At 38.2% G+C, this 288,358-nt stretch overlaps 2 protein-coding genes, 1 long non-coding RNA gene and 7 pseudogenes across 3 annotated transcripts, besides 35 other annotated features; 5 read left to right on the forward strand and 5 right to left on the reverse strand.

Annotated features, from left to right (window-relative positions):
• Window positions 14,829-15,123: an enhancer, noted in NCBI's record as "tiled region #9306; HepG2 Activating non-DNase unmatched - State 24:Quies". NCBI's record gives its function as "activates a minimal TATA promoter and a strong SV40 promoter by Sharpr-MPRA in HepG2 cells {active_cell/tissue: HepG2}" and the evidence as "EXISTENCE:reporter gene assay evidence [ECO:0000049][PMID:27701403]".
• Window positions 17,638-19,601: a promoter, noted in NCBI's record as "-1.9 kb promoter". NCBI's record gives the evidence for it as "EXISTENCE:reporter gene assay evidence [ECO:0000049][PMID:16540586]".
• Window positions 17,709-17,728: a protein binding site, noted in NCBI's record as "CAR-RE, proximal". NCBI's record gives the evidence for it as "EXISTENCE:protein binding evidence [ECO:0000024][PMID:12869636]".
• Window positions 17,709-17,728: a protein binding site, noted in NCBI's record as "CAR-RE, proximal". NCBI's record gives the evidence for it as "EXISTENCE:protein binding evidence [ECO:0000024][PMID:12869636]".
• Window positions 17,846-17,872: an enhancer, noted in NCBI's record as "GRE". NCBI's record gives its function as "mediates response to glucocorticoids" and the evidence as "EXISTENCE:reporter gene assay evidence [ECO:0000049][PMID:12869636]".
• Window positions 19,413-19,431: a protein binding site, noted in NCBI's record as "DR1-A". NCBI's record gives the evidence for it as "EXISTENCE:protein binding evidence [ECO:0000024][PMID:16540586]".
• Window positions 19,428-19,457: a protein binding site, noted in NCBI's record as "GATA site". NCBI's record gives the evidence for it as "EXISTENCE:protein binding evidence [ECO:0000024][PMID:20206639]".
• Window positions 19,439-19,468: a protein binding site, noted in NCBI's record as "ERE". NCBI's record gives the evidence for it as "EXISTENCE:protein binding evidence [ECO:0000024][PMID:20675569]".
• Window positions 19,448-19,466: a protein binding site, noted in NCBI's record as "DR1-B". NCBI's record gives the evidence for it as "EXISTENCE:protein binding evidence [ECO:0000024][PMID:16540586]".
• On the forward strand, window positions 19,578-112,444 carry CYP2C19 (cytochrome P450 family 2 subfamily C member 19). The gene is made up of 9 exons (NM_000769.4): window positions 19,578-19,770; window positions 31,955-32,117; window positions 32,287-32,436; window positions 37,396-37,556; window positions 38,718-38,894; window positions 77,393-77,534; window positions 99,734-99,921; window positions 106,814-106,955; window positions 109,630-112,444. The coding sequence occupies exons 1-9, from the start codon at window positions 19,603-19,605 to the stop codon at window positions 109,809-109,811; spliced, it is 1,473 nt and encodes a 490-aa protein (NP_000760.1). The 5' UTR covers window positions 19,578-19,602; the 3' UTR covers window positions 109,812-112,444.
• MTND4P19 (MT-ND4 pseudogene 19) lies at window positions 20,323-31,525 on the reverse strand (annotated as a pseudogene).
• Window positions 87,283-87,881: an enhancer, noted in NCBI's record as "H3K27ac-H3K4me1 hESC enhancer chr10:96590143-96590741 (GRCh37/hg19 assembly coordinates)". NCBI's record gives its function as "activates a minimal SCP1, AML or CMV promoter by ChIP-STARR-seq in primed H9 embryonic stem cells {active_cell/tissue: H9 hESC(primed)}" and the evidence as "EXISTENCE:reporter gene assay evidence [ECO:0000049][PMID:30033119]".
• Window positions 122,749-130,026, reverse strand: CYP2C58P (cytochrome P450 family 2 subfamily C member 58, pseudogene; annotated as a pseudogene).
• RPL7AP52 (ribosomal protein L7a pseudogene 52) lies at window positions 139,461-140,246 on the forward strand (annotated as a pseudogene).
• CYP2C115P (cytochrome P450 family 2 subfamily C member 115, pseudogene) lies at window positions 162,599-162,964 on the forward strand (annotated as a pseudogene).
• Window positions 191,467-191,602: a transcriptional cis regulatory region, noted in NCBI's record as "pVNTR". NCBI's record gives its function as "variable length polymorphism that influences promoter activity" and the evidence as "EXISTENCE:reporter gene assay evidence [ECO:0000049][PMID:22289258]".
• Window positions 191,467-195,580: a biological region, named in NCBI's record as "CYP2C9 promoter". NCBI's record gives its function as "regulatory_interactions: CYP2C9".
• Window positions 191,489-191,602: a microsatellite, noted in NCBI's record as "VNTR".
• Window positions 192,484-192,500: a protein binding site, noted in NCBI's record as "YY1 site; binds in presence of minor A allele of SNP rs12782374". NCBI's record gives the evidence for it as "EXISTENCE:protein binding evidence [ECO:0000024][PMID:19855097]".
• Window positions 192,658-195,580: a promoter, noted in NCBI's record as "-2923 promoter". NCBI's record gives the evidence for it as "EXISTENCE:reporter gene assay evidence [ECO:0000049][PMID:12181452]".
• Window positions 192,679-192,701: an enhancer, noted in NCBI's record as "NR1-2XF fragment". NCBI's record gives its function as "mediates induction by Nr1i3" and the evidence as "EXISTENCE:reporter gene assay evidence [ECO:0000049][PMID:12181452]".
• Window positions 192,679-192,701: a protein binding site, noted in NCBI's record as "CAR-RE (NR1); also known as DR5-distal". NCBI's record gives the evidence for it as "EXISTENCE:protein binding evidence [ECO:0000024][PMID:12181452]".
• Window positions 192,679-192,701: a protein binding site, noted in NCBI's record as "CAR-RE (NR1); also known as DR5-distal". NCBI's record gives the evidence for it as "EXISTENCE:protein binding evidence [ECO:0000024][PMID:12181452]".
• Window positions 193,365-193,404: a protein binding site, noted in NCBI's record as "distal AP-1 site". NCBI's record gives the evidence for it as "EXISTENCE:protein binding evidence [ECO:0000024][PMID:24830941]".
• Window positions 193,635-193,673: a protein binding site, noted in NCBI's record as "proximal AP-1 site". NCBI's record gives the evidence for it as "EXISTENCE:protein binding evidence [ECO:0000024][PMID:24830941]".
• Window positions 193,703-195,580: a promoter, noted in NCBI's record as "-1877 promoter". NCBI's record gives the evidence for it as "EXISTENCE:reporter gene assay evidence [ECO:0000049][PMID:7794915]".
• Window positions 193,737-193,760: an enhancer, noted in NCBI's record as "DR4-proximal". NCBI's record gives the evidence for it as "EXISTENCE:reporter gene assay evidence [ECO:0000049][PMID:11991950]".
• Window positions 193,737-193,760: a protein binding site, noted in NCBI's record as "DR4-proximal". NCBI's record gives its function as "positive regulation of promoter activity" and the evidence as "EXISTENCE:protein binding evidence [ECO:0000024][PMID:11991950]".
• Window positions 193,737-193,760: a protein binding site, noted in NCBI's record as "DR4-proximal". NCBI's record gives its function as "positive regulation of promoter activity" and the evidence as "EXISTENCE:protein binding evidence [ECO:0000024][PMID:11991950]".
• Window positions 193,737-193,760: a protein binding site, noted in NCBI's record as "DR4-proximal". NCBI's record gives its function as "positive regulation of promoter activity" and the evidence as "EXISTENCE:protein binding evidence [ECO:0000024][PMID:11991950]".
• Window positions 193,876-193,904: a protein binding site, noted in NCBI's record as "GRE". NCBI's record gives its function as "positive regulation of promoter activity" and the evidence as "EXISTENCE:protein binding evidence [ECO:0000024][PMID:11991950]".
• Window positions 195,365-195,385: a protein binding site, noted in NCBI's record as "-211 HRE". NCBI's record gives the evidence for it as "EXISTENCE:protein binding evidence [ECO:0000024][PMID:20086032]".
• Window positions 195,392-195,410: a protein binding site, noted in NCBI's record as "DR1-A; also known as -185 HRE". NCBI's record gives the evidence for it as "EXISTENCE:protein binding evidence [ECO:0000024][PMID:15919766, PMID:16540586]".
• Window positions 195,397-195,446: a protein binding site, noted in NCBI's record as "GATA site 1+2". NCBI's record gives the evidence for it as "EXISTENCE:protein binding evidence [ECO:0000024][PMID:19995889]".
• Window positions 195,409-195,458: a protein binding site, noted in NCBI's record as "-149/-145 ERE site 2". NCBI's record gives the evidence for it as "EXISTENCE:protein binding evidence [ECO:0000024][PMID:21493749]".
• Window positions 195,427-195,445: a protein binding site, noted in NCBI's record as "DR1-B; also known as -152 HRE and HPF-1". NCBI's record gives the evidence for it as "EXISTENCE:protein binding evidence [ECO:0000024][PMID:7794915, PMID:15919766, PMID:16540586]".
• Window positions 195,555-246,988, forward strand: CYP2C9 (cytochrome P450 family 2 subfamily C member 9). The gene is made up of 9 exons (NM_000771.4): window positions 195,555-195,747; window positions 198,755-198,917; window positions 199,089-199,238; window positions 204,676-204,836; window positions 206,005-206,181; window positions 229,001-229,142; window positions 238,080-238,267; window positions 242,930-243,071; window positions 245,744-246,988. The coding sequence occupies exons 1-9, from the start codon at window positions 195,580-195,582 to the stop codon at window positions 245,923-245,925; spliced, it is 1,473 nt and encodes a 490-aa protein (NP_000762.2). The 5' UTR covers window positions 195,555-195,579; the 3' UTR covers window positions 245,926-246,988.
• MTND4P20 (MT-ND4 pseudogene 20) lies at window positions 197,201-198,392 on the reverse strand (annotated as a pseudogene).
• Window positions 199,870-201,069: an enhancer, noted in NCBI's record as "BRD4-independent group 4 enhancer chr10:96702730-96703929 (GRCh37/hg19 assembly coordinates)". NCBI's record gives its function as "activates an origin of replication core promoter dependent on BRD2, P300/CBP, MED14 and CDK7 cofactors, and independent of BRD4, by STARR-seq in HCT116 cells {active_cell/tissue: HCT116}" and the evidence as "EXISTENCE:reporter gene assay evidence [ECO:0000049][PMID:35650434]".
• Window positions 203,734-203,931: a silencer, noted in NCBI's record as "fragment chr10:96706594-96706791 (GRCh37/hg19 assembly coordinates)". NCBI's record gives its function as "represses an EF-1alpha promoter that drives an FKBP-Casp9 reporter gene in an ReSE screen in K562 erythroleukemia cells {active_cell/tissue: K562}" and the evidence as "EXISTENCE:reporter gene assay evidence [ECO:0000049][PMID:32094911]".
• Window positions 240,377-240,881: an enhancer, noted in NCBI's record as "NANOG hESC enhancer chr10:96743237-96743741 (GRCh37/hg19 assembly coordinates)". NCBI's record gives its function as "activates a minimal SCP1, AML or CMV promoter by ChIP-STARR-seq in naive H9 embryonic stem cells {active_cell/tissue: H9 hESC(naive)}" and the evidence as "EXISTENCE:reporter gene assay evidence [ECO:0000049][PMID:30033119]".
• Window positions 248,136-249,335: an enhancer, noted in NCBI's record as "P300/CBP strongly-dependent group 1 enhancer chr10:96750996-96752195 (GRCh37/hg19 assembly coordinates)". NCBI's record gives its function as "activates an origin of replication core promoter dependent on BRD2, BRD4, P300/CBP, MED14 and CDK7 cofactors, with strong dependence on P300/CBP, by STARR-seq in HCT116 cells {active_cell/tissue: HCT116}" and the evidence as "EXISTENCE:reporter gene assay evidence [ECO:0000049][PMID:35650434]".
• Window positions 250,625-255,255, reverse strand: LOC107984256 (uncharacterized). The gene is made up of 3 exons (XR_001747556.2): window positions 255,205-255,255; window positions 254,861-255,097; window positions 250,625-251,070 (listed from the first exon to the last, which is right to left on the reverse strand). It is a non-coding gene; the product is annotated as an uncharacterized LOC107984256 (long non-coding RNA).
• On the reverse strand, window positions 264,295-264,462 carry CYP2C59P (cytochrome P450 family 2 subfamily C member 59, pseudogene; annotated as a pseudogene).
• On the forward strand, window positions 266,571-266,709 carry CYP2C60P (cytochrome P450 family 2 subfamily C member 60, pseudogene; annotated as a pseudogene).

The following is a 288,358-nucleotide window of genomic DNA, read 5'->3' on the forward strand; positions in this document are numbered from 1 at the left end:
GCATTTGCTTGTCTTTTTGAAAAGGATCTTATTTTTTCTTCAGTTGTGAAGCTTAGTTTGGCTGGATATGAAATTCTTGGTTGGAATTTCTTTTCTTTGAGAATGCTGAATATGAGCCCCCAGTCTGGCTTGTAAGGTTTCTGCGAAAAAGTCTACTGTTAGCCTGATGGGGTTCCCTTTCTAGGTGACCTGCCTTTAATATTTTTTCTTGCATTTCAACCTTGGAGAATCTGTGTGTCTGGGGGATGGTCATCTTGTATAGTATCTCACAGAGGTTCTCTGCATTTTCTGAATTTGAATGTCAGCCTCTGTAGGTGAGGTTGGGGAATTTTCAAGGACAGTATCCTGAAATATGTTTTCCAAGTTGCTTGCTTTCTCTCCCTCTCTTTCAGAGACACCAATGAGACTTAGATTTCATGTCTGATATGGTTGGGCTATGTCCCCACCCCAAATCTCATCTTGAATTGTGGGCCCCATAATCCCCATGTATTGTGGGAGGGACCTGGTGAGAGGTAATTGAATCATGTGGGTTGGTTTTTCCCATGCTGTTCTCATGATAGTGCATAAGACTCATGAGATCTGATGATTTTATAAAGGACAGTTCCCTTGCATATGCTCTCTTGCCTGTGGCCATGTAAGATGTGCCCTTGCTCCTCCTTCACCTTCTGCCAAGATTGTGTGGCCTCCTCAGCCATGTGGAACTGTGAGTCCATTAAACCTCTTTTTCTTTATAAATTACCCAGTCTTGGTATTTCTTCATAGCAGTATGAAAGTTGACTAAGGCAGTAAATTGGTCCTGGAAGTGGAGCACAGCTATTAAGATACCCAAAAATGTGGAAGTGACTTTGAAACTGGATAACAGTTTGGAAGGCTCAGAAGAAAATAGGAAAATGTGGGAATATTTTCCTATTCTATAAGTCCTAGAGACGTGTTGAATGGCTTAGATCAAAATGCTGATACAGATATGGACAATAAGGTCCAGGCTGAGGTGGTCTCTGATACAGATGAAGAACTTTTAGGGAACTGGAGTAAAGGTTACTCTTGCTATGCAAAGAGACTGGTGGCATTTTGCCCCTTCCCTAGAGATCTGTGGAACTTCGAACTTGTGAGAGATGTTTTAGGGTATCTGGCAGAAGAAATTCCTAAGTGGTAAAGTGTTCAAGAGGAAGCAAAACATAAAAGTTTGGAAAATTTGCAGCCTGATGATGCAAGAGAAAAGAAAATCCCATTTTCTGGGGAGACATTCAAGCCTGCTGTAAAAATTTGCATAAGTAACAAGGAGCCAAATGTTAGTCACCAAGACAATGGGGGAAAATATCTCCAGGGCATGTCAAAGACCTCTGTGGCAGCACCTCCCATAACAGGCCCAGAGGCCTAAGAGAAAAAAATGGTTTCCTGGGCTGGGCCCAGGGTCTCCCTGTTGTGTTCAGTTTAGGGACTTGATGCCCTGCATCCCGGCTGCTCCAGCCATGGCTAAAAGGGGCCAAGGTACAGCTTGGCCTGTAGCTTCAGATGGTGCAAGCCCCAAGCCTTGGCAGCTTCCAGGTGGTGTTGAGCCTGTGGGTGCACAGAAGTCAAGAATTGAGGTTTGGAGGCCAGGTGTGGTTGCTCATTCCTCTAATCCCAGTGCTTTGGGAGGATGAGGCAGGCAGATCACCTGAAGTCGGGAGTTTGAGACCAGCCTGGCCAACATGGAAAAACCCCATCTCTACTGAAAATAAAAAAAAATTAACTGGGTGTGGTGGTGGGCATCTGTAATCCCAGCTACTCGGGAAGCTGAGGTAGGAGAATAGCTTGAACCCAGGAGGTGGAGGTTGCAGTGAGCCAAGATTCTGCCACTGCACTCCAGCCTGGGTGACAGAGCAAGACTCCATCTTAAAAAAAAAAATTGAGGTTTGGGAACCTCTGCCTAGATTTCAGAGGATGTATGGAAAGGCCTGGATGTCTAGGCAAAAGTTTGCTGCAGGGGTGGAGCCCTAATGGAGAACCTCTGCTAGGGGAGTACAGAAGGGAAATGTGGGGTGGGAACCCCCACACAAAGTCCCCACCAGGGCATTGCCTTCTGAAGCTGTGAGAAGAGGGCCACCATCTTCCAGATCCCAGAATGGTAGATCCACCAACAGTTTGGCTTGTACCATGTGCCTGGAAAAGCCACAGACACTCAACACCAGGCTGTGAAAGCAGCCACGAGTGGGGCTGTACCCTGCAAAGCCACAGGGTTGGAGCTGCCCAAGACCATGGGCACCTATCTCTTGCTTCAGTGTGACCTGGATGTGAGTCATGGAGTCAAAGAAGATCATTCTGGAGCTTTAAAATTTGACTGTCCTACTGGATTTCAGACTTGTATGGAGCCAGTACCTCCTTTGTTTTGGCCAATTTCTCCCATTTGCAATGGGTGTATTTACCCAATGCCTGTATCCCCATTGTATCAAGGAAGTAACTAACTTGCTTTTGATTTTACAGGCCCATAGGCAGAAGGGACTTGCCTTGTCTCAGATGAGATTTTGAACTGTGGACTTTTGGGTTAATGTTGGAATGAGTTAAGACTCTGGGGGACTATTGGGAAGGCATAATTGGTTTTGGAATGTAAGGACATGAGATTTAGGAGGGGCTAGGGGTGGAATAATATGGTTTGGCTCTGTCCTCACACAAATCTCATTTTGAATTTTAGGTCTTATAATACTCACATGTTGTAGGAAGGACCCAGGTGGGAGGTAATTGAATTATGGGGGCAGGTTTTTCCTGTGCAGTTCTTGTGATAGTGAATAAGTCTCATGAGATCTGATGGTTTTATAAAGGGCTGTTCCCCTGCACATGCTCTCTTGCTTGCCACCATGTAAGACATGCCTTTGCTCACCTTCTGTCATGATTGTGAGGCCTCTCTAGGCATGTGGAACTGTGAGTCCATTAAACCTTTTCTTGTTTACAAATTACCCAGCCTCAGATGTTTCTTCATAGCAGTATGAAAATGGATAATAATCTCATATTTTTTTGGAGGTTTTGTTCATTCTTCTTTTATCTTTCTTCTTTATTTTTGTCTGAATGAGTTATTTTGGAGAACTGGTCTTCAAGCTCTGAGATTCTTTCCTCAGCTTGGTTTATTCTGCTGTTAATACTTATGATTGCATTATAATATTCTTGCAGTGGTTTTTCAGCTCCATCATGGTAGCTAGTTTGTTTCTTAAGATGGCCGTCTCATCTTTTATCTTACAAGTCATCTGTTAATTCCCTGTGGTCATTTGATTTTTCAATTGGTTGCCTTTAAACCTAGGTTCATGGCTTAAAACTATTTTGCAAACTGAGATTATCATGTTACTATTAGTTTACTTGAGGCTTCCAAGAAGAGACAGTTTTTATGCAATCACTGTAAAATGGGGAGCTCTAGAAGCCAGGTTTCTACACACGGTTACTTGTTTTTTCTTGTGTTTTTACCTGTAACTTGTTAAATTTCTGCAGAAGTGCAATTCTTAACAGAAGAATGCTGGCCCAGCACTTTGAGATTATAGCCATTACCTACAGAACAGACAAAATTAACTTAACAGTAAACTCCAGGAAGACAGCCTGGGGACCACTTTTCTGAAACTTCCTTCTTGCTCAGATGTGGCTAAAAGGGTTTTGGCACTGACTCCTAGTCACTGATCACTTCCTTCTAATGTGGGACCAGTAAAAATCAAACAGGGAATGCTTCTTAGACCAAGAGACCTCAGTATTTACTTAAATGAGTTGAAAACTTATTTCTACACAAAAACCTGCACATGGATGATTTTAACAACTTTTTATTTGTCATTGCCAAATACTGGAAGCAACTAACATGTCTTTCAATAGGTGAATAAACAAACAAAGTGGTAAATCCATGCAATGGAATATTGCTTATTGTTAAAAAGGAATGAGCTGTCAAGCCATTAAAAGACATGGGGCAAACATATGCATCCCAGTAACTAAAATAAACTAACCTGAAAAGGCTATATACTGTATGATTCTATCTATATGACATTCTGGAAAAGGCAAAACTATGGTGACACTAAAATATTATATTTTTTGCGAAGGGCTTGGGGAAAGAGAGGAAAGAATAGGCAGAGCATAGAGGACTTTTAGGGGATTGAAACTATTCTGTATGCTACTAACGTGCTGCATACATGTCATACATTATATATGAACCCTATATAAGCTGGACTTTGTTGATGGTGATGTGTCAATATGGGTCTATTGATTGTAGTTATGAAACCTTACTGCTGAGAGTAACTAATTGTGGGGGAGGTTATCTGTGGGTGAGAGGAGGGAGTATGTGGGAACTGTGTACTTTCCACTTAGTTTTGCTGGGAACCCAAAACAATCCTAAAAAATAAATTCTGCTAATTAAAAAATCCCCACTGTAATCTACAATTGCTGCCAAGCTGAGGTTTGCATTATTCTGTGACTGTGGAGGGCTTAATGCTGATACTCTCCTGATCATTTTGATTGAGATGTGTGTTTTACAGGATGGGATGCACAGTATCATTAAACTGGGAGTTGAAAAACTGAAATTCTCACACACTTTCGCATTGGTGGTACTTTATCTCATTGGGTCACCAAATGCTCATTCCTTAAAAATGAATCAAAATTAAAGGCCCCCTCTATCTTTAACTTATCTATGATTCCTTCATTCTATAAAAGGTCCAGGCAGGAGACTTAGTTCATCAAAAGGGAGGAGGGCAAATCAGGGACACTCACCTCTCAAGGAATAAAATAATTGCTGTAAAGAGAGCAATTGAGCTTATTTTATCCAAAATAAGGTGGTGTAGTTGCAGTTCTTCTAGAATTTGGAGGTATGGGAGTTAGGCAGTAACCCTTCACCCTGGGTACAGAATTAACTAAGATCTAGACTCACTCAAGTACTAAAGGTGTATAAAACTATACTCTCTGACCCCCTTTTTAGTCGATTGGCACTGTAATTATTAACTAAATTAATATTTACTTTGCAAGTCACTCACTAGGCTGAATCACGAAATATCGAAACACAGTACACAATCAGTCAATGTTAGCAAACCCAGTTGAACTGAATGTTTTATTTCGGAGAAAGGGTGCAAGACTCAGATGTTATGGGTTCCATAGCACCTGCAGACACCATGTACTTACTTGGTCAAGATATTGAATTTCTGAGGCCCAGATTCTTCATCCCTAAAATAAGAATACTTTTACATGAGGCAAAAGTAATTGAGAGAATAAAGAGGAATATGATGTGTATGAAAATTGTATGTTAATTGTCAGAATCCCTGTAAACGTGACTGATAAAACATTGTGTAACTGCATGTTAATTTTTTTAATTTTAATTTTTATGGGTACATTGTAGGTACTTGTATTTATGGGGTACATTCGATGTTTTGATACAGGTATCAAATGTAATAATCATATCAGTGTAATTGGAGTCATGTCAAGCATTTATCTTTTTTTTGTGGTAGGCACATTCCAATTCCACTCTTTTAGTTATTTTCAAATATACAATAAATTATCATTGATTGTAGTCACCCTATTGTGCTATCAAATACTAGATCTTACTCATTATATATAACTATATTTTTACACTCATTAACCATCCCCACTTTATCCCCCAATTTCTGCTACCCTTCTCAGCCTCTGATCACCATCATTCTACTCTCTATCTCCATGAATTCAATTGTTTTAACTTTTAGCCCCCACATATGAGTGAACATGTATTTGTCTTTCTTTTAACATAATATTTCATTTAACGTAATATCTTCCAGTTATATCCATGCTGTTGCAAATGACAGGATGTCATTCTTTTTTATGGGTGAATAATATTCTATTGTATAAATGTACCACATTCTTTTTATCCATTTATCTGTTGAACGCACTCCAAATCTTGGCTATTATGAATAGTGCTGCAATAAACATGGGAGTGCAGGTGTCTCTTCAATATACTGATTTTCTTATCTTTTGAGTATATATCTAGCAGTGGGATTGCTGGATAATATGGTAGTTCTATTTTTTAGCTTTTGAGGAACCTCCATACTAGGTTGCTATAATGTTTTCCATAGAGATTGTACTAATTTACATGCCCACCAACAATGTACAAGGGTTCTCTTTTATGCACATCCTTGCCAGCATCAATTGTTGCCTATTTTTTGGATAAAAGCCATTTTAAGTGGGTTGAGAGATATCTCATTGTAGTTTTGATTTGCATTTCTGTGATGATTAATGATGTTGAGTATGTTTCATATATCTGTTTGCCATTTGTATGTCTTCTTTTGAGAAATTTCTATTCAAATCTTTGGCCCATTTAAATATATAATTATTAGATTTTTTCATATTCAGTTGTCTGAGTTCCTTACATGTTCTGGTTATTAATCCTTCGTTAGATGGATAGTGTGTAAATATTTTCTCCAATTCTGTGGATTGTTGCTTTAATTCGTTGAATGTTTGCTTCACAGAATCTTTTTAAACTTGATATGATCCCATTTGTCCATTTTTGTTTTGGTTGTCTGTTCTTTTGAGGTATTACTCAAGAAATCTTTGCCAAGACCAATGTCCTGGAGAGTTTCCCAGATACTTTCTTTTAGTAGTTTCATAGTTCGAAGTCTTAGATTTTTCAGTTTATTTTAATTTGATTTTTGTATATGTTGAGAGATAGGGGTCTAGTTTCATTTTTCTGCATATAGATGCCCAGTTTTCCCAGCACCATTTATTGAAGAAAATATCCTTCCCCCAGTGTATGTTTTTGGCACTTTTGTGATAAATGAGTTCATCGTAGGTGTGTGGATTTATTTCTGGGTTCTCCATTCTGTTCCATTGGTCTATGTATATGTTTTAATGCCAGTATCATGCTGTTCTGATTACTATAGCTCTGTAGTATAACTTGAAGTCAGGTAATGTGATTCCTTCAGTTTTGTTCTTTTTGCTTTGGATAGCTTTGGCTATTCTGGGTCTTTTGTGGTTCTCTATAAGTTATAGAATTTTTTCTATTTCTGTGAAGAATGTTATTGGTGTTTTGATAGGGATTGCATTGAATATGTGGAGTGCTTAGGATAGTATGGACATTTTAACAATATCAATTCTTCCAATCCATCAACATGGAATATCTTTCCATTTTTTGGTGTACTCTTCAATTTCTTTATCAATGTTATATAGTTTTTATTGTATAGATCTTTGGTTAAATTATTCCTGATATTTTATTTTATGCGTAGCTATTGTAATGGAATTACTTTCTCTATTTTTTTTCAGATTGTTCATTGTTGGCATATAGAAATGCTACTGATTTTTGTATCCTGCAACTTTACTGAATTTGTCAGTTCTAATAGTTTTCTTGGGAAGTTTTTAGACTTTTCCAAATATAAGATCATATCATCTGCAAACAAGAATAATTTGACTTCTTCCTTTCCAATTTGGATGCCATTTATATCTTTCTGTTGTCTAATTCTCCAGCTAGGACTTCCAGTACTATATTGAATAACAGTGGTGACAGTGGGCATCTTTGTCATGTTCCAGGTAATAGAGGAAAGGCTTTCAGTTTTCCCCATTCCGTATGATACTAACAGTGGGTCTATCATATATGGCTTTTATTATGTTGAAGTATGTTCCTTCTATCCCCAGTTTTTTGAGGGCTTTTATCATGCAGTGATATTGAGTTGTATCAAATGCTTTTTCAGCATCAATTAAAATAATCATATTGCTCTTTTCCTTCATTCTATTGGTATGTCACATTGACTAATTTGTGTATATTAAACCACCCTTGCATCCCAGTGATAAATCCCACTTATGCATGATCTTTCTAATGTATTGTTGATTTTGGTTTGCTAATATTTTGTTGAGGATATTTGCATCAATATTTATCGGAGATATTAGCCTGTAATTTTCTTTTTTTTGTCTGGTTCTGGTTTTGGTGTCAGCATAATACTGGCCTTGTAGAATGAGTTTGGAAGTATTTCCTCCTCCTCTATTTTTTGGAATAGTTTAAGTAGGATTGGTATTATACTTCTTTAAATGTTTGGTAGAATTCAGCAGTGAAGCCATTGGGTCCTGGGTTTTCTTAACTGAGAGATTTTTTTCTTAAGGCTTTGATCTTGTTACTTGTTAGTAGTCTGCTCAGGTTTTGGATTTCTTCATGGTTCAATCTTGGCAGGTTGTATATGTCTAGAAAATTGTCAATTTCTTCTAGATTTTCTGATTTATTGGCATATAGTTGCTCATAGTAGCCACTAATGATCCTTTGAATTTCTGCAGTATCAGTTGTAATGTCTCCTTTTTCATCTCTGATTTTATTTATTTGTATTTCCTCTCCTTTTTTCTTAATCAGGAAAAAGGTTTGTCAATTTTGTTTAACTTTTCAAAAAACAAATGTCTTGTTTCATTGATCTTTTGTATTGCTTTTAAATTTCAATTTTATTTCTGCTCGGATCTTTGTGATTTCTTTTTTTCTACTAATGTTGGGTTTGGTTTGCTCTTGCTTTACTTATTTTTTAAGATGCATCATTAGATTGCTTATCTGAAGTTTTTCCTGTTTGTGATGCAAGCAGTTATAGCTGTAAACTCCCTCTTTGTACTTGTCTTGCTGCATTCCATAGGTTTTTGTATGTTATGTTTCCATTATTATTTTTTTCAAGAATTTTTTCAATTTCCTTCTTAATTCTTCATTGACCCACTGGTCATTCAGGAGTGTATTGTTTAATTTCCATGTATTTGTATAGTTTCCAAAATTTCTTGTTATTGATTTCTAGTTTTTTTTTTTTTTTTTTTTTTTTGAGATAGAGTTTTGCTCTTATTGCCCAGGCTGGAGTGCAATGGTGCGATCTCAGCTCACCACAACCTCTGCCTCCTGAGTTCAAGTGATTTTCCTCCCTCAGCCTCCCGAGTAGCTGGGATTACAGGCATGCACCACCATGCCTGGCTAATTTTTGTATTTTTAGTAGAGACAGAGTTTCTCTATGTTGGTCGGACTGGTGACAAACTCCTGACCTCAGGTGATCTGCTCACCTCAGCCTCCCAAAGTGCTGGGCTTACAGGCATGAGCCACTGCACCTGGCCAATTTCTAGTTTTATTCCATTGTAGTCAGAGAAGATGCTGGATATTAGTTCAATTTTTTTTGTGTGTGTGAGAGGGAAGCATTATGTTTCTGCCTATCTAGGACACGGAGCTGGTGCAGCCCAGTTGCCCTTCACAGAGACATCAGTGAATCTTACTAGGAGCTCCTCTCAGCCATACTCATCAAATCCCGTGCCTGTGCTCATCACTGAGGTATTTATGGGCAAGCCAGCTTTGCCCAGCTGTGGCCCTGCATCCCCACAGAACAGGAAGCTCAGGGAACTGGGTACTCCAATGTCCAGCCTATCACCTTAAACAACAGAGAACATCTCACAGTAAACAAAGATCCACTACATACCCATCTGCTTGTGCCACAGCTGGTTCTTACCTGTAAGTGCCATCTACTTGCTTGTAAGTTGAGTCAGACAGTTTAATGTAAAATCTGCCGACAGAGGGCATAGGGCTGTAGAAGAAAAGCCAAAAGACCTTGCCCAATATACTCTACAGTCACACCCCATAGGAAGGGAGGGAAGAATAAAGGAAAAGAAAAAAATAATAGGAAAAGAAAAAATTCTATCCACAGAAAAATAATCTAAAAAATTAAAAGTGGCAGCCTCTCCAAATAAGAAGGAACCATCATGAGAATTCTGATACCATGAAATATCTGAATCTTGTAAAGCACCAAAAGATCATGCTAGCTCCCCAGAAATGAACCCTAAGCAAAATGGGGACTCAGAAATGACATATAAAGAATTCAAAATATAGATTGCAAGGAAGATCAGTGAAATTCAAGACAAGAATGAAAATCAACACAAAAAAACTACTAAAGCAATCTGGGAAATGAAGAAAAAGATAAACATCTTTAAAAAAATCAATCAGAATTCTGGAATTGAAAAATTCACTTAAAGAATTTCAGAATACAATGGAAAAATTTATCAATAGAGTAGACCAAGCTGAAGAAAGAATTTCAGGGTCTGAAGACCACTCTTTTGAACTAACCCAGTCAGATAGAAATAAAGAATTAAAAAAATGAAGAAAGGGTTTGATTAATATGTGATTATGTCTAGCAACCAAACCTATGAATTATTGGCATTCCTGTGAGAGAAGATAAAGTAAACAACATGGAAAATGTATTTAAGGGAATACTTCAAAAACTTTTTCAAGAAAAAAGAGCAACAAAGTCTGGATGACAGCACATCTGTTTGCATCATAATTTACTGAATATCTGAGGACCACTTTTGAGCTCTACCACTCAGAAAAAAATTCTTTTGAAAATATTACTGCTGCTTGACAATGCAGCTAATCATGGCACCCATGATCTCTGATGGAGATGTATCAGGAGATGTTTTCATTACTGACAACACAACATTTATTCTGCAGTCATGAATCAAGTAGTAATTTCAACTTGTAAGTCTTATTTGATATGTACAGTTCAGAAGGCTACACCTGCTAGAGATAGTCGTTCCTCTAATTAATGTGTGCAAACTAAATTAAAAACCTTTTGAAAAAGATTAAGAACATTTGTAATTCATGGGAGGATTCAAACTATCAATATTAACATGAATTGGAAGAAATTGATTCCAACCCTCATAGATGACTAGGAGGGTTTCAAGACTTCAGTAAAGAAAGTAAATGCAGGCCAGGTGCAGTGGCTCACACTTGTAATCCCAGCACTTTGGGAGGCTGAGGCGGGCAGATCACGAGGTCAGGAGATCAAGACCATCCTGACCAACACGGTGAAACCCTGTCTCTACTAAAAACATTTACAAAAAATTATCCAGGCATGGTGGTGGATGCCTGTAGTCCCAGCTGTTCGGGAGGCTGAGGCAGGAGAATGGCATGAACCCGGGAGGTGGAGCTTGCAGTGAGCCAATATCGCGCCACTGCACTCCAGCCTGAGTGACAAGCAAGACTCCGTCTCAAAAAAAAAAAAAAAAAAAAAAAAAAAAAAAAAAAGTAAATGCATGCAGATGTGGTGGAAATAGCAAGAAAATTAGAAATGGAGCTTGAAAATGTGACTAAATTGCTGCAATCTTATGATCAAACTCTACTGGATGAGGAGTTGCTTCTTACAGATGAGCAATGAAATTGTTTCCTTGACAATGAATCTACTACTGTTGAACATTGTTAAAATGATGAAAAAAGGATTTAAAATATTATATAAACTTTGTTGGGGAAGAAGTAGCAGGATTTCAGAGGATTGATTCCAATTTCAGGAGCAGTTTTACTGTGGATTAAATGTTATCAAACAGCATCACATGCAATAGAAAAATTTTTCATGAAAGGAAGAGTCAATGTGGCAAGCTTCATCACTGTCTCATTTTAAGAAATTTTTACAGCCACTCAAAGATTCAGCAAACACTACCATGATTAGTCAGCAGCCATCAACACTGAGGTAAGACCTTCCACTAGCAACAAGATTATGACTTGCTGAAGACTCTAATGATCATTAGCATTTTGTAGTCATAAAGTATTTTAAAATTGTTATGCACACTTTTTATATGTAATGCTATTGCACACTTAACCTACAGTATAGTGTAAACATAACTTTTTTTTTGAGGTAGGAAGTATTTATTGAAAATTGCATAAAACACTGCATTTTAAAATGTAACATGATTTCATTTCAAATATAATTTTAACAGATATGGAATTGTAAATTTATTGACAATTATTAGGAAGTGCCTTCTTGTTGTATATTGATTGATGATATTATTCTTTCTAGTTTTTTTTAGTCATTATTATTATACTTTAAGTTTTAGGGTACATGCGCACAATGTGCAGGTTTGTTACATATGAATACATGTGCCATGTTGGTGTGCTGCACCCATTAACTTGTCATTTAGCATTAAGTATATCTCCTAATGCTATCCCTCCCCACGCCCCCCACCCCACAACAGTCCTAAGAGTGTGATGTTCCCCTTCCTGTGTCCATGTGTTCTCATTGTTCAATTCCCACCTATGAGTGAGAACATGCGGTGTTTGGTTTTTTGTCCTTGCGATAGTTTGCTGAGAATGATGGTTTCCAGTTTCATCCATGTCTCTACAAAGGACATGAACTCATCATTTTTTATGGCTGCATAGTATTCCATGGTGTCTATGTGCCACATTTTCTTAATCCAGTCTATCATAGTTGAACATTTGTGTTGGTTCCAAGTCTTTGCTATTGCGAATAGTGCCGCAATAAACATATGTGTGCATGTGTCTTTATAGCAGCATGATTTATAATCCTTTGGGTATTTACCCAGTAATGGGATGGCTGGGTCAAATGGTATTTCTAGTTCCAGATCCCTGAGGAATCACCACACTGACTTCCACAATGATTGAACTAGTTTACAGTCCCACCAACAGTGTAAAAGTGTTCCTATTTATCCACCTCCTCTCCAGCACCTGTTGTTTCCTGACTTTTTAATGATCGCCATTCTAACTGGTGTGAGAAGTTGTCTCATTGTGGTTTGGTGTGAGAAGTTATCTCATTGTGGTTTGGATTTGCATTTCTCTGATGGCCAGTGATGATGAACATTTTTTCATGTGTTTTTTGGCTGCATAAATGTCTTCTTTTGAGAAGTGTCTGTTCATATCCTTTGCCCACTTTTTGATGGGCTTGTTTGTTTTCTTCTTGTAAATTTGTTTGAGTTCATTGTAGATTCTGGATATTAGCCCTTTGTCAGATGAGTAGGCTGCAAAAATTTTCTCCCATTTTGTAGGTTGCCTGTTCACTCTGATGATAGTTTCTTTTGCTGTGCAGAAGCTCTTTAGTTTAATTAGATCCCATTTCTCAATTTAGGCTTTTGTTGCCATTGCTTTTGGTGTTTTAGACATGAAGTCCTTGCCCATGCCTATGTCCTGAATGGTATTGCCTAGGTTTTCTTCTAGGGTTTTTATGGTTTTAGGTCTAACATGTAAGTCTTTAATCTATCTTGAATTAATTTTTGTATAAGGCATAAGGAAGGGATCCAGTTTCAGCCTTCTACATATGGCTAGCCAGTTTTCCCAGCACCATTTATTAAATAGGGAATCCTTTCCCCATTGCTTGTTTTTCTCAGGTTTGTCAAAGATCAGATAGTTGAAGATATGTGGCATTATTTCTGAGGGCTCTGTTCGGTTCCATTGGTCTACATCTCTGTTTTGGTACCAGTACCATGCTGTTTTGGTTACTGTAGCCTTCTAGTATAGTTTGAAGTCAGGTAGCGTGATGCCTCTGGCTTTGTTCTTTTGGCTTAGGATTGACTTGGTGATGCAGGCTCTTTTTTGGTTCCATATGAACTTTAAAGTAGTTTTTTCCAATTCTGTGAAGAAAGTCATTGGTAGCTTGATGGGGATGGCATTGAATCTATAAATTACCTTGTAGCCCATTTACATTTAAGGTTAATATTGTTATGTGTGAATTTGATCATGTCATTATGATGTTAGCTGGTTATTTTGCCTGTTAGTTGATGCAGCTTCTTCCTCACATTGATGATCTTTACAATCTGGCATGTTTTTGGTGGCTGGTACCAGTTGTTCCTTTCCATGTTTTGTGCTTCCTTCAGGAGCTTTTTAAGGCAGGCCTGGTGGTGAGAAAATCTCTCAACATTTGCTTGTCTGTAATGAAATTCTGAGTTGAAAATTCTTTCCTTTAAGAATGTTGAATATTGGCCCCCACTCTCTTTTGGCTTGTAGAGTTTCTGCCAAGTTATCTGCTGTTAGTCTGATGGGCTTTCCTTTGGCGTAACCTAACCTTTCTCTCTGGCTGCCCTTAACATTTTTTCCTTCATTTCAACCTTGGTGAATCTGACATTTTTGTGTCTTGGGGTTGCTCTTCTTGAGGAGTATTTTTGTGGTGTTCTCTGTATTTCCTGAATTTGAATGTTGACCTGCCTTGCTAGGTTGGGAAATTCTCCTGGATAATATCCTGAAGAGTGATTTCCAGGGTGGTTACATTCTCCCCGTCCCTTTCAGGTACAGCAGTCAGATGTAGATTTGGTCTTTTCACATAGTCCCATATTTCTTGGAGGCTTTGTTCATTTCTTTTTACTCTTTTTTCCCTAAACTTCTCTTCTTGCTTCATTTCATTCATTTGATTTTCAATTACTGATACCCTTTCTTCCACTTGATTCAATCGGCTACTGATGCTTATGCATGCATCATATAGTTCTCATGCCATAGTTTTCAGCTCCATCAGATCATTTAAGGTCTTCTCAACACTGTTTATTCTAGTTAGCCATTCGTCTAATCTTTTTTCAAGGTTTTCAGGTTCCTTACCATGGGTCAAACATCCTCCTTTAGCTTGGAGAAGTTTGTTATTACCGACCTTCTGAAGCCTACCTCTGTCAGTTCATCAAAGTCATTCTCCATGCAGCTTTGTTCCATTGCTGGCAAGGAGCTGTGATACTTTGGAGGAAAAGAGGCCATGTGGTTTTTAGAATTTTTGACTTTTCTGCTCTGGTTTTTCCCCATCTTTGTGGTTTTATCTACCTTTGGTCTTTGATCATGGTGACCTACAGATGGGGTTTTGGTGTGCATGTTCTTTCTGTTGGTTAGTTTTCCTTTTAACAGTCAGTTCCCTCAGCTGCAGGTCTGTGGGAGTTTGCTGGAGGTCCACTCCAGGGCCTGTTTTCCTGGGTATCACCAGCAGAGGCTGCAGAACAGCAAATATTGCAGAACAGCAAGTATTGCTGCTTGATCCTTCCTCTGGAAGCTTCATCTCGGAGGGGCACCTGGCTGTGTGAGGTGTCAGTCAGCCCCTACTAGGAGGTGTCTCCCAGTTAGGCTACATGGGGGTCTGGGACCCACTTGAGGAGACAGTCTGTCTGTTCTCAGAGCTCAAACACTGTGCTGGGAGAGCCACTGCTGTCTTCAAAGCTGTCAGACAGGGATGTTTAAGTCTGCAGAAGTTTCTGCTGCCATTTGTTTAGCAATGCCCTGCCCCCAGAGGTGGAGTCTACAGAGGCAGGCAGGCCTGGTTGAGCTGTGGTGGGCTCTACCCAGCTTGAGCTTCCTGGCTGCTTTGTTTATGTACTCAAGCCTCAGCAATGGTGGATGCCCCTCCCCCAACCAGACTGCCACCTTGCAGTTCGAACTCAGATTGCTGTCCTAGCAGTGAACAAGGCTCCGTGGGCATGGGACCTGCTGAGCCAGGCACAGTGTAGAATCTCCTAATGTGCCATTTGCTAAGACCATTGGGGAAGCACAGTATTTGGGTGGCAGTGTCCTGATTTTCCCAGTACAGTCTCTCATGGCTTCCCTTGTCTAGAAAAGGGAAATCCCCCAACCTCTTGTGCTTTCTGGGTGAGGCGATGCCCCACCCTGTTTTGGCTTGCCCTACATGGGCTGCACCCACTGTCCAACTGGTCCCAATGAGATGAACAAGATACCTCAGTTGGAATTGCAAAAATCAGCCATCTTCTGCATCAATCACCCTGGGAGCTGCAGACCGGAGCTGTTCGTATTTGGCCATCTTGGAATGAGGGGCCTCTATTTTTATTATTTTTTATCTTTAGATATTAACAGTCTGATTGTAAAGTTTATATGGAGAGGCCAAAAAACCCAGAACAGCCAATGTTAAGGAGAACAAAATCAAGTGATTAACCTTGTCTGATTCAACTTCAAGACTTATTATGAAGCTGCAGTAATCAAGACAATGTGAAATTGGTGAAGAAACAGTCAAATAGATTAATGCAAGTGAGTAAAGAGCCTGAAATAGATAATCAGAAATACAGCCAACTGATCTTTGAAAAAAAAGCAAAGGCAATTCAATGGGGAATAATAGTCTTTTCCACAAAGACTAATGGAGTAACTGGAGATTCACATACAGAAAAATGAATCTGGAAATAGACCTTACATCTTTAACGCAAGTTAACTAAAAATATATTATAGATCTAAATACTAAATGCAAAACTATGAAACTCTGGTAATATAAGGTAGGAGAAAATAAAGATGACCTTGATCTGGCAATGGTTTTTAAAATACTACAATGAAGGCACAATCCATGAAATAAAGAATAACTAAGCTGGCCTTTATTAAAATTTAAAACTTCTACTCCACAAAAGATAGTATCAAGGGAATAAGATGACAAGACACAGACTGGGATAAATATTTTTCAAAAGATATATCTGATAAATGATGGCTATCCAAAATTTTTAAAATTCAACAATTAGAAATCAGACACCTTGATTAAAAAAATGGGCAACGGGTCTGAACAGACACCTCACCAAGAAGACATACAGATACCAAATAAATATATGAAAAGTACTAATCATTAAATGTCATTAGGGAACTGCAAGCTAAAACCCCGATGACATACTATTACACACTTATACACTGGCTAAAATTCAAAACACTGATAGAACCAAACACTGGCAAGGATATGCAGCAAGGAGAACTATTAGTCATTGCTGGTGGAAATGCAAAATGGTACAGACACTTCAGGAGACAGTTGGGCAGTATCTAATAAAACTAAAATATGTTTACTATATTATCTAGTAGTTGTGCTCCTTGGCATTTGCCAAATGAATTGAAAATATATTTCCACACAAAAATCTGCACATGGATGTTTATAGCAGTTTTATTCATCATTGTCAAAAATTAGAAATCACCAAGATGTTCTTCAATAGATAAATGAATAGACAACATGGTAAACCTATACAATGAATGTTATTTAGTGTTAAAAGAAATGAACTATCAAGCCATGAAAAGACATGGAGAAATTTTATACATATTAGTAAGTTAAATCTTAAAAGGCTACATACTGTATGATTCCAAACATATGACATTCTGGAAAAGGCAAAACTATGCCAACACTGCAAAGATTATTTGTTGCTAGGGCTCGTGAGGAAGAGAGGGTGAACAGGTAGAGCACAGAGGGTTTTAAGGGCAGTAAAGCTATTTTATATGATACTACAATGGTGGATACATGTCATTATGCATTAGTCAAATCCCATAGAATGTACAACACAAAGAATGAACCCCACAGAAACTATGAGCTTTGGTTGTTGATGTGTCAATGTTGGTTCATTGATTGTAACCTATGAGAGTTCTTGATTGTGAGAGGCTGTGTGTGGGTGCAGGGAAAGAGGCATGTGGTAATTATATACTTTCCACTTTCCACTTAGTGTTGCTGGAAACCCCAAACTGCTGTTAAGAAATACATTTTTCTAAAGCCTACTTTAACCCACCATTCTAGTCAAGCTGAGGTTTGTATTACCCAGTGACTGTGGAGGGCTTAATGTTGATACTCCCCTGATCACTTGGACTGAGATGTGAATTCTATGAGACGGGATGTGATATGTCACTGAACTGGGAGTTGAAAAACTGTGATTCTAAGTCTTATACTGAGGCATTGTGATACTTTGTCTCACTGAGTCAACAATTGCTCATTTAAAAAAAAAATCAATTCCTGTTTAGAATAGTTGATCTCAGAGATCCCTTTTGTCTTCAAATTATCTATAATTCTTTCATAGTATAAACTGAAAGATCTAGGGAGGAGCCTCAACTTAGCAGAAGAGAGGAGGAGCAGAACTGGAACACCTAGCTCTCAAGGAATGAAATGATTATTCTAAAGAGAGCAACCAAGCTTATCTTACCCAAACTAAGGTAGTATATTTCTGTTAGAGTTTAAAGTTACGTGAGTCAGGGACCAAGTTATTGCTTTTCTTTGCCCTGTATAAAGGGTTCTCCAAGGCCTTGGACTCACCCAAGTACTAAAGGTTATAAAACCAAACTCTTCTGACCCCCAATCTAGTCAACTTGGGCTGTAATTATTAATGAAATTAATATTTATTTTGAAAATCATTTACTAGACTGAATCACGAAATACTGAACCATTGTACACAATCAGTAAATATCTGTGGACTCAATTGAACTGAATGTTTTGCTTGAAATGAAACCTTCAAGATGCAGGGCTTATGAATTCTAGTCTCAGCTCTAGCACCAGCAGACACCATGTTCTTGGCTACAGTACTGAATCTTCAAGGCTCAGCCTCCTCATTCCTGAGATGGGTCAATTTTATTGTAAGCAAAGGCAATTGAGAGATTCCAAAGGGATATGAGGTGTGAGAATTCTCTCTAAATGGGGTTAGAATCCCTGTTAAAAATGACCAGTGAAACATTGTGCAATTGTGTCTTAACATAACTTACTTTTTCTTAATAAGAGAACTGGAAATAACCTCATTAGGAAATTTAGAACAAATACGATGATATCTTTAAAGAAAATGGCTTTGTGTAAGTATTGTCGTTAGTGATCTAGTAATGTGTATCTTTCTGGTTGTATTTAGACCTTCAACTCAAATGTCAGCTCCCGTTAAGGTCTATACATTGTGGTGGTTTTGTGCTGTGGGTCCATTTAGTGATTTCCCTACCTCCCATCCTCTATTAGATTCACAACTGTTGTTCTGCCCATAATTTCCTATGCTTGCTTTGCATTGTTACATTTTTTTTTGAAAATCAGAAAGCAAAATCAATATAAAGCAGCCATGTCTGGAGGAGACCAGGAGGTCAAGAAGCCTTAGTTTCTCAAGCCCTTAGCACCAAATTCTCTGAGATCAGCTCTTCCTTCAGTTACACTGAGCGTTTCCCCTCTGCAGTGATGGAGAAGGGAGAACTCTTATTTTTTCTCATGAGCATCTCTGGGGCTGTTTTCCTTAGATAAATAAGTGGTTCTATTTAATGTGAAGCCTGTTTTATGAACAGGATGAATGTGGTATATATTCAGAATAACTAATGTTTGGAAGTTGTTTTGTTTTGCTAAAACAAAGTTTTAGCAAACGATTTTTTTTTTCAAATTTGTGTCTTCTGTTCTCAAAGCATCTCTGATGTAAGAGATAATGCGCCACGATGGGCATCAGAAGACCTCAGCTCAAATCCCAGTTCTGCCAGCTATGAGCTGTGTGGCACCAACAGGTGTCCTGTTCTCCCAGGGTCTCCCTTTTCCCATTTGAAATATAAAAAATAACAATTCCTGCCTTCACGTGTTTTTTTAGGGGGTTAAATGGTAAAGGTGTTTATATCTGCTAAGGTAATTTACTTGATATATGTTTGGTTATTGAAGATATATGAGTTATGTTAGCTATTTCATGTTTAGGCTGCTGTATTTTTAGTAGGCTATATTAAATAGAGGATTTCATTATAAAGGACAAAGTCTCCTAATCTTCGATATAGGATTGACATACTTTTTAAATATACAAGGCATAGAATATGGCCATTTCCGTTAAATCATAAATTCCCAACTGGTTATTAATCTAAGAATTCAGAATTTTAAGTAATTGTTTTTGCATCAGATTGTTTACTTCAGTGCTCTCAATTATGACGGTGCATTGGAACCACTTGGGTTAACATTTTTTTGTTTTTATTACCAATACCTAGGCTTCAACCTAGTACAATGAAACCAGAATGTACAGAGTGGGCACTGGGACGAAGGAGAACAAGACCAAAGGACATTTTATTTTTATCTCTATCAGTGGGTCAAAGTCCTTTCAGAAGGAGCATATAGTGGGCCTAGGTGATTGGCCACTTTATCCATCAAAGAGGCACACACACTTAATTAGCATGGAGTGTTATAAAAAGCTTGGAGTGCAAGCTCACGGTTGTCTTAACAAGAGGAGAAGGCTTCAATGGATCCTTTTGTGGTCCTTGTGCTCTGTCTCTCATGTTTGCTTCTCCTTTCAATCTGGAGACAGAGCTCTGGGAGAGGAAAACTCCCTCCTGGCCCCACTCCTCTCCCAGTGATTGGAAATATCCTACAGATAGATATTAAGGATGTCAGCAAATCCTTAACCAATGTAAGTATGCTCCTTCAGTGGCTTGCAAAAGGTAAGTAAATTCACCTGTATTTTTTAAATAAAGTATATCCCTAGAGGTACAATGTTACAAGAGATCATTGTAAAGTAAAATACTTTGAAAGGCTTTTGTTGCCTTTTCCAGTCTGTCAGTGTCAGAAATAGTGGAATGAAATAATATATTTTGTTATTAGAGAAAGATTTAGGTCTTTGCATGTTAAATTCAGAATAACAAACTGTCAATAGTTTGAAATGTTGTGTTCCTTCTTTATTTCATAGCCATTTGCTAGAATTTTTGGCTGAGGGTAAACAGTAAGGGAAGTGTTTGTTATTAGAGATTTTATTAAATAAGTCCTCTACTATATTAGCCATGTGTTTTATTCAGAATAGCCGTGAAAATTGAACTTCTCTGAAGAAATAATTTATGCCTGTTGTAAAGGAAGCAGCTGTGGGTTTAGGACCAGCAAAAGCAGATAAGCGGTAGATAAGAAGTTATAGACTTCAATTATTAGATCCACAAACTAATGTTTTAATTAAGCTATAGCTACAATATATAAACCCCAAAATGACCTTAGGGTTTAGTAATAGTAGAAAGAGGGTTAGAAGATGTATAAGCATTACGGTTTTTTCTTGAGTAAAAGATGTTTTAACAGTGTTAATATGATATGTGAATACACCTCATTGTGTAGTTATTAGCATATACAGAGAGTAAAGGGCTGCGATTAGTATATTAAGCCTTATAAGCATGATGGTATGATCAGATCAAGAGAATGAGGCTGTAGTTATGAAGACTACTCCTACTAGATTGATGGTAGGGGGCAGGGCAAGATTGGTGGGGCTAGTTAAGGGTCATCACTTTCAGGGAGAGCAGTGTTTGAAGGCCCCGTGTTATTAGTATGCTTTTGTGTCTGGAACTGGTTCTTTCCAGTGGGTTCTTGGTCTCGCTGACTTCAAGAATGAAGCCACGGACCCTCGTGGTGAGTGCTACAGTTCTTAAAGATATTGTGCCAGAGTTTGTTCCTTCAGATGTTCAGATGCATCTGGAGTTTCTTCCTTCTGCTGGGTTCATGGTCTTGCTGACTTCAGGAGTGAAGCCGCAGACCTTCGCAATGAGTGTTACAGCTCTTAAAGGTGGCATGTCTGGAGTTGTTCATTCCTCCTGGTGGGTTTCTGGTCTCGCTGGCTTCAGGAGTGAAGTTGCAGACCTTTGCGGTGAGTGTTATAGCTCATAAAGGTAGTGTGGACCCAAAGAGTGAGCAGCAGCAAGATTTATTGTGAAGAGCAAAAGAACAAAGCTTCCACAGCATGGAAGGGGACCCAAGAGGGTTGCCGCTGCTGGCTCAGGTGGGCAGCTTTTATTCCCTTATTTGGCCCCACCCATGTCCTGCTGATTGGCCCATTTTACAGAGTGCTGATTTGTCCATTTTGCAGAGTGCTGATTGATCTGTTTTTACAGAGTGCTGATTGGTGTGTTTACAAACCTTTAGCTAGACACAGAGAGCTGATTGGTGCATTTTTACAGTGTTGATTGGTGCATCTGCAAACCTTTAGCTAGACACAGAGCACTGATTGGTGTGTTTACAATCCTTTAGCTAGACAGAAAAGTTCTCCAAGTCCCTACCTGACCCAGAAGCCCAGCCGGCTTCACCTCTCAATCCCCCCTTTAAACAGGACACCCCAACTGCTGTTGGGAATTCGGTGATGACTGCTGTAGCTACTTCCTGCTGGAGAGGGGTGAAGAAGGGGTCCTGCAGTTGTAGTGTCCTCCGGAGGGGAACTCTTTAGGCCAGTGAAAGGGCCAGTGGGTCAGTCCAGGTGTCCTTGGAAGGAGTTGTTAGTTGAGCTCATTTGGGGTTCCATTTGTAAGACCATCTGTAGCTTGATGGCGTTGATCCTAGAGGAAACAAATTTGACAAGGAGGTTAAAAATACAGGGCCTGAAGGTGAGTAATAACAAGATGGCTGCCATGGGACCTAGAAAGGGGAGAAGCCATGTTGCCTAACTCCAGAGGTTGGTATGAGTTTGAAAAGCATTGTCTGATTTCAGAAGCCATTTCCTGTAAACACTGGGTGGCATCTCATACTATTCCTGATTGGTTAGTGTAAAAATTATACTCTTCCCCTAAGAAGGTGCAGAGTCCTCCTTTCTCAGCAGTGAGGAGGTCTAGTCCTCAGTGGTTTTGGAGAGTCACTGTTGCCAAAGAGTCTATTTGGGATTGTAGAGTAAGGATAGATTTTGTTATTTCTTGTAAACTGTCTGAGAAATTCTTTGAGAGTGTGTGGTAGTAGGATAATGAAGTAGATAAACTGGCTATTCTGGTTCCTGTAGCAGTAGCCATTCCTAACCCTATAAGTAGGGATATTAGTTGTATGGCTTTGCACTGATGGAGTTGAGTTTTGAGGGGTACTGATAGGGTCTGATTTCCTGGGGCAATGTTAATGTTGGGACTTAGAAAGACTAAGGTGCAGGTGCCAGTCCAGTTAGTGGGAAGGCAGATATAGGTCGACATTCCACATAAGAAGAATATACCTTGGCTGGGTAGACACAACTGGTTGTGTATGTTAAAAAGGTGTGTGTTTGTTGTTTTCATTTTCCCATACTCCTAGAGTACTTGCCAAGGTAGCTCTGGTGAGTGGCTGGAAAGGGGTGTTGGGAGCAAACTGAGTGGCTCCGTGTGTTCTATTTTCCCATTGGAGAAAAAACCGTTCTGTGTCTACTAGGAACCATTCAAGAGAGTGATTGAAAGGGGATGAGAAAACATTTACTAGTGGTGGGGGAGCTGCTGCAGGGGATCCAGGGGTGAATGGTCATGCAGGGAGTATGTTTGCCATTACAAAGCCTGGACTGTTTGTTAAGCAGGGAGGAGGTGATGATATTTTGGGGCCCTGAGAAGCGGACAATCCATCTGGATAGAGCTGTTTGAGTGACTCAGAAGTTACTATGATCAGTTGGGGCTTGAAGTTGTAGGGTGTAATTACACTGATGGGGTAGTAGGTGCCTCAGGGGCAGGCCTGATAACAGGTTGCATTGCATTCATACAGGGGCTTGGAAAGTTAAGATGGTATTTGTAGTTACAAGGCTGTGTATGGGCTTTTCATTGCTTGTGTAATAGGTGAGGTTGGAAATGTAAGAATGTAAAAGTTGGATTGCACGTCCTGTTAGGGTATTCTTGGTCCTATCAGAGATGGAGAAGTCAGCTAATGATTGCATATTTAGAAGTTGGAAAGGGTCTTTTCCGTCATAATGAAGGTGGTAGGTTAATTTGGTAAAGATCCAGTTTTTTGTGGGAATGGGGGTGGCAACATAAGCAGAGGTTGATAGATACAAAGCCAACAGTCATTTGCCAGGGAAGGATTGGACTGGTTTAACAAAGAGTGGGTTAATCTGAGAGTCTTGTAGAGATAATTAGGAGCTAGTGGAAGGGGAGGGGTGATTGAGGTATCCAAGGAAGCAGGAGGGATAGATAGGCAAAGAATAAATAGGAAGGTAAAGATGGTGCTCTGGAAGATGAGATCATTTTATCCAGGCCGAGTAAAAGGTAGGAGTAAATTGCTGTCAGAAGGAAGGAAGACAGAAAAAAGGTTGATGTGATTAGGATTTTCATCCCAGCAGGAGCTACAGTATATAGTCCTATTGCAAAGAGTATGGTTAATATGCTGCTTAATAATATGATGAAATAGTAAAAGGGTTCCATTAAAGGGGCAAGAAGAGGTGTTAAAGATAAAGATTATGTAGGTTTTCACTTATCTTTTTTAAGGAGGAAGGGGTTTTTCTTCAGGATCGGTGGTAGGAGCCTTTTTAGTCTGGGATGTTTCCTTCTGAAATAAGAGATGCAAGTCCTCCAACAGTTCGCAGGTGTATTGAGGCTGGTCTGGCTGATCTTGGGACTCCTGAGCTGATGGTACTGCAGGTTCCTCAGGGGATGTCCAAAATTTAACTCAGGTGTGGCGAATCCAAGATTCCATTCCTGAACCTTAACAGCAGTGGGGTTAGAGAGGATTACCGAGTATGGTCCTTCCCACAAAGAGGCCATAGATAGGGAGGTAGAGGGGAGAGATTTGATCAACACTAGATCTCCTGGTTGAAACAACTCTGTTCCCTTTTCTCTGTGATATCCTTCAGGTAGGTTTTTAAGGTTTCATTGATATTTTGCCAAAGAAGTTATATCTTTGACCAAGTTGGCCGTTTCCTGATCAAGTAGGAGGTCATTTGTGAAAAAAGGCCATCCATACAGCATTTCATTTGGACTGAGCCCCATTTTGTGAGAATTTCGGATTCTCAACAAGGTCATGGACAAAAGAGTAAAGAGTAGGCCATGGGAAATGAGATTCTTGTGTTAGTTTCCTTAAGTGCCTCTTGACTGTTTTATTTGCCTTCTTGACCTTCCCTGAGGATTGTGGCCTTCAGGTGCTGTGAAGGTGATATTGTATCCCTAGTGCCCTGGAAATTCCCTAAGTTATTATGGCTTTAAAAGCCAGACCATTGTCACTCTGTAAGCTTTGGGGAAGCCAAAATCTAGGAATTATTTCATGAATTAGGACTTTAATCACTTTCTCAGCCTTCTCTGTCTTGCAGGGGAAAGCTTCTATCCAATTTGTAAAGGTATCAACACAGACCAACAAGTATTGAAATCCCTTTGACTTAGGCATATGGGTGAAATCTAACTGCCACTCCTCTCCAGGATAGTGACCTATTCTTTGTTCCCCCCAAAGGGGCCCTATGATGGACCAAGGGATTATTCTTTTGGCACACCTCAGAGGCTTTGACTACCTGTCGGATTGTCCAGAGGAGATTTGGCCCTGTAAATAGGGATTTGGCCATTTGATGAGTGTTTTCAATACCCATATGAAAAGTTTGGAGGAGGGTTTTAAGTATTTTCCACTGGCTGGCTTCAGGTATAAGTACCTGTCCTTCTTCTGTCATTAACCACGCTGAGGGGAGAGAAAACTATGCCCCTGTGAAAGTTCCCATTCTGTTTCAGTCAGGGAATACTGGGGCTTAATCTCTTGGAGGGGTTTGTTCCATACCAAGTGTCCTTCCATAGGTATTTCTAATGGGAGGTTCCACCTGGCAGCAATTTTGGCCTCAGCACCTCCCTGATGGTTTCCTTCTGCCTTTTCTCCTTCACCTTTCTGATGTCTTTGGAAGTGTAAGACTGCCACCACCTTGGGTTTTTGCACTGAGTGCAATAACTCCATAATTCCCTTGTGGTATTTAATGGGGGTTTCTCCAGAGGTTAGGAACTTCCTTTCTTTCCATATTGCAGCATGGGTATGTAGGATTAGATAAGCTACTTGCTATTTGTATACACATTTATTCTTTTTCCCTTTCCCAGTTCTAAGGCTCGGGTAAGTGCCACCAGTTCTGCTAACTGGGCACTGGTCCCTGTGGGAAGAGGCTTACTTTCAAGTACAGTTACACCACTAACTTTGCCATAACCTGCCCTTCATATCCCATTCTCCACAAATGAACTTCCTTCGGTATATAGGTTAAGGTCAGGATTAGCTAAGGGGACTTCTAAGAGGTCATCTCAGGTGGCATAAATCTGGACTATAATTTGTTGGCAGTCATGATACCTTGGTTCCCCATCCTCTGGGAGAAAAGTGGCAGGGTTGGGGGCTATGCCTGTATGTATTTGAAGCACCAGTCCCTCAAGGAGTAGCACCTGATATCTAAGTAGGCAGTTGTCTGATAACCATAAACTTCCTTTGGCACCTAGTATGCCATTTATATCATGAGTAGTCCAGACAGTGAGATCCTTTCCTTGTATTATTTTGATAGCCTCTGACACTAAGACAGCCATCACCACAACTACCCATAAACAGTGAGGCCAGCCTTTTGCTACAACATCAATTTCCTTACTTAGGTATACCACTGGTTGTGGGGTTGTTTCACGAGTCTGAGTAAGGACTCCAAGAGGTATCCCTGCTCTCTCTGTGACGTATAAAGAGTTTTGTCCTGTGGGAAGGCTTAAAGCTGAAGCTTGTACTAGGGCCTGCTTTAAGGTTTTGAAGGCTGTTTCTGCCCCTGGTTCCCATTCTACTAGATGAGTATTTGCCCTCTGGGTTTCCTTGATTAGAGTACAGAGGGGCCTGGCTATCTCACTGTATCCGGGGATCCATAGTTGGCAAAAGTCGGTGATTCCAAGGAATGCCCACAATTGTTTTAATGTCTTAGGGTGAGGATAAGCCAGTATAGGCTGTATTCATTCCTTGCTGAGGGCCCTGGTCCCTCTGGCTAAGATTAGGCCTAGATATTTGACCTGCTGTAGGCAAAGCTGGGCCTTTGACCTAGACGCCTTGTACCCTTGATTAGCTACAAAGTTCAAGAGATCTAGAGTACCCTGCTGGCATGAGGCTTCCGAACTGATAGCTAAAAGTAAATCATCCACGTACTGAAGGAACAGAGTGCCTGGACCTGAGAAGTGGCCTAGATCTTGGGCCAGTACCTGACCAAAGAGATGAGGGCTATCCCTAAACCCTTGGGGCAAGACTGTCCACATAAGTTGGGACGTGTGGTCTGAGGGATCCTCAAAGGCAAAGAGAAAGTGGGAGTCAGAGTGCAGGGGAATACAGAAGAAGGCATCCTTGAGGTCCAGAACAGTGAACTATTCTGCTTCCTCTGGTATTTGACAGAGCAGGGTTTAGGGGTTGGGTACAACTGGATATAGAGGAATTACTGCCTCATTGATGAGTATAAGATCTTGCACTAGTCTCCACAGACTGTTTGGTTTTTGTACTCCTAGAATTGGGGTGTCGCAGGGACTGCTGCATTTCCTTACTGAGGCTTGAGTTTTTAAACGTTTAACAATATCCTGTAATCCTTCATGAGCTTCAGGCCTTAAGGGATATTGCCTTTGATAAGGAAAAGTGGTGGGGTCTTTTAGCCTGATTTGGACTGGGTGGGCATTTTTTGCTCTTCCAAATTGTCCTTCCAGTGCCCAGACTTCAGGGTTAATTCCCTCCTCAAGTAGGGGACAACAAATGGGTAACTTGTTTCTCATATTCATGTAGATAATAGCTCCAGCTTTCACTAATATATCCCTCCTTAATAAGGGTGTGGGACTTTCAGACATAACAAGAAAGGCATGTGAAAAGAGCAAAGTCTCCCAATTACAACTGAGGAGGTGGGAGAAATACCTGGTTACAGGCTGTCCCAGGATTTCTCAGATGGTAACGGACCTTGAGGACCGTCATCCAGGACAGGAGATTAACACTGAGAAGGCCACACCAGTGTCCAGGAGGAAGTCAATTTCCTGGCCCTCAATGGTTAAACATACCCAGGACTCAGTGAGGGTGATGACATGGGCTGGCACTTACCCTGGGCACCCTGAGTCCTGTTGTTGGATCATCTGGTTGGGGGCTTCTGGCCCAGAGAACCATTGCACTCTGGGGAAGTGTGCCTTCCAGTGATTGCCTTGGCATAGCAGACATGGGTGAGGGGGTGGCTTGTTTCTCATTGGACAATCTTTTTTAAAAATGTCCTTGTAAACCACACTGATAACAAGCCCTACTGGGTGATTGGCCTGCTATTTTCTGTCCTCTCTGAACCACCAAGCTTTCTTTGTCTGAGGGCCATGACTAAGGCTGTGACCTTTCTCTGATCTCAGTTTTCCTTTTGGGCCTGTTCCTCTTGGTACCTATTATAGAACACTGAGGTTGCCAGTTTTAATAATGCCTCCAGATTTTGTTCAGGGCCCAGGGCTCACTTTTGGAGCTTTCTCCTGATATCTGCAGCTGATTGGGTAAAAACTTATCTTTTAGGATCAATTGACCTTCTAGTCAGTTGGGTGACAGGGGAGTATATTTTCTTAAGGCCTCCTGTAGCCACTCGAGGAAAGCAGAAGGATTTTCTTCCTTTCCCTGAGTTATGGTGGACATCATTGAATAATTCATGGGCTTTTTCCTAATTCTCCTTACTCCTTCTAGAACACTGGTCAACAGATGTTTATGACTACAGTCCCCATGATCTGAGTCGAGGTCCCAGTGGGGATCCATACTGGGGATGGCTTGCTGACCAGTAGGGAATTTGTCCCTTTCTTCAGCTGTCATTCTATCATTTACTTGACTAAGATACTAGGTCTCTCCAAACTCTCAGGCTGCAGCTAAAGCCACATTCTTTTCATTAAAGGCCAGGGTTTGATCTAACAATAGCATGACATCTCTCCAAGTGAGATCGAAGGTTTGCCCTAGACCCTGTAGGACATCTATGTACCTATCAGGATCATCTGGAAACTTCCCCAGGTCTGCCTTGATCTGCTGTAAATCAGAGAGGGAGAAGCGGCCATGTACCCAGGTTGGGCCAAATTTACCTCCCCCTACAGCTTGAAGGGGGCATAACTGATAGCCCGGGGTTTTTTGTGGTCCTTTGGAGATTTCTTTGCTTATTTCCTTCTGGGAAGGGGAGATTAGAGGAGGCTTATCATTAATAGGAAGTGGAACTATAGGTAGGCTAGGATACGGGGGTAAGCTGAAAAGTCCTCCTGTGGGATGTAAATTGCAAGCTTTGCATAGTTGTGTATTCTTCTTCAATGAAAAGAAAGCTTGGATATAAGGTATTTCACTCCATTTGGCTTTCCTCTTACAGAAATGGTCAAGTTGCAGGATAGCATTGTAATTTATACTTCCCTCAGTTGGCCATTTTTCCCCATCAGAGAGAGAATAGTGGGGCCAGGCCATAGTGCAGAAAAAAATGAGCCACCTCTTTTTCAGGGTTTGTGAGTCAAATTGGTCCCAATGGCTTAGGATGCATTTCAAGGGTGAGCCTGTTGATGCCTGATTGTCTCTCATCGGAAAGACAAAACTCTCCATGGTTTTGGTTTGTTTGTTTCTACCTGCCCAGGAACCTGCAACAGTCCCTGGACCCTGCTGATCAGAATAGTTGCACTCACTGATGCAGCAGCAGAAACACCTCTTGCCCAAGAACCCAAAACAGTCCCTGGACCTTGCTGATCAGAATAGTTGCACTCACCGACACAGCAGCAGAAACACTAGTTTTCCTCCTAGACCAGAAGGAGGACTGAGGAAGGTCGGATTTAGTGGCCCTTACCAATGCATTCTTGAAAACGTGTACCCCTGCCTGTCCTCGTAGACCACAAAGAGGACTGAGAAAAATCAGATTTAGTTGCCCTTACCAATGCATTCTCAAAAACCTGTTAGAGTCCTAAGTGTTCTCCTGTTAGTATTGGGACTTTACCTGTGTCCTATGAAGATGTTATGCCCCAAAAATGAAATGGAGGGCCATACCCTGAGGGAGGGAAGGGATCTCCAGAGTTGGAAGTGTGATGCCTTTTGTCCTCATTTATATGAACAGGAAGGATAGAATTTCTGAGGATCCCCATATCCTAGCTTCAGGAATAGTTTTTGTTAGGCCTGCTTGTCTGAGGAGGGATTCTAAAATTCCAGATAGTACCCCCTAAAATGGGGCTTTGGGCAAAAATTATGTCTTTCTGATTGGTGAGCCCGGGTGCCTAAAGAAGGTAACAGAGTCCTGGAGTTTATACTAGAAATCATTCATGTAGGAGAAACTAGAAAAGCACCAGAGACAGGCAGTGGTTTTTAGAAGCGGGACTAGCCTTGGAGAAGAGAGGCAAGAGGAAGTTTGTCTGGCAGGCATTAGGACCCAGGAGGCAAGGGTCAGGATAGCTAGGATAGATAGGCAAGTCTCTCTTGGGTGACATGACTTTGAGAGTTCTGCTCATGGCCACAGGGTCAACCAACTTGTTGTCGGGACCCCGGAGCTGAATGGCTTTCCTCTCTGTCAACCCTTGGCGCAGCCCAGAAATACAGGAAAAGTGGAAGCTGGTTCCAGGCAAACCAACGCTCCCAACTCCAAAGAGTTGGGGATTGTTAGAGAGCCCTTTCCCAGAAAGCCTGACACCCCTGTCTTTAGTCTGGTGGCCACATTGGTCACTTTTTGTTTTGAGACGGAGTCTCGCTCTGTCGCCCAGGCCGGACTGCGGACTGCAGTGGCGCAACCTTGGCTCGCTGCAAGCTCCGCTTCCTGGGTTCATGCCATTCTCCTGCCTCAGCCTCCCGAGTAGCTGGGACTACAGGCGCCCGCCACCGCGCCCGGCTAATTTTTTGTATTTTTAGTAGAGACGGGGTTTCACCTTGTTAGCCAGGATGGTCTCGATCTGCTGACCTCATGATCCACCCGCCTCGGCCTCCCAAAGTGCTGGGATTACAGGCGTGAGCCACCGCACCCGGCCATTGGTCACTTTTAACTGGCTGACAGGTGCCCAGTATTTAGCCCCTGAATTCTAAGGAAAAATAGGACAGAACAGCAAGTGAAAGGGATCCAGTGGTACTTACTGCTTGGCAATAGGCAAAAGTCCCTTCATTGTCACCAAAATGTGTCCAGAATTGGTTCCTTCCGGTGGGTTCTTGGTCTCACTGACTTCAAGAATGAAGCTGCGGACCCACATGGTGAGTGTTACAGTTCTTAAAGATGGTGTGTCTGGAGTTTGTTCCTTCAGATGTTCAGATGTGGCCAGAGTTTCTTCCTTCTGGTGGGTTCATGGTCTTGCTGACTTCAAGGGTGAAGCTGCAGACCTTCACAGTGAATATTACAGCTGTTAAAGATGGCACATCCAGAGTTGTTCATTCCTCCTGGTGGGTTCATGGTCTTGCTGACTTCAGGAGTGAAGCCACAGACCTTCTCAGTGAGTGTTACTGCTCTTAAAGGTGGTGTGTCGAGTTGTTCATTCCTCCTGGTGGGTTTGTGGTCTTGCTGGCTTCAGGAGTGAAGCTGCAGACCTTTGCAGTGAGTGTTACAGCTCTTAAAGGTGGCATATCTGGAGTTGTTCGTTCCTCCTGGTGGGTTTGTGGTCTTGCTGGCTTTGGGAGAAAAGCTACAGACCTTTGCAGTGAGTGTTACAGCTCATAAAGGTAGTGAAGACCCAAAGAGTGAGCAGCAGCAAGATTTATTGTGAAGAGTGAAAGAACAAAACTTCCACAATATGGAAGGGGACCTGAGCAGGTTGCCACTGCTGGCTTGGGTGGCCAGCTTTTATTCCCTTATTTGCCCCACCCATGTCCTGCTGATTGGTCCATTTTACAGAGTGCTGATTGTTCCATTTTACAGAGTGCTGATTGGTGTGTTTACAAACTTTTAGCTAGACACAGAGCATTGATTGGTACATTTTTACAGAGTGCTGATTGGTGCATTTACAAACCTTTAGCTAGATACAGAGCACTAATTGGTGTGTTTACAAACCTTTAGCTAGAGAGAAAAGTTCTCCAAGTCCCCACCCGACACAGAAGCCCAGATGGCTTCACCTCTCAGTTTAGTTGTGTACTTGTTTGTAGTTGGAATTTGCAAGGCAGAATAATAGGGATGAGGTTAGTCCATGGGTAATTATTAGGGCAGTTGCACCGGTAAAACTTCAGGGGGTTTTAATGAGAATAGCCATGATAATAAGTGACATGTGGCTTATGGAGGAATAAGTAATGAGTGATTTTAGATCAGTTTGGCACAGAAAAATTGAGCTTGTTATGATTATTCCTCATAGGGATAGTATGAGGGAGGAATAAGCTATAAACTCTGTTAAGGGGTTAAGGATTAGGGTGATTCTTATAATCCCATAGCCACCTAATTTTAGGAGTACTGCTGTGGAGACTATTGGCCCAGCAATCGGGACCTCTACATGGGCTTTTGGGAGTTCTAGGTGGATTCCATAGAGAGGTGCTTTTACTATAAATGCTATGATGCATGCTAATCATAAAAGACTGTTGGACCAGGAAATTGTTAGTTCTTGAAGCTGGGTATTTGTCTTAAGGTAGACACAAGAGTGCTGATAAATTTCTCAAGCATGAGTGTTTGAATAAGTGAAGTTTCAAATTTGGGTCTTCTGTATATTAGCTGTGGGACACTGAAAATGAATTTGTCATTCTCTTAGCTCAGTTTGTTTGTTTAAAATAGAGCAAATAGACCTGCTGAATATGTTGGTGTGAGGGTTAATTGTAATCTGTGTAGCAATTGTCTGACCATTGCCTTGAACATCATAGGCCATCTGAGTGGCAAGTATAATAATCATCATCATGTTTATATATAAAATTCAGAAATATTTGAGCCTGTGTGACTGAATAAAAGCATACAAATACAATGAAAATATGAATCTAAGTCAGGCTTAGTAAATGGACAAAACAGTGACTTCATTTGCTGTTAACTGTATCTCCTTTTCTAGCTCTCAAAAATCTATGGCCCTGTGTTCACTCTGTATTTTGGCCTGGAACGCATGGTGGTGCTGCATGGATATGAAGTGGTGAAGGAAGCCCTGATTGATCTTGGAGAGGAGTTTTCTGGAAGAGGCCATTTCCCACTGGCTGAAAGAGCTAACAGAGGATTTGGTAGGTGTGCAAGTGCCTGTTTCAGCATCTGTCTTGGGGATGGGGAGGATGGAAAACAGACTAGCAGAGCTTCTCGGGCAGAGCTTGGCCCATCCACATGGCTGCCCAGTGTCAGCTTCCTCTTTCTTGCCTGGGATCTCCCTCCTAGTTTCGTTTCTCTTCCTGTTAGGAATCGTTTTCAGCAATGGAAAGAGATGGAAGGAGATCCGGCGTTTCTCCCTCATGACGCTGCGGAATTTTGGGATGGGGAAGAGGAGCATTGAGGACCGTGTTCAAGAGGAAGCCCGCTGCCTTGTGGAGGAGTTGAGAAAAACCAAGGGTGGGTGAACATACTCTCTATCACTGACCTTTCTGGACTGCTCTCCTCTCTACTGACATTCTTGGAAACATTTCAGGGGTGGCCAGATCTTTTATTTGGAGTCCTGGTTGTTAGCTCATGTGAAGCAGGGTTTGAAGCTGAGAGCCAAGGGAATTTGCACATGTTTGTGCTGTGTGTGTACAGGCATGATTGTGCATACAGTGTGGGTATAAAAGTTCATTTAATCCTATGTTCTCCTGAACTTTGCTTCTTTGTTTTCAAATAAGAAATGATGAATATAGATTTTGAGTTCATTTTTTGAAAGAGTTAAAGAGCAGTGTTTTTCCCATTATCTATTCCAGAACATGTCACCAGAGAATACTTGACAAGTGGACATGGTGGAAATGGCCCTATCACACCCCTAGGGAGCATGAACCAAATGGCATGTGCTTTTATTTAATTGGACTATGTTTGTATGGTCAGCCTCACTGACTTGTCTAGGGTTTCTTTTAGGCCCATGCTTGCCATTCTGGCCAGTAATGACATTCTACAGTTTTTATTGCTTAGGCATATCTTAGTGTAGTTCTCATCAGCTTTTATTTCTCTGTAAATACAGCATTATTTAAAAAATAGTGTTAATTATTTCTTGTTACTCTATTGATTTTGAGTAAACATATGCTATGACATAATTCTGTGAAATACACAAATGTCTATTTATAAAATAATTTATTTAACTAGATTTTAATTATTAGTAATAACTGTAATTTTTATTCCTTAAGTATAATTTGGCTCTGTTTCATTTTGCTTATCTCTTTCCAATCATATTTATGAAATTTTGGCTTAGAAATTTATGGTAATTATTATTTTCCACTGCCAACTCTACTCACCTATGAAGTTTTACAATGAATCAGTTTATCAGCTTGGATACCAAATTACCTCATTTTTAAATTCTGTTTTCCAAATGAAGTGAAAGACTGAAAATCAGATTTATCTGTGAATGATACACACACACTCAACAGACTTCCAGCTGTTCAATGCCTTGCTATTCATTCAGAGTACTTTTGACTAAAGTCACTATTTAGGGCCTATAGGTGTGAATTTGGAAGCTCTTTAAATATAAAGTTTAATATTTCAAAATAATAAGAGCTATTTATGAAAAACCCATAGCCAATATCATATTTAATGGGCAAAATCTGGAAGTATTCCCTTTGAAAACCAGAGCAAGACAAAGATGCCCTCTCTCACCACTCCTATTCAACATAGCTTTGGAAGTTCTCACCAGGGCAATCAGGCAAGAGAAAGAAATAAATGGTATTGAAATAGGATGAGAGGAAGTCAAATTGTCTCTGTTTACAGATGACATGATTGTATATTTAGAAAACCCCATTGTCTCATCCCCAAAACTGTTCATGCTAATAAGCAAATTCAGCAACGTCTCAGGATACAAATTCAATGTGCAAAAATCACAAGCATTCCTATACACCAATAATAGACAAGCAGACAGTCAAATAATGAGTGAACTCCCATTCACAATTGCTACAAAGAGAATAAAATGGCTAGAAATACAACTTAAAAGGGATGTGAAAGACCTCTTCAAGGAGAGCTACAAACCACTGCTCAGGGAATTAAGAGATTACAAAAACAAATGGAAAAACGTTCCATGCTCATGAATAGTAAGAATCAATATTGTGAAAATGGCCATATTGCCAAAAGTAATTTATAGGTTCAATGCTATTCCCATCAAGCTGCCATTGAGTTTCTTCACAGAACTAGAAAAAACTACTTTAAATTTCATATGGAACCAAAAAAGAGCTTGTAAAGCCAAGACAATCCTAAGCAAAAAGAACAAAGCTGGAGGCATCATGCTACCTGACTTCAAACTATACTACAAGGCTACAGTAGCCAAAACAGCATGGTACTGATACCAAAACAGATATATAGAACAATGGAACAGAACAGAGACCTCAGAAATAATGCCACACATCTACAACCATCTGATCTTCAACAAACCTGACAAAAACAAGCAATGGGAAAAAGATTCCCTATTTAATAAATGGTGTTGGACAAACTGTCTAGCCATATGCAGAAAACAGAAACTGGATCCCTTCCTTTCATCTTATAAAAAAATTAACTCAAGATGGATTGAAGACTTAAACATAAAACCTAAAACTATAAAAACCCTAGAGAAAAACCCAGGTAATACCATTCAGGACATAAGCATGGGCAAAGACTTCATGACTAAAACACCAAAAGCAATGGCAACAAAAGCCAAAATTGACAAATGGTAAACTAAAGAGCTTCTGCATAGCAAAGGAAACTATCATAAGAGTGAACAGGCAACCTACAGAATGGAAGAAAATTTTTGCAATCTGTCCATTTGACTAAGGTCTAATATCCAGAATCCACAAGGAACTTAAACAAATTTACAAGAAAAAAAGAAAACAACAACAACAAAAAAAAACTGCTGGGTCTGTCCTGCAGACCCTGGCCAATGGATGAAATGAGTACTCATATACAGGTATGAGGTGTAAGAGCAGCTAGGGGACTGTCTGGCTCAAGTGGCCAGAGTGTAGCCTCGAGAAGCTGGAGCTGCATGTTTTTATTCAGTGCAGGCACAATGCTGAAAACCTGGAGCCCATGCAATCTGTAGGTAATTAATATTTATTGTTCCCCTTTCAGGGAACATCAAGAATGGATGATCAAAGGTCAGTTCCTGGTCAACATAAGTAAACAAGCCTGTTCAAGATGACTTCCCCTTCCCTCCCTTGTACATACTCCTCGTCCTCTCCCTCACGGTCAGAGAACAGCTGCGTTCAGCTATTCTCACCTGAAACTATGCAGAGCCTTCCGACCTTTCAGAAGGCCTGCTCCTTTCCCTATACTTTCTCCCACCACTCTGATGGATCTCCTACAAACAACCCCATCAAAAAGTAGGTGAAGGATATCAACAGACACTTCTCAAAAGAAGACATTTATGTGGCCAACAAACATATGAAAAAAAGCTCATCACTGGTCATTAGAGAATGCAAATCAAAACCACAATGAGGTAAAATCTCATGCCAGTTAGAATGGTGATCATTAATAAGTTAGGAAACAAGAGATGCTGGTGAGAATGTGGAGAAATAGGAAAGCTTTTACACTGTTGGTGGAAGTGTAAATTATTTCAACCACTGTGGAAGACAGTGTGGCGATTCCTCAATGCTAGAACCAGAAATTCCATTTGATCTAGCAATCCCATTACTGGGTATATACCCAAAGGGCTATAAACCATTCTACTATAAAGATACATACAAACGTATGTTTATTGCAGCACTATTTACAATAGCAAAGACTTGGAACCAACCCAAATGCCCATCAATGACACACTGGATAAAGAAAATGTGGCACATATACACTGTGGACTACTATGCAGCCATTAAAAAGAATGAGTTCATGTCCTTTGCAGGGACATGGATGAAGCTGGAAACCACCATCCTCAGCAAACTAACAGAGGAACAGAAAACCAAACACTGCATGTTCTCACTTATAAGTGGGAGTTGAAAAATGAGAACACATGGACACAGGAAGGGTAACATCACACACCAGGGCCTGTTGAGGGGTTGGGGGGCAAGGGGAGGGAAAGCATTAGGACAAATACCTAATGCATGTGGAGCTTAAAACCTAGATGACAGGTTCATAGATGCAGCAAACCACCATGGCACATGTATACCTATGTAACAAATCTGCACAATTCTGCACACGTGTCCCAGAACTTAAAGTAAAATTAAAAATTAAAAAATATAAAGTTTAACAATCACTTGATTACAACAACTTTATTTCAGAGATCCTCCACCAAACAAGAAAACCTTTTGTATAATTTAATTTATTTAGCTATTAAATGATAGACTTGGTCTAATCAATGTCAAATTTCAAATAAGTTAAATTTGAAGGATGATTAGAGATGATGGGCATTTAATTCCTAGAGAAGAAAATTCATTTTTAAAAAACTAAAGAAGAAACTAAAAACTCCATTTATTAATTTACTTTTTTTCCTTTTTCTTTTCTTTTCTTTTTTTTTTTTTGAGTTGGAGTCTCACTCTTTTGCCAGGCTGAAGTGCACTTGTGTGATATCAGCTCACTGCAACCTCTGCCTCCTGGATTCAAGTGATTCTCCTGCCTCAGCCTCCCAAGTAGCTGGGATTACAGGCACCCACCACCACACTCGACTAATTTTTGCATCCTTAGCAGAGATGGGGTTCACCATGTTGGCCAGGCTGGTCTTGAACTCCTGACCTCAGGTGATCCACCTGCCTTGGCCTCCCAAAGTGCTGGGATTACAGGCATGAGCCAGTGTGCCCTATCTAATTTACTTTTCCTTGTTTGCCTTATCTGGGATTTACATTTCAAATAACAAGTTTTTGTTTAATTTTTTTGACAAACTAATCTATGTTAGACATTCTATTCATTTATGTTTGTATTTGTTCTCATAAAACACATTCTGCTTCTTACATTTATTTTCTCAAATACATGAATTCACCCCTAGTCTCTCTAGTTCCTCTCTACTGGTTCAATACATGATTCTTTGAGCTATTTGTTGTAATATAAAAAGCTTTGAAATCCCCAACTATTCTCACCCTTTCTATCTCAGTGCTTTGTTGTCTACAGACTTTGCAGACTGATGTGATTCCCTCTGAAACTTGAATTATTTGGTTTCTAAAAAAGTCTCTTTTTTTCTTTCCAAAGTAAAAGACAAATAGGCCGGGAATGTAAATTTAGCATTTGAGCAACCATTATTTAACCAGCTAGGCTGTAATTGTTAATTCGAGATTAATGTAAAAGTGATGTGTTGATTTTATGCATGCCAAACTCTTTTTTGCTTTTAAGGGAATTCATAGGTAAGATATTACTTAAAATTTCTAAACTATTATTATCTGTTAACAAATATGAAGTGTTTTATATCTAATGTTTACTCATATTTTAAAATTGTTTCCAATCATTTAGCTTCACCCTGTGATCCCACTTTCATCCTGGGCTGTGCTCCCTGCAATGTGATCTGCTCCATTATTTTCCAGAAACGTTTCGATTATAAAGATCAGCAATTTCTTAACTTGATGGAAAAATTGAATGAAAACATCAGGATTGTAAGCACCCCCTGGATCCAGGTAAGGCCAAGTTTTTTGCTTCCTGAGAAACCACTTACAGTCTTTTTTTCTGGGAAATCCAAAATTCTATATTGACCAAGCCCTGAAGTACATTTTTGAATACTACAGTCTTGCCTAGACAGCCATGGGGTGAATATCTGGAAAAGATGGCAAAGTTCTTTATTTTATGCACAGGAAATGAATATCCCAATATAGATCAGGCTTCTAAGCCCATTAGCTCCCTGATCAGTGTTTTTTCCACTAAACTCCAAAGCCCTGTTTCTATAAAGTACTTTGGTGACAGCCCCAAAGCGTGCTTATATCACTCCATGGACATCCAGGCACTTTGGAGTCTTCCATTACTCACAAGGCTTGTCCTTCAATTCACACTTTGTCATATTGTGTGACAGAAATATCCTAATCTAAAAGACATTATCTCCTTCAAGGACAGAGAATATTTGGAACCACAGAAGCTGCCAAGAAACACTGAATAGGGCAGAGGTGTTTGATGTCTCAGTTGGGATTCTAGCTGATGAGACAGCTGGTTAGGAATGAAAAAATTATTGTTTTTTTGGTGTATGAACCATAAACAGACATCACACTTTTACCCTGTGCTGAATTGGCATGTTTTATACTCTGCCTAAATAATAATTGTATGATTTTACAGAAGTCATTTAACTGCTCTGGTGCACAGTTGGAATTTGAAGTATCTTTGAGCCCCTCCCACTTCTAAAATACTAATTCAATTTCAGAGGCTGCTTGATAGAAATCAATATAGCAGGGACTATCTTTGTAGTATCAATCAGGTTGTGCAAACTCTTTTAACCTATGCTATCATCTCCAAAATGTTAATGTAGTAATTCATACCATCTTATATTTCAAGATTGTAGAGAAGAATTGTTGTAAAAAGTAAGAGAATTAATATAAAGATGCTTTTATACTATCAAAAGCAGGTATAAGTCTAGGAAATGATTATCATCTTTGATTCTCTTGTCAGAATTTTCTTTCTCAAATCTTGTATAATCAGAGAATTACTACACATGTACAATAAAAATTTCCCCATCAAGATATACAATATATTTTATTTATATTTATAGTTTTAAATTACAACCAGAGCTTGGCATATTGTATCTATACCTTTATTAAATGCTTTTAATTTAATAAATTATTGTTTTCTCTTAGATATGCAATAATTTTCCCACTATCATTGATTATTTCCCGGGAACCCATAACAAATTACTTAAAAACCTTGCTTTTATGGAAAGTGATATTTTGGAGAAAGTAAAAGAACACCAAGAATCGATGGACATCAACAACCCTCGGGACTTTATTGATTGCTTCCTGATCAAAATGGAGAAGGTAAAATGTTAACAAAAGCTTAGTTATGTGACTGCTTGCGTATTTGTGATTCATTGACTAGTTTTGTGTTTACTACGGATGTTTAACAGGTCAAGGAGTAATGCTTGAGAAGCATATTTAAGTTTTTATTGTATGCATGAATATCCAGTAAGCATCATAGAAAATGTAAAATTAAATTGTTAAATAATTAGAATACATAGAAGAAATTGTTTAGATAAATATAATCTATCTGAACAATAAGGATGTCAGGATAGGAAAAGCTCTGTTCTGCAGCTTCCAGTGAGATCAGCACAGGAGGAACTTAAATTTAAAAGAAAATAAAAAACATCTCCATCAAAAAGTGAGTGAAGGATATGAACAGACACTTTTCAAAAGAAGTCATTGGAGAAATGCAAATAAAAACAACAATGAGATACCATCTCATGCCAGTTAGAATGGCGATCATTAAAAAGTCAGGATATAACAGATGCTGAAGAGGATGTGGAAAAATAGAAATGTTTTTACTCTGTTTGTGGGAGCGTAAATTAGTTCAATCATTGTGGAAGGCAGTGTGGCAATTCCTCAAGGATCTAGAACTAGAAATACCATTTGACCCAGCAATCCAATTACTGGATATATATCCAAAGGATTATAAATTATTCTATTATAAAGACACATGTACACATTTGTTTATTGTGCCACTATTCACAATAGCCAAGACTTGGAATCAACCCAAATGTACATCAATGACAGACTGGATTAAGAAAATGTGGCACATATACACCATAAAATACTATGGAGGCATAAAAAAGATGAATTCATGTCCTCTGCAGGGACATAGATGAAGCTGGAAGCCCCCACTCTCAGTAAACTAACACAGGAACAGAAAACCAAACACCGTATGTTCTCACTCATAAGTGGCAGTTGAACAATGAGAACACATAGACACAGGATGAGGAACATCACACACTGGGGCCTGTCAAGGGGTGGAGGGCTTGGGGAGGGATAACATTAAGAGAAATACCTAATGTAGATGACAAGTTCATAGGTGCAGGAGACCACCATGGCACGTGTGTACCTATTTAACAATCCTGCACGTTCTGCACATGTATCCCAGAACTTAAAGTATAATAATAATAACAATAACAAAAATCTACCCAAGGGGAAACAAAATGCAGGTTTTAGGTGAAATGGAAGCAATTATGAACAAGTTAGAAAATATAAAATATTATGTCATAGGATGAAAATGGGCATCATTATTGCACACAGTTTATTGGAGAATGGGAAAGAATGGTTTAACCTAGGTGGGTTTCCTGCATTCCTGCAGATTGAAATAGGCCTTAAAATATTTGCAGTGAGAGTCAGAAGAGGGGTTTCAGATGGGTTGGAATGCTTTACATGGAGGTGTAGAGGTGTGTGATGGAAAAGAGTAGGTGGATGGAAGAGGGAAGGCTTCATTGAGTGTAAACTAAAATGATTTGTACAGATAAGAATTGGAATTTGGTATCTATCAGATACCGTGTAAACATCACCTCTTTTGTCATTGCACCATTTTTGAAGAGGCTATTTTTTCCTCCTATTGAATTGTCTTGACAACCTTGTCAAAACCCAATTGACTATAAATGTGTGAAGGGTTTTTTTTGGGGGGCTCTCAATTCTACTCCATTGATCTATGTGTCTGTCCTAATGCCTATAGTACACCATCTTGAAGTCTTAATTACTGTACCTTTGTATTAATATCAACTTATTAAATCAAGGAGTGTGAGTCTTTTGTTGTTCTTTTTCAATACTGTTTTCACTATTCTGGGTCCCTTGAATCTTCATATGAAATTTAGGATCAACTTGTCAATTTCTTCAAAGGAGCCAATGGGAATTTTGACAGGATTGCATTAAATCTGTAGAACAGGGAGTTATGCCATTTTAAAAATTGAAGTAAAATTCACACAACATACAATTAACCAGTTTAAAGCATACACCTAAGTGGTATTTAATGTATTCACAATGTTGTGCAACCATCAGCTTTCTCTGGTTTCAAAATGTTTTTATCACGCCACAAAAACGTATTATATTCGCTAAATAATCACTCCATTCCCCCACTCCATCATGTAATAACCTCTAATCTTTTTTCTGTCTCTATGGGTTTGCGTGTTATGGATATATAAAGAATTCATAGCATATGCAACCTTTTATTTCTGGGTCCTTACACTTACAATGTTTTGGAGGCTCATCTAAGTTGTAGCATATATCTGTACTTCATTCTTTTTGTGGATAAAGTATATTTTATTTTCTATGCACATTTATCACAAATTGTTATTCATCTGTTTGTGGACATTTGCATTGTTTCCAACTTTTGGCTCTTATAGATAATCTTTCTTTAACCATTTGTGTATGTTTCTTTATGGGCATGTTTTCATCATTCTTGGGTGTATTCTCAGGAGTTGATTTGCTGGGTCAAATGGTAATTTTATGTTTATCTTCTTGTATAAGAGCCAAATTTTTCTACAGTGAATGTGGCATTTTATATTCCTTCCAGCAATGTAGAAGGATTTCTGTTTCTCCACATAGTTGCTAATACTTGTAATTTTCTGTGTTTATTAAAGCCCTCCTAGTGAATGTAAAGTGGTATCTCATTATTTATTTATTTATTTATTTATTTTGAGACAGAGTCTCACTCTGTTGCCTAGGCTCGAGTGCAGTAGCATGATCTCATTCAAGCAATTCTCCTGCCCCAGCCTTCAGAGTAGCTGGGATTACAGGAATGTGCCACCATACCTGACTAATTTTTATATTTTTGGTAGAGATAGGGTTTCACCATGTTGGCCAGGCTGGTCTCGAACTCTTGACCTCAGGTGATCTGCCCACCTTGGCATCCCTAAGTGCTGGGATTACAGGTGTGAGCCACCATGCCCAGCTCTCATTGTGGTTTTAACTTGTATTTAATGACCAGTGATTTTGAACTTCTTTTAATATACTGTTACCCATTTGTATATCTTCTTTGGAGAAATGTTATTCAAGTCCATTTCCTATTTAAATTAAGTTGCCTTTATTTTTCTTTTTAAGCTATTAGAATTGTTTATGTTTTCAAAACATTAAACTCTTACATATACATAATATGAAAATATTTCCTCCCATTCTGTTGGTTGTCATTTCACATTCCTAATTATATTTTTGATGCACAAAGTTTAATTTTGATGAAGTTTGGTTTATCTATTTTTTCTTTTGCTCCTCTGGTATCAAATTTATGAACCTATTGCCAAATATGAAGTCATGAAGATTTACCCCTACATTTTATTCTAAGAGTTTTATAGTTTTAGCCCTTATATTTAAGTTTTTCCGTCCATTTTTCAGTTATATTTTTCATTTGGAGTGAGGTAGGGTAGGTCCCAGCTACATTCTTTTGTATTTTGTCATCCAATTGACTCATCACCATTTGTTGAAGAGATTCTTTCCTCGGACTGAATGGTCTAGGCACCCTTGATGAAAGTAAATTGGCCACAGATGTTTAGGTTTATTTCTTGATTTCAGTTTTATTCCATTGGTCTTGATGTCTATCTTTATGCTAGTACCACACTTTTGATTATTATACTTTGTAGTAAGTTTTGAAGTCAGAAACTGAGAACTCACTGATACAGAAATTAAGAAGAAATTACTTAGGCAGAGAGTAAGCATTTGGGAATTCTCAGTAAGGTTTTTCTTTTTAATGAAAAGCAACCCTAAATCATTGTCTGGCAAAGAGCATCGCGTAAAATCGAGCTGCAGTCATAGACAAGCAAGCTGGAAGCCTGCCCGGTGAATGCTGATAGGAAAGAACTACCTGTGACTAGGCATGTTCAAAATGGCAGCTCTATCTTCCCTTCCCTTTGCCAGCCACATGTACAGTAAGGAGCAGACAAGATGGCGCTGGTCAAGTGGAAAGTCCATTTGCATAATAACATTAGAGTGGGTTGGCCAGCCTTCCCTGCCCACTATGTAAATGCCACACCTGATTGAGCCAATCTTTGGGCCCTATATAAATCAGACACTGCCTTTTCCGGCCTGCCTATAAAATCTGCTGTGGTCCGCCTCCTTCCCCCTCTTTGGATGTCTCTCTCTCTCTCTCTCACAAGAAGCTGCTCTTTTTCTCCTTTCTTCTGTTATTAAACTACCTGCTCCTTAACCCACTCAGATGTGTCCATGTCCTAAATTTTCCTGGGGTACGATGACAAACCTGAGGGTATATATCCCAGGTAATGTAGCTGCTTCATCACCATGTAGTTGCATATGAATTGGACAATCAACTTTCCCATTTCTGGAAAAAGGTCACGGGTATTTTGGTAGGGATTGCATAGAATTTTTAGATCACTTTGAGGAGTATTGCCATCTTAACAATATTAAGTCTTCCAATCCTGGAACATTGAAGAGTTTTCAATTTATTTAGGTATTAGATATTCTTTTTTCCTCTTTTGCAAGGGTCTGGTTTAGTTTGAAAGGCAAGTTTACCTTAAATTTTGTATTTAGTTATGATCATTGCTTGCCTGATTTTAAAATGATACCATATGAAATACTTTCTTTTTAAAAAAATTTTCAACTTTTATTTTAGATTCAGGAAGTGCATGTTCAAGTTTGTTACATGGGTTTATTGTGTGATGCTGAAGTTTAGGGTACAAATAATTTCATCACCCAGGTAGTGAGAATAGTACCCAATAGGTAGTTTTTCAGCTCTTGCCTTTATATCTCTCTACCATCTATAGTAATTCCCAGTGTGTATTGTTTCCATCTTTGTGTCCCACTTTTATATGAGAACACGTGGCATTTGATTTTCTGTTGCTGCATTAATTCTCTCAAGACAATGGCCTCCAGCTGCATCTATGTTGCTGCAAAGACATGATTTTTTTTATGGCTGCATAGCATTTCATAGTGTATATATACCACATTTTCTTTATGCCACACACCATTGGTTGCTTCTGTGTCTTTGCTATTGTGAATAGTGCAGAGATGGACATATGAGCACATGTGTCTTTTTGGTATAACAATTTGTTTTCCACTGGATATGTACCCAGTAGTGGAATTGCTGCATCAAATGATAATTTTGTTTTTAGTTCTTTGAGAAATTTCCAAACTGCTTTCCATAGTGGCTGAACTAACTTACATTTCCACCAGTAGTGTATAAGTTTTCCCTTTTTTCTGCAGCCTTACCAACATCTGTTATTTTTTGGCTTTTTAATCATATCCATTCTGACTGGTATGAGATGATATCTCATTGTGGTTTTGATTTGCATTTCTCTGATGATAAGTGATGTTCAGCATTTTGTCATATGCTTGTTGGCCATGTGTATGTCTTCTTTGGAAGGACATATGTTCTTTGCCCACTTTTTAATGAAGTTATTTGTTTTTTAACTTGTTGAATTGTCTAAGTACCTTATAGATTCTCGCTATTGGACCATTGTTAGAATCACAGTTTGCAAATATTTTGTCCCCATTCTGTAGGTTGTCTGTTTATTGTGTTGATACTCTGTCTTGCTGTGCAGAAGCTCTTTACTTTAATTAGGTCCCACTTGTCAATATTCATTTTGGTTCCAATTGCTTTTGAGGGATTATTCATAAATTCTTTGCAAAAGCCTGTATCCAGAATGGTATTACATATATTTTTTTCTATAGGATTGTTAGTTTGATGTTTTAAACTTAGATCATTAATCCATTTCGAGTTAATTTTTGTATATGGTGCAAGGAAGTGTTCCAGTTTTATTCTGCGTATGGCTAGCCAGTTATCCTAGTTCAATTTACTGAATAGAGAGTCCTTTCCTGATTGATTATTTTTGTCAACTTTGTTGAAGATCAGATGGCTATAGGTGTGTGGCTTTATTTCTGGCTTCTGTATTGCTTTGGCTACTTGGGCTCTTCTTTGGTTTCAAACGAATTTTAGAATAGTTTTTCCTTATTCTGTGAAAAATGACATTGGTAGTTTGATAGGAATAGCATTGAATCTGTAGATAGCTTTGGGCAGTCTAGCCATTTTAATGATATTGATTGTTTTAATCCATAAGCATGAACTGTTTTTTCATTTGTTAGTGTAATCTATGATTTTGTTCAACAGTGTTTTGTAGCTCTCCTTGTAGAGACCGTTTGCCCCTTTGTTAGCTGTATTCCTAGGTTCCATTCCACCCCCACCCCCCACTATGGCTATTTTAAATGGGATGGCATTCTTGATTTGGCTTTCAGCATGAACATTTTTGATGTATACAAATGGTACTGAGTTTTGTACATTTATTTTGTGTGCTGAAATTTCACTGGAGTTGTATATCACTTCCAGGAGCTTTTTGGAAGGTTCTTTAGGGTTTTCTAGGCCTGAGATGGGTCTTCTAGGTCTGAGATGGAGCTTCTATATCTACTAGTAAAAGATTAGCCTTGTACTCTTGAAGACAGTAGAAGGATGGGTATTTTTTAAAATTTTTAAATTATACCTTAAGTTCTGGGGTACATCTGCAGAACGTGCAGTTTTGCTACATAGGTATATACGCACCATGGTGGTTTGCTGCACCCATCATCCTGTCACCTACATGAGGTATTTCTCCTAATGCTATCCCTCCCTGTGTCCATGTGTTCTCATTGTTCATTTCCCACTTATGAGTGAGAACACACAGTGTTTAGTTTTCTGTTCTTGTGTTAGTTTGCTGAGAATGATGGTTTCCAGCTACATCCATGTCCCTGCAAAGTATGTGAACTCATCCTTTTTAATGGCTACATAGTATTCCATGATGTACATGTGCCATATTTTCTCTATCTGTCTATCATTGATTGGCATTTGTGTTGGTTCCAAGTCTTTGCTGTTGTGAGCAGTGCTGCAATAAATATACATGTGCATGTGTCTTTATAGTAGAAGGGCTTATAATCCTTTGGGTATATACCCAGTAATGGGATTGCTGGGTCAAATGTTATTTCTAGTTCTAGATCCTTGAGGAATTGCCACACTGCCTTCCACAATGATTGAACTAATTTACATTCCCACAAACAGTGTAAAAATATTCTATTTCTCCATATCCTTTCCAACATCTGTTGTTTCCTGACTTTTAATGTTCGCCATTCTAACTGGCATGTGATGGTATCTCATTGTGGTTTTGATTTGCATTCTTCTAATGACCAGTGATGACGAGCTTTTTTTCATATGTTTTTTGGCCACATAGATGTCTTCTTTTGAGAAGGGTCTGTTGATATCCTTCACCCACTTTTTGATGGGGTTGTTTTTTTTTCTTTTAAATTTGTTTAAGTTCTTTGTTGATTCTGGATAGTTGCCCTTTGTCAGATGGATAGATTGCAAAAATTTTCTCCCATTCTCTAGGTGGCCTGTTCACTCTGACGATAGTTTCTTTTGCTCTGGAGAAGCTCTTTAGTTTAATGAGATCTCATTAGTCAATTTTGGTTTTTGTTGCCATTACTTTTGGTATTTTAGTCATAAAGTCCTTGCCCATGCCTATGTCCTGAATGGTATTGCGTAGGTTTTCTTCTAGGGTTTTTATGGTTTTAGGGCTTATGTTTAAGTCTTTAATCCATCTTGAATTAATTTTTGTATAACTTGTAAGAAAGGGATCCAGTTTCAGCTTTCTCCATATGGTTAGCCAGTTTTCCCAACACCATTTATTAAAAAGGGAATCCTTCCCCTATTTCTTTTTTTGTCAGGTTTGTCAAAGATCAAATGGCTGTAGATGTGTGGTGTTATTTCTGAGGCCTCTGTTCTGTTCCATTGATCTATATATCCATTTTGGTAACAGTACCATGCTGTTTTTATTACTTCGGCCTTGTAATATAGTTTGAAGTCAGGTAGCATGATGCCTCCAGCTTTGTTCTTTTTGCTGAGGATTGTCTTGGCTATACTGGCTCTTCCTTGGTTCCCTATGAAAATGAAAGTAGTTATTTTGAATTCTGTGAAGAAACTCAATGGTAGCTTGATGGGGATGGCATTGAATCTATAACTTACCTTGGGCAGTATGGCCAGTTTCATGATATTGTTTCTTCCTATCCATGAGCATGGAATGTTCTTGCATTTGTTTGTGTCCTCTTTTATTTCGTTGAGCAGTGGTTTGTAGTTCTCCTTGAAGAGGTCCTTCACATCCTTTGTAATTTGGATTCCTAGGTATTTTATTCTCTTTGTAGCAATTGTGAATGGGAGTTCACTCATGATTTGGCTCTCTGTTTATCTATTATTGGTGTATAGGAATGCTTATGATTTTTGCACCTTGATTTTTGTATCCTGAGACTTTGCTGAAGTTACTTAACAATTTAAGGGGTTTTGGGCTGAGACAATGGGGATTTCCTAAATATAAAATCATGTCATCTACAAACAGGAACAATTTGACTTCCTCTTTTCCTAATTGAATACCCTTTATTTCTTTCTCTTGCCTGATTGCCCTGGGCAGAACTTCCAATATTATATTGAATAGGAGTGGTGAGAGAGGGCATCCTTGTCTTGTGCCAGTTTCCAAAGGAATTTCTTCCAGTTTTTGCCCATTCAGTATGATATTGGCTGTGGGTTTGTCATAAATAGCTCTTATTATTTTGAAATATGTTCTATCAATACCTAATTTATTGAGAGTTTTAGCATGAAGAGCTGTTGAATTTTGTCGAAGGCCTTTTCTACATCTATTGAGATAATCATGTGGTTTTTGTCTTTGGTTCTGTTTATATGATGGATTACGTTTATTGATTTGCATATGTTGAAAAAGCCTTGCATCCCCGGGATGAAGCCAACTTGATCGTGGTGGATGAAGCCAACTTGATCGTGGTGGATAAGCTTGTTGATGTGCTGCTGGATTCAGTTTGCCAGTATTTTATTGAGGATTTTTGCATCGATGTTCATCAGGGATATTGGTCTAAAATTCTCTTTTTTTGTGTGTCTCTGCCAGGCTTTGGTATCAGTATGATACTGGCCTCACAAAATGATTAGAGAGAATTCCCTCTTTTTCTATTGATTGGAATAGTTTCAGAAGGAATGGCACCAGTTCCTCTTTGTACCTCTGGTGGAATTCAGCTGTGAATCCCTCTGGTTCTGGACTTTTTTTGGTTGGTATGCTATTAATTATTGCCTCAATTTCAGAGCCTGTTATTGGTCTATTCAGAGATTCAACTTCTTCCTGGTTTAGTCTTGGGAGGGTGTATGTGTCCGGGAATTTATCCATTTCTTTTAGATTTTCTAGTTTATTTGCGTAGAGGTGTTTATAGTAATCTCTGATGGTAGTTTGTATTTCTGTGGGATCAGTGGTGATATCCCCTTTATCATTTTTTATTGTGTCTATTTGATTCTTCTCTATTTTCTCCTTTATTATTTTTGCTAGCAGTCTATCAATTTTGTTGATCTTTTCAAAAAACCAGCTCCTGGATTCATTAACTTTTTGAAGGGTTTTCTGTGTCTATCTCCTCCAGTTCTGCTCTGATCTTAGTTATTTCTTGTCTTCTGCTAGCTTTTGAATATATTTGCTCTTGCTTCTCTAGTTCTTTTAATTGTGATGTTAGGGTGTCAAATTTAGACCTTTCCTGCTTTCTCCTGTGGGTATTTAGTGCTATAAATTTCCATCTACACACTGCTTTAAATGTGTCCCAGAAATTCTGGTGTGTTGTGTCTTTGTTCTCATTGATTTCAAAGAACATCTTTATTTCTGACTTCATTTCATTATTTACCCAGTAGTCATTCAGGAGCAGGTTGTTCAGTTTCCATGTAGTTGAGCAGTTTTGAGTGAGTTTCTTAATCCTGAGTTCTAGTTTGATTGCACCGTGGTCTGAGAGACAGTTTGTTATAATTTCTATTCTTTTACATTTGCTGAGGAGTGCTTTACTTCCAGCTATGTGGTCAATTTTGGAATAAGTGCAATGTGGTGCTGAGAAGAATGTATATTCTGTTGATTTGGGGTGGAGAGTTCTGTAGATGTCTATTAGGTCCACTTGGTGCAGAGCTGAGTTCAATTCCTGGATATCCTTATTAACTTTCTGTCTCGATCTGTCAAATGTTGACAGTGGGGTGTTAAAGCCTCCCATTATTATTGTGTGGGAGTCTAAGTCTCTTTGTAGGTCTCTAAGGACCTGTTTTATGAATCTGGGTGCTCCTGTATTGGGTGCATATATATTTAGGATAGTTAGCTCTTCTTGTTGAATTGATCCCTTTACCATTATATATTGGCCTAGTTTGTCTCTTTTGATCTTTGTTGGTTAAAGTCTGTTTTATCAGAGACTAGGATTGCAACCCCTGCATTTTTTTGCTTTCCATTTACTTGGTAGATCTTCCTCCATCCCTTTATTTTGAGCCTATGTGTGTCTGCACGTGAGATAAGTCACCTCAATTCAGCACACTGATGGGTCTTGACTCTATCCTATTTTCCAGTCTGTGCCTTTTAATTGGAGCATTTGGCCCATTTACATTTAAGGTTAATATTCTGTGAATTTGATCCTGTCATTATGATGTTAGCTGGTTATTTTGCTTGTTAGTTGGCTCAGTTTCTTCCTAGCAATGATGGTCTTTACAATTTGACACTTTTTTACAGTGGCTCATACCAGTTGTTCCTTTCCATGTTTAGCACCTCCTGCAGGAGCTCTTGTAAGGCAGGCCTGGTGGTGACAAAATTCTTCAGCATTAGCTCGTCTGTAAAGGATTTTATTTCTCCTTCGTTTATGAAGCTTAATTTGGCTGGATATGAAATTCTGGGTTGAAAACTCTTTTCTTTAAGAATGTTGAATATTGGCTCCCATTCTCTTCTGGCTTGTAGAGTTTCTGCTGAGAGATCCGCTGTTAGTCTGATGGGCTTCCCTTTGGGGGTAACCCAACCTTTCTCTCTGGCTGCCCTAAATATTTATTCCTTCATTTCAACTTTGGTGAATCTGACAATTATGTGTCATGGGGTTGCTCTTCTCGAGGAGTATCTTTGTGGCATTTTCTGTATTTCCTGAATGTGAATGTTGGCCTCTCTTGCTAGGTTGGGGAAGTTCTCCTGGATAATATTCTGAAGAGTGTTTTCCAACTTGGTTCCATTCTCCCCATCACTTTCAGGTACACCAATCAGATGTAGATTTGGTCTTTTCACATAGTCAAATATTTCTTAGAGGCTTTGTTCATTTCTTTTTACTCTTTTTTCTCTAAACTTCCCTTCTAGCTTCATTTCATTCATTTGATCTTCAGTCTCTGATACCCTTTCTTCCACTAGATTGAATCGGCTACTGAAGCTTGTGCATGCATCACATAGTTCTCATGACATGGTTTTCAGTTCCATCAGGTCATTTAAGGTCTTCCCTATGCTGTTTATTCTAGTTAGCCATTCGTCTAATCTTTTTTCAAGGTTTTAACTTCTTTGTGATGGGTTCAAACATCTTCCTTTAGCTTGGAGAAGTTTGTTATTACCGATCATCTGAAGCCTTCTTCTCTCAACTCGTGAAAGTCATTCTCTGTCCAGCTATCTTCTGTTGCTGGCAAGGAGCTGCTTCCTTTGGAGGAGAAGAGGTGCTCTGATTTTTAGAATTTTCAGATTTTCTGCTCTCGTTACTCCCATCTTTGTGGTTTTATCTACCTTTTGTCTTTGATAATGGTGACATACAGATGGTGTTTTGGTCTGGGTTTCCTTTCTGTTTGTTAGTTTTCCTTCTAATAGTCAGGACTCTCAGGTGCAGGCCTGTTGGAGTTTGCTGGAGGTCCACTCCAGACCCTGTTTGCCTGGATATCACCAGTGGAGGCTGCAGAACAGCAAATATTGCAGAACAGCAAATGTTGCTGCCTGATCCTTCCTCTGGAAGCTTTGTCTCAAAGGAGCACCGGGCTGTATGGGGTGTCAGTCGGCCCCTACTAGGAGGTGTCTCCCAGTTAGGCTACTCGGGAGCCAGGTACCCACTTGAGGAGGCAGTCTGTCCATTCTCAGATTTCAAACTTCCTGTTGGGAGAAACACCACTTTCTTCAAAGCTGTCAGATAGGGACGTTTAAGTCTGCAGAAGTTTCTGCTGCCTTTTGTTCAGCTATGCCCTGCCCCCAAAGGTGTAGTCTACAGAGGCAGGCAGGCCTCCTTGAGGTGCGGTGGTCTCCACCCAGTTCGAGCTTCCTGGCTGCTTTGTTAACCTACTCAAGCCTCAGAAGTGGTGGACGCCCATCCCCCAGCCTTGCTGCCACCTTGCATTTTGATCTCAGACTGCTGTGCTAGCATTGAGCGAGGTTCTGTGGGCATGGGACCCTCTGAGCCACGCATGGGATATAATCTCCTGGTGTGCCATTTGCTAAGGCCATTGGAAAAGCACAGTATTAGGGTGGGAGTGTCCCAATTTTCCAGGAACCATCTGTCATGGCTTTCCTTGGCTTGGAAAGGGAATTCCCCCACCCCTTGTGCCTCCCAGGTGAGGCGATGCCCTGCCCTGCTTCAGCTCACACTCCATGGGCTGTACCCATTGTCTGACAAGCCCCAGTGAGATGAACCCAGTGCCTCAGTTGGAAATGCAGAAATCACCCATCTTCTACATTGCTCACACTGGGAGCTGTAGACTGGAGCTCTTCCTATTCGGCCACCTTGGAACCTCCCAGTATGGCCATTTTCTCAATATTTATTATTCCTATCCAAGAGCATGGAATATTTTTTCCATTTCTTTGTGTCCTCTTTTATTTTGTTGAGCAGTGGTTGGTAGTTCTCCTTGAAGAGGTCCTTCACATCTCTTGTATGTTGGATTCCTAGGTATTTTATTCTATTTATAACAATTTTGTATGGGAGTTCACTCATGATTTGGCTCTCTGTTTGTCTCTTTTTTGTGTATATGAATGCTTGTGATTTTTGCACATTGATTTTGTATCCTGAGACTTTGCTGAAGTTGCTTATCAGCTTAAGGAGATTTTGGGCTGAGACGATGGTTTTTCTAAATACACAATCATGTCATCTGCAAACAGGGACAATTTAACTTCCTCTTTTCCTAATTGAATACCCTTTATTTCTTTCTCCTGCCTGCCTGATTGCCCTGGCCAGAGCTTCCAACACTATGTTGAATAGGAGTGATGAGAGAGGGCATCCTTGTCTTGTGCCAGTTTTCTTTATATATGTAAATATATATATATTTTTATACTTTAAGTTGTAGGGTACATGTGCACAATGTGCAGGTTTGTTACATATGTATACATGTGCCATGTTGGTGTGCTGCACCCATTAACTCATCATTTACATTAGGTATATCTCCTAATGTTATCCCTCCCCCCACCCCCACCCCACGACAGGCCCCAGTGTGTGATATTCTCCTTCCTGTGTCCAAGTGTTCTCATTGTTCAATTCCCACCTATGAGTGAGAACATACGGTGTTTGGTTTTTTCTCCTTGCCATAGTTTGCTGAGAATGATGGTTTCCAGCTTCATCCATGTCCCTACAAAGGACATGAACTCATCCTTTTTTAAGGCTGCATAGTATTCCATGGTGTATATGTGCCACATTTTCTTAATCCAGTCTATCATTGATGGACATTTGGGTTGGTTCCAAGTCTTTGCTATTGTGAATAGTGCCGCAATAAATGTACATGTGCATGTGTCTTTATAGCAGCATGGTTTATAATCTTTTGGGTATTTACCCAGTAATGGGATGGCTGGGTCAAATGGTATTTCCAGTTCTATATCCCTGAGGAATTGCCACAGTGACTTCCACAATGGTTAAACTAGTTTACAGTCCCACCAACAGTGTAAAAGTGTTCCTATTTCTCCATATCCTCTCCAGCACCTGTCGTTTCCTGACTTTTTAATGATCACTGTTCTAACTGGTGTGAGATGGTATCTCATTGTGGTTTTGATTTGCAGTTCTCTGATGGCCAATGATGATGAACATTTTTTCATGTGTCTTTTGGCTGCATAAATGTCTTCTTTTGAGAAGTGTCTGTTCATATCCTTCACCCACACTTTGATGGGGTTTTTTTTCTTGTAAATTTGTTTGATTTCTTTGTAGATTCTTGATATTAGGCCTTTGTCAGATGAGTAGATTGCAAAAATTTTCTCCCATTCTGTAGGTTGCCTATTCACTCTGATGGTAGTTTCTTTTGCTGTGCAGAATCTCTTTAGTTTAGTTAGATCCCATTTGTCAATTTTGGCTTTTGTTGCCATTGCTTTTTGTGTTTTAGATGTGAAGTCCTTGCCCATGCCAATGTCCTGAATGGTATTGCCTAGGTTTTCTTCTAGGGTTTTTATGGTTTTAGGTCTAACATGTAAGTCTTTAATCCATCTTGAATTAATTTTTGTATAAGGTGTAAGGAAGGGATCCAGTTTCAGCTTTCTCCATATGGCTAGCCAGTTTTCCCAGCACTATTTGTTAAACAGGGAATCCTTTCCCATTTCTTGTTTTTGTCAGGCTTGTCAAAGATCAGATAGTTGTAGATGTGTGGTATTATTTCTGAGGGCTCTGTTCTGTTCCATTGGTCTATATCCATATGGTACAAGTACCATGCTGTTTTGTTTACTGTAGCCTTGCAGTATAGTTGGAAGTGAGGTAGCATGATGCCTCCAGCTTTGTTCTTTTGGCTTAGGATTGACTTGGCAATGTGGGCTCTTTTTTATTTCCACAAGATCTTTAAAGTAGCTTTTTCCAATTCTGTGAAGAAAGTCATTGGTATCTTGATGGGGATGGCATTGAATCTATAAATTACCTTGGGCAGTATGGCCATTTTCACGATATTGATTCTTCCTATCCATGAGCATGGAATGTTCTTCCATTAGTTTGTGTCCTGTTTTATTTCATTGAGCAGTGGTTTGTAGTTCTCCTTGAAGAGGTCCTTAACATCACTCCTAAGTTGGATTCTTAGGTATTTTACTCTCTTTGAAGCAGTTGTGAATGGGAGTTCACTCATGTTTTGGCTCTCTGTCTGTTATTGGTGTATAAGAATGCTTGTGAATTTTGTACATTGATTTTGTATCCTGAGACTTTACTGAAGTTGCTTATCAGCTTAAGGAGATTTTGGGCTGTGACAATGTGGTTTTCTAGTTACACAATCATGTCATCTGCAAACAGGGACAATTTGACTTCCTCTTTTCCTAATTGATTACCCTTAATTTCTTTCTCCTACCTGATTGCCCCGGCGAGAACTTCCAACACTGCGTTGAATAGGAGTGGTGAGAGAGGGCATCCCTGACTTGTGCCAGTTTTCAAAGGGAATGCTTCCAGTTTTTGCCCATTCAGTATGATATTGGCTGTGCATTTGTCATAAATAGCTCTTATTATTTTTAGATACGTCCCATCAATACCTAATTTATTGAGAGTTTTTAGCATGACGGGTTATTGAATTTTGTTGAAGGCCTTTTCTGTATCTATTGAGATAATCATGTGGTTTTTGTCTTTGGTTCTGTTTATATGCTGGATTACGTTTATTGATTTGCATATGTTGAACCAGCCTTGCATCCCAGGGATGAAGCCAACTTGATTGTGGTGGATAAGCTTTTTGATGTGCTGCTGGATTCGGTTTGCCAGTATTTTTTTGAAGATTTTTGCATCGATGTTCTTCAGGCATATTGGCCTGAAATTTTTTGTGTGTGTGTCTCTCCTGGGCTTTGGTATCAGGATGATGCTGGCCTCATAAAATTAGTTAGGGAGGATTCCATCTTTTTCTCTTGGTTGGTATAATTTCAGAAGGAGTGTACCATCTCCTCTTGGTACCTCTGGTAGAATTTAGCTGTGAATCCTTCTGGTCCTGAACTTTTTTTTTGGTTGGTAGGCTATTAATTATTGCCTTAATTTCATAGCCTGTTATTAATCTATTCAGAGTTTCAAATTCTTCCTGGTTTAGTCTTGGGAGGGTGTATTTGTTCAGGAATTTATGCATTTCTTCTAGATATTCTAGTTTATTTGCATACAGGTGTTTATAGTATTCTGTGATTGTAGTTTGTATTTCTCTGTGATTGGTGGTGATATCCCCTTTATCATTTTTTATTACATCTATTTGATTCTTCTCTCTTTTCTTCTTTATTAGTCTTCCTAGTGGTCTATCAGTTTTGTTGATCTTTTCAAAATATCAGCTCCTGGATTCATTGATTTTTTTAAAGGGTTTTTTGTGTCTCTATCTCTTTCAGTACTGCTCTGATCTTAGTTATTTCTTGCCTTCTGCTAGCTTTGGAATTTGTTTGCTCTTGCTTCTCTAGTTCTTTTAATTGTGAGTTTTGGTGTCAATTTTAGATCTTTTCTGCTTTCTCTTGTGCATATTTAGTGCTATAAATTTCCGTCTACACACTGCTTTAAATGTGTCCCAGAGATTCTAGTATATTGCATGTTTGTTCTCATTGGTTTCAAAGAACATCTTTATTTCTTCCTTCATTTCGTTATGTCCCCAGTAGTCATTCAGGAGCAGGTTGTTCAGTTTCCAAGGGGTTGTGTGGTTTTGAGTTAGTTTCTTAATCCTGAGTTATAATTTGATTGCACTGTGGTCTGAGAGACAGTTTGTTATAATTTCTATTCTTTTACATTTGCTGAGGAGTGCTTTACTTCCAATTATGTGATCAATTTTAGAATAAGCACGATGTGGTGCTGAGAAGAATGTATATTCTGTTGATTTGGGGTGGCGAGTTCTGTAGATGTCTATCAGGTCCACTTGGTCCAGAGCTGAGTTCAAGATCTGGATATCTTTGTTAACCTTTTGTCTCATTGATCTGTTTAACATTGACAGTAGGATGTTAAAGTCTGCCATTATTATTGTGTGGGAGCCTAAGTCTTTGTAGGTCTCTAAGGACCTGCTTTATGAATCTGGGTGCTCCTGTATTGGGTGCATATATATTTAGGATAGTTAGCTCTTCTTGTTGAATTGATCCCTTTACCATTATGTAATGGCCTTTGTCTGTTTTGTTCTTTGTTGGTTTAAAGTCTGTTTTATCAAAGGGTAGGATTGCAACCCCTGATTTTTTTTTTTTTTTTTTTTTTTTGCTGTCTATTTGCTTGGTAGATCTTCCTCCATCCCTTTATTTTGAGCCTATTTGTGTCTCTGCATGTGAGATGCATCTCCTGAATACAGCACACTGATGGGTCTTGACTTTTTATCCGATTTTACAGTGTGTGGCTTTTAATTGGGGCACTTAGCCCATTTACATTTAAGGTTAATATTGTTATATGAGAATTTGATCCTGTCATTGTGAAGTAGCTTGTTATTTTGCCTGTTAGTTGATGCAGTTTTTTTCATAGCATTGATGGTCTTTACAATTTAGCATGTTTTTGTAGTGGCTCGTATGGTTTGTTCCTTTCCATGTTTAGTGCTTCCTTCAGGAGCTCTTGTAAAGCAGGCCTGGTGGTCACAAAATCTCTCAGCATTTGCTTGTCTATAAAGGATTTTATTTCTCCTTCATTTACGAGGCTTAGTTTGGCTGGATATGAAATTCTGGGTTGAAAATTCTTTTCTTTAAGAATGTCAAATATTGGCCCTCACTCTCTTTTGGCTTGTATGGTTTCTGCTGAGAGAGGCACTGTTAGTCTGATGGGTTTCCCTTTGTGGGTAACCTGAGATTTCTCTCTGCTGCCCTTAACACTTTTTCCTTCATTTCAACTTTGGTGAATCTGACAATTATGTGTCTTGGGGTTGCTCTTCTCGAGGAGTATCTTTGTGGCTTTCTCTGTGTTTCCTAAATTTGAATGTTGGCCTGCCTTGCTAGGTTGGGGAAGTTCTTCACTTCCTGAAGAGTGTTTTCCAACTTGGTTCCATTCTCCCTATCACTTTCTGGTACACCAATCAAATGTAGATTTGGTCTTTTCACATAGTCCAATATTTCTTGGAGGCTTTGTTTGTTTCTCTTTACTCTTTTTACTCTAAACTTGTCTTCTCACTTTATTTCTTTATTTAATTAATTTGATATTTGATCACTGATACCCTTTCTTCCACTTGGTTTTATTGACTATTGAAGCTTCTGCATGCATCATGAAGTTCTCATTCCATGGTTTTTGGTTCCATCAGGTCATTTAAGGTCTTCTCTACACTGTTCTAGTTAGCCATTCATCTAACCTTTTTTTCAAGGTTTTTAGCTTTCTTATGATGCGTTAGAACATGCTCCTTTAGCTTGGAGAAGTTTGTTATTACCGACATTCTGAAGCCTACTTCTGTCAACTCATCAAAGTCATGCTCCATCCAGCTTTGTTCCTTTGCTAGTGAGGAGCTGTAATCCCTTGAGGAGGAGAGGCACTCTGGTTTTTAGAATTTTCAGCTTTTCTGCTCTGGTCTCTCCCCATCTTTGTGGTTTTATCTACCTTTCGTCTTTGATGTTGCTGGCCTACAGTTGTGGTTTTGGTGTGAATGTCCTTTTTGTTGATGTTGATGCTATTCCTTTCTGTTTGTTAGTTTTTCTTCTAACCATCATGTCCCTCAGCTGCAGGTCTGTTGGAGTTTGTTGGAGGTTCACTCCAGACCTTTTTGCCTGGGTATAACCAGCGGAGGCTGCAGAACAGCAAATATTGCAGAACAGCAAATATTGCTGCCTGCTCCTTTCTCTGGAAGCTTCATCCCAGAGGGACACCCACGTGTATGAGGTGTCTGTTGGCCCCTACTGGGAGTTGTCTCCCAGTTAGGCTACACGGGGTTCAGGTACCCACTTGAGGTGGCAGTCTGTCTGTTCTCAGAGCTCAAACGCCATGGTGGGAGAAGCACTGCTCTCTTCAGAGCTGTCAGATAGGGATGTTTAAGTCTGCAGAAGTTGTCTGCTGCCTTTTTTTCAGCTATGCCTTGCCCTGGATTCTATAGAGGCAGTAGGCCTTGCTGAGCTGCAGTGGGCTCCACCCAGTTCAAGCTTCCCAGCCCCTTTGTTTATCTACTCAAGCCTTAGCAATGGTGGATGCCCCTTCCCCCACCTGGCTGCAGCCGCGCAAGTTGATCTTAGACTGCTGTGCTAGCAGTGAACAAGGCTCCATGGGCATGGGACCCACTGAGCCAGGCACGGGAGAGAATCTTCTAGTCTGCCTGTTGCTAAGACCATGGGAAAAGCACAGTATTTGAGTGAGAGTGTCCTGCTTTTCCAGGTATCATCTCTCACGGCTTCCCTTCACTAAGAAAGGGAAATCCCTTAACACCTTGCACTTCCTGGGTGAGGCAGTGCCCCACCCTTCTTCAGCTCACCCTCCATGGGCTGCACCCATTGTCCAACCAGTACCAATGAGATGAACAAGGTACCGCAGTTGGAAGTGCAGAAATCACTTGTCTTCTGCCTCAATCATGCTGGGAGCTGCAGACCAGAGCTGTTCCTATTTGGCCATCTTGCCACTAAATCTCTAGTTCTTTTAAATGTCATGTTAGGATGCTGATTTTAGATCTTTCATGCTTTCTCTTGTGGACATTTAGCGGTATCAATTTCCCTCTACACAATGCTTTAAATGTGTCTCAGAGATTCTGTTTCATTATTTCTTTGTTCTCATTGGTTTCAAAGAACATTATTACTTTTGCCTTAATTTCGTTAGTTACTCAGTAGTCATTCAGGAGCAGGTTGTTCAGTTACCATGTCATCATGCAGTTTTGAGTGAGTCTCTTAATCCTGAGTTCTAAGTTGATTGCACTGTGGTTTGAGAGACTGTTTGTTATGACTTCCATTCTTTTCATTTGCTCAGGAGTGTTTTACTTCTAGTTATGTGATCAATTTTAGACTAAGTGTTATGTGGTGCTGATAAGAATGTATATTCTGTTGATTTGGGATGGAGAGTTCTGTAGATGTCATTAGGTCCACTTAGTCCAGAGCTGTGTTCAAGTCCTGAAAATCCTTGTTAATTTTCTGTGTCATTGATCTGTCTGATATTGACAGTGGGTGATAAAATCTCCCACTATTATTGTGTGGGAGTCTAAGTCTCTTTTTAGGTCTGTAAGAACTTGGTTTATGAATCTGGATGCCCCTGTATTGGGTGCATATAATTTAGGATAGTTAGCTCTTCTTGTTACATTGTGTCTGGATTTTGTTCCTTCTGGTGCGTTCGTGGTCTTGTTGACTTCAGAAATGAAGCTGTGGACCTTTGTGGTGAGTGTTAGAGCTTTTAAAGGTGTTGCAGACCAAAAAAGTGAGTAGCAGCAAGATTTATTGTGGAGAGCGAAAGAACAAAGCTTTGACATCATGGAAGGAGACCTTAGAGGGTTGCTTCTGCTGGCTGAGGTGGCCAGCTTTTATTCCCTTATTTGTCCCCACCCATGTCCTGCTGATTGGTCCATTTTACCGAGTGCTGATTGGTCCATTTTACAGGGCACTGATTGGTCCATTTTTCAGAGCACTGATTGGTCCATTTACAGTGTGCTGATTGGTCCAGTTTACAAACCTCTAGCTAGCTACAGAGCACTGATTTGTGTTTTTTACAGAGCGCTGATTGGTGCATTTTACAATCCTTTTGTAAAACAGAAAAGTTTTCCAAGTCCCCACCCAACCCAGAAGTCCAGCTGGCTTCACCTCTCACCTTTACCATTAGGTAGTGGCCTTCTTTGTCTCTTTTGATATTTGTTGCTTAATGTCTGTTTTATCACAGACTAGGATTGCAACCCCTGCTTTTTATTGCTTTCTATCTGCTTGGTAAATCTTCCTCCATCCCTTTATTTTGAGCCTATGGGTGTCTCTGCATGTGAGATGGGTCTCCTGAATACAGCACACCAATAGGTCTTGACTTTTTATCCAATTTGCCAGTCTGTGTCTTTTAACTAGGGTATTTAGCCCACTTACATTTAAGGTTAATATTGTTATGTGTGAATTTGATCCTGTCACTATGATGTTAGCCAGTTATTTTGCTTGTTAGTTGATGCAGTTTCTTCACAGAGTCAATGATCTTTACAATTTGGTGTGTTTTTGCAGTGGCTGGTACCAATTTTTCCTTTCCATATTTAGTGCTTCCTTCATGGATTCTTGTAAGGCAGGCCTGGTGGTGACAAAATCTTTCAGTATTTGCTTGTCTGTAAAGGATTTTATTTCTCCTTCACTTATGAAACTTAGTTTGTCTGGGTATGAAATTCTGGGTTGAAAATTATTATTTTTTTAAGAATGTTGAATATTGGCCCTCACTCTCTTCTCGCTTGTCATGTTTCTGCTGAGAAATCCACTGTTACTCTAATGGGTTTTCCTTTGTGGGTAACCCAACCTCTCTGGCTGCTCTTAATATTTTTTCCTTCATATCATATTTTGAATATTTTATCTGTCATTTCTGAGTTGCCAATTTATTTAGGGTTCATTGCTGGGGAGTTAGTGTGGTCTTTTGGTGGTTTTACAATATTCAGATATTTCATGGTGCCAGAATTCTTATGCTGGTTTCTTCTTATTTGGAGAGGCAACCCCTTCTGATTTTTGAATTTTTGTTTTCTGCAGATAGAATTGTTTTCTCTCCCTATTTTTTTCTTTCCTTTTTCCCTCTCCCTTCCAATGGGGGTGTAACTATAAAGTATGTTGGGTAGGGTCTTTGACTTTAATTCCATAGCTGTGTTTACTTCTGTGGGTAGTTTTATATCGGCCTGTGCAGTTTGACATACATGTCAGTAGATGGGACTTGTGAGCAAAAGCCAGCTGCAGCTAGCACAAGTTTCTCTAGCACAGCTTGATCCTTGTTTTCTGGGGGATCTTCTTTGTTTCCTCAGGCAATCTGTTCATCTGTGGAATGCAGAGTGGTCTGGGCTCCCTGCTCAGCCCCAGGGGAATCAAGATGGGTGGCACTGGACTGGGCAGTCTTATCTAGTTTCCCTAATGACAGGCACTAGCACCAGCACTGAGAAATAATCCAGTGGGCAGACTTGAAGCCCCCAGGGTTGTGCTAGCCATGGAGCTAAGAAACCTCTTTGGCTCCAAGTACTCTGCAGGGGTAAGGGAGGGGAGAGTTGGTGGTGGCCTAAACTTCTAATCCAGGTGAGTGGATGCTTTGAATGCCTCATGATCTGTCTGAGTGTGAAGGAGAGAGAGCTCCCCTGCGGCCAGATCTCTGTACAGGAAGGGGAGGGTGGCTCAGGCTGACAATCCAGGTGAGCAGGTGCTTTGAATGCCCTGAGATCTGCCTGGATATGGAGCAGAGAGGGCCCCCTTGCACCATGATCTATGCACAGGCACAGGAAGAGTGGGGTGGCTCAGGGTGCTGATCCAGGTGAGAAATGCTCTAAATGCTTAGCAGTCTGCCTGGGTGTGGAGCACAGAGGGTCCTTCTGGACCATTATCTATACCAAGGAAGAGTGGGGTGGCTAGGACTGCTGGTCCAGGCAAGTAGATGCTCTGAGTGCCTGGAGCTCTGCTTTGAGGATGGAATGGAGAGGGCTCCACTCCTCAATCTTAGGGGAAAGGCTGAGGCACCAAGCAAGGACACATGCAGACCATTTCCAGGTCACCAAGCTAGTCCTGGCTGTAAATGTCATCACCCAGGAGAACTGCTGTAGCAGCTCTCCTTCCATCCCAGGTCTGTAATGTGGGAGGGCCCAATTCCAGTACCCACTGCTAAGGTGCTTTCCACAATTATGGCTGTGGAGGCCCCTACCTTCCTCCAGACCAACTGCTCCGATTTCTGGCCTGAGACTAAAATATCTGCGTGGCCATGATGCCAGGCTGCCAAAGAATGATTGACTTTTTATGCTCCCATATTAAAAGCAGCATCTTGCTCTTGGTCCCAGGTATGGGAAAATGTGTGCAGCTTTTCCTGGTGTCTTTCCCTCTCAGCATGTTCAAGCCTCTCCCCACCTTAGCTGCAGGGCTTAGAATAAACAAAGTGCTCTCCCTTGACCTGGGTTGCTCAGATCCCCAGTTGAAGGGTGAGTAGCCAGGGGAGGCTCTCTTTCACATAACGGGTCTGTACTTACTTTTATCAGCTGAATGCCATCATGAGGCTGTTTGTCCACATTTTCCTCCCCAGGTATCTTAGATGTCTTTCACGATTTCTGTGGATTTTTCTTCTTGAATTTAAGCTTACAAAGTTGATCTTTATGTACTGTGCTATTTCCAAGTGGCTGAAGCATGCTAATTGCCTCTAATCTGCCATCTTGGAAAATATGGTATTCTTTATTCTTTAGCAATGTTTAATAGTTTTTAGTGTCAGAGTCTTTTATTTTCTTGATTATTGTTTTCTTTGTGTATTGTATGAGATTTTTCTATATATAGAAACATGTTATCTTGAACTACACATGATCTGAATTTTTCCTTTCCTATTTGGATGTGTTTTATTTCATTTTCTTGCATGGTTGCTCTGGCTAGAACTTCCAATACTATATTTAATAGTAGTAAAAGTGGACATCCTTGTTTTTTTTCTTTTCTTTCTGATTTTAAGTTATAAGACTTTAGCCTTTCAAAATTTAGTATGCCTTAGCTTTGCAGTTTTCATAAATATGCTTTATTATGGTAAGGGAGTTTTATTTATAGTTTTATGAGTATTTTTGTTATGATAGGTGTTGAAAGTTGTCATTTTTTTCTGCATCTAATGAGATGAACATGTTTTTCTCTTTTATTCTAATATGGTGTAGTGCACTGGTTGACTTTCTTGTTGAACCACCCTTGCATTTCTGGGATAAATCTAACTTGTTTATTGTGTGTAATCTTTTAAATTTTGTAAAAAATGTTGTGGCAAAATACACAAAAAAGTTTCTGTATTAATCATTTTAAGTGTATAGTGTATTGGCATTGATTACATTCACATTGTTGTGCAAACATCACTGCCATACATCTACAGAATTCTTTTCATCTTACAAAATGGAAACCTTATACCCATTTAATAGTAACTCTTGGCCGGGCATTGTAGATCATGCCTGTAATCCCAGCACTTTGGGAGGTTGAGGTGGGCAGATTTCATGAGCTCAGGAGTTTGAGACCAGCCTGGGCAACATGGTGAAACCCTGTCTCTACCAACAAAGCAGTCAACAAACAAAACCAAAGTAATATAATTTCCTCAACTATGCAAACTAATTCATATTAATAATTCCATGAAGTGTGTCCATAGTAACACAAGATGGGCCTTATAAAGTTGGCCTATCACATTCTTTGAGGTCTTTGTCAGTCTTATGTGCCAGATACTGTGCGGACTAGCTGCAATTAAAATTCCCATTCCCTTATCACTTGCTCCGAAATTTATCTGAAGTCAAAGGGAATGGCTTGCCCAAAGAGAAGTGTCCAGAGACGTGGATGATGTGACAAGAAATGTTGTAGAACCCCACCCCCACCTCAAATGATAACTGTACATTTCTCCTTTCCACCGTCCCGTGGCAACCAACATTCTACTTTATGTCTCTATGAAATCGAGTATGCTGGGTACCTCATAGAAGTGGAATCATTACATATTTGCCCTTTTGTGACTGGTTTATTTCACTTTGCCTAATGTTATGTTCTCAGGGTTCATTCATGTTTTCGCATGTGTCAGATTTTTCTTCATTTCCAAGGGTGAATAATATTCCGTTGTATGTATAAACCAAATTTGCTTACCCATTTTTCTGTTGATGGGCACTTGGATTACTTTCACCTCTGGCTTTGTGAGTAATGTTATTATGCATATGGGTAAATAAATATCTCTTTGATGTGCTGCTTTCAATTCTTTTGGGTATATACCCAGAAGTGGCATTTCTGGGATATGTGGTAATTCTATTTCTAATTCTCGAACGTCTTAATGTTTTTCTTAACAGCTGCACCATTTTACATTACATTCCCATCAGTAGGACATGAGGGTTCCAATTTCTTCACATTCTCACTTGTTGTTTTCTTTTGTTTTCTTAGCCTTTATTTATTAGATTTACTTATTATTTATTTATTAATAATTTATAAATATTACAAATTATAATAATGCAAATGTATAATAGTAAAAAATATATTATAAATACGTTACCATAAATTTATATTATATAACATATATAAAAGTATATTATTATTGATATATTATAAATTTATAATTTATTATTTTAGTGGGCACAATAATTGTACATATTTATGGGGTGTACTGTAATATTTCAGTATATGTATACAATGTGTAATGATCAAGCAGGATGATTAGCATATCTATAACCTCAAGTATTTTTCATTCCCTTGTGCTTGAAACATTAAAAATCTGCTCTTCTAGCTATTTGAAAATATACAATAAAGTGTTGTTAATTATAGTCACCCTACACTGCTATAGAATACTATAACTTTTCTCTTTTGTATAGCTGAAGTTTTGTATCTGTTAACCAACTTCTGGCTATCCCCCTTACTTCTCTACCTCTACTAGCTACCATTCTGTTCTCTATTTCTGTGAGATTAACTTTCTTAGCTACCATATAAGAATAAGAACATGCGTTATTTATCTTTCCATGCCAGGCTTATTTCACTTAACATAATGTCTTCTAATCTCAACCATGTTGTTGTGAATGATAGAATTTTGGGCTTTTCTTATTGGTAATTAGTTTTCCATGGTGTATGTATACATACCACGTTTTCTTTACCCATTCATTTGTTGATGGACACTTAGGTTGATTCCATATCTTGGCTATGGTGAATAGTGCTTTAAGTAAATATGGAAGTATAACTATCTCCTTGATATAACAGTATCTTTTCATCTGGTTATATACCCAAGAATGGGATTGCTGGATTATATGGTAGTTCTATTTTTAGTTCTTCGAGGATTCTTTATACTGTTTTCCATCATGGCAGTACTAATTTACATTATCAATAAGTTTTTGAGTTCTCTTTCTCTGCGTCCTCACCAGCGTTGGCTGTCTTTTGTCTTTTTGATGATAGCAATTCTAACTGGAGTGAGCTGATATCTCATTGTGGCTTTGATTTGAATTTCCTTGCTGATATAATCATAAGCATTTTCCATATACCTATTGGCCACTTGTATGTCTCTTTTGGGAGACGCCTGTTCAGTTTATTTACCCATATTTTAATTGTAGTATTTGTTTTTTTGTTTCTGTTGAATTGTTTGAGTTACTTGTATATTTTGGATATTAATCCTGGTCAGATGAAAATATTGCAAATATTTTCTGTCATTCTTCAGGTTGTCTTTCCACTTTATTGAATGTTTTCTTTGCCCTGCAGAAGTTTGCTATAATCTCATTTGTCTAATTTTTACTTCAGTTGCCTGTGCTTTTGAAGTTTTATCCATTGCCAAGACCAATACTCTGAAGCATTTCTCCTGTTTTTCTTCTAGTAGTTTCATAGTTTCAGGTATTAATCATTTCATTTGTTTTGAGTTTATTTTTGTAAATAATGAGAGATAAAAATCTTGTTTCATTTTTCTGCATATAAACATCCAGTTTTCCTGTTGCTATTTAATGAAAAGACTGTTCTTTCATCAGTGAATGTTCTTGGTGCCTTGTCAATAATGTTTGCTATAAAGGCATGGAATAATTTCTGTGTTCTCTGTTCTCTTCCATGGGTCCATGTGTCTGCTTTTAGGCCAGTATAATGTTATTTTAGATATTATAGATTTATAGTAATTTTTGTGTGTTTTTAAATGTTTCTGGGTACACAGAAGGTATATATATTTGATGGGTACATGAGATCTTTTGATATAAAAATGCCATGTGTAATAATCACATTATGGAAGATGGTTTATCTATCCTCTCAAGCATTTATCCTTTATGTTACAGACAATCGAATTATACTCTTTAAGTTATTTAAAAATGTATGATTGACTAATTATTGACTATAGTCACCCTATTGTGCTATCAAATACTAGGACTTATTCATTAATTATAACTATTTTTGTACCAATTAGAATTTCCACTCCCCTTCACCCACTCACTGTCCCTCCCAGCCTCTGGTAACCATCTTTCTACCCTGTATCTCCATGGGCTCAATTGTTTTGAGTTTTAGATCCCACAAATAAGTGAGAACATGTGATGTTTGTCTTTCTGTTCCTGGTTTATTTCACTTAACATAATAATCTCCAATTCTATCTGTGTTGTTGCAAATGACCGAATCTCATTTTTTTAAATGGCTGTATAGTACTCCGTTGTGTATATGTACCACGTTTTCTTTATCCACTCATCCATTGATGAACACTTAGGTTGCTTCCATATCTTAGCTATTATAAACAGTGCTGAAACAAACATGGGAGTGTAGATATCTCTTCAATATACTGATTTCCTTTCTTTTGGATATACCTAGCAGTGGGATTGCTGGGTCATTTGGTAACTTTATTTTTAGTTTTATGAGGAACCTCCAAATCTTGCTCCATAGTAATTGTATGAATTTAAATTTCCACAAAAAATATATGAGGGTTCCTTTTTCTTCACATCCTTACCAGCATATGTTATTGCTCATCTCTTGGATATAAGCCACTTTAACTGGGGTGAGATGATATCTTATTACAGTTTTTATTTGCGCTTCTCAGATGATCAGTGATATTGAGCACTTTTTCATATGTCTGTTTTCCATTTGTATGTCTTCTGTTGGGAAACGTCTATTCAAATCTTTTGCCCACTTTAAAACTAAATTATTAGATTTGTTCCTAGAGAGTTGTTTGAGCTCCTTATATAGTCTGGTTGTTAATCCCCTGTTAGAGGGGTAGTTTTCAATTATTTTCTTCCTATCTGTGGGTTATCTTTTCACTTTATTGATTGTGTCCTTTGCTGTGCTGAAACTTTTTAACGTGATATAATCCCATTTGTCCATTTTTACTTTGGTTGGAGTTTTCTAAATCTACAATCATGTAATCTGCAAACAGACAAAATTTGATTTTCTCTCTTCCTGTTTGAATACCTTTTATTTTATTTCTTTCTCTTGCCTGATTGCCCTGGTCAGAACTTCCAATATTATGTTAAATAGAAGTGGTGAGAGAGGGCATCCTTGTCTTGTGCCAGTTTTCAAAGGGAATGCTTCCATTTTTGCCCATTCAGTATAATTTTGGCTGTGGTTTGTCATAAATACCTCTTACTATTTTGAGATACATTCCATCAAAATCTAGTTTATTGAGAGTTTTTAGCATGAAGGGGAGTTGAATTTTGTCAAAGGCCTTTTCTGCATCTATTCAGATAGTCATGTGGTTTTTCTCATTGGTTATGTTTATGTGATGGATTATGTTTGTGTGTGTTTGTTTATTTATTTATTTATTTTGAGACAGAGTCTTGCCCTGTCACCCAGGCTGGAGTGCAGTGGCATTATCTCAGCTCACTGCAACTTCTGCCTTTCAGATTCAAGTGTTTCTCCTGCCTTAGCCCCCTGAATAGCTGGAATTACAGAGGCTGCCACCACGCCTGGCTAATTTTTTGTATCTTTAGTAGAGACTGAGTTTCACCATGTTGGCCAGGCTGGTCTCAAACTCCTGACCCTGTGATCCACCCACCTCAGCCTCCCAAAGTGCTGGAATTATAGGCGTGAGCCACGTCGCCCGGCCTACATTTATTGATTTGCATGTGTTGAACGAGCCTTGCATCCCAGGGATGAAGCCAACTTGATCGTGGTGGATAAGCTTTTTGAAGTGCTGCTGGATTCAGTTTGCCAGTATTTTGTTGAGGATTTTCGCATGGATGTTCATCACGGATATTGGCCTGAAATTTTCTTTTTTTTTGTTTTATGTCTGCCAAGTTTTGGTATCAGGATGATTCTTCCCTTATAAAATGAGTTAGGAAAGAGTCTGTCTTTTTCTACTGTTTGGAGTACTTTCAGAAGGAATGGTACCAGCTCCTCTTTGTACCTCTGGTAGAATTCGGCTGTGAATCCTTCAGGTCCTGGGCTTTTTTTTGCTTGGTGGGCTATTCCTTGCTGCCTCAATTTCAGAACTTGTTATTGGTCTCTTCACGGATTGGACTTCTTCCTGGTTTGGTCTTGGGAGGGTGTATGTGTCTAGAAATTTATCCATTTCTTCTAGATTTTCTAGTTTATTTGCATAGAGGTGTTTATAGTATTCTCTGATGGTAGTTTGTATTTCTGTAGGATCAGTGGTGATATCCCCTTTATCATTTTTTTGTTCTCTCTATTTGATTCTTCTTTCTTTTCTTCTTTATTAGTCTGGCTAGCAGCCTATTTTGTTAATCTTTTCAGAAAATTAACTCCTGTATTCTTTGATATTTTGAAGGGATTTTCCTGTCTCTATCTCCTTCAATTCTGCTCTGATATTAGTTATTTTTTGTCTTCTGCTAGGTTTGAATTTGTTTGCTCTTGGTTTTCTAGTTCTTTTAAATGTGATGTTAGGGTGTTGATTTTAGATCTTTCCTGCTTTCTCCTCTGGACATTTAGTGCTATAATTTTCCCTCTAAACACTGCTTTAGCTGTGTCTTGGAGATTCTGGTACACTGTGTCCTTGTTCTCATTGGTTTCAAAGAACATCTTTATTTTGCCTTCATTTTGTTATTTACCCAGTAGTCATTCAGAGCAGGTTGTTCAGTTTCCATGTAGTTGTGCAGTTTTGAGTGAGTTTCTTAATCCCGAGTTTTAATTTGATGGCACTGTGGTCTAATAGGTTGTTTGCTTTAATTTCTGTTCTTTTGTATTTGCTGATGGGTGTTTTACTTCCAATTATGTGGTCAATTTTAGAATAAGTGTGAAGTGGTGCTGAGAAGAATGTATATTCTGTTGATTTAGGGTGGAGAGTTCTTTAGATATCTATTATGCCCGCTTGGTCCAGAGCTTAGTTCAAGTCCTGGAGATCCTTGTTAAATTTCTGTCTCATTGATCTGTCTAATATTGACAGTGGGGTGTTAAAGCCTCCATCTATTATTGTGTGGGAGCCTAAGCCTCTTTGTAGGTCTTTAAGAACTTCCTTTATGAATCTGGGTGCTCCTGTATTGGGTGTGTATCTATTTAGGATAGTTAGCTCTTCTCGTTGCATTGATCCCCTTAACATTATATGATACCACCCCTTTTTTTAATCTTTGTTGGTTTAAAGTGTGTTTTATCAGAGACTAGGATTGCAACCCCTGCTTTGTTTTGCTTTCCATTTGCTTGGTAAATATTCCTCCATCCCTTTATTTTGAGCCTATGTGTGTCTTTTCACGTGAGATAGGTCTCCTGAATACAGCACATTGATGGGTCTTGACTCTATCCAATTTGCCAGTCTGTGTCTTTTAATTGGGGCATTTAGCCTGTTTACATTTAAGGTTAATATTGTGTGTGGATTTAATCCTGCCATTATGATGCTAGCTGATTATTTTGCCTTTTAGTTGATGCAGTTTTTTTATAGTGTTGATGGTCTTTACAAAATTTAGTATGTTTTTGCAGTGGCTGTTCCCAGTTGATCCTTTCCATATTTAGTGTTTCCTTCAGGAGCTCTTGTAAGGCAGGCTTGGTGATGACAAAATCCCTCAGCATTTGCTTGTCTGTAAAGGATGTTATTTCTCCTTTGCCTATGAAGCTTAATTTAGCTGGATATGAAATTCTGGGTTGAAAATTCTTTTCTTTAAGAATGTTGAATATTGGCCCCCACTCTCCTCTGGCTTGTCGAGCTTCTCCAGAGAGATATGCTGTTAGTCTGACAGGCTTCCCTTGGTGGTAACCCGACCTTTCTTTCTGGCTTCCCTTAACATTTTTCCTTTCTTTTAACCTTGGTGAATCTGACAATTATGTGTCTTGGGGTTGCCCTTCTTGAGGAGTATCATTGTGGGTGTTTTCTGTATTTCCTGAATTTGAATGTTGGTCTGTCTTGCTAGATTGTGGAAGTTCTCCTGGATAATATCCTGAAGAATGTTTTACAACTTGGTTCCATTCTCCCCATCACTTTCAGGTACACCAATCAAACGTAGATTTGGTCTTTTCACATAGCACCACATTTCTTGGAGGCTATGTTCATTTCTTTTTATTCTTATTTTTTAACTTTTTTCTTCACATTTTATTTCATTAAGTTGATCTTGAATCTCTGATATCCTTTCTTCTGCTTTATCAATTTGGCTATTGATATTTATTTATGCTTCACAAAGTTCTCATTCTGTGTTCTTCAGCTCCATCAGGTCACTCATGTTCTTCTCTAGTTAGCAATTCGTCTAACATTTTTTCAAGGTTCTTAGCTTCTTTGCAATGGGTTAGAACATGCTCCTTTAGCTCAGTGGAGTTTGTTATTACACACCTTCTGAAGCCTACTTCTGTCAATTCATCAAATTCTTTCTCTGTCCAGTTTTGTCCCCTTGCTGGCAAGGAGTTGTGATCCTTTGGAGGAGAAGAGATGTTCTGGTTTTTGAAATTTTCAGCCTTTTTGTGCTGTTTTTTTTTTCTCATATTTGTGGATTTATCTACCTCTTGTCTTTGATGTTGGTGACCTTTGAATGGGTTTTTTGCGTGGACATCCTTTTTGTTGATGTTGATGCTATTCCTTTCTGTTTGCTAGTTTTTTTCCTAACAGTCAGGCCCTTCTGCTGCAGGTCTGCTGGAGTTTGCTTGAGGTCCACTCCAAACCTTGTTTGACTGGGTATCACCAGAGGAGGCCACAGAACAGCAAAGATTGCTGTGTGTTTATTCCTCTGGAAGCTTCGTCCTAGAGGGACACTTGCCAGATACCAGCCAAAGCTCTTTTGTATGAGGTGTCTGTTGACCCCTGCTGGGAGGTCTGCTGTTCTCTTTAGAGCCAGCAGGCAGGAACATTTAAGTCTGCCGAAGCTGCACCCACTGCCACCCCTTCTTCCAGGTTCTCAGTACAGTGAGATGGGAGTTTTATCTATAAGCCCCTGACTGGGACTGTTGCCTGTCTTTCACAGATGCAACTGCTCAGAGAGTAGGAATCTAGAGGGGCAGTATGGCTACAGTGGCTTTGCGGAGCTGAAGTGGACTCCACCTAGTCCTAGCTTCCTGGAGGCTTTGTTTACACTGTGAGGGGAAAACCACCTACTCAAGCCTCAACAATGGCAGACTCCCCTCAACACCCCCCCCAAGCTCGAACATCCCCAGTCAACTTCAGACTGCTGTGCTGGCAAACAGAAGTTCAAGCCAGTGGATCTTAGCTTGCTGGGCTCCATGGGGGTGAGATCCCCTGAGCTAGATCTCTTGGCTCCCTGGCTTCAGTCCTCTTTCCAGGGGACTGAATGGTTCTGACTTGCTGGTGTTACAGCACCACTGGGGCATAAAAAAAACCCCTCCAGCTATCTTGGTGTCTGCCCAGATGACCACCCAGTTTTGTGCTTGAAACCCAGGGCCCTGGTGGTGTAGGCTCTGAAGGGAATCTTCTGGTCTGTGGGTTGTGAAGACCATGGAAAAACTGCAGTATTTGGGCCAGAGTGCACCGTTCTTCACAGCACATTCCCTCAAGGCTTTCCTTGGCTATGGGAGGGAGTTCACCAATCCCTTGGGCTTCCAAGGTGAGACAACATTCCTCCCTGCTTCAGTTTAGCCTCCATGCACTGCACCTACTGTCTAAACATTCCCAGTGAGATGAGCCAGGTACCTCAGTTGGAAATGCAGAAATCACCTACCTTCTTCATTGATCTCGCTGGGAGCTGCTGACTGGAGCTTTTCTTATTCAGTCATCTTGCCAGCCACCCTCCTGATTGAGTTTCTTTAAGGTAATTATTTTGAATTCCTTTTTTGAATATTTGTGAATTTTTTTCATTGAGGTCTGTTATTTGAGAGTTATTATGTCCCTTTGGTGGTGCCATATTTCTTTATTTTTCATGTTGTGTCCCTGAATTTATGTCTATGCATGTGATGGAACAATTGCTATTCCAAAATCTCTAGAGTGAATTTCATAGAGAAAGACTTTTATCTGAAGTTGAGTGTTTGTGTGCAGGTGACGAAGAGTGGGTAACTCAGTTTTTGATAGATGCATTGTGATAGTATCTGTGTAGTTTCTCTAGCTATGGCCAATATCAGCAATAATTTTGGGTGCCTCAGTGGCCTAGGTTGTAGAAGTTTGCAGCAGTATCAGGAGCAGTGTAGGTTGTTAATGTCCTTAGTGTCAAAGTATTTGGGCGTCCTCCTATTTTTATTTTCCTAAAATTGGGGTGACTTAGCCTAAGGGATTCCTTTTGGTGTCATCTCTGACATGGCATTAACTCAGCGGCATTGGTGCTGGGTTACAAGTACAGATCCTTGAAGTTGTCATAGAAGCATCATTCTAGACTCAGGGTCTTTTAATCATGTATTGTGACACCTGGGTCTTGCGGTGCAGGTTCACTCTCTGTGGCAGTGTTGAATGTAGATTACCCACAGAACCAAGGTCTATGACTCTAGCACACCTTAGCAGCTGAAGCCCACAGACTGAGTTGTGGCTGTGAATCTGTTTCTGAGGGTGAGGTGCAGGAAAATGCCGTGGCCTGCCTCTGATGTAGAAGGGGTGCTCTTTAGATTTGAGCCCAGCAAGTAGAATATGGCTACTATCATTAATAAGATAGGATATACTACCTTATTAATGCTAAGTAACCAAGCTCAAGTCAAGAGATGGAAATGTTAATACTGGTTTGTGACTGCACTGTTCTTCTTACTTAAGAGTAATTTTCAACATGGCAAGCTTAGAAAACTGTGTGAAGCTGATGTTACCAAGGGAGAGGACTGTCTTTGTCTACACATGTTGAGAGAATCTAGTCTATTTCAGTGGTGTTAACTACACAATGTTTAACATGACACAGGTCACTTGGAGACTCTAAAAGCATAATTAATTTATTGCTGGCCTAGGGACTTGTTAGAAAGTAATATGTTTTTGTATATTGATGATCTCTTGTACTCAGTATTCAAAACTTTCCCCTTATTGTTGTCAATTCTGCATCACATCAACACCCCAGCCCTAATTCAAACTAAGTATTCCTCATCCATTGCTTCCACTCTCTGAACTTCCAAATTTTGAGAACTCCAGTCTCTGAGTCTTGGCATATGCCTTACCCTTACTCTCTCTTTTATTCCCTGTGGGCAATTAATGTCCTTATTCTCCATCTTCATCATTCTCCTTTCTCTTCACTTTGTATATTTTTATTTATTCCTGCACTACTTGCATTCTAGAAAAAGTTGTCTGTTGCCTCCCATATAGATTACAATACTGTGGGCCCATCTTGTCATTGTAAACTCATTCTCTTTCTCTATAATTTATTCTAGGTTTTACTGTCATGTTGCTTTTTTCATATCTGTTTTTATACAATTTCAACTTTATAATGAATCTGCAGGCAATATTGAGTCCATGTACCTTTCTGACAGAAGAAGATAATTGCAGACTCTTGTTTCAGGCTCATAGTATCTAATGATATGGCCCTAATTTTCCTATTTTTATTAATTTAAGTTGTGGTTGTCTACAGGTAATAGTAACTTTAACAGAAAATGTCTTTATGTCTTCTCATTTGTGTTTTGAGAATGAAAGAGGAAATAGAAGAAGTGGATCTAGAGATCTTCTGCTTATATATTTTTTTTGCCAAAAAATATGCTGTGTGAGTCAGCTAACTGCAGAGTCTGACAAATGGAATTTTTAAGCAAGCATGGAATAAGGGGGTAGGAAATAAAGTTTGGGCCAGTTGGTCTACAGCATCCACTACACCATACAGTATTTTTTCTTTCTTTTTTTTTTTCTTTATTTTTATTTTTATTTTTTTTATTTTTATGGCATAAGTGGGATTTTATTTATTGTTTATGCAAAACAAAGTAGCCGGTATAATTAGACAGTCATTTGTAACTTCCAACATAAACATTTTAGGAACAGTAGTATCAAAAGTGAGTGCTAATTAGAGAGCTGTTAGAGAAAATATAAGTGGTAACAGATTAACAAACTATACCAAACAGCAGGCTATTTATAACTCCATGCTGTTTTAAATTCTCTTTTGTTTAACAGTCTTTGTACTACTTATTTATTTTTTTAATTTTTACAAAAACATAAGGAAAATGTAGTCTCTTTCTTTTTTTTTTTATTATACTTTAAGTTTTAGGGTACATGTGCACATTGTGCAGGTTAGTTACATATGTATACATGTGCCATCCTGGTGCGCTGCACCCACTAACTCGTCATCTAGCCTTAGGTATATCTCCCAATGCTATCCCTCCCCCCTCCCCCCACCCCACATCAGTCCCCAGAGTGTGGTATTCCCCTTCATGTGTCCATGTGATCTCATTGTTCAATTCCCACCTATGAGTGAGAATATACGGTGTTTGGTTTTTTGTTCTTGTGATAGTTTACTGAGAATGATGATTTCCAATTTCATCCATGTCCCTACAAAGGATATGAACTCATCATTTTTTATGGCTGCATAGTATTCCATGGTGTATATGTGCCACATTTTCTTAATCCAGTCTATCATTGTTGGACATTTGGGTTGGTTCCAAGTCTTTGCTATTGTGAATAATGCCGCAATAAACATACGTGTGCATGTGTCTTTATAGCAGCATGATTTATAGTCCTTTGGGTATATACCCAGTAATGGGATGGCTGGGTCAAATGGTATTTCTAATTCTAGATCCCTGAGGAATCGCCACACTGACTTCCACAATGGTTGAACTAGTTTACAGTCCCACCAACAGTGTAAAAGTGTTCCCATTTCTCCACATCCTCTCCAGCACCTGTTGTTTCCTGACTTTTTAATGATTGCCATTCTAACTGGTGTGAGATGATATCTCATTGTGGTTTTGATTTGTATTTCTCTGATGGCCAGTGATGATGAGCATTTTTTCATGTGTTTTTTGGCTGCATAAATGTCTTCTTTTGAGAAGTGTCTGTTCATGTCCTTTGCCCACTTTTTGATGGGGTTGTTTGTTTTTTTCTTGTAAATTTGTTTGAGTTCATTGTAGATTCTGGATATTAGCCCTTTGTCAGATGAGTAGGTTGCGAAAATTTTCTCCCATGTTGTAGGTTGCCTGTTCACTCTGATGGTAGTTTCTTTTGCTGTGCAGAAGCTCTTTAGTTTAATTAGATCCCATTTGTCAATTTTGTCTTTTGTTGCCATTGCTTTTGGTGTTTTGGACATGAAGTTCTTGCCCATGCCTATGTCCTGAATGGTAATGCCTAGGTTTTCTTCTAGGGTTTTTATGGTTTTAGGTCTAACGTTTAAATCTTTGGCCGGGTGCGGTGGCTCACACCTGTAATCCCGGCACTTTGGGAGGCCGAGGCGGGCGGATCACGAGGTCAGGAGATCGAGACCATCCTGGCTAAAACGGTGAAACCCCGTCTCTACTAAAAATACAAAAAATTAGCCGGGCGTAGTGGCGGGCACCTGTAGTCCCAGCTACTTGGGAGGCTGAGGCAGGAGAATGGCGTGAACCCGGGAGGCGGAGCTTGCAGTGAGCCGAGATCCCGCCACTGCACTCCAGCCTGGGCGACAGAGTGAGACTCCATCTCAAAAAAAAAAAAAAAAAAAAAAAATCTTTAATCCATCTTGAATTGATTTTTGTATAAGGTGTAAGGAAGGGATCCAGTTTCAGCTTTCTACATATGGCTAGCCAGTTTTCCCAGCACCATTTATTAAATAGGGAATCCTTTCCCCATTGCTTGTTTTTCTCAGGTTTGTCAAAGATCAGATAGTTGTAGGTATGCGGCGTTATTTCTGAGGGCTCTGTTCTGTTCCATTGATCTATATCTCTGTTTTGGTACCAGTACCATGCTGTTTTGGTTACTGTAGCCTTGTAGTATAGTTTGAAGTCAGGTAGTGTGATGCCTCCAGCTTTGTTCTTTTGGCTTAGGATTGACTTGATGATGCGGGCTCTTTTTTGGTTCCATATGAACTTTAAAGTAGTTTTCTCCAATTCTGTGAAGAAAGTCATTGGTAGCTTGATGGAGATGGCATTGAATCTGTAAATTACCTTGGGCAGTATGGCCATTTTCACAATATTGATTCTTCCTACCCATGAGCATGGAATGTTCTTCCATTTGTTTGTATCCTCTTTTATTTCCTTGAGCAGTGGTTTGTAGTTCTCCTTGAAGAGGTCCTTCACATCCCTTGTAAGTTGGATTCCTAGGTATTTTATTCTCTTTGAAGCAATTGTGAATGGGAGTTCACTCATGATTCGGCTCTCTGTTTGTCTGTTGTTGGTGTATAAGAATGCTTGTGATTTTTGTACATTGATTTTGTATCCTGAGACTTTGCTGAAGTTGCTTATCAGCTTAAGGAGATTTTGGGCTGAGACGATGGGGTTTTCTAGATAAACAATCATGTCGTCTGCAAACAGGGACAATTTGACTTCCTCTTTTCCTAATTGAATCCCCTTTATTTCCTTCTCCTGCCTGATTGCCCTGGCCAGAACTTCCAAATCAACAGAATATACATTTTTTTCAGCACCACACCACACCTATTCCAAAATTGACCACATAGTTGGAAGTAAAGCTCTCCTCAGCAAATGTAAAAGAACAGAAATTATAACAAACTATCTCTCAGACCACAGTGCAATCAAACTAGAACTCAGGATTAAGAATCTCACTCAAAACTGCTCAACTACATGGAAACTGAACAACCTGCTCCTGAATGACTACTGGGTATATAACGAAATGAAGGCAGAAATAAAGATGTTCTTTGAAACCAACGAGAACAAAGACACAACATACCAGAATCTCTGGGACGCATTCAAAGCAGTGTGTAGAGGGAAATTTATAGCACTAAATGCCCACAAGAGAAAGCAGGAAAGATCCAAAATTGACACCCTAACATCACAATTAAAAGAACTAGAAAAGCAAGAGCAAACACATTCAAAAGCTAGCAGAAGGCAAGAAATAACTAAAATCAGAGCAGAACTGAAGGAAATAGAGACACAAAAAACCCTTCAAAAAATCAATGAATCCAGGAGCTGGTTTTTTGAAAGGATCAACAAAATTGATAGACCACTAGCAAGACTAATAAAGAAAAAAAGAGAGAAGAATCAAATAGACACAATAAAAAATGATAAAGGGGATATCACCACTGATCCCACAGAAATACAAACTACCATCAGAGAATACTACAAACACCTCTACACAAATAAACTAGAAAATCTAGAAGAAATGGATACATTCCTCGACACATACACTCTCCCAAGACTAAACCAGGAAGAAGTTGAATCTCTGAATAGACCAATAACAGGAGCTGAAATTGTGGCAATAATCAATAGTTTACCAACCAAAAAGAGTCCGGGACCAGATGGATTCACAGCCGAATTCTACCAGAGGTACAAGGAGGAACTGGTACCATTCCTTCTGAAACTATTCCAATCAATAGAAAAAGAGGGAATCCTCCCTAACTCATTTTATGAGGCCAGCATCATTCTGATACCAAAGCCGGGCAGAGACACAACCAAAAAAGAGAATTTTAGACCAATATCCTTGATGAACATTCATGCAAAAATCCTCAATAAAATACTGGCAAACCGAATCCAGCAGCACATCAAAAAGCTTATCCACCATGATCAAGTGGGCTTCATCCCTGGGATGCAAGGCTGGTTCAATATATGCAAATCAATAAATGTAATCCAGCATATAAACAGAGCCAAAGACAAAAACCACATCATTATCTCAATAGATGCAGAAAAAGCCCTTGACAAAATTCAACAACCCTTCATGCTAAAAACTCTCAATAAATTAGGTATTGATGGGATGTATTTCAAAATAATAAGAGCTATCTATGACAAACCCACAGCCAATATCATACTGAATGGGCAAAAACTGGAAGCATTCCCTTTGAAAACTGGCACAAGACAGGGATGCCCTCTCTCACCGCTCCTATTCAATATTTTTTTCTAGTACTATACTTTACAGTTTCTATGTTGGTAAGTATACAATGTGAGTAATTTTGAATTTACTGTCATCAAATATGCTGTTAAATAATTTGTCAGATAATTGCATCAAATCATTCCTAGGAAAAGCAAAACCAACAGTCTGAATTCACTATTGAAAACTTGGTAATCACTGCAGCTGACTTACTTGGAGCTGGGACAGAGACAACAAGCACAACCCTGAGATATGCTCTCCTTCTCCTGCTGAAGCACCCAGAGGTCACAGGTATGATCACAGAGGATGAGTTAATTGAGTTTTAGGAAAGATGTTGGGAAGGTGCTGCTAGTGTTCTCCTTTCTGTTTCTCTTAGAGAAGTTCCATTATTTAAATTTCTGTGCCCGCAGCTGTAATCTGTCCCAATTTAATGGTGTGATTAAAATGGAATATCCTGGCCTGGTGCAGTGGCTCATGATTGTAATCCCAGCCCTTTGGGAGGCCTAGGTGGGTGGACCATTGAGGCTAGGAGTTCAAGACCAGCCTGGCCAATATGGCCAAGCCCCATCTCTACTAAAAATACAAAACGTAGCCGGGCATTGTGGCACACCACTGTAATCCCAGCTACTTGGGGGCTGAGGCATGGGAATCGCTTGAACCCGGGTGGTGGAGGTTGCAGTGAGCCAAGATTGTGCCATTGCACTCTAGCCTGGGTGACAGAGTGGGACCCTGTCTCAGAAAAGAAAAAAAAGGAAAAGAAAAGAAAAGAAAAAAAGGACATCTTTGCACAGTAGAGGAAGATAACTGAGAGAAATGAAGACAGCATGGCAGTTTCAAAAGCAATAGAGCTCTGGCCCAGTGTGTCTGGATTTCATCGACAGTGACTTATGGCAGGAAGAGACAACATAAGTTGGCCTGGGATTGCATGTTGGTTTTATTATTAAAAGGCCATTTTGAACAGCAAGTGTATTGTTAAAGATAATTTTTCTCATTCTCAAAACTTCAGGTTCAAATGCTGGAGTAGGGAAAATGGAAACTCTTCTTATTGAAGGATAAATGGTAATCCTAGAAATGTAGTGAGGCTGCCTGAAAAAATTCCTAGTCTGATAAGTATTCTAAAAAGTTAGATTCATGAGAAAGTTGATTCTGTTTACTAAAAGAGGTACCTAAAGAATGTTCCATTTAGGCAGAAGATGTACCTGAGACAGTTTCTGTGAAATTGGTGTTGGATAAAATAAGAATATTTTTGGGGGGGCCAATAATTTTATCTTTTATGAACAACTTTACTTTAGAAATTTTAAAGACTTTCGGTTATGCTGCAGATAATAAATATTCTTTTTTCCCCTGTGTCAGTATCCCCCATTTAATGACAATAACCTAATTACAAATAAGAGTTAGGCCTTTTTTTGAACAATTACTAACCTATAACGTTCTAGAAGATTTTTTCAACTTTTTTTTATAGATTAAAGGGTAAAAATACAGATTTGTTACATGGGTAAATTGTGTAACACTGAGTCTCGGGGTCCCAACTATTTCATCACCCTGGCAGTAAGCATAGTACCCAACAGATGGTTCTCCAACCCACATCCCTTCTCTCCCTCCCCTATATAGTGATCCTCAGTGTCTATTGTTCCCATCTTTAGGTTCATGTGTATTCAATGTTTACTTCCCATTTATAAGTGAGAACAGGTGGTATTTGGTTTTCTGTTCTTGTATTAGATTGCTTAGGATAATGGCCTCCTGCTTCATCTATAGTGCTGCAAAAGACATGATTTTTGTTCTTTTTTATGGCTGCATAGTATTCCATGGTGTATATACTAGTCTGTTCTCATGCTGCTAATAAAGACATACCTGAGGCTGGGTAATTCATAAAGGAAAGAGGTTTAATGGACTGTCAATTCCACATGACTGGAAAGGCCTCACAATAAGTCTCTGATAGCAAGACTTATTTACTATCACAAGAACAGCATGGGAACACCCTGCCCCCATGATTAAATTATGTCCCATTGAGTCCCTCCCATGACATGTGGGAATTATGGGAGCCAAAGTCCAAGATGAGATTTGAGTGGGGACACAGTCTAAACATATCAGTGTATATTTACCACATTTTCCTTATACAGTCTACTGTTGATGGGCACTTAAGTTGATTCCATTTTTTTGCTATTGTGAATAGCACTACAGTGAACATATTGGTGTGTGTGTCTTTTTGATAGAATGAATTTTTTTGGGGGGGCATATACTCAATAGTTGGATTGCTGGGTCAACTAAAGTTCTATTTTAATTTCTTTCAGAAATATCCAAACTGCTTTCCACAGTGACTGAACTAGTTTGCATACCCACCAGCAGTGTAAAAGCATTTTCTTTTGTCTGCAACCTCACCAGCATCTCTTGTTTTTGGACTTTTTAATATTAATAATTGCCATTCTGACTGGTGTGAGATGGTACCTCCTTGTGATTTTGATTTGGATTTCTCTGATGATTAGTGATGTTGAACATTTTTTCATATGTTTGTTGGCTGCTTGTATGTCATCTTTTGAGAAGTGTCTGTTCATGTCCTTTCACCATTTCTAATTTTTTTTTTGTTTTTTGCTTGTTAATTTGTTTTAGTTTTTTATAGATTTGGGATATTAGCTGTTTGAGCCCTTTAAGCTATGTAGAGTACAGGCAATAGTCAATAAAGCTTTAACAAATTTCTAAAACACAGAGAGCAAATGGAGGAATAATAAATCAGTACAGAGAGGATAAACTTGTAACCAAAAAGTCAGAAGAGGAAAATTTATCAAGGAGAAAAATTAATCAGTGTCCCTTAAGTCCCCTCAATATTAGTATTTGGAAGTGCCAAGGGTCAAATATGGTAGAGAATGAGGTTGAAAAACGAGGCTCTCTCTGCCTAGGTTTCCTACACAACTCTTTTCATCAAGTAACTAATTTTCTCCCACAAGAAAAAGGAGGCTTACTCTCTAGAGAAACTGAGTTTAAGAAGCCCCATACTCAGGGACAAAGGGCAGTGCCAGAAAAGACATGAGGTGTAGGCTAGAAAGGCAGATTTGGTAAGGGTCCACACCTTCAATTCAGAGACTTAAAGCTCTTTTATTCATCTTGCTTCCTAAAATTCAGCAGCTAGCGTTATCCTACAGAAAGGGAACTGATCTAGAGAAATGACATTTTTCTTTTGCCATCTTAACAGAAAATTATCTTCAATGTCTAACAGAGTGAATGAAATGAAAACATACTCTGCTAGACACAGGGTCATGGAATTTCAGGACACCAGAATTAAAGGGAAAATCACAAAAACTTTCAGAGCTATACCAGGTCATATTGAAAGAATTAGGATTCAGAATTCTCAAGAGGAACTATTAATATTATTTAGCATATTAATAGAAATAGTGTGTTTTCAGACTTGCACATTTGCCAAAATTTTACCTTCTATTGTCCCTTTCTCAGAAAAATATTGGAGAATGTGCTTAATTCAAATGCCTGAAGCCTAGTTATAGAAAGTCCTGAGCTCCAGCAATCAGACCTCATATAGGACAATGAGAGTGTCAGGGAGGCTGCCTTGCACCAGGCCTAGAAAACAACTACTTCAGAATGAACCTGGTGGATAATTCAGAAGTGAGATGAGACAGCAAGAACAAGAGATGTGACAGATTTTATGAGAGTTTCCAATAACTAAAAAGGAGTTTCAAACATCTGCCTGAACATTTGTAAGTATTTCTAACTTGGGAAACAGAAAATTACAAATAGAAATAAAGAGATGTGGTTAAGTTTAAGAAAGTGCTAAAAATAAAATATAATCATAGCTGTCTTACCAGAGAACCATATTTATGTAGTCAGAATGATATAAGCAATGAATACTGATATCATAAAAATTGTCATCTAAATATATTCTGGAAAAAGCAGTGTGGAAAAATTAGTGTGTCTATCTGAGGGTGTGTTCAAATATGAGGTGAACATGGAGATTAAAATTTTCATCTCATAATAAAAAATTATTAAATATAATCTACAAAAAGATAAGTAAGAAATAGAAACAAGGTCTTTATTTAGAAACGTGAATGTATTTTCAGAAGAAGCTGCTAGAATGTTCAAAATGGTAGATTTGGAAAGTGTGAGAATGAAGAGAATACCATTGCAAATTGCAGACTCTCACACACACAAGCACAGCTGCACAAATACACAGTTATATATATGCGTAAATCTGTTAGCATAACTTAATGTTTAAACGTGTTATTTTGATGTAAAATTAATTCCTGTTTTTTTCCAAGACAGTAATTTCATGACTAAATTTATGCTTACTTTATGTTTTCAAACATTTCATTTTTTTAATTATACTTTAAGTTTTAGGGTACATGTGCACATTGTGCAGGTTAGTTACATATGTACACATGTGCCATGCTGGTGCACGGCACCCACTAACTCGTCATCTAGCATTAGGTATATCTCCCGATGCTATCCCTCCCCCCTCCCCCCACCCCACATCAGTCCCCAGAGTGTGATATTCCCCTTCCTGTGTCAATGTGATCTCATTGTTCAATTCCCACCTATGAGTGAGAATATGCAGTGTTTGGTTTTCTGTTCTTGTGATAGTTTACTGAGAATGATGATTTCCAATTTCATCCATGTCCCTACAAAGGACATGAACTCATCATTTTTTATGGCTGCATAGTATTCCATGGTGTATATGTGCCACATTTTCTTAATCCAGTCTATCATTGTTGGACATTTGGGTTGGTTCCAAGTCTTTGCTATTGTGAATAATGCCGCAATAAACATACGTGTGCATGTGTCTTTATAGCAGCATGATTTATAGTCCTTTGGGTATATACTCAGTAATGGGATGGCTGGGTCAAATGGTATTTCCAGTTCTAGATCCCTGAGGAATCGCCACACTGACTTCCACAATGGTTGAACTAGTTTACAGTCCCACCAACAGTGTAAAAGTGTTCCTATTTCTCCACATCCTCTCCAGCACCTGTTGTTTCCTGACTTTTTAATGATCACCATTCTAACTGGTGTGAGATGGTATCTCATTGTGGTTTTGATTTGCATTTCTCTGATGGCCAGTGATGATGAGCATTTTTTCATGTGTTTTTTGACTGCATAAATGTCTTCTTTTGAGAAGTGTCTGTTCATGTCCTTTGCCCACTTTTTGATGGGGTTGTTTGTTTTTTTCTTGTAAATTTGTTTGAGTTCATTGTAGATTCTGGATATTAGCCCTTTGTCAGATGAGTAGGTTGTGAAAATTTTCTCCCATTTTGTAGGTTGCCTGTTCACTCTGATGGTAGTTTCTTTTGCTGTGCAGAAGCTCTTTAGTTTAATTAGATCCCATTTGTCAATTTTGTCTTTTGTTGCCATTGCTTTTGGTGTTTTAGACATGAAGTCCTTGCCCATGCCTATGTCCTGAATGGTAATGCCTAGGTTTTCTTCTAGGGTTTTTATGGTTTTAGGTCTAACGTTTAAGTCTTTAATCCATCTTGAATTGATTTTTGTATAAGGTGTAAGGAAGGGATCCAGTTTCAGCTTTCTACATATGGCTAGCCAGCTTTCCCAGCACCATTTATTAAATAGGGAATCCTTTCTCCATTGCTTGTTTTTCTCAGGTTTGTCAAAGATCAGATAGTTGTAGATATGTGGCGTTATTTCTGAGGGCTCTGTTCTGTTCCATTGATCTATATCTCTGTTTTGGTACCAGTACCATGCTGTTTTGGTTACTGTAGCCTTGTAGTATAGTTTGAAGTCAGGTAGTGTGATGCCTCCAGCTTTGTTCTTTTGGCTTAGGAATGACTTGGTGATGCGGGCTCTTTTTTGGTTCCATATGAACTTTAAAGTAGTTTTTTCCAATTCTGTGAAGAAAGTCATTGGTAGCTTGATGGGGATGGCATTGAATCTGTAAATTACCTTGGGCAGTATGGCCATTTTCACAATATTGATTCTTCCGACCCATGAGCATGGAATGTTCTTCCATTTGTTTGTATCCTCTTTTATTTCCTTGATCAGTGGTTTGTAGTTCTCCTTGAAGAGGTCCTTCACATCCCTTGTAAGTTGGATTCCTAGGTATTTTATTCTCTTTGAAGCAATTGTGAATGGTAGTTCACTCATGATTTGGCACTCTGTTTGTCTATTGTTGGTGTATAAGAATGCTTGTGATTTTTGTACATTGATTTTGTATCCTGAGACTTTGCTGAAGTTGTTTATCAGCTTAAGGAGATTTTGGGCTGAGATGATGGGGTTTTCTAGATATACAATCATGTCATCTGTAAACAGAGACAATTTGACTTCCTCTTTTCCTAATTGAATCCCCTTTATTTCCTTCTCCTGCCTAATTGCCCTGGCCAGAACTTCCAACACTATGTTGAATAGGAGTGGCAAGAGAAGGCATCCCTGTCTTGTGCCAGTTTTCAAAGGGAATGCTTCCAGTTTTTGCCCATTCAGTATGATGTTGGCTGTGGGTTTGTCATAGATAGCTCTTATTATTTTGAAATACATCCCATCAATACCTAATTTATTGAGAGTTTTTAGCATGAAGGGCTGTTGAATTTTGTCAAAGGCCTTTTCTGCATGTAGTATTGAGATAATCATGTGGTTTTTGTCTTTGGTTCTGTTTATATGCTGGATTACATTTATTGATTTGCGTATATTGAACCAGCCTTGCATCCCAGGGATGAAGCCCACTCGATCATGGTGGATAAGCTTTTTGATGTGCTGCTGGATTCGGTTTGCCAGTATTTTATTGAGGATTTTTGCATGAATGTTCATCAAGGATATTGGTCTAAAATTCTCTTTTTTGGTTGTGTCTCTGCCCGGCTTTGGTATCAGAATGATGCTGGCCTCATAAAATGAGTTAGGGAGGATTCCCTCTTTTTCTATTGATTGGAATAGTTTTAGAAGGAATGGTACCAGTTCCTCCTTGTACCTCTGGTAGAATTCGGCTGTGAATCCGTCTGGTCCTGGACTCTTTTTGGTTGGTAAGCTATTGATTATTGCCACAATTTCAGCTCCTGTTATTGGTCTATTCAGAGATTCAACTTCTTCCTGGTTTAGTCTTGGGAGAGTGTATGTGTCGAGGAATGTATCCATTTCTTCTAGATTTTCTAGTTTATTTGCATAGAGGTGTTTGTAGTATTCTCTGATGGTAGTTTGTATTTCTGTGGGATCGGTGGTGATATCCCCTTTATCGTTTTTTATTGCGTCTATTTGATTCTTCTCTCTCTTTTTCTTTATTAGTCTTGCTAGTGGTCTATCAATTTTGTTGATCCTTTCAAAAAAACCAGCTCCTGGATTCATTAATTTTTTGAAGGGTCTTTTGTGTGTCTCTTTCCTTCAGTTCTGCTTTGATTTTAGTTATTTGTTGCCTTCTGCTAGCATTTGAATGTGTTTGCTCTTGCTTTTCTAGTTCTTTTAATTGTGATGTTAGGGTGTCTATTTTGGATCTTTCCTGCCTTCTCTTGTGGGCATTTAGTGCCATAAATTTCCCTCTACACACTGTTTTGAATGCATCCCAGAGATTCTGGTATGTTGTGTCTTTGTTCTTGTTGGTTTCAAAGAACATCTTTATTTCTGCCTTCATTTCGTTATGTACCCAGTAGTCATTCAGGAGCAGGTTGTTCAGTTTCCATGTAGTTGAGCGGTTTTGAGTGAGTTTCTTAATCCCGAGTTCTAGTTTGATTGCACTGTGGTCTGAGAGACAGTTTGCCATAATTTCTGTTCTTTTACATTTGCTGAGGAGAGCTTTACTTCCAACTATGTGGTCAATTTTGGAATAGGTGTGGTGTGGTGCTGAAAAAATGTATATTCTGTTGATTTGGGGTGGAGAGTTCTGTAGATGCCTATTAGGTCCGCTTGGTGCAGACCTGAGTTCAATTCCTGGGTATCCTTGTTGACTTTCTGTCTCGTTGATCTGTCTAATGTTGACAGTGGGGTGTTAAAGTCTCCCATTATTAATGTGTGGGAGTCTAAGTCTCTTTGTAGGTCACTCAGGATTTGCTTTATGAATCTTGGTGCTCCTGTATTGGGTGCATATATATTTAGCATAGTTAGCTCTTCTTGTTGAATTGATCCCTTTACCATTATGTAATGGCCTTCTTTGTCTCTTTTGATCTTTGTTGGTTTAAAGTCTGTTTTATCAGAGACTAGGATTGCAACCCCTGCCTTTTTTTGTTTTCCATTGGCTTGGTAGATCTTCCTCCATCCTTTTATTTTGAGCCTATGTGTGTCTCTGCACGTGAGATGGGTTTCCTGAATACAGCACACTGATGGGTCTTGACTCTTTATCCAATTTGCAAGTCTGTGTCTTTTAATTGGAGCATTTAGTCCATTTACATTTAAAGTTAATATTGTTATGTGTGAATTTGATCCTGTCATTATGATGTTAGCTGGTTATTTTGCTCGTTAGTTGATGCAGTTTCTTCCTAGACTCGATGGTCTTTACATTTTGGCATGATTTTGCAGCGGCTGGTACCGGTTGTTCCTTTCCATGATTAGTGCTTCCTTCAGGAGTTCTTGTAAGGCAGGCCTGGTGGTGACAAAATCTCTCAGCATTTGCTTGTCTGTAAAGGATTTTATTTCTCCTTCACTTATGAAGCTTAGTTTGGCTGGATATGAAATTCTGGGTTGAAAATTCTTTTCTTTAAGAATGTTGAATATTGGCCCCCACTCTCTTCTGGCTTGTAGAGTTTCTGCCGAGAGATCTGCTGTTAGTCAGATGGGCTTCCCTTTGAGGGTAACCCGACCTTTCTCTCTGGCTGCCCTTAACATTTTTTCCTTCATTTCAACTTTGGTGAAACTGACAATTATGTGTCTTGGAGTTGCTCTTCTTGAGGAGTATCTTTGTGGCGTTCTCTGTATTTCCTGAATCTGAACGTTGGCCTGCCGTGCTAGATTGGGGAAGTTCTCCTGGATAATATCCTGCAGAGTGTTTTCCAACTTGTTTCCATTCTCCCCATCACTTTCAGGTACACCAATCCGAAGTAGATTTGGTCTTTTCACATAGTCCCATATTTCTTGGAGGCTTTGCTCATTTCTTTTTATTCTTTTTACTCTAAACTTCCCTTCTCGCTACATTTCATCTTCCATTGCTGATACCCTTTCTTCCAGTTGATCGCATTGGCTCCTGAGACTTCTGCATTCTTCACGTAGTTCTCGAGCCTTGGTTTTCAGCTCCATAAGCTCCTTTAAGCACTTCTCTGTATTGGTTATTCTAGTTATACCTTCTTCTAAATTTTTTTCAAAGTTTTCAACTTCTTTGCCTTTGGTTTGAATGTCCTTCCATAGCTCAGAGTAATTTGATCGTCTGAAGCCTTCTTCTCTCAGCTCATCAAAGTCATTCTCCATCCAGCTTTGTTCCGTTGCTGGTGAGGAACTACGTTCCTTTGGAGGAGGAGAGGCGCTCTGCTTTTTAGAGTTTCCAGTTTTTCTGTTCTGTTTTTTCCCCATCTTTGTGGTTTTATCTACTTTTGGTCTTTGATGATGGTGATGTGCAGATGGGTTTTTGGTGTGGATGTCCTTTCTGTTTGTTAGTTTTCCTTCTAACAGACAGGACCCTCAGCTGCAGGTCTGTTGGAATAACCTGCCGTGTGAGGTGTCAGTGTGCCCCTGCTGGGGATTGCCTCCCAGTTAGGCTGCTCAGGGGTCAGGGGTCAGGGACCCACTTGAGGAGGCAGTCTGCGCATTCTCAGATCTCCAGCTGCATGCTGGGAGAACCACTGCTCTCTTCAAAGCTGTCAGACAGGGACATTTAAGTCTGCAGAGGTTACTGCTGTCTTTTTGTTTGTCTGTGCCCTGCCCCCAGAGGTGGAGCCTACAGAGGCAGGCAGGCCTCCTTGAGCTGTGGTGGGCTCCACCCAGTTCCAGCTTCCTGGCTGCTTTGTTTACGTAATCAAGCATGGGCAATGGCGGGCGCCCCTCCCCCAGCCTTGCTGCCACCTTGCAGTTTGATCTCAGACTGCTGTGCTAGCAATTAGTGAGACTCCGTGGGCGTAGGACCCTCCGAGCCAGGTGCGGGATATAATCTCGTGGTGCACCGTTTTTTAAGCCCATCGGAAAAGCGCAGTATTCGGGTGGGAGTGACCCGATTTTCCAGGTGCCGTCTGTCACCCCTTTCTTTGACTCAGAAAGGGAACTCCCTGACCCCTTGCACTTCCCAAGTGAGGCAATGCCTCGCCCTGCTTCGGCTCCCGCAGGGTGCACGCACCCACTGACCTGCGCCCACTGTCTGGCACTCCCTAGTGAGATGAACCGGGTACCTCAGATGGAAATGCAGAAATCACCCATCTTCTGCGTCACTCATGCTGGGAGCTGTAGACCAGAGCTGTTCCTATTCAGCCATCTTTGCTCCTCCCCACATTTCATTATTTTTATTTATATTACTTATATATACTAACGTATATGTACATACAGATTTATCTTTTTTCCTTTTTTATTTTTTATATTTATGGGTACAGAGTAGGTATATATTAATATGTTTGTGGGGTACAGGAGATGTTTTGATACAGGCATGCAATGTGAAATAAGCATGTCATGGAGAATGGGGTATCTGTGCCCTCAAGCATTTATTGAGTTACAAACAATTCAATTACACTCTTTCAGTTATTTTAAAATATACAATTAAGTTATTATTGACCATAGTCACACTGTTGTGCTATCAAATAGTAGGTCTTATTCATCCCTACTTCCCTTCTCACCCCCCACTTCCCTTTCAAGTATCTGGTAGCCATCCTTCTACACTTTATGTCCATTAGTTAAATTCTTTTTATTTTAGATCCCACAAATAAGTGAGAACATGCTATGTTTGTTTTTCTGTACCTGGCTTATTTCACTTAACATAATGCTCTCCAATTTCATTCATGTTGTTGCAAATGACTGAATCTCATTCTTTTTTTATGGCTGAATAGAACTCCATTGTGTATATGTACTACATTTTCTTTATACATTTGTCTGTTGATGGATATTTAGGTTGTTTCAAAGTCTTAGCCATTGTAAACAGTGCTGCAACAAACACAAGAGTGCAGATGTCTCTTTGATATAGTTATTTCCTTTCTTTTGGGTATATACCCAGTAGTAGGGTTGTTGGTAGTTTTATTTTTAGTTTTTTAAAAAACTTACAATATATATTTTTAGTTTTTTGAGGAACATTCAAACAGCTCTCCATAGTGGTCATACTAATTTACATTCCCACCAACGTTGTACAAGGGTCCACTTATCTCCACATCCTCACTAGCATTTGTTATTGCCTGTCTTTTGGATATAAGCCATTTTAACTGGAGTGAGGTGACATCTCATTGTAGTTTTGATTTACATTTCTCTGATGATCAGTGGTGTTGACCACCTTTTTGTATGTCTGTTAACAATTAACATGTCTTCTTTTGAGAAATGTCTATTCAAATCTTTTGCCCACTTGTGGACTTGATTATTAGATTTTTTTCTATAGAGTTACTTAAGTTCCTTATATATTCTGGTTATTAATCTCTTGTCAGATGAGTAGTTTGCATATATTTTTCTCCATTCTGTAGGTTATCTCTTCCCTTTGTTGATTGTATCTTTTGCTGTGCAGAAACTTTTTAACTTGATATGATCCCATTTGTCCATGTTTGCTTTGAATGCCTGTGCTTGTGGGGTATTGCTCAAGAAATTTTTGCCTAGACCAATGTCCTGGAGATGTTTTCTAGTATTTTCCTATAGTATTTTCACAGTTTGAGGTCTCATACTTAAGTTTTTAATCCATTTTGAGTTGATTTTTGTATGTGGCAAGATATATGAGTCCAGATTCATCCCTCTGTGTAGGATATTAAATTTTCCCAGCACAATCTATTGATGAGATGGTCTTTCCCCCAGTGTACGTTCTTGGTACCTGTGTTAGTCTGTTCTTATGCTTCTAATAAAGCCATACACAAGACCGGGTAATTTATAAAGGGAAGATGTTTAATGGACTCACAGTTCCACATGGCTGGGGATGCCTCAAAATCATGGTGGAAGGCAAATGAGGAGAAAAGTCACATCTTACATGGTGGCAGACAGAGATCTTTGCAGGGGAAGTCCCATTTATAAAACCATCAGATCTTGTAAGACTTATTCACTACCATGACAACAGTATGGGGGAAACCACCCCATGTTTCAATTATCCCCACATGGCCTTGTACTTGGGGTGTGGGGATTATTACAATTCAAGATGAGATTTGGGGTGGGGACACAGCCAAACCATGTCAGCACCTTTGTCAAGAATGAGTTCACTCTAGGTGTGTGAAATTGTTTCTGGATTCACTATTCTGTTCCATTGGTCTATGTGTCTGTTTTTATGTCAGTACCATGCTGTTTTTGTTAGTATAGCTGTGTAGTATAATTTTAAGTGAGATAATGTGATTCCTCCAGTTTTGTTTTTTTTGCTTATGATAGTTTTGACTATTCTGGGTCTTTTGTGGGTCCATGTCAATTTTAAAGATTTTTTTTCTATTTCTGTGAAGAATGTCATTTGTAATTTGATGGGGATTTTATTGAATCTGTGGATTGTTTTGATAGTATGGACATTTTAATAATATTGATTTTTCCAATCCATGAACATGAAATATTTTTCCATTTGTTGTGATCTCTTAAAACTCTTTCCTCAGTGCTTTATAGTTTTCATTACAGAGATCTTTCAGTTCTTTGGTTAAATTAATTCCTAGGTATTTTATTTTATATATGGCTATTTTAAATGGGATTACATTTTAAATTTCTTTTTCTCATTGTTCACTGTTGGCATATATCAACACTACTGATTTTTATGTTGAGTTTGTATCCTTCAACTTTACAGAATTTGTTCATCAGTTCTAATAATTATCTTGTGGAATCTTTAGGTTTTTCCTAGTATAAGGTTATATCATCTGCACACAAGGATATTTTGACTTATTCCTTTCTAATGTGGATAGCCTTTATATCTTTCTCTTGCCTGATTGCTCTTGCTAGGTCATCTAGTAGTATGAAGAATAACAATGGCAATAGTGGACATCCTTGTCATGTTCATGATCTTACAGAAAATGCTTTCAGTTTTCCCCACTCAGTATGGTACTAGTAGTAGGTCTGTCATATAGCTTTTTTTATGTTGAGGTATGTTCCTTCTATCTCAAGTGTTTTTTTTTCTTTTTTTTTATTATACTTTAAGATTTAGGGTACATGTGCACATTGTGCAGGTTAGTTACATATGTATACATGTGCCATGCTGGTGCGCTGCACCCAAATGTCCAACGATGATAGACTGGATTAAGAAAATGTGGCACATATACACCATGGAATACTATGCAGCCATAAAAAATGATGAGTTCATGTCCTTTGTAGGAACATGGATGAAATTGGAAATCATCATTCTCAAGTGTTTTTAATGAATTTTTATCATGAAGGGATGTTGAATTTTATCAAATACTTTTTCAGCATCAACTGAAATGATCATATGGTTTTTATCCTTCATTCTGTTGATATGATGTATCACACTGCTTGATTTCCACATGTTGAACCATCCTTGCATCCCAGAGGTAAATCCCACTTGGTCATTGTGAATGATCTGTCTATTGTATTGTTGAATGTGGTTTCCTAGTATTTTGTTGAGGATTGTTGCATCAGTATTCATCAGGTGTATTGGCCTGTAGTTTTCTTTTTTTGATGTGTCTTAGTCTGATTTTGGTATCAGGGTAATACTGGCTTCATAGAATGAGTTTGGAAGTATTCTCTTCTCCTTTATTTTTTGGAATAGTTTGAGTAGGGTTGGTATTAGTTCTTTGTTAAATGTTTGGTAAAATTCAGCAGTGAAGCCATCAAGTCTTGGGGTTTTCCTTATTGGGATAATTTTTATTACAGGTTTGATCTTGGTACTGGTCATTGCATGTTCAGGTTTTGGATTTCTTCCTGGTTCAATCTCAATAGGTCATATATGTCTAAGGATTTGTCCATTTCTTCTAGATTTTCCAATTTATTGGCATATAGTTGCTCATAGTAACCACTAATTATTCTTTGAATTTCTGCAGTATCAGTTGTATTGCTTCCTTTTTTATTTTTGTTTTTATTTATTTGAAACTTCTTTTTTTTCTTAGTCTGGCTAAAAACTTGTCAATTTTGTTTAATTTCTCAAAGAAACAACTTTTTGTTGCATTGACATTTTGTTTTGTTTTCTTCATTTAAATTTCATTTATTTCTGCTCTGATCTTTATTATTTCTTTTGTTCTACTAATTTTGGTTTTCTTTCTTTTTTCTTTTTTTTTTTTGTGCAGTTGCAAGATTTAATAGGCTGAAACAGAGCTCCCATACAAAGGGAGGGGACCCAAAGGGGGTTGCCATTGCTGGCTCAAATGCCTGGGTTTATATCCCAATCATTGTCCCTCCCACTGTGCTTTCAGGCAGCAGATGATTGGCTATTTCTTTACCTCCTGTTTTGCCTAATTAGCATTTTAGTGAGCTCTCCTTACTATCTGATTGGTCATGTGTGAGCTAAGTTGCAAGCCCCGTGTTTAAAGGTGGAAGTGGTCACCTTCCCAGGTAGGCTTAGGGATTCTTAGTCAGCTAGGAAATCCAGCTAGTCCTGTCTCTAAGTCCCCCATCTCAACATGAAAACCCAAGTGCTGTTGGGGAGGTTGGCCGACGACTGCTCTAGCTGCTTCCTGCTGAATTGGGGTGTAGTAGGGGTGGTGCAGTTGAGATTTCCTCGGGAGAGGTGCCTTCAATGTCATTAACATTGGAGCATGAGCTAGCAGGCTGGTCCAAGGGTCTGCAGTAGATCTTAGCCATGGACTGCATCTGGGGCTCCATTTGAAGAATGATTTGTAGTTTTACAGCTTCAATTCTGGAAGAGACACACTTAACAAGGAGGTTAAAGATACAGGGATTGAAATGTATGGCCTGCAGTGCCTTTGACACACTTCACAGGCCCTGACTATCTGCTTGATAGTTTTGAAAAGGCCTGGTCCAGTAAATAATAATTTGGCCATCTGATGGGTGCTATCAATACCTAAGTGAAAGGTTTGGTGAAGGGTTTTAAGTAATTCCCATTGGTTAGCTGCAGGCAAATGTAATTTTCCTTTTTTGGTGGCTAGCCATCCCGAGGGGAGAAAACTATGTCTTCATGAGGTTACCCATTCTATTTCTCCTGCTGAGTATTGGGGCTTGGTTTCCCGGAGGGGATTACCCCATACTAGGGGTCCTTCTATAAGCATTTCTAATGGAGGGTTCTGCCTTGCAGCTCTTTTGGCCTCAATATCTGCTTGGCGGTTCCCTTCTATTTTCCTTTCCTTTCCTTTCTGATGACCCCAGCAGTGTAAGACTGCCACCTCTTTAGGTTTCTGTACAGCCAATAATAATCTCCTAACGGCTTCCTGAGGTTTGATAGATGTTCCCTCGGAAGTTAGGAATTTCCTTTCCCTCCATATTGCTTCATGGACATGGAAGACTAGGTAAGCATACTTAGATCTGTATATATATATTTACCCTTTTTCCTTTTCCTAATTCTAGTGCCCGAGTGAGGGCTATTAGTTCTGCCAGCTGAGCACTAGTTCCTGGTGTGAGGAGATTACTTTCAAGTATTCCATTATCACTGACCACTGTGTACCTCGCTTTTTGAAGTCCTTTTTCTACAACGGAACTTCCATCAGTGTACAAGTTGAAGTCAGGATCAGTCAAGGGAACCTCTAAAAGTTCCCCTCGAGTGGTGTAGGTTTGAGCAATTACTTGTTGACAGTTATGTTCTATCTTTTCTTTATTATTTGGAAGAAATGTGGCTCAGTTAAGAGTTGCACAAGCACGCAGTTGCAGCACTGGCTCTTCAAGTAATAGAGCCTGATATTTAAGTAAGTGGTTGTCTGACAGCCACAAGTCTCCTTTAGCAGTGAGTATGCCATTCACATCATGGATGCCCACACAGTAAGATCTCTTCCTTGTATTCTTTTAACTTCTTCAGATACTAAGCCTGCTACTGCTGCCACTACCTGTAAACCATGAGGCCAACCCTTTGCCACTACATCAGTTTCCTTACTCAGGTATGCCACGGGTTGCAAGCTCATCCCTTGGACCTGTGTAAGGACTCCTAGAGCTATTCCTGTTTTTTTTCTGTGTTATATAAAGAAAAGTCTTGCCCTGTTGGCAAGCTTAACACTGAGTCTTGGGTTAGAGACTTCTTTAGGGCCTGGAAAGCCACTTCTGTTTCAGGTGTCCATCTTACTAAATGGATATTGACTTTCTGAGTTTCCTTAATTAGTGTATATAATGGTCTGTCTATTTCACCATACCTGGGAATCCACATTCAGCAGAAACCTGTTATGCCAAGGAACCCTCTTAGTTGCTTTATGGTTTTGGGATGAGGATAAGCCAGAATAAGCTGGATACGTTCCTCACTGAGGGCCCTGGTGCCTTTGGATAATTTTAGCCCTAAGCATTTAACCTGCTGTGAGCAGAGCTGAGCCTTTGGTTTGGAAATCTTGTAGCCACAGGTAGTGAGGAAATTTAAGAGCGCTTGGGTGGCTTGATGGCACAAGGTTTCTGAACAGGCAGCTAAAAGTAAATCATCCACGTACTGAAGGACAAGAGTGTCCAGGTATGAGAATTGACTCAAGTCTTGGGCTAATGCCTGGCCAAATAGATGGGGGCTATCCTTGAACCCTTGGGGTAAAACAGTCCAGGTGAGTTGAGATGTTGGGTTTCAAAGATCTTCAAAGGCAAACAAGAATTGAGAGTCAGGATGTACAGGGATGCAGAAAAAGTCATCCTTAAGGTCCAGGACTGTAAACCACTCTGCTTCCTCTGGTATTTGGGAAAGCAGAGTATAAGGGCTGGGTACAGCTGGGTATAGAGGGACAACAGCCTCACTGATAATCCTAGATATTTCACTAACCTCCACTGTCCATTGGGTTTCTGTACTCCTAAAATTGGAGTATTGCAGGGGCTATTGCATGGTTTTACTAGGCCTTGGGCTTTTAGGTCCTTAACAATCTTTTGGAGTCCTTGTTGGGCCTTGGGTCTGAGGGGGTGCTGCCTTTGGTAGGGAAAGGAGGTGGAGTCCTTTAGTTTAACTTGAACAGGACAGGCATTCTTTGCTCATCCATATTGTCCTTCTGTTGCCTAGACTTTAGGATTAATTCCTTCCTCAAGCAGGGGACAACCAATGGGTGTTCCTTCTCCTATGTTCAGGTGTATAATGGCCCCTGGTTTTGCTAGAATGTCTCTCCCTAACAGGGGAGTGGGGCTTTCAGGCATAATTAGAAAAGCATGTGAAAAGAGTAAAGTTCCTCAGTCACAGCTTAGTGACTGGGAGAAGTATCTAGTGACTGGCTGTCCTAGGACCCCTTGGATAGTGACAGATCTGGAGGACAGTTGTCCGAGACAGGAGAGTAAGACTGAGAAGGTTGCACCAGTGTCCAGGAGACAGTTAACCTCCTGGCCCTCAATGGTCAAGCATACCCGGGGTTCTGTGAGGGTGATGGCATGGGCTGGGGCTTGCCCCAGGCACCCTCAGTCCTGCTGCTGGATCATCTGGTTAGTGGCTTCTGACTCAGAGGACCTTCATCCCCTGGGGCAGTGGCCCTTCCAGTGGATTCCCTTGACATAAGGGGCATGGACGAGGGGGCAGCTTACTTCTACTTGGACAATCTTTTTTAAAGTGTCCTTGTAGACTGCACTGGAAGCAAGCCCTATTAGACATATAATTTTCCCAACTTTTCCCTTTTCCAGAGCCTCCAATGTCCACTTGCCTGGTATGCTTCCTCAATGCCTCCCTTAGTCTCTCCAGAAAGGCAGTAGGATTTTCTTCCTTTCCCTGTGTTATAGTGGACATCATTGAATAATTCATAGTCTTCCTAGTTTTCCTTAGTCCTTCTAGCACGTAAGTTAGCAAATGTCTGTGGCACCAATCTCCATGTTCTGATTCTGTGTCCCAGTGAGGGTCTACACTGGGAACTGCCTGCTGGCCTGTGGGGAATCATTCTCTTTCCTCTGATGTCATCCTATCATTGACCTGACTGAGATACCAGAGATTGCCAAACTCTTGGGCTGCAGATATGGTGGCAATTCTCTCATTTGGGGTTAGTGTCTGATTTAGCAGTAACATTGCATCTCTCCATGTCAGATCAAAGGATTGCCCTAACCCTTATAAAACATCAATATAGCCATCAGGGTTATCTGATCTAAAATACCTAGGTCTATTTTAATTTGCTTTAAGTCTGAGAGAGAAAAAGGTACATGCACTCTGGCTGGGCCGAATTCTCCTCCTCCCTCTGCTTGGAGGGGGCATAATCAGGGAATATTGGCACTCTTTGGTTCATTATTTACCCCTTTATCTATCTCTTTTTGGACGGTTTGTGTTGAAGGGGGATCCTTGTTAGCTGGGGAAGGAGTCAGGGGGACACTGGGATAGGGAGGTAGACTGAGGGCTTCCTGTAGGGCATAAATCACACTTTTTACATAATTGCGAGTTGTCTCTTAATGAAAAGAAAGTTGTACATATGGCACTTCACTCCATTTGCCTTTTTCCTACAAAAGAGGTCTAGCTGTAAGATGGTGTTATAATTTATACTTCCCTCAGGAGGCCAGGTTTCTCCCCCTTGAAGAGGATATCATGGCCAGGCGGTACTGCAGAAAAATATAAGTCATTTCTTTCTTTGACCCTTTCTTAGAGGGTCAAATTGGTCCTAATTCTCCAGAATACATCTTAGGGGTGTTTTTGCCTTGGGGGAAATGTTTCCCATCTGAAAAAAGAACATAGGGAAGCCAACACCCCTAGTCATTTTCTGATGAGCATAAGTCCTAGAGCATCCTCTATGGTCCTAATGCTTATTCCTTTCCAGGGTGCATAACCACCCATGGACCTCTGCTTATCGGATTACTTACACTCACCGATGTAGCAGTCCTGCATCTGTTTTTCCATCTCTCTTGACCACAAAGAAAGGGGCCCTGGCTGCTGGATTCTAGTGGTCCTTTACCAGCTTGCCCAACATTGCCTTTGCACTCAGAGGTGAGTTCCTTTCCAGGCTGTATAACCACCCATGGACCTCTGCTAATCGGATTACTTATGCTTACCGATGTAGCAGTCCTGCAACTGTTTTTCCTGCCTTTCTTGACCACAAAGAAAGGGGTCCGGGCTGCTGGGTTCTAGTGGTCCTTTACCAGCATGCCTAACATTGCCTTTGTACTCAGGGGTGAGTCCTAGAGCTGGGCTGGGTTCCTGAGTATTTCATAACAACCCAGCTGCCCCATCAACATGCATTCGCATAAACAACAGTTCTTATGCAAATTTGTTTCAGAGAGGGTGTATTGAATCTTTTGAGTCAGGATTGAGATAGTCTTTTGATTCTGTAAGTACTTTAAGTCTTGGCTGAGTGCAAAGAGTTCGCACTTTTGAGGAGACCAATTATTAGGCAATTTTTCTAAATCTGCTTCCACAAGAGTCTCTGTATCAATTACTGAATGTCCATTGAGGTTTTTTCCTCAGTCACCTGGGAGGAACCATCTATCATCCTGTCCTGAAGGGAGTTCCTCCTATGTCTGGTCGGACTGTTGTATGGTAATTAAGATTTAAATCCCTGTTAGGGAATCTGCTGGGTTAAGGGAATTATCAGAGGTTGGAGTTACGTTACCTTTTTCTAACCTTATAGCCCCATACGTTAAGATTTTTGAGTTAGTGAGCTACCTTTTTGCTTTTTTTTATTTTTTTTTGACTAAGAATAACTCTGAACTGGTGAGGTGTGCTCACAATGAGGTTTCCTCTAAAAGTTACTTTTCTACTTTTAGTTAAGTAGTTGTTTCTACCGACTGAATGCATTTGGCCCATCCGCGGGTTACTGGGTTAAGGATTTAATACGCCTTTATTTACACTGACAACAAAGTGGCAATTACCAATTACAGGTTTTAAATTTACCCTGGCTTTTAAAGGAATGGGGCACACTTTTTTTTTTTTTAACTATTTCTATCTTTTTCTTTCTTTTTCTCTTTGACTCCCTCTTTGTCTCTCTCTCTGTCTCTCTCTCTCTTAGCCATTACAAACTTGGGGCCCTGGCAAGTGTGGTGGGGAATGGGTCCCACGTAACTGCCCATGTCGAGAGCTGTATACCTAAATCAGGAGGGATACCAGGGATAAGACTCCCTGGGTTATAGCCTAGGTGCCTAAGGATGCAGCGTAGAGACTCCTTAGATCCCTTTAGAGATACAACTTGCTAGAGGAAATGAAAGTCTGAAACATTAGTACCTAGGAGGCAGGGATCAGAGGAAGTAGATTCAGAGGTAAGGAGAATTTTGGGGCTACACTTTAAAGAAAGTCGTGGTCAGGACCCAGGAGGTATGGGTCAGAAGGAAAGGTAGGGGCGCACGCATGTGTGACAGGTGAGTAGAGACTTCTGGCTGCGCCATGATCTCAACCGGCTACTGCCAGGAGTTCGGGACAACAGCTTTCTGCCTCTAGTCAGCCCTCAGCTTCCCCAAGAAAATTGGAAGTGGAAGCTGGCTCCAGGCAGACCAACATTCCCAATAGAAGGGTTGGTTGTTAGAAAGCCCTTCCCCAGATAACCTTACACCTGAGTCTTCAGTCTGGTGGCCACGCTAATCATTTTTAACTGGCCGACAGGTGCCTGGTATTTTCCTCCAGTTCTAAGGAAGGATAGGACAGAACAGCTAGTGAAAGTGGTCCAATATTACCGCTTTGGATGTCCCTTTGTTGTCACCAAAATGTTACCAAGGGGGTCCTTGCTCACAGAGCTCCCAAGATGGTGGTGATCCACTTCCAAGATGGTGGTGGGCCACTTCCAAGATGGTGGCAAGCTTCGTGTTCTCTGACCTGGGGTTCTTGGCCTCACGAATTCCAAGGAATGGAATCTTGGGCCATGCAGTGAGTGTTATAGCTCTACTAAAAGCTGTGGGTCATGGAAGAGAACCGTGGAACCCGGCAACTAGTGTTCAGGTTGATTAGGACAAACCCAGGCACTTAGCCATGCAGGAACAATGGCAAGATTTTAGCCCTATCGGGAATGGCAATGGGACCCTCACTGGATCAGGAGCACAGCAGACACCCTGCCAGATCTGGAGGGATGGAAGTCTGCAGCGGGTTTGCGATGGTGGCAAACAGCAGTGGTGGACGGCGAGTGAAAGCTCAGCTCCAGCCATAACAGACACAGACCAGAAGAGTGCAGTTGCAAGATTTAATAGAGTGAAAACAGAGCTCCCATACAAAGGGAGGGGACCCAAAGGGGGTTGCCCTTTGGTTTTCATTTGCTCTTGCTTATCTAATTCTTTAGGATTCATCATTAGATTGTTTATTTGAAAATTTTCTCCATTTTTGATGTAAGCTCTTAGAGCTATAAACTTTCCTCTTAGTACTGGTTTTGCAGTAGCCCCTAGGTTTTGGTATGTTATGTTTCCATTATCATTTGTTTCAAGAAATTTCTGAATTTCCTTTTTAATCTCTTCATGGACCCACTGGCCATTCATGAGCATATTGTTTAATTTCCATTTACTTGTGTAGTTTCCAAAATTCCTTGTGTTACTGATGGCTAGTTTTATTACTTGGTGGTCAGAGAAGATGCTTGATATTATTTCAGTTTCTTTGAGTGTTTTAAGACTTGTTCTGTGACCTAATATCTGGTCAATTCTTGATAACAATCCATGTGCTGTGGAAAAGAATGTGTATCTGTAGCAGTTGGATGAAATATTCTGCAAATATCTATTAGACCCATTTGGTCTATAGTGCAGATGAAGTTCAATATCTCCTTGTTGATTTTCTATCTGGATGACCTGTCCAATGCTGAAGTGGGTTGTTGAAGTCTCCAGCTATTATTGTATTGGGGCCTATCTCTCTCTAGTTCTAATTATGTTTCTTTTACATATCTGGGTGCTCCATTTTTGGTTGCATATATACTTAAAATTGTTCCATCCTCTTGCCAAGCTGACTGCTTTATCATCAATTGTCATATTCTTTGTCTCTTCTTACAGTTTTCGTCTTGAAATCTATTTTGTCTGCTTTAAATATAATAACTCTTCCTCTTTTTTTTATTTCCTTTGGAATGTACTGTCTCATTCCATTCCTTTACTTTCAGTCTATGTGTGTTTTTTTAAGTGAAGTTTTTTTTTTTTTTTTTTTTAGGCAACAGATTAATAGGTCTTGTTTCTTCATCTAGTCAGTTTGTCTTTTGATTGGAAATTTTAGTCCATTTACATTCAGTGTTATTATTAAGTAAGGACTTACTTCTGCCTTTTTGTTATTTGTTTACTGGTTGTTTTGTGGGCTTCTCTTCCTTCTTTCATTTCTTCCTGCCTTCCTTTATTGATAATAATTTTCTCTGCATATATGTGTACAGATTTTTCTTAATGCCTAGCTTAAGGCACAGTTACACATTTGTGCATCTGTAGCAGTCCTCTCTTTAAGTTACACATACTTCCAGCACTATAATTTAAATTTATTATGATGTTTGGATACCTTCATCATGATTCATGTACCCCTGAATTGCTAGAACAAATGTTCCATTTCTCTCCTTTTCCATCAGTTCTTACTTGTGTCTTGTCAGCTAAAGTCCAGGAAGAGATTGAACGTGTCATTGGCAGAAACCGGAGCCCCTGCATGCAGGACAGGGGCCACATGCCCTACACAGATGCTGTGGTGCACGAGGTCCAGAGATACATCGACCTCATCCCCACCAGCCTGCCCCATGCAGTGACCTGTGACGTTAAATTCAGAAACTACCTCATTCCCAAGGTAAGTTTGTTTCTCCTACACTGCAACTCCATGTTCTTTTATTCCTCAAATTCACAGTATGATTCTTACCCTCTACCATCACTGGGTGAGAGAAGTGCATTACTCCTATGTATGGCAGTTTAATTGGACTTTCTGTTGATTCCAGTTTGGGACTATAAAGATTTGTAACAGGTCTTAGTGTCTCACAGTGTGTGTTTTTCAGATTTATTCTTTCTTCAAGATTGTTCTGGCTACTCTTAAGTGGTTATATTTCCAGACAAATTTTGAAGGTGTTAATTTTTCAATTTCCCAAAACATTGGGCTAGAATTTCTGTCAGGGTGACATTAAATTTATAGGTCAGTTTGGAAAGAACTGACATCTTGACACCTTGAGTCTTTCTGTTTGTGAATATAATTATGCTTCCAATTTATTTGCACTTTCTTTATTTTCCCAGGAATGTTGTGATTTTGTTGTCATGGCTTGCAAGTCTTTGGTTTTTCCTAGATAATTAATATTTTTGTTGTTGTTATAAACTTACAAAATGCCTTTTGATTTCTTTGTACTTGGTATGTTGAAACATAATTAGTTTTTATCATTCTGATGACCTTAATCTATCAACTTTGCTAAATTTACTAATCACTATTCATAATTTATCTCTAGATTCATTGGAATTTCTGTGAACAGTACACTGTATCTGTGTTAATATTGTTTTATTTCTTACTTTCCAATTCTTGTGGGCTTAATTTCTCTTTATTGCATTCATTATTGCATTGGCTAGAATTTCTAGGAGAGTGTTGAATAGAATTGCTGATAGTGGGCATCCTTGTTTCTCATTTCTAATCTGCAGGAAGCAGTGGAAGTTTTACATTTCAATATTGAAAATGATGCTAGAAGTAGATTTTGGTAGAAATTCTTTATCAGATTAGGGAAGTTTGCCCTCACATATATATAGAAATAAATATAAATAGAAATAAGTATGCACATAGAGATGAATTTATATTCTTCATATTGTTTAGGGCTTCTGTGTTTACATTCACAAGGATTTAGTTTGTAATTTTCTTTCTCAGAATTTTCAAGATTTTTGATATCAAGATTAGGCCAGCCTTATAAAACTAAGTGAGAAATGTTTCCTAATGTGAGTCTGTTTTTACTGCCTCCCCGTCTCCACTTTTCTTCTTGTGATCACTTAGTTGTATCTTTGAAATGCCTAATAACTTTTGGTTAAATACCAGATGTTATGTGTAAGAAAGTGCAGAATTTCAGAGGATGTTTATATTCTTCAAAGAAAGATTCATTCCTCTCCCATCGGCAGTCATAATGACATAACACATGTTGTCATGATTCAGAATTGTACATAATGTGAACCCAGTCGAAAATTGACTGTCAGTGTTAGCTTAGCTCTCTGAGGTTCTCCTACCTCTGGAATCTTGAGACCAATTTTTGTCTTGGCAGCTTTACAATTGCCTTCTATCACATGGTTTCTGTATTCATCCAGACACTCTAGTTGCCATCTCAAACCTGCTCTTTTCCAATTTAAACCAAGACATATTATTAGTAAAATTAAAAATAATATAACCTAAAGTTATATTTTCAAGGGGAAAAATCAATGAGATTGGTAAGGTTGAAATTACTAATGTCACTTTTTGAAGAAGACAGAATTGTTAATTTACCAAGAGATTATGGGGCTTACCCTGAGGTCACTGATTTAGTACAAGAGTTAAGACTTCAATGCACTCTGTTTTCACAAACACAGGAGATAACCAGGAGAAGGCTTTCGCTTCTCAAAATTAGGGTCTGAGGGTAATAGTAATGAAACTTATTTCTTCTCCTATAACTAATTAATGAGAAATATACTGAAGAATCAGGATGAGTCGCCAGTCTCCCAATCCACTGCATCAGCTTTGGTGACCTGTTGAAGGGGAATGCTGCATCTGATGAGCTTCTTCATTCACCCACCTGCAGGGCAGCTCATGCTATGCCTGGTGTCTTTTGAGCCCTGAGAACCCAGAGCGCAAGGAAATCACCCACTGAATCCCTTCTTCATGGAACAGCCTATAGAAAAGTGCAGCACTGCGTGGCCAATTCTACCCTCTTTACAAATCAGGCAAATGTGTTCTTCTGCTACAGGCTGGATCCACTTATCTAGGTGGAGATAATAGTCTGAGAGAGGAGTTGGCAAACTGTTCCTGTAATGGGCCAGATAGTAAATATTTTAGACTTTTTAGGCCATGATGTTTCTGTTGCAATCCTTGACATCTGCTATTGTAGCATGAAAGCAGTCATAGACAATGTACAAATGAATATCTTCCAATTTTTATAGAAACAAATGTAAATTTCCCATAAATTTTTGTTTCAAAAATATTATTTATTTGCATTTGTTCAATGTAAATACTTTTAGCTCACATACTATACAAAAACAGGTGGCAGGATGGACTTGTGCAGAGAGTATTGTTTATTGATGCCCAATATAAGACTTTCCTGTCCAGTAGAATTTTCTGCAAAGATGCTCGATTGATTTGTGTCCTATTTAAAGAATATTTGTCAGCACAAGATTCCAAAGACTGAGTTTTAACTTTCCCATAATTTTTTTGTTTTAGCTCTTATATTTACATCAATGACATGTTTCAAATTAATTTTTATTTGTAGTATGGAGTAATAATGGTCGTGCTTCAATGTCTATAAATTTCTATTTATTCAAGTAACATTTGTTGAAATAAATCTGCTTTGGTATCTTAAAAACATTTTAATATAGTACTTATTTATAAATATTCAAGGGAATATTTTTTAAAACAAAATTGTAGACTATTTATATGAAAACTTAGTGGGTAGAATTTTTCATCACCTTTGTATTATAAAATTTTTAAGAATAAATAACATTACACACATATATCTATATGTACATATGGCAGTGTGTATATATATCTACTTTGATATCTGTCTATCCATCTATCTAGACCTCAATACTGCAGTATATGTAGCCCAATAACAATGGTTTTCTCCTATATAATAATAATAGCATTCATAGTATGGAGTTATTGATACAATAATATTATTTACTGTACAGCTTATATTTAAAATTTCCCAATTCTTAAGGAACATTTTAATTACTTTTTTCTTTCAATTCACTCTCCAGTCAAGAAACAGGCACATAATTCGGGTATGTTGTCATTTTTATCTCCTGTAATCAAGAACAGTTCATTTCCTCTGTTTCCTTTCAGTATGTTGATCTCTGTGAAGAGTTGAGGCCTTTAGTCATTTAAATTTTCTTCGGGCTTGTTTTGTATAATTGTTTTCTAGATATTATATTCCAGTTATGACTTTGGCAAGAAAACTACATAGTACTTTGACTATTCCACTGAATCACAGTGGTGAGGCAGAGGCACATAATGTTACATATGCTATTACTGGTTATGCTAAGATCCTGACCTAATAAGTTGGAATCTGCCAGATCTCTCCATTGAAGGAGTTCTGCTTTTATGTGTAAATGATGAAAATCTATGGCATGACACTTTAAGACAGAACACCCTGTTTCCAAAGTCACACATCCAATAGTTTTATCTTTCATTGATGATCCTTGCCTGGCCTGATGATCTTGACCTGAATGGTTACAAAAGATGATTTTTTTCTAATTTCATTATTCCTTCTGTATTTTTTAAACTATTAGAATCTATTTATTTATTTATTTATTTTATTATTTTTATACTTTAAGTTTTAGGGTACATGTGCACAATGTGCAGGTTAGTTACATATGTATACATGTGCCATGCTGGTGTGCTGCACCCATTAACTCGTCATTTAGCATTAGGTATATCTCCTAATGCTATCTTTCTGTATTTTTAAGCTATGATTAATCTGTAATGAATATCTCTCCCGTATCTTTAAATGATAACAAACAAACTACATGGCAATGACAAACATTCAATAGTTTTATACTTGTGACTATACTTGTTACCATTCTAGAAGACGTCGTTTGAAGCTCAATCATATGTTTATTCACAAATGCCCTGTGAATAGACACTCTGGCCATTTCCCATGTCAACAGAGACTTCAACTTTATTTTATTTATTTATTTATTTATTTTTATTATTATACTGTAAGTTTTAGGGTACATGTGCACAACGTGCAGGTTAGTTACAAATGTATACATGTGCCATGTCGGTGTGCTGCACCCATTAACTTGTCATTTAGCATTAGGTATATCTCCTAATGCTAACCCTCCTCCCTCCCTCCACCCCAAAACAGTCCCTGGTGTGTGATGTTCCCCTTCCTGTGTCCATGTGTTCTCATTGTTCAATTCCCACCTATGAGTGAGAATATGCGGTGTTTGGTTTTTTGTCCTTGTGATAGTTTGCTGAGAATGATGGTTTCCAGCTTCATCCATGTCCCTACAAAGGACATGAACTCATCATTTTTTATGGCTGTGTAGTATTCCATGGTGTATATGTGCCATATTTTCTTAATCCAGTCTATCATTGTTGGATATTTGGGTTGATTCCAAGTCGTTGCTATTGTGAGTAGTGCTGCAATAAATATACGTGTGCATGTGTCTTTATAGTAGCATGATTTATAATCCTTTGGGTATATACCCAGTAATGGGATGGCTGGGTCAAGCGGTATTTCTAGTTCTAGACCCCTGAGGAATCACCACACTGACTTCCACAATGGTTGAACTAGTTTACAGTCCCACCAACAGTGTAAAACTGTTCCTATTTCTCCACATCCTCTCCTGCACCTGTTGTTTCCTGACTTTTTAATGATCGCCATTCTAACTGGTGTGAGATGGTATCTCATTGTGGTTGTGATTTGCATTTTTGTGATGGCCAGTGATGATGAGCATTTTTTCAAGTGCTTTTGGCTGCATAAATGTCTTCTTTTCAGAAGTGTCTGTTCATATCCTTCACCCACTTTTTGATGCGGTTGTTTGTTTTTTTCTTGTAAATTTGTTGGAGTTCATTGTAGATTCTGGATATTAGCCCTTCGTCAGATGAGTAGATTGCAAAAATTTTCTCCCATTCTGTAGGTTGCCTATTCACTCTGATGGTGGTTTCTTTTGCTGTGCAGAAGCTCTTTAGTTTTATTAGATCCCATTTGTCAATTTTGGCTTTTGTTGCCATTGCTTTTGGTGTTTTAGACATGAAGTCCTTGCCCATGCCTATGTCCTGAGTGGTATTGCCTAGGTTTTCTTCTAGGATTTTTATGGTTTTAGGTCTAACATTTAAGTCTTTGATCCATCTTGAATTAATTTTTGTATAAGGTGTAAAGAAGGGATCCAGTTTCAGATTTCTACATACGGCTAGTCAGTTTTCCCAGCACCATTTATTAAATAGGGAATCCTTTCCCCATTTCTTGTTTTTGTCAAGTTTGTCAAAGATCAGATCATTGTAGATGTGTGGTATTATTTCTGTTGGCTCTGTTCTGTTCCATTGGTCTACATCTCTGTTTTGGTACCAGTACCATGCTGTTTTGGTTACTGTAGCCTTGTAGTATAGTTTGAAGTCAGGTAGTGTGATGCCTCCAGCTTTGTTCTTTTGGCTTAGGATTGACTTGGCAATGCAGGCTCTTTTTTGGTTCCATATGAACTTTAAAGTAGTTTTTCCAATTCTGTGAAGAAAGTCATTGGTAGCTTGATGGGGATGGCATTGAATCTATAAATTACCTTGGGCAGTATGGCCATTTTCACAATATTGATTCTTCCTACCTATGAGCATGGAATGTTCTTCCATTTGTTTGTATCCTCTTTTATTTCATTGAGCAGTGGTTTGTAGTTCTCCTTAAAGAGATCCTTCACGTCCCTTGTAAGTTGGATTCCTAGGTATTTTATTCTCTTTGAAGCAATTGTGAATGGAAGTTCACTCATGATTTGGCTCTCTGTTTGTCTGTTATTGGTGTATAAGAATGCTTGTGATTTTTGTCCATTGATTTTGTATCCTGAGACTTTGCTGAAGTTGTTTATCAGCTTAAGGAGATTTTGGGCTGAGACGATGGGGTTGTCTAGATGTACAATCATGTCATCTGCAAACAGGGACAATTAGACTTCATCTTTTCCTAATTGAATGCCCTTTATTCCCTTCTCCTGCCTGATAGCCCTGTCCAGAACTTCCAACACTATGTTGAATAGGAGTGGTGAGAGAGAACATCCCTGTCTTGTGCCTTTAAGTCATAGTCTACACATAAGATTTGTGAAAACTGAAGTGATGAAATAGAGCAGCAGGAGTGGACAGGCACTAAAGCCCAAGCTTGATGAAAAGGACAGATTCAGAAGGTTGCACCCAAGTACGCAAGTACTCAGTACTTCAAATGTGGTTGTGGGCATTTTATTTATTTATTTATTTATTTTTTTCATCAGCAGATTTTATTAAGAAGAAGAAACAGGAAATTCAAAAGCAAGTTCATTTTAAATTAGCTGGTCAGAAGAGTACAAAGAGAAAAAAAAAGAAAAGAATCAAGAAATCCTATAGGACTTTGGGATTTTTTTTAAATTTTATTATCATTATACTTTAAGTTTTAGGGTACATGTGCACAATGTGCAGGTTTGTTACATATGTATACATGTGCCATATTGGTGTGCTGCACCCATTAACTCATCATTTAGCATTAGGTATATCTCCTAATGCTATCCCTCCCCCCTCCCCCCACCCCACAACAGTCCCCGAAGTGTGATGTTCCCCTTCCTGTGTCCATGTGTTCTCATTGTTCAATTCCTGATTGTGGGCATTTTAGCAAGATTATTGTCACTGGCCTTAAGCTCATGCCTCTTATTACTTCGTCTATCTGTCTGGAAATGGTACTGCTCTTCTTTGGAATGGTGTTTCATCATCTGTACATCAAAAGATTTAACTGCATGATTACCACTGTTTCTTAAACCTTCGTGACTTCTTTACAGCTCAGTTCACCTATGTCTCTTGTTTCTAGGGCACAACCATATTAACTTCCCTCACTTCTGTGCTACATGACAACAAAGAATTTCCCAACCCAGAGATGTTTGACCCTCGTCACTTTCTGGATGAAGGTGGAAATTTTAAGAAAAGTAACTACTTCATGCCTTTCTCAGCAGGTAATATAAATTTATTTCCCTTTGTGTTTCAGGGTACAAGATAACTTTTTTGATCAGTTGGAACTTACATGTGCCTTCTCTGCAGTGGTACAGTTACTCTTTGTACATGATCAAGAGCACTGTTCTGAATGCCTGTGTTTTCTCCGCTGGTGATACATCCTCATTATTCGGCCAGATTAGTGGGTTTTGGAGAATTAATCCAATTCTTCCAAATTGAGAAAGCTGAAGTATAGGTTGGTTGAATTCTGCCTCTAGATACACCACTGAGGTACTCAAGAACTCCTCCTGGAAGATAAAACTAATTACATTTTCCTCACTAGCCATGAGGAAGTTATCTCACTCCAGAACTTCACTGAGTGTCTTCCACATGGTGTCCCTCACCCCCTAGGCTGGGCTTGTAGGATAAAATTATCCTCAAACACAGAATAGGGTCTTAAGAGGCTCACTTCTGTGTTTGGAAAGCAGAGTAAACAGATCATTGTAGTTCAATAGGACTGAGGCTGTGATATAGAAAAGAACAGGCTGTTGTGGGTTGGGAGGTAGATGGAAAAGCTGTCTGCTTCTTGTTATCTTATAACCCAAAATGAGACATAAGTAACTAATAGCAGTAAAGACATTTAAGCTACATCAAAGGAGTCAGAGAGGATGAAAAGAAGAGAAGGCAGGGCTATTAAAGGAGATAATGAGCCACAGGAGCAGGATATTGGCTCTAAATAAAGGATATTAAAACCTTTGCCAAATAACCATGGATGGGATCAGGGGGACATTAAGAATGTAGCAGGATACTCTGCAGTGATGCAGAGCACCATGCTCTTTCCCTAGTCATGGCAATGTTTTTTGGATGTTTGATCTCCACACGTGAAATGTGTGTGCTGAGCATCTGGTGATAGAATCTCCTTCCTTTTTCTGTGACCTTTGATGTCTGCTTTATATGTGGCACTGTAGATACCAAGATAACAAGGAAAGAAACCTTCCTTCAAGCATTCACATTTAGCACATGTATCAGTCCATTCTTTCATTGCTATAAAGAACCACCTGAGACTGGGTAATTTATGAAGAAAAGAGGTTATTTGACTCACAGTTCCACAGGCTGTACAGGAAGAATGGCTGGGAGGACTCAGGAAACTTGCAGTCATGGTAGAAGGCAAAGAGGAAGCAAGCATATATTTTCATGGAAGAGCAGGAGAGAGAGAGCAAAGAGGAAAGGCTACACACTTTTAAACAACCAGATCTCATGAGAACTCACTCACTATCATGAGAACAGCAAGTGAGAAATCATCCCCTATGATGCAATCACCTTCTACCAGGTATCTCCCCCAACACTGGGAATTAGAATTTGACATGAGATTTGGGTAAGGACACAGAGACAAAGCATACCAGCACACAAATAAATAAATAAATAAATAAATAAATAAATAAATAAATAAATAAATAAGAAATAAGAAATTATGATTCTAGGTGACACATGCTGTCTGTTTCTTCTGCCATATCAAAATACCCAAGACTAGGCAACTGATAAATAACAGAAATTTATTTCTCACAGTTCTGAAGGCTGTGAATTCCAAGATTGAGGTGTCAGCAAGTTCACTGTCTGGTGAGGGCCTGTTCCTTATTGATAATACCCCCTCTGTATCCTCATGTGGCAGAAGCACAAAAAAAGCAAAAGGGGAGAAATGGCTCCCTTGCATCTCTTGGTGTTATTATTTTAGCAAGGACAGAGCCCTCCTGACTTATTCACTGCCTACAAGGCCTCATCACTTTAGTAATGTTGCACTGGGTATTATGTTTCAACATATGAAATGGGGGGAGGAATATTCAGACCATAGCACATTTTTCAATGGAAGCATGAACATGATGTTGAGGAATCCCAGGGAAACGAACATTTTCTTGCTCAGTGAGATGAGAAAGAGAGTAAAAAAGGAGATAAAATTTGACCTATGTCCTGACTGTGGTAATAGAAAAGTTCATCTTGTTCAAAAGGAGAAGCATGATATAAAACTTGAAACCTAGTGTGTTGGGGACTGATGATGAGTGGCTATGCCTAGAGTTGAGAGTAGGGGAGGTGAAGAGTGTAAAATGTGATACGGATCATCAGACTGGAAACAGAATGTGAGGGTCCAGGTCAAGCTATTTGGATCTTATCCCATAGGACAGACAGGGAAGCCATTTAAAGTTTTAAAGTGAGGGGGTAACATGTTTAGACATGTGATTCTGAAAATACTTAGCGGGAAAAAAATCTTTGGCTGCATACTGAGCCAGAAATACAAAGGGAAATGCCGAATGTGAGCCTCCTCCCCTAAGCCCTTCTCAGTTCAACCCACTGGACAGGTAATGTATGTTTCTCAAGAAAGATTTTAATGAATTGCTTGGCATGTAGCTGACAGTCAATAAACATTTGTTGAATACATGGTGCTTGATAAGATCTGAAGATAGGTGAAGAGTAAGCATGTCCATTCATTGTTTAGTTGCCTATCCATCCATTCATCCATTAATCCTTCCACCCATCCATCCTTTCATTCATGCATTCACCCAACCACCCATCTATCTACTCATCCCTCCTATGATTCACCGAACAGTTCTTGCATATTCTGTCTGTGCCAGTTATAGAGACAGTGTTTGTCACTCTCACAGTTACACATGAGGAGTAACTTCTCCCTATGTTTGTTATTTTCAGGAAAACGGATTTGTGTGGGAGAGGGCCTGGCCCGCATGGAGCTGTTTTTATTCCTGACCTTCATTTTACAGAACTTTAACCTGAAATCTCTGATTGACCCAAAGGACCTTGACACAACTCCTGTTGTCAATGGATTTGCTTCTGTCCCGCCCTTCTATCAGCTGTGCTTCATTCCTGTCTGAAGAAGCACAGATGGTCTGGCTGCTCCTGTGCTGTCCCTGCAGCTCTCTTTCCTCTGGTCCAAATTTCACTATCTGTGATGCTTCTTCTGACCCGTCATCTCACATTTTCCCTTCCCCCAAGATCTAGTGAACATTCAGCCTCCATTAAAAAAGTTTCACTGTGCAAATATATCTGCTATTCCCCATACTCTATAATAGTTACATTGAGTGCCACATAATGCTGATACTTGTCTAATGTTGAGTTATTAACATATTATTATTAAATAGAGAAAGATGATTTGTGTATTATAATTCAAAGGCATTTCTTCTCTGCATGTTCTAAACAAAAAGCATTATTATTTGCTGAGTCAGGTTATTAGACCTTCCTTCCTTTGTGCATAATGCAGGTGACAAATTAAAGAAAATAGAGTTCCAGGAGGCCATGCTGGTTCTCAAAACGATAAGGACAGAAAGGACAAAGGTGAAGATGGTAGGGAAGCTATTTTGGCTGAGCATTACCAAAATTTAGAGTTACATGAGGATTGGATTTGAAAGTGAGAAACTGTGTCCAGGAGCAGCTCCAACCTCTAGGGAAATATTCAGAGGATCAGGTATTGGGAGGAATGGATATTAAATGTTCCACATTGGTGTTCCTTTTTTTTTTTTTTTTGAGACAATGTCTCACTCTGTCTCCCAGGCTGGAGTGCAGTGGTGCAATCTCGGCTCACTGTAACCTTCGCCTCCCAGGCTCAAGAGATTCTCCTGCCTCAGCCTCCTGAGTAGCTGGGATTACAGACACGTGCCACCATGCCTGGCTAATTTTTTTGTATTTTTAGTACAGACAGGGTTTCACCATGTTAGCCAGGATGATCTCAATCTGCTGACCTCCTGATCTGCCTGCCTCAGCCTCCCAAAGTGCTGGGATTACAGGAGTGAGACACTGTGCCTGGTCTAATGTTACTTTAAAGTGTCATTACTTTATCTCTAAATAAAGAATCAGGTTACTTTTATTACTTCATGTTTCCAACTTAGAATGAAGTAATGAAGTATAAATATATGCTTTCATATTGCTGCTCATGTGTTTTGTCATGCTTCTCTCTTCAAACATGAACAAAATTTCTTTTCTTTTTTCTTTTTTTTTTGAAATGGAGTCCCACTTTTGTTCCCCAGGCTGGAGTGCAATGGTGCGATCTCGGCTCACTGCAATCTCCACCTCCTGGATTCAAGTGGTTCTCCTGCCTCAGCCCCCCAAGTAGCTGGGATTACAGGTGCCTACCACCACACCAGGCTAATTTTTGTATTTTTAGTAGAGACAGGGTTTCACTATGTGGGCCAGGCTAGTCTTGAACTCCTGACCTCAAGTGATCCACCCACCTCAGCCTCCCAAACTGCTGGGCTTACAGGCGTGAGCCACTGCACCTGGCTGAACAAAATTTCTAAGAAGAATTACCAGGGTTTAATCTTTTTCAGCTTCTCCTATATTGTTTTAGTTTTAACATTAGTGGGATGATAATTTTATGCTATTGTCCTAATATAATTAGCCTCATGTCATCTCCAAAGCATAGACAACTAAGTATCTTATGTTAAATTATGTTCACCACTCTTCCTGTCTTCTACTTGAAATGTAAGAAATAAGAAGTAACATAATTGATTATGCTTTTCACAGCTCATCTCCTAGAACAAGCTACTTACAATTTGGAATACATTTAAAGATAATATATGGGTACAGATGTACATGTACATCTATGCATGTGTGTGTACATTATGTGCATTCACACATAATATATATATGTATAACTTATGCACACATACATATAGGGTTAAATGTTTATTTACAATATTGGGCTCATATCACACATCTTGTATTAAAACTTGCTATTTTCCTACCAAGTAATATGCCAGCAAAACCTCTAAGGTGATAGAAACATAGGCAAATAATTCAGAGAGTTAATAGAAGAGAAAGTGGAAATGGGTATTACATTAATGGAAAGATACAGATGGAAATTACACATTATACATTTTAAACATTCTTCATTGGGAAATGAAAATGTATTAATGTAGTGTTAGTAGAGGTGTTGACAAACACCCATGGGTGAGATAAATAAAAAAGTTGTCTAGTCTGTTTCCTCCTGGAGACTGTAGTGGATAATCTGTTTTCCTGCCTATTTCAGCTCCTAAAGGCTGCCTGCATTCCTTGGCTCATGAACTCCTTTTTCTTTCACTCCAAACACTTGCTTCTTTTGTTACATCTCCTACTCCTACTACTCTTATTCTCTCTCCCTTATGTAAAGACCCTTGTGATTACATGAAACCCACCAGTGTAATCTCTTCATGTCCAGACATTATTTAGCCTACCATACTATTATTATACCCATTTGAACAACCAAACAATTGCACTGATGATCTGTTAAGCATCTTGTTCAAGGTCACACAGCTTTTTAAGTGTCAGAGCCAACAATTGGACAAGGGCAATCTGACTGGAAAGTAGAAGTTGCTAACAACTTTGCTAATTCTCTGCATTTATTTTTATTGTTTGTATTTCTTCCCTAAAATACATATTTCATATGAGAAGAGAACTTTATTTGGCTCACTAATGAATACCAGCCACCTGAAACACTGTTTAGAAGATACTGGCTCAATAAATATTTAATGAATGAATGACTACTTAATGAATTAATGAATGAATGTGGGCATAAAGGAGCACGTGAATTTATTTATTCTCTTTTAAGGCCAATGTGACAATATTCATAGAAATGTATATGAACACCTCAGTCCTTCAAACAGTTTCACTTCTTGAGTATTCATGGATATCATTGAGTGTATATATTACTTACTATATATAAATGCTTATTTTATGATTGTTCATAATAGACTTGAAACAAAAATTTTACTGGAGGGTGTGAATAAATTATGGTGGATCTTTTTTTTTATTATACTTTAAATTCTAGAGTACATTTGTACAACGTGCAGGTTTGTTACTTAGGTATACATGTGCCATGTAGGTTTGCTGCACCCATTAACTTGTCATTTACATTAGGTATTTCTCCTAGTGATATCCCTCCCCCATCCCCCACCCCATGACAGGCCCCAGGGTGTGATGTTCCTCACCCTGTGTCCAAGTGTTCTCATTGTTCAATTCCCACCTATAAGTGAGAACATGCAATGTTTGCTTTTCTGTCCTTGTAATAGTTTGCTCAGAATGATGGTTTCCAGCTTCATCCATGTCCCTGCAAAGAACATGCACTCATCCTTTTTTATGGCTGTACAGTATTCCATGGTGTATATGTGCCACATTTTCTTAATCCAGTCTATCATTGTTGGACATTTGGGTTGGTTCCAAGTCTTTGCTATTGTGAATAGTGCCACAATAAACATACGTGTGCATGTGTCTTTATAGTAGCATGATTTATAATCCTTTGGGTATATACCCAGTAATGGATCACTGGGTCAAACGGTATTTCTAGTTCTAGATCCTTGAGGAATCACCACACTGTCTTCCACAATGGTGGAACTAGTTTACACTCCCACCAACAGTGTAAAAGCATACCTATTTCTTGACATCCTCTCCAGCATCTGTTGTTTCCTGACTTTTTAATGATCGCCATTCTAACTGGTGTGAGATGGTATCCCATTGTGGTTTTGACTTGCATTTCTCTGATGACCAGTGATGATGAGCATTTTTTCATGTGTCTTTTGGCTGCATAAATGTCTTCTTTTGAGAAGTGTCTGTTCATATCCTTTGCCCAATTTTTGGTGAGGTTGTTTGATTTTTTCTTGTAAATTTGTTTAAGTTATTTGTAGATTTTTGATATTAGCCCTTTGTCAGATGGGTAGATTGCAAAAATTTTCTCCCATTCTATAGGTTGCCTGTTCACTCTCATGGTAGTTTCTTTTGCTGTGCAGAAGTTCTTTAGTTTAATTAGATCCCGTTATTCAATTTTGGCTTTGTTGCCATTGCTTTTGGTGTTTTAGTCATGCAATTTTTGCCCATGCCTATGTCCTGAATGGTATTGCCTAGGTTTTCTTTTGGGTTTTTATAGTTTTAGGTCTAACATTTAAGTCTTTAATCCATCTTGAATTAATTTTTGTATAAGCTGTAAGGAAGGGATCCAGTTTCAGCTTTCTCCTTATGGCTAGGAGTTTTCCTAGCACCATCTGAATGTTGGCCTGCCTTGCTAGGTTGTGGAAGTTCTCCTGGATAATATCCTGAAGAGTGTTTTCCAAGTTGGTTCCATTCTCCCCGTCCCTTTCAGGTACACCAATCAAACATATATTTGGTCTTTTCACATAGTTCCATATTTTTTGGAGGCTTTGTTCATTTCTTTTTGCTCTTTTTTTCCTCTAAACCTCTCTTCTCACTTTATTTCATTCATTTGATCTTCAATCACTGATACCCTTTCTTCCACTTGATCGAATCAGCTATTGAAGCTTGTACATGCATCAGGTAGTTCTTGTGCCATGGTTTTCAGCTCCATCAGGTCATTTGAGGTCTTCTCTATACTGTTTATTCTAGTTATCCATTCATCTAATCTTTTTTCAATGTCTTTAGCTTCCTTGCCATGGGTTCAAGCATCCTTGTTTAGCTTGGAGAAGTTTGTTATTACCAACCTTCTGAAGTCTACTTCTGTCAGCTCATCAAAGTCATTCTCCATCCAGCTTTGTTCCATTGTTGGCGAGGAGCTGCAATTCTTTGGAGAAGAAGAGGCGCTCTGGTTTTTACAATTTTCAGCTTTTCTGCTCTGGTTTCTCTTATCTTTGTGGTTTTATCTACCTTTGGTCTTTGATTTTTGTGACCTACAGATGGGGTTTTGGTGTGGATGTCCTTTTTGCTGATGTTGATGCTATTCCTTTCTGTTTGTTAGTTTTCCTCCTAACAGTCAAGTCCCTAAGCTGCAGGTCTGTTGGAGTTTACTGGAGGTCCACTTCAGACCCTGTTTGCCTGGGTATCACCAGCGGAGGCTGCAGAACAGCAAATATTGCTGCCTGATCCTTCCTCTGGAAGCTTCATCCCGAGGGGCACCCACCTTTATGAGGTGTCAGTCGGCCCCTACTGGGAAGTGTCTCCCAGTTAGGCTACATAGGGATCAGGGACCCACTTGAGGCAGCAGTCTGTTCATTCTCAGACCTCAAACACTGTTCTTTGAGAACCACTGCTCTCTTCAGAGCTGTCAGACAGAGACGTTTAAGTCTGCAGAAGTTTCTGCTGCCTTTTATTCAGCTATGCCCTGCCCTGAGAGGTGGAGACTACAGAGACAGCAGGCCATGCTGAGCTGCAGTGGGCTCCACCCAGTTCAAGCTTTCCCAGCTGCTTTGTTTACCTACTCACGCCTTAGCAATGGCAGACACCCCTCCCCCAGCAAGGCTGCTGCCTCACAGGTCGATCTCAGACTGCTGAGCTAGCAGTGATCAAGGCTTTGTGGGTGTGGGTCCTGCTGAGCCAGGCATAGGATATAACCTCCTGGCATGCCGCTTGCTAAGACCATAGGAAAAGTGCAGTATTTGGGAGGGAGTGTCCTGTATTTCCAGGTACAATGTCATGGCTTCCCTTGGCTAGGAAAGGGAAATCCCCCAACCTCTTGTGCTTCCCAGGTGAGGCAATGACCTGCCCTGCTTTGGCTCACCCTCCATGGGCTGCATCCACTGTCCAACAAGTCCCAATGAGATGAACCAGGTAGTTCAGTTGGAAATGCAGAAATCACCCATCTTCTGGATCGATCATGCTGGGAGCTGCAGACCATAGCTGTTCCATTTTGGCCATCTTGGAATGGAATCCCCCCAATTTTTTTCTATTGTGGATCTAAAAAATGGAAAAGTAAGCTGTAGTTTCAAATGATTTTCATCATCATATAATAATAAATTATTTATTGTATGGCAGACACTATAATCATATGAAAACATTAATTAATTTAGTTCCTATAACAATACAATGAGTTTAGTACAATTGTAATTCATCTCCATTTAACAGATAAAGTCATGGAGGAACAGAGATGTTTATTAATGTGTCCAATATCATAAGGCCAATAAGTGACACAGCTGGAGTAAACAGAAAGTCTAATTCCAAAGTCTGTTCTCCTAAACTCTACAGTGTGCTGGGTTTATTTCTGGGGAGTCTCATCTGTACAGTTCTTCTAGGCTCTGGCTGTTAGAGACTTGGTCTCTCTTCCTCCACCTAAAACTATCCTGATATCTATATTCTCCTTTCTATTATTCTTCAATGCTATTCCAGATCTGGGTAGGAAAGCCTTAGCTTCACAGTCCCCCAATAATAATGAAATGGGTGTGTTCCCTTATCCCTCTCAGGATGTGTGACAGGGGTGTGGCTCACTTCCTTGGTGCTTCACTGCTCAAACCGCAAGTGGGAGCATGCTGACAGGCAGGTACAGAGGCCATGGGGAGTGCTTTTTAGGCTCTGGCACCACAGCAGCATCTAGGGGTGTCTGTAACTACTGAAGCCCAACCGGGTTGTGTTACAGTGTGCTCTTTCAACTTTGCTGTCTGCAGATGGCTTGTGTTAATCAGCTCAATTAGACCCTCTGCCTTATCGCAAGGTCAGAGGGCTTTCTGTATCCCAGGTTCTTGCCCTAGTTACTGGAGAAATCAGATCACATGTGGGTTTGGAGGATGAATGCAAAGTTTTATTGTGTGGTGATGGTAGCTCCTATAGAGGTGAGTGAGGAGTTAGAAGGGAGATGGTTGGGAAGGTGGTCTTCCCCTGGAGTAGGGCTGGCCAGTGGCTGGACTGTCCTCCAAACAATTCTGGCTGAATTCCCCTCAGCAGTATACTACCTGTACCCTGACAACTTATGGAAAAATAAAAAAAGAATAAATAAATTTGTAACATTTAAAAAATAAATAAATAAAACTAATGCCCCCCCCAATTAAAAGAGCACAGGAAACAACACAAGGGCTTACACAGTGCTAGTAATAATTCCTCTGACCATCCTCCAGAGAGAAAGACCTCTAATTCATTGGATATCAGGTAGAGTGCTCAAAGCATATTGCCTCAGTAAAGGGGGGAAAATCCATAGGCTAACAGCTGCTCTTGTGTGTTCTAATAAAGTTTAAATACAGCTCTCATAAGGATAAAACTGGTTTCTAATGACTTAAATACATTTCAGAAGAATACAGAAAAATATTTATAAGATCATATGAATTTTCTGCAGCCTTAACATAAAATCACAATGGTTTTTATCCAAAGGAGAGTTATCAGACATGCAAGCAAAAGTGAAGATATGAGAAAAAAAGTAATATATACAAGTAGGTTTAAAAATTACACGATGATTGAATTCATGACAAGGAAAATAAGATAGTTATAACTGAATATCTAGATTTCGTATGTTCAAGAAAACAGAGGGAAGACTGGCCATACTACTCATCAAAGGGGATACATAAAAAAAAACACAGATTGAAAACCTAGAGAAAAAAAATGCAAGGTCTGAAATGAAAAGCACACTGAATATAATTAAGGGCAGATTAGAAACTACAAAAGAGATAAGTGAATTCGAAGACATAAGAGAAAAAACTATCTTAAATTAAACAAAGAGAAAAAAAGACTGAAATAAAATGACCAAAAAATAAATAAGTGGGGGGACAACTTCAATTAAATTTAAAAATATGCAATCATAGCTCATAAATGTGGGTAAAAAAAGTATGTGAAATATAATGGCTATATTTTCTTCAAATTTGATTAAAACTATAAGCCAAAAGATCCAAGTAACTCAACAAGCTCTAAGTACAAGAAACATAAAGAAATTTACACGAATGTACCCCATAAATAAAATGTATAAAGCCAACCATAAGACAATCTCAAAAGCAACCAAAAAGGATTTTAAATATGGGGGAAATGAAATTAAGGTGTATAGTCTTATTTTAGTTCTCTTTTTGCTTTTTTTAAATGTACACAATATTAAGTTGATATCAGCTTAAAATAATGGGTTATAAGATAGTATTTGCAAGCTCCATGTAACCTCAAAAAAAAAGTACAATGGAGACACAAAAGTTAAAAGCAAGAAACTAACTTATATGGCTAGAGAAAATAACCTTCATTAAAAGGAAGACAAGAAAAAAAAAAAGAGGGAGGAAAAGACCAAAAAACAAACAAAAGCAAATAACAATATGGCAGGGTTAAGTCCTTACTTATCAATAATAACATTGAATGTAAATGGACTAAACTGTTCAATCAAACTTCATAGAGTGGCTAAATGGATTAAAAAAGACCCATTGATCTGTGGCTTAAAAGAAACATATTTCACCTATAAAGACGCACATAGACTGAAAACAGAAAGATGGAAAAAGATATTCCAAGTCAATGAAAATGAAAAAGGAGCAGCATTGCTATACTTATATCAGACAAAACAGATTTCAACACAAAAACTGTAAGAGACAAAGAAGGTCATCATATAATGATAAAGGGTTCATTCAGCAAGAGGGTATAACAATTTTAAATATATACACACCCAACACTGAAGCAGCCAGATATATAAAGAAAATATTAGAGCTAAAGAGGGAAATAGGCCCCAATACAATGATAGGAGGAGGCTTCAACTCCGCACTCTGAACATTGTACAGAATTTCAGACAGAAAATCAATAAAGATACATCAGACTGAATCTGCACTATAGAACAAATATATATAATAGGTATTTACAGAACACTTTATTCAAGAGCTACAGAATACACATTCTTTTCTTCAGCACATGGATCATTCTCAAGGATAGACTATATGTTAGGTCACAAAACAATTCTTAAAACATCCACACAATTTGAAAGTATATCAAGTATCTTTTTTGACTGCAATGGGATAAAACTAGGAATCAATAACACGGGGAATTTTGGAAACTATACATATACATAGAAATGAAACAGTTTGCTCCTGAATGACTAGTGAGTCCATGAAGAGATGAAAAAGGAAAGTGAAAAGTTTCTTGAAATAACTGACAATGGAAACACAACATACCAAAATCTAGGGGCTCCAGCAAAGACAGTACTAAGAGGGAAGTTTATAGTTACAAGTTCCTACATCAAAATGATGAAAAACTTCAATAAAAAATCTAATTATGCATCTTAAGGAACTAGAAAAGCAAGAGCAAACCAAGCCCAAAATTAGTAGTCAAAAATAACTAATAAAGATCAGAGTAGAAATAAATGAAATTGAAACCAGAAAACAATAAAAAAGATCAATAAAACAAAAAGTTGGGTTTTTCAAAAAGTTAAAAAAAAAGATGAATCATTAGCCAGACTAAGTAGGAAAAGAAGTTAGAAAATCCAAATGAATGAAATCAGAAATAAAGGAGATGTAACAACTGATACCAAAGAAATTCAAAGGATCATTAGTGGCTACTATAAGCAATTATATGCCAATAAATTACAAAATCTAGAAGAAATAAACAAATTCCTGGATATATAGAATGCACCAAGACTGAACCATGAAGAAATAAAAAAGCCTGAACAGATCAATAACAAGTATCAAGATGGAAGCCATAATAAAAGTTTTCCACTAAAGAAAGGCCTGGGACCTGACAACTTCACTGCTGAATTCTACCAAACATTTAAAGAAGAATTAATATCAATTCTACTCAAAAGATTCCAAGAAACAGGATATGGGAAGACTTCCAAAGTCATTCTATGAGTCTGGTATTACTCTGACACGAAAATTAGACAAAGACACATTAAAAAAGAAAACTATAGGTCAATATCTCTGATGAATATTGATGCAAAAATCCTCTACAAAATACTAGCAAGGTGAATTCAACAATACATTAGAAAGATCATTCATCATGACCAGGTAGGATTTATCCCTCAAATCAATCAATGTGATACATCATATTCACAGAGCAAAGCGTTAAAAACCATATAATCATTTCAATTGATGTTGAAAAAGCATTTGATGCAATTTAACATCCCTCCATGAAAAAAACCCTCAAAAAACTGGAGATAGAAGGAACATACCTCAACATAAAATCCATATACAACAGACACACAACTAGTATCATATTGAATGGGGAAAAAAACTGAAAGCCTTTTCTCTAAGCTCTGAAACACAATAAAGATGCCCACTGTCATCATTGTTATTCAAGATAGTACTGTAGGTCCTAGCTAGAGCAATCAGACAAGAGAAAGATATGAAGGGGATCCAAATTCAAATGGAAGATGTAAAATTATCTTTATTTTTTATTTTTTTCATAAGTTATTGGGGGTACAGGTGGTATTTGGTTACATGAGTAAGTTCTTTAGTGGTGATTTGTGAGATTTTGGTGCATCCATCACCCGAGCAGTATACACGGCACCATATTTGTAGTCTTTTATTCCTCACCCCCCTTCCCACCCTTCCCCACAAATCCCCACAGTCCATTGTATCATTCTTATGCCTTTGGATTTTTATAGCTTAGCTCCCACATATCAGTGAGAACATACAATGTTTGGTTTTCCATTCCTGAGCTACTTCACTTAGAGTAATAGTCTCCAATCTCATCAGGTTTCTGCAAATACTGTTAATTCACTCATTTTTTATGGCTGAGTAGTATTCCATCATAAAAATATATACCACAATTTCTTTATCCATTTGTTGATTGATGGACATTTGTGTTGGTTCCACAATTTTGCAATTGTGAATTGTGCTGCTATAAACATGCGTGCACAAGTATCTTTTGCATATAATGACCTTTTCCTCTGGGTAGATACTCTGTAGTGGGATTGCTGGATCAAATGGTAGTTCTACTTTCAGTTCTTTAAGGAAGATCCACACTGTTTTCCATGGTTGTACTAGTTTACATTCCCAACACCAGTGTAGAAGTGTTCCCTGATCACCTCATCGACGCCAACATCTACGGATTTTTAATTTTTTGATTATGGCCATTTTTGCAGAAGTGAGGTGGTATCACATTCTGGTTTTGATTTGCATTTCCTTGATCATTAGTGATGCTGAGCATTTTTTCATAAGTTTGTTGGCCATTTGTATATCTTCTTTTGAGAATTGTCTATTCATGTCCTTATCCCACTTTTTGTTGGGATTGTTTGTTTTTTTCTTACTGATTTGTTTGAGTTTGTTGTAGATTCTGGATATTAGTCCTTTGCCAGATGTCTAGATTGCAAAGATTTTCTCCCACTCTGTGGGTTGTCTGTTTACTCTGCTGACTATACCTTTTTCCATGCAAAACCTCTTCAGTTAAATTAAGTCCCAACTATTTGTCTTGGTTTTTATTGCATTTGCTTTTGGGTTCTTGGTCATGAAATCCTTGCCTAAGCCAACATCTAGAAGTGTTTTTTTTTTTTCAGTGTTATCTTCTAGAATTTCAGATCTTAGATGGAAGTCCTTAATCCGTCTTGAGGTGATTTTTGTATAAGGTGAGAGATGAGGATCCAGGTTCATTCTCCTACATGTGGCTAGCCAATTACCCCAGCACCATCTGTTGAAAAGGGTGTCCTTTCCCTATTTTATGTTTTTGTTTGCTTTGTCAAAGATCAGTTTGCTGCATTTGGGTTTATTTCTGGGCTCTCTGTTCTGTTCTATTTTTCTCTTTGCCTATTTTTATACCAGTATCACACTGTTTGGTGTCTATCGCCTTATAGTGTAGTTTGTAATCAGGTAGTGTGATGTCTCCAGATTTCTTCTTTTTGCCTAGTCTTGCCTTGGCTATGTGGGCTCTTTTTTGGTTTGGTTCTATATGAATTTTAGAATTTTTTTTCTAGTTCTGTGAAGAATGATGTGGTATTTTGATGGGAATTGTGTTAAATTTGTAGATTGCTTTTGGCAGTATAGTCATTTTCACCATATTGATTGTACCCATCTCTGAGCATCGGATGTGTTTCCATTTGTTTGTCTCATCTACAATTTCTTTCAGCAGTGTTTTGTAGTTTTCCTTGCAGAGGCCTTTCGACTTCTTGGTTAGGTATATGCCTAAGAATTTTAATTTTTTTGTAGCTGTTGTAAAAGGGATTGGCTTCTTGATTTGATTCTCTGCTTGGTCACTGTGGTGTATAGAAGAGCTACAGATTTGTGTATATTAATCTTTTATCTGGAAACTTTGCTGAATTCTTTTATCAGTTCCAGGAGCTTTCTGGAGGAGTCTTTAGGGTTTTCAAGGTAAACGATCATATTGTCAGCAAACAGTGACAGTTTGACTTCCTCTTTGTTGATTTGGATGCCCTTGATTTCTTTCTCTGGTCTTATTGCTCTGGCTAGGACTTCTAGTACTGTGTTGAGGGGGAGTGGTGAGAGTGGGCATCCTTGTCCTGTTCCAGTTCTCAGAGAGAATGCTTTCAACTTTTTCCCATTCAGTATTATGTTGGCTGTGGGTTTGCCATGGATGGCTTTTATTACATTGATTTTGCTGAGGCTTTTAATCATAAAGCGATGCTGGATTTTGTCAAATGCTTTTTCAGCATCTAGTGAAATAATAATGTGATTTTTGTTTTAAATTCTGTTTATGTGGTGTATCACATTTATTGACTTGCATATGTTAAACCATCCTTGCATCCCTGGTATGATACCCACTTAATCATGATGGATTATCTTTTTGATAGGCTGTTGAATTATGTTAGCTAGTATTCTGTTGAGAAGTATTCTCAAGTGAAGTATATTTCTAAGTATTCTCTGGTGAAGTGTTCTGGAAGAGGTAAACCACATTTATGCTATAGAGAAAGAATAGTATTTTAAATCTTTCTGAAAAGGAACTCAAATCTTGTGTTCATGATTTCTGATTTGAAAAGAAGGAAACAAAGTTGAGACAAAAGGATTAAGTGACCTTGTTTACCCACACTGTATGCACCTTTATTCCTGTGTAAACACAGGACAGGTACACAGCAGCTCTTTTGGTTCTCTGCTCCAAATAATCCCTCCTCTACATCAGGGCTGACAACCACCATCTATAATGAAAGATCAGATCACCACTGAAATGTTTCCAGTGTCATCTGTGAAGATAGCTGACTGTTAAGGTCAGTGATGCAGAGTAGAGTTATCCACCCTTGGTTCTTCTCAACTCCCACACAATACAGTGGGCTTCCACTTGAACATGCTTCCCCAGTGCTCCTCTTTACCACCCCACAATTCCACAGGGTCATGAGCAAGAAGGGCCAGATCTCCTTACATGGCTTTCTGTTGCTAAAAATGATACTAACAGGAAGGAAACAGAAACAAGGAGGGAGTTCTCATCCAAGAAAGAGGGAACTGATTTTCAACAGCCACATGGGTGGGCCAAACTCTGTTTTAGGAGCTCTTCAAGTGCCTGTTTTCCATTCCCCTTCTGCCTCATTACCAATACAGACAAAAGGTACACAAACACCTACCAACTACTTACTAGTTTTTTTTTTGGATACTGGGAAAATACCTTTTCCAGAAAACTCCTCCCCATGATGAATTAGAGCTTTCTTCAACACTTCATATCCATGCAACACCAAGACAAGCTTCATGTCAAAATACAGTGAACACTGGGACATAGACTTTTGAGAACTGGGAAAGGAGATGGAAATAACAATAAAACAAATCACTATTTGGTTCATATACTATACTTAATTCAGACTGTTATTACCATTGTATTTTGTAAATATTTTATTTTATAATGAACAATCTTAAATATTCCTGAAATTTATATATGTATATATATATATGTGTGTGTGTGTGTGTGTGTGTGTGTATATATATATATATATATATATATATTTGATGATGATTACTATAGTTGCCACTTATGGGTGGCCTACAATGTGCCATGAAATAGCCCAAACAGTAGACAGATTAAAATGAATCCTCACATCAATACTCTCAGCACGTTTATTTGCCTTGTTTTGCAAATAAAGAAACTGAGGTCAGAGAATTTCAAATTCATTTTCAGAGTCCTACAGGTGATATATAGAAGATCCATATTTGAATCTCTACTTATTCAAACTATGTTCAAACTCTGACGCTTGAGCAAATTATCAGTAACCTCAAGGTAATTTTTTTTAGTTACTAATATTTATTGTAATTCAAAAGTAGCATCATTTTTAATCCTCACATATTTCTATGAGATGAAAATTATTACCAATTTTACAAAGGCAAGATTTTAGTAATAATAAAGGATGGTATTTTTATTTTATTTTATTTTACTTTAAGTTCTGGGATACATGTTCAGAACGTGCAGGTTTGTTATATAGGGATACACGTGCCATGGTGGTTTGCTGCACCTATCAACGCAGCATCTAGGTGTTAAGCCCCACATGCATTAGGTGTTTCTCCTAATGCTCTCCCTCCCCTTGCTTCCCACCCAACGGCAGGCCCCAGAGGTGATGTTCCCCACCCTGAGTCCAAGTGTTCTCATTGTTCGATTCCCATCTATGAGTGAGAACATGCGGTGTTTGGCTTTCTGTTCCTGTGTTAGTTTGCTGAGAATGATGGTTTCCAGTTTCATCTATGTCCCTGCAAAGGACATGATCTCATCCTTTTCTATGGCTGCATAGCATTGCATGGTGTATATGTGCCACATTTTCTTTATCCAGTGTATTATTTATCAGCATTTGGGTTGTTTCCAAGTCTTTGCTATTGTAAACAGTGCTGCAATAAACGTAACGGTGCATATATCTTAATAGTAGAATGGTTTATAATCCTTTGGGTATATACCCAGTAATGGGATTGCTGGGTCAAATGGTATTTCTGGTTCTAGATCCTTGAGGAATCGCCACACTGTCTTCCACAATAGTTGAACTAATTTACACTCCCACCAACAGTGTAAAAGCGTCCCTATTTCTTCCCATCCTTGCCAGCATCTGTTGTTTCCAGACATTTTAATGATCGCCATTCTAACTGGCATGAGATGGTATCTCATTGTTGTTTTGATATGCATTTCTCTAATGACCAGTGATGATGAGCTTTTTTTCATATGTTTGTTGGCTGCATAAATGTCTTCTTTTGAGAAATATCTGTTCATATCCTTCTCCCACATTTTGGTGGGGTTTTTTGTTTATTTCTTGTAAATTTGTTTAAGTTCCTTGTATATTCTGGATATTAGTCCTTTATCAGATGGATAGAATGCAAAAATTTTCTCCCATTCTGTAGGTTGCCTATTCACTCTGATGATAGTTTCCTTTGCTGAGCAGAAGCTCTTCAGGTTAATTAGCTTCCATTTGTTAATCGTGACTTTTGTTGCCATTGCTTTTGGTGTTTTAGTCATTAAGTCTTTGCCCATGCCTATGTCCTGAATGTCACTGTTGAGGTTTTCTTCTAGGCTTTTTGCAGTTTTAGATTTTACATTTAAGTCTTTAATCCATCTTGAGTTAATTTTTGTATAAGGTGTAAGGAAGGGGTCCAGTTTCTGTTTTCTTCAGCCAGTTTTTCCAGCATCATTTATTAAATAGGGAATCATTTCCTCATTGCTTGTTTTTGTCAGGTTTGTCAAAGATCAGATGGTTGTAGCTGTGTGGTGTTATTTCTGAGGCCTCTGTTCTGTTCCATTGGCCTATATATCTGTTTTTGTACCAGTACCATGCTGTTTTTGTTACTGCAGGCTTGTAGTATTGTTTGAAGTAAGGTAGCATGATGCCTCCAGCTTTGCTCTTTTTGCTTAGGATTGTCTTTGCTATACAGGTTCTTTTTTGTTCCATATGAAATTTAAAATAGTTTTTCCTAGTTCTGTGAAGAAAGTCAATGGTAGCTTGATGGGAATAGTAGCATTGAATGCATAAATAACTTTGGGTACAAAGACCATTTTCATGATATTAATTCTTCCTATCCATGAGCATGGAATGTTTTTCCATTTGTTTGTGTCCTCTCTTATTTCCTTGAGTGGTGATTTGTAGTTCTCCTTGAAGAGGTCCTTTACATCCCTTGTAAGTTGTATTCCTAGGTATTTTATTCTCTTTGTAGCAGTTGTGAATTGGAATTCACTCATGATTTGGCTCTCTGTTTGTCTATCATTGGTGTATAAAAATGCTTGTGATTTTTACACATTGATTTTATATCCTGAGAATTTGCTGAAGTTGTTTATCAGCTTAAGGAGTTTTTGGGCTGGGGTGATGGGGTATTCTAAATATACAATCATGTCATTTGCAAACAGAGACAATTTGATTTCCTCTCTTTCTCTTTGAATACCCTTTATTTCTTTCTCTTGCCTGATTGCTCTGGCCAGGACTTCTAGTAATCTTGAAATAATACCAAGACAGTCTACTTCAGGGTCATGTGTAATGTTCTTCCCATAAAGATCATGACACAGTAGAACTGTGATGTACATTAGAAATCTTTATTTTTAGAAAATTACAGGACAATCTCCCTAATGAACATAGATACAAAAATTCTCAGCAAAATACTAGAAAACCAAATCCAACAGCACATCAAAAAGATGTTATAGCATGGTCAGGCTGGACATGGTCGCTCACTCCTGTAATCCCAGCACTTTGGGAGGTCGAGATAGGTGGATCACCTGAGGTCAGGAGTTTGAGACCACCTGGCCAACGTGGTGAAACCCCCTCTCTACTAAAAATACAAAAATTAGCCAAGTGTGGTGGTGCACCCCTGGAGTCTCAGCTACTTGGGAGACTGAGACAGGAGAATTGCTTGAGCCCAGGAGGTGAAGGTTGCAGTGAGCTGATATCAAACCACTGCACTCTAGCCTGGGCAACAGAGTAAGTCTCCATCTGAAAAAAAAAAAAAAGATAATACACCATGATCAAGTGGGATTGGTTCCAGGCACACAAAATGGTTCAACATACACAAATCAATAAATGTGATACATTACATCTGCAGGATGAAGGGCAAAAACCATGTGATCATTTCTACAGACAAAGAAAAAGCATTTGAGAAAACTTAGTATCCCTTTATGATAAAAACGGTTGACAGAGTAGGCATTGAAGGAACATATCTCAACATAATAAAACCTATATATGACAAATCCACAGCTAATGCCATATCAAATGGGGAAAAGCTGAAATCCTTTTCTCTAAGAACTGAGCAAGACAAGGATGCCTACTTTCACCACTCCTACACAACATAGGACTGGAACTTCTAACCAGCTAAATCAGCAGCAATTCTATATACCAATAATAAAATAGCTAAAAAAGAAATCAGAGGCAATCCTAGTTAGAATATCTGCAAAAATTACCTAGGAATAAATTTAACCAAAGAGGTAAAAGACCTCTATAAGAAAAACTACAAAACACTGGTGTAAGAAACTGTAGATGACAGAAATAAATAGAAAACTATTCCGTGCCCAGGGATTGAAATAATTAATGTTGTTAAAATGACCACATTACACAAAGTAATCCACAGATTCAATGCAATCCCTACAGAAATACCTATAACGTTCTCAATAGAAATAGAAAAAGCAACCCTAAAATTTGTATGGAACCAAAAAAGAGCCTAACAGCCAAGGTAATTTTAACCAAGAAAAGAAAAAAGCTAGAGGAATCATACTACCACACCTCAAAATATGTTACAAGACTATAGTAACCAAAACAGCATGATATCAGTATAAAAATAGATACACAATTAGCCGGGCGTAGTGGCGGGCGCCTGTAGTCCCAGCTACTTGGGAGGCTGAGGCAGGAGAATGGCGTGAACCCGGGAGGCGGAGCTTGCAGCGAGCCGAGATCCCGCCACTGCACTCCAGCCTGGGCGACAGAGCGAGACTCCGTCTCAAAAAAAAAAAAAATAAAATAAAAATAGATACACAGACCCATGGAACAGCATAGAGAAACTGGAAATAAATCCATATATTTACAGCCAACTGATTTTCAACAAAAGCATCAAGAACATATCTTGGGGAAAGTGTGAGTGGTGCTAGCAAAACTGGATATCTATATGCAGAAGAATGAAACCAGATTCCTATCTCTCACCATATAAAAAATTAGCTCAAAATGATTAAAGACCTAAATGTAAGACCTGAAACTATAACACTATTTAAAGAAAACAAGGGAAATAGTACAGGACATTGGTCCAGACAAATATTTTATGACTAAGATGTCAAAAGCATAGGCAACAAAAACACAACTAGACAATTGGGACTATAGTAAAGTAAAACACTTTTGCACAGCAAAGGAGAAAATCAAAAAAGAGACATGTGGAATCACAGAAATTATCTGCAAACTATTCATCTGAAAAAGGGATAATATCCAGAAAACACAAGGAACTAAATAACTCAACAGCGAAATACATATAATTCCATTAAAATGTGGGCAAAGAACATGAATAAACATTTTTCAATATAAGACATACAAATAGCCAAAATATATATGAAACATGCTCAAAGTCACTAATCATGAGGTAACTGCAACTCAAAACCACAATGGGATATCATCTTGTCCCAGTTAGAATGGCTATTGCTAAAAAGAGAGAAAGTAACAGAAGCTGGGGAAGATGGACAGAAAAGGGAACTCATATACTGTTTTTCGGAATGTAAATTACTACGACCATTATGGAAAACAACATGGAGATTTCTCAAAAAACTAAAAATAGAACTACCATATGATCCTGCAATCTCACCACTAGGTATATAACCAAAAGAAAGAAAATCAGTATATCAAAGGGATACCTGTAGTCTCATATTTTTTGCAGCACTACTCACAATAGCAAAGATATGGAAATAATACATGTCCAACAACAGATGCATGGATAAAAAAATGTGGTATATGCATGTTCTCATTTATAAGTGGGAGTTGAATGATGAGAACTCATGAACACATGGTGGGGAGCAACACACATTTGGGTCTGTCCGAGGGGTTTGAGAAGAGGCAAACCTTCAGGAATAGCTAATGGACACTGGGCTTAATACCTAGGTGATGGGATGATGTGTGCAACAAACCACCATGGCACATGTTTACCTATGTACCAGACCTACATATTCTGCACATATACCCCTGAACTTAAAATAAAAGTTGAAGAAAAAAATGTGGTATATACACAGTGGAATACTATTTGGCCATAAAAAGGGATGCAATCCTGTTTTTTGCAGCACCATGAATGGAACTTGGGGTCATTATGTTAAGTGGAATAAGCCAGGCACACAAATAAGCCATGTTACCACTCATACATGGAAACTAAAAAAGTTGATCTCATGGAGGTAGAAGGTAGGATAATAGTTACCAGGAAATGTTAAGGGTGGGAAGTGTAGGTGGAGTGTTTGCTTAATGGGTAAAAACATGCAGTGAGATAAAATAAATAAATTTTAATGTTCAATAGAACAGTAGGGTGATTATAATTAACAATAACATATTACATATTTCAAAATAACTAGAAGAGAGGACTTAAATATTGCCCAAATATAGAAATGATAAATACTTGATAAATACTTGAGGTGTATAACACTGACTTAATCATTACACATTCCATGCATGTAACACAATATCACATGTACCCCATAAAAATTTACAAATATTATAAAGCAATAAAATATAAAGTAAAAATAATTCACCCCCTGTAATTTTAATGCCCATCCCAGTTTGTTACAGCTGGTATTGTTATCACAAAAAGAGTGAGCACCAAGGAGGCAGAACCAGGACATGCAGCATCTCCTGGAAAAACAGTTTCTTCCACCGTCTAGCATTATTGGTCACAGGTAGCCACTTTGCAAAGAACTTCTCAAAATTCTGTACCAATAATTGAGCCCTGACTTATTACTTCTTTCATGCATTTATGCTGTTCTTGAACACATAGCTGTTTCCTTGACATCAGGCATAAAATGATGCTTCAGCAAAGTTCATTTTTCATGGCAATTCTGAATAAAACACATAGCTAAGATTGTAGATGATTTACTGAATGAAATCTTGAATCACATTTTTTCTTAGCATTTACCTTCAGCTAACAATCATAGTAAGTGACTATAAAAAAAGAAAGAGTGTGGCAGTCCCAAATTTTGCCATTTTATTATTTTTATTCTATACAAGGGCCTAAATGTTTTTCTACTCACAAAATGCAGTAACAACTTATTTCACTATTTCTGACAATGAGAGATTAGAAAAGGCAACAGAAACATCATCGTTTATATGGAGTAATTTCCTTTCCAAAGGTCTATTATAATAGTGGGTCTCCTGAAATATATTTTATTTTTAAAAAGGGGTCAATTTACTCATCCTTTGTGAGTCACTGGAGAAACATAAAGCGTACTTAAATTGCTACTAGATTTGCAGATATCCTTATCAGCCATCTGTAGGATACTTTCAATAACTTGGAGAGGAGTGGAATCAGAAGGGAGCTTCCCTCTCCCAGAGATCTGTGTTCACAGTGAAAGGAGAAGCAAACAGGAAAGACAGAGCATCAGTACCGCAGCCAGATCCAATGAAGGCTTCTCTTCTTACTAAGGCAACTATGAGCTTGTACTTCAAGACATCTATAACACTGCCTGCTAATTCAGTGTGTGCCTCTTTGACATATAAAGTGACCAATCACCTAAATTCACTTATTGTCTTTTCTGAGTGGGCCTTGACCTTCTGACAGAAATAAAAATAAAATGTTCTGTGGCCTTATTCTCCTTTTATCCAGAGCTCTCCTTGGACATTTTTATTTAATTGCACTGGGTGGGGCTGAGGTATTGGTAATGAAAATAGAACCTGGTTGTTCCAGTGTGAAGTTATAATTAAGAAGCACTAACATAAATGATTTCATGCAAAATAGTTACTCAAAAATCTGAATTCTCAGATTAATAGCCAGTTGTGAATTTATGACTTTGAGGGAAATCAGTGCATTTTATGCCTTGTATAAATCAAATATTAGGATATTAGTCCTGGATAATAAAAGCCTTTCAGACATTAAATATACTTTACTAACATAATAGTGACCTAAACATGAAATAGCTATCATAACTCATACATCTTTAATTACCAAATGTTATGTCATGTTATTAGCTAATAAATTTATATACATTTCACCATTAAACAAAAGAAAATGTTGGAAGACAGAGATTATCATTTTTTTCTTTTTCAAATGGGAAAAGGTAGGCTCTGGGAGAAGGGGAGACCTGTCAGTACCACACCATTCATACCTGGGAAAACTGAGATTTGAGCTGAGATGTTCCGATGTCAATTGTGGTGCATTGTCACTTACACCAGAGCTGCCTCAAGAACAATTTTATGAAAACAGAACAAACCCCCAAACATTAGTTACTCTGAATACACACCACATTGATACTATTCATATGGCAACCAGGCTTCACATCAAAGAGAAACCCCTTATTTGACTCCAGGGTTAACAGGACCAGAGATGCTCAAGAGAAGAAACAAAAGATAGGGTTCTCCCTATCTTTTATTCTCCCATCACTGCATAGGAGAAACTTGCTTAGCACAACTGAGTGAAGGACCAATCTCCAATAATTTACTGCAGAGAGCTTGAGAAACTATGACTTCTCCATCTCCCAGTCACATCTAGACATGACCGCTTTTGTTGTTTTCGGTCTGTCATTGTCACAAATAATAGAAAGTAGTAACATGCAGTAAGGAAAGAAATTACACACAGAACAACACTTTTAGATCCAGTAGAGGATGGGAAGTAGGAAAATCATTAAATGGCCCTGAGTATAGAACCACCAGAAGGTGCAGACCTGAACAGGAGATGATATTTAGTGGTCATGAAGATTATAATACACTTAGAATTAAATACATTACTCTATCATTAATGACAATGTTTGTGCAAAGGCACATTCTGTAAAGATATCAGCATATTTGTTTTAAATGACTAGCATGGTTATTTCCAGCTCTTTTATTAAGAAAAATTATGTCATGACACAGTTACTTAATGTAGCTCATGTTTACAAACTTTCTGACAATTTACAGATAATTTTTACACCCATTGTATCCCTTTTGATTCTCTTAATTATCTTTGCCTAAGGCAAAATTATTTCTGTTTTAGAGAGAAGAATATTGAACCTCAGAGATTCAGTACTTTGACCAAGGACAGACTGATTGCAGATGGAAGAACTGAGGCAGAAATCCACAACCCTTGCATCTTGCAGCTTTCCCTCCAAGTAAAACATTCAGTTCATCCAGGTTAACCAAGAGTTACTGATGATTTACTATGACTCAATATTTAGAAGATTCAGTCTAATAATTAAATTTAAAAATACCCATTAATTTAGTTAATAATTCCAGTACTACTTGACTAAAATATGGGTTGGAAGAGTTTTCTTTTGTAACCTTTTGTACTTGAGTGAGTCCAGGTCTTGTAAATTCTTTATCCAGGGCAAAGTAAAGCAGTAATTTACTGCCCGATCCACATAACTATAAACTCTAAAGGAGCTACACCAGCTTATTTGGATAACAATAAGCCAGTTGCTCTCTTTGGAGCAAGTCTTTCATTTCTTGAGAGACAGGTGTCCCTGTTCTGCTTCTCCTCCCTTCTGTGGAGCTGGGTTCCCAACTAGATCATTTGTTTTATAGAATAAAAGAAACACAGGTAATTTAAAGATAGATGGGATCTATGAAATCAACTAGTCTAAACTTTGCTTTTTAGGAATTAGTAATGTGATGCTTCCAGATTTGTTCTTTTTGCTTAGTCTTTGGCTATGTGGGCTCCTTTTTGGTTCCATATGAATCATAGGATTGTTTTTTCTAGCCCTGTGAAGAATGATGATGGTGTTTTAATGGGAATTACATTGAATTTGTAGATTGCTTTTGGCGGTATGGTCATTTTCACAATATCAAATCTACTCATCCATGAGCATGGGATGTGTTTCCATTTGTTTGTGTTGCGTATGATTTATTTCAGTGTTTTGTAGTTTTGCTTGTAGAGGTCTTTCAGGTTCTTGGTTAGGTATACTTCTAAGGTTTTTTCTTTTTTGCAGCTCTTTTGAAAGGTGTTGTGTTCTTGATTTGATTATCTGCTTGGTCGCTTGGGTGCATAGTAGAGAGCTACTGATTGGTGTACATTAATTTTGTATCCTGAAACTTTGCTGAATTGATTTACCAATTCTAGGATTTTTTAGGGGTCATTAGGGTTTTCTAGGTATACAATCATATTATCAGCAAACAGCAACAGTTTGACTTCCTCTTTACCAAATTAGATGCTCTTGATTTCTTTCTCTTGCCTGATTGCTCAGGCTAGGACTTCCAGTACTATCTTGAATAGATGTGGTGAAAGGGCCTCCTTGTATTGTTCCAGTTCTCAGGGGGAATGCTTTCAACTTTTCTCTGTTCAAGATAATGTTGGTTGTGAGTTTGTCATAGATGGCTTTTATTACCTTAAGGTATGTCTCTTCTATGCCGCTTTTGCTGAGGGTTTTAATCATAAAGAGGTGCTGGATTTTGTCAAATCTTTTACTGCATTTGCATTTATTGAGATCATCATGTGATTTTCATTTTTAATTCTGTTTATGTGTTGTATCACATGTATTGACTTATGTATGTTAAACTATCCTTGCATCCCTGATATGATACCCACATAATCATGATGGATTATCTTTTTGATATGCTGTTGGATTATGTTAGCTAGCATTTTGTTGAGAATTTTTCCATCTATGTTTATCAGGGATGTTGGTCTGTAGTTTTCTTTTTTTTGTTAGGCCTTTCCTTGTTTTGGTATTAGGGTGATACCGCTTTCATAGGATGATTTGAGAGGCTTCCCTCTTTCTCTATCTTTGGAATAGTGTCAATAGAATTGGTACCAATTCTTCTTCAAATGTCTGAGAGAATTCAGCTGTGAATCCATCTGATCCTGGACTTTTTCTTGTTGGCATTTTTTATTTTATTTTATTTTATTTTTGCATTTTTTAAAATCACCATTTCCATCTTGCTGCTTGCTATTGGTCTGTTCAGAGATTCTATGTCTTCCTTGTTTAATCTAGGAGTGCTGTATATTATGAGGAATTTCTCCATTTCCTCTGGGTTTTGTAGTTTATCTGCATAAAGGTGTTCATATTAGCCTTAAATAACCTTATGTATTTCTGTGGTATCAGTTGTAATATCTCCTGTTTCATTTCTAATTGAGCTTATTTGGATCTTCTCTCTTCTTTTCTTGGTTAATTTCACTCATGTTCTATCAATTTTATTTATCGTCTCAAAGAATCAGCTTTTTGTTTCATCTATGTTTTGTATTTTTTTGTTTCAATTTCATTTAGTCCTGCTCTGATCTTCATTATTTCTTTTCTTCTGCTGGGTTTGGGTTTGGATTGTTCTTGTTTCTCCAGTTCCATAAAGTATGACCTTACATTGTCTATTTGTGCTCTTTCAGACTTTTTGATGTAGACATTTAATGCTATAAACTCTCCTCTCAGCACCACCATTGCTGTATCCCAGAGGTTTTGATAGGTTGTGTCAATATTATTGTTCAGTTCAAGGAATTTTTAAATTTCCATATTGATTTCATTGTTGACCCAATGATCACTCAGGAGCAGGTTATTTAATTTCCATTTGCATGGTTTTGAGTGTTCCTTTTGGAGTTGATTTCCAATTTTATTCTACTGTGGTCTGAGAGAGTACTTGATATAATTTCAATTTTCTTAAATTTCCTGAGACTGGTTTTGTGGCCTATCATATGGTCTGTCTTGGAAAATATTTCATGTGTTGATGAATAAAACATATCTTCTGCAGTTGTTGGGTAGAATGTTCTGTAAATATCTGTTAAGTCCATTTGTTATGGGGTATAGTTTAGGTCCATTGTTTCTTTGTTGACTTTGTGTCTTGATGATCTGTCTAGTGCTGTCAGTGGAATATTAAAGTCCCCCACTATTATGGTGTTGCCATCTATCTCATTTCTTAGGTCTAGTAGTAATTGTTTTATAAATTTGGGAGCTCCAGTGTTAGGTGCATATATATTTAGAATTGTAATATTTTCCTGTTGGACTAGTCCTTTTAACATTATATAATGTCCCTTTTTGTCTTTTTTAACTGCTGTTGCTTTAAAGTTTGTTTTGTCTGACATAAGAATAGCTACTCCTACTTGCTTTTGGTGTCCATTTGCATAGAATATCTTTTTCCACCTTTTTTACCTTAAGTTTATGTGAGTCCTTATGGGTTAGGCTAGTCTCCTGAAGACAGTAGAAACTTGGTTGGTAAATTCTTACCCATTCTGCCATTCTATATCTTTCAAGTGGGGACATTTAGGTTATTTACAATCAGTGTGAGTATGGAAATATGAGGTACTATTCTAGTCATCATGCTATTTGTTGCCTGAATATCTTGTTTTTTTATTATCTTATTGTTATATTGGTCCTGAGAGATTTACGCTGTAAGGAAGTTCTATTTTCAAGGATTTGTTTCAAGATTTAGAGCTCCATTTAGCAGTTCGTGTAGTGCTGCCTTGATAGTGGTGAATTCTGTCAACATTTATTTGTCTGGAAAAGACTATATCTTTCCTTCATTTAGGAAGCTTAGTTTCACTGGATACAAAATTCTTTCCTGACAATTGTTTTGCTTAAGGAGACTAAATATAGGATTCCAATCCCTTCTAGCTTGTAGGGTTTCTGCTGAGATATCTTTTGTAATCTAATAGGCTTTTCCTTATAGGTTACCTGATGCTTTTGCCTCAGACCTCTTAAGATTCTTTTCTTTGTCTTTAGATAACCTGATGATTATGTGCCTAGGTGATGATCTTTTTGTGATGAATTTCCCAGGTGTTCTTTGAGATTCTTGTATTTGGATGTCTAGATCTCTAGCAAGGCTGGGAAAGTTTTCCTCGATTATTCCCTCAAATATATTTTCCACACTTTCAGATTTCTCTTCTTCCTCAGGAACACCAATTATTCTTAGGTTTGGACATTTAACCTAGTCCTAAAATTCTTGGAGACTTTGTTCATTTTTTTTTTACATTTTTTTTTACTTTATCTTTGATGGATTGGGTTAATTCAAAAGCCTTGTCTTCAAGCTCTGAAGTTCTTTCTTCTGCTGGTTCAGTTTGATTGCTGGGACTTTCCAGCATTTCTCTAAGTGTGTCCTTGTTTTCCAGAAGTTGTGGTTGTTTTTTATTTATGCTGTTTCACAGAAGAATTTTACTCTCACATCTTGTATCATGTGTTTTGATTTCTTTAAGTTGGATTTCACCTTTCTCTGGTGCCTCCTTGGTTAGTTTAATAAATGACTTATTAGTTTAATAAATGACTTTTTCTGGCAATTCAGAGATCTCATCTTTGTTTCGTTCCATTGCTGATGATCTGGTATGATCTTTTGGGGCTGTTAAAGAATATTGTTTGGTCATATTACCAGTATTGTTTATCTGATTCCTTCTCATTTGGATAGATTATGTCAGAGGAAAGATCTGGGGCTCAAGAGCTGCTGTTCAGATTCTTTTGTCCCAAAGAGTGCTTGCTTGATGTGGTGTTCTCCCCCTTTCCCTATGAATAGGGCTTCCTAAGAGCCAAACTGTAGTGACTATTTTTGCTTTTCTGGGTCTAGGCACCCAGTGGAGCTACTGGGCTCAGGGCTGGTCCTGGGGAATATCAGCAATGAGTCATGTGACATGATCCACTTTCAGGTTTTGCAGCTGTGGATACCAGCACCTGCTCTGGTGGAGGTTGCAGGGAATTGAAATGGACTCTGTGAGGGTCCTTGGTTGTGTTTTTGTTTAGTGTGCTGGTTTTGTGTTGGTTGGCTTCCAGCCAGGAGGTGGTGGTTTCAAGAACACATCATCTGTGGTCCTATAGAGAGGATGCAAACTTGCCTTAGAAACACCTGGTTAAGAATTCAGGTGGTGGGCAGGGCCATAGAGCTCCCATGAGATTGTGACCTTTGTCTTCGGCTACTAGGGCAGGTAGAGAAAGACCACCAGGTGGGGGCATGGTTAGACATTTCTTAGCTCAGCTTCCTCTTGGTTGGGACTTGCTGTGGCTGCTGTGGGAGTTGGGAGTGTGGTTTCCAGCCCAATGGAGTTATATTACCAGGGGGATTATGGCTGTCCCTGCTGAATCATGGGGGCCACCAGGGGAAAGCCATCAGTCACAGGCCTCACCTCGCTCCCACACAGCTCACAGTCCTAAAGGCCAGTTTCACTCCCACTGATCCCCACCTGCTCCCAACAACACCGAGTCTGTTTCCAGGTAGCCTGTGACCAGGGCTGTGAACTTGCCCCACCATGAGCCTCCCTGCTGAGAAAGCAAGCAGACTCATGGTTTCTTGGCAACTCAGGGAGCCTGCAGCAGCGATTCAGTTCCTTCAAAGGGTCTGTGGATTCTCTCAGCTTTCCTGATTTGCTCTTGTGGTAGTTCTTGGAATAAAATTTTACCATGTGAGTCTCCACATGCTGCTCTGTCCATCCGAGCAGGAGCTGCAAGCTAGTACTGCCTCCTATCTGCCATCTTCCCCCTCAACTATTTCTTAATAGCAGTGTGAGAACATACATACACAGCTGCTATTATCATCACTATCACTACTGCTATTATTATTATTACACTTTGGGCATGAGCTTCAGATTCCATGCCAGCTTCATACCATTTTGTTATGACAGCCTTGCAATGTCTACTCTTGGATTCAGTGTTATATCTTCTAAGCTGCTTTTTGTTCTGTTCATTTCTTTGTCATCTATTCTGTGGTAACATTGGGAGGAAAGTTTTTTGCCCATTTTTTATTCCTTTCTTTTCTTTGCTGTTGAGTTGTTTGAGTTTCTTGTTATTAATCCCTTGTCAATTGAATAGTTTGCAAATATTTTCTTCCATTCTGTAGGTTATCTCTTCACTATACTAATTATTTTCTTTGTTGTGCAGAAGATTTTTAGCTTGATATGATCCCATTTGTACTTTTTTTTTTTTTGCTTCTCTTGCTTGTGCTTTTGAGGTGTTATTCAAGAAATCTTTGCCTGAACTAATGTCCTGAAGAGTTTCCCCAATATTTTATTCTAGGAGTTTCATAAAGACTTACATTTAAGTCTTTAATCCACTTTAATTTTATTTTTTGTATATGTTGAGAGATAAGGGCCTAGTTTCATTATTCTGTATGTGTATATCCAACTTTCCCAGCGTCATTCATTAAAGGGACTGCCCTTTCCCCAATAAATGTTCTTGGTGCATTTGTAAAAAGTGAGTTGACTGTAAATGGGTGGGTGTATTTCTGGGTCCTCTATTCTGTTCCACTGATCTTTGTTTCTGTTTTTATACTAGAACCATGTTGTTTTTGTTACTATAGATTTGTAGTGTAATTTGAAATAAGGTAATTTGATGCCTCTAGCTTTGTTCTTTATGCTCTGGATTGTGTTTAGTATTCTGGGTCTTTTGTGGTTTTATATAAATTTTTGGATTTTTTTCTATTTCTGTGAAGAATTTTATTAGTATTTTGATAGAAATTGCAGTAAATCTGTAGGTCACTTTGGATAGCATGGTCATTTTAACAATATTGATTTTTCCAATCCATGAGCATGGAATATCTTTCAATTTTTTGTGTCCTCTTCAGCTTCTTTCATCAATGTTTCAGAGTATTTTAAGGTTTTATTCTTAATTATTATGGATACATAGTAGATATACATGTTTATGGGGCACATGTGATGTGTTGATACAGGCATACAGTGTGTAATGATCCAATCAGGGTAATTGTGGGTACTCATCACCTCAAGCTTTTATTATATCTTTGTGTCAGGAACATTCTAATTTTACTCTTTTAGTTATTTTAAAATATACAATAAATTGTTAACTGTAGTTGCCCCATCATGCCACACACTATGAGATTTTTAGTTTTTATTGCAGAATTCTTTTAATTATTTGATTCAGTTTATTCTTAGATATTTTATTTTATTTGTAGCTGTTGTAAGTAAGGTTACTTTGTTGGTTTCTTTTTCAAGTTGTTTGCTGCTGGCATATAGAAATGCTACTGATTTTTGTATATTGGGTTTGTCTCCTGCAGCTTCACTGAATTCACTTATCAGTTTTATATGATAGCTTTATAATATGTCTTAAAGCTTTTCTTTTTCTTGTCTGCCTGCCAAACTGAGGTTCCTCCACTGATTGGTATCCCGTACTCTGAAAGGGCCAAGTGACTCTGTGTACTTGTAAACTACAGCTACTGGGAGATCCTAAGGAGGGCACCACATAACCTGGAAGCCATGAAATGATGGCTGATTAGCAGCAATGTATACGTGCCTCTTTGGAACAACCAAAGTAATGTAAAGACAGTCACACTTTGAATACATTATCCAAAAGGGAACATAGAATTTCAACAGAAAAGTGTCATGAAGGTTAAACAAACTAGGAAGGAGAAGGAAAACAAGAAGCTGCTTGGCCATAAGTGACCCTAATATGAAGAAAGGGTGAATGAGTATTTTTGCAGTTCACTTTCCCACTGGGAATTGTTTAATCCAGGCTATGGAAGAGCACTGACATGCCTGAGTTCGGAATCTAACTTAGGGAGCAGCCAAGAGACTGTGTAGTGGAAGTGCTTCAGGGAAAGAACTCACTCTTGGTACCATGACCTTTTGAAAACCTAAGCAACTACAGCAAGATGCCATTTCTGATCCTAGCTTTTAACAGACTGTGCTATCATGGGAACCAACACTACCACTCCTAGGCATTAGGGAAACTTGCACTGTTGGTTGCAGAACAGGGACAAAAGTAGGGAGTGGAATAAAGCTAGAAATCAATAGCAAGAGCATCACTGGAAAATATACAAATAAATCCACATTTAAAAGCATGTTCCTGAATGACCATTGGGGCAACAAAAATATTAAGATGGAAAACAAAAAATTTCTAGTTCTAAAGAAACTAGAAAATCAAGAACACACAAAATTCCAAATTAGCAGAAGAAAAGATAATGAAGATGAGAACAAAACTGAATGAAATATTTTTAAAAATACAATGATTTATTTTCTGGATAGAAGTCCAAGGAGGATAATGTAGCCCCAGTCCTTGCTGTCACGAAACAGCAGGAGGCCAAGACGGTGTTGAATCCTCTGTTTGAGAAAAGTCCTAAGAATTTTGGCATTGGAGAGGACATTCAGCCCAAGAAAACCCCCACCCACTTTGGGAATGACCCCACTATATCAGGTTGCAGTGGCAAACAGCTATCCTCCATAAGTGACTGAGAGTGCCTCTGGGAACAAACCAGTTCACCAGGCCTTGGAGCAGCAAACATTTAATTAACTGCTTAAGCTGGCTCACAAGTACAGAAAAGAGACAAAACAAGAGAAGAAACAGAGATGGTTAGCCTGGGTTAAGAAGAAAGCTGCTGGCAAAGGGGATGTTCCCACTAGGAGCCAACTTGTCTTTAAGCAGTGGTTAACACTGTCACCACCTTCACAGAGAATATACCTCAGCTGGTGATGATTGCACATGACATGGATTCAATCAAGCTGGTTGTTTTCCTGCCTGTCCTGTGTTATAAGATAAAGATCCCTTACTGCATTATCAAGGGGAAGGAAAGACTGGGGCAGGTAGTCTATAGAAAGACTTGCACCAATGTCACCATCACACAGGTTAACTCAGAAGAAAAAAGATCTCTGGTTAAGCTGGTGGAAGCTATCAGAACCAATTACAAGGACAGATATGAGGAGATCTAGCATCATTGGGAAGATAACATCCTTAGTCCAAAATCTGTGACTCACATTGCCAATCTGGAAAAGGAAAAGTCTAAAGAACTTGCTGCTAAACTGGGTTAAGTGTACACTGTTGAGTTTTCAGTATATAAAAATAATAAAAATTATCCTTCTAAAAACACAGGTATCAATGTAATAAAAAGCTGATATTCTTAAAAGTTAAACAAAAATGATAAACCAGTAGCTTTACTAACCAAGAAAAGAAAAGAGAAGACCCAATAAACAACAAAAAAAAAAAATGCAAAGGGAGACATTATAAAGTATACCACAAAATACAAAAGGCCATCAGAGACTATTATGAAAAATTATGTGCTCACAAACTAGAAAACCTAGAGGAAAGGGATACATTTTTGAAAGTATGCAACTTCCAAAGAATTAAAGAGAAAGAAAAAGAAATTCTGAGCAGACAAATAATGAGCTGTGAGATTGAGTCAGTGTTAAAATAACTTCCCAACAACAACAAAAACCCCAGGACCAAATGGATTTACAGCTGAATTCCAACCAACGTACAAAGAAGAAACAATGCCAATCCTTCTGAAGCTATTATAAAAAAAATGGAGGAAGAAATTATTCCTAACTAATTTTAGAAGGTTTGCATCACCCTGATACCAAACTCAGAAATAAACATAACAAAAAAATAAAAGTAGAGATCAACATCGTTGATCAATATAGATGCAAAAATTTCAGCAAAATACTAGTAAACTGAATCCAACAGCACATCAAAATGGTAATACACCATGATTAATTCAGTTTTATGTTAGAAATTCAAAGATGGTTCAACATACACAAATCAATATATGTGATATATTAAATCAACATAATGAAGGACAAAAATCATAACATCATCTCAAATGATGTAGAGAATGTCTTTAATAAAATTCAACATCTCTTCACAAAAAAACACTCGACCATCTAGGCATAGAAGGAACATAGCTCAATAAAAGCCATATGTGACAAACAAAGAGCTAACATCTTACTGAGTGAGGAAAAGCTGAAAGCCTTTCCACTAAGACCTGAAGCAAGACAAAGATGCCCACTTTTGCCTGTCCTATTCTACATAGTACTGAAAGTCCTAACCAGAGTGAAAAGAGAAAGAAATGGGAAGGCATCCAAATTGGAATTGAGGAAGTCAAATTATCCCTGTTTGCTAAATATATGATCTTATATCTAAAATAACTTAAAGACTCCACCAAAAACCTCTTAGATTTGATAAATGAATTTAATAAAGTTATAGGATATGAAATCAAACTACAAAAATCAGTAGCATTTCTATACACAAATAATGATCTAATTGAGAAAGAAATCAAGAAGGTGATCCAATTTGCAATATATACAAAAATAAAATATCTAGAAAACTATTTAACAAAGGAAATAAAATATCTCTACAGAAAGACAGCAAAACATTGACAAAAAATTGTAGATGACCCAAACAAATGAAAAAACATCTTATGCTCATGAATAGGAAGAATCAAGATTGTTAAAATAACCATCCATACTGCTCAAAGAAATCTAGAGATTCAATGCAATTCTTATCAAAGTACATATTTTTTTCACAGAATTAGTAAAAATAATACTAAAATTCATATGGAAAAACAAAAGATCCTAAACAGCAAAATAAAATCCTCAGCAAAATAACAAAGCTGGAGGAATTATATTACCTGACTTCAAATTATAGTACAAGGCCATAGTAAGAAAAACAGCATGGTACTGGTATAAAAGTAGACATTTAGATTGATGGAAAAGAATGAAGAACCTAGAAATAAAGCCACTTAGGTACAGCCAAGTAACTTTTGACAAAGCCAAAACAAACATATGTTTGGGGAGAGGACACCATCTTCAATAAATATTGCTGAGAAAATTGGACTGCCATATGCAGTTAAGTGAAGCTGGACCCATATCTCTCACCATATACTATAATAAACTCAAGATGGATTACATATTTAAAGCTAAGGTGCAACATATAAAAATACTAGAAAAAAATCCTAGAAAAAGCCTTCTAGATTCGGTATGGGCAAAGAATTTGTGATGAAGACATTGAAAATACAGACAACAAAAACACAGACAAGTGAGAATTAATTAAACTAAAAAGCTTCTACACAGAAAAAAAAGATAAACAGATTGAACAGGCAACCTGTTATGTGAAAGAAAATATTTACAAACTATTCATCTGAGAGAGGACCAATATCCAGAATAATGATCAGTGAACAAAAGGAAAAAATGCTTAATATTACTAATCATCAGGGAAATGCAAATCAAAACCACATGAGATATTGTCTTACCCCAGTAAGAATGGCTATTACTAAAAAGAAAATAATAACAGGTGTTGGTGTGGATGCACAACAAAGGAAACTCTTATACACTGCTGGATGGAATGTAAATTAGTATACAGCCTCTATGTGAAACAGTACAGAAATTTCTCAAAGAATTTAAAAATAGGACTACAATTCAATCAGCAATCCCACTACTGGGTATCTAAACAAATAGAAAAAAACCAATATTTCAATAAGATATCTGCACTTGTATATTTTCAACTGCACCATTTACAACATCAAATATGTGGAATCCACTCAGGTGTTCAACAGATGACCAGATTAAAAAAAATATGGTATATATACAAAATGAAATACTATTCAGCCATAAAAAAACCCCAAATCATGTCATTTGAAGTGATATTAATATAACCGGAAGTCATTATCATAAGTGGAATAAGCCAGGCACAGAAAGACAAATATTGTGTTTTCACTCATATGTGGGAGCTTAAAAATGTGTTCACATGGACTTTAGAGAGCAGAATGATAGATAATGGAGACTCAGAAAGATGAAGAGTGACAGGGGGAAGGATAATGAGTTATCAGTTAATGGGTACAATGTACATTATTTGCATGATGAATACCCTATAGCCCTGACTTTGCCACTACACAATCTATGTATGTAAAAAAAACTACACATAAATTCCATAAATGTATACAAATAAAATAATAACAATAATAATACATACTCTGCGTAATTAAAAAATGTCTTAAAGTTGGGTCAAGTAGGGTCAATCCTCTGACTTTGTTCTTCAATAGTGGCTATTCTGGATTTGTGTTCTCACCACATAAACTTTGTAATCATGTTGTCAATATCTAGAAAAGAAGTTGCATGATATTGATTGTAACGGCATTGTGTCTGTAGATTAGACAATGACTGACAACAATAATGAGACTTCATGAACTTAGAATCTCTCTCCATTTATTTAGATTTTTTGGTTTCTTTCATCAGAGTTTTGTCACTTTCCTTTAATCTTCTTCATATTGTGACAGACTTATACCTAGGTATGTCATATATTTTGCTGCTGATATAAATGATACTTTGCTTTTAGTTTCAAATTACAACTGTTCATTGCTAGCAAATAGAAAGTAATTGACTGCTGCACAGTAACCTTGCATCCTACTACCTTACTATAATTGCCTGCTAGTCTCTGGAGTTTTTTGTTTTTCTTATTTCCTTTTGTTTTTTTAGAGATTTTTTAATTTGGGGGGATTTTCTACATAGATAATCATGTGATCTGCAAACAATGACAGTTTTAGTTCTTCCTTCCCTATTGGTGTATCTTTTGTTTCTTTTTCTTATTGCATTAGTTAGGATTTCTAGTATGATGCTGAATAGGAGTAGCGAGAGGAAATATCTTACCTTGTTCTTGTTCATAGCCAGAAAGTTTCAAGTCTCTTACCCTTAATAATAGTGTTAGTTATAAGATTTTTGTAGATGCTCTTTATCCAATTGAGAAGGTTTTTCTTCTATCTTTACTTTGCTGGAGATAATTTATGATGGATTAGTGCTGGATTTTGTCAAAGACTTTTTCTACAACTGTTAATTTGATCATGTTGACTTACCTTCTTTAGCAAGATAATGTGATGGAGCACATTAGTTGATTTTAAAATGTTGAACCAACCTTGCATACCGGAATAAATCCTACTTGATTAGAAATATAATTATTTTTATGTATTGTTGAATGCAGTTTGTTAGTATTTTGTTGAAATTTTTGGCATCTATTTTGATTAGATATATTTGTCAATAGTGTTCCTTTTTATCAATATCCTTGCCTAGTTTTGCTGTTAGGTTAATGCTGGACTCATAGAGTGAGTTAGAAATATTTATTTCTGCTACTATTTTCTGGAAGAGATTAAGATAATTGGTATAAATTTTTCCTTTAATGTTTGGAGGAATTCAAGAGTGAACATAATTAAGCCTTGTGCTTTCTTTTCTGGAAGTTATTAATTATTGATTCAATTAAGTCAGTAAATAAAGATTTAATCAGATTACCATTTCCTCTTTCCTGGGTTTTGGAAGATTGTGTCTTTAAGAAATTAATCTGTTTCATCTAAATTACCATGTTTGTGGACAGAGACTTGCCTGTAATATATCTTTATTATCCTTTTAATGTCTAAGGTATCAGTAGTGATGGCCCCTGTTTTAATTCTGACATTATTAAAACGTGTCTTGTCTCTTTTTTCTCTTGGTGAAACTGGCTGGAGTTTTGTTAAATTTATTTTCAAAGAACAAGCTTTTGGTATCATACATAGAGTTGGACCTTGTTTTTTATCTACTCTGATAGCTTCTGTCTTTTAGTTGGTGTATTTAGTTATGTTTAAAGTGATTTTGATATAGTGGGATTATATCTACCACATATTAGTTGCTGTTTTCTACTCATTGCCCTTGTTCTTTTTCTGTTTTTGTCATCAGTTCTTGTTCTGCCTTCTATGGTTTTAAATGAGCATTTTATGTAATTTAATTTCCTCTTCTTAACATACTATATTTCAATATTTACTTTAGTAATTTCCCTATAGTTTGCAATTTGTATTTGTAATTAATTCAAGTTCACTTTCTAATAACACTACACTGCTTCATGAGTAGTGCATCTACCTGTAACAAAGTATTCCTAATTCCTCCCTCCAGTTCCTTATGTGATTACTGCCATTCATTCCACCTATCCATAAGCTATAATTACCAAGTATATTGTTGTCATTATTATTTTGAACAAACTACTATCTGTCAGAATAATTAAAAAAGAAAAATAAAAGTTTTATGTTGCCATCAATTACTCCTTCTCGAACATTGTTATTTTCCTTATGTGGGTCAGTATTTGGCTTGTATCATTTTCTTCTTTCTGAGGAAATTCTTTTAACATTTCTTGCAAGTCAGGAACTAAAGACAACTTTTCTCAACTTTCTGTGGGTGACAGTCTTTATTTCTCTTTCAGTTAAAAAGGATGTTTTCTGGATACAGAAAGCAAAATGGGTGAGAATGTTTTCCAACACTTTAAATATTTTGCTTCACTCTCTTCTTATTTGCATGAACTTTTAAGAGATGTTTGATGTAAGTTTTATTCTCATTCCTAGATAGCTAGGATGTTTTATTCCCTTGGCTTCTTTCAAGATTTTTGCTTAGTCTTTACGTTTTTCATTTGAATATGATGTGCCTAGGTGTAGACTTTTGGGTACCTAACCTACTTGGTGTTCTCTGAGGTTCTTGGATCTGTGGTTTGCTGTCTGTCCTTAATTTTGGGAAATTCTCAGTAATTACTTCTTCAGATATTACTTCTGCTGAACACTTTGTTTTTATATAAGCTTTTTCATTGAAGTATAACATACATAGAAAAATACGCACATATTCTAAAAGTACAGCTCAAAGGATTAATGTAAAGTGAACATATTTATATAACCTACAAACAAGACATAGAAAAGAATTTTGTTTCTAAGGCATTCTCATCCTTTCTACTGCCACATCCTCTTGTAAGGTATCTGGCATCATTCCATAGGTTAGTTTTTAAAAAATTTTATTGTATTATACATTCAGGGTATACATGCTCATATTTCTTACATGGGTATGTTGTGTACTGGTGGGGACTGGTCTTCTAGTATACCCATTACCCAAATGAGGAACATTATATCCAACAGGTAATTCACCAACCCTTGCCCCCCAGTCTGTCCTCCACAGTTTTGGAGTCCCCAGTGTCTATGATTTCCATCTTTACGTCCACGTGTACCCATTGTTTAGATCCCACTTACAAGTGAGACCACGTGGTATTTGATTTTCTGTTTCTGAGTTAGTTCACATAAGATAATGGCCTCCAGCTCCTTCTATGTTGCTGAAAAAAACATAATTCCATTCTTCTGTTTTTTATGACTATGTGTTACTCCATGGTGTAAATACACCACATTTTCTTTATCTGAACAACCATTGATGGACATTTAGAGTGGGTCCCTGACTTTGCTATTGTGAATAGTGTTGCAAGAACATAAAGGAAGGTGTGTTTTTATATAATTATTTATTTTCTTTTGGGTATATGCCCAGTAGTGAGATTGCTGGATTGAATAGTAGTTCTATTTTTAGTTCTTTGAGAAATCTCTATACTGTTTTCCATTGAAGTTGAAATAATTTATATTCCACCAACAGTGTATAAGTATTCCCTTTTCTCCACATCCACACTAACATTTGCTGTATTTTGATTTTTTAAAAATTATACTTTATGTTCTAAGTTACATGTGTAGAATGTGCAGTTGTGTTACGTAGGTATACACGTGCCCTGCTGGTTTGTTGCACCCATCAACCCGTCATCTACATTAGGTATTTCTCCTAATGTTATCCCTCCCCTATACCCCCACCCTCCCTTCTGTTCTCATTTTCACCCTGTGAGATGCCAGCTCCTCCTTTTGCCCTCTGCCATGATTGAAAGCTTCCTGAGCCCTCCCCAGAAGCCAAGGAGATGCTGGCGGCATGCTTCCTGGATGGCCTGCATAACTGTGAGCAAACTGAACCTCTTTTCTTTATAAATTACCCAGTCTCAGGTATTTCTTTCTTTCTTTTTTTTTTTTTTTTTCTGAGACAAGGTCTTACTTCGTCACCCAGGCTGGAGTGCAGTGGTGCGATCTTGGCTCACTGCAACCGCTGCTGCCAGGGTCCAAGTGATTCTCATGCCTCAGACTCCCAAGGAGCTGGAATTACAGGCATGTGCCACCAAGCCTGGCTAATTTTTTGTATCTTAGTAGATATGGGGTCTCACCATGTTGCCCAGGCTGGTATAGAACTCTTGGACTCAAGCGATCCACCTGCCTTGGCCTCCCAAAGTGCAGAGATTACAGACGTGAGGCAACTTACGTGACCTCCGCTATTTCTCATAGCAATGCAAGAACTGCCTACTACAGGCAGTTCCTAATGTTGGATTCACATACAGGAAACCTGAGACTCTGTGGTGGTCAAACAGTCTGCAGTTTCTACAGTCTCATTACAAACTTTGATCTGACTGACACCAAGGATCTGTGACACAGTTCTGCTGAGGAGTCTGACAGCTGCTTTGCTGAAAATGTTTGTGGCTCTGGACCAGGCTCAGAATCAGCACAGCCTCATCTGTCATTTGTAGTGTAAGAAGGGTCTGAGCCTCAGACCCAGGACTTCTTGCCTAAATTCCTGAGACCTCAGCTGTGCTTTCTTCTCTCACACCTTCCCACATGCCAATCCTGGGGATATGCTTGACTCTGTTTCAGCCCCTTGTGGCTGCTGAGCAGAGCTACTTCTGTACTTTGTCCTCAAGCAGCAAAGTCCCACACCCAAGCTTTTGGGAAAGATGCCTATGATGACATTAACAGGTGAAGCCCAAAGACAGCATTTTGGCAAGGAGGTGATATGGGGATAGTATCATTTTTCTTATGAAGCATTTGAGGTCCCCAGTGGCCATCAGTTCTCCTGGTGAGTTGGAACAGAGGGAAGGAGTCACAAGTGTAAGTCTTCCTCCCTCTTCAGTGAGAATCTACAGTAAGTGCCTGTAATCTCAGCTGAGACAGGAGGATTGGTTGAACCCAGGAGGCAGAGGTTGCAGTGAGCCAAGATCTCACCACTGCATTTCAGCTTGGGTGACAGAGCAAGACTCTGTCTCAAAAAAAAAAAAAAAGGAAAGGAAAAGATGAGCCTGGAATTTCTTGCTCTGCCAGAAAATAAGGAATTGCTTAAGAATTGAGGAGGACAAGAAAAAGGGACGCAGAATCCAGTCATTAGAAGATAATTTGAGCACCAAAGTAAATAATGTTATAATGGATTATAACCCATTGAACACAACTGAATTCGTGATTGATTTATTTATATCATTATGTCCATAATGATACATGAATACATTAAAAACTTGATAGGGAATATACAGTTATATATTATAGTTATGCAGTATCAAAGTATCTACCCACAAATAGATATAGAATCAAAGAATCTACCCACAAAGTATTTCTTAATTACAAATGTAAGAAGAATAACATTATGGTGGAGGACACAACCAGACACCATAATAAAAAATCAAAGTAGACATCACCCATAATGCGACAGATTGAAATTATTTGTCACCAGATATGTTGCAATGAGAAGTCAAAGCATCTTCTGTGATATTCCTGCCAAAGCTGCATAACCAGAATCTGATTATGAAAAAACATCAGATAATCCCAAATGGAGAGAAATTTTAAAAACTCCCAACCTATGCTTTTCAAAAGTGACAAGGTCAAGGAGGTTGAGGAAAGACTGAGGAACTGTGTCAGGCTGTGATTGACTAAGGAGACATGACAACTAGTTGCAAAATGGCATTCAGGATTCCAAACTGGATTCTGAAATGAATATAATGAATATCATTGGTACTTATTGAGGAAACACTAATGGAAATGAGGATTAGATGGCCCTATTGCATCAATATTAATTTCCTGAATTTGAAGGTTTTATTTTGGTTATATAGTCAAATTGCCTTGCTTATAAGAGCTATATACTAAAATATTTCAGGTTTGGAACTTTAGGTCAGAAAATACTCTCAAATGTTCAAAATAGAGAAAATGCTCTGTACTTCCAACTTTTTGTTACATTTATAGTTATTAAAATTACATAACTGTATTATATATGCATATATATATACACATATATACACAATTGCATATACATATATAAATGATATATATAAAGCCAACAATGGACTCATACCTAAACTATGCAAGCCCTTCAAAAAAGACTTGATATTGCCAAAGCACTCAGCATCATGAAGCTTCACTGAAATGCAAATTAACACTACAATAAGAGAAGATGGCCAAATAAGAACAGCTCCAGTCTACAGCTCCCAGTGTGAGTGACACAGAAGATGGGTGATTTCTGCATTTCCAACTGAGGTACTGAGTTCATCTCACTGGGGAGTGCCAGACAGTGGGTGCAGGACAGTGGGTGTAGTGCACCGTGCATGAGCCAAAGCAGGGTGAGGCATTGCCTCACCTGGCAGGCACAATGGGTCAGGGAATTCCCTTTCCTAGTCAAAGAAAGGGGTGACACATGGCACCTGGAAAATCAGGTCACTCCCACCCTAACAAAGCACTTTTCCAATGGGCTCTACAAACTGCACACCAGGAGATTATATCCTGCACATGGCTCACAGGATCCTATGCCCACAGAGCCTCACTCATTGCTAGCACAGTAGTCTGAGCTCTAACTGCAAGGTGGCAGTGAGGCTGGGGGAGGGGTGCCCACCATTGCCAAGGCTTGAGTAGGTAAACAAAGTGGCCAGGAAGCTCAAACTGGGTGGAGCCCACCACAACTCACGGAGGCCTGCCTGCCTCTGTAGGCTGCATCTCTGGTGGCATGGCACAGACAAACAAAAAGAGCAGTAACCTCTCCAGACTTAAATGTCTCTGTCTGACAGCTTTGAAGAGAGTAGTGGTTCTCCCAGCACACAGCTTCAGATCTGAGAATGGGCAGACTGCCTCCTCAAGTGGGCCCCTGAACCCTGAGTAGCCTAACTGGGAGGCAATCCCCAGTAGGGAAGGACTGACACCTCACATGGCCGTGTACTCCTCTGAAACAAAACTTCCAGAGGAATGATCAGGCAGCAGCATTTGCGGTTCACCAATATCCGCTGTTCTGCAGCCACTGCTGCTGATACCCAGGCAAACAGGGTCTGGAGTGGACCTCCAGCAAATTCCAACAGACCTGCAGCTGAGGGTCCTGACTGCTAGAAGGAAAACTAACAAACAGAAAGGACATCCACACCAGAAACCCATCTGTACATCACCATCATCAAAGACCAAAGGTACATAAAACCACAAAGATGGGGAAAAAACAGAGCCAAAAAACTGGAAACTCTAAAAACCAGAGCACCTCTCCTCCTCCAAAGGAACAGAGCTCCTCACCAGCAATGGAACAAAGCTGGATGGAGAATGACTTTGGTGAGTGGAGAGAAGAAGGCTTCAGAAGATCAAACTACTCCAAGCTAAAGGAGGAAGTTTGAACCAATGGCAAAGAAGTTAAAAACCTTGAAAAAAATTAGACAAATGGATAACTGGAATAATCAATGCAGAGAAGTCCTTAAAGGACCTGATGGAGCTGAAAACCATGGCACGAGAACAACATGATGAATGCACAAGCCTCCATAGCTGATGCGATCAACTGGAAGTGAGAGTATCAGTGATGGAAGATGAATGAAATGAAGTGAGAAGGGAAGCCTAGAGAAAAAAGAATAAAAAGAAATGAACAAAGCCTCCAAGAAATATGGGACTATGTGAAAAGACCAAATCTGCGTCTGATTGGTGTACCTGAAAGTGACAGGGAGAATGGACCAAGCTGGAAAACACTCTGCAGGATATTATCCAGGAGAACTTCCCCAATTTAGCAAGGCAGGCCAACATTCACATTCAGGAAATACAGAGAATGCCACAAAGATACTCCTTGAGAAGAGCAACTCCAAGACACATAATTGTCAGATTCACTAAAGTTGAAATGAAGGAAAAAATATTAAGGGCACCAGAGAGAAAGGTTCGGTTACCCCCAAAGGGAAGCCCATCAGACTAACAGCTGATCTCTCAGCAGAAACTCTACAAGCTAGCACAGAGTGGGGGCCAATATTCAACATTCTTAAAGAAAGAATTTTCAACCCGGAATTTCATATCCAGCCAAACTAAGCTTCATAAGTGAAGGAGAAATAAAATCCTTTACAGAAAAGCAAATGCTGAGAGATTTTATCACCATCAGGCCTGCCCTAAAAGAGCTCCTGAAGTAAGCACTAAACATGGAAAGGAACAACTGGTACCAGCCACTGCAAAAACATGCCAAATTTTAAAGACCATCGAGGCTAGGAAGAAACTGCATCAAGTAATGAGCAAAATAACCAACTAACATCATAATGACAGTATCAAATTCACACATAACAATATTAACCTTAAATGTAAATGGGCTAAATGCTCCAATTAAAAGACACAGACTGGCAAGTTGGATAAAGAGTCAAGACCCATCAGTATGCTGTATTCAGGAAACCCATCTCACGTGGAGAGACACACATAGGCTCAAAATAAAGGGATGGAGGAAGATCTACCAAGCAAATGGAAAATAAAAAAAGCAGGGGTTGCAATCCTAGTCTCTGATAAAACAGACTTTAAACCAACAAAGATCAAAAGAGACAAAGAAGGCCATTACATAATGGTGAAGGGATCAATTCAACAAGAAGAGCTAACTGTCCTGAATATACATGCACCCAATACAGGAGCACCCAGATTCATGAAGCAAGTCCTTAGTGAGCTACAAAGAGACTTAGACTCCCACACAATAATAATGGGAGACTTTAATGCCCCACTGCCAACGTTAGACGGATCAAGAGGCCAGAAAGTTAACAAGGATATCCAGGAATTGAACTCAACTCTGCACCAAGTGGACCTAATAGACATCTACAGAACTCTCCACCCCAAATCAACAGAATATACATGCTTTTCAGCACCACACCACACCCATTCCAAAATTGACCACATAATTGGAAGTAAGCACTCCTCACTAAATGTAAAAGAACAGAAATTATAACAAACTGTCTCTCAGACCACAGTATAATCAAACTAGAACTCAGGATTAAGAAACTCACCCAAAACCACTCAAATACACGGAAACTGAACAACCTGCTCCTGAATGACTACTGGGTACATAACGAAATGAAGGCAGAAATAAAGGTGTTCTTTGAAACCAATGAGAACAAAGACACAACATACCAGAATCTCTGGGACACATTCAAGGCAGTATGTAGACGGAAATTTATAGCACTATATGCCCACAAGAGAAAGCAGGAAAGATCTAAAATTGACACCCTAACACCACAATTAAAAGATCTATAAAATGAGTTAGGGAGGATTCCCTCTTTTTCTATTGATTGGAATAGTTTCAGAAGGAATGGTACCAGTTTCTCCTTGTACCTCTGGTAGAATTCGGCTGTGAATCCATCTGGTCCTGGACTCTTTTTGGTTGGTAAGCTATTGATTATTGCCACAATTTCAGCTCCTGTTATTGGTCTATTCAGAGATTCAACTTCTTCCTGGTTTAGTCTTGGGAGAGTGTATGTGTCAAGGAATTTATCCATTTCTTCTAGATTTTCTAGTTTATTTGCGTAGAGGTGTTTGTAGTATTCTCTGATGGTAGTTTGCATTTCTGTGGGATCGGTGGTGATATCCCCTTTATCATTTGCTATTGCGTCTATTTGATTCTTCTCTCTTTTTTTCTTTATTAGTCTTGCTAGCGGTCTATCGATTTTGTTGATCCTTTCAAAAAACTACCTCCTGGATTCATTAATTTTTGAAGGGTGTTTTGTGTCTCTATTTCCTTCAGTTCTGCTCTGATTTTAGTTATTTCTTGCCTTCTGCTAGCTTTTGAATGTGTTTGCTCTTGCTTTTCTAGTTCTTTTAATTGTGATGTTAGGGTGTCAATTTTGGATCTTTCCTGCTTCCTCTTTTGGCATTTAGTGCTATAAATTTCCCTCTACAGACTGCTTTGAATGTGTCCCAGAGATTCTGGTATGTTGTGTCTTTGTTCTCGTTGGTTTCAAAGAACATCTTTATTTCTGCCTTCATTTCGTTATGTACCCAGTAGTCATTCAGGAGCAGGTTGTTCAGTTTCCATGTAGTTGAGCGGTTTTGAGTGAGTTTCTTAATCCCGAGTTCTAGTTTGATTGCACTGTGGTCTGAGAGACAGTTTGCCATAATTTCTGTTCTTTTACATTTGCTGAGGAGAGCTTTACTTCCAACTATGTGGTCAATTTTGGAATAGGTGTGGTGTGGTGCTGAAAAGCATGTATATTCTGTTGATTTGGGGTGGAGAGTTCTGTAGATGTCTACTAGGTCCACTTGGTGCAGAGCTGAGTTCAATTCCTGGGTATCCTTGTTGACTTTCTGTCTCGTTGATCTGTCTAATGTTGACAGTGGGGTGTTAAAGTCTCCCATTATTAATGTGTGGGAGTCTAAGTCTCTTTGTAGGTCACTCAGGACTTGCTTTATGAATCTGGATGCTCCTGTTTTGGGTGCATATATACTTAGGATAGTTAGCTCTTCTTGTTGAATTGATCCCTTTACCATTATGTAATGGCCTTCTTTGTCTCTTTTGATCTTTGCTGGTTTAAAGTCTGTTTTATCAGAGACTAGGATTGCAACCCCTGCCTTTTTTTGTTTTCCATTTGCTTGGTAGATCTTCCTCCCTCCTTTTATTTTGAGCCTATGTGTGTCTCTGCATGTGAGATGGGTTTCCCGAATACAGCACAGTGATGGGTCTTGACTCTTTATCCCATTTGCCAGTCTGTGTCTTTTAATTGGAGCATTTAGTCCATTTACATTTAAAGTTAATATTGTTATGTGTGAATTTGATCCTGTCATTATGATGTTAGCTGGTTATTTTGCTCGTTAGTTGATTCAATTTCTTCCTAGTCTTGATGATCTTTAAAATTTGGCATGTTTTTGCAGTGGCTGGTACCAGTTGTTTCTTTCCATGTTTAGTGCTTCCTTCAGGAGCTCTTTTGGGGCAGGCCTGATGGTGATAAAATCTCTCAGCATTTGCTTTTCTGTAAAGGATTTTATTTCTCCTTCACTTATGAAGCTTAGTTTGGCTGGATATGAAATTCCAGGTTGAAAATTCTTTCTTTAAGAATGTTGAATATTGGCCCCCACTCTCTTCTAGCTTGTAGAGTTTCTGCCGAGAGATCCGCTGTTAGTCTGATGGGCATCCCTTAGTGGGTAACCCGACCTTTCTCTCTGGCTGCCCTTAACATTTTTTCCTTCCTTTCAACTTTGGTGAATCTGACAATTATGTGTCTTGGAGTTGCTCTTCTCGAGGAGTATCTTTGTGGCATTCTCTGTATTTCCTGAATCTGAAGGTTGGCCTGCCTTGCTAGATGGGGGAAGTTCTCCTGGATAATATCCTGCAGAGTGTATTCCAACTTGGTTCCATTCTCCCTGTCACTTTCAGGTACACCAATCAGATGTAGATTTGGTCTTTTCTCATAGTCCCATATTTCTTGGAAGTTTTGTTTGTTTCTTTTTATTCTTTGTTCTCTAAACTTCCCTTCACACTTCATTTCATTCATTTCATCTTCCATCACTGATACCCTTTCTTCCAGTTGATCGCATCGGCTCCTGAGTCTTCTGCATTATTCACGTAGTTCTGGAGCCTTGGCTTTCAGTTCCATCAGCTCCTTTAAGCACTTCTCTGTATTGTTTATTCTAGTTATACATTCGTCTAAATTTTTTTCAAAGTTTTTAACTTCTTTGCCTTCAGTTTGAATTTCCTCCTGTAGCTCAGAGTAGTTTGATCATCTGAAGACTTCTCTCAACTCGTCAAAGTCATTCTCTGTCCAGCTTTGTTCCATTGCTGGTGAGGAACTACCTTCCTTTGGAGGAGGAGAAGCGCTCTGCTTTTTAGAGTTTCCAATTTTTCTGCTCTGTTTTTTCCCCATCTTTGTGGTTTTATCTACTTTTGGTCTTTGATGATGGTGATGTACAGATGGGTTTCTGGTGTGGATGTCCTTTCTGCTTGTTAGTTTTCCTTCTAACAGACAGGACCCTCAGCTGCAGGTCTGTTGGAGTTTGCTAGAGGTCCACTCCAGAGCCTGTTTGCCTGGGTATCAGCAGTGGTGGCTGCAGAACAGCGGATTTTCATGAACCATGAATGCTGCTGTCTGATCATTCCTCTGGAAGTTTTGTCTCACAGGAGTACCCGGCTGTGTGAGGTGTCAGTCTGCCCCTACTGTGGGGTGCATCCCAATTAGGATGCTCAGGGCTCAGGGGTCAGGGACCCACTTGAGGAGGCAGTCTGCCCATTCTCAGATCTCCAGCTGCATGCTGGGAGAACCACTGCTCTCTTCAAAGCAGTCAGACAGGGACATTTAAGTCTGGAGAGGTTACTGCTGTCTTTTTGTTTGTCTGTGCCCTGCCCCAGAGGTGGAGCCTACAGAGGCAGGCAGGCCCCCTTGAGCTGCGGTGGGCTCCACCCAATTCGAGCTTCCCAGCTGCTTTGTTTACCTAAGCAAGCCTGGGAAATGGCAGGCGCCCCTCCCCCAGCCTTGCTGCTGCCTTGTAGTTTGATCTCAGACTGCTGTGCTAGCAATCAGTGAGACTCCGTGGGCATAGGACCCTCTGAGCCATGTGTGGGATATAATCTCCTCGTGCACCATTGTTTTACCAGTCGGAAAAGCACAGTATTAAGGTGCGAGTGACCTGATTTTCCAGGTGCTGTCATCCCTTTCTTTGACTAGGAAAGGGAACTCCCTGACCCCTTGCACTTCCCAAGTGAGGCAATGCCTCGCCCTGCTTTGGCTTGCACATGGTGCGCTGCACCCACTGTCCTGTGCCCACTGTCTGGCACTCCCTAGTGAGATGAACCTGGTACCTCAGATGGAAATGCAGAAATCACCCATCTTCTGCATCACTCACGCTGGGAGCTGTAGACCGGAACTGTTCCTATTCAGCCATCTTGGCTGCCCTCCAGCCACCGATTATTTCAATAGATGCAGAAAAGTCCTTTGACAAAATTCAACAACCTCCATGCTAAATACTTTCAATAAATTAGGTATTGGTGGGATGTATCTCAAAATAATAAGAGCTATCTATGACAAACCCACAGCCAATATCATACTGAATGGACAAAAACTGGAAGCATTCCCTTGGAAAACTGCCACAAGCCAGGGATGCCCTCTCTCACCACTCCTATTCAACACAGTGTTGGAAGTTCTGGCCAGGGCAATCAGGCAGGAGAAATAAATAAAGGGCATTCAATTAGGAAAAGAGAAAGTCAAATTGTCCCTGTTTGCAGATGACATAATGGTATATCTAGAAAACCCCATCGTCTTAACCCAAAATCTCCTTAAGCTGATAGGCAACTTCAGCAAAGTCTCAGGATACAAAATCAATGGACAAAAATCACAAGCATTCTTATGCACCAATGACAGACAAACAGAGAGCCAAATCATGAGTGAATTCCCATTCACAATTGCTTCAAAGAGAATAAAATACCTAGGAATCCAACTTAAAAGGGATGTGAAGGACCTCTTCAAGGAGAACTACAAACCACTGCTCAATGAAATAAAAGAGGATACAAACAAATGGAAGAACATTCCATGCTCATGGGTAGGAAGAATCAATATCGTGAAAATGGCCATACTGCCCAAGGTAATTTATAGATTCAATGCCATCCCCATCAAGCTACTAATGACTTTCTTCACAGAATTGGAAAAAAACTACTTTGAAGTTCATATGGAACCAAAAAAGAGCCCACATCGCCAAGTCAATCCTAAGCCAAAAGAACAAAGCTGGAGGCATCACACTACCTGACTTCAAACTATACTAGAAGGCTACAGTAACCAAAACAGCATGGTACTGGTACCAAAACAGAGATGCAGACCAATGGAACAGAACAGAGCCCTCAGAAATAATGCCACATATCTACAATTATCTGATCTTTGACAAACCTGACAAAAACAAGCAATGGGGAAAGGATTCTCGATTTAATAAATGGCGCTGGGAAAACTGGCTAGCCATATGTAGAAAGCTGAAACTGGATCCCTTCCTTACACCTTATACAAAAATTAATTCAAGATGGATTAAAGACTTATATGTTAGACCTAAAACCATAAAAACCCTAGAAGAAAACATAGGCAATGCCATTCAGGACAGAGGCATGGGCAACGACTTCATGTCTAAAACACCAAAAGCAAAAGCAATGGCAACAAAAGCCTAAATTGACAAATGGGATCTAATTAAACTAAAGAGCTTCTGCACAGCAAAAGAAACCACCATCAGAGTGAACAGGCAACCTACAGAATGGGAGAAAATTTTTGCAATCTACTCATCTGACAAAGGGCTAATATCCAGACTCTACAATGAACTCAAACAAATTTACAAGGAAAAAACAAACAACCCCATGAAAAAGTGGGTGAAGGATATGAGCAGACACTTCTCAAAAGAAGACATTTATGCAGCCAAAAAACACATGAAAAAATGCTCATCATCACTGGCCATCAGAGAAATGCAGATCAAAACCACAATGAGATACCATCTCACACCAGTTAGAATGGCAATCATTAAAAAGTCAGGAAACAACAGGTGCTGGAGAGGAGGTGGAGATATAGGAACACTTTTACACTGTTGGTGGGACTGTAAACTAGTTCAACCATTGTGGAAGTTGGTGTGGCAATTCCTCTGGGATCTGGAACTAGAAATACCATTTGACCCAGCCATCCCATTACTCGGTATCTACCCAAAGGATTATAAATCATGCTGCTATAAAGGCACATGCAGACGTATGTTTATTGTGGCACTATTCACAATAGCAAAGACTTGGAACCAACCCAAATGTCCAACAATGATAGACTGGATTAAGGAAATGTGGCCGATATACACCATGGAATAGTATGCAGCCATAAAAAATGATGAGTTCATGTCCTTTGTAGGGACATGAAGGAAGCTGGAAACCATCATTCTCAGCAAACTATCACAAGGACAAAATACCAAACACTGCATGTTCTCATCATAGGTGGAATTGAACAATGAGAACACATGGACACAGGAAAGGAAGCATCACACACCAGAGACTGTTGTGTGGTGGGGGGAGGGGGGAGGGATAGCATTAGGAGATATACCTAATAAGATATTATTACACACACATCAAAATGGTTAAAATGAAAAAAGACAATATGCTAAGTGTTGGCAAGAAAGAGAAGCAGCTGGCACTCTCAGTACAGTTGTGAATTTACTAAAACCCTGGGATAATTCTTTGGCAGTCATTCATAAAACCGAGCACATGCACATCCAGCAATTATGCTCATAGTTATATCAACATAAATCCTTATATTGGGATAACAATGTATTAGAGTAATAACAGCACAATTCACAATAACCACAAACTAGAATCATCTCAAAATTTCATAACAATACAATGAAAAGATAAATTTTGGAATTGTTATAAAATAAAACACTCTAAGCCTAACTTACGTACTGCTATTTGTGACAACATGAATGAATCTCACAAGCAAAATTAAATGAAAATACTAGATTCTTGGCCAGGCTTAGTGGCTCATACCTGTAATCCCAGAACTTTGGGAGGCCGAGGAGGGTGGATCACCTGAGGTTAGGAGTTCGAGACCAGCCTGACCAACATGGAGAAACCCCATCTCTACTAAAAATACAAAAAATTAGCCGGGAGTGGTGGCACATGCCTGTAATCCCAGCTACTCAGGAGGCTGAGGTAGCAGAATTGCTTGAAGCTGGGAGGTGGAGATTGCAGTGAGCTGAGATTGTGCCATTGCACTCCAGCAAGGCAACAAGAGTGAGACTCTGTCTCAAAAAAAAAAAAAAAGAAAATACTAGATACTAAAAAATACATAATATGATTCCATTAATGTTAAGTTCACAAACAGGCAACACTAATCTATGGCATAATACTGGAATTATCTAGTGGGAGAGGAAGGTAGGAGGAGACATAAAGGGGCTTCTGGGGTCCTGGCAAAATTATTTTTCTTGACCTGTGTGTTGATTACACAGATATATTCAGTTCATGATAATTCATTGAGCTATATACATTTAGGAAGTTTCTAACATTCTGTTTGTATATTACACTCCATTGAAAAGGTTTATTTAAAAAGAAGCAGTTTGCATTCACAATTCCACCCAAGCTGAGGTTTGCATTACTCCGTGACTGTGGAGGGCTTCAGCCAGATGCCCTCCTGACCATCTGGGCAATGATAAATCTCTGCAATGTGAGAATCACTGAACTGGGAATTAAAACCTGGATTCTAAAAAGGAAGATTGTGTACTAATGCACTAGTGACAGTTCACCTCACTTATTCACCAATTCCTCATTTCTAATAATAAAGTAGGGATTAGGCTAGTGGATCTCTTAAGACCCCTTCTGTCTCTAATTATCTGCTTCTTTCATTCTTTGAAAGGACCGGCAGAAGTCTTAACAGAAAGGAGTAACAGAGACCCATTTTTCAAGAAATAAAATGATTGTTTTAAAGAAAGGCATTGAGATCATTTTATCTAAAACAAGGTAGTGCACTTCTTTGAGAGTTCAGAGCTACATAAGCCAAGCAGTAAAATAACTGTTTCTCTTTGTCTCAGATAAATTATTCACCAAAACCTCCACCGACTCAAATTCTAAAGGTTGCAAAACCACACCCTAATTGTAATCAACCTGTGTTGCAACTGCTGAGTTGGTTAATGTGTATTTGAAAGTCACTGATTATCCTGAGTAATGAAATATTGCCTCATAGTACATGGTAAGTAAATGTTGGTGTCTCTGGTGGATTGAATTTCTTGCTTGGAGGGAATGATGTAAGACTTGGCCCTATCATCTTCAGTCTCTGTGTCCTTGAACAAAATACTGAATCTCTAAGACCCAGCTTCCTTATCTCTAAAGTGGGAATAATTTTACCACAGGCAAGGGTAATTGAGAGAATCAAAAGGGTTATGATGGGTATAAAAATTCTCTATAAATTGTCAGAATCCCTGTAAACATGTTTGATAAAACATTGTTGATATGGGTTCTTGACAAAGCTTGAATTTTCCTCATTGCAGTTAGAAATAACTGCATTAATCCAATATTATTTCCAATAGCCAAGATACGGAAATGACCTAAGTGTTCATGGACAAATAAATGGATGAAGAAATTGTGGTGTATATTTATATACTCATTGGAATATTTTTAAACTTAAAAAGGAGATATTGCCTTTTGCATCAACATGGAATGAACCTGGAGGATATTATGCTAAGTGATATAAGCCAGATGCAGATGAAAAAAGATTGCATGATTTCATTTATATGAAGAATCTTTAAAAAGTCAAATACATAGAAACAGAGAGTAGAATGGTGGTTACCAAAAGTGAGAGGGGGCACAAATTTGCTGTTAGATAGGATGAATAAGTCTAAAAATCTAATAAACAGCAAGAGTAATATAGTTAATACACTACCCTGAAAACCTGCTAAAAGAGTAGATTTTAGGTGCTTATACCACGAAAAAAGAAGGTAGTTATAGAATTGATGAATATGTAAACTTGTTTAACTGTAGTAATAATTCCACTCTAGGTATGTCTACCAATGTTGTTTACCTTAAATATATACAATAGAAATAAAGTAAACAAAAAACTGTGCTAATCATTTAGAATACCACAATGATATCTTTACAGAATATGCCTTTGTACAAGCATTGCCATTAGTGATCTAGAAATGTATGTATCATTTTAGTGATATATAGAGCCTCATGAGCACTAAATGTCATCTCCAGTTCAGGTCTGCACAACTGTGTTTGTTCTGTGCCATGGGTCTGTTTAATGATTTCCCTACCTCCCATTCACCACTGAAGCCCATGCCTGTTGTTCTGCCTATAATTCCCCTTCCTTGCTGTGCAATATTTCATTCCATTATTTCTGACACAGACGGCCAAAAAAGCAACAGAAACAGCTGTGTCTGGAGGCAACTGGGAGGTTGAGAAGCCATAGTTTCTGAGATCTTACCCACTAAATTCTCTGAGATTGGCTCTTTCCTCAGTTATACTGAGTAGGATTCACCTCTGCAGTGACAGAGAGGGGAGAAACACAAGTTTTTACTTCTCTTGAGAATGTACAGCCCTGTTATTTTGTGAACAGTGTGGTATACATTCAGAGTGATGAATGGTTGTAGGATTTATTTAATTTTACTAAAACTGTTCTCAAGGCAGTTCTGGTGTAAATGATAAAGCACCACAGTGGGCATCGGAAGATCTCAGTTCAAATCCCAGCCTGCCATTTATGAGCTGTGGGACACTGGACAGGTCATCTGTTCTCCTAGAGTCTCCCTTTCCCCATTTGAAAAATATGAAATAATATTCTCAGCCATCCAGTGTTTTTCAGGGGGTTTAATGGAAAAAGGTGTGTATGTTTACTTAGCTAGTTAATTGATAATCTGTTTAGCCATTTAAGATGAGTGAGATTGTTAGCTGTTTTATGTTTAGGCAGCTGTAATGTTAGTACTACACTAAAATATTTCAAAAGGATCTCATGTTCAAGGAAAATGATCTAGTGTTTGAGAAAGCATTATAGTGTTGCAGTCTTGCTGATCCTTAGCTCAGCTAGGTCTGAGTTGTCTCATGCATGAAGAATTAGGCACACAGACACCAGAGAGTGAGTGGAGTAGAATTTATTAAGTGAAAGGAAACTCTCAGCAAAGAGAGAGTCCCTGAAAGCAGGTTGCAGATTGCCACTTCACAGTTGAATACCAATACTTTTGTAGAAAAGCTGATGAGGCTGGGATACTTATTTGCATAAGGCATGAATTGCTGGTGTTTCCACCCTTCCTTCCATTGCGCATGTGGGCTCTTAGTCTAAGCCACTCCATATTGATTTATTTCCCTTCCTGTGCATGTGTTAAAGGTAGGAATTTTTCACTGTGGGCATATTTAGGCAAGCTCCCTGTGCAAGTTCCCTTATCTGCACAAAACATCTAGTGTAAGTACTTGGGGTTTTTGTGGATTGGGCAATGACCTGGAAGGGTTGGAGGTTCTCTGGGGACCCTTCCCTTACTGCCTGCCTAAAGCAAGCTGGCTAACTCCCCTCAATAGGATAAACATTATTGTACATACAAGGGATATAATACATAGATTGCCCTCAAAGTTATATTTCCAACTGGTCATCAATCTAAGAATCCAAACTTTTGAGTAATTTTTTGATGAAGAAGTTTACTTCATTGGTTCTCAATTTTGGCTGCACAGTGGAACCACCTGGGGTGTTTAAAAAAACCTGGGCCTGGCGGGGCGCGCTGGCTCATGCCTGTAATCCCACCACTTTGGAAGGCCGAGGCAGGTGGATCACCTGAGGTCAGGAGTTTGAGACCAGCCTGACCAACATGGTGAAACCCCATCTCTACTAAAAATAAAAAGTTAGCCGGACGTGGTGGCACATGCCTGTAATCCCAGCTATGCTGGAAGCTAAGGCAGGTGAATCTCTTGAACCCAGGAGGCAGAGGTTGCAGTGAGCTGAGATCTTGCCATTGCACTCCAGCCTGGGCAACAAGAGCAAACTCCATCTAAAAACAAACAAACAAGCAAACAAACAAACACTTGGGCTCTGCTTCAGACTAGTTAAACCAGGGTGGGGCTTTGGAAAGGAGAACAAGAAAATAAAACACCTTATTTTTATCTTTTTCAGTCAGCCAATGTTCATTCAGAAGAGAGATTAAAATGCTTCTTTCTGACTTGTCACAGTCAGAGTCAGAATCACAGGTGGATTGGCACGGAGTGTCATAAAAGCCTTGAAGTGAAAGCCTACAGTTGTCTTACTAAGAAGGGAAGCCTTCAATGGATCCAGCTGTGGCTCTGGTGCTCTGTCTCTCCTGTTTGTTTCTCCTTTCACTCTGGAGGCAGAGCTCTGGAAGAGGGAGGCTCCTATTTGGCCCTACTCCTCTCCTGATTATTGGAAATATCCTGCAGTTAGATGTTAAGGACATGAGCAAATCCTTAACCAATGTAAGTATGCTTTATGCTCCTCTAGTAATGTATAAGGTGTATTTAACCTCACGATTCTTAAAGTTTTATTTTATTTTTAAGTGATAAATGACAATTGTATATATTAATGGGGTACAATTTTACATTTTGATACATGTATGCATTGTGAATTGATCATATCAGGATAATTAGCATATCCATCATCTCAAATATTTGTCATTTCTTTGTAGTAAGAACATTTAAAATCCTCTCTTTTATAGCTGTTTTACAATACACATAATAATAGCCAATCTAAGAGTTGTGATGTGATATCTCATTGTGGTTTTAATTTGCATTTCTCTGATGATTAAATTTGTTGAGTACTAAAAAATATATTTATTGGCTGTTTGTATGTCTTCTTTTGAAAAATGTCTACTCAAATCCTTTGCCCATTTTACTAACTTATTTATTTATTTATTTTCAGAGACAGGGTTTTTCTCTGTTGCCTAGGCTGGAGTGTAGTGATGGGATCATGGCTCACTGTAGCCTTGAGCTCCTGGGCTCAAGCCATCCTCCCACTTTAGTCCCTCAAGTAGTTGGGACTACAGGTGCATGCCACCATGCCTGTATAATTTTTTAATATTTTGTAGAGATGTGGTCTCATTATGTTTCCCAGGTTGGTCTTCAACTCTTGGACTCAAGCAATCCACCCACCTTGGTCTCTCAAAGTGCTGGGATTACAGACTTGAGCCATTGCACTTGACCCCATTGCTCATTTTAAGTAGAATTATTTATTTTCTTGTTATTGATTAAATTGAGTTTCTATATATTTTGTGTATTAGCCCCTTATGTCTGATTTGCAAATATTTTCTCCCAATCCATGGATTGTCTCTTGACTCTATGACTTGTTTCCTTTGCTGTGCAGAAGCTTTTTAGGTTGTCAGAATCTCATTTGTCTGGTTTTGCTTTCATTGCCTGTGCTTTTAGGATCATATCCAAGAAATCTTTGCCTAGACCAATGACATGGAGTTTTTCTCAGGTCTTATGCTTAAGACTTTCATTCATTTTGAGTTAATTCTTGTATAAGGTGAGATTAAGGTTCACTTTTATTCTTTTGCCTATGAATATCCAGTTTTCCCAACACCCTTTGCTGAAGAGTGCTTTCCCTGTTGTATGTTCTTGGCACCTTTGTCAAACATCAATTGACTATAGATGTGTGGGCTTATTTCAGGACTTTCTATCCTTTTCCTTTAATTAATGTGTCTGTTTTTATGCCAATGCTATGCTGTTTTGTTTACTATAGCTTTGTAACATATTTTGCAATTCAATAGTGTGATGCCTCCAGCTTTATTCTTTTTGATTAAGATTGCTTTGGCTATTTGAGGTATTTTGTGGTTCCATACAAATTTTAATATTTTTTTTTCTATTTCTGTGAAGAAAGAGATAAAACTTTTGATAGAGATGGCATTGAATCTATATATTGCTTTGGTTAGTATGGACATTTTTCCACCATTAGTTTTTCCAATCCTTGAACATGGGTATTTTTGCATTTATTTGTGTCATCTTCAATTTCTTTCATCAGTGATTGGTAGTTTTCAGTATATAGAAGTTTCTCTTCCTTGGTTAAATTTATTCCTAAGTATTTTATTTTTTGATGCTACTGTAAATTGATTGTTCTATTAATTTCTTTTTCAGGCAGTTTGTTGTTAGTGTATGGAAATGTCACTGATTTTTGCCTGTTTATTTTGTATCCTGAAAGTTTACTGAATTTGTTTATCAGTTCTCACACTTTTGTACTGAAGTCTTTAGGATTTTCTAGATATAAGATTATGCCATCAGGAAACAGACAATTTCATTTCATCCTCTCCTATATGAATACATCCTTTTGAATATGAATATTGCTATATGAATATTTTCTTTCTTTCATCTAATTGCTCTGACTAGGGCTTCCAGTACTCTGTTGAACAGAAATGGTGAGAGAGAGCATTCTTGTCTTACTTCTGATCTTACAGGAAAAGCTTTTAGCTTTTCCACATTAAATATGTTGTTAGCTGTGGGCTTGTCACATATAACCTTTAATGTCTTTTATAACCTTCTGTATTACTGGAGGCCAGTTATTAAAGTTTATATGTTATATTAAAGGAACATTCCTCAACATGCCTTCTGTATTAATAGAGGCCAATAATTAAAATATGTTATTGTAAAGCAAATATTTCCTGTGGAGTATTTTTTTCTTTTATGTGTCATTGTCAGAAATAGTGGAATAAAATAATGCTTTTTGCCAGAAGACAAACATTTGAAGTTGTAAGGTATAATTTGCTTTGCTTCACAGTCATTTGCTATAATTTTTTTGCCTGAAGAAAACTGGTAATGGAAGTGTTTTGTGATTAGAGATTTTATTTGAGAAGTCAGCCACTATATATGCTATGTATTTTGCTTATATTAGCCATGATCATTAAACTTCTTAAAAAAGCAAATCATCCAAGATGGCTGAATAGGAACAGCTCCAGTCTATAGCTCCCAGCGTGAGTGACACAGAAGATGAGTGATTTCTGCATTTCCAACTGAGGTACCAGGTTCATCTCACTGGGGCTTGTCAGGCAGTGGGTGCAGGACAGTGGGTGCAGTGCACTGAGTGTGAGCTGAAGCAGGTCAAGGCATCACCTCACCCGGGAAGTACAAGGGGATGGGGAATTCCCTTTCCTAGCCAAACAAAGGTGTGACAGATAGCTCCTGGAAAATTGGGTCACTCCCACCCTAATACTGCACTATTCCAACAGTCTTAGCAAACGGCACACCAGGAGATTATATACTGTGCATGGCTCAGAGAGTCCCGTGCCTATGGAGCCTCACTCATTGCTAGCACAGCAGTCTGAGATTGAACTGCAAGGCAGCAGCAAGGCTGGGGGAGGGGCACCCACCATTGCTGAGTCTTGAGTAGGTAAACAAAGCAGTCAGGAAGCTCGAACTGGTGGAGCCCACCACAGCTCAAGGAGGCCTGCCTGTCTCTGTAGACTCCACCTCTGGTGGCAGGGCATAGCCAAACAAAAGGCAGCAGAAACCTCTGCAGACTTAAATGTCCCTGTCTCACAGCTTTGAAGAGAGTAGTGTTTCTCCCAGCATGGAGTTTGAGATCTGAGAATGGACAGACTGCCTCCTCAAGTGGGTCCCTGAACCCTGAGTAGCATAACTGGGAGGTACTCCCCAGCAGGGGCAGACTGACATCTCATACAGCTGGGTACCCCTCTGAGACAAAACCTCCAGAGGAATGATCCGACAGCAACATTTGCTGTTCAGCAATATCCACTGTTCTGCAGCCTCTGCTGCTGATACCCAGGAAAACAGGGTCTGGAGTGGACCTCAGGCAAATTCCAACAGATCTGCAGCTGACAGTCCTGACTGTTAAAAGGAAAACTAACAAACAGAAAGGAGATCCACACCAAAACCCCATCTGTACATCACCATCATCAAAGAACAAAGGTAGATAAAAACACAAAGATGATGAAAAAACAGAACAGAAAAACTGAAAATTCTAAAAATCAGAGCACCTCTCCTCCTCCAAAGGAACACAGCTCCTCATCAGCAATGGAACAAACCTGGACAGAGAATGACTTTGTTGAGTTGAGAGAAGAAGGCTTCAGATGATCAAACTTCTCTGAACTAAAGGAGGAAGTTCAAACCCATGGCAAAGAAGTTAAAAACCTTGAAAAAAGATTAGATGAATGGCTAACTAGAATAACCAATGCAGAGAAGTCCTTAAAGGACCTGATGGAACTGAAAACCGTGGCACAAGAACTACGTGAAAAATGTACAAGCTTCAGTAGCCAATTCGATCAACTGGAAGAGAGGGTATCAGTGATTGAAGATCAAATGAATGACATGAGGTGAGAAGAGATGTTTAGAGAAAAACTAAAAATAAATGAACAAAGCCTCCAAGAAATATGGGACTATGTGAAAAGACCAAATCTGCGTCTGATTGGTGTACCTGAAAGTGACAGGGAGAATGGAACCAAGTTGGAAAACACTCTGCAGGATATTATCCTGGAGAACTTCTCCAATCTAGCAAGGCAGGCCAACATTCAAATTCAGGAAATATAGAGAATGCCACAAAGATACTCCTTGAGAAGAGCATCTCTAAGACACGTATTTGTCAGATTTACCAAAGTTGAAATGAAGGAAAAAATGTTAAGGGTAGCCAGAGAGAAAGGTCGGGTTACCCACAAAGGGAAGACCATCAGACTAACAGCTCATCTCCTCCCTAACTCATTTGATGAGGCTGGCATCATCCTGATACCAAAGTCTGGCAGAGACACAACAAAAAAAGAGAATTTTAGATCAATATCCATGATGAATATCGATGCAAAAATCCTCAAAAAAATACTGGCAAACGAAATCCAGCAGCATATCAAAAAGCTTATCCAGCATGATCAAGTGGGCTTCATCCCTGGGATGCAAGGCTGGTTCAACATACACAAATCAGTAAACATAATCCAGCATATAAACAGAACCAAAGACAAAAACCACATGATTATCTCAATAGATGCAGAAAAGGCCTTTGACAAAATTCAACAGCCCCTCATGCTAAAAAGTCGCAATAAATTAGGTATTGGTGGGATGTATCTCAAAATAATAAGAGCTATCTATGACAAACCCACAGCCAATATCATAATGAATGGGCAAAAACTGGAAGCATTCCCTTTGAAAACTGGCACAAGACAGGGATGCCCTCTCTCACCATTCCTATTCAACATAGTGTTGGAAGTTCTGGCCAGGGCAATAAGGCAGGAGAAAGAAATAAAGGGCATTCAATTAGGAAAAGAGGAAGTCAAATTGTCCCTGTTTGCAGATGACATGATTGTATATCTAGGGAACCCCATCATCTCAACCCCAAATCTCCTTAAGCTGATAGGCAACTTCAGCAATGTCTCAGGATACAAAATCAATGTGCAAAAATCACAAGCATTCTTATACACCAATAACAGACAAACAGAGAGCCAAATCATGAGTGAACTCTCATTCACAATTGCTTCAAAGAGAATAAAATACCTAGGAATCCAACTTACAAGGGATGTGAAGGACCTCTTCAGGGAGAACTACAAACCACTGCTCAATGAAATAAAAGAGGATACAAACAAATGGAGGAACATTCCATGCTTATGGTTAGGAAGAATCAATATTGTGAAAATGGCCATACTGCCCAAGGCAATTTATTGATTCAATGCCATCACCATCAAGCTACCAATGAGTTTATTCACAGCATTGGAAAAAACTACTTTAAAGTTCATATGGAACCAAAAAAGACCCCACATTTCCAAGTCAATCCTAAGCCAAAAGAACAAAGCTGGAGGCATCATGCTACCTGACTTCAAAATATACTACAAGGCTACAGTAACCAAAACAGCATGGTACTGGTACTAAAACAGAGATATAGACCAATGGAACAGAACAGAGCCCTCAGAAATGATGCTGCATAGCTACAATCATCTGATATTTGACAAACCTGACAAAAACAAGCAATGGGGAAAGGATTCCCTATTTAATAAATGGTGCTAGGAAAACTCTCTAGCCATATGTAGAAAGCTGAAACTGGATCCCTTCCTTACACCTTATACAAAAATTAATTCAAGATGGATTAAAGACTTACATGTTAGACCTAAAACCATAAAAACCCTAGAAGAAAACCTAGGCAATACCATTCAGGACATAGGCATGGGCAACGACTTCATGTCTAAAACACCAAAAGCAATGGCAACAAAAGCCAAAATTGACAAATGGGATCTAATTAAACTAAAGAGCTTCTGCACAGCAAAAGAAACTACCATCAGAGTGAACAGGCAACTTACAGAATGGGAGAAAATTTTTGCAACCTACTCATCTGACAAAGGACTAATATCCAGAATCTACAATGAACTCAAACAAATTTACAAGAAAAAAACAAACAACGCCATCAAAAAGTGGGCAAAGGATATGAACAGACACTTCTCAAAAGAAGACATTTATACAGCCAAAAGACACATGAAAAAATGCTCATCATCACTGGCCATCAGAGAAATGCAAATCAAAACCACAATGAGATACCATCTCACACCAGTTAGAATGGCGATCATTAAAAAGTCAGGAAACAACAGGTGCTGGAGAGGATGTGGAGAAATAGGAACACGTTTACACTGTTGGTGGGACTGTAAACTAGTTCAACCATTGTGCAAGTTGGTGTGGCGATTCCTCAATGATCTAGAACTAGAAATACAATTTAACCCAGCCATCTCCTTACTGGGTATATAGCCAAAGGATTATAAATCATGCTGCTGTAAAGACACATGCACATGTATGTTTATTGTGGCACTATTCACAATAGCAACGACTTGGAACCAAGCCAAATGTCCAACAATGATGGACTGGATTAAGAAAATGTGACAGATATACACAATGGAATACTATGCAGCCATAAGAAATGATGAGTTCATATCCTTTGTAGGGACATGGTTGAAGCTGGAAACTGTCATTCTCAGCAAACTATCGCAAGGACAAAAAACCAAACACTGCATGGTCTCACTCACAGGTGGGAATTGAACAATGAGAACACATGGACACAGGCAGGGGAACATCACACACTAGTGCCTGCTGTGCCGTGGAGGGAGGGGGGAGTGATAGCATTTGGAGATATACCTAATGCTAAATGACGAGTTAATGGGTGCAGCACACCAACATGGCACATGTATACATATGTAACTAACCTGCACATTGTGCCCATGTACCCTAAAACTTAAAGTACAATAAAAAAAAAAGTCTACAGTAACCAAAACAACATGGTCCTGGTACCAAAACAGAGATATAGATCAATGGAACAGAATAGGGCCCTCAGAAATAATACCACACATCTACAACCATCTGATCTTTGACAAATCTGACAAAAACAAGAAACGGGGAAAGGATTCCCTATTTAATAAATGGTGCTGGAAAAACTGGTAAGCCATATGTAGAAAGCTGAAACTGGATTCCTTCTTTACACCTTATACAGACATTAATTCAAGATGGATTAAAGACTTAAATGTTAGACCTAAAGCCATAAAAACCCTAGAAGAAAACCTAGGCAATACCATTCAGGACATAGGCGTGGGCAAGGACTTCATGTCTAAAACACCAAAAGCAATGGCAACAGAAGCCAAAATCGACAAATGGGATCTATTTAAACTAAAGACCTTCTGTACAGCAAAAGAAACTACCATCAGAGTGAACAGGCAACCTACAGAATGGGAGAAAATTTTTACAATCTACCCATCTGACAAAGGGCTAATATCCAGAATCTACAATGAACTTAAACAAATTTACAAGAAAAAATCAAACAACCCCATCAAAAATTGGGCAAAGGATATGAACAGATACTTCTCAAAAGAAGACTTTTATGCAGCCAAAAGACACATGAAAAAATGCTCATCATCACTGGCCATCAGAGAAATGCAAATCAAAACCACAATGAGATACCATCTCACACCAGTAGAATGGCGATCATTAAAAAGTCAGGAAACAACAGGTGCTGGAGAGGATGTGGAGAAATTGGAATGCATTTATACTGTTGGTGGGACTGTAAACTAGTTCAACCATTGTGGAAGACAGTGTGGCCATTCCTCAAGGATCTGGAACTAGAAATACAATTTGACCCAGCCATCCCATTACTGGGCATATACCCAAAGGATTATGAATCATGCTGCTATAAAGACACATGCACAGATATGTTTATAGCAGCACTATTCACAATAGCAAAGACTGGGAACCAACTCAAATGTCCATCAGTGATAGACTGGATTAAGAAAATATGGCAGATATACACCATGGAATACTATGAAGCCATAAAAAAGGATGAGTTCATGTCCTTTGTAGAGACATGGATGAAGCTAGAAACCATCATTCTCAGCAAACTATTGCCAGGACAGAAAACCAAACACCACATGTTCTCACTCATAGGTGGGAATTGTACAATGAGAACACTTGGACACATGTTGGGGAATATCACACAATGGGGCCTGTCATGGGGTGGGGGGAGTGGGGAGGGATAGCATTAGGAGACATACCTAATGTAAAAGACGAGTTAATGGTTACAGCACACCAACATGGGACGTGTGTGCATATGTAACAAACCTGCACATTGTGCACAAGTACCCTAGAACTTAAAGTATAATAATAATAATAATAATAATTTAAAAAAATGAAGAGCACCAGAGAAGAAATAAGTGAAAGTAAAATAAAACATCACTATACCTTGAAAAGAAAAGAACCATTGCTGGGGAACTAGAGTGGTTGTTTGGAGGTAGAAGACACTCTGGCTTTTGGAGTTGCCAGAGTTCTTGCTCTGGTTCTTTCTCATCTGTGTGGGCTGATGTTCCTTCAATATTTGAAGTTACTGTCTTTTGTGTGACTTTTTTTTTTTTTTTGCTTTTATCTTCTTTGATGTCCTTGGGGGGTTTGATTGTTGTACAAGGTAGGTTCAGTTGACTAGCTGAACTAGACAAACAAAGGTGTGATGGACGGCACCTGGAAAATTGGGTCACTCCCACCCTAATACTGTGCTTCTCCAATGGTCTTAGCAAACGGCACACCTGGAGATTATATTCCATGCCTGGCTCAGAGGGTCCCATGTCTATGGAGCCTCACTCATTGCTAGCACAGCAGTCTGAGATCGAACTGCAAGGTGGCATCGAGGCTGGGGGAGAGGCACCCACCATTGCTGAGTCTTGAGTAGGTAAACAAAGCAGCCAGGAAGCTCAAACTGGGTGGAGCCCACCACAGCTCAAGGAGGCATGCCTGCCTCTGTAGACTCCACCTCTGGGGGCAGGGCATAGCTGAACAAAAGGCAGCAGAAAACTCTGCAGACTTAAATGTCTCTATCTGACAGCTTTGAAGAGAGTAGTGGTTCTCCCAGCACGGAGTTTGAGATCTGAGAACGGACAGACTGCCTCCTCAAGTGGGTCCCTGACCCCCGAGTAGCCTATCTGGGAGGCTTCATTTCTGGGAGATTTTAGGGTGCCAAGACTCAGCTCAGCACTCCTGGGTTACAGGCTCTAACTCTCAGGGACTAGTATCTGGCTCCCAGCTTTGTTCTCCTACCCTTTGAGGTTAGGAACGTGCTATGCTGATGGTAGTATAACTGTTTCCGATTGTATCCTGTTATAATGAGAGCAGATTTTTATTGAATTCGTGCAAATAACCATATTACCATAGAAATACTCATGAATAGTTTCCCAATTTTGGAGGGATCAAGTAGGGGCAAAAGGTAAAAATTTCTACCTTTATTCACAAAAGTGTACTTTACCAAATTGCTATAAACTATAAATAGCTGAAAAGTTTCCTTAAATCTGAAAAGCAAAACATTAAAGAATCAACAAGGTTTCAAATAAGTCATAAAAATATCATCTTTATCAGTTATTTGATCTCACATAATTATTTTTTTTTCCTGTGGTGGGCTATCATGATGAATATTTACTTAATTTTCATTCTGCTCGATTTGAGTTAGAAGTTGTACAAATCCATCAGTTTCTTCATTAGAGCCAGGTCTGTGCTATAGGTAATATTACATGCTTTACCTGAATAAATTCCTCTGGGAAAGCTGAGACCCATATATTCAAAATAAGAAAATGGGCCACATGGTTACACGTCTCACTTAATTCCCTATGGTCATTTGATTTTTCAATTGGTTGCCTTTAAACCTAGGTCCATGGCTTAAAACTATTTTACAAACTGAGATTATCATGCTACTATTAATTACTTTGTATTTTCCTTTTTGTGTTTTTACCTGTAACTTGTTAAATTTCTGCAGAAGTGCAATTCCTAACAGAAGAATGCTGGCCCAGCACTTTGAGATTATAGCCATTATCTACAGAACAGACAAAATTAAACTTAACAGTAAACTCCAGGCAGACAGCCTGGGGACCACTTTTCTGAAACTTCTTTGTTGCCCAGATGTGGCTAAAAGAGTTTTGGCACTGACTCCTAGTCACCGATCACTTCTTTCCAATATGGGACCAGTCCAAATCGAATAGGGACAGCTTCATCTCAGCACCAAGAGATCTCAGTATTTATCTAAATGAGTTGAAAACTTATTTCTACACAAAAACCCGCACATGGGTGATTTTAACAACTTTTTGTCATTGCCAAATACTGGAAGCAACCAATATGTTTTTCAATAGGTGAATAAACATGGTGTTAAATCCATGCAATGGAATATTGCTTATTGTTAAAAAGAAATGAGCTGTCAAGCCATGAAAAGACATAGGAGAAACATGCATACCAGTAACTAAAATAAACTAACCTGAAAAAGCTATATACTGTGTGATTCCAACTATATGACATACTGGAAAAGGCAAAACAATGATGACACTAAAATTTTTGCCAAGGGCTTGGGGAAAGAGAGGAATGAATAGGCAGAGCACAGAGGACTTTTAGGGGATTGAAGCTATTCTATATGATACTAACATGCTGGATACATATCATACATTAGTCAAAGCCCATTGAATGTACAACACAAAGAGTGAACCCTATATAAGCTGGACTTTGTTGATGGTGATGTGTCAATATTGGTCTATTGATTGTAGCTATGAAACCTCATTGCTGAGAGTAACTAATTGTTGGGGAGGTTATCTGTGGGTGAGAGGAGGGAGTATGTGGGAACTGTGTACTTTCCACTTAGTTCTGCTGGGAATCCAAAACAATCCTAAAAAATAAATTCTACTAATTAAAAAATCCCCACTGTAATCCACAATTCTAGCCAAGCTGTGGAGGGCTTAATGCTGATACTCTTCTGATCATTTTGATTGAGATGTGTGTTTTACAGGATGCGATGTGGGATGTCATTAAACTGGGAGTTGAAAAGCTGAAATTTTAACACACTTTTGCATTGGTGGCTCTTTATCTCATTGGGTCAGCAAATGCTCATTCCTAAAAAAAAAAAAATCAAAATTAGAGGTCCCTCCTATCTTTAACTTATCTATGATTCTTTCATTCTATCAATAGAAAGGTCTAAGCAGGAGACTCATTTCATCAAAAGGTAGGAAGGCAAATCAGGGACATTCACTTCTCAAGGAATAAAATGATTGCTGTAAAGAGAGCAATTGACCTTATTTTATCAAAAATAAGATGGTGTAGTTCTTCTAGAATTTGTAGGTATGGGAGTTAGGTAGTAACTCTTCACCCTGGGTGTAGAATTAACCAAGATCTAGACTCACTCAAGTAATAAAGGTTGTATAAAACTACACTCTCTGACTCCCATTTTAGTTGATTGGCACTGTAATTATTAACTAAATTAATATTTATTTTGCAAGTCACTCATTAGGCTGAATCGTGAAATATTGAAACACAGCACACAATCAGTCAATGTTAGCAAACCCAGTTGAATTGAATGTTTTATTTGGGAGAAAGGATGCAAGACTCAGAGGTTATGGGTTCCATAGCACCTGTAGACACCATGTCCTTGGTCAATACACTGAATTTCTGAGGCCCAGCTTCCTCATCCCTAAAATGAGAGTAGGCAAAAGTAATTGAGAGAATAATGGGAGTATGATGGGTATGAAAATTACATTATAGGTACTTATATTTATGGGGTACATTTGATGTTTTGATACAGGCATACAATGTGTAATAATCACATCAGAGTAATTGGGGTCATGTTATGTGCCTACTGGTGGTAGGTACATTCCAATTCCAATCTTTTAGTTATTTTCAAATATACAATAAATCATCATTGATTGTAGTCACCCTACTGTGCTTTCAAATACTGGGTCTTATTCATTATATGTAACTATATTTTTACACTCACTAACCATCCCCACCTATATCCCCCAATTTCTGCTAACCTTCTCAGCCTCTGGAAACCATCATTCTACTATCTCCATGAATTCAATTGTTTTAACTTTTAGCTCCCACATATGAGTGAACATATATTTGTATTTCTGTGCCTGGCTTATTTCATTTAACACAATATCTTCCAGTTACATCCATGTTGTTGCAAATAACAGGATGTCATTCTTTCGTTATGACCGAATAATATTCTATTGTATAAATGTACCACATTCTTTTTATCCATTTATCTGTTGAACACACTCCAAATCTTGGCTATTATAAATAGTGCTGCAATAAACATGGGAATGCAGGTATCTCTTCAATATACTGATTTTCTTTCTTTTGAGTATATATCTAGCAGGGGGATTGCTGCATAATATCGTAGTTCTATTTTTAGTTTTTGAGGAACCTCCATACTAGGTTGCTAAAATGTTTTCTATAGAGATTGTACTAATTTACATGCCCACCAACAATGTACAAGTGTTCTCTTTTATACACATCCTTGCCAGCATCAATTATTGCCTATCTTTTGGATAAAAGCCATTTTAAGTGGGTTGAGTTTTAATGATGTTGAGTATTTTTATATATCTGTTTTCCATTTGTGTGTCTTCTTTTGAGAAATTTCTATTCAAATCTTTGGCCCATTTAAAAAATAGAATTATTAGATTTTTTTCCCTATTGAGTTGTTTGAGCTCCTTACATATTCTGGTTATTAATCTTTTGTTAGATGGATAGTGTGTAAATATTTTCTCCAATTCTGTGGGTTGTTGCTTCACTTCATTGAATTTTTGCTTTGCAGAATCTTTTCAAACTTAATATGATCCCATTTGTCCATTTTTGCTTTGGTAGTCTGTGCTTTTGAGGTATTACTCAAGAAATTTTTGCCAAGATCAATGTCCTGGAGAGTTTCCTTGATACTTTCTTTTAGTAGTTTCATAGTTTGAGATCTTAGATTTAAGTCTTCAATTTATTTTAATTTGATTTTTGTATATGATGAGCGATACGGGTCCAGCTTCATTTTTCTGCATATAGAAGTCCAGTTTTCTCTGCACCATTTATTGAAGAAACTATCCTTTCGCCAGTGTATGTTCTTGGCAATTTTGTGAAAAATGAGTTCATTTTAGGTGAGTGGATTTATTTCTGGGTTCTCTATTCTGTTCCATTGGCTATGTATCTGTTTTAATGCCAGTACCATGCTGTTCTGATTACTATAGCTCTGTACTATAATTTGAAGTCAGGTAATATGATTCCTTCAGTTTTGTTCTTTTGGCTTTGGATAGCTTTTTCTATTCTGGGTTTTTTTTCATTCCCTATGAATTATAAGATTTGTTTTTCTATTTCTGTGAAAAATGTCATTGGTGTTTTGATGGGGATTACACTGAATATATGAAGTGCTTAGGATAGTATGAACATTTTAACAGTATTAATTCTTCCAGTCCATCAACATGGAATATCTTTCCATTTTTTGGTGTTCTCTTCAATTTCTTTTATCAATGTTTTATAGTTTTCATTGTAGAGATCTTTGGTTAAGTTATTCCTAGGTATTTTATTTTGTGTGTAGCTACTGTAATGGAATTACTTCCTCTATTTCTTTTTCAAATTGTTCATTGTTGGCATATAGAAATGCTACTGATTTTTGTATGTAGGTTTTTTATCCTGCAACTTTACCGAATTTGTCAGTTCTAATAATTTTCTTGAGAAGTTTCTAGACTTTTCCAAATATAAGATTATATCATCTGCAAACAAGAGTAATTTGACTTCTTCCCTTCCAATTTGGATGCCCTTTATATCTTTCTGTTGTCTGACTGCTCTAGCTAGGACTTCCAGTAATATGTTGAATAGCAGTGGTGACAAGTAGGCATCTTTGTCATGTTCCAGGTCATAGAGGAAAGGCTTTCAGTTTTCCCCATTCAGTATGATACTAACAGGGGTCTATCATATATGGCTTTTATTATGTCGAGGTATGTTCCTTCTATCCCGAGTTTTTTGAGGGCTTTTATCATGAAGGAATGTTGAATTGTATTAAATGCTTTTTCAGCATCAATTGAAATAATCATATTGTTCTCATCCTTCATTCTATTGGTATATCACATTGCCTAATCTGTGTATATTAAACCATCCTTGCATCCCAGTGATAAATCCCACTTAGTCATGATACATGATCTTTCTAATGTGTTGTTGATTTTGGTTTGCTAGTATTTTTTGAGGATATTTGCATCAATATTTATCAGAGATATTAGCCTGTAATTTTCTTTTTTTTGTCTGGTTTTGGTGTCAGGGTAATACTGGCCTTGTAGAATGAGTTTGGGAGTATTTCCTCCTCCTCTATTTTTTGGAATAGTTTGAGTAGGATTGGTATTATTCTCTTTAAATGTTTGCTAGAATTCAGCAGTGAAGCCATTAGGTCCTTGGTTTTCTTAACTGAGAGACTTTTTCTTAAGACTTTGATCTTGTTGCTTGTTAGTAGTCTGTTCAGGTTTTGGATTTCTTCATGATTCAATCTTGGTAGGTTGTATATGTCTAGAAAATTGTCAATTTCTTCCAGATTTTCCAATTTATTGGCATGTAGTTGCTCATAGTAGCCACTAATGATCCTTTGAATTTCTGCAGTATCAGTTGTAATATCTCCTTTTTCATCTCTGATTTATTTGTATTCTCTCTCCCTTTTTCTTAATCTGGCAAAAGGTTTGTCAATTTTGTTTAACTTTTCAAAAAACAAATGTCTTGTTTCATTGATCTTTTGTATTGTTTTTAAATTTCAATTTTATTTATTTCCTCTTTGATCTTTATGATTTCTTTTTTTCTGCTAATGTTGGGTTTGGTTTGCTGTTGCTTTACTTATTTTTTAAGATGCATCATTAGATTGCTTATCTGAAGTTTTTCCTGTTTTGTGATGTAAGCAGTTATAGTTGTAAACTCCCTCTTTGTACTACTTTTGCTGCATTCCATAGGTTTTCATATGTTGTGTTTCCACTGTTATTTTTTTCTATAATTTTTTCAATTTCCATCTTAATTTCTTCATTCACCCACTGGTCATTCAGGAGTGTATTGTTTAATTTCCATGTATTTGTACAGTTTCCAATATTTTTGTTATTGATTTCTAGTTTGTGTTTTTTTTTCCTTTTTGAGATGGAGTTTTGCTCTTGTTGCCAAGGCTGGAGTGCAATGGTGTGATCTTGGCTCACCACAACCTCTGCCTCCCAAGTTCAAGTGATTCTCCTGCCTCAGCTTCCTGAGTAGCTGGGATTATGGGCATGCACCACTACATCTGGCTAATTTTTTTAATTTTTAGTAAAGATGGAGTTTCTTCATGTTGGTCGGACTGGTCTCAAACTCCTGACCTCAGGTTATCCACCCACCTCAGCCTCCCAAAATGTTGGGATTACAGGCGTGAGCCAAAGAACCCAGCTGATTTCTAGTTTTATTCCATTGTAGTCAGAGAAGATGTTTGATACTATTTCAATTTTTGTGCCTATGTGTGAGAGGAAAACATTTTGTTTCTGCCTATCTAGGACATGGAGCTGGTGCAGCCCAGTTGCCCTTTGCAGAGATATCAGTGAATCTTACCAGGAGCTCCTCTCACCCATACTCATCAAATCCCATGCCTGTGCTCATCACTGAGGTATTTATGGGCAAGCCAGCTTTGCCCAGCTGTGGCCCTGCATCCCCACAGAACAGGAAGCTCAGGGAACTGGGCACTCCAATGTCCAGCCTATCACCTGAAACAACAGAGAACATCTCACAGTAAACAAAGATCCACTACATACCCATCTGCTTGTGCCACAGCTGGTTCTTACCTGTAAGTGCCATCTACTTGCTTGTAAGTTGAGTCAGACAGTTTAATATAAAATCTGCTGACAGAGAGAATAAGGCTATAGAAGAAAATCCAAAAGAACTTACCCAATATACTCTACAGTCACACCCCATAGGAAGGGAGAGAAGGATAAAGGAAAAGAAATAATAAGAAAAGGAAAAATTCTATCCACAGAAAATAATTTCAAAAATTTAAAGTGGCATCCTCTCCACATGAGAAGGAACCATCATGAGAATTCTGATATTATGAAATATCTGAATTTGTAAACCATCAAAAGATCTTGCTAGCTCTCCAGAAATGAACCCTAACCAAAATGGGAACTCAGAAATGACATATAAAGAATTCAAAATATAGATTGCAAGGAAGATCAATGAGATTCACGACAAGTTGAAAATCAACACAAAGGAACTACTAAAGCAACCGGGGAAATGAAGAAAAAGATAAACATCTTTAAAAAATCAATCAAAATTCTGGAATTGAAAAATTCACTTAAAGAATTTCAGAATACAATGGAAAGATTTACCAAGAGACTGGATCAAGCAGAAGAAAGAATTTCAGAGTCTGAAGACCAGTCTTTTGAACTAACCCAGTCAGAGAGAAATAAAGAAAAAGAATTTTAGAAAATGAAGAAAGCTTTGAGAAATATGTGATTATGTCTAGCAATGAAACCTATGAATTATTGGCATTCCTGAGAGAGAAGATAAAGTAAACCACATGGAAAACATATTTGAGGGAATACTTCAAAAATTTTTTTCAAGAAAAAAAAGCAACAAAGTCTCAACGACAGCACATCAGTATGCATCATAATTTACTGAATATCTTAAGACCACTTTTGAGATCTACCACTCAGAAAAAAATTCTTTTGAAAATATTACTGCTCCTTGACAATGCTCCTAATCATGGCACCCATGAGCTCTGATGGAGATGGATCAGGAGATGTTCTTTTCATTACTGATGACACAACATTTATTCTGCAGTCATGAATCAAGTAGTAAATTCAACTTGTAAGTCTTATTATTTGATAAGTACATTTCAGAAGGCTATACCTACCAGAGATACTGATTCCTCTGGTTAATGTGGGCAAAGTAAATTAAAAACATTTTGAAAAAGATTAAGAACATTTGTAATTCATGGGAGGATTTAAACTATCAATATTAACCTGAGTTGGAAGAAATTGATCCCAACCATCATAGATGACTTGGAGGGGTTCAAGACTTCAGTAAAGAAAGTAAATGCAGATGTGGTGGAAATAGTAAGAAAATTAGAAGTGGAGGTTGAAAACGTGACTAAATTGCTGCAATCTTATGATCAAACTCTACTGGATGAGAAGTTACTTGCTTCTTACAGATAAGCAGTGAAATTGTTTCCTTGACAATGAATCTACTACTGTTGAACATTGTTAAAATGACAAAAAAGGGTTTAAAATATTACATAAACTTTGTTGGTGAAGAAGCAGTGAGATTTCAGAGGATTGATTCCAATTTTGGAAGAAGTTTTACTGTGGATGAAAAGTTATCAAACAGCATCACATGCTATAGAAAAATCTTTCATAAAAGGAAGAGTCAATTAATGTGGCAAGCTTCATTGTTGTCTTATTTTAAGAAATTTTCACAGCCACTCAAAGATTCAGCAAGCACTACCATGATCAGTCAGCAACCAACACTGAGGTAAGACCCTCCACTAGCAACAAGATTATGACTTGCTGAAGACTCTAATGATCACTAGCATTTTGTAGTCATAAAGTATTTTAAAATTGTTATGCACACTTTTTAGATGTAACGCTATTGCACACTTAGTGTAAATATAACTTTTATACATACTAGGAAACCAAAAAATTCATGTGTCCTGCTCTATTGAAATATTTGCATTATTGTGGTGGTCTGGAATTGAGCACATAATATCTTCAAGATATGCCTGGTGATCCTCATAACAAAAAAATGTAGTTTTCCATTCCGTTTTGTACATTGTAGTCATTCTGTATTGTCTGTCTGTTTAATAATATACCTACCTCCCATATACCACTGAAGCACATTTTTTTGCTGTTCTATCATCTCCCTTTCTTGGTGTATATTACTTTATTCTATTATTTCTGACAATGACAGGGCAAAAAAGTTACAGATACAGCTATTTCTGGAGGTGACTAAGAGATGGGAGAAGCCATAATTTCTCAAGTGTTCTCTACTAAATTCTCTGAGATTGGCTCTTCTATTGGTTATTCTGAGCATGTCTTACTTCTGCAGTAATGGAGAGAGGAAAACACTGTATTTTTTCCATCTTCTTGAACACCTGTGACCTTTGTCTCCTTGGAGTGAAATAACAGTCTTCTATATGATGTGATGACTTTTTTGATGAAGGAACAGAATTACTAGAGTACACATTCAGGGCAACTAATGCTTTTGGAGTTTGTTTTGTTTTGCTAAAATTGCTCTTGAGGCAGCTGTGGTATAAGCAATAATGTACCACAATGCAAATCATAAGATCTCCATTCAAATCCGAGTTCTGCCACATAACAAGATATGAGACACTAGATAGATCTCCCTTTCCCCATTTGAAAAATAAAAAAATATTATTCTTTGCCTTCTAGTGCTTTGGAAAAAGCTTAATGATAAAGTAGTGAAAATTCTCTTTAGTTGCTTTCAGAAACTCTGTCATTGTCTTTTGAAAATTAAGTTATAATGTGTCTTGATGTGGGTCTCTGAGGATACATTCATTGGAGTTTCTTGAGCTTCTTTAATGTTTATATTCATAACTGTCATCAAATTTGGGTAGTTTTAAATGACTGTTTCTTTAAATATTCCGTCTATTTATCCTTTTTCTTCCTTGGATTTCCATAATGCATATGTTGGTCTGCTTGATGGGCTCCCACAGATCCCTTAGGCTCTATTTAATTTTCTTTAATCTTCTTTTCCATCTGTTTATCAGGCTTGATACTTTCCACTGACCTATCTTCATGGTCTCTGATTCTTTCTTCTGCCTGCTCAAATCTGCTTTTGAATCCCACTAGTGAATTTTTAATCTCAGTTATTACACTTTTAAGCTCTAGAATTTCTTTTTGGTTTAATTTCAGGTTTTTTATCTCCTTATTAATATTTATATTTTGTTCATACATCTTTTTTTAAAACCTTTATCGTATCTTACTTTAGTTTGTGAACTCAAAATATCTGAGACAAGTCTCAGTCAATTTAGGAAGCTTATTTTGCCAAGATTAAGGACACACCCATGACACAACTTCAGGAGATCCTGATAACATGTGGTCAAAGTCATCAGGGAACAGCTTAGTTTTATACATTTTGGGGACACATGAGACATCAATCAATATATGTAAGATGCGCATTCATTTAGTCTGGAAAGATGGGACAACTCAAAGTGGGGAGGGGGGTTCCAGGACATAGGTAGATAAAAGACAAATTGTTGCATTCTTTTGGGTTTCTGATTAGCCTTTCACTGAATACACAATTTACAGGAATAGTCGCTTATTCCTTAGAGTGGCTTAGTAAAACAATAAGGCAGGGGAAGCAATCAGATATTCATTTGTCTCACATAAACAGAGAGATGACTTTGAGTTCTGTCTGTCCCTTGTCCACAAGTGATTTTCTTGTGGGCAAATTGTGAGGGAGGTATGTAGCTTTTTAAGCTCTTTGTAGCAATCTTATTTAGGAATAGAATGAGAGGCAGGTTTGCCCAACATGGTTCCCAGCTTGACTTTTCCCTATGGCTTAGTGATCTGGAGACCCTAAGATGTATTTTCCTTTCACATTTTCCAGCTTTTTTTTTTTTTCTCTTGGAAAAAGCATTTCTCAAGAAAATGAGTCTCTGGTTTCAGGTTTTGTCTGATCTCTCATGGTTAGGACAATGTATTCCAAGATGGATAGGTCCCATATTATTAGGAAAGCTCATTTTTAACAGGTGGTAAAGTCTCACATTTTATGAAGAGAAAATCAGAAGAAGAAGGGAGAAAAACAACAACAAACAACAACAACAAAAAGAACAATCCTGGAAAATTGATATATTACCCTGAAGTCCATACTTTAGTAGACAGGTATGAAAGTGGTTTATGTATGTAAATAGGTTACTGTTATTTTCTTCTGAAGTTTAAGTTGTCTAGCTTCAGTTTGCAGAACTTTAAGAAAGAATAGCTTAAATTTTAGTTGCCTCAAATAAGGAAAAAATGGGGAAAAAATGAAAGGAAACAAGAAAAAAAGAAAAACATTATTTTAGAGAATTGTAGGCAGGAAAAATTCTCAAATTCAGGCCAAACTTTAGAAAATAATAAAAATTGAAAATTATTAGGCAAGACTACAATCTAAAAACAATTGTGCTATAGCTTATTGTGAAACATAATTTTTCTCTTTGTAGTCCCATTTTCACTAAAGACAAATCATAGGACAAATTCATTTGCAAAATAAGTTTTAGTCTTATACTTGGCCAGAGTATTTGCATAAAGTCAGCAAGAATAATTGTTTGCCATTTAGGCTCCTTTTTTTTTTGGTTTAAATTGGTTTTGCTAGAACTTTATGTCATAAAAAATCTCAGATTTAGCTTTAATGCCTTAGGCCCAGCTTGTACCTGCAAATTCCTGTGTCAATTGGATGAATTCCTCACCTCAAGGTCCCAGGAAAATTTGGGGCTCCTGGGCTGTCAGAAAATGACATTCTTTAATTATCCTGGGACAGAAATTTGTACAGTGACTGTGTAAACCAGGTATGAGGCCAGCTTTCCCAGGGGCACTTTTATTGGCTCTACAAGTCAATTTTGATTCCTTACAAGAGCCTGTTTGTAGCTGAATGCATGCCATTCCAGTCAAAACCTTGTAAAATAACCAGGATCTCCAACTGTGTCCTGTTACAAAAGAAAATAAATTCTTATTAATCTTATGTAAGTAACTGTATTGTTATAAGTTAAGAATACTCATGGCTAGCTTCCAAGTTTTGAAGAAATCAGGTAGAAAGAAATATGCTCCAAATTTTGTTTATACTGTACTCAATTATTAAAAGCTGCATATAGCTCAAAAGAAAAGTTTCCTTGGCTCTGAAAAACAGACAAAGGATTAGCAATGTTTTAAGCCAAATGTCATAAAATAATTATTTCAGTCTTCTGTTAGTTCAGCTCATGCAGTTAACTGTTGTTTTGCTTGATATTCATGAATATTTCAGTTCTCCATGGGAGTCTTGGAAGTTTTTCCTTTATTCTAGTGTCACAATCTCCAAAGTTATCAGAAACCTGCATTCAAGCACACTTGTCAGAGTCTTATAGCTGATTATAAAACCACCTTTTGAAAAGGATAAAAGTAAAACAGCTGTGGATGACAAAAGTCTCAGAACAGTCATAATTAAATATACAATTGACAAGGAAATTTGGTTAATTCTATGGCATATAACAATTTTACATAATAATCAAAATTACTACTGATAACATATGCTAAGACATATCAGAAACACAGGAATTTCATAGAATTCTGGAACACATACTAGTAACACATTTATATAAATATAATCCAAAGAAGGCTAAACACCACTTTATATATGACAATATTTTCTGTATGATTTTATTATATCAAATAAGCCAAATATATCTCTTTTGGACTTCAGAGGATGAATATCAAAAAATTAATGAGGACCAAAGATAGAATTTGATTTTGGAAAGTTTGTTAAATATAAAATGTTTAAGACACTTGATATCACAAAATAGGATCACAGGTCATTGTAAAATAAGTCATTCATTTAACCAAAGTGATAACTCAAAGATTTGAGAAAAAAAAGTTGAAAACCTTTATTCTTTGTGAGAGAAAATACAATTTCCCAAACTATAAGTCCTAATAAAGACAGCATGAGGCCAGTTAAATTTGTTTTTCAAAAATTTATTAAAAATCTATGAAGTTTTGATCATCTTGACCATAAGATATATCTTTTTTTTTTTTCAAGATGGAGTCTCACTCTGTCACCCAGGCTAGAGGGCAGTGTCACACTCTCAGCTCACTGCAACATCCACCCCCCTGCTTCAAGCTATTTTCCTGCCTCAGCCTCCTGAGTAGTTGGGATTACAGGTACACACCACCACACCTGGCTAATTTTTTGTATTTTTAGTGGAGATGGGGTTTCACCATGTTGACCAGGTCAGTCTTGAACTTCTGACCTCAGATGATTCACCTGCCTCAGGCTCCCAAACTGCTGGGATTACAGGCATGAGCCACTGTGCCCGGCCCATAAGCCTTTTATGTAACCTTTATAACCTTTTATTTAGGAGTGGGTTAACGCTGCAAGAAAACCTTGTTAATCTGACACAGGGCCCCATGTGCTGGTCTTGCCTTTGACATTAATGGTTAATTTATAGAGAAAAAACATATTTTTTCTCTCAAAATCGACCCTCACAATCTCATGTGCCCACCTCTTCCATGATAGTCCCTGCGCTTTGAGGAGTTGCATAGTTTTAATTTCTGGCCTGTGTCTCACAAATGAAGTTTATTTTGATTGGTATCTTCTACTGGGTCTGAAGATGAGGCTTTAACTGGTTTCAGTGTTTAAGATTAAGCAAGACTTGGTGTCTGCCAGGCGAGGTGTCGGAGCCCTGGCATTGGAAAGTGGTGGACTTGTGGGTTGGTAAGAAGAATTTACCGATGCCAGTATAGGGTTGGGAGCTAAAGGACAATTTGCATAATACATGATTACATTTGTAGACATTTTGGTGCCTTAATGTCAGCAGGGGTTGAACGAGTTTTGGCATCATGCATTCTGGAGATATATAGAAATTCTAGTTACTTATAAGTTAAAGTAAGTGAAACCAGGTGCCAATTTTAGATAATAGGGAAGCCCAATTACTTCTAAAATTCTTAGGTAAGGAGTATTAGTCTCCTTGTCCTTGAGGTTCTCAGGACTCTCCTGTGGCTAGGATCTCAAGAATCCTTTGTAGGAATGCAGAGTACCAGGGGTCTCTTACTTACTTTTCCCCAAAATAGGGAGACTCCCCAGGCTCCCAGATAATCCTGGTCCAGCAGGCTGCCTCACTTTTCTCTACTTCCTTCCTTTACATGTTTCTGGCAACCGCTCTGTTGAATTCAAACATCTTCTCTTAGATGATCTATTCAATGTGTGATTATCTACTCATTATTTTGGTTACTTTTTGTGGAGGAAGTGAGTGCCAGATCTAATCAGTAATGTTGCATCCCTTCATTTGTTTTTAAAGTTTGTTTGCTGTAGGCTGTCTCTGTGCCACTTATTAGCCCAAGGTATTAACGTAAGGTCTATTCAAGACCTTAGTGAAGACTTTGCTGTGGCATGTGTGTTAAGTGTCTAATTTTTCCCACATAGCCAGTTTTTAAATGTCTTAGTCTTTAATGTCTATCTCCCAAAAGGGAAAAAAGAGAAACACAAATAGGAGAGGGAAAAGGTGTCAGTCCTTTAAATACCCTGGAAGTCACTTGTTGGGGGAGCTTGCCAAGACTTGGGGGAATTGTAGCAATAATGGGTTCCCAATCTGTGTCTGTACCTAAGTTTTCAAAAGCAGCAGTCATCAGAGGACAGGTCTTCAATATTCAGAAGATAGGTTCTTTTTTGCCCATCCCAGCTCCTGCAAGCTGTGAATAAGCTGCTCCAGGAACATGTGTACAGCTTCCTGCCAGGGGCTGAAGTATGGGGCATTGGTAGGTGCCACTGTGCTAAGAACTGAAATTGACAAAATTGGTTTTTTTTTTTATAGATTTTTTTAAAATTAATTTTTATTTTTTTGAGACAGAGTCTCACTCTGTCAGCCAGGCTGGAGTGCAGTGGTGTGATCTTGGCTCACTGCAACCTCTGCCTCCTGGGTTCAAGTGATTCTTGGGCCTCAGTCTCCCAAGTAGCTGGGACTACAGATGTGCACCACCACACTGGCTAATTTTTTGTATTTTCAGAAGAGACAGGGTTTCTTCTTAAATCATTTTATTAAAAACTAGGACACAAAACACATTAGCCTAGGAGTATGCAAGGTCAGGATCACCAATATCACCATATTCTACTGCCACATCTTGTCCCACTGTAAGGTTTTCAGGGGCAATAACACATATGAAGCTGTAATCGCCTATGTAACATTGCCTTCTTCTGGAATAACTCCTGAAGTACCTGCCTGAGGTTGTTTAATAGTTAACTTAAAAGAAAATGAGTCGTAGAAGAACACAACACTTTGAAATAACAGTAAAAGTATAGTATAGTAAATACATAAACCAGTAACAGAGTCATTTACTATAGTTATTGAGTATTATGTACTGTACCTGATATGTGCTATATTTTTATACAACTGGCAGTGCAGTAGGTTTGTTTACATCAGTGTCACCACATACACATGAAAAATGTGTTGTACCAAGATATTATGATGAGTATGAGTATCTAGGTGGCAGAAATCATCTTTCAGCTCCATTGTAATCTTTTTTCTGAGACAGAGTTGCACTCTGTCACACAGGCTGAAGTGCAGTGGTGTGATCTTGGCTCACTGCAACCTCCATCTCTGAGTTTCAAGCTATTCTCCTGCCTCAGCCTCCCTAGTAGCTGGGACTACAGGTGCCTGCCACCACAGCCAGCTAATTTTTGTACTTTTAGTAAAAATGAAATTTCACCATGTTGGCCAGGCTGTTCTCGATCTCCTGACCTCAAGTGATCCACCCGCCTTGGCCTCCCAAAGTGCTGGGATTATAGGTGTGAGCCACCATGCCCAGCCTCAGCCCCATTATAATCTTATGGAACAACATAGTAAATGAAATCACCTGTTGAACAAAATGTTGGTATATGGTGCATGACTGTATTAAAAGTATTGGAAAAAATCCCACCCATCTTGATTTGTGTATCTGGCAAAATTCTCCTTCACAAGTGATGGAGAAATAAAGATTCTCACACAAAAAAATTGAGAAAATTTATCTCTAGTTCCTGCCTTGCAAAAAATGTTAAATAAAGTTCTTCAGAGAGAAGAAAATGGTGTAAGTCAATCACTGATCTACATGAGGAAAGGAAGGGAGTTAGTGAAGGAATAATAAAAGGAACATAACATTTTTATTTTCTTATTGATTGGTCTAACAGACAACACTTTTTTCAAAATAATAACAATAACATGGCCCTGCAAAAGTGGCTCACACCTGTAATCCCAGCACTTTGGGAGCCCGAGGAGGGCGGATCACCTGAGGTCAGGAGTTCCAGACCAACCTGACCAACATAGAGAAACACTGTCTCTACTAAAAATACAAAATTAGCAAGGAGTGGTGGCACATTCCTGTAATCCCAGCTACTTGGGAGGCTGAGGCAGAAGAATTGCTTGAAGGCAGGAGGCAGAAGTTGCAGTGAGCCGAGATCATACTATTGCACTTCAGCCTGTGTAACAAGAGTGAAACTCCATCTCAAAAACAAAACAAAACAAAACAAACAAAACAGCAACAACAAAAATATATATTTGGTGATTACAGTTTATGGATAAATGAAATAAATGACAGTGATGATATATGAAGAAGGGAGGAAAGAAGTAAGAATATTTTTTTACAGGTAAGTGCACTACCTATGAAGTAGTATAGTGCTATTTTAATGTAGACTTGGGTTAATTGTAAACACATATTGCACATAATACGGAAACTACAAAAAAGTAAGAAAAAACAAGTAATATTAAGGAGAAAAAGAAAATAGACTCATATAACATGCTCAATTAAAACCACAGAAGGCAGAAAAAGAGTTGAGGACAAAAATAGAAACAACGAACAAGGGCAATGAGTAGAAAACAGTAACGCATATATGGTAGATAATAGTTCAACTATATTAAAGTCATTTTAACCGTTGGAAAGACAGAGACGGTCAGAGTAGATAAAAAAACAAGAGCCAAATATGTGTATGTTGTCTATAAGAGACCCATTTGAGATATAAATATACATATAGATTTCAAGTAAATGAAGGAGAAAAATATACCATGCTAACACCAACCAAAAGGAAATGGGAATAGCTATATTAGTTTCAGATGAAGCCATCTCCAGAGTAAGAAAAAATTATTAGAGGTTAGGAAGAGTGTTATATAATGATAAAGAGTTAAATTCTCTAAGGAGAAATAATAAAGTGTATGCACCCAACAATAAGGTCAAAATACATGAGGCAAAAACTGATAGAACTACAATGAGAAATAGATGACTCCACTATTACAGCTGGAGAATTAAACACTCCTCTATTAAAAATGGACAGATTCAGCATGCAGAAAATCATTAAAGACAGATTTGAACTGAATAGTACCATCAATCAACTGATTTGAATTGGCATTTATAGAATACTTTACCCTACAAAAGCAGAATACACATTCTTCTCAAGCTCACATAGAACATTCACCAATATAGACCACATTCTGGGCAACAAAACATATCTTAGGAAGTTTAAAAGAATGTGAATCATACAATGTCTGCTATGAGACCACAGTTGAATTAAACTAGAAATTGATAACAGATATTGAGCTGGAATATCACAAAATACTTAGAGAGTAAACAGCACATTTCTTAATAAAATATGGGTAAAATAATAAATCTCAAGAGGGATTAAAATATTTGGAACTTAACAAAATAAAAATAGAACTTTAAAAAATTTGTAGGATGTAGTGAAAGCAGTGGTTAGAGGGAAACTTCTAGCATTGGGGGCATAAATTAGAAAAGAAAAGGATACAAAGTCAGTAATCTAAACATCCACCTTAGGGAACCAGAGAAAGAAGGACAAATTATATCCAAAGAAAGCAGAGCAAAAGAAACAATAAAAGAGCAGAAATCAATGAAATTGAAAACAAGAAATCAATAGAGAAAATTAGTAAAAACAAAAGCTGGTTATTTGAAAATTATATCAATATATATCTAGCCAGCCTAACCAAGATAAAAAGGGAGAATACAGATTTTCCTATCATCAAAATTAAAAGAAGAACCATCACTATTGATACCATGGACATTAAAAGGATAATAAATGAATATTATAAAGAACTCCATGCCCACAGATTATATAACTTGGATAAAATGGATCAATTCCATAAAGAAACAATCTTCTAAGTCTCACACAAGAAGAAATAGATAATTTGAATAGGCCTTTATTTATTAAAGTAATAAAATAAAAAATAAATAACCTCCAAAAGAGAAAACACCAGACCCATATAGGTCCACTGGTAAATTCTACCAAACATTTATAGAAGAATTATACCCGTTCTCTACAATCTCTTCTAGAAGTAGTACCAGAGGAAATTCTTCTATTCTTAACTCATTTTATGGGGCCAGCATTACTCTAATACTCAAATCAGACAAGGACATTGTAAGAAAGCAAAACTATATATCAGTATATCTAATGAAAATAGGTGCAAACCTCAATAAAAGATTAGCAAATTGCATCCAATCGTGTAGAAAAACTGTATACACCATAACTAAGTGGGATTTATTTTAGAAATGCAAGAGTTACTCAACATATGAAAATCAAATATTTTACTTCATCACATTAGTTACTAAAGAAGAAAAGTCTCATCATCATATCCACAGGTGCAGAAAAAAAATTTGCCTAAATCCAGCACACATTCATGATAAAAACTCTCAGCGAACTAAGAATAGAGGAGGAACTTTCTCAATTTAATAAAGAATATGTGCAAAAAACCTACCGCTAACATCATTATTGGTGAGAAACTTGAAATTTTCTGGCTAATAACAAGAATAAAGTGAGATGTTCCATGAAACTACTCCTATTCAACATCGTACTAGAAACCCTTTTTAATGAGATAACAAGAAAAAGAAATAAAAGTGATACCAATCAGGAATAAAGAAATAAAACTATTGTGTTTAGATCGCATGATTGTTTATGTAGAAAATCTCAAAGAATCAAAAAACCTCCAAAAATAAAAAAAACAAAACAAAACAAAAAGAAAACAACAATAATGAAAAAACTCCTAAAAGTAATAAGCTATTGTAGTAAGGTTGCAGGATACAAGGAAATCAAATTCTTTTCTCTATATTAACAATAAATAATTAGAATTTGGAATTAAAAACATAGTATCATTTATATTAGCACCAAAAATATGAAATCCCTAGGTGGAAGTCTGTCAAAATACATATATCACTTGAAGAAAACTACAAAACTCTGATGAAAGAAAACAAAGATATAAATAAATACACAAATATTTCATGTTCATGGATATGAAGACCGTTGTTAGTCTTTTTGATTTGATCTATAGATCAACACAATAAGAATCAAACTCCAGGAAAGTTTTATTATTTTTATTATTTTTTATCTTTAGATGCTAACAATCTGATTGTAAAGTTTATGTGGAGAGGCCAAAAAACCCAGAATAGCCAACGTTAAGGAGAACAAAGTCAAATGACTGACCTTACCCAATTCAACTTCAAGACTTACTATGAAGCTAATCAAGACAGTGTGCAATTGGTGAAAAAAGTCAAATAGATTAATGCAAGTGAGTAAAGAGTCTGAAGTAGATCATCAGAAATATAGTCAACTGATCTTTGAAAAAAAAGGAAAGACAATTCAATGGGGGAAAAATGGTCTTTTCAACGAAGACTAATGGAGTAACTGGAGGTTCACATACGGAAAAATGAATCTGGAAATAGACCTTACACCTTTAATGAAAGTTAACTAAAAATATATTATAGATCTAAGCCGGGTGCAGTGGCTTATGCCAGTATTCCCAGTACTTTGGGAGGCTGAGGTAGGCAGATCACAGGTCAGGAGATCGAGACCATCCTGGCTAACACGGTGAAACCCCCATCTCTACTAAAAATACAAAAAATTAGCTGGGCATGGTGGCACGCACCTGTAGTCCCAGGTTGTCAAGAGGCTGAGGCAGGAGAATCGCTTGAACTCAGGAGGCAGAGGTTGAAGTGAGCCGAGTTGAGAGCCACTGCACTCCAGCCTAGGTGACAGAGTGAGACTCAGTCTCAGGAAAAAAAAAAAAAAAAAAAAAAATATATATATATATATATGTGTATATATATATATATGTGTATATATATATATATGTGTATATATATATATATATATATATACGTGTGTGTATATATATATATACATATATATATTAGATCCAAATATAAAATGCAAAACTATGAATCTCTGATAGTATAAGATAGGAGAAAATAAAGATGACCTTGATCAGCAATGGTTTTTAAAATACTACAATGAAGGTATAATCCATGAAATAAAGAATGACTAAGCTGGACCTTATTAAAATTTAAACTTCTACTCTGCAAAAGACACTATCAAGGGAATGAGATGAAAAGACAGAGACTGGGAGAAATACTTTCAAAAGATATATCTGATAAACGACTTCTCTCCAAAAATTTTTAAAACTCCACAATTAGAAATCAGACACCTTGATTTAAAAAATGGGCAACAGATCTGAACAGACACCTCACCCAAGAAGAAATACAGATGGCAAATAAATATATGAAAAATGCTCATCATTAAACGTCACTACGGACCTGCAAACTAAAACCCCAATGAGATACAACTACACACTTATACAATGGCTAAAATCCAAAACACTGATAAAACCAAATGTTGACAAGGATGTGCAGCAATGAGAACTAAGTCATTGCTGGTGGAAATGCAAAATGATAAAGACACTTCAGGAGACAGATGGGCAGTGCCTAAAAAAACTAAAATATGTTTACCACATTATCTGGTAGTTGTGCTCTTTGGTATTTGCCAAATAAGTTGAAAATACATTTCCACACAAAAATCTGCACATGGATATTTATAGCAGCTTTATTCATCATTGTCAAAAATTAGAAATCACCAAGATGTTCTTCAATAGATAAATGAATAGACAACGTGATAAACCTATACAATGAATGTTATTTAGTGTTAACAAGGAATGAACTATCAAGCCATGAAAAGACATGCAGAAACTTTATACATATGAGTAAGTTAAATCTTAAAAGGCTACATACTGTATGATTCCAACCGTATTACATTTTGGAAAAGGCAAAACTATGCCTACACTGCAAAGATTATTTGTTGCTAGGGCTTGCAAGGAAGGGAGAGAGAACACGTAAAGCACAGAGGTTCTTAGGGCAGTAAAGCTATTTTATGTGATATTACAATGGCACATGTCATTATGCATTAGTCAAATCCCATAGAATGTACAACACAAAGAATGAACCCTACATAAACTATGAGCTTTGGTTGATGATGATGCGTCAATGTTGGTTCATTGATTGTAACTAATGAGAGTTCTTGATTGTGAGAGAGACTGTGTGTGGGTGCAGGGAAAGAGGCATGTGGTAATTATATACTTTCCACTTAGTGTTGCCAGAAACCCCAAACTGTTTCAAAAGCCTACTCTAATCCACCATTCTAGTCAAGCTGAGGTTTGTATTACTCAGTGACTGTGGAGGGCTTAATGTTGATACTCCCCTGATCATTTGGACTGAGATGTGAATTCTATGAGATGGGATGTGACATGTCACTGAATTGGGAGTTGAAAAACTGGGATTCTAAGAAAAGTCTTGGCTGGGCGTTGTGGCTCATGCCTGTAATCCCAGCACTTTGGGAGACCTAGGTGGGTGGATCACAAGGTCGGGAGATCAAGATCATCCTGCCCAACATGGTGAAACCCTGTCTGTACTAAAAATACAAAAAAATTAGCTGGGCGTGGTGGTGGGCACCTGTAGTCCCAGCTACTTGGGAGGCTGAGGCAGGAGAATGGCATGAACCCAGGAGCTGGAAATTGCAGTGAGCCGAGATCGCACCACTGCACTCCAGCCTGGGTGACAGAGCGAGACTCTGTCTAAAAAAAAAAAAAGAAAAGAAAAAGTCTTATACTGAGGCATTGTGATTGTGATACTTTGTCTCACTGAGTCAATAATTGCTCATTTCTTAAAAAAAAAAAAGCAAAGTTTAGAGTAGTTGATCTCAGATATCCCTTCTATCTACACATTATCTATAATTCTTTCTTTCTGTAAACTGAAAGGTCTAGGAAGGAGCCGCAGCTCAGCAGGAGAGAGGAGGAGCTGAGCTGGGACCCCTACCTCCTGAGGAATGAAATGATTATTATAAAGACAGCAACCGAGCTTATTTTACCCAAAATAAGGTAGTATATTTCTGTTAGAGTTTAGAGTTTCATGAGTCAGGGACCAAGTTATTGCTTTTCTTTGCCCTGTATAAAGGCTTCTCCAAGGCCTTTGACTTACCTAAGTACTAAATGTTATAAAACCAAACTCTTCTGACCTCTCAATCTAGTCAACTGGGGCTGTAATTATTAATGAAATTAATGTTTATTTTGAAAATAATTTACTAGACTGAATTACGAAATCCTGAATCATTGTACACTATCAGTAAATATTGGTGGACCCAACTGAACTGAATGTTTTGCTTGAAATGAAACCTTTGAGATGCAGGGCTTATGGGTTCTAGTCCCAGCTCTAGCACTAGCAGACAGCATGTTCTTGGCTAAGATACTGAATCTTCAAGGCTCAGCTTCCTCATTCCGGAAATGGGTCAATTTTATTGTAAGCAGAGGTAATTGAGAGATTCAAAAGGGACATGAGGTGTAACAATTCTCTGTAAATTGTTAGAATCCCTGTTAAAAATGACCAGTAAAGCTTTGTGCAACTGTGTCTTGACATAACTTTATTTTTCTTAATAAAAGAAATGGAAATAACCTCACTAGGGAATTTAGAACAAATATGATGATATCTTTAAAGAAAATGGCTTTGCACAAGTATTGACATTAATGATCTAGTAAAGTGTATCTTTCTAGTTGTATTTAGATCCTCAACTCAGTATGTCAGCTCCTGTTAAGGTCTATACATTGTGGTGGTTCTGTGCTGTGGGTCCATTTAGTGATTTCCCTACCTCCCATCTTTTATTGCATCCACAACTGTGGTTCTGTCCATAATTTCCTTTGCTTTCTGTGCATTATTACATCATATCTGAAAATGAGAAACCAAAAACAATAGAAAGCAGCCATGTCTGGAGGTGACTGGGGGGTCGAGAAGCCCTAGTTTCTCAAACCCTTAGCACCAAATTTTTCCCTCAGTTACACTGAGCGTTTCACTTCTGCAGTGATGGAGAAGGGAGATCCCTTATTTCTTCTCATGAGCATCTCTGGTGCTGTTTCCCTTAGAGACAAATAAGGGGTTCTATTTAATGTGAAGCCTGTTTTATGAACAGAATAAATGTGGTGTATATTCAGAATAACTAATGTTTGGAAGTTTGTTTTATTTTGCTAAAATTGTTCTCAAGGCAGCTCTGGTGTAAGAGATAATACACCACGATGGGCATCAGAAGACCTCAGCTCAAATCCCAGTTCTGCCAGCTATGAGCTGTGTGGCACCAACAGGTGTCCTGTTCTCCCAGGGTCTCCCTTTTCCCATTTGAAAAATAAAAAATAACAATTCCTGCCTTCAGGAATTTTTTTTAGGGGGTTTAATGGTAAAGGTGTTTATATCTGCTAAGGTAATTTACTTGATATATGTTTGGTTATTTAAGATATATGAGTTATGTTAGCTATTTCATGTTTAGGCTGCTGTATTTTTAGTAGGCTATATTAAATATTTGAAAGGATTTCATTATAAAGAACAAAGTCTCCTAATCTTTGATATAGCATTGACATACTTTTTAAATATACAAGGCATAGAATATGGCCATTTCTGTTAAATCATATATTCCCAACTGGTTATTAATCTAAGAATTCAGAATTTTGAGTAATTGCTTTTGCATCAGATTATTTACTTCAGTGCTCTCAATTATGATGGTGCATTAGAACCATCTGGGTTAACATTTGTTTTTTATTACCAATACCTAGGCTCCAACCAAGTACAGTGAAACTGGAATGTACAGAGTGGACAATGGAACGAAGGAGAACAAGACCAAAGGACATTTTATTTTTATCTGTATCAGTGGGTCAAAGTCCTTTCAGAAGGAGCATATAGTGGACCTAGGTGATTGGTCAATTTATCCATCAAAGAGGCACACACCGAATTAGCATGGAGTGTTATAAAAGGCTTGGAGTGCAAGCTCATGGTTGTCTTAACAAGAAGAGAAGGCTTCAATGGATTCTCTTGTGGTCCTTGTGCTCTGTCTCTCATGTTTGCTTCTCCTTTCACTCTGGAGACAGAGCTCTGGGAGAGGAAAACTCCCTCCTGGCCCCACTCCTCTCCCAGTGATTGGAAATATCCTACAGATAGGTATTAAGGACATCAGCAAATCCTTAACCAATGTAAGTATGCTCCTTCAGTGGCTTGCAAAAGGTAAGTAAATTCACCTGTATTTTTTAAATAAAGTGTATCCCTAGAGGTACATGTTACAAGAGGTAATGGTAAAGTAAAATACTTTGAAAGGCTTTTGTTGCCTTTTCCAGTCTGTCAGTGTCAGAAATAGTGGAATGAAACCATGTATTTTGTGAGTAGAGAAAGATTTGGGTCTTTGCATGTTAGATTCAAAATAACAAGTGTCAATAGTTTGAAAAGCTGTGTTCCTTCTTCATTTCATAACCATTTGCTATAATTTTTGGCTGAAGGTAAATGGTAAGGTATTGTGGGATCTGGTCAGCAGCCCACAAAGCAACTGGGCTCTCTCTTTTTTCCCAGGTGGATCGGCAGGTTGAGAAATAATAGACACACAAGATAGTGAAAGCTGGGTCCAGGGGGGTCACCGCCTTCTGGTCCCATGGTGCCAAGAATGCACTGGATATACCAGCATTTATTATTAAGTTTAGTGAGGGCAGGGGTAGGTTAGTGAGGGATTTAGGGTCATTTGATTATGAGGTGAGATGGTCACATGGGGATGAAGTAATTCTTTAACATAACATTTGTATGTAGAAGTACAGTACATTTGTATGTAGAAGTACAGTATACGGAGATAAGAATTTACAATATAGTGTGTGCGTCAGTAATTTCTAACAGAGCCTTAAAACAGAAACACAATCTTTCCATAACCTATGATTAGCAAGATATTAATCAGCAGTAACAATTGCAACAAAAGCTGGTTACAAACAATCCATGGAAATAGGATGTGAAGCTAGACAACCAGTTAGACCAGAAATTCTCAGAAGGGAGTATGCCTTAACCCTAAAGAGGCCTAGAAGAGCCATGGCAAGATGAGGGCATTTATAGCCCTATCTTATCCATATGGACAGGTGCCCCCCATGCGTCCATTTATAGGTTCTCCACAAAGGTCGCATTCCATTCCCAGAGCTATGAACATCTGCTTTTCTGGGATAGGAATCTTGGTGATGTGAAACCTCTCTGACTGCACGTCCATTCATAGGCTCTCTGCAGGGGGAAGCACATCACGCGCTGTTGGCTCATTCTGGCAGTCCAGCCTGGCACTGTCCTTACACAATCCTGCATGCAATTTTGTATTTACAATAATCGGGAGCATTTCATCTTTTATTCCGTAGCAATAGTTTCAGGGGGGGTCTCCCTACAGTAAGGAACATGTTTGTTATTAGAGATTTTATTAAATAAGTCCTCTACTATATTAGCCATGTGTTTTATTCAGAATAGCCATGAAAATTAAACTTCTCTGAAGAATTAATTTATGCCTGTTGTAAAGGAAATAACTGTGGGTTCAGGACCAGCAAAAGCAGATAAGTGGTAGAAAAGAAGTTATAGACTTCCATTTTTAGATCCACAAAGTACTGTTTTAATTATACTATAGCTACAATATATAAACCCCAAAATGACCTTAGCATTTAGTAATGGTAGGAAGAAGGTCAGAAGATGTATAAGTATTAGGGTTTTTTCTCAAGTGAAAGATGGTTTAGCAGTGTTAATATGATATGTGAACACCCCTCGTTGTGTAATAATTACCATATACAGAGAGTAAAGGGCTGCAATTAGTATATTAAGTCTTATAAGCATGATGGTATGATTAGATCAAGAGAATGACGCTGTAGTTATGAAGACTACTCCTACTAGATTGATGGTAGGGGGCAGGGCAAGGTTGGCAAGACTAGCTAGGAGTCATCACATGGCTATCAGGGAGAGAAGTGTTTGAAGGCCTTGTGTTAGTAGTATGGTTTGGCTGTGAACTCGTTTGTAGTTTGAGTTTGCAAGGCAGAATAATAGGGATGAGGTTAGTCTGTGGGCAGTTATTAGGGAAGTTGCACTGGTAAAACTTCAGGGGGTTTGAATGAGAAAAGCTACGATAACAAGTGCCATGTGGCTTATGGAAAAGTAATGAGTGATTTTAGATCAGTTTGGCACAGACAAAAGGAGCTTGTTATGATTATTTCTCAAAAGGATAGTAAGAAGGAGGAATAAGCTATAAACTCTGTTAGGGGGTTAAGAATTAAGGTGATTTGTATAATCCTATAGCCATCTAATTTTAGGAGTACTGCTGTGAGGACTATTGACCTGGCAATTGCGGCCTCTATGTGGGCTTTTGGGAGTCCTAGGTGGAGTCCATAGAGAGATATTTTTAGTATAAATGCTATGATGCATGCTAATCATAAAAGGCTATTAAACCAGGAAATTGTTAGTTCTTGAAGCTGGGTATTGGTCTTAAGGTAGACTCGAAAGTGCTGATAAATTTCTCAAGCATCAGTGTTTGAATAAGCGGAGTTTCAAATTTTGGTCTGCTGTACATTAGCTGTGAGACACTGAAAATGAATTTGTCATTCTCTGAGCTCAGTTTTTTTTTTTTTTTTTTTTTTTTTTGAGACAGAGTCTTACTCTGTAGCTCAGGCTGGAGTGCAGTGGTACAATCTTGGCTCACTGCAACCTCCATCTCCCAGGTCCCCATTCAAGAAATTCTCCTGCCTCAGTCCCCCAAGTAGCTAGCATTACAGGCATGCACCACCATGCTCAGCTAATTTTTGTATTTTTAGTAGAGACGTGGTATCACCTTGTTGGCCAGGCTGGTCTTGAACTCCTGACCTTGTGATCCACCTGCCTTGGCCTCCCAAAGTGTTGGGATTACAGGCAGGAGCCACCACACCTGGCCGTTTGTTTAAAATAGAGTAAATAGACCTGCTGAATATGTTGATGTGAGTATTAATTGTAATCTGCATAGCAATTGTCTGACCATTGCCTTGAACATCACAGGCCATCTGAGTGGCAAGTATAATCATCATCATGTTTCTATTTAAAATTCAGAAATATTTGAAGCCTGTGTGGCTGAATAAAAGCATACAAATACAATGAAAATATCATGCTAAATCAGGCTTAGCAAATGGACAAAATAGTAACTTCGTTTGCTGTTATCTCTGTCTACTTTCCTAGCTCTCAAAGGTCTATGGCCCTGTGTTCACTCTGTATTTTGGCCTGAAACCCATAGTGGTGCTGCATGGATATGAAGCAGTGAAGGAAGCCCTGATTGATCTTGGAGAGGAGTTTTCTGGAAGAGGCATTTTCCCACTGGCTGAAAGAGCTAACAGAGGATTTGGTAGGTGTGCATGTGCCTGTTTCAGCATCTGTCTTGGGGATGGGGAGGATGGAAAACAGAGACTTACAGAGCTCCTCGGGCAGAGCTTGGCCCATCCACATGGCTGCCCAGTGTCAGCTTCCTCTTTCTTGCCTGGGATCTCCCTCCTAGTTTCGTTTCTCTTCCTGTTAGGAATTGTTTTCAGCAATGGAAAGAAATGGAAGGAGATCCGGCGTTTCTCCCTCATGACGCTGCGGAATTTTGGGATGGGGAAGAGGAGCATTGAGGACCGTGTTCAAGAGGAAGCCCGCTGCCTTGTGGAGGAGTTGAGAAAAACCAAGGGTGGGTGACCCTACTCCATATCACTGACCTTACTGGACTACTATCTTCTCTACTGACATTCTTGGAAACATTTCAGGGGTGGCCATATCTTTCATTATGAGTCCTGGTTGTTAGCTCATGTGAAGCGGGGGTTTGAAGCTGAGAGCCAAGGGAATTTGCACATATTTGTGCTGTGTGTGTACAGGCATGATTGTGCGTACAGTGTGGGTATAAAAGGTTCATTTAATCCCATGTTCTCCTGAACTTTGCTTTTTTGCTTTCAAATAAGAAATGATGAATATAGATTTTGAGTTCATTTTTTGAAAGAGTTAAAGAGCAGTGTTTTTCCCATTACCTATTCCAGAACATGTCACCAGAGAATACTTGACAAGTCAACATGGTGGGAATGGCCCTATCATACCCATATGGAGCATGAACCAAATGGCATGTGCTTTTATTTAATTGGACTGTGTTTGTATGGTCAGCCTCACTGACTTCTCTGGGGTTTCTTTTAGGCCCGTGCTTGCCATTCTGGCCAGTAATGACATTCTACAGTTTTTATTGCTTAGGCATATCTTAGTGCAGTTCTCATCAATTATTATTTCTCTGTAAACACAGCATTATTTTAAAAATAGTATTAATTATTTCTTGTTACTGTATTGATTTATATATTTTCAGTAAATACATCCTGTAGCATAATTCTGTGAAATACCCAAATGTCAATTTATAAAATGATTTATTTAACAAGATTTTACTTATTAGTAATAACTCTGTAATCTGCATTCCCTATGTATGATTTGGCTCTGTTTCAGTTTTGCTTATCTCTTTCCAACCATATTTATGAAATTTTGGCTTAGAAATTTATGTTAATTATTTTTTTTCCATGGCCAACTCTACTCATCTATGAAGTTTTACAATGAATCTGTTTATCAGCTTGGATACCAAATTACCTTGTTTTTAAATTCTGTTTTCCCAATGAAGTTAAAGACTGAAAATCAGATTTATCTGTGAATGACACACACAAACTAACAGATTTCCAACTGTTCAATGCCTGGCCATTCATTCAGAGTACTTTTGATTAAAGTCACTATTTAGGGCCTATAGATATCAGGGGAAATTCAGCCCCTGATATTTCAATGTGAGTCCTTTTCTATTCTCCCTAAGTGTTGGCTGGTCTGAGAAATAAAGGGAAAGAGTACAAAAGAGAGAAATTTTAAAGCTGGGTGTCCAGGGGAGACATCACATGTCGGCAGGTTCCGTGATGCCCCCTAAACCACAAAACCAGCAAGTTTTCATTAGTGATTTTCAAAAGCGGAAGGAATGTGTGAATAGGGTGTGAGTCACAGAGATCACATGCTTCACAAGGTAATAAAATATCACAAGGCAAATGGAGGCAGGGTGAGATCACAGGACCGGAGTGAAATTAAAATTGCTAATGAAGTTTCAGGCACTCATTGTCATTGATAACATCTCATCAGGAGACAGGGTTTGAGAGAAGACAACCAGTCTGACCAAAATTTATTAGGCAGGAATTTCCTCTTCCTAATAAGCCTGGGAGCACTATGGGAGACCAGGCCTTATTTCATCCCTTATCTACAACTGTAAAAGACAGACGTTCTCAAAACAGCCATTTTAGAGACCACCCCTTGGGAATGCATTCTTCTCAGGGATGTTCCTTGCTGAGAAAAAGAATTCAGTGATATTTCTCCTACTTGCTTTTGAAAGAAGTGAAATATGGCTCTGTTCTGCTCAGCCCACAGGCAGCCAGACTTCAAGGTTATCTCACTTGTTCCCTGAACATCGCTGTTATCCTGTTTTTTTTTTCAAGGTGCAGATTTCATATTGTTTAAACAATTTGTGCAGTTAACACAATCATCACAGGGTCCTGAGGTGACATTCGTCCTCAGCTTAGGAAGATGATGGTATTAAGAGATTAAAGTAAAGACAGGCATAGGAAATCACAAGAGTATTGATTGGGGAAGTGGTAAGTGTCCATGAAATTTTCACAATTTATGTTCAGAGATTGCAGTAAAGACAGGTGTAAGAAATTATAAAAGAATGAATTTGGGGAACTAATAAATGTCTGTGAAATCTTCACAATTTATCTTCTTCTGCCATGGCTTCAGCTGGTCCCTCCGTTCGGGGTCCCTGACTTCCTGAAACATATAGATGTGAATTTGGGAGCTCTTTAACTATAAAGTTTAATATCTCAAAATAATAAGAGCTATTTATGACAAACCCATAGCCAATATCATATTGAATGGGCAAAAGCTGGAAGCATTCCCTTTGAAAACCAGCACAAGACAAGGATGCCCTCTCTCACCACTCTTATTCAACATAGTATTGGAAGTCCTGGCCAGAGCAATCAGTCAAGGGGGTATTCAAATGGGAAGAGAAGAAGTCAAATTGTCTCTGTTTGCAGGTGACATGACTGTATACTTAGAAACCCCATCATCTCAGCCCCAAAACTGTTTAAGCTGATAAGCAATTTCAGCAAGACCTCAGGATACAAAATCAATGTGCAAAAATAACAAGCATTCCTATAAACCAATAATAGACAAGCAGAGAGCCAAATCATGAGTGGACTCCCATTCACAATTGCTACAAAGGGAATAAAATGCCTACTTACACAACTTACAAGCGATGTGAAGGACCTCTTCAAGGAGAACTACAAACCACTTCTCAAGGAAATAAGAGGTGACACAAATGGAAAAAAATTCCGTGCTCATGAATAGAAAGAATCAATACTGTGAAAATAGCCATACTGCCCAAAGTAATTCATAGATTCAATGCTATACCCGTCAAACTATCATTGACTTTCTTCACAGAACTAGAAAAGAATAATTTAAATTTCATATGAAGCAAAAAAAGAGCCTGTATAGCCAAGACAATCCTAAGCAAAAACAAAGCTGGAGGCATCATTCTACCTGACTTCAAACAATACTACAAGGCTACAGTAACCAAACAGCATGGTACTGGGAAAACTGGCTAGCCATATGCAGAAAACAGAAACTGGACCCTTTCCTTACACCTTATACAAAAATTAACTCAAGATGGATTAAACACTTAAACATAAAACCAAAAACCATAAAAACCCCAGAAGAAAACCTAGGCAATACCATTCAGGACATAGGCATGGGCCAAGAGTTTGTGACTAAAACACAAAAAGCAATGGCAACAAAAGCCAAAATTGACAAATGGGATCTAATTAAACTACAGTGCTTCTGCACAGCCAAAGAAACTGCATCAGAGTCAACAGGCAACCTACAGAATGGGAGAAATTTTTTGCAATCTATCCATCTGACAAAGGGCTAATATCCAGAATCCACAAAGAACTTAAATTTACAAGAAAAAAAGAAATATCCCCATCAAAAATGGACAAAGGATATGAACAGATGCTTCTCAAAAGAAGACATTTATGCAGCCAACAAACATATGGAAAAAAGCTTATCAACACTGGTCATTAGAGAATGCAAATCAAAACTACAATGAGATACCATCTCATGTCAGTTAGAATGGTGATCCTTACTAAGTCAGGAAACAACAGGTGTTGGTGAGAATGTTGAGAAATATGAACCCTCTTACACTGTTGGTAGGAGTGTAAATTAGTTCAACCATTGTGGAAGACAGTGTGGTGATTCCTTAAGGATCTAGAACTAGAAATTCCACTTGACTCAGCAATCCCATTACTGGGTATATGCCCAAAGGATTATAAACCATTCTACTATAATGACACACGCCCATGTATGTTTATGTGGCACCGTTCACAATAGCAAAGACTTGGAACCAACCCAAATGCCCATCAATGATGTACTGGATAAAGAAAATGTGGCACATATACACCATGGAATACTACACAGCCATAAAAAAGGATGAGTTCATGTCCTTTGCAGGAACATGGATGAAGCTGGAAATCATCATCCTCAGCAACTAACACAGGAACAGAAAACCAAACTCCACATGTTTGCACTCATAAATGGGAGTTGAACAATGAGAACACATGGACACAGGGAGGGGAACATCACACATGGGACCTGTTGGGGCACGGGGGGCCAGCAGGGGGACAGCATTAGGACAAATACCTAATGCGTGTGGGGCTTAAAACCTAGATGACAGGTTCATAGGTGCAGCAAACCACCATGGCACATGTATACCTCTGTAACAAACCTGCACGCTCTGCACATGTATCCTGGAACTTAAAGTAAAATAAAAGAAAATTTAAAAAATATAAAGTTTATCGATCACTTGATTATAACAACTTCATTTCAGAGATCCTCCACCAAACAAGAAAACTTTTCCTATAATTTAATTCATTTAGCTATTAAATGATACGCTGGGCCTAATCAATATCAAATTAAATAGGTTAAATTTGCAGGATGATTAGAGATGAGGGCATTTAGTTCCTAAAGAAGAAAATTCATTTTAAAAAAGGTACAGAAGAAAAAAACTCCACTTATCAATTTACACTTTCTTGTTTGCCTTACCTGGGATTTATATTTAAAATAAAAGTTTTTGGCCAGGCGCGGTGGCTCATGCCTGTAATCCCACAACTTTGGGAGGCCAAGGCTGGTGGATCATCTGAGGTTGGGAGTTCGAGACCAGCCTGACCAACATGGAGGAACCTGTCTCTACTAAATATACAAAATTAGCTGGATGTGGTGGCACATGCCTGTAATCCCAGCTACCTGGGAAGCTCAGGTGGAGAATCACTTGAACCTAGGAAGCAGAGGTTGTGGTGAGCTGAGATCGTGCCATTACACTCCAGCCCAGGCAACAAGAGTGAAACTCCATCTCAAAACAAACAAATAAACAAAAAACAACAACAACAAAAAACAACAACAAAGTTTTCATTTAATTTTTTAACAAACTAATCTATGTTAATTTGATATTAGTTTGTTAACATAACAAACTAATAATATGTTAGGCATATTATTCATTTATATTTGTTTTCCTTCTCATAAAACACATTCTGCTCTTACATTTATTTTCTTAAATACATGAATTCACCAACAGTCTCTTTGGTTCCTCTCTACTGGTTCAACACATGACTCTTTCAGCTATTCATTATATATAAAAAGCTTTGAAATCTCCAACTATTCTTGCCCTTTCCATCTCAGTGCCTTGCTGTCTACTGACTTTGCAGACTGATGTGATTCCCTCTGAAACATGAATTATTAGGTTTTTAGAAAATGCCTTTTTGTTCTTTCCAAAGTAAAAGACAAATAGGCTGGGAATGTAAATTTAGCATTTGAACAACCATTATTTAACCAGCTAGGTTGTAATGGTCAACTCAGGATTAATGTAAAAGTGAAGTGTTGATTTTATGCATGCCGAACTCTTTTTTGCTGTTAAGGGAATTTGTAGGTAAGATAATTTCTAAACTACTATTATCTGTTAACAAATACAGTGTTTTATATCTAAAGTTTAATAGTATTTTAAATTGTTTCTAATTATTTAGCCTCACCCTGTGATCCCACTTTCATCCTGGGCTGTGCTCCCTGCAATGTGATCTGCTCCATTATTTTCCATAAACGTTTTGATTATAAAGATCAGCAATTTCTTAACTTAATGGAAAAGTTGAATGAAAACATCAAGATTTTGAGCAGCCCCTGGATCCAGGTAAGGCCAAGATTTTTGCTTCCTGAGAAACCACTTATTCTCTTTTTTTTCTGACAAATCCAAAATTCTACATGGATCAAGCTCTGAAGTGCATTTTTGAATACTACAGTCTTGCCCAGACAGCCTTGGGGTGAATATCTGGGAAAGACGGCCAAGCCCTTTATTTTATGCATGGGAAATAAATGCCTCAATATAGGCCTGATTTCTAAGCCCATTAGCTCCCTCATCAATGTTTTTTCTGCTAAACTCCAAAGCCCTGTTTCTGTAAAGTACTTTGTTGACAGCCCTAAAGCGTGCTCATAGCACTCCATGGATATCCAGGCACTTTGGAGGCTCCCATTACTCACAAGACTTGTCCTTCAATTAACACTTTGTCGTATTATGTGGCAGAAATATCCTAATTTAAAAGACATTATCTCCTTCTAGTAGGGAGAATATTTGGGACCATAGAAGCTGCCAAGAAACACTGAATAGGGCAGGGGTGTTTGATATCTCAGTTGGGATCCTAGCTGATGAGATAGCTGGGTTAGGAATGACAAAATTATTGGTTTTATGGTGTATGAACCATAAACAGACATCACACTTATACCCTGTGCTGAGCTGGCATGTTTTATTCTCTGCCTAAATAATAATTGTGTGATTTTATAGAAGTCATTTAACTGCTCTGGTGCACAGTTGGAATTTGAAGTATCTTTGAGCCCCTCCCACTTCTAAAATACTAATTCCATTTCAGAGGCTGCTTGATAGAAATCAATATAGTAGGGACTAGCTTTGTACTATCAATCAGGTTGTCCAAATTCTTTTAACCTATGCTGTCATCTACAAAACGTGAATGTAGTAATTCATGCCATCTTATATTTCAAGATTATAGAGAAGAATTGTAAAAAGTAACAGAATTAACATAAAGATGCTTTTATACTATAAAAAGGAGGTCTGAGTCTAGGAAATGATTATCATCTGGTTAGAATTGATCCTCTGGTCAGAATTTTCTTTCTCAAATCTTTTATAATCAGAGAATTACTACATATGTACAATAAAAATTTCCCCATCAAGATATACAATATATTTTATTTATATTTATAGCTGTAATTTACAACCAGAGCTTGGTATATGGTATGTATGCTTTTATTAAAATCTTTTAATTTAATAAATTATTGTTTTCTCTTAGATCTGCAATAATTTTTCTCCTATCATTGATTACTTCCCGGGAACTCACAACAAATTACTTAAAAACGTTGCTTTTATGAAAAGTTATATTTTGGAAAAAGTAAAAGAACACCAAGAATCAATGGACATGAACAACCCTCAGGACTTTATTGATTGCTTCCTGATGAAAATGGAGAAGGTAAAATGTAAACAAAAGCTTAGTTATGTGACTGCTTGTGAATTTGTGATTTGTTGACTAGTTCTGTGTTTACTAAGGATGTTTAACTGGTCAATCAGTAATGCTTGAGAAGCACTTTAAGTTTTTATTGTATGAATGAATAACAAAATAGACCACTAGCTAGACTAATAAAGAAGAAAAAAGAGAAGAATCAAATAGACACAATAAAAATGATAAAGGGGAGATCACCACTGAGCCCACAGAAATATAAACTACCATCAGAGAATAGTATAAACACCTCTATGCTAATAAACTAGAAAATCTAGAAGAAATGGATAAATTCATGGACACATACACTCTCCCAAGACTAAACAAGGAAGAAGTCAAATCCCTGAATAGACCAATAACAAGTTCTGAAGTTGAGGCGGTAGTTAATAGCCTAACAACCAAAAAAAGTCCAGGACCAGATGGATTCACAGCCAAATTCTACCAGGGGCACAAAGAGGAGCTGACACTATTCCTTCTGAAACTATTCCAAATAATAGAAAAAGAGGGACTCCTCCTTAACTCATTTTATGAGGCTAGCATCATCCTGATACCCAAACCGGGCAGAGACATAACAGAAAAAGAACATTTCAGGCCAATATCCCTGATGAACACCAATGCAAAAATCCACAACAAAATACTGCCAAACCAAATCCAGCAGCACATCAAAAAGCTTATCCACCATGATCAAGTAGCCTTCATCCCTGAGATGCAAGGCTGTTTCAATATTTGCAAATCAATAAATGTAATCCATCACATAAAAAGAACCAATGACAAAAACCACATGATTGTCTCAATAGATGCAGAAAAGGCCTTTGATAAAGTTCAATACCCTTCATGCTAAGAATTCTCAATAAACTAAGTAATGATGGAACATATCTCAAAATAGTAAGAGCTGTTTATGACAAACCCACAGCCAATATCATATTGAATGGGCAGAAGCTGGAAGGATTCCCTTTGAAAACCAGCACAAGACAAGGATGCCCTCTCTCACCACTCCTATTCAACATAGTATTGGAAGCTCTGGCCAGGGCAGTCAGGCAAGAGAAAGAAATGAAGTATTGAAATAGGAAGAGAGAAAGTCAAACTGTCTCTATTCGCAGATGACATGATTGTATATTTAGAAAACCCCTTTGTCTCAGCCCAAAATCTCAAGTTGATAAGCAACTTCAGTATAGTCTCAGGTTATAAAATCAATGTGCAAAAATCACAACCATTTCTATACACCAATAATAGACAGACAGCCAAATAATGAGTGAACTCCCACTCACAATTGCTACAAAGAGAATATAATACCTAGGACACAAACAAATGGAAAAACATTCCATGCTCATGGATAGGAAGAATCAATATCATGAAAATGGCCACTGCCCAAAGTAATTTATAGATTCAATTCTATCCCCATCAAGCTATCATTGCCTTTCTTCACAGAACTAGAAAAATCTACTTTACATTTTATATGGAACGAAAGAAGAGCCCACATAGCCAAGAAAATCTAAGCAAAAAGAACAAAAAGTTCATAATCACTGGGACATTGGAGAAATGCAAATCAAAGTCCCAATGAGGTACCATCTCATGCCAGTTAGAATGGTGATCATTAAAAAGTCAGGAAACAACAGATGCTGGAGAAGATGTGGAGAAATAGGAATGCTTTTACACCGTTAGTGGGAGTGTAAATTAGTTCAACCATTATGGAAGACAGTGTGCTGATTCCTCAAGGATCTGGAACAAGAAATACCATTTGACCCAGTAATCCTGTTACTGGGTATATACCCAAAGGATTATAAATCATTCTACTATAAAGACACATGTGCACGTATGTTTATTGCAGTACTATTCACAATAGCAAAGACTTGGGACCAACCCAAATGCTGATGAATGACAGTCTGGATAAAGAAAATGTGGCACATATACACCATGGAATACAGTGCTGCCATAAAAAAGGATGAGTTCATGTCCTCTGCAGGGATATGGGTGAAGCTGGAAACCATCATCCTCAGCAAACTAACACAGGAACAGAAAACCAAACATTGTATGTTCTAACTCATTAATGGGAGTTGAACAATGAGAACACATGGACACATGGAGGGGAACATCAACACCGGGGCCTGTCAGGGGGTGGGGGACTTGGGGAGGGATAGCATTAGAAGAAATACCTAATGTGGATGACAGGTTGATGGGTGCAGCAAACCACCATGGCGCGTGTATACCTACGTAAAAAACCTGCATGTTCTGCACATGTATCCCAGAACTTAAAGTATAAATATATAAATCTACCCAAGGAGAAACAGAATGCACATTCCAGGTGAAATGGAATCAATTACTGACAAATATGAAAACATAAAATATGCCCTGTGATGAAGATGGGTGTCATTATTGCACACAGTTTATTTGAGAATGGGAAAGAATGACTTAACCTAGGTGGGTTTCCTGCATTCCTGCAAATTGAAATAGGCCATAAAATATTTGCAGTGAGAGTCAGAGGAGGGGTTTCAGATAGGTTGGAATGCTCTACATGGAGGTGCAGAGGTGGGTGATGGGAAAGAGTAGGTGGATGGAAGAGGGAAAGGAAGCCTTTATTGAGTGAGAACAAAAATGATTTGTACAGATAACAGTTGGAATTTAGTGTCTATCAGATAAGGCGTAAACATCAATGCCGTTGTCATCGCACCATTGTTGAAAACGCTATTTTTTCCCCTATTGAATTGCCTTGGCAACCTTGTCAAAATCCAATTGACTATAAATGTGTGAAAGGTTTTTTTCTGTGTGCTCTCAATTGTACTCCATTGATCTATATGTCTGTCGTAATCCCTATAGTGCACCATCTTAATTACTGTAGTATTGTATTAATATCAAGTTATTATATCAAATCAAGGAGTGTGAGTCTTTGTTGTTCTTTTTCAATACGTTTTCACTATTCTGGGTCCCTTGAATCTTCATATGAAATTTAGAATACACTTGTCAATTTTCTCAAAGGAGCCAATGGGGATTTTGACACGATTGCATTAAATCAGTAGATCAGGGAATTATGCCATTTTTAAAATTGAAGTGAAATTCACACAATATACAATTAACCATTTTAAAGTGTAGACTTGAGTGGTATTTAGTGTATTCACAATGTTGTACAACCACCAGCTTTCTCTGGTTTCAAAATGTTTTTATTACTTCACAAAAACATATCATATTCATTAAATAATCACTCCATTCCTCCAACCCATCATGTAATTACCTCTAATCTTCTTTCTGTTTCTATGGATTTGCCTGTTATGGATATATAAAGGACTCACAGCATATGTAACCTGTTATGTCTGAGTCCTTTCACTTATAATGTTTTAGAGGCTCATCTAAGTTGCAACATGTATCAGTACTTCATTCTTTTTTGTCGCTGAAATATATTTTATTTTTCCATGCACATATATCACAATTTGTTATTCATCTGTTTATGGACATTTGCATTGTTTCCAACCTTTGGCTCTTATAGATAATCTTGCTTTGATCATTTGTGTATGTTTCTTTATGGGCATATTTTCATCATTCTTGGGTATATTCTCAGGAGTTGAATTGCTGGGTCAAATGGTAATTTTATGCTTATCTTCTTGTATATAAGAGCCAATCTTTTCTACAGTGAATGTGGCATTTTATATTCCTTCCAGCAATGTAGAAGGATTTCTATTTTCCACATAGTTGCTAATACTTGTAACTTTCTGTATTTATTGAAGCCATCCTAGTGAATATAGAGTGTTATCTCATTGTGGTTTTATTTATTTATTCATTTATTTAGAGACAGAGTCTTACTCTGTCACCCAGGCTGGAGTGCAGTGGCATGATCTCAGCTCCCTGCAACTTCCACCTCCTGGGTTTACACAATCCTCCTGCCTCAGCCCCCAGAGTAGCTGGGATTACAGGCATGTGTCACCATACCTGGTTAATTGTTATATTTTTGGTAGAGACGGGTTTTCTCCACTTTGGCCAGGCTGGTCTCGAACTCTTGACCTCAGGTGATCTGCCCATCTTGGCCTCCCTAAGTGCTGGGATTACAGGTGTGAGCCACTGCGCCCAGCTCTCATTGTGGTTTTAACTTGTGTTTAATGGCCAATGATTTTGAACTTCTTTTAATATATTATTACCCATTTGTATATCTTCTTTGGATAAATGCCATTCAAGTACATTTTCTGTTTAAATTAAGTTGACTTTATTTTTCTTTTTAAGCTGTTAGAATGATTTATGTATTCAAAACATTAAACTCCTACATATACATAATATGAAGATATTTCCTCCCATTCTGTTGGTTGTCATTTCACATTCTCAATTATATTCTTGCTGCACAAAGTTTAATTTTGATGAAGTTTGGTTTATCTATCTTTCCTTTTGCCACTCTGGTATCAAATTTATAAATCTATTGCCAAATATGAAGTCATGAAGATTTACCCCTACATTTTATTCTAAGAGTTTTATCGTTTTAGCTCTTATATTTAAGTTTTTCCATCCATTTTCAGTTATATTTTTCATTTGGAGTGAAGTAAGGGAGATCTCAGCTTCATTCTTCTGCATTTCGCTGTCCTGTTGTCTCATCACCATTTGTTGAAGAGACTCTTTCCTCAGATTGAATGGTCTAGGCACCCTTGATGAAAGTAAATTTGCCATAGATCTTTAGGTTTATTTCGTGATTTCAGTTTTATTCCATTTGTCTTGATGTCTATCTTTATGCTAGTACCACACTGTTTTGATTATTACAGTTTGTAGTAAGTTTGAAGTTGGAAACTGAGTACTCACTGATACAGAAATTAAGTAGAAATTACTTAGGCAAATAGTAAGCATTTGGGAGTCCTCAGTAAGGTTTTTCTTTATACTGGAAAGCAGCCCCAAATCATTTTCTAACAAAGAGCAGCTTGTAAAATCGAGCTGCAGACATACACAAGGAAGCTGGAAACTTGCACGAGTGAAAGCTGGTAGTAAAGAACTACCTGTGACCAGGCAAGTTCAAAATGGCGGCTCCTTCCCCACCCACTATGTAAATGTCACACCTGATTAAACCAATCTCTGGGCCATACGTAAATCAGACACTGCTTCCTCCAGCCTCCCTATGCAATCTGCTGTGGTCCACCTCCTTCCCCCTTTTCCGATGTCCCTCTCTTTCACAAGAAGCTGCTTTTTTCTCTCCTTTCTTCTATTAAACTTTCTGCTACATAACCCACTCAGATGTGTCCGTGTCCTAAATTTTTCTGGGGCATGATGACAAACCTGAGGGTGTATATCCCAGACAACGTAGCTGCTTCATCACCATGTAGTTGCATATTAATTGAACAATCAACTTTCCCATTTCTGGAAAAAAGACCATTGGTATTGTGGTAGGGATTGCCTGAGTTTTTAGATCACTTTGAGGAGTACTGCCATCTTAACGATATTAAGTCTTCCAATCCCTGAACATGAGATAGTTTTCAATTTATGTAGGTATTAGATATTCTTTTTTCTTCTGTTGCAAGGGTCTGGTTTAGTTTAAAAGGCAAGTTTATCTTAAATTTTTTTATTTAGTTATGACCATTGAGGATTTTAAAATGATACCATATGAAATGCCTTCTTTTAAAAAAAATTTCAACTTTTATTTATTTATTTATTTATTTATTTTTATTATACTTTAAGTTTTAGGGTACATGTGCACTATGTGCAGGTCTGTTACATATGTATACATGTGTCATGTTGGTGTGCTGCATCCATGAACTCGTCATTTACATTAGGTATATCTCCTAATGCTATCCCTCCCCACTCTGCCACCCCACAACAGGCCCCAGTGTGATGTTCCCCTTCCTGTGACCATGTGTTCTCATTGTTCAATTCCCACCTATGAGTGAGAACATGCGGTGTTTGGTTTTTTGTCCTTGAGATAGTTTGCTGAGAGTGATGGTTTCCAGCTTCATCCATGTCCCTACAAAGGACATGAACTCATCATTTTTTATGGCTGCATAGTATTCCATGGTGTATATGTGCCACATTTTCTTAATCCAGTCTATCATTGTTGGACATTTGGCTTGGTTCCAAGTCGTTGCTATTGTGAATAGTGCCACAATAAACATATGTGTGCATGTGTCTTTACAGCAGCATGGTTTATAATCCTTTGGGTATATACCCAGTAATGGGATGGCTGGGTCAAATGGTATTTCTAGTTCTAGATCCCTGAGGAATCACCACACCGACTTCCACAATGGTTGAACTAGTTTACAGTCCCACCAACAGTGTAAAAGTGTTCCTATTTCTCCACATCCTCTCCAGCACCTTTTGTTTCCTGACTTTTTAATGATCGCCATTCTAACTGGTGTGAGATGGTATCTCATTGTGGTTTTGATTTGCATTTCTCTGATGGCCAGTGATGATGAGCATTTTTTCATGTGTTTTTTGGCTGCATAAATGTCTTCTTTTGAGCAGTGTCTGTTCATATCTTTTGCCCACTTTTTGATGGGGTTGTTTGTTTTTTATCTTGTAAATTTGTTTGAGTTCTCTGTAGATCCTGGATATTAGCCCTTTGTCAGACAAGAGGGTTGCAAAAATTTTCTCCCATTCTGTAGGTTGCTTGTTCACTCTGATGGTAGTTTCTTTTGCTGTGCAGAAGCTCTTTAGTTTAACTAGATCCCATTTGTCATTTTGGCTTTTGTTGCCATTGCTTTTGGTGTATGAGACAAGAAGTCCTTGCCCATGCCTATGTCCTGAATAGTATTGCCTAGGTTTTCTTCTAGGGTTTTTATGGTTTTAAGTCTAACATGTAAGTCTTGAATCCATCTTGAATTAATTTTTGTATAAGGTGTAAGGAAGGGATCCAGTTTCAGCTTTCTACATATGGCTAGCCAGTTTTCCCAGCACCACTTATTAAATAGTGAATCCTTTCCCCATTTCTTGTTTTTGTCAGGTTTGTCAAAGATCAGATAGTTGTAGATATGTGGCCTTATTTCTGAGGGCTCTGTTCTGTTCCATTGGTCTACATCTCTGTTTTGGTACCAGTACCATGCTGTTTTGGTTACTGTAGCCTTCTAGTATAGTTTGAAGTCAGGTAGCTTTGTTCTTTTGGCTTAGGATTGACTTGACAATGCGGGCTCTTTTTTGGTTCCATATGAACTTTAAAGTAGTTTTTTCCAAATCTGTGAAGAAAGTCATTGGTAGCTTGATGGGGATGGTATTGAATCTATAAATTACCTTGGGCAGTATGGCCATTTTCACGATATTGATTCTTCCTACCCATGAGCATGGAATGTTCTTCCATTTGTTTGTATCCTCTTTTATTTCATTGAACAGTGGTCTCTAGTTGTCCTTGAAGAGGTCATTCACATCCCTTGTAAGTTGGATTCCTAGGTATTTTATTCTCTTTGAAGCAATTATGAATGGGAGTTCACTCATGATTTGGCTCTCTGTTTGTCTGTTATTGGTGTATAAGAATGCTTGTGATTTTTGCACATTGATTTTGTATCCTGAGACTTTGCTGAAGTTGCTTATCAGCTTAAGGAGATTTTGGGCTGAGATGATGGGGTTTTCTAGATATACAATCATGTCATCTGCAAACAGGGACAATTTGACTTCCTCTTTTCCTTATTGAATACCCTTTATTTCTTTCTCTTGCCTGACTGCCCTGGCCAGAACTTCCAACACTGTGTTGAATAGGAGTGGTGAGAGAGGGCATCCCTGACTTGTGCCAGTTTTCAAAGGGATTACTTCCAGTTTTTGTCCATTCAGTATGATATTGGCTGTGGGTTTGTCATAAATAGATCTTATTATTTTGAGATACGTCCCATCAATACCTAATTTATTGAGAGTTTTTAGCATGAAGAGCTGTTGAATTTTCTCAAAGGCCTTTTCTGTATCTATTGAGATAATCATGTGGTTCTTGTCATTGATTCTGTTTATATGCTGGATTACATTTATTGATTTGCCTATGTTGTACCAGCCTTGCATCCCAGGGATGAAGCCCACTTGATCATGGTGGATAAGCTTTTTGATGTGCTGCTGGATTCGGTTTGCCAGTATTTTATTGAGGATTTTTGCATTGATGTTCATCAGGGATATTGGTCTAAAATTCTCTTTTTTTGTTGTGTCTCTGCCCGGCTTTGGTATCAGGATGATGCTGGCCTCATAAAATGAGTTAGGGAGTATTCCCTTTTTCTATTGATTGGAATAGTTTCAGAAGGAATGGTACCAGCTCCTCCTTGTACCTCTGGTAGAATTCGGCTGTGAATCCGTGTGGTTCTGGACTTTTTTTGGTTGGTAAGCTATTAATTATTGCCTCAATTTCAGAGCCTGTTATTGGTCTATTCAGAGATTCAACTTCTTCCTTGTTTAATCTTGGGAGAGTGTATTTGTCGAGGAATTTATCCATTTCTTCCAGATTTTCTAGTTTATTTTTGTACAGGTGTTTATAGTATTCTCTGATGGTAGTTTGTATTTCTGTGGGATCGGTGATGATATCCCCTTCATCATTTTTTATTGCGTGTGTTGGATTCTTCTCTCTTTTATTCTTTATTAGTCTTGCTAACAGTCTACCAATTTTGTTGATCTTTTAAAAAACCTGCTCCTAAATTCATTGATTTTTTGAAGGGTTTTTTGTTTCCATGTAATTGAGTTTCCATTGTTTCCATGGAATGCAAAAATTCCATGTTTTGAGTGAGTTTCTTAATCCTGAGTTCTAGTTTGATTGTGCTATGGTCTGAGAGACAGCTTGTTATAATTTCTGTTCTTTTACATTTGCTGAGGTGTGCTTTACTTCCAACTATGTGGTCAATTTTGGAATAGGTGTGGTGTGGCGAAAAGAATGTATATTCTGTTGATTTGGGGTGGAGACTTCTGCAGATGTCTATTAGGTCTGCTTGGTGCAGAACTGAGTTCAATTCCTGGATATCCTTGTTAACTTTCTCTCTCGTTGATCTGTCTAATGTTGACAGTGGGGTGTTAATGTCTCCCATTATTATTGTGTGGGAGTCTAAGTCTCTTTGTAGGTCTCTAAGCACTTGCTTTATTAATCTGGGTGCTCCGTTATTGGGTGCATATATATTTAGGATAGTTAGCTGTTCTTGTTGAATTGATCCCTTTACCTTTATGTAATGGCCTTCTTTGTCCCTTTTGTTCTTTGTTGGTTTAAAGTCTGTTTTATCATAGAGTAGGATTGCAACCTCTGCCTTTTTTTGTTTTCCATTTGCTTGGTAGATCTTTCTCCATCCCTTTATTGTGAGCCTATGTGAGTCTCTGCATGTGAGATGGGTTTTCTGTGTACAGCACACCGATGGGTCTTGACTCTTTATCCAATTTGCCACTCTGTGTCTTTTAATTGGAGCATTTAACCCATTTACATTTAACATTAATATTGTTATGTGTGAATTTGGTCCTGTCATTATTATGTTAGCTGGTTATTTTGCTCATTAGTTGATGCAGTTTCTTCCTAGCCTTGATGATCTTACAATTTGGCATGCTTTTGCCATGGGTGGTACCAGTTGTTCCTTTCCATGTTTAATGCTTCCTTCAGGAGCTCTTTTAGGGCAGGTCTGGTGGTGACAAAATCTCTCAGCATTTGCTTGTGGGTAAAGGATTTTGTTTCTCCTTCACTTATGAAGCTTAGTTTGGCTGGATATGAAATTCTGGGTTGAAAATTCTTTTCTTTAAGAATGTTGAATATTGGCCCCCACTCTCTTCTGGCTTGTAGAGTTTCTGCCGAGAGATCAGCTGTTAATCTGATCGGCTTCCCTTTGTGGGTAACCCGGCCTTTCTCTCTGGCTGCCCTTAACATTTTTTCCTTCATTTCAACTTTGGTGAATCTGACAATTATGTGTCTTGGAGCTGCTCTTCTCGAGGAGTATCTTTGTGGTGTTCTCTGTATTTCCTGAATTTGAATGTTGGCCTGCCTTGCTAGATTGGGGAAGTTCTCCTGGATAGTATCCTGCAGAGTGTTTTCCAACTTGGTTCCATTCTCCTCGTCACTTTCAGGTACACCAATCAGATGTAGATTTGGTCTTTTCACATAGGCCCATATTTCTTGGAGGCTGTGTTCGTTTCTTTTTATTCTTTTTTCTCTAAACTTCTCTTCTCACTTCATTTCATTCATTTCATCTTCCATCACTTATACCCTTTCTTCCAGTTGATCAAATCGGCTATAGAGGCTTATGCATTCATCACGTAGTTCTTGTGCCATGATTTTCAGCTCCATCAGGTCCTTTAAGGACTTCTCTGCATTGGTTATTCTAGTTAGCCATTCATATAATCTTTTTTCAAGGTTTTTTACTTCTTTGCCATAGGTTCAAACTTCCTCCTTTAGCTCAGACTAGTTTGATTGTCTGAAGACTTCTCTCAACTCATCAAAGTCATTCTCCATCCAACTCTGTTCCATTGCTGGTGAGGAGCTGTGTTCCTTTGGAGGAGGAGAGGCACTCTGATTTTTAGAATATTCAGTTTTTCTGCTGTTTTTTCCCTGTCTTTGTGGTTTCATCTGCCTTTGGTCTTTGATGATGGTGACATACAGATGGGATTTTGGTGTGGATGTCCTTTCTGTTTGTTAGCTTTCCTTCTAACAGTCAGGACCCTCAGCTGCAGTCTGTTGGAGTTTGCCAGAGGTCCACTGCAGACCTTGTTTGCCTGGGTATCAGCAGCGGAGGCTGCAGAACAGCGGATATTGGTGAACAGCAAATGTTGCTGCCTGATCGTTCCTCTGGAAGTTTTGTCTCAGAAGAGTACCCAGCCTTGTGAGGTGTCAGTCTGCCCCTAATGGGGGGTGCCTCCCAGTTAGGCTACAAGGGGATCAGGGACCCACTTGAGGAGGCAGTCTGTCCATTCTCAGGTCTCAAGCTTTGTGCTGGGAGAACCACTATTCTCTCCAAAGCTGTCAGACTGGGACAATTAAGTCTGCAGAATTTTCTGCTGCCTTTTGTTTGGCTATACCCTGACCCCAGAGGTGGAGTCTACAGAGGCAGGCAGGCCTCCTTGAGCTGCGGTGGGCTCCACCTGGTTCGAGCTTCCCAGCCGCTTTGTTTACCTACTCAAGCTTTGGCAATGGGGGGCACCCCTCACCCAGCCTCGCTGCTGCCTTGCTGTTTGATCTCAGACTGCTGTGTTAGGAATGAGTGAGCCTCAGTGGGCATAAGACCCTCTGAGCCAGGCACGGGATATAATCTCCTGGTTTGCCATTTGCTAAGACCATCAGAAAAGCACAGTATTAGGGTGGAAGTGACCTTATTTTCCAGATGCCTTCTGTCCTTGGCTAAGAAAGGGAATTCTCTGACCCCTTGCACTTCCCAGGTGAGGTGATTCCTCACCCTGCTTCAGCTCAGGCTCCATGCACTGCACCCACTGTCCTGTACCCACTGTCTCACAATCCCCAGTGAGATGAACCCAGTACCTCAGTTGGAAATGCAAAAATCATTCATCTTCTGCATCGCTCATGCTGGGAGCTGTAGACTGGAGCTGTTCCTATTCAGCCATCTTGGCTCCAAATGTTCTCAACTTTTATTTTGAAGTGCACGTTCATGTGTCTTACATAGGTATATTGTGTGATGCTGAAGTTTAGGGTACAAATAATGCCATCACACAGGTAGTGAGACTAGTACCCAATAGGTAGTTTTTCAGCCCTTGCCTTTATATCTCTCTACCCTCTATAGTAATTCCTTGTGTATTTTTTCCATCTTTGTGTCCCACTTTTATATGAGAACATGTGGTATTTGGATTTCTGTTGCTGCATTAATTCCCTCAAGATAATGGCTTCCAGCTACATCTATGTTGCTGCAAAGACATGATTTTTTTTAATGGCTGCATAGCATTTCATGGTGTATATACACCACATTTTGTTTATGTGACACATGATTGGTTGGTTCTATGTCTTTACTATTGTGAATAGTGCAGGAATGGACATACTAGCACGTGTCGTTTTGGTAGAACAATTTGTTTTCCTCTGGGTACATACTCAGTAGTGGAATTGCTGCATCGAATGGTAGTTCTGCTTTTAGTTCTTTGAGAAATCTCAAAACTGGTTTCCATAGTGGCTGAACTAACTTACATTCCCACCAGTAGTATATAAGTGTTCTGTTTTCTCTGCAGTCTCACCAACATCTGTTATTTTTTGGCTTTTTAATCATATCCATTTTGATTGGCATGAGATGATATCTCATTGTGGTTTTGATTTGCATTTCTCTGATGATTAGTGATGTTGAGTGTTTTCTCATATGCTTGTTGGCCATGTGTGTGTCTTCTTTGGAAGGACATATGTCCTTTGCCCACTTTTTAATGGGGTTACTTGTTTTTTAACTTGTTGAATTGTCTAACTTCCTTATAGATTCTCGCTATTGAAACATTGTTGGATTCACAGTTTGCAAATATTTTGTCCCATTCTGTAGGTTGTCTGTTTATTCTGTTGATAGTTTCTCTTGCTGTGCAGAAGCTCTTTAATTAGGTCCCACTTGTCAATATTCATTTTGGTTACAATTGCTTTTGAGGAGTTATTCATAAGTTCTTTGCTAAAGCCTGTATCCAGAATGTTATTTTATAGATATTTTTCCATCAGATTCTTATAGTTTGAGGTCTTAAATTTAGATCATTAATCCATTTCGAGTTAATTATTGTATATGGTTCAAGGAAGTGTTTCAGTTTCATTCTGCATATGGCTAGTCAGTTATCCTCATTCAATTTACTAAATAGAGAATTCTTTCCTCATTGATTATTTTTTGTCAACTTTGTTGAAGATCAGATGGCTATAGGTGTGTGGCTTTATTTCTGGCTTCTCTACTTCTGTTCAATTTGTGTTTTGTACCAGTTACATGCTCTCTTGGTTACTGTAGCTTACAGTATAGTTTGAAGTCAATGTGAAGCTTCCCACTGTTCTTTTTGTTTAGGATTGCTTTGGATTTGGGCTCTTCTTTGGTTCCATATGAATTTTAGAATAAAATAATATTGGTAGTTTGATAGGAATAGCATTGAATCTGTAGATAGCTTTGGGCAGTCTAGCCATTTTAATGATATTGATTGTTTCAATCCATAAGCCTGAACTGTTTTTCCATTTGTTTGTGTCATCTATGATTTTGTTCATCAGTATTTTGTAGCTCTCCTTGTAGAGACCTTTTTGCCCCCTTTGTTAGTTGTATTCCTAGGTTTTTTCTTGTGGCTATTGTAAATGGGATTGAGTTCTTGATTGGCTTTCAGGATGAACATTTTTGGTGTTTAAAAATGCTACAGATTTTTGCATATTTATTTTGTGTACTGAAATCTCACTGAAGTTGTATGTCAGTTCCAGGAGTTTTTGGAAAGTTCTTTAGGGTTTTCTAGGTCTGAATTGGGTCTTCTAGGTCTGAGATGGGTCTTCTACTTCTACTAGTAGGAGATGGGCCTTGCAATCTTGAAGACAGTAGAAGGATGGGTCTTATTTTTAATCCAACTTCCTACTCTTTGCCTTTTATGTGGAGCATTTAGACTTTATCTTCAATGTTAACACTGATATATGAGGTTTTGATTCTATTGTGAAGTTGTTAGCTGGTTGTTTTGTAGTTTCTATTGTGTGATTGCTTTATAGAGTCTGTGGGCTATATACTTAAGTGTGTTTTGTGGTAGCAGGTATTGTTCTTTCACTTCCATATTTAGAACTCCCTTAATGATCTCTTATAAGGCTGGTCTAATGGTAACAGATTTTCCTGGTAGTTACTTGTTTGGACAAGATTGTATTTCTTCCTTGATTTTGAAGCATAGTTTGGCAAAATATAAAATTCTTTTTTGTAATTTTTATTAAAATGAATGTTGAAAATAGGCTGAGCATCCTTTTAGCTTGACAAGGTTCTCTTTGTATGTGATCTGATTTTTTTCTCTAGCTGCCTTTAAAATTATTTTTTAGCCTTGACTTTGGACAGCCTGGTGAGTAAATGCCTTGGTGATGTTAATTTTGTATAGTGTCTCACATATATTCCCTGGGTTTATTGTATTTGGATGTCTACCTTTCTAGCAAGTTTGGGAAAATTTTCTCAACTTATTAGCCCAAATGTATTTTCTAGATTGTTTACTTTTTCTTCTCTCTCAGGAATGCCAATAATTCCTAGGTTTACTCCTTTTAAATAATCAGATATTTCTTGAAGACTGTTCATTTATTAAAATTATTTTTTCTTTATTTTTGTCTGACTTGGTTAGTTCAAAAGACTGGTGTTCAAGCTCTGAAATTGGTCCAGTCTATTGATAAACGCTTCAATTGAATTCTGAAATTCCTTAAGTGACTCTTTCAATTCCAGAAGCTTTGATTGATTTCTTTTTAAGATGTTTACTTCTCGCTCCATTTCCTGGACTGCTTTAGTAGTTTGTTTGCATTAATTTTCAACCCTGCCTTGGATCACTGAGCTTACTTGCAGTCCATATTTTGAATAGTTTATCTGTCATTTCTGAGTTGCCAGTTTGGTTAGGGTTCATTGCTGGGGAGTTCATGTGATCCTTTGGAGGTTTTACGACATTCAGACATTTCATGGTGCCAGAAGTCTTATGCTGGTTTCTTCTTATTTGGAGAGGCTGCCGCTTCTGATTTTTGAAATTATTTTTGTGCAGATAGAATTGTTTTTCTCTCCCTATTTTTGTTCTTTCCTTTTTCTCTTCCCCTTCCTATGGGATGTGACTATAAAGTATGTTGGGTAGGGCCTTTGACTTGGATTCTATAGCTGTGTTCACTTCTGTGGGTAGTTTTATATTGGCCTGTGCAGTTTGACATACATGTCAGTAGATGGCACTTATGAGCAAAAGCCAGCTGTGACTAGGACAACTTGATATAGCACAGCTTGATCCTTGTTTTCTGGGGGAACTTCTCTGTTTCCTCAGATAATCTGTTCATCTGTGGAATTCAGAGTAGTCTGGGCTCCCTGCTGAGCCCCAGGGGGATAAAGATCGGTGTCACTGGACTGGGCAGTCCTGTCTACAGGTCCCCTAATGGCAGGCACTAGCACCAGCACTGAGAGACAACTGATTTTTGCATTGATCTTGTACCCTGAAATTATGCTGAAATCATTTATTAGCTCTACTTATTTTCTATCTGTATTGCATGAGATTTTTCTATATAGAGAGAATCATGTTTCAGTCAAATACACATGATTTGAATTTTTCCTTTCCTATTTGAATGTGTTTTATTTTATTTCTTGCCTAATTGCTCTGGCTAGAACTTCCAATACTATGTTTAATAGTAGTAAAAATGGACATCCTTGTTTTTTTTCTTTTCTTTCTGATTTTAAGTTACAAGTTTTAGTCTTTCACAATTTAGTATGCTTTAGCTTTGCAGTTTTCATAAATATGCTTTATTATGATAAAGGAGTTTTATTTCATTTATAGTTTTCTGAGTGTTTTTGTTATGATGGGTATTAAAAGTTGTCAATTTTTTTTTCTGCATCTAATGAGATGAACATGATTTTCTCTTTTATTCTGATATGGTGTAGTGCACTGATTGACTTTCTTGTTGAACCACTTTTGAATTTCTGGGATAAATCTCACTTGCTTATTGTGAGATTTATTTTTATAATGTTTATTATTATAATTTTTTAATTTTGTAAAAAATTGTTGCAAAATACACATAACATAAAAGTTTCTGTATTAATCATTTTAAGTGCATAGTATTTTGGTATTAATTACATTCACATTGTTGTGCAAATGTCACTGCCATACATCTGTAGAATTCTTTTCATCTTGCAAAACAGAAACTTTATACCCATTTAATAATAACTCTTGGCCGGGCATTGTAGATCATGTCTGTAATCCCAGCACTTTGGGAGGTTGAGGTGGGCAGATTGGATGAGCTCAGGAGTTCGAGACTAGCCTGGGTAACATGGCAAAACCCTGTCTCTACCAACAAAGCAATCAACAAACAAAATGAAAGTAACATAATTTCCTCAACTGTGCAAACTAATTCATATTAATAATTCCATGAAATGTGTCCATAGTAACACAAGAGCAGAAGATGGGCCTTGTAAAGGTGGCCCACCACATTATTTGAGGTCTTTGTCAGTCTTATCTGCCAGATACTGTGTGGACTAACTGCAGTTAAAATTCCCATTCCCTTATCACTTGCCCTGAAATTTATCTGAAATCAAAGGGAATGGGTTGCCCAAAGAGAAGTGTCCAGAGACGTGGATGATGCGACAAGAAATGTTGTAGAACCACACCCCCACCTCAAATGATAACTCTACATTTCTCCCTTCCACCACCCCATGGCAACCAACATTCTACTTTGTGTCTCTATAAAATCGAGTATGCTGGGTACCTCATAAAAGTGGAATCATTACATATTTGCCTTTTGTGACTGGTTTATTTCACTTAGCCTAATGTTATGTTCTCAGGGTTCATTCATGTTTTTGCATGTGTCAGATTTTTCTTCCTTTCTAAGGGTGAATAATATTCCGTTGTATGTATAAACCAAGTTTGCTTACCCATTTATCTGTTGATGGGCACTTGGATTACTTTCACCTTTTGACTTTTTGAGTAATGCTATTATGAATATGGGTAAAAAAATATCTCTTTGATGTGCTGCTTTCAATTCTTTTGGGTATAAATAACCCAAAAGAATAACCCACCACGCCTGGTTAATTTTTTGTATCTTTAGTAGAAACTGAGTTTCACCATGTTGGCCAGGCTGGTCTCAAACTCCTGACCCTGTGATCCACCCACCTCAGCCTCCCAAAGTGCTGGAATTATAGGTGTGAGCCACGTCGCCCGGCCTACATTTATTGATTTGCATATGTTGAACCAGGCTTGCATCCCAGGGATGAAGCCAACTTGATCGTGGTGGATAAGCTTTTTGATGTGCTGCTGGATTCAGTTTACCAGTATTTTGTTGAGGATTTTCGCATGGATGTTCATCAGGGATATTGGCCTGAAATTTTCTTTTTTTTGTTTTATGTCTGCCAAGTTTTGGTATCAGGATGATTCTTCCCTTATAAAATGAGTTAGGAAAGAGTGCGTCTTTTTCTACTGTTTGGAGTAGTTTCAGAAGGAATGGTACCAGCTCCTCTTTGTACCTCTGGTAGAATTCGGCTGTGAATCCTTCAGGTCCTGGGCTTTTTTTTTGCTTGGTGAGCTATTCCTTGCTGCCTCAATTTCAGAACTTGTTATTGGTCTCTTCACGGATTCGACTTCTTCCTGGTTTGGTCTTGGGAGGGTGTGTCTAGGAATTTATCCATTTCTTCTAGATTTTCTAGTTTATTTGCATAGAGGTGTTTATAGTATTCTCTGATGGTAGTTTGTATTCCTGTAGGATCAGTGGTGATATCCCCTTTATCATTTTTTTGTTCTCTCTATTTGATTCTTCTTTCTTTTCTTCTTTATTAGTCTGGCTAGCAGCCTATTTTGTTAATCTTTTCAGAAAATTAGCTCCTGTATTCTTTGATATTTTGAAGGGATTTTCCTGTCTCTATCTCCTTCAATTCTGCTCTGATCTTAGTTATTTTTTGTCTTCTGCTAGGTTTTGAATTTGTTTGCTCTTGGTTTTCTAGTTCTTTTAAATGTGTTGTTAGGGTGTTGATTTTAGATCTTTCCTGCTTTCTCCTCTGGACATTTAGTGCTATAATTTTCCCTCTAAACACTGCTTTAGCTGTGTCTTAGAGATTCTGGTACACTGTGTCCTTGTTCTCATTGGTTTCAAAGAACATCTTTATTTTGCCTTCATTTTGTCATTTACCCAGTAGTCATTCAGAGCAGGTTGTTCAGTTTCCATGTAGTTGTGCAGTTTTGAGTGAGTTTCTTAATCCTGAGTTTTAATTTGATGGCACTGTGGTCTAATAGGTTGTTTGCTTTAATTTCTGTTCTTTTGTATTTGCTGATGGGTGTTTTACTTCCAATTATGTGGTCAATTTTAGAATAAGTGTGAAGTGGTGCTGAGAAGAATGCATATTCTGTTGATTTAGGGTGGAGAGTTCTTTAGATGTCTATTATGCCCGCTTGGTCCAGAGCTTAGTTCAAGTCCTGGAGATCCTAGTTAACCTTCTGTCTCATTGATCTGTCTAATATTGACAGTGGGGTGTTAAAGCCTCCATCTATTATTGTGTGGGAGCCTAAGCCTCTTTGTAGGTCTTTAAGAACTTGCTTTATGAATCTGGGTGCTCCTGTATTGGGTGTGTATCTATTTAGGATAGTTAGCTGTTCTCGTTGCATTGATCCCTTTAACATTATATGATACCACCCCTTTTTTTAATCTTTGTTGGTTTAAAGTGCGTTTTATCAGAGACTAGGATTGCAACCCCTGCTTTGTTTTGCTTTCCATTTGCTTGGTAAATATTCCTCCATCCCTTTATTTTGAGCCTATGTGTGTCTTTTCACGTGAGATGGGTCTCCTGAATACAGCACATTGATGGGTCTTGACTCTATCCAATTTGCCAGTCTGTGTCTTTTAATTGGGGCATTTAGCCTGTTTACATTTAAGGTTAATATTGTGTGTGGATTTAATCCTGCCATTATGATGCTAGCTGATTATTTTGCCTTTTAGTTGATGCAGTTTTTTTTATAGTGTTGACGGTCTTTACAAAATTTGGTATGTTTTTGCAGTGGCTGTTCCCAGTTGATCCTTTCCATATTTAGTGTTTCCTTCAGGAGCTCTTGTAAGGCAGGCTTGGTGATGACAAAATCCCCTTGTGGTGATGGGCTTCCCTTTGTGGTAACCCGACCTTTCTTTCTGGCTTCCCTTAACATTTTTCCTTTCTTTTAACCTTGGTGAATCTGACAATTATGTGTCTTGGGGTTGCCCTTCTTGAGGAGTATCATTGTGGGTGTTTTCTGTATTTCCTGAATTTGAATGTTGGTCTGTCTTGCTAGATTGTGGAAGTTCTCCTGGATAATATCCTGAAGAATGTTTTACAACTTGGTTCCATTCTCCCCATCACTTTCAGGTACACCAATCAAACGTAGATTTGGTCTTTTCACATAGCGCCACATTTCTTGGAGGCTATGTTCATTTCTTTTTATTCTTATTTTTTAACTTTTTTCTTCACATTTTATTTCATTAAGTTGACCTTGAATCTCTGATATCCTTTCTTCTGCTTTATCAATTTGGCTATTGATATTTATTTATGCTTCACAAAGTTCTCATTCTGTGTTCTTCAGCTCCATCAGGTCACTCATGTTCTTCTCTAGTTAGCAATTCGTCTAACATTTTTTCAAGGTTCTTAGCTTCTTTGCAATGGGTTAGAACATGCTCCTTTAGCTCAGTGGAGTTTGTTATTACACACCTTCTGAAGCCTACTTCTGTCAATTCATCAAATTCTTTCTCTGTCCAGTTTTGTCCCCTTGCTGGCAAGGAGTTGTGATTCTTTGGAGGAGAAGAGATGTTCTGGTTTTTTAAATTTTCAGCCTTTTTGTGCTGTTTTTTTTTTTCTCATATTTGTGGATTTATCTACCTCTTGTCTTTGATGTTGGTGACCTTTGAATGGGTTTTTTGCGTGGACATCCTTTTTGTTGATGTTGATGCTATTCCTTTCTGTTTGCTAGTTTTTTTCCTAACAGTGAGGCCCTTCTGCTGCAGGTCTGCTGGAGTTTGCTTGAGGTCCACTCCAAACCTTGTTTGACTGGGTATCACCAGAGGAGGCCACAGAACAGCAAAGATTGCTGTGTGTTTATTCCTCTGGAAGCTTCATCCTAGGGGGACACTTGCCAGATGCCAGCCAAAGCTCTTTTGTATGAGGTGTCTGTTGACCCCTGCTGGGAGGTCTGCTGTTCTCTTTAGAGCCAGCAGGCAGGAACATTTAAGTCTGCCGAAGCTGCACCCACTGCCACCCCTTCTTCCAGGTTCTCAGTACAGTGAGATGGGAGTTTTATCTATAAGCCCCTGACTGGGACTGTTGCCTGTCTTTCACAGATGCAACTGCTCAGAGAGTAGGAAACTAGAGGGGCAGTATGGCTACAGTGGCTTTGCGGAGCTGAAGTGGACTCCACCTAGTCCTAGCTTCCTGGAGGCTTTGTTTACACTGTGAGGGGAAAACCACCTACTCAAGCCTCAACAATGGCAGACTCCCCTCACCCCCCCACCCCCCCCAAGCTCGAACATCCCCAGTCAACTTCAGACTGCTGTGCTGGCAAACAGAAGTTCAAGCCAGTGGATCTTAGCTTGCTGGGCTCCATGGGGGTGAGATCCCCTGAGCTAGATCTCTTGGCTCCCTGGCTTCAGTCCTCTTTCCAGGGGACTGAATGGTTCTGACTTGCTGGTGTTACAGCACCACTGGGGCATAAAAAAACCCCTCCAGCTATCTTGGTGTCTGCCCAGATGACCACCCAGTTTTGTGCTTGAAACCCAGGGCCCTGGTGGTGTAGGCTCTGAAGGGAATCTTCTGGTCTGTGGGTTGTGAAGACCATGGAAAAACTGCAGTATTTGGGCCAGAGTGCACCGTTCTTCACAGCACATTCCCTCAAGGCTTTCCTTGGCTATGGGAGGGAGTTCACCAATCCCTTGGGCTTCCAAGGTGAGACAACATTCCTCCCTGCTTCAGTTTAGCCTCCATGCACTGCACCTACTGTCTAAACATTCCCAGTGAGATGAGCCAGGTACCTCAGTTGGAAATGTAGAAATCACCTACCTTCTTCATTGATCTCGCTGGGAGCTGCTGACTGGAGCTTTTCTTATTCAGTCATCTTGCCAGCCACCCTCCTGATTGAGTTTCTTTAAGGTAATTATTTTGAATTCCTTTTTTGAATATTTGTGGATTTTTTTTCATTGAGGTCTGTTATTTGAGAGTTATTATGTCCCTTTGGTGGTGCCATATTTCTTTATTTTTCATGTTGTGTCTCTGAATTTATGTCTATGCATGTGATGGAACAATTGCTATTCCAAAATCTCTAGAGTGAATTTCATAGAGAAAGACTTTTATCTGAAGTTGAGTGTTTGTGTGCAGGTGACGAAGAGTGGGTAACTCAGTTTTTGATAGATGCATTGTGATAGTATCTGTGTAGTTTCTCTAGCTATGGCCAATATCAGCAATAATTTTGGGTGCCTCAGTGGCCTAGGCTGTAGAAGTTTGCAGCAGTATCAGGAGCAGTGTAGGTTGTTAATGTCCTTAGTGTCAAAGTATTTGGGCGTCCTCCTATTTTTATTTTCCTAAAATTGGGGTGACTTAGCCTAAGGGATTCCTTTTGGTGTCATCTCTGACATGGCATTAACTCAGCGGCATTGGTGCTGGGTTACAAGTACAGATCCTTGAAGTTGTCATAGAAGCATCATTCTAGACTCAGGGTCTTTTAATCATGTATTGTGACACCTGGGTCTTGCGGTGCAGGTTCACTCTCTGTGGCAGTGTTGAATGCAGATTACCCACAGAACCAAGGTCTATGACTCTAGCACACCTTAGCAGCTGAAGCCCACAGACTGAGTTGTGGCTGTGAATCTGTTTCTGAGGGTGAGGTGCAGGAAAATGCCGTGGCCTGCCTCTGATGTAGAAGGGGTGCTCTTTAGATTTGAGCCCAGCAAGTAGAATATGGCTACTATCATTAATAAGATAGGATATACTACCTTATTAATGCTAAGTAACCAAGCTCAAGTCAAGAGATGGAAATGTTAATACTGGTTTGTGACTGCACTGTTCTTCTTACTTAAGAGTAATTTTCAACATGGCAAGCTTAGAAAACTGTGTGAAGCTGATGTTACCAAGGGAGAGGACTGTCTTTGTCTACACATGTTGAGAGAATCTAGTCTATTTCAGTGGTGTTGATTACACAATATTCAACATGACACACATCACTTGGAGACTCTAAAAGCATCATTAATTTATTGCTGCTGGCCTTGGGGCTGGTTAAAAAGTAATACGTTTTTTATATTGATGATCTCTTTCAACTAAGTATTCCTTATCCATTGCTTTCTTTCTCCCAACTTCCAAATTATGAGAACTCCAGTCTCTAAGCCTTGGCATATGCAGTATCCTTACTCTCTCCTTTATCCCCTGTGGCAATTAATCCCTTTATTCTCCATCTTCATCATTGTTCTTTCTCTTCACTTTGTATATTTTTGTTTATTCCTGCACTACTGCACCCTAGAACAAGTTGTCTGTTGCCTCCCATCTAGATTATAATAGTGTGGGCCCATCTTGTCATTGTAAACCCATTCTCTTCCTCTATAATTTATCTTAGGTTTTGCTGTCATATTGCTTTTTTAATATTTGTTTTTACAAAATTTCAACTTTATAATGAATCTGGGGGCAATATTGAGTCCATGTACCTTTCTGACAGAAAAATATAATTGCAGACTCTTGATTCAGGCTCACAGTGTCTAATGATATGGCCCCAATTTACGTTTTCTATTAATTTAGATTGTGGTTGTCTACAGGTAATAATGGCTTTAACACATAATGTCTTTATTTATCTCAAATACAGGGATTCTCTTGGTGGGGCAATCTAGGATAATACAGCAGCCCCAAAGCAGCAGAGAGTCAAGTGCCTTCCTTTTTCCCACTAAATTTAGTATACAGACCTTCATTTTGATGATTAAATCCCAGGATGGGGTCTACTCTACCTCCTACTTCACATTTGTGTTTTGAGTATGAAAGAGGAAATAGAGGAAATGGACCTAGAGACCTTCTGCTTATATATTTTAGCAAAAAAAAATATGCTGTGTGACTCAGCTAGCTGCAAAGAGCCTGATGAATGGAATTTTTAGGCAAGCATGGAATAAGGGAGTAGGAAATAAAGTTTGGGCAAGTTGGTCTACAGCCTCTGCTATACAAGCAGTATTTTTTTTCTAGTACTGTACTTTCCAGTTTCTATGTTGGTAACTATATAACTATGTGAATAATTTTGAATTCACTGTAATCAAATATGCTGGTAAATAATTTGTCAGATAATTGCATCAAATCATTCCTAGGAAAAGCACAACCAACCATCTGAATTTACTATTGAAAGCTTGGAAAACACTGCAGTTGACTTGTTTGGAGCTGGGACAGAGACGACAAGCACAACCCTGAGATATGCTCTCCTTCTCCTGCTGAAGCACCCAGAGGTCACAGGTATGATCAGAGATGATAAGTTAATTAATTTTCAGAAAAGATTTTGGGAAGGTGTTGCTAGTGTCCTCCTTCCTGTTTCTCTTAGAGAAGCTTCATTATTTAAACTTTTGTGCTTCCAGCTGTAATCTGTTTCAAACTAATGGTGATTACAATGGGATATCTTGGCCTGGCATGGTGGCTCACACCTGTAATCCCAGCACTTTGGGAGGCTGAGGTGGGTGGATCACTTGAGGCTAGGAGTTCAAGACCAGCCTGGCCAACATGGCCAAATCCCATCTGTAGTAAAAATACAAAACTTAGCCAGGCATGGTGGCACATGGCTGTAATCCCAGCTACTCGAGGGGCTGAGGCACTGGAATCAATTGAACCCAGGTGGTGGAGGTTGTAGTGAGCCAAGATTTTGCCACTATACTCCAGTCTGGGCAACAGAGTGAGACTCTGTCTCAGAAAGAAAAAAAAAGAAAAAAAGAAAAAGAAAAGATAAAAGGGGCATCTTTGCACAGTAGAGGAAGATAACTGAGAGAAATGAAGACAGCATGGCAGTAGCAAAAGCAGTAGAACTCTGGTCCAATGTGTCTGGATTTATGGCAGGAAGAGACAAGATAAATTGGCCTGGGATTGCATGTTGGTTTTATTATGAGAAGGCCATTTTAAATAGCAAGTATATTCTTCAAGATAACTTTTCTCATTCTCAAAATTTCAGGTTCGAATGCTGGAGTAGGGAAACTTGAAACTCTCCTTATTGAAGGATAAATGGTAATCCTAAAAATGTAGTGATCTGCCTGAGAAAATTCCTAGTCCAATAAGTACTCTAAAAAGTTAGATTCATAAGAAAGGTGATTCTGTTTACTAGAAGAGGTATATAAAGAATGTTCCATTTAGGCAGAATATGTACCTGAGACAGTTTCCATGAAACTGTTGTTGGGCAAAATAAGATTTTTTTGAGGAAGTCAATAATTTTATCTTTTATGAACAACTTTACTTTAGAAATTTACTTTTAAGGACTTTTGGTTATGCTGCAGATAAGAAATATTCTTTTTTTCTCCTATGTCAGTATCCCCCATTGAAATGACAATAACCTAATTATAAATAAGAATTAGGCTTTTTTTTGAACAGTTACTAGCCTATAGAGTTCTAGAAGATTTTTTGTCAAATTTTATTATAGATTAAAGGGTACAAATACAGGTTTGTTACATAGGTAAGTTGTGTAACACTGAGGCTTGGGGTCCCAGCTATTCCATCACACTGACAGTAAACATATTACCCAACAGATGGTTCTTCAGCCCACATCTCTTCTCTCCCTCCCCCATCTAGTGATCCTCAGTGTCTATTGTTCCCATCTTTATGTTCTTGTGTATTCAATGCTTACCTCCCACTTATAAGCAAGAACATGTGGTATTTGGTTTTCTGTTCTTGTATTAGATTGCTTAGGATAATGGCCTCCTGCTTCATCTATAATGCTGCAAAAGACATAACTTTTGTTCTTTCTTATGGCTGCATAACATTCCATTATGTATGTACTAGTCTGTTCTCATGCTGCTAATAAAGACATACCTGAGACAGGGTAACTCATAAAGGAAAGAGGTTTAATGGACTGTCAATTCCACACGGCTGGAAAGGCCTCACAATAAGTCTCTGATAGAGACTTATTCACTATCACAAGAATGGCATGGGAAAGTCAGGCCTCCATGATTAAATTACCTCACATTGAGTACCTCCCGTGACGTGTGGGAATTATGGGAGCTACAATTCAAGATGAGATTTTGGTGGGGACACAGCCTAACCATATCAGTGTATATTTGGTACATTTTCCTTATACAATCCACTGTCGATGGGCACATAAGTTGATTCCATTTCTTTGCTATCGTGAATAGCACTACATATTGGGGTGAACATATTGGGGTGTGTGTCTTATTGATAGAATGAATATTTTGGGGGCATATACTCCATAGTGGGATTGCTGGGTCAACTGGTAGTTCTATTTTAAGTTCTTTCAGAAATATCCAAACTGGTTTCCACAGTGGCTGAACTAGTTTGCATACCCACCAACAGTGTAAAAGCATTTCCATTTCTCTGCAACCTCACCAGCATCTGTTGTTTTTGGACTTTTTAATATTAATAATTGCTATTCTGACTGGTGTGAGATGGTACCTCATTGTGATTTTGATTTGCATTTCTCTGATGATTAGTGATGTTGAGCATTTTTTCATAAGTTTGTTGGCTGCTTGTATGTCATCTATTGAGAAGTGGCTGTTCATGTCTTTTGCCCAATTTTAATTGATTTTTTTTGTTTTTTTTTTTTGCTTGTTGATTTGTTTAAGTTTTTTATAGATTTTGTCTGTTGATACATATTTAGATTTTGGATATTAGACATTTAGGTCCTTTAAGGTAGGAAGAGTACAGGAAATAGTCAAGAAGACTTTAACAAATTTCTAAAAACAGAGAGCATATAGAGGAATGATATATCTGTACAGAGAGGGTAAACTTATAACCAAAAGGTCAGAAGAGAAAAATTTATCAAGGATGAAAAGTTAATCAGTGTCCCTTAAATCCTCCCAATATTGGTATTTGGAAGTACCGAGGGTCAAAGATGGTGGAGAATGAGGCTGAAAAAGGAGGCTCTCCCTGCCTACGTTTCCTCCACAACTCTTTTCATCAGGTAACTGATTTCCTTCCACAAGAAGAAGGAGGCTCACTCTCTAGAGAAACTGAGCTTAAGAAGCCCTGTACTCAGAGACACACAGCAGTGCCAGAAAAGGCATGAGGTGTAGGCTAGAAAGACAGATTAGGTACACATCCACTCCTTGAATTCAGAGACTCTTAGCTCTTTTATTCATCTTCCTTCCTAAAATTCAGCAGCTAGCTCTATCCTACAGAAAGGGAACTGATCTAGAGAAATGGCATTTTTCTTTTGCCATCTTAACAGACAATTCTCTTCAATGTCCAACAGAGTGAATGAAATGAAAACATATACTGCTAGATACAGGGTTATGGAATTTCAGGACATGAGAATTAAAGGGAAAATCACAAAAACTTTCAGAGCTGTACCAGGTTATATTGAAAGAATTAGAATTCAGAATTCTCAAGAAGAACTATTAATATTATCTTGTATATTAATAAAAATAGTGTTTTCAGATGTGCATGTTTGCCAAAAATTTTTACCATTTTCCCTTTCTCAGAAAAATACTGAAGAATGTTCTTCATTCAAATGCCTGAAACCTTGTTAGAGAAAGTCCTGAGCTCCAGCAATCAGGAAACCTCGTGTAGGAGAATGAGAGTGTCAGGGAGGCTGCCTAGCACCAGACCTAGAAAACAACTACTTCAGAACAGACCTGGGGGATAATTCAGAAGTGAGATGAGACAGCAAGAACAAAAGAGATGTGACAGATTTTATGAGAGTTTCCAATAACTAAAAAGGAGTTTCAAACATCTGCTGGAACATTTGTAAATAATTCTAACTTGGGAAATGGAAAATTACAAATTGAAATAAAGAGACATTGTTAAGCCCAGGAAAGTACAAAAATAAAATTTAATCATAGTTGTCTTACCAGAGAACCATATTTGTGTAGTCAGAATGATGTAAGCAATGAATACTGATATCATAAAAATTGTCATCTAAATATATTCTGGAAAAAGCAGTGTGGAAAAGTGAGTGTGTCTATCTGAGGGTGTGTTCAAATATGAGGGGAAGATGGAGATTAAAATTCTCATCTCTCTTAATAAAAAATTATTAAATATAATCTACAAAAAGATAAGTAAGAATTAGAAACAGAGTATTTAAAAATGTGAATGTATGTTCAGAAGAAGCTGCTAGAATGTTCAAAATGGTAGATTTGGAAAGTGTGAGAATGAAGAGAATACCATTGTGATTTGTGACCCCTCCCACACACAGATGCACCAATACAGTCATATATATGCATAAATCTGATAGTATAATTTAACGTTTAAGCAACATATGTTATTTTGATATGAAATTAATCTGTTTTTCAAAGACAGTAATTTCATGACTAAATTATATGCTTACTTTATGTTTTCAAACATTTTATTATTTTTATTTGTATTAATTATCATATATACTAATGTATATGTATATACATATCTTTTAATTTTTTTTAATTTTTATGGGTACAAAGTAGGTATATATCAATATGTTTGGGGGTACATGAGATGTTTTGATACAGGCATGCAATGTGAAATAAGCATGTCATGGAGAATGGGGTATCTATTCCCTCAAGCATTTATTCTTTGAGTTACAAACAATTCAATTACACTCTTTAAGTTATTTTAAAACGTACAATTAAGTTATTATTGACTATAGTCACCCTTTTGTGCTATCATATAGTAGATCTTATTCATCTCCACCTCCCCTCCCCCCACACTACCCTTTCGAGTCTCTGGTAACCATCTTTCTACACTTTATGTCCATTAGTTCAATTCTTTTATTTTTAGATCCCACAAATAAGTGAGAACATGCTATGTTCGTCTTTCTGTGCCTGGCTTATTTCACTTAACGTAATGATCTCCAGTTCCCTTCATGTTGTTGCAAATGACTGAATCTCATTCTTTTTATGGCTGAATAGAACTACATTGCGTATATGTACTACATTTTCTTTATACATTTGTCTGTTGATGCATATTTAGGTTGTTTCAAAGTCTTAGCTATTGTAAACAGTGCTGCAACAAACAAGAGTGCAGATACCTCTTCGATATACCTATTTCCTTTCTTTTGGGTATATACCAAGCAGTAGGGTTGTTGGATCATATGGTCGCTTTATTTTTAGGATTTTGAGGAACATTTAAACAGCTCTCCATAGAGGTCACACTAATTTGCATTCCCACCAACACTGTACGAGGGTCCACTTATCTCCACATCCTCACTAGCATTTGTTATTGCCTGTCTTTTGGATATAAGCCATTTTAACTGGAGTGAGATGACATCTCATTGTAGTTTTGATTTATATTTCTCTGAGGATCAGTGGTGTTGACCACCTTTTTGTATGCCTGTAACCCATTTATATATCTTCTTTTGAGAAACATCTATTCAAATCTTTTGCCCACTTTTGGATTGGATTATTAGATTTTTTTTCTATAGAGTTGCTTGAATTTCTTATATATTCTGATTACTAATCTCTTGTCAGATGAATAGTTTGCAAATATTTCTCTCCATTCTGTGGATTGTCTTTTCCCTTTGTTGATTGTATCTTTGGCTGTGCAGAAGCTTTTTAACTTGATGTGATCCCATTTGTTCATGTTTGCTTTGAATGCCTGTGCTTGTAGGGTATTGCTCGAAAAATTTTTGCCTAGACCAATGTCCTGGAGATTTTCCCTAGTGTTTTCCTATAGTAGTTTCACAGTTTGAGGTCTTAGACTTAAGTCTTTAATCCATTTTGAGTTGATTTTTGTATATGGCAAGGGATATGAGTCCAGTTTCATTCTTCTCTGTAGGATATTAAATTTTCCCAGCACATTTATTGAAGAGACTGTCTTTCCCCCAGTGTACGTTCTTGGCACCTGTGTTAGTCTGTTCTCATGCCTCTAATAAAGCCATACACAAGACTGGGTAATTTATAAAGGAAAGAAGTTTAATGGACTCACAGTTCCACATGGCTGGAGAGGCCTCACAATCATGGCAGAAGATGAATGAGGAGAAAAGTCATGTCTTACGTGGTAGCAGGCAGATAGCTTTGCAGGGGAACTCACATTTATAAAACCATCAGATGTTGTGAGATTTAGTCACTATCATGAGAAAAATATGGAGGAAACCACCCCCATGATTCAATGATCCCTACCTGGCCTCCCCCTTGACTTGTGGGGATTATTTCAATTCAAGATGAGATTTGGGGTGGGGACACAGCCAAACCATATCAGCCCCTTTGTCAAAAATGAGTTAACTCTAGATACGTGAACTTGTTTCTGAATTCTCTATTCTGTTTCATTGGTCCATGTGTTTGTTTTTATGTCAGTACCATGCTGTTTTAGTTAGTATAGCTCTGTAGTTTAATTTGAAGTGAGATAATGTGATTCCTCCAGTTTTGTTCCTTTTGCTTAGGATAGTTTTGACTATTCTGGGTCTTTTGTGGGTCCATATACATTTTAGGATTTATTTTTTCTATTTCTGTGAAGAATGCCATTGATATTTTGATAGGAATTTTATTGAACCTGTAGATTGTTTTGATAGTATGGGCACTTTAACAATATTGATTTTTCCAATCCATGAACATGAAATATTTTTCTGTTTGTTGGGTCCTCTTAAATTTCTTTCCTCAGTGTTTTATAGTTTTCATTATAGAGATCTTTCAATTCTTTGGTTAAATTAATCCTAGGTATTTAAAATTATGTATGGCTATTTTCAATGGGATTATTTTTTAAATTTCTTTTTCTTTTTTTTCACTGTTGGCATATAACAACACTACTGATTTTTATGTTGATTGTGTATCCTTCAACTTTACTGAATTTGTTCATCAGTTCTAATAATTATCTTGTAGAATCTTTAGTTTTTCCTACTATAAGGTTATATCATCTGCACACAAGGATATTTTGACTTCTTCCTTTCCAATTTTGATAGCCTTTATATCTTTCTCTTGTCTGATTGCTCTTGCTAGGTCATCCAGTACTATGATGAATAACAATGGTGACAATGGGCATCCTTGTTGTGTTCCTGATCTTACAGGAAAGACTTCCTATTTTCTCCATTCAGGATAGTACTAGTTGTGGGTCTGTCATATAGCTTTTTTATGTTGAGGTATGTTCCTTCTATCTCAAGTTTTTTTTATGAATTTTCATCAAGAAGGGATGTTAAATTTTATCAAATACTTTTTCAGCATCAACTGAAATGATCATATGGCTTTTATCCTTCATTCTGTTGATATGATGTATCACACTGCTTGATTTGCACATGTTGAACCATTCTTGCATCCAAGGGATAAATCCCACTTGGTCATTGTGAATGACCTTTTTATTGTATTGTTGAATTTGGTTTGCTAGTGTTTTGTTGAAGATTTTTGCATTAGTGTTCATCAGGTGTATTGGCCTGTAGTTTTTTTTTTTTTTTTTTTTTTTTTTGATGTGTCTTAGTCTGATTTTGGTATCAGGGTAATACTGGCCTCATAGAATGAGTTTGGAAGTATTCTCTTCTCCTTTATTTTTTGGAATAGTTTGAGTAGGGTCGGTATTAGTTCTTCTTTAAATGTTTGGTAAAATTCAGCAGTGAAGCTAGCCAGTCTTGGGATTTTCTCTACTGGGATGATTTTATTTCTCGTTTGATCTTTGTGCTGGTTATTGCATGTTCAGATTTTGGATTTCTTCCTGGTTCAATCTTGATGGGTCATATTTGTGTAGGGATTTGTCCATTTCTTCTAGATTTTCCAATTTATTGGCATATAGTTGCTCATAGTAACCAATAATTATTCTTTGAATTTCTGCAGTATCAGTTCTAATGCCTCCTTTTTAATTTTTTATTTATCTGAATCTACTCTTTTTTTTTTTCTTAGTCTGGCTAACGGTTTGTCAATTTTGTTTAACTTCTCAAAAAAGCAACTTTTTGTTTCATTGATCTTTTGTTTTGTTTTCTTCACTTAAATTTTATTTATTTCTGCTCTGATCTTTATTATTCCTTTTCTTCTACTAATTTTGGTTTTAATTTGCTTTTGCTTTTCTAATTCTTTAGGATGCATCATTAAATTGTTTGTTTGTCAATTTTCTCCATTTTTGATATAAGCTCTTGTAGCTATAAACTTCCCTCTTAGTACTGGTCTTGCTGTAACCCCTAGGTTTTGGTATGTTGTGTTTCCATTATCATTTGTTTCAAGAAATTTTTCAATTTTCTTTTTAATCTCTTCATGGGTCCACTGTTCATTTATGAGCATATTTTTAAATTTCCATTTATTTGTGTAGTTTCCAAAATTCCTCTTGTTATTGGTTGCTGGTTTTATTACATTGTGGTCAGAGAAGATGCTTGATATTATTTCAGTTTCTTTGAATATTTTAAGACTTGTTTTGTGACCTAACATACGGTCAATTCTTGATAACAATCCATGTGCTGTGGAAAAGAATGTGTATTCTGTAGCAGTTGGATAAAATATCCTGCAAATATCTATGAGATCCATTTGATCTATAGTGCAGATGAATTTCAATGTTTCCTTGTTGATTTTCTATCTGGATGACCTGTCCAATGCTGAAAGTGGGGTGTTGAAGTCTCCAGGTATTATTATATTGGGGCCTATCTCTCTCTAGTTCTAATTATATGTCTTTTATATATCTGGGTGCTGCATTATTGGTTGCATATATATTTAAACTTGTTCCATCTTCTTGCCAAGCTGACCACTTTATCACCAATAGTGATCTTCTTTGTGTCTCCTTATGGTTTTTGTTTTGAAATCTACTTTGTCTGTTTTAAATATAGTAACTCATGCTCTTTTTTTCATTTCCATTGGCAGGTACTGTCTCATTCAATTCCTTTATTTTCAGCCTATGTGTGTCTTTATAAGTGAAGTGTGTTTCTTTTAGGCAACAGATTAATAGGTCTTGTTTTTCCATCCAGGTCAGTAACAGGTCAGTATGTCTTTTGATTGGAGATTTTATTCCATTTACATTCAGTGTTATTATTGATAAGTAAGGACTTACCCATGCCCCTTTGTTATTTGTTTTCTGGTTGTTTTGTGGACTTCTCTTCCTTCTTTCATTTCTTCCTGTCTTCCTTTATTGAAGAGAATTTTCTCCACTTATATGTGTACAGATTTTTCTTAATATCTGGTTTATGGCAGTTACACATTTGTGCATCTGTAACCATCCTCTCTTTAAGTTTGCATATACTTCCAGCACTATAATTTAAATTTATAATGATGTTTGGATACCTTCATGATTCATATACCCCTGAATTGCTACAACAAATGTGCCATTTTTCTCCTTTTCCATCAGTTTTTACTTGTGTCTTATCAGCTAAAGTCCAGGAAGAGATTGAACGTGTGATTGGCAGAAACCGGAGCCCCTGCATGCAAGACAGGAGCCACATGCCCTACACAGATGCTGTGGTGCACGAGGTCCAGAGATACATTGACCTTCTCCCCACCAGCCTGCCCCATGCAGTGACCTGTGACATTAAATTCAGAAACTATCTCATTCCCAAGGTAAGTTTGTTTCTCCTACACTGCAACTCCATGTTTTCGAAGTCCCCAAATTCATAGTATCATTTTTAAACCTCTACCATCACCGGGTGAGAGAAGTGCATAACTCATATGTATGGCAGTTTAACTGGACTTTCTCTTGTTTCCAGTTTGGGGCTATAAAGGTTTGTAACAGGTCCTAGTGTCTGGCAGTGTGTGTTCTCCAGATTTATTATCTTTCTTCAAGATTGGTTTGGCTACTCTTAGGTGCTTATATTTCCAAATAATTTTTAAAGGTATTAGTTTGTCAATTTCCCAAAACCTTGGGCTGGAATTTCTGGCAGGGTGACACTAAATTTATAGGCTAGTTTGGAAAGAACTGAATCTTGACACGTTGAGGCTTTCCATTCCTGAATATAATTATGCTTCCAATTTGTTTGGGGTTTCTTTTATTTAACCAGGAATGTTGTGAATTTGTTGTCATGGCTTTCGAGTCTTTGGTTTTCCCTAGATAATTAATATTTTTGTTGTAGAACATAAATAGTTTTTATCATTCTGATGATGTTAATCTGTCAACTTTGCTAAATTTACTAGTCACTATTCGTAATTTATTTCTGGATTCATTGTAATTTCTGTGTATATTATACTGTATCTGAGTTAATATTGTTTTATTTCTTATTTTCCATTTCTCATGGGCTTAATGTCTCTTTATCACATTCATTATTGCATTAGCTAGAATTTCTAGGAGAGCATTGAATAGAATTGGTGACAGTGGGGATCCTTGTTTCTCATTTCTAATCTGCAGGAAGCAGTGGAAGTTTTCCATTTCAATATTGAGAATGATGCTTGAAGTAGATTTTGGTAGATATTTTTTATCAGATTAGAGAAGTTTGCTGTCATATATATATATGTCATAATTGTGTGTAAAATCTTGTCAAATCAACACTCTGCATCTATTTATATAATTGTGTGTTAGTCCATTTCCATTGCTATAAAGGAATATCTTTGACTGGGTAATTTATAAATAAAAGAGTTTCATTTTGGCTCATGGCTCTGCAGGCTGTGCAAGAGGCATAATGTGGGCAGGCATCTACTCCTAGTAAGGACTTCAGGTAGCTTTCAATCTTCGGAGAAGGTGAAGGGGAAGCAAGCATGTCACATGGCAAGAGAGGGAGTAAGAGAAAAAGGAGTAGAAGTGACTTTAAACAACCAGCTAGTGTGTGAACTAACAGAATATGAACTCACTTATTATCATGGGAAGAGGTTTAAGCCACTCATGAAGAATTCACCCCCATGTCCTAAATACTTCTCACACCAGAACCCACCTCCAACATTGAGAATCACATTTCAACATGAGATTTGGAGGGGACAAATATCCACACAACATCAGATTATATATATTGGGCTTACATTTCTCACTAAATAGAAATAAGTATGCACATAGAGATGAACTGGCCTTCTTCATATTGTTTAGGACTTCAGTGTTTACATTCACAAGAGATTTGGTTTATAGTTTTATTTCTCAGAATTTTCAAGATTTTTGATATTAAGATTATGCCAGCCTTATAAAACTATGCAAGAAATGTTTCCTAATGTGAGACTGTTTTTATTGCCGTTCCCTCTCCCCACTTTTCTTCTTGTGATCACTTAGTTGTATCTTTGAAATGCCTGATAACTTTTGGTTAAATACCAGATGGTATATGTAAGAAATTGCAGAATTGCAGAGGAGGTTTATATTCTTCAAAGAAAGATTCATTCCTCTCCCATCGGCAGTCATAATGACATGATACCTGTTGTCATGATTCAGAATTGGACATAATGTGAATCCAGTTGAAAATTGAGTGTCAGTGTTAGCTTAGCTCTCTGAGGTTCTCCTACCTTTGGAAGCTTGAGACCAATTTTTGTCTTGACAGCTTTGCAGTGCCTTCTATCACATGGTTTCTGTATTTATCCAGACACTCCATTTGCCATCTCAAACCTACTCTTTTCCAATCAAAACCAATATATATTATTAGTAAAATAAAAAATAATATAACTGAAAGTTGTATTTTCAAGGGGAAAAAGCAATGAGACTTGGTAAGGTTGCAATTACTAATGTCATCTTTTGAAGAAGACAGAATTGATAATTTACTTAGAGATTATGGGGCTTACCCTAGTGGTCACTGAGTTAGTACAAGAGAAAAGACTTCAATGCACTCTGTTTTCACAAACACAGGAGATAACCAGGAGACTTTCGCTTCTCAAAATTAGGGTCTGAGGGTAATGGTAATGAAACTTACTTCTTCTCCTATAACTAATTAAATGAGAAATATACTGAAGAATCAGGCACGAGTTGCCAGTCTCCCCAGTTCACTGCATCAGCTTTGGTGACCTCCTGGAGGGGAACGCTGCATCTGATGAGCTCATGCTGTGCCTGATGTCTTTTGAGCCCTGAGAAGCCAGAGCCCAAGGGGATTACCCATTGAATCCCTTCTTCGTGGAATAGCCCAGTGCAGAAAAAAGCAGCACTGTGTGGCCAATTCTACCCTCTTTACAAATCAGATACATGTGTTCTTCTGCTACAGGCTGGATCCACTTATCTAGCTGGAGATGATAGTCTGAGACAGGAGTTGGCAAACTGTCTCTGTAATGGGCCAGATAGTAAATATTTTAGACTTTTCAGGCAATGTGGTTTCTGTTGCAATTCTTGACATCTGCTATTGTAGCATGATAGCAGTCACAAACAATCTGCAAATGAATGAGGATTGATATGTTCCAATTTTTATAGAAACAAATGTAAATTTCCTATAAAATGTTTGTTTCAAAAATATTGTTTCTTGTTTGCATTTGTTCAATGTAAGTACTTTTAGCTCACATACTATACAAAAACAGGTGGCAGGGTGGACTTGTGCAGGGAGTATTTTTTATTGATGCCTAATATAAGACATCCCTGTCCAGTAGAATTTTCTGCAAAGATGTGCGATTGATTTGTGCTTTTATGTCATATTTAAAGAATATTTGTCAGCACAAGATTCCAAAGACTGGCTTTCAACTTTCCCAGAATTTTTTTGTTTTAGCTCTTATATCTAGATCAATGACATATTTCAAATTAATTTTTATTTCATAATATGAAGTAATAGTGGTCATGCTTCAATGTCTATAAATTTCTACTTATTCAAGTAACATTTGTTGAAATAAATCTGCTTTGGTATCAATAACATTTTAATATAGTACTTGTTTATAAATATTCAAGGGAATATTTTTAAAAAACAAAATTATAGACTATTTATATGAAAATTTAGGGGGTAGAATTTTTCCTAACATTTTTATTATAAAATTTTTTAAAATAAATAACATTACACACACATATGTATATGTACATATGGCAGTGTGTATACATATCTACTCTGATATCTGTCCATCCATCTATTTACACCTCAATACTTCAGTATGTATAGCACAATAACAATGGTTTTCTCCTACATAATAATAGCATTCATACTGTGGAGTTATTAATACAATAATATTATTTACTATACAGCTTTTATTTAAAATTTCCCAACTTTAAAATAATATTTTAATCACTTTTTTCTTGCAATTCACTCTCCAGTCAAGAAATAAGCACATAGTTTCAGTATCCTGTTACTTTCCATCTCCTGTAATCAAGAAGAGTCCATTTCCTCTGTTTCCTTTCAGTATGTTGATCTCTGTGAAGAGTTGAGCAATTAGTCATTTAAATTTTCCTGGGGCTCGTTTTGGGTAATTGTTTTCTAAATATTATATTCCAGTTATGACTTTGGCAAGAAAACTACATAGTATTTTGAATATTCTGCTGAATCACAGTGGTGAGGCAGGGGCACATAATGTCACATATGCCATTATTGGTTATGCTAAGATCCTCACCTAATAAGTTGGAATCTGCCAGATCTTTCCATTGAAGGGGTTCTGCTTTTTATGCGTGAATGATGAAAATCTATGGCATGGTACTTCAAGGCAGAACACCCTGTTTCCCAAGTCACACATCCAATAGTTTTATCTTTCATTAATGATCCTCATCTGACCTGATGATCTTGACCTGAATGGTTACAAATAGGTGATTTTTCTAATTTCATCATTCCTTCCGTATTTTTAAGCTAGGATTAATCTGTAATGAATATCTCTCCCATATCTTTAAATGAAGACAAACAAACTGCATGGCAATGACAAGAACTCAATAGTTTTATCCTTGCCACTACACTTGTTACCATCCCAGAAGATGTCATTTGAAATTCAATCATATGTTTATTCACAAATGCCCTGTGAACAGATACTGTGGCCATTTCCCATGTCAACAGAGACTTCAACTTTTAGTTATACTCTACACATAAGGTTGGTGAAAACTGAAGTGATGGAATAGAGAAGCAAGTGTGGACAGCCACTAGTTTCCAAGCTTGATGAAAAGGAGGACAGATTCAGAAGGTTGCATCCAAGTATCCAAGTACTCAGGACTTCAAATGTGATTGCAGGGCACTTTAGCAAGATTATTGTCATGGGCCTTAAGTTCATGACTCTTATTACTTGGTCTATCCATCTGGAAATGGTACTGCCCTTCTTTGGAACGGGATTTCCTCATCTGCACATCAAAAGATTTAACTACATGATTACCACTGTTTCTTCAACCTTCATGGCTTCTTTACAGCTCAGTTCATCTATGTCTCTTGTTTCTAGGGCACAACCATATTAATTTCCCTGACTTCTGTGCTACATGACAACAAAGAATTTCCCAACCCAGAGATGTTTGACCCTCATCACTTTCTGGATGAAGGTGGCAATTTTAAGAAAAGTAAATACTTCATGCCTTTCTCAGCAGGTAATATAAATTTATTTCCATTTGTGTTTCAGGGTACAAGATAACTTTTTTGATCCATTGGAACTTACATGTGCCTCCTCTGCAGTGGTACAATTACTCTTTGTACATGATCAAGAGCACTGTTCTGAATGCCTGTGTACACCCTGCTCATGATACATCCTAATTATTGGGCCAGATTAGTGGACTTTGGGGAGTTAATCCAATTCTTCCAAATTGAGAAAGCTGAAATATAGGTTGGTTGAATTCTGCCTCTAGGTACACCAGTGAGGTACCCAAGAACTCCTCCTGGAAGATAAAACTAATTACATTTTCCTCACTAGCCATGAGGAAGTTATCTCACTCCAGAACTTCACTGAGTGTCTTCCACATGGTGTCCCTCACCCCCTAGGCTGGGCTTGTAGGATAAAATTATCCACAAACACAGAATAGGGTCTTAAAAGGCTCACTTCTGAGTTTGGAAAGCAGAGTAAACAGATCATTGTAGTTCAATAGGACTGAGGCTGTGATATGGAAAGAACAGGCTGTTGGGGGTTGGGAGGTAGACGGAAAAGCTGTCTGCTTCTTGTACTCTTATACCCCAAAGTGAGGCATAAGTAATATTTTAATAGCAGTAAAGACATTTGAGCTACCTCAAAGGAGGCAGAGAGGATGAAAAGAAGAGAAGACAGGGCTATTAAAGGAGATAATGAGCCACAGGAGCAGGACATTGGCTCTAAATAAAGGATATTAGAACCTTTGCCAAATGACCATGGATGGGATGAGGGGGACATTGGGAATGTAGCAGGATACTCTGCAGTGATGCAGAGCACCATGCTGTTCCCCTAGTCATGGCCATGTATATTGGATGTTGGATCTCCATACTTGAAATGTGTGTGCTGAGCATCTGGTGATAGAATCTCCTTCCTTTATTCTATGACCTTTAATGTCTGCTTTATATCTGCCACTGTAGATACCAAGACAACAAGAAAAGAAACCTTCCTTCAAGCATTCACATTTAGCACATGTATTAGTCCACTCTTACATTGCCTTAAAGAACTACCTGAGATTGGGTAATTTATGAAGAAAAGAGGTTTAATTCACTCACAGATCCACAGGCTGTACAGGAAGCATGGCTGGGAGACCTCAAGAAACTTGCAATCATGGTGGGAGGCAGAGCGGAAGCAAGCACATCTTTCCATGGCAGAGCAGAAGAGAGAGAACAATGAGGAAAGGCTACATACCTTTAAACAACCAGATCTCATGAGAACTCACTCACTATCATGAGAACAGAAAGGGGGAAATTATCCCCCATGATTCAATCACCTCTCACCAGGTATCTCCCCCAACATTGGGAATTACAGTTTGACATGAGATTTGAGTAAGGACACAGAGCCCAACCATATCGCACACTAATAAATAAATAAATAAATCAGTAATTATTATTCTAGGTGATCCATGCTGTCTGTTTCTTCTGCCATAACAAAATATCCAAGACTAGGCAATTGATAAATAATGGAAATTTATTTCTCACAGTTCTGAAGGCTGGGAGTTCCAAGATCGATGTGTCAGCAAGTTCAGTGTCTGATGTGGGCCTGTTCCTTACAGATAATGCCCCCTCTGTATCCTTATATGGCAGAAGGGCAAAAAGGCAAAAGGGGAGAAATGGCTCCCTTGCATCTCTTGATGTTATTATTTTAGCAAGGACAGAGCCCTCCTGACTTATTCACTTCCTAAAAGGAGCCATCTCTTTAGTAATGTTGCATTGGGATTATGTGTCAACATATGAAATTGGGGGAGGCATATTCAGACCATAGCACATTTTTCAATGGAAATATAATGTTGAGGAAACCCAGAGAAGGCAACATTTTCTTGCTCAAGGAGATGAGAAAGAGGGTAAAAAAGGAGATAAAATTTGACCTATGTCCTGACTGTGGTAATAGAAAAGTTCATCTTGGCTAAAAGGAGCAGCATGATATAAAATTTGAAACCTCATGGTGTGTTGGAGACTGATGATGAGTGGCTATGCCTAGAGTTGACAGTATCGGATTTGAAGAGTGTAAGGAGTGATGTGGATCATCAGACTGGAAACAGAATGTGAGGGTCCAGATCAATCCATTGGGACCTTATCCTATAGGACATACAGGGAAGCCATTTAAAGTTTTAAAGTGAGAAGGTGACATGTTTAGACATGTGCTCCTGAAAGTACCTAGAGGAAAAAAATCTTTGGCTGCATATTGAGCCAGAAATACAAAGGGAAATACAGTATGTTAGCCTCCTCCTCTAAGCCCTTCTCAGTTCAACCCACTGGACAAGAAATGTATGTTTCTAAAGAAAGATTGATGAAGACATTTAAAGTCTCTTGAAAGATTTTAATAAAGTGCTTGGCATGTAGCTGGTACTCAACAAATATTTGTTGAATACAGGGTGCCTGTTAAGATCTGATATTAGGTGAAGAGTAAGTATGTCCATTCATTTTTCAGTTGCCTATACATCCATCCATTCATCCATTTATCCATCCACTCATCCATCCATTCATTCATGCATGCACCCATCCACCCATCTATCTCTTCATCTCTTCTACGATACACTGAACAGTTATTGCATATTCTGTTTGTGCCAGTTACAGAGACAGTGTTTGTCACTGTCACAGTTACGCATGAGGAGTAACTGCTCTCTGTGTTTGCTATTTTCAGGAAAACGGATTTGTGTGGGAGAAGCCCTGGCCGGCATGGAGCTGTTTTTATTCCTGACCTCCATTTTACAGAACTTTAACCTGAAATCTCTGGTTGACCCAAAGAACCTTGACACCACTCCAGTTGTCAATGGATTTGCCTCTGTGCCGCCCTTCTACCAGCTGTGCTTCATTCCTGTCTGAAGAAGAGCAGATGGCCTGGCTGCTGCTGTGCAGTCCCTGCAGCTCTCTTTCCTCTGGGGCATTATCCATCTTTCACTATCTGTAATGCCTTTTCTCACCTGTCATCTCACATTTTCCCTTCCCTGAAGATCTAGTGAACATTCGACCTCCATTACGGAGAGTTTCCTATGTTTCACTGTGCAAATATATCTGCTATTCTCCATACTCTGTAACAGTTGCATTGACTGTCACATAATGCTCATACTTATCTAATGTTGAGTTATTAATATGTTATTATTAAATAGAGAAATATGATTTGTGTATTATAATTCAAAGGCATTTCTTTTCTGCATGTTCTAAATAAAAAGCATTATTATTTGCTGAGTCAGTTTATTAGACCTTCCTTCTTTTATGCATAATGTAGGTCAGAAATTAAAGAAAATAGAGTTCCAGGAGGCCATGCTGGTTCTCAAAATGATAAGGACAGAAAGGACAAAGAGGAAGAGGGTAGGGAAGCTATTTTGGGTGAGTGTTAGAGTTACTTGAGGATTGGATTTGAAAGTGAGAAACTGTGTCCAGGGGCAGCTCTAACCTCTAGGGAAATATTCAGAGGATCAGTCAAAGGGTGGAATGGACATTAAATGCTAGAATTCTTATATCCACATTGGTGTTCCTTTTTTTTTGAGACAAAGTCTTGCTCTGTCACCCAGGCTGGAGTGCAGTGGTGTGATCTCAGCTCTCTATAACCTCCGCCTCCCAGGTTCAAGTGATTCTCCTGCCTCAGCCTCCTGAGTAGCTGGGATTACAGGTGCATGCCACCACACCTGGCTAATTTTTTGTATTTTTAGTACAGACGGGTTTTCACCGTGTTAGCCAGGATGGTCTTAATCTCCTGACCTTGTGATCTGCCTGCCTCAGCCTCCCAAAGTGCTGGGATTACAGGTGTGAGCCACTGCGCCTGGCCTGGTGTTACTTTGAAGTGTCATTACTTTATCTCTAAATAAAGAATCAGATTACTTTTATTACTTCATGTTTCCAACTTAGAATGATGTAATGAAGTATAAATACATGCTTTCATATCGCTGCTCATGTGTTCTGTCATGTTTCTCTCTTCAAACATAAACAAAATTTCTTTTTGGTTTTTGTTTGTTTGTTTGTTTGTTTTGAGATGTAGTCTCGCTTTTGTTGCCCAGGCTGGAGTACAATGGCATGATCTTGGCTCACTGCAATCTCCACCTCCAGGGTTCAAGTGATTCTCCTGCTTCAGCCTCCCAAGTAGCTGGGATTACAGGTGCCAACCCCCATACCAGGCTAATTTTTGTATTTTTAGTAGAGACAGCATTTCACCATGCTGGCCAGACTAGTCTTGAACTCCTGACCTCAAGTGATCCACCCATCTCGGACTCCCAAAGTGCTGGGATTACAGGCATGAGCTACCATGCTTGGCTGGGCAAAATTTCTAAGAAGAATTACAAAGATTTAATCTCTCTCAGCTTCTCCTACATTATTTTACTTTTAACATAAGTGGGATGATAATTTTATGCTATGGTCCTAAATATAATTAGCCTCATGTCATCTCCAAAGAATAGACAACTAAGTATCTTATGTTAAATTATATTCACCACTTTTCCTGTCTTCTACTTGAAATGTAAGAAATAAGAAGTAACATAATTTGTTATGCTTCTCACAGCTCATCTCCCAGAAGAAGTTACTTACATTTTGGAATACGTTTTAAAGATAATATGTGGATACAGGTGTACATGAACATCTATATATGTCTGTGTACATTATGTGTATTTACCCATTTTATATATATGCATATATATATATATATACACACACATATATGTAACTTATGCACACATACATATAGGGTTAAATGTTTATTACAATATTGGGCTCATATCACACATCTTGTATTAAAACTTGTTATTTTCCTATCAAGTAATATGGCAGCAAAACCTCTAAGGTGATAGAAACATAGGGAAATGATTGAGAGAGATAATAGAAGAGAAAGTGGAAATGAGTATTACATTAATGGGAAGATCCAAATGGAAATTATACATTATACCTTTCAACCTTCTTCATTGGGAAATGCAAATGTATTAATGTAGTGTTAGTAGAGGTGCTGGCAAACACCCCTAGGTGAGATAAATCAAGTAGATGTCAAGTCTGTTTTCTCCTAGAGACTGTAGTGAATAATCTGTTTTCCTGCCTATTTCACCTCCTAAAGGCTGCCTGCATTCCTTGGCTCATGAACTCTTCCTTCTTTCACTCCAAACACTTGCTTCTGTTGTCACATCTCCTACTCCTACTACTGACTCTTATTCTCACATCTCCCTTACATTAGAAATGCAAAATGCTTTTTCCCTGGTGTCACAAAGAAATAGCACTCAAACATAAATTTAATTTTCTCGGCAAGGCAATTTTTACTTTCTGCAGAAAGAGTGCTCCTTGCAGATGGAACAATGGTGAGAGCACACCTGGACAGAGGAGGAGAAGAGGTTATTATTCCTGATGGAGATAGCCTTTACTGCTGTGTCATTCCCCTATTGGCTAGGTTGGACTGCACAGTCTAAGCAATTCCAACTGGCTATTTTAAAAAAGAGCAGGAGTATGAGCCAGAGTGGTGAGGCATGTAGTTTGGCAGGAAGGGCAGTTACAGAACTGGTGGCTCAGGATGAGTCAGGATGGAGCAGGTGACCAGGGGTGAGTCATATCAAAGCAGGTGACCAGGGGAAGAGATGTGAACTACTGATTAGGACTGGTGGGAAAGTTGTTTACTGAAATTAGAAGGGAGGGGGCAAAGGGAACCAGGAAGTTAAACTTTAAAATGGAGAATCAATAAGAGAGCTGAACATACTGACATACTGATTCTTTGAATAGAAACTTGGGGTTCACTATATTTAACAGTTCTTCATCTTGAATTTTTACAGTTCCTTCTCTTCAAACTTCCTTAAAATGTCTTGGCTTAGTTGTTCTGCATGATTCTCTAAAAGAAAAAGCTTCTCTGAATAAGGTGGAGGAGAATTAAGGGAGGTTTTAGTAAGTGCTGCCTGTATGAGTCTGTGAACCAGCCCACGGATGCATGGTATGACAAAACACCCAACAAGAATGAATACGCCTACTATGGCTGTGAGAGAAGTAAGAACTGAGGCTATGATTTTTTTTTTCCATTTACTGAATGATTTTTCTAGGCACCTTTTAAAGGGGTCACTTACCGCTGAGTTTTTGGTTAACTCATTGGACAGAGCAGTTAGACCTTGCAATGCCTTGTTATACTTCCATCAGGGGCAGTATTGTTTGGGATGAAGGTACAATATTGAGTTTTAATCATGATGCAAACTCCTCCTCCTTCTGCTGCTGATATAATGTCTAAGGCTATTCTATTTTCCCAAGCCATCTGGCTAGTAGCCCCTAATTGCATTGCTATTTCTTTAGCAGCATCTCTAGTGTAGTTAATAAACCACTGTTGATCATAATAGATGTAATTCATCCAGTCTACATTTTTATTAATTTTTACCCACTAGAATATTGACTGAAATCCTGAAGCTATTTGATCATGGGCTTTAAATTCATCTGGCACTCCTCATTGAGCTCTAATAGCATTTACATAAACATGGGGGTCAAAGGACCCATATAGGGCACTTCTTCTTTTATGATTTTCTCTCTTTTTTTGTAATCATGTTGATGAAATGCTAGAGTGAAAGGGATGGTGAATTGGACTAGAGCACAAGTGCTGCTCTAATAACTTGGCAGAGTATCCAGCAATAGTCCCCCATGATACCACCACACTTATGCTCAGGGATGAACAAGGACAGACTGATTGGTAAGCTCTTGGAAAGGCTTGGTTACACTGCACCCTGTTAAATCTTCAAGGAATGCTAACTTTTTCCCCTGCTGTGAAAGGAATGAGGTGAAGTTAACATCAGGGGCTGGAGGCCAGAAGGCCCTTGAGGGCTGACCCACAGGGCTCTTAACCTCAGAGAACAGCAGTAAAAGAGCCTTGCATGACTCATCGCCCCAGGCTGTGGGGTTCTGGAAGACAGCTACCATACAGCTCATGCCAGGTCCCTGAGAGGACCACCCAAGTGGAAAGGGAACAATCTGGGTCTCTGGCCTGCCTATCGCACAAGCGTTACAGTCACTTTTGTTTATCGTGCAAACAGAATATTTTATCCATTCCAGCCAAGCATTTGCATCCTGATACCCTGTTTCAATTGCTATAGTTTGTTTTAAATAGTTAACCTCTACAACAACTAGTTTGGTTTTATCATTGGGTATATAACAAGAGAATGTTGGTTAGAGGAGAACTTAGGAGAGGGAGAAAAGGGTACAGGAAGTGAGGAGGAAATGAAGCACATTTCAAAGGATCCTGAGACTTCTGCTCCTATACCATAGAAATGGTTTAATGAAGGGGAAGAACTCTGGGGAACAGAGATGGTAATCTGTACTGGATTACATTGGTTTAGCTGACAGTGGGGAGGGATAGCTCCTTTAGTAAAATGAATATATGGTTTTAAGAAACTGCAAGTACTAGTTAGTGTGGTCCATCCTTGCTCTTTAGTATTTTATAGAGCATTGAGCCAAGTTTGGCAGAGAAGCTCTGCTCTAGGAGGACAAGATTTCCAGTTTATACTGGAATCTTCATCAAACTCTTCTCAAACTAACTTATCCCAGTTAACAGATTTTTAGTCTGAGGAGAGCTAGGAAGGATAAAGATAGTTTTCTGAAGTGGAGAGTTGCCCCTAACTTGGCAAATCTCCACAGGGTATAACAAGGCAACCATCAAATGTAATAGTTTGAGGCAAAATTGACTTGGTTACATTAATAACTAGGTAGTCAGCAATAGAGCAAGGAAAGAAGAAGGAGTAACAGAATAGATGAAAGGAGTTAAATTTTTCTTATCTTTAGTTTGATAGGGTTTTCTCCTGGGACTACGGCCCATGACTCTGGAGGGGGCAGCACTTTCTTGACTTGGGTGTGATGGGTCCATCCTTTTTCTGCTGTCCAGACTGCCATTTCGGTAGTTAGGAGCACTAGGTAAGGTCCTTTGCCAGTTCAAGTTTTCCTTCTCTCTAACTTTTGACAACGACGTGGTCCCCAGGCTGATGCTGGTGTGCTGGAAATGCTAGGGGTGGCACCTGTGCTGAAAGACCTTTAGTTCTGAGGGAAGGGAAAGTGGAAGATAAACCAAGTATATAATTTCTGAGAAACTGATCTTCTGTTTCAAATGTAGAGAAATCAGTAGTAGAATGTAGATAAGGCAATCCATAAAGCATCTCATACAGGGCTAGGCCTATGTCTTTTCAGGGAGCAGTTCAGACTCTCAACAGGGTAATAGGCCTTCCTACTTTCCTTGATGAAGGTAGGTGTCAGAGATTATGATATTCCCATGTTATATCCAGTACCTGGGCTCATTTCTTTTTTTTTTTTTTCAACCTAGGCTGGAGTGCAGTGGCATGACTTGGCTCACTGCAATCTCTGCCTCCCAGGTTCACACCATTCTCCTGCCTCAGCCTCCCGAGTAGCTGGGACTACAGGTGCCCCCCACCACGCCTGGCTAATTTTTGTATTTTCATTAGAGACGGGGTTTCACTATGTTGGTCAGGCTGGTCTCAAACTCCTGACCTCTTGATCCACCCACTTTGGCCTCCCAAAGTGCTGGGATTACAGGCATGAGCCACTGTGCCGAGCAACCTGGGCTCATTTCTTAATGACATGTGCAGTGAAATGAGTCCTATTATCTGAATCAATCTTTTCTATTAATCTAAACTTGGGTATAATATTTTCAGCTAATACCTTGACTACACTATTAGCAGTTGTACTTGAAAAGGAAATAGCTTCTACCCAATGAGTAAGGTGATCTACTATTACTAATAAATATACTTTAGATGACTAATTGGAGGCATCTCTATGCAATCAATCTGGATATTCTGGAATGGCCTTAAGCCTGGATTCCTTCCCCTGAGGGGTAATGTTTTTATAGCTTGTTTATTAGTTTTCCTACATGCTAAGCAACTATCTGTAACTTTCGCCAGGGTGTAAATTTCTATACCCCTATAAACTCTGAGAACTACATCACACATGCCTTGGGGTCCCCAATGGGTCCCTCAATGCAGTTGGAACAGGATTTCCCTCATAAGAGGTTTGGATAACAATTTTCTCTGGTTTAGCAATATCCTTTTTCCTTCTGAATTTTTTTTTAGCACCTATTTTTATTGGTTTTTAGACCAAAGAAAGCCAAATGTCATTTTATATTTGACAGTGCTTCCTGTATGATTTTATACCAGATAAGCTAAATTTTACCTTTATATTAGTGTGTTATTAATGTTAAACTCAATTTTTATAAAACCTTGTAGACATTATTTATCCAATTTTAATGTCTGACCATAAGGTAAGATTTTTACAGACTCTTTTTAACCCTTTATAATTTTTGTTAAAGAGCAGTTTAGTGCTTTAAAAAAAACTGTCATGCTTTTAATGTCCAGTTCACAGAAAAACTGTATGATACCCCTTTAACTTTAGCAATATGTTTACACACAGAATTTCCTTTACAATTAACATTTCAAAATTTGCTTAAACCTTCAAAACAATTTTTTTAACCTTTTAATGTAGGTAAAAATTCACATTCTTCTGCCTCCTTATAACTCCTTTACCAAAAGTATGTTTTACTTTCCTTACACACCTTGCACATAAACTGTTTCTTCAATAATTTTACATTCAGGAGGCCTAATTACTTTTAAATTATACAACAATTCTTGCATAAATTCCCTTTTATAGCATTTTTCATGACTTTCACAGACAGTCTTCGACATGCCTCAACTTTCTGACTTGTAAACATCACTTTCTTTAAACAACCAGTTAATCTATTTTAGGACAAGAATTTACCATATAACATTTCTTTTACATAAATTCTCCACTCCCCCCCTTTTTTTTGTCAAAGATGATAACTGTTCTTTTCCAAAGTGAACTTCCTTCATGTCCGGGCACTAGACTGCCTAAGGCCACAAGATTGGAAATTAGGATAATACATGTTACACTGTTAACTTGTAGCTAACTTTACTTCTGTTGAAAATCTTGTAAGTTTGGGATTTTAATTATCCTTTGCTATTAATAAGACTTCGTTCAGTCTAAACTTTTTTTTTTCCAAATGTATAAGCCACTTCAAAGGCATACTTAGAATTGGTATAGATGGTTCTTCCCTGGTTCTGTAAGTACTTTAAGGCTTGGCTGAGTGCAAACAGCTCACACGTTTGAGCAGACCAATTATTATGCAACTTTCCTAACTCCATTTCTACAAGAGTTTCCCTATCAATTACTGAATACCCATTGGGTCTTTTTCCCTCAATCACCCAGGTGGCACCACCTATAAATAAATAAGTGTCATCCCATCCTGAAGGGAGTTCCTCTTAGGTCTGGTTGGGCCTTTGTATGGTAATTAATTAAGATTTAGATCCCCTGTTAGGAAACCTGCTGGGTTAAGTGAATTATCAGTGGTTAATATTAAATCATACTTTTCTAACAGAATAGCATCATATTTTAAGATTCTTGAGTCAGTAAGCTACCTTTTTGCTTTTTTTGACTTGGGATAGCTCTGAATTGCTGAGGTGTGTTCACAATGAGGTTTCCTCTAAAAGTTATTTTTCTACTTTCTTCTGTTAGCAAAGCAGTTGCAGCTAAAGACTGAATGCATTTGGGCCATCTGCGGGTTACTGGGTTAAGAATTTTTGATAGGAAGGCTATAGGTTGTCAGTGGCCTCCGTGCTCTTGGGTAAGTATTTCTAAGGCTATGCCCTTGTTTACACTGAAAACAAGATGGACTGGCTGCTTAAGGAGGGCAAAAATAGGACAGGGGCAGTTACTAATAGTTGTTTTAACCTTTCCACCTGTTGGATTTCTGGTAATTGCCAAATGAGGGGGTTGGGCCCATCTTGTGTGAGCTTTTTGTATAAGGGTTTTGTTTTTAGGGCATAAGAGTCTATCCATAGATGACAGTACCCAACTAATCTTAAAATTTTCTAAGCTCTTGTTTAGTCTCTGGCAGAGGCAAGGATATGATGCCTTCAATCTGTTCAAGCTCAATTTGCTGTTTACCTTTGCTAATTAAATGACTTGTTCTAATATTTGACTAAATAAATTTGGAGAGTGTAAACCCTTGGGGTAAGACTGTCTGTCTATCAGTATTGCTATTTTCAATTGGAGTGAGGGTCTTCTCACTCAAAGGCAAATAGGTCCTGGTTGTCCTCTGTGAATGGACAAGCCCAGAAGACATTTTTTAAATCTATTATCATAACAACAGGGTGGGTAATTTGGACTATCTGAGTAATAGCTCTAAGGTCTTGCACTAACTGGTGTGACCCACCTGCCTTCTTTACAGGCAGTAATGGAGTGTTATAGGGTCACGGGGAAGGCCTTCAATGATCAATTACAGGTTTTAAATTTACCCTGGCTTTTAAAGGAATAGGTACGTTGCTTTCACTTTATTACTCTTTCTCTCTCTCTTTGACTCTCTGTCTCTCTCTCTCTCTTTATAAGATTTTTTTTATCCTTCTAATATTTTAACATTAGGCCTAGGGGATTATTAGGGGGAATATTATTGTTGTTAGCTTTATCCTTTACCTTACTTGGGGTATTTTCCATTTTTGGGTGAGGCTCAATTTCCCTTACCAGAAATGTTTCACATTTTGGGGTGAGGCTCAATTCCCTTACAGGAAATGTCTTGCCTTTTGGGATGAGGCTCAATTTCCCTTACTAGAAATGTCTCACCTCTTTTTAACCTCCTGACCAAGGAATACTTCACTGCCCCCCATGGATTTTCTTTCTTTAGTCCCAACTAAGGAATGCCTTACCACCCCTGCAGCTTCTCTTTCCTTGGTATGTCCCAATCAAGGAATGCTTCATTGCCCCTGTGTTTTTTCTTTCCTTAGTCTTGACCACCAAGGAAATACTTTACCAGCTCCTCCAGTGTTTCCTTCCTTGGCTTGTGCACGAGGTTGTCTGGTCCACGTAGTATGTGAGGATCCTTTACTTCAGGTCACCAGCCGGTTTCTTTCCGCATTGCTGAGAGTCCGGGTTTATTCAGCACAGCAGGTGGGTCTCAATTCCTCACCGCTGAGGCCACAGCAATGAGGCAGCAGGGCACCTCCTTAGGAGAGAGGACTGGAGACTACCCCCAGAGGAGAATAGGTCCCTGTACGGGCCACCAAATTGTTAGAAATGCAAAATGCTTGTTCCCTGGTGCTGCAAAGAAATAGCACTTGAACATGAATTTAATTTTCTCAGCAAGACAATTTTTACCTTCTGCAGAAAGAGTGCTCCTTGCAGATGGAACAATGGCGAGAGCACACCTGGACAGAGGAGGGGAAGAGGTTCTTATTCCTGATGCAGGTAGCCTCTACTGCTGTGTCACTCCCCCATTGGCTAGGGTCGGACTGCACAGTCTGTTGGACTGCACAGTCTAAGCTAATTCCAATTGGCTCTTTTAAAAAACAGCAGGAGTATGAGCCAGAGTGGTGGGGTAAGTAGTTTGGTGGGAAGGGCGGTTACAGAACTGGTGGCTCAGGATGAGTCAGGATAGAGCAGGTGACCAGGGGTGACTAGGGTCAAAGCAGGTGACCAGGGGAACAGATGTGAACTATTTATTAGGACTGGTAAGAAAGTTGTTTACTGAAACTGGAAGCAAGGGGGCAAAGAGAATTAAGAAGTTAAACTTTAAAATGGAGAATCAAACAATAAGATAGATGCACATACTGACATACTGATTCTTTGAAGATAAACTTGGGGTTCACTATATTTAACACTAATGTAAAGACCCTTGTGATTACATGAAACCCACCAGCTTAATCTCTTTATGTCAAGACATTATTTAGCCTACCATATTATTATTATACCAATTTGAACAACCAAACAATTGCACTGATGATCTGTTAAGTATCTTGTTCAAGGTCACACAGCTTTTTAAGTGTCAGAGCCAACAGTTGAACAAGGGCAATCTGACTGGAAAGTAGAAGTGGCTAACAACTTTGCTAATTCTCTGCATTTATTTTTATTGTTTATGTTTCATCCCTAAAATACATGTTTTATATGAGCAGAGAACTTTATTTGGCTCACTAATGAATTCCAGACACCTGAAACACTGTTTAGAAGATATTGGCTCAATAGATACTAGATAAATTAATGACTACTTAATGAATGAATGAATGTGGGCATAAAGGAGCGTGTGAATTTGTTTACTCTCTTTTAAAGCCAATGGGACGATATTCATAGAAATGTATATAAACACCTCCATCCTTCAAACAGTTTCACTTCTTGAGTATTAATGGATATCACTGAAGGTATATATTAATTACTATATATATGAATGCTTATTTTATGATTATTCATAAAAGATTTGAAACAAAACTTTACTGGAGGTTGTAAATAAATTATGGTGGATCTTAAAAATGGAAAAGTATGCATAGTTACAAATGATTTTCATAATTATATAATGATGAAGTATTTATTGTATGGCAGGCACTATTTTAATCATATGAAAACAATTCATTTCTTATACAGTGAATTTGGTACAATTATAATTCATATTCATTTAACAGATAAGGTCATGGAGGAACAGAGATGTTTATTAATCTGTCCAATGTCACAAGGCAAATAAGTGACACAGCTGGAGTAAATAGAAGATCTGACTCCAGAGTCTCCTCCCAAACTCTACAGTGTGCTGGGTTTATTTCTGGGGAGTCTCATCTCTACAGTCCTTCTAGGCTCTGTCTCTGAGAGACATGGCCTCCCTTCTTCCACCTAAAGCTATCCTGATATCTATGTTCTCCTTTCCATTGCTCTTCAATGCTATTCCAGATCTGGGTAGAAAAGCCTTAGCTTCACAGTCCCTCAATAATAAGGAAATGGGCGTGTTTCCTTATCCCCCTTGCAGGATGTGTGACAGGGGTGTGGCTCACTTCCTTGGTGCTTCACTGCTCAAGGGAGCATGCAGATGGGCAGGTACAGAGGCTGTGGGGAGTGCTTTTTGGGCTCTGGCCCCATGGCAACATCTACGGGTGTCTGTGATTCCTGAAGCCCAAGTGGGCTGTGTTACAGTGTGCTTTTTCAGCTTTACTGTCTGCAGATGGCTTGTGTTAATCAGCTCAGTTAGACCCTCTGCCTTATCGCAAGGACATAGGGCTTTCTGTATCCTGGGTTCCTGCCCTAGTTACCGGAGAAAGCGGATCACATGTGGGTTTGGAGGATGAGTGCAAAGTTTTATTGTGTGGTGGAGGTAGCTCTCAGAGAGATGGATGAAGATTTAGAGGGAGATGGGGTGGGAAGGTGGTCTTCCCCTGGAGTAGGGCTGGCCAGTGGCTGGACTCTTCTCCAATCACCCCCAGCTGAATTCCCCTTGGCAGCATACTACCTGTACCCCGATAACTTATGGAAAAATAAAAAAGAATAAATAAATCTGTAATGTTAAAAAATAAATAAAACTAATGCACCCTCCCCCCCCAAAAGAAAAGAGCACAGAGAACAACACAAGGGTTTATATAGTGCTAGTAATAATTTCTGTAACCATCCTCCAGAGAGAAATACCTCTAATTCATTGGATATCGGGTAGAGTGTTCAAAGCGTATTTCCTCAGTAAAAGGGAAAAAAATAATCCATAGGCTAACAGCTGCTCTGGTGTGCTCTAATAAAGTTAAATACAAACCTCAAAAGGATAAAACTGTTTTCTAGTAACTTAACTACATTTTGGAAGAACACACAAAAGTATTTAAAAGATCATACAAATTTTCTGCAGCCTTAACATAAAATCGCAATGGTTTTTGTCCAAACAAGAATTATCAGACATGCAAGCAAAAGGGAAGATATGAAAAAAAAAAAAAGTAATATATAGAAGTAGGTTTAAAAATTAAACGATTGAATTCATTACAAGGAAAATAAGATAGTTATAACTGACTCTAGATTCCATATGTTCAAGAAAGCAGAGGGAAGACTGGCCATACTACTCATCAAAAGGGGATATATAAAAAAAACACAGATAGAAAACCCAGAAAAAAAAATGCAAGGTCTGAAGTGAAAAGCACACTGGATCGAATTGTAGATTAGAAACTACAAAAGAAATAAGTGAATTCGAAGACATAAGAGAAGAAACTATTCTAAATTAAAGGGGAAAAATGAAATAATAATAAATAAGTGGTGGTACAACTTCAAGTAGATGTAAAAATGTGCAATAATTGCTCATAAATGTGGATTAAAAAGTATGGAAAAGGCTGGGCGCGGTGGCTCACGCCTGTAATCCCAGCACTTTGGGAGGCTGAGGCGGGCGGATCACAAGGTCAGGAGATCGAGACCATCCTGGCTAACACGGTGAAACCCCGTCTCTACTAAAAATACAAAAAATTAGCCGGGCGCGGTGGCACGCGCCTGTAGTCCCAGCTACTCGGGAGGCTGAGGCAGGAGAATGGCGTGAACCTGGGAGGCGGAGCTTGCAGTGAGCCGAGATTGTGCCACTGCAATCCGGCCTGGGCTAAAGAGCGGGACTCCGTCTCAAAAAAAAAAAAAAAAAAAAAAAGTATGGAAAATATAATAGCTATATTTTCCCCAAAAGACAATCTTAAAAGCAACCAAAAGGGATTTTAAATGTGGGCAAATGAAATTAAAGTGTATGGTCTTTCTTAGTTCTCTTTTTGCTTTTTTTTTTTAATGCACACAGTGTTAAGTTATCAGCTTAAAATAATGGATTATAAGATAATATTTTCAAGCCCCATGGTAGCCTCAAACCAAAAAAAAAAAAAAAAAAAATACAATGGAAACACAAAAGTTAAAAGCATGAAACTAACTTATATGGCCAGAGAAAATAACCTTCATTAAAAGGAAGACAAGAAAAAAAAGAAAGAAGGAAGAAAAGACCAAAAAACAAAAGCAAATAACAAAATGACAGGAGTAAGTCCTTACTTATCAATAATAATATTGAATGTAAATGGACTAAACTCTTGGATCAAACTTCATAGAGTGGCTAAATCAATTAAAAATAATCCAATGATTTGTGGCCTGAAAGAAACATATTTCACCTATAAAGACACATAGACTGAAAATAGAAAGATGGAAAAAAATATTCCAAGCCAATGAAAACCAAAAAAGAGCAGCATTGCTATACTTATATCAGACAAAACAGATTTTAACACTAAAACTATAAGAGACAAAGAAGGTCATTATATAATGTCAATGGGATCATTCAGCAAGAGGACGTAACAATTTTAAATATATATGCACCCAACACTGAGGCACCCAGATATATAAAGAAAAAATTAGAGCTAAAGAGGGAATTAGGCCCCAATAAAACAATAGGAGGAGATTTCAACTCCTCACTTGCAATATTGGACAGAATTCCAGACAGAAAATCAATAAAGGTACATCAAACTGAATCTGCACTATAAAACAAATGGATCTAATAGATATTTACAGAACATTTTATTCAAGAGCTACAGAATACACATTCTTTTCTTTAGCACATGGATCATTCTCAAGGATAAACTATGTGTTAGGTCACAAAACAATTCTTAAAACATTCACATAATTTGAAATAATATCAAGCATCTTTTTTGGCTGCAATAGAATAAAACTAGTAATCAATAACAAGGGGAATTTTGGAAACTATACTTATACATGGAAATTAAACAGTATGCTCCTAAATGACTAGTGAGTCCATAAAGAGACTAAAAAGGAAATTGAAAAATTTCTTGAAACAACTGATAATGGATACAAAAACCTGCGGTCTACAGCAAGCCAGTACTAAGACGGAAGTTTATAGTTATAAGTCCTACATCAAAAAGAGGAAAAACTTCAAATAAACAATCTAATGGTGCATCTTAAAGAACTAGAAAAGCAAGAGCAAACCAAACCCAAAATTAGTAGGAGAAAAGAAATAATAAAGATCAGAGTAGAAAGAAATGAAATTGAAATAAAAAAATACAAAAGGAAAACTGATGGACCCAAAGGAAAATACTAAGAGAAACAGACAATTGGGATTCTCACAGAGGAAATATAAGTTGTCAACAATAACATCGGTACAAGACATAAAATGTAAACCTTGATGCATAAATACAGATTTTGGATGTTATTTTTTAAATATATATATATATGAAAAAAAAGATCAATGAAACAAAAAGTTGGTTTTTTTTGAAAAGTTAAACAAATTTATGAACCATTAGCCAGACTAGGTAAAAAAGTAAGAAAATCCAAATGAATGAAATCAGAAATAAAAAAGGAGACATCACAACTGATACCAAAGAAACTGGAAGGATCATTAGTGGCTAATATGAACAACTATATGCCAATAATCATGAAATCTAGAAGAAATAAACAAATTCCTAGACATATAGAATGTACCAAGACTGAACCATGAAGAAATAAAAAAGCATGAACAGACCAATAACAGGTAACAAGGTGGAAGCTGTAATAAAAACTTTTCCACTAAAGAAAGTCCTGGGACCTGACAACTTCACTGCTGAATTCTACCAAACACTTAAAGAAGAATGAATACCAATCCTACTCAAAACATTCCAAGAAACAGAGGAGATGGGAAGACTTCCAAAGTCATTATATGAGGCTGGTATTACTCTGATACAAAAATCAGACAAAGACACACAAAAAAAGAAAACTATAGGTCAATATCTCTGATGGATATTGATGCAAAAATCCTCTACAAAATACTAGCAAGGTGAATTCAACAATACATTACAAAGATCATTCATCATGACCAGGTAGGATTTATCCCTGGGATGTAAGGATGGTTCTACACACTCAAGTCAATCAATGTGATACATCCTATTCACAGAATGAAGCATTAAAAACAATATAATCATTTCAATTGATGCTGAAAAAGCATTTGATACAATTTAACATCCCTCCATGAAAAAAACCCTCAAAAAACTGGGGATAGAAGGCACATATTTTAACATAAAATCCATATACAACAGACACACAACTAGTATCATATTGAATGGGGAAAAACTGAAAGCCTTTTCTCTAAGATCTGGAACACAATAAAGATGCCCACTGTCATCATTGTTATTCAAGATAGTACTGTAGGTCATAGCTAGAGCAATCAGACAAGAGAAAGATATAAAGGGCATCCAAATTAGAATGGAAGATGTCAAATTATCTTTATTTTTATTTTTTTCCATCAGTTATTGGGGTACAAGTGGTATTTGGTTACATGAATAAGTTCTTTAGTGGTGATTTGTGAGATTTTGGTGCATCCATCACCTGAGCAATATACACTGCACCATATTTGTAATCTTTTATCCCTCACCCCCTTCCCACTCTTTCTCCCAAGTCCCCACAGTCCATTTCATCATTCTTATGCCTTTGCATCCTCACAGCTTAGGTCCCACATATCAGTGAGAACATAAGAAGTTTGGTTTTCCATTCCTGAGCTACTTCACTTAGAATAATAGTCTCCAATCTCATCAGGTTGCTGCAAATGCTGTTAATTCACTCCTTTTTATGGCTGAGTAGTATTCCATCATATATATATATATATATATATATATATATATATATATATATATATATATATATATATATATACCAGAGTTTCTTTATCCATTCATTGATTGATGGACACTTGGGTTGGTTCCACAATTTTGCAGTTGTGAATTGTGCTGCTATAAACATGCATGTGCAAGTATCTTTTTCGTATAGTGATTTCTTTTCCTCTGGATAGATACCCAGTAGTGGGATTGCTGGATCAAATGGTAGTTCTACTTTCAGTTCTTTAAGGAAGCTCTACACTGTTTTCCATAGTGGCTGTACTAGTTTACATTCCCACCAGCAGTGTAGCAGTGTAGAAATGTTTCCTGATCACCGCATCCATGCCAACATCTACTGTTTTATTATTTTTTTGATTACGGCCATTCTTGCAGGAGTGAGGTGGTATTGCATTGCGGTTTTGATTTGCATTTCCTTGATCATTAGTGATGTTGAGCATTTTTCATAAGTTTGTTGGCCATTTGCGTATCTTCTTTTGAGAATTGCCTATTCATGTCCTTAGCCCACTTTTTGATGGGATTGTTTGTTTGTTTTTTCTTACTGATTTGTTTGAGTTTGTTTTAGATTCTGGATATTAGTCATTTCTTAGATGTATAGATTGTGAAGATTTTCTCCCACTCTGTGAGGTGTCTATTTACTCTGCTAACTGTTCCTTTTGCTGTGCAAAAGCACTTTAGTTTAATTAAGTCTGAACTGTTTATCTTGGTTTTTATTGCATTTGCATTTGGGTTCTTGGTCATGAAATCCTTGCATAAGCCAACATCTAGAAGTGTATTTTTTGGGATTGTCTTCTAGAATTTTTACAGTTTCAGGCCTTAGATTTAAGTCCTTAATCCATCTTGAGTTGGTTTTTGTATAAGGTGAGAGATGAGGATACAGGTTCATTCTCCTACATGTGGCTAGCCAATTATCCCAACACAATTTGTTGAAAAGGGTGCCCTTTCCCTATTTTAGTTTTTTGTTTGCTTTGTCAAATATTAATTGGCTGTAAGTATTTGGGTTTATTTCTGGGTTCTCTATTCTGTTCCATTTGTCTCTGTGCCTATTTTTATGCTAGTATCATGCTGTTTTGGTGACTATGGCCTTATAGTATAGTTTGAAATTGGGTAGTGTGATGCATCCAGATTTCTTCTGTTTGCCTAGTCTGCTTTGGCTATCTGGGCTCTTTTTCGGTTTGGTTTGATACAAATTTTAGAATTGTTTTTTTCTAATTATGTGAAGAATGATGGTAGTATTTTGATGGGAATTGCATTAAATTTGTAGATTGCTTTTGGCAGTATGGTCATTTTCACCATATTGATTGTACTCATCCAAGAGCATGGGATGTATTTCCATTTGTTTGTCTCATCTATAATTTCTTTCAGCAGTGTTTTGTAGTTTTCCTTGCAGAGGTCTTTTGACTTCTTGGTTAGGTATATTCTTAAGTATTTTATTTTATTTTTGCAGCTATTGTAAAAGGGATTTGGGTTCTTGATTTGATTCTGTGCTTGGTTGCTGTTGGTGTATAGGAGAGCTACTGATTTCTGTATATTTATCTTGTATCTGGAAACTTTGCTGAAATCTTTTATCAGTTCTGGGAGCTTTCTGGGGAGTCTTTGGGGTTTTCAAGGTAAAAAATCATATCATCAGCAAACAGTGACAGTTTGACTTCCTTTCTACTGATTTGGATGCCTTTGATTTTTTTTCTCTGGTCTTATTGCTCTGGCTAGGACTTCCAGTACTGTGTTGAAGAGGAATGGTGAGAGTGGGGATCCTTGTCTTGTTCCTGTTTTCAGGGGTAATGCTTTCAACTTTTTCCCATTTAGTATTATGTTGGCTGTGGGCTTGTCATAGATGGCTTTTATTACATTGAGGTGTGTCCCTTGTATGCTGATTTCACTGAGGCTTTTAATCATAAAGGGATGCTGATTTTTGTCAAATGCCTTTTCATCATCTAGTGAGATAATCATTTGATTTTTGCTTTTAATTCTGTTTATGTGGTGTATCACATTTATTGACTTGCATATGTTAAACCATCCCTGCATCCCTGGTATGATACCCACTTAATCATGGTGGATTATGTTTTTGATATGCTGTTGGATTATGTTAGCTACTATTTTGTTGAGAAATATTCTCAAGTGAAGTATATTCTTAAGTATTCTCTGGTGAAGTGTTCTAGAAGAGATAAACTGCATTTATGCTATGGAGAAAGCATAGTTCTTTAACTCTTTCTGAAAATGAACTCAAATCTTGTGTTCATGATTTCTGATTTGAAAACAAAGAAACAAAGTTGAGGCAAAAGGATTAAATTACCTTGTATACCCACACTGTATGCACCATTATGCCTGTATAAACACAGCACAGGTGCACAGCAGCTCTCTTGGCTGTCTGCTTCAAATAATCCCTCCTCTACATCAGGACTGAAAACAACCATCTATAATGAAAGATCAGGTCACCACTGAAATGTTTCCAGCATTATCTGTGAAGATAGCTGACTGTTAAGGTCAGTGATGCAGAGTAGAGTCACCCACCCTTGGTTCTTCTCAACTCCTGCCTAAGACATTGGGCTTCACCTTGAACATGCTTCTCCATTGCTCCTCTTCACCATCCTACAATTCCACAGCGTCATGAGCAAGAAGAGCCAGATATCCTTACATCTCTTTCCATTGCTAAAAATGATCCTGAAAGGAAGGGAAACAGAAACGAGGAGGGAGATCCCAGGCAAGAAAGAGGAAGCTGATTTTCAACAGCCACCCAAATGGGCCAAGCTAAGTTTTAGGAGCTCTTCAAGTGTTTGTTTTCCATTCACCTTCTGCCTCATTACTAATACAGACAAAGGCACACACACACTGACACACATGTACCAACTCCTTACTAGCTTTTTTTGGATACTGGGAAAATACCTTTTCCAGAAAACTCCTCTCCATGATCAATTAGAGCTTCCTTCACCACTTCATATCCATGCAACTCCAGGACAAGCTTTATGTCAAAATACACAGTGAACACTGGGACATAGACTTTTGAGAACTGGGAAAGGAGTTGCAAATAATAATAATATAAGTCACTACTTGGTTCATATACTGTGTCTAATTCAGACTGTTATTACCATTGCATTTTGTAAATATTTTATAGTAAACAATCTTAAATATTCCTGAAATTTATATATATATATATATATATATATATTTGATGATGATTACTATAGTGCCACTTATGGATGACCTACAATGTGCCATGAAATGGCCCGGACAACTTATAGACATTAAAATTTCTCCTCACATCAATACACTCAGCATTTTTATTTGCCTTATTTTGCAAATAAAAAAACTGTGGTCAGAGAATCTCAAATTCATTTTCAGGGTCCTACAGGTAATATATAGAAGATTGACATTTGAATCTCTACTTATTCAGACTCTGACACTTGAGCAATTCATCAGTACCCCCAAGGTAATCCTTTTTTTCGTGACTAACATTTATTGTAATTCGTATGTAGCATCATTTTTAATACACACATATTTCTATGAGATGAGCATTATTACCCCATTTTACAAAGACAAGATTTTATTAATGAAAACAGATGGTATTTTTATTTTATTTTGTTTTATTTTATTTTACTCTAAGTTCCGGGATACATGTGTTGAATGTGCACGTTGTTACATAGGTATACACGTGCCATGGTTGTTTGCTGCACCTATCAACCTGTCATCTAGGTTTAAGCCCCACATGCCTTAGGTATTTGTCCTAATGCTCTCCCTCCTCTTGCCCCCCACCCCCTGACAGACCCTGGTGTGTGATGTTCCCCTCTCTGTGTCCGTGTGTTCTCATTGTTCAACTCCCACTTATGAGTGAGAACATGAGGTGTTTGGTTTTCTGTTCCTGTGTGAGTTTGCTGAGGATGATGGTTTCCAGTTTCATCCATGTCCCTGCAGAGGACATGAAGTAATCCTTTTTTATGGCTGCATAGGATTCTATGGTGCATATGTGCCACATTTTCTTTATCCAGTCTATCATTCATTGGCATTTAGGTTGGTTGCAAGTGTTTGCTATTGTAAATAGTGCTGCAGTAAACATACCTGAGCATGTATCTTTATAGTAGAATGATTTATAATCATTTGGGTATACACCGAGCAATCCCATTGCTGGGTGAGATGGAATCTCATTGTGGTTTTGATTTGCATTTCTCTAATGACCAGTGATGATGAGCTTTTTTTCTTATGTTTGTCAGCCACATAACTGTCTTCTTTTCTGAAGTGTCTGTTCATATCCTTTGCCCACTTTTTCATGGGGTTGTTTATTTCTTGTAAATGTGTTTAAGTTCTTTTGTAGATTCCGGATATTAGCCCTTTGTGAGATGGATAGATTGCAAAAATTTTCTCCCATTATGTAAGTTGCTTGTTCATTATGATGATAGTTTCCTTTGCTGAGCAGAAGCTCCTTAGTTTAATTAGCTCTCATTTGTCATTTGTGGCTTTTGTTGCCATTGCTTTTGGTGTTTTAGTCATGAAGTTTTTGCCCATGCCTATGTCCTGAATGGTACTGCCTAGGTTTTCTTCTAGGGTTTTTATGGTTTTAGGTTTTACATTTAAGTCTTTAATCCATCTTGAGTTAATTTTGTTTAAGGTGTAAGGAAGAGGTTCAGTTTCTGATTTCCTCATATGGCTAGCCAGTTTTCCCAGCATCATTTATTAAATAGGGAATCCATTCGCCACTGCTTGTTTTTGTCAGGTTTGTTGAAGAGCAGATAATTGTAGATGCGTGGTGTTGTTTCTGAGGCCTCTGTTCTGTTCCACTGGTCTATCTATCTGTTTCTGTACCAGTACCATTTTGTTATTTAACAAATATTGAACTAAGACAGGGCATCAGTATACTTCTGCTTTTATTTCTGGGGAAAGAAATATTCTGTGTGACTAACCTAAGCAGCATATGATTTCATAAATGGAATTTGTAGGTCTGTTAGGAAATAAAATTTGGGTCTACTGATCTGCAGTTTCTGCCATATCGTACAGTTGTTTTTTTTTTCTAATACTATACTGTCCAGTATCTCTTTTGGCTAACTTTATAAAATAGTATGTTTTTAAAAATATAGTGTAATTAGATATGCTGGCACATAATTTGTCAGATAATTGCATGAAATCATTTCTAGGAAAAGGACAACCAACCATTGAAATTCACTATTGAAAACTTGGTGGGCAATGTACCTGATCTATTTGTTGCTGGAACAGAGATGACAAGTACCACTCTGAGATATGGACTCCTGCTCCTGCTGAAGCACCCAGAGCTCACAGGTAGGACCACAGATGATGAACAAAGTGAATTTCAGAACAATGCTGAGAAGATGGTGCCAGTGTTCTCCATCCTGTTTCTCTTAGAGAAGCTTCATTCTTTAAATTTCTGTGTCATCAGCTGTAATCTGTCTAAATTTGATGACATGATTAAAAAGGACATCTTTGCACAATGGAGGAGGATGACTGAGATGAGTAAAAACAGTATGGCAGTAGCAAAATAAATGAAGCCCTGATGAAGTGTCTGGATTTCAGCAGAGATAATTTGTGGTAGGGAGAGCCAGCATAAATTGGCCTGGTATTGAGTGTTGGTTTATTATGAAAAGCCCACTTTGAACAGTAGGTTCATTCTTAAAGATATCCTTTCTCAATTTGAAAATTCCATGCTCTGATGCTGGGGTAGGGAGATGAAAACAATCTTTATTGAAGTGTAAGTGGAAATTCTAGAATTGTACTAGTTATCCTGAATTAAATTCCAGTCTGGGAAGTAACCTAAAAGTTAGACACCTAAGAAAGGTGTTTCCATTTAAGCAGAGGCCATACCTAAAGGAATTTTATTATGCCAGAAGTGTGTTTCATAAAACTGCTGTTTGACCAAATGGGAATATTTGGAAGGGGGGTTAATAATTGCATCTTTCACATACAATTTTTCTTTGAATTTATAATTTATCTTTAGAGTAAACTCTACATTTCCTTAGAATTTACATTTAAATAGTTCCTGCTTTGCAGCAGATAACATACCTTTTTCCCTGTGTCAGGATCCCACTGAAATTTCAATAACTAAATTACAAATTAAAATTAGGCTGTTGAAGTAAAAAGAGAGGAGAATAGAAAATAGCCAATAAGTCTTTGGCAAATTTCTAGAACATGGAAAGACAATAGAGGGCTGACAATTGACACAGCATAGAGGATGGAGTTGTAACGTTAAATATCAGCAGAGGAAGATTTATCAAGAGGAGATGCCAATCTATGTCACTATAATTCTCATAAGGTTCAGTATTTGGAGGCACCAAGGATCAAAGAAGATAAGGAATGAGGCTGAAAAGGGAGGCTTTCCTGCCCAGGTTTCCTCCATAACTCATTTTATCAGGTACCTGATTTTTTCCCACTGGAAAAGGGAAGCACACTCTCCAGAGCAACTGAGCCTAAGAAGCCCTGTACTCAGGGACATTTTACAGGGCCAGGAAACTGTGAGGTGTGAAGACAGCCACTATTTTCTGGAAGAGATTAAAGATAATTGGTATTTTTTTTCTTAAATGTTTGGAGGAATTCAAGAGTGAACATAATTAGGGCTTATGGCTTTCTGTTTTGGAAGTTATTAATTATTGATTCAATTAAGCTGGTAAATAAAGGCTTAAGCAGATTATCTATTTTCTTTTGTCTGAGTTTTGGAAGATTTTGTCTTTAAGAAATTAATCGATTTCATTTAAATTACCGTGGTTGTGGGCAGAGAGTTGCCCATAATATATACTTATTATCCTTTCAATATCTAAGGTGTCAATAGTTATACCTCTTTTAATTTTGACGTTATTAAAATGTGTTTTCTCTCTTTTTACTCTTGGTGAAACTGGCTAGAGGTTTGTTAAATTTATTTTCAAAGAACAAGCTTTTGGTATCATACATATAGTTGGACCTTGTTTTTTATCCACTCTGATAGTTTCTGTCTTTTAGTTGGTATATTTAGTTATATTTAAAGTGATTTTGATATAGTAGGATTATATCTAACACATTTGTTGTTGTTTTCTACTCATTGCCTTTGTTCTTTTTCTGTTTTTGTCATCAATTCTTGTTCTGCCTTCTATGGTTTTAAATGAGCATTTTATATAATTTAATTTCTTCTTCTTAACACATAATATTTCAATATTTACTTTAGTAATTTCCCTAGAGTTTGCAATTTATATTTGTAATTAATCCAAGTTCACTTTCAAATAACACTACACTGCTTCATGGGTAGTGCATCTACCTGTATCAAAGTATTCTTAACTCCTCCCTCCAATTCCTTATATCATTACTGCCATTAATTTCACCTATCCATAAGCTATAATTACCAAATATATTGTTGTCATTATTATTTTGAGCAAACTACTATCTGTCTGACAATTAAGAATAAGAAAAATAAAAGTTTTATGTTGCCATCAATTACTCCTTCTCTAACATTGTTCTTTTCTTTATGTGGGTCAGTGTTTGGCTTGTATCATTTTCTTCTTTCTGAGGAAATTTTTAACATTTCTTGCAAGGCAGCAACTAAAGACAAATTTTCTCAACTTTCTATGAGTGAGAGTCCTTATCTCTCCTTCAATTAAGAAGGATAAGTTTTCTGGATACAGAAAGCAAAGTGGGTGAGAATGTTTTCCAACACTTTAAATATTTTGCTTCGCTCTCTTCTTATTTGCATGAACTTTTAAGAGATGTTTGATGTAATTCTTATTCTTGTTCCTAGATAGCTGGGATGTTTTCTTCCCTTAGCTTCTTTCAAGATGTTTGCTTAGTCTTTATTTTCTTCATTTGAATATGATGTGCCTAGGTGTAGACTTTTGGGTACCTAACCTACTTGGTGTTCTTTGAGGCTCTTGGATCTGTGGTTTGCTGTCTGTCCTTAATTTTGGGAAATTCTCAGATATTACTGCTTCAAATATTGCTTCTGCAGAACACTTTGTTTTTAAATAAGCTTTTTCATTGAAGTAAAATATACATAGAAAAAGATGCACATTTTCTAAATGTACAGCTCAATGCACTAACATAAAGTGAATGTATTTATATAACCTATAAAAAATAATTTTGTTTCTAAGGCATCCTCATTCTTTCTACTGCCACATCCTCTCATAAGGTATCCACTATCATTCCACAGGTTAGTTTTTAAAAATTTTGTTGCATTATACAGTCATGGTATACAGGCTCATATTTCTTACATGGCTACGTTGTGTACTGGTGGGGACTGGGCTTCTAATGTACCCATTACCCAAATGATGAACATTATACCCAATAGGTAATTCACCAAACTTTGCTCCCAGTCCATCCTCCACAATTTTGGAGTCCCCAGTGTCTGCAATTTCCATCTTTATGTCCATGTGTACCCATTGTTTAGCTCCCACTTACAAGTGAGACCATGTGGTATTTAATTTTCTGTTTCTGAGTTAGTTCACATAAGCAAATGGCCTCCAGCTCCTTCCAGGTTGCTGCAAAAAGCATGATTTCATTCTGTTTTTTTTATGACTATCTGGTACTCCATGGTCTAAATATACCACATTTTCTTTATCCGAACAACCACTGATGGACATTTAGGTTGGTTCCTTGAATTTGCTATTGTGAATTGTGTTGTGAGAAAATGAATGAAGGTGTGTTTTTATATAATGACTTTTTTCTTCCTTTGGGTATATACCCAGTAGTGAGACTGCAGGATTGAAGAGATTGAATCCATTCCCCATTGCTTGTTTTTGTGAGGTTTGTCAAATATCAGATGTTTGTAGATGTGTGGTGTTATTTCTGAGGCCTCTGTTCAGTTCCACTGGTCTATATATCTGTTTTGGTACCAGTACAATGCTGGTTTGGTTACTGTAGCCTTGTAGTATAGTTTGAAGTCAGGTGGCATGATGTCTCCAGCTTTGTTCTTTTTCTTAGGATTGTCTTGGCAATGCGGGCTCTTTTTATGTTCCATATGAAATTTAAAGTAGGTTTTTTCCAATTCTGTGAAGAAAGTCAATGGTGGCTTGAATGGGGATAGCATTGAATCTATAAATTACTTTGGGCAGTATGGCCATTTTCATGATATTAATTCTTCCTATCCATGAGCATGGAATGTTTTTCCATTTGTTCGTGTCCTGTCTTAATTCCTTGAGGAGTGGTTTGTAGTTCTCCTTGAAGAGGTCCTTCACATCCCTTGCAAGTTGTATTCCTAGGTATTTTGCTGTCTTTGTAGCAATTATGAATGGGAGTTCACTCATGATTTGGCTGTTTGTCTACTACTGTTGTATAGAAATGCTTGTGATTTTTGCATATTGATTTTGTATCCTGAGACTTTGCTGAAGTTGCTTGTCAGCTTAAGGAGATTTTGGGCTGAGAAAATGGGTTTTTTGAAATATAAAATCATTTCATCTGCAAACAGAGGCAATTTGACTTCCTCTCCTTCTATTTGAATATCCTTTATTTCTTTCTCTTGCCTGATTGTCCTGACCAGATCTTCCAATACTGTGTTTAATAGGAGTGTTGAGAGAAGACATCCTTGTCTTGTGCCAGTTTTCCAAGGAAATACTTCCAGCTTTTGCCCATTCAGTATGATTTTGGCTGTGGGTTTGTCATAAATAGCTCTTATTATTTTGAGATACATTCCATCAATACCTAGTTTACTGAGAGTTTTAGCATGAGGGGTGTTGAACTTTATTGAAGGCCTTTTCTGCATCTGTTGAAATAATCATGTGGTTTTTGTCATTCGTTCTGTTTATGTGATGGATTACATTTATTTATTTATTTATTTTGAGATAGAGTCTCCCCCTGTTACCCAGGCTGGAGTGCAATGGTGTGACTTCAGTTCACTGCAACCTGCGCCTCCCAGGTTCAAGCGATTCTGCTGCTTCAGCCTCCTAAGTATGTGGAATTACAGGTGCATGCCACCACGTCTGGCTAATTTTTTGTATCTTTAGTACAGATGGGGTTTCCCCATGTTAACCAGGCTGCTTGTGAGCTCCTGACGTCATGATCCACCTGCTTTGGCCTCCCAAAGTGCTGGGGTTACAAGCATGAGCCACCTCACCTGGCCTACGTTTATTGATTTGTGTATGTTGAACCAGCCTTTAATCCCATAGATAAAGCCAACTTGATCGTGGTGGATATGCTTTTTGATGTGCTGCTGGATTCCGTTGGACAGTATTTTACTGAGGATTTTCACATTGATGTTCATCAGGGGTATTGGCCTAAAAGTTTATTTTCTTGTGTCTCTGCCAGGTTTTGGTATCAGGATGATGCTGGCCTCATAAAATAAGTTGGGGAGGAGTCACTCGTTTTCTTTTGCTTGAAGCAGTTTCAGAAAGACTGGTACCAGCTTCTCTTTGTACCTCTGGTACAATTCATCTGTTAATCTGTCAGGTCCTGGGCTTTTTTTGGTTGGTAGGCTCTTAGTTACTGCCTCAATTTCAGAACTTGTCATTGGTCTATTCAGGCATTCGACTTCTTTCTGGTTTACTCTTGGGAGGGTGTATGTGTCCAGGAATTTATCCATTTCTTCTAGGCTTTCTAGTTTATTTGTGTAGAGGTGTTTATAGTATTTTTTGATGGTAGTTTGTATTTCTGTGGGATCAGTGATTATATCCCCTTTATCATTGTTTGTTGTGTCTATTTGATTCTTTTCCCGTTTCTTCTTTATTAATCTAGCTAGTGGTCTATCTATGTTGTTAATCTTTTCAAAAAACCTGCTCCTGGATTCATTGATTTTTTGGAACGGTTTTTCTTTTTCTTTTTTTTTTAATTTTTATTTTATTATTATTATACTTTAAGTTTTAGGGTACATGTGCACAATGTGCAGGTTAGTTACATATGTATACGTGTGCCATGCTGGTGTGCTGCACCCATTAACTCGTCATTTAGCATTAGGTATATCTCCTAATGCTATCCCTCCCCCCTCCCCCCACCTCACAACAGTCCCCAGAGTGTGATGTTCCCCTTCCTGTGTCCATGTGTTCTCATTGTTCAGTTCCCACCTATGAGTGAGAACATGTGGTGTTTGGGTTTTTGTCCTTGCAATAGTTTACTGAGAATGATGATTTCCAATTTCATCCATGTCCCTACAAAGGACATGAACTCATCATTTTTTATGGCTGCGTAGTATTCCATGGTGTATATGTGCCACATTTTCTTAATCCAGTCTATCATTGTTGGACATTTGGGTTGGTTCCAAGTCTTTGCTATTGTGAATAGTGCCGCAATAAACATATGTGTGCATGTGTCTTTATAGCAGCATGATTTATAATCCTTTGGGTATATACCCAGTAATGGGATGGCTGGGTCAAATGATATTTCTAGTTCTAGATCCCTGGGGAATCACCACACTGACTTCCACAATGGTTAAACTAGTTTACAGTCCCACCAACAGTGTAAAACTGTTCCTGTTTCTCCACATCCTCTCCAGCACCTGTTGTTTCCTGACTTTTTAATGATTGCCATTCTAACTGGTGTGAGATGGTATCTCATTGTGGTTTTGATTTGCATTTCTCTGATGGCCAGTGATGATGAGCATTTTTTCATGTGTCTTTTGGCTGCATAAATGTCTTCTTTTGAGAAGTGTCTGTTCATATCCTTCGCCCACTTTTTCATGGGGTTGTTTGTTTTTTTCTTGTAAATTTGTTTGAGTTCATTGTAGATTCTGGATATTAGCCCTTTGTCAGATGAGTAGGTTGTGAAAATTTTCTCCCATTCTGTAGGTTGCCTGTTCACTCTGATGGTAGTTTCTTTTGCTGTGCAGAAGCTCTTTAGTTTAATTAGATCCCATTTGTCAATTATGGTTTTTGTTGCCATTGCTTTTGGTGTTTTAGACATGAAGTCCTTGCCTATGCCTATGTCCTGAATGGTAATGCCTCGGTTTTCTTCTAGGGTTTTTATGGTTTTAGGTCTAACGTTTAAGTCTTTAATCCATCTTGAATTAATTTTTGTATAAGGTGTAATGAAGGGATCCAGTTTCAGCTTTCTACATATGGCTAGCCAGTTTTCCCAGCACCATTTATTAAATAGGGAATCCTTTCTCCATTTCTTGTTTTTGTCAGGTTTGTCAAAGATCAGATAGTTGTAGATATGCGGCATTATTTCTGAGGGCTCCATTCTGTTCCATTGATCTATATATCTGTTTTGGTACCAGTACCATGCTGTTTTGGTTACTGTAGCCTTGTAGTATAATTTGAAGTCAGGTAGCGTGATGCCTCCAGCTTTTTGAAGGGTTTTTCGTGTCTCTATCTCCTTCAGTTCTGCTCTGATCTTAGTTATTTCTTGTCTTCTGCTAGCTTTTGAATTTGTTTGCTCTTGCTTCTCTAGTTCTTTTAATTGTGATGTTAGAGTGTCGATTTTAGATATTGCTCACTTTCTCCTGTGGGCATTTAATGCTATAAATTTTCCTCTAAACAGTGCTTTAGCTGTGTCCTAGAGATTCTGGTACCTTGTGTCTTTGTTCTCCTTGGTTTAAAGAACTTAATTATTTCTGCCTTAATTTCTTTATTTACCCAGTAGTCATTCAGGAGCCGGTTGTTCAGTTGCCATGTAGTTGTGCAGTTCTGAGTGAGTTTCTTTCTTTTCTTCTTTTTTTTTTGGCATTTCTGAACCATAAGGTGTTTATTATTATTATTATTATTATTTTATTATTATACTTTATGTTCTAGGGTACATGTGTACAACATGCAGGTTTGTTACATAAGTATACACGTGCCATGTTGATTTGCTGTACCCATCAACTCGTCATTTACATTAGGTATTTCTCCTAATGCTATCCCTCCTTCAGCCCCCCACTCCCAACAGTCCCTGGTGTGTGATGTTCCCCTCCCTGTGTACATGTATTCTCACTGTTCAGCTCCCACTTATGAGTGAGAACATGTGGTGTTTGGTTTTCTGTCATTGTGATATTTTTCTGAGAATGATGGTTTCCAGTTTCATCCATGTCCCTGCAAAGGACGTGAACTCATCCTTATTTATGGCTGCATAGTATTCCATGGTGTATATGTGCCACATTGTCTTTATCCAGTCTATCATTGATGGATATTTGGGTTGGTTCCAAGTCTTTGTTATTGTGAATATTGCCACAATAAACATACTTGTGCATGTGTCTTTATAGTAGCATGATTTATGGTTCTTTGGATATATACCCAGTAATGGGATTTCTGGGTCGAATGGTATTTCTAGTTCCAGATCCTTGAGGAATCACCACACTGTCTTCCACAATTGTTGAACTAATTTACACTCCCATCAACAGTGTAGAAGCATTTCTATTTCTCCACATCCTCTGCAGCATCTGTTGTTTCCTGACAATTAATGATCACCATTCTAATGCATGAGATGGTATCTCATTGAGGTTTTGATTTGCATTTTTCTTTCTTTCTTTTTTTTTTTTTTGAGATGGAGTCTCACTCAGTCGGCCAGGCTGGAGTGCAGTGGTGCGATCTCGGCTCACTGCAAGCTCCACCTCCTGGGTTCATGCCATTCTCCTGCCTCAGCCTCCCCAGTAGCTGGGACTACAGGTGCCCACCACTAAGCCCGGCTAATTTTTTTGTATTTTTAGTAGAGATGGGGTTTCACCGTGTTAGCCTGGATGGTCTCGATCTCCTGACCTCATGATCCGCCCACCTCAGCCTCCCAAAATCCTGGGATTACAGCATTTTGTGTGCGTGAGCCACCGCACCCAGCCTTGATTTGCATTTTTCTAATGACCAGTGATAATGAGCATTTTTTCATATGTCTGTTGGCTGCATAAATGTCTTCTTTGAGAACTGTCTGTTCATATCCTTTTCCCACTTTTTGATGGGGTTGTTTGTTTATTTCTTGTAAATTTATTTAAGTTCTTTGTAGATTCTGGATTTTAGCCCTTTGTCAGATGGATAGATTGCAAAATTTTTCTCCCATTCTGTAGGTTTCCTTTTGAACCTGATGATAGTTTCTTTTGCTGTGCAGAAGCTCTTTAGTTTAATTAGCTCTCATTTGTCAATTGTGGCTTTTGTTGCCATTGCTTTTGGTGTTTTAGTCATGAAGTTTTTGCCCAAGCCTATGTCCTGAATGGTATTGTCTAGGTTTTCTTCTAGGGTTTTTATGGTTTTAGTTTTTACGTTTAAGTCTTTAGTCCATCTTCAGTTAATTTTTCTGTAAGATGTAATGAAGGGACCCAGTTTTGGCTTTCTACATATGGCTAGCCAGTTTTCCCAGCACCATTTATTAAATAGGGAATCCCTTCCCCCATTGTTTGTTTTTGTCAGGTTTGTAAAGATAAGATGGTTGTAGATGGACCTCTTATCTGAGGCCTCTATTTGGCCTCACTGGTCTATATATATATGTTTTGATACAAGTACCATGCTGTTTGGTTACTGTAGCCTTGTAGTATAGTTTGAAGTCAGGAAGCATGATGCCTCCAGCTTTGTTCTTTTTGCTTAGAATTGTGTTGGCAATGCGGGCTCTTTTTTGGTTCCATTTTAACTTTAAAGTAGGTTTTTTCCAATTCTGTGAAGAAAGTCAGTGGTAACTCGATGGGGATAGCATTGAATCTATAAATTACTTTGGACAGTGTGGCCATTTTCACAATATTGATTCTTCCTATCCATGAGCATGGAATGTTTTTTCCATTTGTTTGCATCCTTTTTATTTCATTCAGCAGTGGTTTGTAGTTCTCCTTGAAGAGTTCTTTCACATCCCTTGTAATTTGGATTCCTAGGTAGTTTATTTTCTTTGTGGTAATTGTGAATGGGAGTTCAATCATGATTTGGCTGTTTGTTTGTTATTGGTGTATAGGAATGCTTGTGATTTTTGCATATTGATTTTGTGTCCTGAGACTTTGCTGAAGTTGCTTATCAGCTTAAGGAGATTTTGGGCTGAGACTATGGGGTTTTCTAAATATAAAATCATGTCATTTGCAAACAGAGACAATTTGACTTCCTCTTTTCCTAACTGAATACCATTTATTTCTTTCTCTTGCCTGATTGCCCTAGCCAGAGCTTCCAATACTATGTTGAATAGGAGTGGTGAGAGAGGGCATCCTTGTCTTGTGCCGGTTTTCAAAGGAAATGCTTTCAGTTATTGCCCATTCAGTATGATATTGGCTGTGTGTTTGTCATAAATAGCTCTTATTATTTTGAGATACGTTCCATCAATACCTAGTCTATTGAGAGGTTTTAGCATGAAAGGCTGTTGAATTTTGTCAAAGGCCTTTTCTGCATCTATTGAGATAATCATGTGGTTTTTGTCCTTGGTTCTGTTTATGTGATGGATTACGTTTATTGATTTGTGTACGCTGAACCAGCCTTGCATCCCAGGGGTGAAGCCAACTTGATTGTGGTGGATAAGCTTTTTGATGTGCTGCCAGATTTGGTTTGCCAGTATTTTATTGAGGATTTTCATAACAATGTTCATCAGGGATATTGGCCTAAAACTTTCTTTTTTTGTTGTGTCTCTGCCAGGCTTTGATATCAGGATGATGCTGGCTTCATAAAATGAGTTAGGGAGAATTCTGTCTTTCTCTATTGTTTGGAATAGTTTCAGAAGGAATGGTACCAGCTCCTCTTTGTACCTCTGGTAGAATTTGACTGTGTATTCATCTGGTCCTGGGTTTTTTTTCATTGGTTGGTGATTAATTATTGCCTGAATTTCAGAACCTGTTATTGATCTATTCAGAGATTCAACTACTTCCTGATTTAGCCTTGGGAGGGTGTATGTGTGCAGGAATTTATCCATTTCTTCTAAATTTTCTAGTTTATTTGTGTAGAGGTGTTTATAGTATTCTCTGATGGTAGTTTGTGTTTCTGTGTGTTCGGTGGTAACATCCCCTGTATCATTTTTTATTGTCTATTTGATTCTTCTCTCTTCTTTATTAGTCTTGCTAGTGGTCTATCTATTTTGTTGATCTTTTCAAAAAACCAGCTCTTGGATTTATTGATGTTTTGAAGGTTTTTTTGTGTCTCGATCTCCTTCAGTTCTGCTCTGATCTTAGTTATTTCTTGCCTTCTGCTAGCTTTTGAATTTGTTTACTCTTGCTTCTCTAGTTCCTTTAATTGTGACATTAGGCTGTCGATTTTAGATCTTTCCTGCTTTCTCTTGTGGGCATTTAGTGCTATTAATTTCTCTCTACACACTGCTTTAAATGTCTCCCAGATATTCTGGTACCTTGTGTCTTTGTTCTCATTGGTTTCAAAGAACATTTTTATTTATGCCTTAATTTCATTATTTACTCAGTACTCATTCAGGAGCAGGTTGTTCAGATTCCATGTAGTTGTGCGATTTTGAGTGAGTTTCTTAATTCTGAGTTCTAACTTGATTGCACTGTGGTCCGTGAGACAGTTTGTTGTGATTTCTGTTCTTTTACATATGCTGAGGAGTGTTTTACTTCCAATTATGTGGTCAATTTTAGAATAAGTGCAACATAGTGCTGAGAAGAATGTATATTCTATTGATTTGGGGTGGAGAATTCTGTAGATGTCTATTAAGTCCGCTTTGTCCAGAGCTGAGTTCAAGACCTGGATATCCTTGTTAATTTTCTGTCTCATTGATCTGTCTAATATTGAGAGTAGGGTGTTAAAGTCTCCCATTATTGTTGTGTGGGAGTCTAAGTCTCTTTGTAGGTCTCTAAGGACTTGCTTTATGAATCTGGGTGCTTCTGCATTGGGTGCATGTATATTTAGGATAGTTAACTCTTCTTGTTGCATTGATCTGTTTACCATTATGTAATGGCCTTCTTTGTCTCTTTTGATCTTTGTTGGATTAAAGTCTGTTTTATCAGAGACCAGGATTGTGACCCCTGCTTTGTTTTGCTTTCCATTTGCTTGGTAGATCTTCCTCCACCCCTTTATTTTGAGCCTATGTGTGTCTTTGCACATGAGATGGTTCTCCTGAATACAGCACACTGAAGGGTCTTGACTCTTTATCCAATTTGCCAGTCTGTGTCTTTTAATTGGGGCACTTAGCCCACTTACATTTAAGGTTAATATTGTTATGTGTGAATTTGAGCCTGTCATTATGATGCTAGCTGGTTATTTCATCTGTTAATTGATGCAGTTTCTTCATAGCATCAATAGTTTTTATAATTTGGTATATTTTTGCAGTGGCTGGTACTGGTTGTTCCTTTTCATGTTTAATGTTTCCTTCAGGAGTCCTTGTAAAGCAGGCCTGGTGGTGACAAAATCTCTCTGCATTTGTTTGTCTGTAAAGGATTTTATTTCTCCTTCACTTATGAATCTTTATTTGGCTGGATATGAAATTCTGGGTTGAAAATTCTTTTCTTTAAGAATGTTGAATATTGGCCCTTATTCTCTTCTGGCTTGGAGGGTTTCTGATGAGGGATCTGCTGTGGGATCTGCTGTTATTCTGATGGGCTTCCCTTTGTGGGTAACCCAACCTTTCACTCTGGCTGCCCTTAACATTTCTTCCTTCATTTCAACCTTGGTGAATCTGACAATTATGTGTCTTCAAGTTCCTCTTCTCAAGGAGTATCTTTGTGGTGTTCTCTGTATTTCCTGAATTTGAACGTTGGCCTGCCTTGCTAGGTTTGTGAAATTCTCCTGAATAATATCTTGAAGAGTGTTTTCTAACTTGGTTCTGTTCTCCCCATCACTTTCAGGTACAGCAATCAAATGTAGATTTTGTCTTTCAACATAGTCCCATATTTCTCGGAGGCTTCATTAATTTCCTTTCATTCTTTTTTCTCTAATCTTGTCTTCTTGCTTTATTTCATTAATTTGATCTTCAATCCTTTGAAAGGATATCCTTTCTTCTACTTGATTGAATCAGCTATTGAAGCTTGTGTATGCTTCATGCAGTTCTCGTATTGTGGTTTTCACTTCTATTAGGTCATTTAAGGTCTTGTCTACACTGGTTATTCTAGTTAGCAATTTGTCTAACCTTTTTTCAGGGTTTTTAGCTTCCTTGTGATAGGTTAGAATATGCTCCTTTAGCTTGGAGAAGTTTGTTATTACTGATCTTCTGAAACCTACTTCTGTCAACTTGTCAAACTCATTCTCCCTCCAGTTTTGTTCCCTTGCTGGTGAGGGGTTGTGTTCCTTTGGAGGAGAAGAGGCATTCTGTTTTTTGGAATTTTCAGCCTTTCTGCTCTGGTTTCTCCCCTTCTTTGTGGTTTTACCTACCCTTAGTCTTTGATGTTGGTGACCTATGGATGGGGTTTTGGTGTGGATGTCCTTTTTGTTGATGTTGATTCTATTCCTTTCTGTTTGTTAATTTTCCTTCTACCAGACAGGCCCCTCAGTGACAGGTCTGTTGGAGTTTGCTGGAGGTCCACTCCAGACCCTGTTTGCCTCGGTATCACCAGCGGAGGCTGCAGAACAGCAAATATTGCTGTCTGATCCTTCCTCTGGAAGCTTCATCCCAGAGTGGCACTCATCTGTATGAGGTGTCAGTTGGCCCTCTCTGGGAGGTGTCTCCCAGCCAGGCTATAAGGAGGTCAGGGACCCACTTGAGGAGGTAGTCTTTCTGTTGTCGGATCTCAAACACTGTGCTCAGAGAACCACTGCTCTCTTCAGAGCTGTCAGGCAGGGACATTTAAGTCTGCAGAAGCTGTCTGCTGCCTTTTGTTCAGATATGTCCTGCCCCCAGATGTTGAATCTAGAGCAGCAGTAGGTCTTGCTAAGCTGTGGTGGGCTCTGCCCAGTTTGAGCTTCCCTGCCGCTTTGTTTATGCTGTGAGCATAGAACTGCTGACTCAAGCATCAGCAATGGCAGACACACCTCACCACTGCCAAGCTCCAGTGTCCCAGATCAATCTCAGACTGCTGAGCTAGCAGCAAGCAAGGCTCCATGGGCATTGGACCTGCTGCACCAAGCACGGGAGGGAATCTCCAGGTCAGCCAGTTGTGAAGACCATGGGAAAAGTGCAGTATTTGGGCAGGAGTGTACCATTCCTCCAGGTACGGTCACTCACAGCTTCCCTTGGCTAGAAAAGAGAAACCCCCCAACCCCTTGTGCTTCCTGGGTGAGGCGATGCTCCACTCTGCTTCAGCTCACTCTCTGTGGGCTGAACCCAAAGTCCAACCAGTCCCAATGAGATGAACCAGGTACCTCAGTTGGAAATGCAGAAATCACCCATCTTCTGTATAAATTTCACTGGGAGCTGTAGAACAGAGCTGTTCCTATTCAGCCATTTTGGAAGTGACTCTCTTGAGTGAGTTAAGCTGAGTTCTAATTTTATTGCACTATGGTCTGAGAGACTGTTAGTAATGATTTCCATTCTTTTGCATTTGCTGAGGAGTGTTTTACTTTCAATTATGTGTTCAATGTTAGAATAAGTGTGATGTGGTTCTGAGAAGAATGTATATTCTGTTGATTTGGGGTGGAGAGTTCTGAAGGTCTATTAGGTGAACTTGTTCCAGAACTGAGTTCAAGTCCTGAATATCCTTGTTAATTTTCTGTCTCATTGATCTATCTAATATTGAGAGTGGGGTGTTAAAGTCTCCCACAGTTATTGTGTGGGAGTCTAAGTCTCTTTGTAGGTCTCTAAGAACTTGTTTTATGAATCTGGGTGCTCCTGGATTGGGTGCATATGTATTTAGGATAGTTAGCTCTTCTTGTTGCATTGATCCCTTTACCTTTATGTAATGGCCTTTTTTGTGTCCTTTGATCTTTGTTGGTTTAAAGTCTGTTTTATCAGAGACTAGGATTGCAACTCCTGCTATATTTTTGCTTTCCATTTGCTTGGTAAATCTTCCTCCATCCCTTTATTTTGAGCCTATGTGTGTCTTTGCATGTGAGATGGGTCTCCTGAACATAGCACATTGATGGGTCTTGACTCATTTCCAACCTGCCAGTCTGTGTCTTTTAATTGGGGCATTTAGCCCATTTACATTTAAAGTTAATATTGTTATGTGTGAATTTGATCCTGTCATTATGATGCTAGCTGGTTATTTTGCCCATTAGTTGATGCAGTTTCTTCATAGTGTCGATGATCTTTACAATTTGGCATGTTTTTGCAGTGGCTGGTACTGGTTGTTCCTTTTCATGTTTAATGTTTCCTTCAGGAGTCCTTGTAAAGCAGGCCTGGTGGTGACAAAATCTCTCTGCATTTGCTTGTCTGTAAATGATTTTATTTCTCCTTCACTTATAAAGCTTAGTTTGGCTGGATATGAAATTCTGGGTTGAAAATTCTTTTCTTTAAGAATGTTGACACAGGAAGGGGAACATCATACACTGGGGCCTGTTGTGGAGTGGGGGGAGGGGGAAGGGGGGAGGGACAGCATTAGGAGATATACCTAATGTTAAATGATGAGTTAATGGGTGCAGCACACCAACATGGCACATGTATACATATGTAACTAACCTGCACGTTGTGCACATGTACCCTAAAACTTAAAGTATAATAAAAAAAAAGAATGTTGATCAGGAGATTGAGACCACAGTGAAACCCCATCTCTACTAAAAATACAAAAAAAATTAGCCAGGCGTGGTGGTGGGTACCTGTAGTCCCAGCTACTCGGAGAGGCTGAGGCAAGAGAATGGCATGAACCCATGAGGCGGAGCTTGCAGTGAACCGAAATCGTGACATTGCACTCCAGCCTAGGCACAGAGCAAGACTCTGTTCAAAAAAAAAAAAAATGTTGAATATTGGCCCCCACTCTCTTCTGGCTTGTAGGGTTTCTGCAGAGAGATCCACTATTAGTCTGGTGGGCTTCCCTTTGTGGGTAACCCAACCTTTCACTCTGGCTGCCATTAACATTTTTTTCTTCATTTCAGCCTTGGCGAATCTGACAATTATGTGTCTTGGGGTTGCTCTTCTCAAGGAGTATTTTGCGGTGTTCTCTGTATTTCCTGAATTTGAATGTTGGCCTGTCTTGCTAGATTGGGGAAATTCTCCTGGATAATAACCTGAAGTGTGTTTCCAACTTGGTTCCATTTTCCCCATCACTTTCAGGTACACCAATGAAATGTAGGTTTGGTCTTTTCATACAGTGCCATATTTCTTGGAGGCTTTGTCTGTTTCTTTTGATTCATTTTTTTCTAATCTTGTCTTCACACTTTATTTCATTAATTTGATCTTCAATCTGTGATATTCTTTCTTCTGCTTGATCAATTTGGCTATTGATAATTGTGTATGCTTTATGAAGTTCTCATGCTGTGTTTTTCAGCTCCATCAGGTCATTTATGTTCTTCTCTAAACTGGTTATTCTAATTAGCAATTCATCTAACCTTTTTTCAAGGTTCCTAGCTTCCTTGCATTGAGTTAGAACATGCTCCTTTAACTTGGAGGAGCTTGTTATTACCCACCTTCTGAAGCCTACTTCTGTCAGTTTGTCAAACTCATTCTTCATCCAGTTTTGTTCCCTTGCTGGCAAGTAGTTGTGATTCTTTGGAGGAGAAGATGTGTTCTGGTTTTTGGAATTTTCGATGTTTTTGTGCAAGTTTTTCCTCATGTTTGTTGATTTATCTACCTTTGGTCTTTGATGTTGGTGATCTTCATGTGAGGTTTCTTTGCGGACATCTTTTGTGTTGATGTTGATGATATTGCTTTCTGCCTGTTAGTTTTCCTTCTAATTGTCAGGCCCCTCTGCTTCAGGTCTGGTGGAGTTTGCTGGATGTCTTCTCCAGACTCTGTTTGCCTGGGTATCACCAGTGAAGCTTGCAGAACAGCAAAGATTGCTGCCTGTTCCTTCCTCTGGAAGCTTCCTCCCAGAGGAGCTCCCACTAGATGCCAGCCAGATGGAGCTCTCCTGTGTCATATGTCTGTTGACCCCTGCTAGGAGGTGTCTCCCAGTTAGGAGGCACAGGGATCAGGGACCCACTGGAGGAGGCAGTCTGTTCTTTCAGTGAGCTTGAGCTGTGCTCTCCCACTGTGCTGGGAGATCAGCTGCTCTCTTCAGAGCAAGAAGGCAGAAAAGTTTAAGTCTGCTGAAGTGTGTCCTCAGCCACCCCTTCCCCCAGGTCCCCTGTCCAAGTGAGATGGGAGTTTTATCTAACAGCCTCTGCCTGAGGCTGCTGCCTTTCTTTCAGAGGTGCCCTGCTCAGAGAGGAGGAATCTAGAGAGGCTGTCTGGCTACAGCAGCTTTGCCAAGCTGTGGTGGGTTCTGCCCAGTTCAAACTTCCTGGTGGCTTTGTTTACACTGTGAGGGGAATACTGCCCACTTCAGACTCAGTAATGGTGAATTCCCCTCCCCCCATCAAGCACTAGTATCTTAGGAAAACTTCAGACTGCAATGCTGGCAGCGACAATTTCCAGCAAGTGGAACTTAGCTTCTTGTGCTTTGTGGGGGTGGATTCCACTGAGCTAGGCCACTTGGCTCCCTGGCTTCAGCCGCCTTTTCAGGGAAGTGAATGTTTCTATCTTGCTGGTTTTCCAGGTGCCACTGGGGTATGAAAAATAACTCCTCCAGCTAGCTCAGTGTCTGACCAAATGGCCACCCAGTTTTGTGCTTGAAACCCTGGGTCCTGGTGGTGTAGACTTCCAATGGAATCTTCTGGTCTGTGGGTTGCAAAGACCATGGGAAAAGCATAGTATCTGGGCCAGAGTGCACCATTCCTCAAGGCACAATCTCTCATGGCTTCCTTTGGCTAAGGGAGGGGGTTCCCCAACCTCTTGTGCTTCCTGGGTGAGGTGATGCCCCACCCTGCTTTGGCTCACTCTCCGTGAGCTGCACCCACTGTCTAACCAGTCCTAGTGACATGTGCCAGGTACCTCAGTTGGAAATGTAGAAATTACCAACCTTCTGCATTGATCTTGTTGGGAGCTGCAGACTGGAGCTGTTTCTGTTTGGCTATCTTGCAAATGTGTGGGTATTTTAAATGAGATTTACTTTCTGATATAGTTCTCATCTTGAATCTTATTGGTGTATACAAATTCTACAGATTTTTGTACCCCGAAAGTTTACTGAAGTTGTTAATTAAGTCTAGAAGACTTAAAAAGGGGTTTTTAGATATTTCTAGGCATATGATTCTATCATCAACTAGCAGAAATAATTTGAGTGCCTCTTTTCCAATTTGAATGTCTTTTCTTTCTTTCTCTTTCTTGGTTGCTCTGTCTATAGCTTCCAGTACTATGTCCGGTGAGAGTGCTGAGAGTGGACATCCTTGTCTTGTTGCAGTTCTCAGGGGGATTGTCTTTACTTCTGCACATTCTATATGGTGTTGGTTGTGGGTTTGTCATAGAAGGGTCTTATTAATTAGAAGTATGCTCCTTTAAAGCCTAATATGTTGTGGGTTTTTATCATAAAACAATATTGAATTTAATCCATTGCCTTTTCTATATCTACTGAGGTAATCATATGGTTTTTGTTTTTAGTTGCATTTATTTGGTGACTCACATTCATTCTTCTGTGTATGTGGAACCATTCTTGCATCCCTGGAATAAAATCCACTTGATTAGGATTTCTGTTTTCTTATTTGTTTGGTTTTTTTAAAAGTCAGCTTTTGTTTTAGATACAGGGGTACATGTGCTGATTTGTTACATTGGTACACTGTGTGATGCTGAGATTTGGAGTATGGATCCCATCACCCTGGTGGTAAGCATAGTATCTGATAGGTAGTTTTTACCCCCTCTCCCACCTTTTAGTTGTCCATAGTGTCTATTTTTTCCCATATCTATGTCTATGTATGCTCAATGCTTAATTCCCACCTATAAGTGGAAATGCTTATTATTTGGTTTTCTGTACCTATATTAGTTTGCTTAGGATTATGGCCTCCAGCTCCATCCATGTTGCTGCAAAGGACATGATTTCAATCTTTTTATGGCTGCATAGTACTTCATAGTACATATGTACCATATTTTCTTTATCCAGTCTACCATTAATGGACACATATTTTGATTCCATGCATTTGCTATTGTGAATAATGCAGTGATGAAGATATGCATGCACATGTCTTTTTGATAGAATTATTTATTCTCTTTTGGGTATATACCCAGTAATGGGGTTGTTGGGTTGAATTGTGACTGCGCTTTAAATTCTTTGAGAAACCATCAGACTGATTTCCACAGTGGCTGGACTAATTTGCATTACCACCAACAGTGTATAAGCATTTTGATGTGCTGTTTGATTTGGTTTGCTAATATTTGTTGAGGATTTCTGCATCTGTGTTCATCAAGAATATTGGCCTGTAGTTGTCCTTTTTTGTGTGGATGTCCTTGATTGTTTTTGCTATTAGGGTGATACTGGTTTCATAGAATGAGTTAAGGAGAAATTACTGCCCTTTCACTTTTTGGAGTAGTTTCAGAAACATTGGTATCAGCTTTCCTTTGTACAACTGACAAAATTTGGCTATGAATCCGCCTGGTCCTGGGCATTTTTTGCTAAAAGATTTTTTATGACTGATTTGATTTCATTACTCATTATTGGTATATTCAGGATTTCTATTTATTCCTAGTTCAGTCACGGGAGTTTGTATGTGTCTAGGAATTTATCTATTTTCTTTAAGATTTCGAGTTTGTATGCATAGGTGTTCTTAGTAGTCTCTGATAATCTTTTGTATTTCTGAGGTATCACTTATAATGTCACCTTTATTATTTCTGATAGTACTTATTTAAATCTTTTCCTTATTTCCTGGCTAATCTAGCTGTAGTTGTCTATCTTTTTTTATTCTTTCAAAGAACCACATTTTTGTTTCATTGATTCTTTGTATCATTTTTGGGGGGCCTCAGTCTCATTTATTTATGCTCTGAACTTTGTTATTTCCTGTCTTACTTAGTTCTGCTCTGATCTTTTTTATTTTCATTCTTCTGTTAGCTTTGAGATTGGTTTGTGCTTATTTTTCTAGTTCCATGATGTATGACGTTAGGTTAAGTTGGAATCTTTCTATGTTTTTTGATATAGACATTTAACACTATAAACTTTTCCCTTAGCATTGCTTTTGCTGTATCCCAGAGGTTTTAGCATACTGTGTCTATATTTAATTTATTTCAAAAAATTATTTGATTTCTGTCTTAATTTCATTGTTTACTCAAAGGTCATTCAGGAGCAAGTTGTTTGGTTTCCACATACTTGTTTAGTTTTGAGAGTTCCTCTTCATATTGGTATCTAATTTTATTCTACTGTTGTCTGAGAAGACAATATGATTTTGATATTTTTTGAATGTATGAGACTTCCTTTATGGCTAAGCATATAGTGTGGACTTTGGAAATGTTCTTTGTGCAGTTGAGAAGAATGTATACTCTGCAGTTGTTTGACAGAATGTTCTATACATATCTATTAGGTCTATATGGGCTATAGCCCAATTTAAGTCCAGAAATTCTTTGTTGATTTTCTGCCTCAATGATCTTCTAGTCATGTCAGTGTGCTGTTGAAGTCCCCTATTATCATTCTATTGCTATCAGTCTGTTTTGTTATGTCTGGTATTATTTGTTTTATGAACCTGGGTGCTCTGGTTTTGGATGCATATCTATTTAGGATATTTATTTTTTCTTGTTGTATTGAACCCTTTATCATTATAGTCCTTTTTTTATGATTGTAGGTTTAACATCTGTTTTATCTGATATGAGCATGGCTACTCTGGCTCACTTTAGTTTTCCATTTGCATGATATACCTTTTTCCCCCCTTTACTTTGAGTCTATAGCCATTTTAGCTGGTAGGTAGGTTTCTTGGAGGCAGCAAATGATTAGGTCCTTTTTTTTTCAATTAAATTTGCCACTCTGTATCTTTTAAGTAGAATATTTAGGTCACTTACATTCAAGGTTAATATTGATATGTGGCCAGGCATGGTGGCTCACGCCTTTAATCCCAGGACTTTGGGAGGTCAAGGCAGGCAGATCACCTGAGGTCGGGAGATTGAGACCAGCCTAAGCAACATGGAGAAATCCCATCTCGACTAAAAATACAAAATTAGCTGGGTCTAATGGCACATGCCTGTAATCCTAGCTACTCGGGAGGCTGAGGCAGGAGAATCACTTGAACCTGGGAGGCAGAGGTTGCGGTAAACCAAGATTGCACCATTGAACTCCAGCCTGGGCAACAAGAGCAAAACTCCATCTCAAAAAAAAATTGTTATGTGATGTTTTATTCCTGCCATAGTGTTGTTAGCTAGTTGCCTTTGAGTTTCAATTGTAAAATTGCTTTATCAGATCTGTGAGCTTTGTACTCATATGTCCTCTTATGGTGAGTATTCCCATTTTGTTTCCAAGTTTAGGACTTTTTCGATCAGTTCTTGTAGCACCAGGCTAATGGTGAGGAATTCCTTTAATGTTTGTTTGTCTGCCTCTGTCATTTCTGAAGTTTAGTTAGGCATGATATGAAATTCTTGGTTGGCAGTTCTTTCTTTAAGAATGCTAAAAATAGTCCCTGATCTCTTCTAGCATGCAGGGTTTCTTCTGAGAAGTCCAGTATTACTCCAACGAGATTTTCTTTATGGGTGATTAAACGTGTCTTTCTTGATGCTCGTAGGATTTTTTTCCTTCGTGTTGACTTTAGATAGTCTGATGACTATATGCCATAGTGAGGTTCTTCTTGCAATAAATCTTCCAGAATCTCTCTGAGCCTCACGAATCTGAATGTCTCAAATTTCTCCTAAGACCAGGGAACTTTTCCTGAATCTTTTCCTAAACTAGGTTTTCCATACTTTTTAGTTTTTTTCCTTCTCCCTCTGGAATGCCAGTAACTTGTAGTTTTGGATGCTTTACAGAATTCCATATTTTTCAAAGGCATTGTTCACTTTTAAAACCCTTTCCTCTTTATTTTTGTTTGACTGGATTAATTCAAAAGACCTGTCTTCCAGGTCTGAAATTCTTCCACTTGGTCTAGTCTTTTGTTAAACTTTCAACTGTATTTTGTGAATCCTTCAGTGATTTTTTTTTTAATTTCTAGAAGTTCTGTTTGGTTTTAAAAATGATATCTATCTCTTTTTTCATATCATGAATTGTTTTTCTGATTTATTTGTGTTGGTCTTTAACTTTCTCTTGGACCTCACTGAGCTTTTTAAAATCAATACCTTGCATTATTTATTTGGTATTCAAAGATTTTATTTTTGTTAGTACGATCCTTTGGAGGTGTTATAACACTTCATAT

The sequence above is a fragment of the Homo sapiens genome, chromosome 10, assembly GCF_000001405.40.
Source record: "Homo sapiens chromosome 10, GRCh38.p14 Primary Assembly".
Lineage (NCBI taxonomy): Eukaryota > Metazoa > Chordata > Mammalia > Primates > Hominidae > Homo > Homo sapiens.

Excerpts from the sequence above, each read along its gene's own strand:
- CYP2C19 (NM_000769.4), top strand. The coding sequence starts at position 19,603 with ATGGATCCTTTTGTGGTCCTTGTGCTCTGTCTCTCATGTTTGCTTCTC. Across the intron at positions 32,118-32,286 it reads AAGAGCTAACAGAGGATTTG|GAATCGTTTTCAGCAATGGA; the intron begins GTAGGTGTGCAA and ends TCTTCCTGTTAG. Across the intron at positions 99,922-106,813 it reads GAAACTACCTCATTCCCAAG|GGCACAACCATATTAACTTC; the intron begins GTAAGTTTGTTT and ends TCTTGTTTCTAG.
- CYP2C9 (NM_000771.4), top strand. The coding sequence starts at position 195,580 with ATGGATTCTCTTGTGGTCCTTGTGCTCTGTCTCTCATGTTTGCTTCTC. Across the intron at positions 198,918-199,088 it reads AAGAGCTAACAGAGGATTTG|GAATTGTTTTCAGCAATGGA; the intron begins GTAGGTGTGCAT and ends TCTTCCTGTTAG. Across the intron at positions 204,837-206,004 it reads TGAGCAGCCCCTGGATCCAG|ATCTGCAATAATTTTTCTCC; the intron begins GTAAGGCCAAGA and ends GTTTTCTCTTAG.